Below are 266289 nucleotides of genomic sequence, written 5' to 3'. Positions count from 1 at the left end.
TCTCAGAACTGCACTCCACCCAGATAACACCTGATAATTCAAAGCTCATAATATGTGTGGCAATGATGTGTGGACCTAATTAAATATTGGTTTATTTGAATGTGAACTCAGCTCTCTGGCTCCCCAGGTTAATCAGATGCATTAATCTGCTCTGTGGAAAATACAGTTACATTAACGGTACCTGAACCATTTGCAAATATGGCTTTTTACATTACATAGAGTCATAGAGGCACTGCTTATACAACAATGTGCTTTATAATGAAATGCCATAGTATGTGTTGTCTTATGATCCTAAAAAGATAGCTTTATTTACTGTATTCATCACTGTAGCCCAGCAGTCCATGCAAAGTAATCAATCTAGAAGTAAGAAGTAGAAGTAAGTTTGGGTGTCACGTGAATTCATTTATTCATTTGAGAAGAGGATTTTGAGGAAATGTGTGAATATTTGCAGCTCAGGTGTGAAGATTCATAATTAAAGTTAAATTATTAATTTCAGTTAAGATTCATAATTAATGTTAAACATTAATAAAGTGTTCCTTCCTTTTATGAATTAAATAGTACTGCTCAATGAAGCACAGACACAATTTGTAGGAAATAATTTTCTGTACAATGCAATGAAGCTGAGAGTGTGCAGGTACGGAGGAGTGAAATGTCTTCACCTCTGACCACCACTGACATGAATTTGTCTTTTAATTACCAAATGCAAGAATGCATGTAAAGATGTTCTGATTAATTTATTGAAAACATAAATTCAATTTAAAGTTAAACCTGCAATAAGCGATTTCAGACCCTGTAACCAGTCCTGAAACTAACATGTGCTGTGGAGATTTCCTTGAGACATAATGATATAAACCAATATCCACACACTCTTTTCTAAAGTTTGTTTTCAAAATCGGACCAACTCAAAGCTCCTCGATCCCGACCCATCCAGTAGTTTTTCATTTTTTTAATACTAGCTTGTCTCCTCCCTGGCTGTTTAAAAGCGACACTCTCCACCTCCCATTCCTGAAAAAAATTCTCGTAATGGCGGAATCGATGAAGCAAGCGAATAAACTTGCTCAACTAGTAAATTTGCTACCTACCTCTTCACTTGTCATTGTGGGACATGTAACCTTCAGCGAGAGAAAAATATGTCAAAGTGAGACTAAGTAATCGCCAACACTAGGTACTCCGTAGGTACGTTTAGCTTAGCTATTAGCGTTTGGGGCCTCTATAGTCCAGCAGCTTTGCTGTGGTTTATTTACAAATGTGTTGCAGTTTCTGTCGCCCTCTAGTGGTCGGAAAATCGCTTAGTGCTGCTTTAAACAAAGACTGAAAAAGAAAACATGGAACAATACTCGTTATATACAGTAGACAGAATGCAAAACAATAACATATAATAAAATACATCACTTTTACCATCAGTTTGACGTTGCCCCATAAACGTCACATCTTCGGCAACTTTCCCAGTATTCACCACTTATGTTTAACTTGATCAACTCGTAATAGCAATATTTCCGACGTTACCTGAAGGCAGCATTCATTCAGATGCTCTTTGACAATTCAGTCCAGATTTGTGACCATGAACAAATCTCTCCCAGAGCTAGAAACAAGAAAACCAAGTCAGCGTCATCCTGGATTTTACTCCAGTAACAGTAAATTAAAGAGCAAATTTGTGGACAGTGACGGTTACTTAGTGTGATTTCACAGAGACGGGGTCGGATTTTCTGCTTCGTGACTGCTGGCACCACAGTGAAGTAAAGCTCCCATGAATGCAAAAGAAGCAAAGTCTGTCTCCAGTTTCACTGTCAATGAAGCAGCTACAAGTTTTGTCTGATTAAAATTGGCTCTGTAGTTTCGGGAGAGAGTTGATCGTGTTCATAAATATTAATAACCTGACTAAGACTAAGAATAACACATACATTGTACCTAATTAGAATAACACATATGAATGAATTGTGTTTTAGGATGGATTTTCACATTAACATGGCATTTTTTTGATGGAGCCAATACTACTTTTTACCTAATGGGTGTCTAGCCTTGGTGTAACTGAAACCCATGGATTTGATGATACCGCTGACCTATAATGAAGAGTTTTTCTGCCCAGAATAGGCTATTTCTGGCTTACATATTAACTTACCCAGAAGGTTATGAAGCAACTCAGATGTTGCTGGGAAAGCTGGGAAGCTCTCCCATCCTCGACCATCCTGGCCAAAAATCAATCTCTAACACTTCTTTGACCTTTTCAAAGCCATTTCAAATGTTGGGATTTTGTATCAGTTCTTAAATATAGTGGCTGCTTAGGTGATAATAAAAGACCCAAAATTTGATCTCATCTCAGTTTATGGTCAGGTTAAAATCTCAACAAAGTCAAGTTGACTCATTTTGTCAACATTACGTCAGCATACTATTGAACCTTTAGAAAACGGATCAGTAAAATGCCACTGGGCCAGTAGCTGCTGCCTATCTATCTATCTATCTATCTATCTATCTATCTATCTATCTATCTATCTATCTATCTATCTATCTATCTGCTTTCTATGCTGAATAATTGATAGCATGCACTGCTTTGAATGTATGTGGACGGCTATAGGCTAAGGCCAAGTCCTATTTGTCACTGTAATCAATAAATAAATGCATTGTGTAACCCCTCCCCAGGGTTATTTTTGTAATTATTGTTTGTTAACAGTAAATTGACCCCATGCCTTCCCAATAGGAGAAGGAGAGGGAGGTGGGTTGTTGTGGTGTGTGTGTGTGTAGAACAGCTGATAAATGTTTGTTTTCCATGATCTCAGATCTCAGGGGGGTAAGATTTCTAAGGAACCACACAGTGTCCCAACAAAACCTAATTATCATGGCCACAATTTACTTGATCGAGTGCACAAAATGCAATTGCATGCACATACAACACACCTCATTCCCTTGTTTGGGTTCCTCTATGTCACTGTTTAATTTGTGTGCGCAAACATGATTTTGTGTCGGCACTTCAGGCAGTAAATGTGGCTCATTCTCCTCCTATTGGCTGAATGTGGCGCCCGGTGTGCAGAGCTGAGTGCATGTGTTTGCTAGGTCTTCTGTCACATGCTGTAAAATGTTACTGCCCCCACTATTTATAACAGAGAGAGGTGGTCTGATCAAGTACCATGAGACTCACTGTCCTTTTCTATTTTACACTGGCCAGGTGGCGTCTAATGGGACAAACCCCAGAATCAGATAGGCCGCCCACTTTGTCGCATCCCTGGAAATTGCGCAGCAGGTGTAGAAAGGCTAAAACTAGGGCATTACATTAGACTCTAATGAGGATACTGAAAAGGGGGAAACTTAACATGATTCATTTGTAAAATAAGGCCGACAAATCTGAAGGTCTACAGTCTATAGTTTCATAAGTAAATACAATGTAAGCCAGAGAACCTCCTAAAGAGCATCAGTATTACATTTATTACAATAGAAGACATCATTATCTTAAAGATAAACAAATATATTATGCAAACTAGCCATTATCATTTTATGGTGCGCAGTAGGCTATAACGCTGAAATATATTATGTTTTAGCTAATTCTAGCTTATTATCAGAATCCAGTATGGGCAGCTGGCTCAGTAAAGTTAGACTCACACTCCCCCAGCCAGTACTCCCTCATGAAAATAATAATAATGATAAAACAGGCATGCTCTACTGGCATGACAGGTTCATGCCAGTAGAGCAGCCAGAGCTGAGACGTGGAACTTTGTGTAAGATTACTGTCTGTTTTTCCAGATCAGGCTGTTGAGCCGTCAGGCCCAAGGCTATCAAGTTCTGATACTGAAGAATGTAATAGCAAGTAACAATGTGTCAATATCCAACTTGATATTGGCTTTACTGTGTTTAGCTGAACAGTCAAAGTGCTGCTGTTGTAAAATCTGGTCGGATATCCATGGAAATTGGTGTGCATGTTCCAGATAAGGGTTCGAACACGATTACCGAGTTTCATAGCGAATGGTGAAATTCTGTTTAAGTTATAAGCCAAAATGTCATAGGCCATGCCCACTTGGACTAATGACGACCAAACATCAGATTTTGACTAGGACATAGCATGTGTACCGAATTTCGTGCAATTTCACCAATTGGATTAGGAGATACAGTTTTCTGGCCTTTGTGGCGCCCCCTATTGGTCAATTTTCAAATGGCTTTGCACACATGTTCATTTCTTATATGTGAACATGTTGTCCAAGTTTCATGATGATTGGATCATCAATTACAAAGTTACCACAATTTAGCTTATAGGCCACGCCTCCTTCACAACTTTAACAGCTGATATCTTCAAAACGAAAGTAGATATCAACAGTCTCTAAACACAATTTAAAGAGCTTGGTCCATAGATGGTACTGCCCAATTTTGGTGGTAATTGGTCAAATGGTGTAGGAGAAGAGGAAAAAAATATGTTTTTCAAAAAATTCAAAATATCTCAAAAAATTTTCAGGCAGACCTTGAGGGTCCTTATAGCAAAGTTGTAGACTAGCTGAACATGTGTGCCAAGTTTTGTGTAAATTGGTCCAACGGTGTGGGAGATACAGCACTTTAAACTTTTTATTTTTGACCTTTAATTATAGCACCTCCAAGTGGCCGATCAGGGTCATATTTCTTGTGGGCCTAACTGAAGCCAAACTAGACCATGGTGCAAAGTTTCATGGCCCTAGGATTTATCCTCTCACGGGAAATTGAGCCAATGTGACAGAACAATAATAATAAAGTAGTAGTACAAAAACAATAGTATATTGTTTAATATTATAATATTGTTTTTGAATGTATTTTTTGTACTAAAAATACATTCCCTACATCCATGTTGAGGGGTTGTTAGGTAGTAGGCTGTGCTGGTAAGTAACTCTGTGCCTGTGAAAGTCATTTCTCAATAAAACCACTTTTGTCAGCTCTCAGTTTAGACATTTGGCCATGCTATAAAGAAAGGTATCCAGGACAACATCCTGAAGTTACTTTAGACATTAGTTAGGTAATTTTGTAGAAGATCACTCCCTACATTGGTTACTTGTGTGTCAGGAACATTGAGGAAAAAGTGCACCTCTGCACAGTCTGAAGTCATAAATGAGAAAGTTATCACCGCTGCTCTAGTCCAGTGGTAACAAGTCCCCAACGCCTTTCCAATTCTCTTCCTGCCAGCTGCCACACCTGGACAGTTGCGTGTTTCGAAATGCAAAAGAGAGCAGCCTGAAGTAAGTGTAGCATTTCGAGTTCATGTCCTTCCAGTTTGAACCAGATGAGCTGTACTCGCTGCAAACTTGCAGAAACCTCCAGAATCCCTCTGGACTTGCAAAGGCTCATTTGGATTCATGGCATCATGGTCTCATTGTCACTTTTTCTGTTCTTCTGGTTCCTCCATCTGGAGATTTTGACAAGGTGGACAGACAGTAATGCAGATATCTAAATCTGCATGTTCTGCAAATGTTATCTACATCTTCAAAAACATTTGTAAAGTTCATAGTCTTTTACAATGCACGTCTACATAACTAGAACAACGCTGGCCGTCTAGACACATTAATTTGAATATGAGTACATTTTTGCACATCATAAATTAAATAAATGGAATTGTAAAGGTAATTTTCATATATTGTTTTTCTTCATATTCTCATATTCCTCTCACAGGCACACCTAATCTTATCATGACAGAGTGAATGCAGGTAAAAGCTATTATCACTTATTTATTTCACTTATTAATCACAAATGAGGACATGTAGACAAAGAGAAGCAGATGAGTTAGTGGAGGATTTTTAAGCTTTGTGACAGTTGAGATGTGGATTGTGCAAAAGGGGCTGCAACTGAATATTAGGAAGATGTTACTAATATTTTGTACTTTGTATATTGCATATATTGTGATATTCTTTTAGCATTTTCACATATTTCATACTTCACATTCTTTTTGTTCCACTAAGTTCTGCTCCTAACACTGCTGCTTTTTTGCACAGCATCTTTGCACTGCTGTAATGCAGTGGTTCTCAACGTGGGGTCCGGGGACCACCAGGGGTCCTTGAGGAGGCTCCTGGGGGGAAATTAATGAAGTGTTAAACTTCACCATTATTTCATTTACAAGAAGTTGAGACAATTAGAGAATGTAGAATGACTTTTGTGATCATAGTTTCACTGTTATCTCTCCTACAATACAGATGCAATTCTGGACAAAATGGTATCAAACACTAAACATATTCTCAGATTTGGGTCCGAGAGACAAAATCTCATCAAATCGGGGTCCGTGGCTCTAATGTGAACTAAATTAGGGGTCCTTGATATGAAAAAGGTTGAGAATGACTGCTGTAATGCATACTTTTTCACTCTTTCTACTTTTCTACTTTATATGGATGGAATAGTCACTTGAGTATGTATGCATAACCCCCATTTGCTCTATTAAGTTCATTATATTCTGCTTTTCTTCGCTGTATCCTTTTACAATTTGCTGCTGCAATGACCCACATTCCCCACAGCGATCAATAAAGTTTCATCTCATCTCATTCAGTTGACTCCAGCTCCTCTGTGCTGCATATGAAAGGATCAATAGCAGCAAGGGAGAGGTCAGGTCTTACAAAGGTGTTTGGTGGTTCTACAATGTCGAAGCACTTCAGACCGCTGTGGTCCGACAGCTTGTTACTATGCTTGATTATTTCATGGCAGAGCCTGAAATGCAAAAAAAATGCCATATTCACTTTGCATATATTAACTTCCTCACACAATTGAGTCTGGTATAAGACTTGTATTGCATGATATGTAGTGTTTGCCATTCTTAACTCACCGTTTCCCGTGCTCCTCTGGGTACAACATGTTTTTAATCTCTTCCTCGATGTCTGTGTCACTGATGGATGGAGGAGGATTTTCTAGCTTGCTGTGTGATTCTGACTGCAATTATGCCTCAAGAAGAACAGGCAAGTTCAGTTCAGTTCAGCATTTGGAGAGGAGAGAGAGAGAGAGAAACATAACCTGCATGGCTTAGATAATCATTTGTGAAGTAGTGCAGGAAAAAAAACTCCATTATTAACATGCCATACCCACCTTTAATTCCTCTCTATCAGCCTCGGTCTTGTCAGGATCGGTGGCATCAGAGACACGTGTTTTTCCATTCAGGATTTCGTGGACTGGCATACTCAGGGGATCAATCAAAATCTCATAGGGGACAGCGGGATGCTTCCAGGAAGAGGAGATGTGGATGCTCCACTTCTCAGATTGCCCAAAGGTCCCTGTGGATGGAGACCAAATTCTCCATATCACTGTTTATTCAAATTACATGCCACGGTGCTGGAGGAATGTGACATAGTCAAAACCCTAACTTCTTAAAATGTCAAAACGTCTGAATCTATTTGGGATCTTTTCTCTTCTGTGGTGCCTTACTGCGCAACATCCCTCCTACAGTCCCAGAGAAGAAAATTTAATAAATCTTTTTTTTTCTTTTAAAAGCCTAATGCTTGCTACTAAATATTTCAAAAATGTAATGACATTCTCTCAAATGCCATGGTTACTATTTCACAAGCAAGGTGAGCAAAAGCGTTGAGATAGCTGATAAATGATATTCCATAATGAATTTTACTTTCCAGGCAGCAATCATCTTGTAAGAGTAGGCATTAAATTTTTCATTAGGTGGGTAGCTCAGGATGGAATTAAACTCATGCCTTGACTGCTTACTAGCATTTAAAGAAACAACACTGGAAAAAAAAAAGTCAGCAAGAGTTGCAGTGGATCTACTGTCACACTAAAGTAACCCACCTAATGCTTTGTACCATGCTTGAGATTAATGTTATTTGCATTAACATACATAATGTCAACAACAAGAGGAATGACAAATACAAAATGATACGCACCTATGAATTCTCCATAGGCGCTCCAAAGCCGCACAGTGCAGTCAGTGGATGAGGTAAGCACCACTTGATCATTGTCAACAATCTGCAGACTAGACCAGAATTAAGAGACATGGGATGAAATGGGAGAAGGCATTTCTGGCAGGACACTCTAAATCATCCACTGTGTCGGGGTGACTGATGGCAGATGCACCCCAGGCAGCACCTCACCTGTACTGATTCGGTCATCTATTTAAGACCGTCCCACACACGCGGTGCCTTCTACGCTTTGTTTGTCTACTGCTGCAACAGCAAGTTATGCTGCTCCTGCCGCCGCTAAACCAGCCAACCAGCCTAAGAATGATTGGTTCCACCCAGGATGTAGCCATGGGGTGTTTGGAGTATGCAACACACTAAAAGTTAGGGCCATAAGGCAATGTCTAATTGCAGTTTGACTGCAGTCACTGGCTAATTTTAAACTTATGGCATGAGGGATTTCTGGCTGAAATAACAGAAAACCACAAGGCAGGATGTTGTGTATCAATTGTCCATATTTCACATACCCAGTGATGCTGCTGGTGTGGGCACGCCAATAGTTTTCTGCTGAATCAAGGTAAAAAAAATAAAAATGGATTTGAATACTCTGTGGATTTAAATACTCTGATAGAGAGAACCTCATATTTTCACAGTTTATCAGATCATAGGTAATGGCAAGAGGAAATGAAGCTGACCTCTTGGTGGCTTTTGCTCTGGGGCAAGAGCAAATTCCTCCATGTTGTAAACATAGATGTAACCAATTTGGTCAGCTGCGTACAGCAACGTGTCCCCCTCTGTTTTAGCCAGTTTTGTTATCTTTTGCTGGAATTTAGACTGAAAAATGGAAACAAAAAAGAAATGAGCTTCTTACGATTTCTTGTCTAACATTAAAAGTTGATGTCAGCTATTATTCATTATTTTACCATGGTTCTCTTACACTTAAAGTAACTATTTGAACAGACGGGACAGAATCCATCCTTTTCTGATTCCACTTTACTCTACTAATACCAACCAACAGTTATCTCCCCTGCGGCAACTAAGCATTACCTTCCCAGCAGCTAGGCCTAATACAACCCCCCAGATAATAGTCCTCTCAAAATAACCTGCTATATAATAGAAAATGTGCCAAATAGCAAATTGTAGAAACTAATCATGAAGAAATGAAATTACATGAAAATGATAAGAGTACGTTAAAATTGTTCAGAGCTGTTGCCTGGTGCACCTGTGTTGCTAGGTTACCAAATTCAAGTGGCATAATGGCAAAGCCGACAAAGTAGCTTTTTAGTTTTTTTCAGGTTTCTTTCATTGTACATATTAGCAGCATTTACGTTATACACTTTACAAGGAAACTTTCTGCCTTCTTTAAGCGGACTATAAGCAGAGGTTTTATTTCAACCTTGGGGAGGAGACACTGCTGCTCTCGCTGCCTCCATCTTCACCCATCTCCCGATACTGAGAGGGTCCTGTCTTCCCTGCAGTGGGAATAATGAGTGGCTGCAAGGAAGGTAACTGCTAGCCGCTCAGTAACTAGAGCAAAGTAGAGCATGGTGGATTCTGTTACTGTTTAATCAGCAATTTTAGAGGTGAGAGAACTATTGCAAAAAAAAAAAAAAAGTGAAGCTGGTGTCCTATCCCTTCATATTCAAAGGGGAGATCAAGAGATAATGTTCAGATAAATATCTTACAGCTTCAAAGCTGCTCACAAGTTTTCCCCCGTTGAGCACATTCCAGAAATTAATATAACCTTTAAAAAAAAGAAAGAAAAAAAATACATCATTAGTGCTGTATTGCAAGAGATTGCAAAGGATTATATAGTGCAATTATGTACTGTGATGAATGCTGTTCACAACACTGACCCCTGCTCCCTGATGACAGAAGAGCTGTAGCAGAGGAAAACTCCACATGTAAGGTGGAGCTTCTCAGGAAAATGATGCTTGGAACGCTCGTATCCATTCCTGTATAACAGAGAAAAAATATAATGAGAGCAATAGTTCCTTTAGTATCATTTAGTTCAAGTTCAAGTTTATTTATATAGCACTTAAAACAAGTTTTTACCAAAGTGCTTTATAGAATCGGTTATAAAAGACAAGAATAAAAATGCAAAGAATAAAGGAAGACGAGACTAAAAACACATCTGAGCAGAAAAATAAAATAAGTAGACATACACATGGACGCACCCACGCACACACATACGCACACAGTCATGAGTATACATACAGACCATGACAAACCCCTGGTCAATCACCAGATCACCAGATATAATCACCAGATCTGGATATTTGTTGTAGGCTGAATCTATATTTTCACCATTCACTTCAAAGGTATGAAATCACCTTGAACATTTTGGTATTCAGGTGGAAGAGGGCTGAGGAACCGGCTCTGTATGTGTCCGGAAACCACATTCCACACTATGATCTCTCCGTCGTAGCTGCTGGTGGCCAGGAGAGACGGGGGGCACTGAGCGATGCAGAGGATGTCGTCCTTATGGCCATTTCTCTGGGGACAGAAACAGGGAAGCTCTACATAAATAAACATAAACAACATACATAAATAAACAACCAAAGGATAAAAGGTTTAATGATGCCGTGGCAAAATTAATTTGTAGTGCAACGGGGCCACCGTGACTTTATTTCCGTTTTGGTTGTTACTGTATCAGGAATTCCTATCTTTGTTTGCAAATGAAAAAATACAATATTCTTATGTATTTTTCCATCACATGAGTATGTTTTTAACCAAACTGAGCAAAAGTATTAAGCTTGCCAGTTAATCTGCTTCACTGGCAGGGGAACATATGTGAAGCTTCTGCCATCTGTTGATCTTATTTTTAAACAAAATAATATTTGTGCATTATGTATTTTCTAATAGATAAAGCATGATGTGATATAAAGCAACTTCAACCTTTACATTATCTACTTAAAAATGATCAAACAGTTTGCACCCCTATAGCAGAATAAGTGAACCTCTATTTCAGTACAACATCAAAGGTCTTTTAACCAAAAACAACGTAAATAAATGTTTCTCTGGGTTAATCAATGGCTGAGAGGCATCCTGGTTGAAAATTGTATCAGCTTTTGTTTTAAAGCATGTACTGTATGTTGCACATGAAAGCCAATGAGTTTTCATTAGAGACTTGATTTTGCTGACAGTACTTTGGCCAACCGTGTCATACATTTTGGATCAATGACCGACTTGATGTTGAAGCCCTGAGCAAGCAGACAAGCCAAACACTAGTTTTGCCGCCATACTTAACACTGATAAAGAGTGATTCATCACGGCTTATGTGTTTTTTTCTTACTGAACACAAGGGGAATATTTGCTGGGAGAGACGCCGCCAACAAGGACCTATACACAGCATGAAGCAGATCAGCAAGGCAGGTGGCATTTTGGACAAGGACATCAATCAGTAAACACATTGTCTTCCACATCAAAGCAAAATACTGTTAAGCTGAACTGGGACACATTTAAAAAAAAAAAAAAAGTTTAATGAGACACAATACCAGACTGGCCATCTGGCGCACCATAAGAATTCACAGTTAACCGGAGGCTTATAGGCTTGGGGAAGTAGACCGATATATATATATAGAACACATTGATCTCTCTTCTGCAGGCTATTAATGAAAAACAATTTCATGAGAGGGCTCTGTAGATAATCAAAAGAGGTCACATTACTTACTGGCTACTGTAATACTATCTTTCTCCCTGTTAATGGGCCACTTTGGGGTGTGTGTATCCATCGGCCATAATCACATGGACGACAAGGGACTGAATGGCTCCTCCGACGGATCAAAGCTTGAGTGGGAATCAATTATGATTCTTAGAGCCTATGGAGAGAATTGTGCTCAGCTGTCAGAGGGAGGCCGACCGCATTATAAAGGTAAAATAGGAGAAAAGGGCTGGAGTGTAATGTGTGATGTTACTAGGGATTGATTCTCCCATTGTGAGAGGCTGATTAACCTTAAAGGAAACATGCTGAAGTAATTGCTGCAGTTGGTGATTTTAGCTGTTTTGAGAGTTTTGCAAAGGGTATTAAATGTTTGTTATTTTAGAGCACTGTAATGTACTGATAGGATATTTGTCATGTTACATTATACATTAGAAGTTACATGATTAAATGTTTCAATTTTGAAATAAGGAAAAATAGGCAAGGAGTCAAGGACAAATTATCATCAGGCTTCATTTAAAGTCAGTGGAAATGTCTCAGGACAGTTTGGTTCTTTCTGCTGTGAGCTAAAGTTTATATTCCTGTTTAAAAGCTTTCTATGAAGCAGAAGTACAGACTGCAGACTATATAGTTGATATTTGTTAGAAAAGTGACAATTTTTGCCTCACACCACCTACATATGTTGATATTTTCCTTTGAATTAGTCCGGAAAGCCCGAAATGTCACTTCGTGCATCTCAATGCATCTCACTGAATTTCAGCTATGGGAAAGATTAGATTGTCTAAGGTTTGGGCACAGTACCAAATCAACTGAACAGTTTAATTCAAAAATGAGAAACCCACCATTTGAAAAATGAGAAACCTACTCTGCCAAAATGATCACTGACTACCAAATAATATTCCCTAAGGAGTATCAGCGATGTTATTAACTTACGTGCCTTGGCTTACGAAATAGTGACATTTGAGAGGGAGAGGGTCTAATCATCTGTCTCTGTTGAACATTGAAATATTGATTTGTCCCAAAATGGATATATAGCCCTTTGGAGTCAGATTAATTATGTATCAGCCGTAAACTTTTCCTCTCCCAGCACAAATCCTAAAGTTATAACCGATCATTTTAGTAGTGGCGATCAAAGCTCTTGGCAAATGTTCCTATGGAAACAATGGGGAATTGGCTTGGAGGAACCTCAATACTGAAGTAACCCATATGAACCTTCAGGCATGGTGATGGAAGGGCAAAGGTTATTTGGAAGATATACCTTAGGTGCTGAACTGTGTCAGTCATAAAACCATCCATGCATTTCAAACCATGCTGAGACACAGTGGGGCGGAGCCTGTCATACAGATGCAATCCACTGGAGATCTATTGAAATGCCAAAGCTCTGCTGCACTGGGGCTTGGACACAAATAATGCTATCACAGGGGAAGATATCAACAATGTTATACATGGACTACAAACCACTAAATATGACTAATAACTCCCTAAAACTTTGCTAACCTGGAATTGGGAAACTGCAGAAACAATGTTATTCTCTGACATGTTTTAAGATAGATAGATAGATAGATGGATAGATAGATAGATAGATAGATAGATAGATAGATAGATAGATAGATAGATAGATAGATATCCCATTAGTCCCATTGAGATCAAGCATCTTTTTTAGAGGGCAGCGGCACATTTACAGGAAGAAATACACAATCTCAAAAACTGAAAGAAATGGAGGAAGGAAGAAAACACAGTGAGAAAGAAAGACAAAGGGTAGGGAGGGGGATGGCCGGGTAACAGATTGCTTAAGTTTTAGATTTTTTCTGCAGGCGATGCCGCACAGCAGGCCAGAGATCAGGGAGGCTTTCTTACCCATCTCGCTTTGAGCTTTTGAGCCAGTCAGCAAAAACGATTCTTGGGACCTAATACTACAGCGTCCTCCTTGTGTCTGTGGAATATGAATAGATAAACAGTGGGAAAGCTTTCCCACTACGGCCTTATAAGCACACCAGTTACTGAGGCTGTGCATGGGCAGAAACAGCCAACCAGCCCTAGGATATGATGCAAAACAATGAGTGAGGGCTTTACAGTCTGTGACAGATGTCAACACACTGTGATAAACAGTATTCAACATACACAGACTCGGAGTTGATACATTATGCAACAGATGACCAAGTACAGGTAAAAATGCATCAGAAACCTTCAGTCTTTTTCTAGACTCAAGAGCAAAATGTTAAGAAAGCACAATATATACAAGATACTACCAACAATAACAATTTTGTCCCTGAACTGTCCTTTGTCACTTTCAACACAGAGAGCTGTATGTTCAGAAACGGAGGCGTAACGATTGAATCCATCTCATGTTTACACCCCCGTCATCTAGTCTGCCTGAAAGAAAAGCCACTGGGGGAATACAAAGTCTCAGTCAGCGCCCATTGAACTACTAATTAATTTTGCCTGGCCTAACATTTTATCTGAAAGTTATTGTCCAAACAGTTTGGTGTTCATTAATCACCAGATCATCCTGCCATGAAGGCTGCGGCCTCTGGACATGATGAGGGTCCTCAGGTGCGTCCTGACAAAACACAGCCATGCAGTCAACACACTGGAGACATTTCACATCTCATATTAAAGCATTTTGTTGTGTTTGGAACTGTAGTGAAAGTGGTCTATGTACTGACACATTAAAATCCTTCTAAACTAGACAAAGCAAGGAAATGTCATTCACCTTGCAACAAAAATGTGGAGAATTCTTCGAATGTCTCTAATTCAAACAATAGCAAAGGCTGTACGTACTGTATGTGGCAATGAAGTAACAATGGGATGCAAGAAATTGGAAGAATGGAGGAGTTGGAGCAATAATTGGAATGGAAGACAGTGAATTTCTGAAATCCAACAGAGAAATAATACCTATACGCTGCAGAGAACTCTCTCTTTTCTTTTGTACTCACAGAGTAAATGCCAATCTTCCGGTCCCAGCCGACAGACATCACATAGCTTCAAACACAGAATGCGAGAAATCAACATGAATTACAATTTATATTAAGCCAACACCTGCCAAACAAACACCACATCAATACTTACGGGTTCCTGTGGACTTTCAGATAGGTGCAGTCGCACACCTCATGACATTCACCATCTACAGGAAAAATCGTATGTGGTATTTCACAGTAATTGGAGCGTATAATGCTTGAAATATTTTCTCGTGAGGAGGAAAATATAAATTTACAGTACATACCTCTCTTTAGTATCTTTAGACACTGACCGTTGTTGAAGTTCCAGATCTTCAGACAGCCGTCTCTTCCCCCTGTGATGAGTCTGTAAACAGAAAAACATGGTGTCATTATAAAGTGGGTAAATATATTTCATAAAGAGAAAACATGTCACGCGCTGCCTCATGTACAGTACCTCCTCCCTTTGGGGTCAAAAGTCATGCATGTAATGGCAGACAGGCCATGTGCGCCACCAAACTCAAAAACTTGCTGCCCAGAGTCAAAATCCCAGACTTTCACCACCTAAGACCAATAATATTAACAGAGAATTGTATAACAAGGGAGTATTTTTGGCATAAACAGCTGAAATGTAGGGGATTAAATGTGAACTAATGGTCCTGTTTCCCATGCTGTATATTGTCTTACCATAGTGCTAGACAAGATTCATTTTTCAATAGAGATGTCAAGTTGTACAATTATATTTTACTCACAGATCCCTCAGTGCAGCTGACAACTTGACGAAACTCCTCACTGTAGCCGCAGCACATTACAGGCTCATTATGTGAAACAATCAAATGGCTGTGAAGCTGCGGCCTTAAATTAGAAGAAAAAAGATAAAGAAATAAAAAATGAAGAGCGAGAAGGCAATTATAAAAAGGTACTGAAGTCGTCTCTGCATTCTGAAAAGAGCTTATATCCCTTATCTTTTGGTTAAATCTGGAGCATTTAATCCCTTAACAGGAAATATTTCAAAATCACACGCTGCCCTTGTTAGAATGACAGCGCCCATTGTGCCCTTAAATTAGTCCTCTTAAAAATTATCGACACAATTGAGCAAAATTTTCAAAATATCTTCAGAGCACATTCTGTGATGTATGAAGCACAAAGACATGAAAAAACAGGAAACCAACCTTATCTTAAGAGAGAGCAAAGCCATAGAGTCTGCCGCAATATAAAGGGATTTCATAGAAGGAGAATACAAGCATGCAGATATGTCGCCACGAACCCCGCTCGCTTTGGAGTGTGTCGTAAATAGGCAGCATTGATCTTGAATATCCCAGATCTGAAATGGGAGCCAGTAAAATGTCTTCAGCGGTTAATGAATAGAATACTAATACTGTATTCATTCTGCATTGTTTAAGACATTGGTTCTCAATCTGGGGGGGTCACAAGATGATTTTGGGGTGTTGTGAGATGATTTATGAGATAGGAAAAAACACATATTGCTGCTATATATACATTTATTATCATGTCTGTGTATGATTTTTCTCTAATTTTTGCTTTTTTCTTGTTAAATACTGATTAGTTTCAGCCTCTCTGCCTCCTCTCAGTAAATCGAATGAAACAACCTGAAAAGGGAAAATCATTCTTTGGTTGAACTGTTCACCATTTCATTTTAAGGGGTAGCGGGCCAAAAAGGGCACTGGTTTAGGACATCGTGCAATCGCTAGTGACACATGATGGCATGAGACCCACTTTAACAGTGTTGTCCATGGAGACAGAGAAGATCTGACTGTCCTCCGAGGAGATGCAGAGATAGAAGATGGGAGCAGAGTGGCCCTTCAAAATCCCAGTTGGTTTCCTGTCAAAAACGAACAGAAGCAATAAGAGGAGTTAAAGTGATGTTGAACTTTGGCAGTGCCAGTGTACCTTGGGTTGTGCAGCTTCCTGGACATGATATAACTCCAATTCTCTGTTATCTGTTGCTCCGGAGCTCTGTTTTCTCTCTCCATTCACTGCCATTGTATGGTGAAACAGGTCTGAAAATTACACTTCTAGCACATAAACGAACACGAACAAGGCAGATTCTGGCAACTTTAACACAGAAATCCGGTCAGAAGAATTTCAGTGTTATATTTTTTCAAACTGAAAGGTTTAATAAACACAAAGAAAGTGATTCACAAAAAAAAAATCAGCAGAATAACTCGTTTTTTTTATATATCGTCAGAATCTGCTTTGTTTGCGTTTGTTTATGTGCTAGAAGTGTGATTTTCAGACCTGTTCTACCGTACAATGGCAGTAAATGGAGAGAGAAAAAAAAACGCAATTCTCCAATCGTCTCTACCGAAGCACCGGAGAATTGACGATTTTGGGGTTATATCATGCCCAGGAAGCTGCACAACCCAAGGTACTACCAAATGAAAAATCCCAATATTCACTGTCTTCAAGGGGAACCCGGTAAAATCTGGTTCCTCACCCAGGGAAATACGGGTTCCACATGCGTATGAGTCTGTCCATGCCTCCCGTCACCAGCAAGTTGTGCTTTCGACAAAGGTCAAAGGTCTTCACACCTTTGTAGATGGCGAAGGCGGTCTGGTCGCAGGACGCCCGGGGTTGCGGACTAGAGTTCAGCTGGACCTTCTTGGCTTTGCCCTCGTAGCAGGTCTCTCTGATCTCCCTCAGCTGCTGCTCCAGGTTGGTTGAAGGGAGCACACAGCCTGACAAGGGGAAATAAGCGTTTCATTTCAAGGCCATGCGAATTAACAGTTGCTGCATCAATCAAAACATGTTCTTGGCGTTCGGGTAAGTCGTTATCAGAATAAATGACACAGCTGGGGCACGGAGTATGTAGAGTAAGCAAGTGGACATGCCCATGTACGTGCACGCACACACACACATACACATACACACACACACACGCGCGCACACGCACACACTGGCATTGATTGGTGAATTTGTGATAGATGAGTCATCATGAGTCATCCCTCACAACTCTCCTACTGGGCTGCCCAATGTTCAACACAAAATTTCATTACCGCACATTACAGTGAATGGACTTTGATAAATTTCTGTCTTCATTTTCAGCATGCAGCATTTCTTATTTGGCTCCTATCTTTAATCAGGGAGAAGATGAAGGTATGTGTTTTGTGTCCAAGTTATAACAAAGGAAATTTCAGATTATTTAATCTTTATTTTGGAGCTTGTGTTACCTATAACGAGAGCAGATGCCTCTTCGTTTGAGGTGGAGACAACGGCACGGATACTTTGAAAATACTTTGCCTAAATTGAAAGTAGAGCATTAGTGACTCAGTGCATCAGAGCTGGCATTATCTGTGCATCAAACAAAATGCCACACCACTGAAATAACAATGTCAACCGCCATTGTTTGGGCAGACAATCTCATTTCTCAGTCTCAACCTATGAAGATATTTATCCACAGAGAAAACAGATTTGAAATGTACACTTGGAAAGGTAAAATGTCACCTGTGTCACCCAGTCTTGATGGACCTTCCATCGGATGTAAGTCACATTTGGAGAAAGCACTGCATTGTCAATTCCTATGTTGGGCATATTTTCAATCTTTGGTAATTTATTCCATAATCTATAAAAAAAAAAGAAGAAAAAAAGAGCTGAAATGTATTATCATGCATGCAATTTTTCACATTTCTATGGCATAGCCTCATATTCAGTCTCCATTTTTTTTTTGATTGGCATGGAAACCATGGAAAGCAAAGGTAAAGATGTAATTTCCCATGATATTTATGGAGTGGCCATGTTGACTTTTACCCTCCTATTTTCTCAAGATTTTATAGAACCGATGCACTCTGTGTCAATATAACCAATACAATACAAATAACATATGATTTCATTGCTGTGAAGCAGATGTAATGACTAGGACTCTAAGATTTAGCGTATATGCACATTCATTCTGAATACATTGAAATAGGCTACGTTTTAGTATGGAATTAGTAGAAAAAAAGCGATAAGGTTCTGGGAACATTTTAAAATGTCTGAAGCACAATGCCAAGGCACTAGAAGCCAATGAATCACTAGGTGCTGACCCTCTGGAGCAACTTGCCATGAAGATATACGACACCCAGAAACAAATTCCCAAAGGTTTACACAACCAAATTAATATATATAGGGAAAAAGGAAACCCAGATACATATGTAATTGGCTTGAAGCTGCTATAAAGCTGTGGAAAGAAATTATAATCCAGTAGAATACTTGTCTCAGTAAAATACATTAAAAGAAAAACACTTAAAGTACCAAATCAGACACCATGACTGGGCAATTTAAAAAGGTTGTCATAAAAATTCATGGCAAGAAAGACAAACGTCTCTGTTCACACTGCAACCCAATGAGACTGAATATGAAACGCATTTCCTTTTACACTTCCTTAAATAGCTCCCTATTAGAGTTATGCATTTCTCACATTTCTGTGATAGAATTAAGGGATTGCCCTATTGGATAGAGAAATGATGAAAACTGTATTAGGTGAGGAGAGCTAGACAATTTATATTGCTGCAAATTTAGAATATTTATGTCACAATATGCAGACCAAGAGTGACAAGATGAATATTGACCAGTCAAACAAAATAGTACTGGAAAAAAACATCATGTAATCCCTTTGTTTGATTGTTTTTCTGTGTAATTGTTTTTGATTCACCTTATTCTGTTAAAGTAGATCTGTACTGTGTACATGAATAAACTTGCTTTCATATTTTGTACATTTTAATATTAATTGATATTAACATGCATGAGTGCTTTGGTAACTCAAGTAGACTTGTCATGCTAACGAAGCCATTCTGATTCTGAGTGTGATTTTGATTATGCTATACTCATGCAAGGTGATTGTGTCAGCCTGCAGTGACCATTACTGGTCATGTGGTCATTTAGTGGAGGTTCCCAAACTTTTTCAGGATGGGACTCACTACCAGAGGTGTTATTTTGGTCAGGAACCACCATACATGCGGCAAATAGTAACTGGCTCATGGGAAAGTCACTAATTCATTTCAGCTAAAGACATTACTGTTTCGCAGCAGGAGGGAAACGAGGAAGCACCAAAATCTGATTGGTTTTTAATGGCTGATGTCTCCCTAAGGTTCAGCTGAGTTTCCTTTGTAGAAAATCAAAGACGAGTTCAATCGATGACTTACGTTTCTGGCAGTTTGTATGCACAGAGAAAAATAAATATGAAAACATCCTGATTTGTAATGAGCTGAAGTGAATGGATGTCACTAATTCTGTTGCATCAAAATAACCCAAGTTATAATGAAAAATAATGAATAACTGTGATATTTGGTAAAATATTATAAACACATTTTATGATCACAACAGAACAATTCATAATAAAATCTCATAATACAGTAATAGTGTACAAGATTTATAATTATTGTGATGCATGTCATGTTGCATTGTAATGCATTCAATTTTGTGATTTTATAATGTAAGAATAGTGCATATATGCTAGTAATACTCTTATAATGTGTTGATGATGCATCACACACTCTTCAAGTAAAGTCTACAATTTTTTGACCGTGAAATTAATGTTCACTTTCAAATTCAAATTCGTGTTGGGATCATATTGAATCAAAGTGTGTATGAGTCAAAGTGTGTATGAGGGTTTAGTGAAAAACTGAAATAATGTTGAGTAAACCGAGTTCTTTAGAAAAGCAAAATTACCTCAGGGTTTCTCCAGCAGAGGAAATCAATATGATATTCACGCATCCCTGGATCACAAACAGGAAAATGAACCTTTCACAGTATTAATCAAGTGGGATATAATGAATGATTTTTCTCTGCTAATTGGATCTGGTGTCAACAAGAGAAACTATCTACCTGGGCATCTCCATACAGAATAGAACATTCATCAGCGCCAGTGTAGCTATGGGGGAAAAAAAAAAGCATAGAGCGTCAGAACAATTTGGGCTTTTCAGGACGTTTGGAAGATGATGTTAACATACAGTTGTGTTGCTCACCAGTAGTCTAATGTCAGCGGCACGGTCTCTAGGGCGTTAATCTGGCAGTAAGGCTCCAGAGAGGAGAGGTCGTAAAGCTGGATCTCTCTGTCCCTGCAAGACAGTAAAGAGACATAAAAACCAACATAGCATAGTCTGGGACCTGCAGTAAATACGTATAATGAATGTAGTGAATAAATAATCCAGGCATGGGTCAATTTATTAGACCCCTTTCTCATATTACCCTGTTCCGATGATCAGCTTGTTGTACTGTGTCATAGGAGTAAAGTCACTTGCCCACTTTGAACTCCTGTTTACAGGTCTTTCATGCTGTGATAAATGAACGAACCCACGAGTTAAAAACCCTGGACATTTCTACTGACCTAATCTGAATGCAGCATTAGTACTATCTGCGGGAAATTCAACTTGATTTATGACTTGTTTAGTGCAGTAAAAGCCTTATGAAGATGGTCTTACACAACTAATAAAGTAGTTATAATACAGAACTAGGGATTATAAATTCAAATCACTGTGTTATTATGCTGACTGGACAACAATAGCTACATTTATTTGACAAATATTTATGTGATATTTTGCATTTTTCTGAATTATGAATGCAACTCATATATAGTATGTAACATAGGCAATATATCAATGCAGGTAAATGTATACAAGTTAAAACATACAAACACGCTTTTGGTCTTCTGTTTTTGAAGGTCAGGGCTCCAGCAGCAAACAGCCCCGTCTTCTCGGAGCGTTAGAGCGGTGCCATCAGGGGTGGAGTGGATGTTTACGATGGGAACTCCATGACTCAAGGCCTTGACAGTGGCTGGCAGAGCGAAGGCCACCTGCTTACTGCGAACTACAGATTCCTGCTTCTCTCTGTACTCCAGCTGCATGTACGTGCAGAACTCATCCTGCATTATATTATGTAGGAACCGTACCATTAAAGCTCAAGTTGCCGATCCTGCATGTTAATAATTCTGAAATCTTTGTTGCGGTTATATAAAGCGTCCTCCGTAATCATCGGCACCTTTTGGTCAAGATCAGCCAAAAAGACTCCACAAATAATAATTAAAATTTAGCTGCGAGCAGCAAAGAAGTGGGTCAAGAGACTACTAGAAGATTATCTCCAGTGCTTGAAGAGGGAGGAATACGTTTTACAAGATTTATGTTGCTGTAGAGAGCTCCAGCTGCATGCATGTGTCCTCTTGTTGCATCTTGCATAATATTATACACAAGCAATTCAAGTGGACTATGCAGTAATCGTATCATTACTTAGGGAATCAGTGTTACAGTCATATACAACGCTACCCAACTATTGTTATGGTCACATAAAGCACGCTAAGTCAAGAATCTGTGGAAACAAAATACATTTTTAGCAGCAGAAAGCAAAGAACATGGTCTGACTGGGAGACAGAAGATCATCTGGTGTTTGGAGATTTGATACTTTAAAATTTTGCTGAGGATAGAGAAGTTTCTCAGAACAAAGACCCTGCAGAGAATGAAAGCTTTCTGGGGATCAAGAGGTTGCGGACGATGGACCGTTGCAGACCAGCAACTGTTGAGGAAGAGGTTACAGAGGGTTTAACTGGAAAGAATAAGAATAAGAAGCAGAAACTGAGAGTCAACAGGTTACAGAAGATTGAGGGGATTCAGAAGGTGTAAGGGCATTTCAGAATCATGCTGGTCCTGAGGTCATGAGTCGACAAACACCTGCAGGCCAGCACCAATTCTTAAGCACAACAGCCTTTTCCTAGTTTTTGACATTTCAAAATTTAAAGAGGATGAGATGTGTGAGGCCATAACATGAAGATGTTGCAGAGAAAGAAGAAGCAGCAAGGTTTGAAGTTCACAGGCGATTATTCAAACCCCATATTTCAAATTCCATGGCTGCCTGTAATCAAAAAATGGCCATTTCCATGCTACAGTGTAATACCACAAACACAGATATCCTCTAAACTCCTCAATTAAAGTATACAAACCAATCTATCATTCTTTCCAGCTTTTCAATCTATAAACATAAACCAATAACACATGGATAAACTAATCTTTCCTCTGAAAACCAATGAAAAAATACAAAAAAGTCAAACAGAGTGGATAAAAAAAAGCTTGGGAATATTCAGGAAAGCACACCCTTTTAAAGGTTAACACACATGTCTTATACGTGACATATTGTTTAGTGTACAATTAAGATGGCACTAAAAATTTGCTCATGAATCCAAACTGAATTACAGTTGCCATGAAATAAGCCTGTCACATTTTATAGTTAACTTTTTTCACTTGTAGATTCTTGGTGTTAGCATGCATGGAGAAGTGCTTTAGCTAAGGCAATTTCTCTTTTACTGAATGAAAGGGCTGTGCGTCCTGTAAGAGACAAAAAATGAATTTCATCTCACCCACGAAATCCTTCCCTGGCCTGAATAATCGATCTTCATGAATAGCCCTTGAATTTGTGCATTGCTCTGTGAAATTCAGAGAACAAAAGCATCAAGAATAATAACACTGAGAGTATTATCATTAAAAACTGGCATAATTAATCAGGTAATTGTAAAGTATGTCTTTAATTACAAGGATGCGAGACAAAGAGAGAACAAATGAATGTGAGAAGGTGAGAGAGAGGGGGGAGAGAGAGAGAGAGAGAGAGAGAGAGAGAGAAAGAGACAGAGAGAGAGAGAGAGAGATAGACAAAGAGACAGAGAGAGCTAGAGAGAGACAGAGAGAGAAAGAGAGAGAGAGAAGTTGGTCATGCTCTCTTACTGTGTTATGCAAACCCAAACATTTCTTCACTATGCGGCCAAAATTCTTCTCATCAACAGATCTCAAGCCGCCCATTTCAAATTCCTTTATAAAGGAAAATAATGCCGTAAAAGAACTGAATATCTCCAAGAAATCAGACTGTCAGTATTAGAAAAGATGGAGCTCATACCTCAAATGCCAGTTTCAGTTTCTGGAGGTTGTCAAGAGATACTGTCTGATCAATCTTATTTGGAAGAGAAAAAAATGGTGTCATTATTTGCGTGATATAGTCCATAACACGCCAAATTACTGTCATGCAGGTTGATTATGAATATTAGAGCAAAAACCTTTAGGAGAAAACAAAAACAGAGTGATAAGCTTGAGCAGAACAATTAAACCAGTTATTAAGATTAACTCACCAGCCAGTTAATAAAGTCTGAGTGCTATAATACAACACAAAGTTAGAAAAAAGATAGTAAGAGGGGATTTCCACACTGCCCACCATATCATTAACAACACACATGATTAGGTTGCCACCTCTGACTATTAATGGCAATCTGTAATGGCCACCGGAGACAAAGGGACACCCATGAAAACGTCCCTGAGAAACTCGCACAAGGGCAGATGACAGGCCACGCTCGGTGTTAATGGCCTCTCTTCAATTTGCCATGGTTTCCTAGCAACGGGCCCTTCATCCATGACACTCTTTGATCTATCATTAATAAATAACAGGGATAAACAGCCTAATTCCTCAAGGATGTAACAGGAGTCGTGGTTTCCCCACGGTATCTCCTGAATTGTAGAGATAATAATTGCTTAATCAGTCAGTGTCTAGTGTAGCATGATGGATATGGTGAAAGTGTTCATATGACCCCAGCTGCCTTCCAAATCCCTTTATTTGAACTGCATAACTTTGGACTCTTGAGGCTGTTCTGCCTAATCTGTTATGGTAAATTTCTCATTACATTAAGCAGGAGCGAGTGACTGACATTTGCAGCTGAAGCCCTCAAACTTCCGCCAGTGTCCTCCTATGTCATCCCATCACTCCTGTCAGCTTGAAAGCTTCAATTTGAATCTATTGGAATGCTTTTAAGTAGATGGCACAGCAACTGTGTTGTGTTTTACTTTGGCCTGAAACATGGCCATCTTGGCCATCGGGACAGATTGTCCAGCCCAATGCGCTCTCAGACAATGAGTAAATAGATCATCAACTTGATTTAAAATAGCATTTTTGGCATTACCTCACATTAATTCATTCTGCTTGTGAGGTTTGCATCAACTGTACTTTAAGACCTTGAAGAAAAATATGTAGCACAGCAAGGGCACAGCTGACACTCTAGTGACACCTTGAGGTTAAAACCAGCAGCTATACATTACTGTGTTTACTGGGGAAGGGCAACAATGTCATGATGCCATTACATAGAATAAGACAAACTTTTTAAACAGAGAGATACATTGGTTGACATCTAAATGGGTTGGATCGACCTTTCTGATTTCACATCAGGATAGACCTTTTGAAAGCTGTACCTTGAGGCTGCAGGGGCTGTGAGTGGAATCAGCACGGTGGTGCAGTCGTGTCGTAAGCTGAGCCTTATCTCCCAGTGTAACAGAGTGTCTCCGCCTGTTCTGTCTCAGCAGCTCTCGCACCAACCACTCAGGCTGCTGTTTCCTGCCCTCATCTGTCGCCTTCTCGCCCCGACAACCAGGCCCAGAAGTGTTTATCGTCCTCTCTCCTGCACTCCCCAGTTCAGAGAGGATGCTAGAGGATTTGAGCTTTTTTCAGTTATTTTGATTAAATAGGTCTACATGATTTTGTCGTTATATTGTTCTCATATTACATTGTTATTGTGGTTAAATACCAGCAAGCTGACTTCTGTTGCTCCCTCGCCAGAACGAACTTACTGTATCTGAGGTTATAAATGAACTTTACTTGACACTATTGAGCCATCACTGCAGCACACTTACAGTCACTTACTTAATAGAAGGCAGCAGGGGAAACTGCACTGAAATCTATTTAAGCCTGGGAATGTGATTATGAGTTCCAGGCAACAACACTTCCAGTATTACATGGTAACTACTCAGTGCTGCCACTGATGGCGACTCCAGTACCTTGACAACAGCAAACTGAACAACAACATGCCTGTATAGAGGCATACATGGCAGAGAAACAAGACAACGCCTCCACCCAAATCATCTCAACATCCCCTCTCTATGCTGAGATTAAACCTCCCAGTGTGAAAAAAGTGCAACTGAAGACAAAATTACAGAGGATTAAGTTGGAATGCCACTCAAAACAAAAATGTGATCTACAGTGGCAGTGAGGCAGCTTTAGAGGAGAGCAACAAAGCAGCAGGTTACCTGGGAACATGCAGGGTTTCTAATTTTCCTGAAGCTGAGGAAGGACGGACTTTGTTCCCCAACGGCATCCTTGTTTGTTGTCTATGTTTCTGTAAGCAAAGCAGAGCTTATCGCAGCCCATTCCCTCGGTCAGACCTCGATCAGTCAGGTCTCACATGAGTCTACCTGACACTCACTCTAACGTTACACCTGGGCAAGATGGGAGGCTCTGGTAACTAAGAGACCCACCGTGACAACTGAACTTGCGAAACAACTAGATACAAGGCCTTGTATTTCCAAAGAGGAAAACACCATTTTTACCAGTAAATAACTTGTTGAATCTTGTTTAGAACTGATAAATTATTGTATTGTATGTATTTTAGTGAATCCCCAATTTGTTAACTTAGCATTTTGCAGGCAATCATGTAGTTTAATTCATCTCCCTAATCCTTATGAATATTACTATTTTCACTATATTTCCATGAGAGAATGTCTGAATTAAACAATGATTATTATTATGCATTTTGCAAAGACGTGCAAGAACATACAGTATTTCACAGTACGAAAACAGATACAGAGAAATGATAAACTAAAAAAATATTCTATTTCTGTTGGTGATACACTGTGCAGCTGGAATGCATTAAAATTAATGTACCAATGACGCAGTGATGAACCATTTAGGCAGATGTTCATATCTTTTCATCAGGCAGAGAGGTTTAATTATCAGTAAACACAAGTTACAGCACAGTAGTGACACAGTAATGGCTTCTGTATTATAAACACAGATCCACAAAAACGCTCAGTGAGGTCCCGGCCAGCTTGATATCCACTCCGGCGAACTGGAAGAAAACGTGACAGCAGGAAGTTTCTTCACTTTCTCCCCGTGGTTCGGATGAGCATCTCTACCCATAAATGTTTCTACCGCCTCCTTTTCTGTGAAGGCCAAAACACAACATCAGTTACCTGCCTGTTAAAACTTTCACCAGGCATCATCAGTTAAAGTCAAAATCAGTAAGCAGTCTGTTCACATGCTCAAAAGTTCACAGCACATTATTTGATCCTAACCCTTTTCCGGTAAGATTCTGCACAGCTGCCGCAGCTCCTGGGGCGGCAGAGACTTTATCACAGACGTGACATTAGCGACTCTCTTTCCAAAGAACCTGTCGTAAGTTGTCAAGTCTGACCCTTTCTGCTGAGTGTGGATGTGACTTTGAACAACAGTTGGAACTGCAACGTAGAGGACAATGAATTCATAGAAAAATCCTTGGGCTTGGTGATTTTTTTTTTTACCGTGTTCACATGCATCGATGATGTGTTTTTTGTCAGTTTACCGTACCTATACCCCGGCAGGAAGCGCTATGATGTGCGCTGCAGCCACGGCGGGTTTGGATGCCTTGCAGTTCAGATCTTTGTTTTGGCTGACGGTAATTGTCCCTCATCTCTGTGTCGGTGCAGCACGGCACCTGACGCCTGCTGTGCAGAGGTGCAAGTCGCCCTTCTGCATTATTAATGTGACCGCATCCTGTCAAACAAGTTCCAAGACAAAAAGGAAAAACAAGGAGGAGGGAGAAATATTAAATATTAGCCCAATATGGTAATGATTGAATTCGGACATGCTTGATAGTGCTTGAATGTCATTACATGTTTTCATATAACCCGTACACAGGCTTCTCTACCTTGTGGTATGCCCATGAAATCGGTTCTGTAGGTGGAGCAGTACTGCGCTGTCAAGGCCTTGCGGATCTCCTCCTCAGACGGGGGACGTTTCCAGGGGAATCTGACATCCACAGAGCTCTGTGCGGTGCCCCGAGGCAGCCTCCACATCATGAAAGACTTGGGGAAAATAGATTGGATAAAAGGTTACCATCCACTGTGAGGGGTCATGCATAGCACCAGATAAATGTAAACCCTTCAGTTGAGGATATAATACAGCCTAAATATACCAACCCGATTTGGATGAGGGTTGTTTCTCCTCTGTCCTGAAGCGGTTCCTGTGCGAATGCATTCAGGTTTACAGGCGGGCTTCCAGCAGAAATCCTCATTGTACAGAGTTGAACCAAAAGGTCCAGATTGTGAATATGAGTCTCTGAATGGTTTTGATGTTGGGGACCTACAAACAGACGGACAGATAGATAGGCAAGCACACACACGCACAGACACACACACAACTGAAACATTTCAACCCTTCATGGCAAGTCTAAAAGTCAGGAAAACAGCAGTTAACTTACAGTAAAACCTCTGAAGCTGTGTTTGGCCGGTAGATGAATTCTCTTCGCTGAGATGTTTCATATGGGTCCCACCATTGTTTCCCATCTAGAAAATATTTTTTGATGAGAAATTCTGTATCAGGATTTTTTAGTTAGCTGAAGAATTATGTTCATTCTGTATATACTATACACCATACTGTTTATACTATATATACTGTATATATCTTGCATTTCAAATCCACGGTTCATACTGTTTATACTGTTCATACTGTTATTTATCTTAGCACACTCATACTATACTGTTCATACTGTTATTTATCTGTTATTTATCTGTTATTTATACTGTTATTTATCTTAGCACACTTATACTACCCCTTACAATTTATTCTATTTATATACTTATTCATACCACTCTGTTCATACTGTTCATTCTGTTAATACTGTTCATACTGTATATACACCATACTGAATATACTATATATATTATTATATACATCTTGCATATTCATATATCTTGCGTACTCATATCCACTGTTCATACTGTTGATACTGTTAATACTGTTGATACTGTATATATCTTAACACATTCATACTACCCTTATAGCTTATTTTATATATAGGCCTACATATATATATATATGTATATACATTACATTGCACTGCACTTTTACTGCTTCTTTTGCACTTCTGGTTAGATGCTAAACTGCATTTCGTTGTATTAGTACTTGTACTCTGTGCAGTGACAATAAAGTTGAATCTAATCTAATCAAATCTAATTAGCCAATACAGGAAATCTGCCATTGCCCTTCCTGGTTTAACGTTACCTTTGGCTGCCATGGTAACCGCAGTTTTGGTGCGTTGGATTGGGCCAGTCGATTTAATGCAAACCTTTCCAATTCCTCCACGCAAGTTCCCGATGAAAGTTCACTTCATGGCTGGCTGCAGCAGTTTGATGAAATCGGGAACTGTTCGGGAATCTTGGTCTATAAGCCTGAACCTATGTGTAATGAGAGATAGAAACTTTTGCATTAGTCTACCTTTCCTGTATATGCCACAGAGGCAGAGATGATCCCAGGCAGATATGCTATGTTGCTATGTTATAGGCGCTGTTGCTATGGAGACGCAGCCTACAACATTTGAAATACCACTGTGAAGTGCTCAGCAGGGGGGATGCTGCATTAAAGATTCAGCATCAACCGCCTCGAACAGAGCGGTCGACTTCATTGCCTGTCCCCTAATTTGTTTTAGGTAGCCTAGTTTGTTTTCAATATGCAAAATATGTACACTTTTTCAACCGCTCGTTGAATCGACTGGGTGTGTTAGATTATTTTTCACCATACTGGTAGTAGATGGTAACGTTTCGTCAGGTTAGACGGCGGGTCGGTGTGCCTCCTCCTCCTCATAAATTCATAGTGCAGCCTTGAAAATAAGGTAGGGGAACAGCTCCGTGGTGCTGAAATCCCGTCATGTCTATGATCAGCTAACAACACATACGCAGAGGTAAAGTTGACTATAAATAATGAGAACAGGAATAGTCGTTTCTTTTGTCTCCCAGGTTCTGTAATATTGTATTCTACTATGCATCTTTTCACTAGTGAAATCCTGGCTGACACTGTGTCTTTGTTATTCAATTTTAGCGCCATCAACCCCGTCGTGTTTGTCAAGACAACCAATCACACAACATGCAGGCCTTGGAAAGCAAGCGTCCAATAAGATACTCCAAGGAGTTGGCGGTAGCCAATGCCCAGTAACCGGAGCCCCAGCACGCACAATGAGCAGTGCTCTTCACAGCCAAAAGACCGCGCACTGACGGTGCTTTTCGTCCCATTGTCTGAAACATAGCGACGTACATCTGGCCTCATATAACGTTATTTGGGTAAGCATCACATTTACTAACTTATTGACGTAGCGCCTACTTCATACATTTCATGAACCAAACAGTCCGTTGTAGCTAATGCATTTTGCACAATTTTGGGCAGTGTACATTTTTAGCTGAATGACTGAGCTGGTTAGTAGTTATGTTGCTAACATGGTATCAAGCGCTTGCTAATGTTAACAAACACTTGGCTTGCTAGCTAGGTAGTTAGCTCACGTTATTATTAATTGGGCCAATAAAGAGTTCTGCCGAGATCAAGTGAGATGCATGTTGAAGGATAATTCCCCCAAAGACTAGCTAAATTACTATGTTTGGCTAGCGTAATGTCCGCTAATGTGTAACTAGCAGCTACGAGCCATTCAATTAGCCCGCTAGCTTAGCCCGACAATGGCAGCTGGTAAGATACGGCCGTATCGATATCACAAAGGCTAACGCTAGCTAGTAACTGAACGTAGCGTTAGGTTAACAAAGCTCAGTGCAGGCAGGAGCATCTTTCCCCGAAGTCGCCCACCTCTTTCATTTAAACATTTTAATAACCCATGTTAACATGGCAAGCTACGAGTTATCCCACTAACGGGTTAAAACAATGCAAAAGCTTTTAAAAGTTCTCCTAGCAGTATCCTAGCCAGTCTTATCTAATTAGACATTTGAATCATCGTCATATGAAAATGAGTACTGCTTGCTATCATTAGCCAGCCTAGCTAGTTGGCTAAGCCAACGGTGACGCTCAAGGCAAGAGCACACAAAGCAAGAAGGGAGCCATTATGGCTAACGCTAGCGAAGAAGCACAGACGGGAGGCTAGTTGGAAGCTAAGCTAGCTACAAGGCTACAGCCGGTTACATGTTATCTCAATAAGATGCTGCTAGATAATGTTGCATACTGTACTGTTGTTTTGTTGCAACGTCTAGGTTATATCCATGTAAATTAGTATTGCAAATTAACCACCACTAAGCTCGGTTGTAGTTTAAGTGCAGTATTTTAAGAAGCAGCATGTTGGTCTCTACATACAATAGATCATCAGTCACCCCCGACACCCCCCTCCCTCCACCCACCCGGTCTAAACAATAGATGGAACTGACAAAGCAGAGACAGACAATTGAGCAGAGGGATATTTAGACGTAGCCACTGCTGTTGTGTAGCAGACTTGGATACATTTCACTCAAAACCTCTTTCCTCCCATTAAGTAACCCAAGATGGTGAAAGATCCACGGAAGCCAAGGGGCAAAATGTCCTCATATGCCTACTTTGTGCAAACATGCCGGGAGGAGCATAAGAAGAAACATCCTGAAGCAAGTGTCAACTTTGCAGAGTTCTCCAAGAAATGCTCTGAGAGATGGAGGGTAGAATCAATACTACTTTGTTTTGTTTTTCTTTTATAATTGTCTGAATCTCTTATTTGTTTACAATATAAAATGTGCATTTTGCAAGGTGAATGGGTGTTAAATAGTGTTTGTGTTTGCCCAAAGACAATGTCGCCTAAGGAGAAAGGCAAGTTTGAGGATATGGCGAAACTAGACAAGGTCCGCTATGAGAGGGAAATGAAGAACTACATTCCCCCCAAGGGCCAGAAGAAGAAGCGATTCAAGGACCCCAATGCCCCCAAGAGACCCCCGTATGTACCCTAATTAACTTTTCCCAGACTAATGTTTTTTTCGTTGACAAGAAATGCTGAATGGATTAAGGTAACTTAGACAATGACTTGTTATTTGTTCCGCAGGTCTGCGTTCTTCCTATTCTGCGCAGACTTCCGCCCCAAGGTAAAGACTGAGCATCCTGGACTCTCTATTGGAGACACGGCAAAGAAGTTGGGAGAGATGTGGAACGGCTCATCTGCAGAAGATAAGCAGCCATATGAGAAGAGGGCTGCCAAGTTGAAGGAGAAATATGACAAGGTAAATAGTGAACAGAGAATTGAACCTAGATTGTGTTTTTTTTTTTTTTTTTGTGAATTCAAAACTTGATGAATGTACTGGGTTTCCTTACCTCAGAGCAAGTGAAACAATAGGCTTTTCTCTGTAGCACTGAATAAAAAATTCCCCCTGCATTCCACAGGATATCATTGCTTACCGTACAAAGGGGAAAGTGGATACAGCATCAGCTGCTGCAGCAGATGATGATGACGAGGAAGATGAAGAGGAGGAGGGAGACGACGATGATGATGATGACGACGACGATGATGAGTAGATTGCGTAGGGATGGGACCTGAAGTTTTGTTTATGCCATATAACCCTATTATACTCAATTTACCATCCTGAAACAAAAGTCAGACTGAACAAGAACATGTGTATATTTAATGTTTTTAAGATGTACAGTGTTATCCTCCTTTTTTGTAAAGTTAACACTACATATCTTAAGTTTGAACTTTTCTAGTGGTAGTTCTTTATCCCTGCCATGCTATGTAACAATTTAGGAGGACTATAAATCAGTATCGAAATACTTAGTCTTAGGTGTACAACTCAAAAATGAGATTTCTGAGTTGGTAGTGTATTTTTCTTTGTTTTGAGGAATATTTTTTCATGTGCTGTCACAATGTCTTTTTATTGTTCTTTGAATACCACTCTAATATCAAATGCAGCTGTCGACATTCAAGAATGTCTTCAATAAAGGTTGTTTTTTTTTTTAAGAAATTGAGTTTGTTTTTTGCTCTCCCAAATTCAGCTATCACCATGACTAAGGCCAGTATCCCACCACCAGCCCAACTTGGAGAACATCTAGCCTTTCATATTTTGGATAAATAATGCATAAATCTTGATGGGGTTCAAGGCTTTTCTTTTAAAAATATTCATGGATGATGACTGCACCAGTGAATAAGTGCTTGATCACATGATAGCCCTCTATTCCCTGTTTGTGCTGTCAGATTATACAAAAAAAAAAGGAAAAAGACCTCAGTGCAGCTGAAAACAATCACTATTTTAAGCTCTTAAAACCATCTGAGGAGGGATTGTTGTTTGTAATCTCTAAATACTTTGTATTTGTATTCTTAGTTTGTGTTGGATTGTTTGGCTCCATGTAATGAAAGGCTACTACCTCTGCATAGATATGGTTAGATTCAGGGAATTTGGCCAACAGAACAGGAAATAGCCACAGCACCAATTATAATGAACATGAATCCAAACCAAGTTCGGCGTTATTGGGAAATATGCTAATCTTTTGCAAATCTTATATTAGTTTCGAGCACAAATGTACGGGTTGTGCTTTGAAAAGAATTAATGACACTTTGTGCTCCACAAATCGATTTATTATATTCACCTAGATATCGGTGTGTGTAATGTAACTGCATAGGTTCTGCCCATTTTTAACGAGTAGAGGGAGTGTGGCTTAGTGTTGGTTGGTCATTGTAGTTTAAACAATTGAATCCAGAAGGTGGCGCCATGATGAAGCAAAATGAGTGTATACTTAAAGGCTATACCATACTATGTATTACTATGCTATACTACTCAAAGGCTGTAGTTCAATATTTCAGTCTGAGGGTGCACCATGCAAACGAAAGACAAATGTCCACACATGACAGTTTATGGTGTTTGTTTCATGACTAAAGGATGAGTCCTAATTCTTGAGTTATTTTGACCCCATTTACATATGAACTTAAAATTAAGTGTCGCCAAAGTGAAGCCAAAGCGTCCAGAGAAAAGTAGGTATTGTGTGTTGTGTGTGTATTCCCCCAGTGAGCCCGCAGCAGGGACCTTTTGTGAGCCTGTGCTGGGATAGAGTTCCCTCTGCCTGTAATTGGAGATAGTCTCACAGTCATGGTGGCCTCAGAGTCACTTAAAGGGGGTTCACATATCCATTTATCAGACTTTTCTCAGCAGCTTTGCCCTTTGCCATACAAAGAACTGTCCCCCTCTCAAAGGTGTTTGCAAATATGACTGAATCCACAGTGGGCTCCATTCAATGAGTCCAGCTCAAAACAGGCCTTTTCATCCAGAGAATGTTCCTGCATGTAGTTAACATTTGGATTATAGTTTCTTTTTATATTAAATATTGTAATGATGGTTGTACCTGGTCTCTACCAGTTACATTATGTATTACAATAGCGATAAGTAATCCATTAATGGTAGTAGAGGTAGCAATTTGTTCTAAATAACACACAGAGAGATGGGAATTCATTCAAATATCTTGCTGATGCAAGTTGCATAGCCTAATTAAATGTTTCCAGCTGCTCCAAGAAACTAGAAACTAAGCGTGTTAAATAGATTTCAGTTATGTTGGGACACTAAATCTGTTAATCTTAAATCAGAGCAATTTTAACATTCTGTGCTACAATGTTATTCAGCTCTGCTCCCTTTTGAAATCTGTGCTTCAGTCTGGCAGTTTTTTTTTTCTTCTTTTCTCTCCTTTCACCCGCTGAATGAATGCCTTGCAGTCTGAATGAATCCCCCATCTGACATGCGGCAAGAAAGGATCACTCTAGGCTACCTTACTAGAGGCAACCATTCAAATAGTCCATTTCATTTCTACATTAAGGAACCAAAGTATTACAATAGCAAAATCCATGGAGAGAATATAAGATGGACTGATTCAACAAAACATAATAGGTTATAATGCTCTTTTTTTGCGTTTTCAGAAGTTGGTTTCACTTTTTGAGGAAAGCAAGAATATGTCGACTAATTTAATTCCAAGGTTATGTGGCCCGTTTCTGAATGAAATACATCATTGTAGAACGGTAACAAAGTTTGTTCCCCCATTCAATCTGCTGCGTTTTGGACCACAGAAGGAACTTCTCTGACACAGGATCTGCATAGGGTGATGTCAAAGGGGCGTGCCACTCAGGATTACAGGCTGAGAAGATTGAGTCATCACTATGGATACTGCTTTTATAGTTTTTCATTTGCTAGTCTTGTGTGGAAGTAATGCTATGCAGTGCCCAGGACTTCACTTTAATGCCTAGTCTACTTTATTTTATTATGCACAGGATCTCATCCCCATACTTGATTCTGTAATAATGAAGTAAAAGTCGCACTTAGCAAGTAAACTTGATAATGGACTCTACTGGACAATGGAAAAAATATGCAATTTTGCTTTTTCATTTTCTGGTAAGTTGGCCTGTTTCATTTTAGCTGATCTTTAGTAGTAGTGCGGCTAGATGTATGATACAATTGATCAAAATGTATGTTTAAATCTATCAATCACTGCTTAAAGTGTGTATCCTAAATCAAGCAGAAGCTGATAAATAAGATATACCATATCTAACATATTTAGATACTAAGATGGATTGATGAGTGATGGTGTGGAAGTAAAGCTGCACCAACTATAGACAAGAAAAAGTCAACAAAGATACTTTCTCTGTACGTTGGGTTCAGACCTTTGCCTATTCATGTAAATCTCACTGTACCAAAACATTGTCTCTCAAAAGGGAAACAAGTAAACCACCAGAGATGTATTTTTTATCCTCAGACAGGAGGGATATTTCCTCGCACGGCATACATTTCATTTTTTTTTTTTGTGTGTGTGTGGTTCTACAGGTGCTCAACACCATATCCTCTCATGAATCTGCATCTGCTAACATAGTAAATGCAAGCAGCAAGAAGCAGGTTGCAGATATTGTCCCGGGGCAGCATACGCTTCCCTCCTGGTATTATACAGCTGGTGACGCTGTGGATGCTGAGCCTAAGCATGGCACAGTCAGCTCACGTTCTCATAACAGATGGCGAACACAGATGGCTTTCTCCAAACCTGTCTATTCATTTGAAGTGAAAGAAGACACAGTACCAGGTTAGTCAACTGTGTACCAAGGCCTTCCTCATGTAAATTAGGTTTTAAAGTATCTACTATTTCATATAACTCAATAGCAATGACAGGCAACAGTTAATTGGAGTAATTTATGAAAGTTTATTAAATCATAAAATTATTCAACCTGTAATTTGTGATAAATACTCATTCCTCATTCCCATTGTTGAGGATAGATAAGCTTCTTGTACGTGCGGCACCGCATGGCGATGGATTAATCATGTTGGCAAATGTTTTATTTTTCACTCCACAGTCATTAGATCACCCAATAAATATGCCTTATCCCATGTGTTGACAGGAACAGTTGTGGGAAAGGTGGAGATAATGCATGAGAGTCTCACGCCTATCATATACTCAGTGCAGGAGGATGTTGGAGACAACCTGTTCCTCCTCAACCCGCACTCTGGGGAGTTCCTATTATCCCGCAGCCTGGATTCTGAAACTCAACAACTCTACATTCTCACAGTGGTGGTGCAGAAGGGGGATTCGCAGGTATCCAGTGTCAGGGTGTACTTTAATGTGTTGGATGTGAACGACAACCCCCCCATTTTCAGTCAGGATACCTATTCTGCCTCGCTGCTAGAAGACACGCGTGTTGGCGCTTGTTTCCTTTCCTTGAATGTCTCAGATAACGATGATGGTAAGTGCATAATGTGCATTAGAAATATTCCAATTTTACAACTTTGTATAAATGTCACATCTTTGAGGACTCCTACGGTTATTCAAAACTTGGAAAACTCTTGTAATTGTATTTTCCTGGCTGGGAAAAGTTATGGGAAATTCTGTCTAAAAACTTTTGTAAAAGTCAACTGTTAGTAGTAGTAGTAAAGTACTTTTAAAGGCATAATTAATACACACATTTCCTGGCTGCATATGCCATGTTTTGGCATAATCAAAGCCAAAGCCAAATCAAAACCTTGTACATTTCAATCAACTATTTGTAAAACAATATTCATAGTCTGAGGTGAAGATACTGACATGCCATGGGAACATTGGATCATGGAAATTGGTTAGCAAAAATCTGTTGGAACCACTTATCTTCCTGTGCTGCAAATGCTACATAAAAAACATCCTCTTGAGTAGAAGGCTAAGCCTTCAGAGAAGAAATGCAAGACATTTCCACTGAGACTGCCAGTGCAGGTGCTGTTATAGTCCTATCCTTGTCCCCTTTTGTTTGTTGCTTTCTGAACACTTAATTGAATTCTAACAGTATGCTATTAAGATATGCATGACAGCCAACCAGTGTCAGGGTCAGTGATGTGCAAAAAGTACAGAAGCTTTTTCTCCTTGACTAATATAAAAGCACACCTTATGAGTAGAAAACAGGGTTAGGGTCATTCAGGAATTGAATTGAGAATGCAAGGTAAATTCCAATTCAATTTCTGGAGTTCCAGAATTCCAGAATTGAATTCCACTTCAGGTTGTCTTGACTATCTAAACATTATAAATAAACCATTATTAATCAAATAAATAAAATAAATTCTAAATTAAACAAATCAAATACATTCAATCATAATGTACTGTATGTATTACGATTACATGTAATGCATCACATACCACCTTCCTTTATGATATTCAGTACTGATAATATATAATGCTACACATAATCTCATTATACTGTATGTGGTAAGAAAAAAGAAAAAAACATGGAATCTCACAGAATTTCTCAATTAAATTCAACTTCCTGAAATTCCAGTTCAATTCTGTTTCCTGTAGGTTTTTTCAAATTCCAATTCCAATTCCTCATGAGTTCATTCATGAATTGACCACAACCCTGGTAGAATATGCCATAATTTGTGATAATCTAAAGCAAGCATTGTCTTTTCCTTTCTGTCAGGTGAGAATGGAGACTTGGACCTGAGAGTGGTCAGTGGAGATGAAGAGAATATCTTCCTGTTGAACCCCACTGGCGTTTTATGCCTGAACACAGAGTTAGACCGAGAGAGAAGATCATCCTACAATCTGACCGTGACGGCCAACGACTGTGCCCGGCCTTTGTCTTTACAGTTGACCAGCACAGCGCTTGTTATCATTGTGGTTGATGATGTCAATGACAATGCTCCATCCTTTGTGTCAGCCGGGAGCGCCAGTATACCAGAAGATGCTGCACTTCATTCTGTTGTAATGACCGTACATGCTGAGGACGCAGACTTTGGATCCAACGGGGAGGTTTTATATTATTTAAATGACACTGCTGGTGGCGTGTTCGGCATCGATAATAAAACCGGAAGCCTATACCTGCAGGAGACATTAGACAGGGAACAGATTGATAGGCTGACTATCACTGTAACTGCCACTGATAATGGATCACCGCAGATGGCAACCTCTATGAATCTCACAGTGCATGTCGAGGATGCAAATGACCATGACCCTGAGTTTGCACAAAGCACCTACAGCCTGACAGTAAGAGAGGATATCCCCAAAGGAACAAGCTTGTTTCAGGTTCACGCTCATGATCTAGACGTTGGGGCAAATGGACAAGTGCGGTATGCGTTGTCCCAGAGGAATCCGTTTGTGGTGGACGCAGTTCGAGGCGTCGTCACAGTCATGGACAAACTGGACAGGGAGAGGGACTCCAATTACACGTTAATCGTAACAGCTGTAGATCGGGGCGACGTACCCAGGTCTGCCACTGCTGCTATCAGTGTCACTGTCTTGGATGTCAATGACTTCCCACCCCTCTTTTCTCCGGCAACACTGACAATACATATAATGGAGAATGAAGAGGACGTCTCTCAGCTAACACATCAGGTACTGCTGGCTCTGGCTAACCAAAGAGAAAACAAGAATGTCCTGCTCAAGTATAAGTACTGTTACTTTGCTGATTTTTTACTTAAGTACTGGTGTAAAAATCTGAAGTACTGAAGTAAAAGTAAAAAGTAGCTCATTTAAAATGTACTCAGAGTAAAAGTTGAGTTATTTTTAGAAAAGAGAGCGCTGTTAGATGTGATCTTTCCCATGCAATTATAAAAGGAAGAGAGTACAGAGGTCAACCTCGATTTCTTTAATTGGAAAATTTGGAAATAAAATGAAGTGCACAAAGTAAAGCCAGATTACCCTTTTCCTGACTGCAAAGGGCTCCACAATTTGTCAATTTATGATGGTCCAGTTTCTGGAGAGACTATAACATTTGTACTCTGTAACAGATGTGATTTAAAATGTAGCTGAATATAATAGTTAACACTTCAGTAAAAGTAAAATTACTGATTACTGAATACTCAATGTGTAAATGTAATTAGTTACTTCCACCCTTGCCGAAGAGTTAACTAAATGATGATGCAAAGTTTTGATATTTGGTTGTGGATTGTTTTTGTCTTCTTTGACCAGGTTTCAGCTTTGGATGAAGATTTAAGTTTCAATAGTCAGCTCATCTATTTCATACAGAGAGGAAATGGAGACGGTTTGTTCTCCCTCACTCCCAATGGCACATTTCAAATTTTACACAGCCTGGACAGGGAGAGGGAATCATTGTACGTGGTTACTATTATTGCTGTTGATTCAGGTAATTCAGGTTGATGTTACAATGCAATAAACTGTATTACTAGATTTTTTTCCTCTTGTAAAAATTATTAATGTCACCTGAAACGGTTTGCTAATTCTTGTTATTTTGTCACTTTAAGGATTACCACCTCTAACAGGCACTGTAACCATTCATATCATAGTGGATGACATGAATGATAACAGGCCAGAGTTCACTGAGGATGGCTACAACACCATAGTATATGAGGACAGCCCTGTGGGCACTGTGTTTGCCATGATAACAGCATCTGACATTGATGAAGGTGTCAGTGGAGAAATAAGGTAAAGATGTCACGTCCCAAAGAAACTTAAAAGAATTAGAACAGTATTTGACAGGTGGGCGGGGAAATTAACAGTAGCCAAAAACATATAACTTTGCCTATGCAATAGCCTGTCTAATCAGTTTTTAGCCAAGAGGAAAAATTATTTGAAAACGTTTCCCTGCTGTTTCCCTGGTGAAAAAGTTTAAAAACAATTGCATTAAAACAATTGAAAATTATGCTTAATATGTTTCCTTATGTTTTATTCCAGTACACTGATATTGTGTTACTCTACTTCAGGTATTTCATGGAGAATCTTGATGCACCTTTTTCCATCGAAGAAACATCTGGAGAGCTGTTTACAACTGATGTTCTGGACAGGGAGACAGTGGCCATCTACAGGTTGACGGTGATTGGCAGTGATAAGCATCCTACCCATCCTCTATCAAGCTCAGTGCTTGTTACTGTACTCATTGGAGATATTAACGACCACTGGCCCCAGTTTCTAAACAGTCCTTATGTGGCCTATGTGCCAACTGAGATGGCTCCAGGTGAGGGCACTCCATTATAGATTTAATCCTGAATAACATTGTTTTGAAAAATAGGATTGTGATCAGATTTGCATTTTAGATTGTTAATTTGTGTTTCGTTTTGTCCACAGGCTCAGTTGTTTGTGCAGTGAGAGTAACAGATGAAGACACTGAGATGAACGCAGAACTTCAGTTTTCATTATATGGACAAAGTGAAGATCTGTTTTCCATCAATCCACATAGCGGCACTGTGTTCACTTCGAGTGCTCTCAGGAGAACAGAGGACATTACCATCAACGTACATGTGGAAGATAGTGGAGAAGAGCCTAAATCTGACATGACTACCGTTAGTGTCAGGTTTCAGAACGCCTCAGACTTTCCGGTGATAAATATGGATGATCTTAGATATTTGCTGTCTGAGGATGAGCCAGTGGGAACGTTAGTGGCCGTGGTTTCTGCAACAAGTACCAGAGCGACACCAGTTTATTTTTATCTAGCCTCTGGAAACTTTGAGGAGACGTTTCATTTGCACCATTTAAGTGGCGAGTTAACAGTCGAGAACCTTCTGGATTATGAGAACACCAAGGACTTTACACTGTTGATTGAAGCCAGAGACTCCGGCTCTCCCCCGTTCTCATCATTTGCGGAAATTCACATGAACATCAGCGATGTAAATGATAATTTCCCACAGTTCACTCAAGTCGAGTACACGTGTGAAGTTTTTGAGAATTCCCCGCCAACTTGGGTTTGTGACGTTCTTGCCATCGATGCCGATTCTGGAAGTTATGGCACAGTGCAGTACAACATTATAGAAGGAAATATTGATGATGTTTTCACAATTGACCCTGAAAATGGAGTATTGAGCACCACCTTGAGTTTAGATCGAGAGTATATCCCTGAATACAATTTAACAGTTGAGTCTACAGAACTAGACAACCCTCTTCATAAAGATAGAGCAACTGTTATCGTTATTGTTTTAGACAGAAATGACCACGCACCTCGTTTTTCGCAGATTTTTCTCACAGAGATACCAGAAGATACTCCTACTGGACACACTATTATACAAGTCATCTCAAATGATGATGATACTGGTGCCAATGCTGTGATTGCTTATTCAATAATTGACCACAATGATGATATCCCATTCAGTATTGATGTGACCAGTGGTTACATAACTGTTGTCAGACTTCTGGACAGAGAGATGCAGGATCAATATAGCGTGACAGTGAATGCAAATGATTCAGAATGGAGCATAAGCACAGATGTCACTATATTCATTACAGACATCAATGATAATAGGCCAGTATTTTTTGATCACTTCTACACCATCGTCCTCCCTGAAACCAAAGATCAAGACGTGTTTGTTATGCAAGTTCATGCGACAGATGCAGACATGGGACAAAACAGTGACATTTTGTATGTTATTGAACCGCCAAATGAGGAGTTTTGGGTGAACGCCTCCTCTGGTGATATTTATACCAAGCAGTCAATGACGTTACATAATTCTGCTTCTGAAATCTTTCAATTTACAGTTTTTGCGTTTGATTGTGGCAGTGTTCCCCTGTACAGTAACACCACTGTCACTGTGAGCTTAGAACCATATAACTACTACCCACCGACATTTTTGCCTTCACAGCCTCTAATGTCTATCCCCTATGACATGGCTGAGGGAACTGAGGTGGTCCAGCTTTCAGCAATAGATCAGGATTTGAATAACACCAGCACTGGTATTGAGTATTTTTTGAATGGAGGAAATGCATCAGATTTCTTTTGGATCCAGGCTGACAATGGAAAAGTAATGTTAAATCAAAGTTTGAGGGAAAGGCTCAATTTATTTTTTATGCTTTTAGTTATGGCAAAGGATCAAGGCTTCCCCCCTTTGTCATCACAGACTGAAATTACTTTTGAAATTACTGGGAGGAATCAATTTTCCCCGAGCTTTTCAGAGTCGGATGTCACGTTCTCTGTTCCTGAGGACCTGCCAGTAGGTTCAGTAATTGGAAAAATCCAAGCAGAAGATGGGGATTACGGTGCCAATGGTGTCCTCACATATTGCATAACGCCAGAAAATCAATATTTACCATTCTCTGTAGGAAAAGACTCTGGGCTGCTAACACTGATCAGAGACCTTGACTTTGAAAAAGAAGGCATTTATCATCTACAAATCAAAGCCATGGATGGAGGTTGGATATCTAAAAAGGGTATGTTAAACGTTACGGTGATAGTTGTGGATGTGAATGACAATCCTCCAGTCTTTTCAGCCTTGGAGTACATCATTTCAGTGCCTGAAAACTCGGGAATTGGAACAACTGTCCTCCATGTGAAGGCTGTTGATGCTGATTCAGGAACAAATGCACAAATAACTTACTCTCTCATTGCTGGCTATGTTGATAAGTTTGCAATCGACTCAAGAAATGGCACAATCACCACTATGGATGTCTTTGATTATGAACGAGAGCAGATATTTGATATGACAATCAAAGCATCAAACGTTGGCGGTCATCCTTTATTTAGTGTGGCACATGTCATCGTCCAAATCCTAGATGTCAATGAGTTCATTCCTACATTCAAGACAAAGGAATTTAACTTTTCCGTATTCACAAATGTGCCTATTGGAACTAGAATTGGAAAAGTGACAGCTACAGATTTTGACCAAGGCTCTGAGGGACAAGTGTTTTACCTAATGTTCGGCCAAAACAAATATATGGGCTTTGAAATTGACGGACATTCTGGAGAAATATACACAACGGGCAATTTGAGAAAGCAAGGCAACAGCCATGCAGCTCTAAAGGTTCTGGCAAAGAACTCGGGTGTTATTACTGGCATGGATGTAGATGAGGCCTTGGTCCAGATCAGTGTTATAGACACGAATGATGCACCCACGTTCACCTCCGCTCTCTATTTGACTAACGTTACTGAAGACAGCATGGTCGGGACATCTGTAATAACAGTGAGCGCTCTGGATCAGGACTCCATCTTGGACTGGAATCGTTTCTCCTTCAGCATTGAAAATGGAAACAGCAATTCCTCTTTTGCTGTGGATCCATTCAGTGGTGTTATTTCAGTAAACTCACCGCTTGACAGAGAACAGTGGCCTGTTTATAATCTGACTGTTACAGCCACCGATAATGGCTCTCCACCAGCCACCGGGACCGCTAATGTAGTTGTGACTATTGGCGACATTAATGACAATGCCCCCAAATTGACACTGACTGAGGCTCAGGTGAAAGAAAATCAGCCTCAAGGCACCATAGTGGCCAGGTTAAATGCATCTGATTCTGATTTTCCACCAAACCAAGGACCTTTTACTTACTGGTTTGTGAAGCCTCCGGTGGGGAATACTTTCTCATTGACTCCTGATGGAGTTTTATTTACCGCAAGGCCCATTGATCGGGAACAAAACTCTGTGTATCGTGTCCTGGTGGCTGTTAGGGATGCGGGGATCCCTCCACTGTCATCTACAGCGGTGTTTCAGATCAGTGCTGTGGATGAAAATGATAATCCTCCATTGCCTAGAAATATCGTCATCCAGGTGAAATATTTCGGCAGCTCTTTCCAAGGAGGCATGATCGGTAATGTCCGTCCGGAGGATCAGGATGAGTCTGACAGATTTAACTGCAGCATCAAAAGCGGGCCTCTCAATATGTTCACGATACCTAATGGCACATGTGAGTTGTGGTCATCTCCTTTTCAAGGTGAAGCTACATACAACATCACTATTGAAGCAACAGACCAGCTTCACTTCCCAGTCAACAACAGTGTCTACATAAACTATAAAGGTTTCACAAATGGGTCTATGGACAACTGTGTACTATTCTATGTGTCATCATCCACAATGGAAGACTTCTTATCTCACAAGTATTTGAGGTTTGTCAAAGCTCTGGATAGTCTTTTTAACCTGCAGGCCTCTAAGACCCATGTATTTGGAATCAAGCACGTCGGCGCTGAAATCCTTCTGTTGGCTGCGGTCAAAAACTACAACGGTCAGTATCTCAGTCGAGAGGTTGCTAGTGGTATCTCTGTGGGCCATAAGAGATTACTGGAGTCTCAGAGCAATTCGACGATATCTCACATCACCAGTGATCCGTGTCTCACCAACCCTTGTCAAAATGGGGCGACATGCAGCAAAAATATTTACATCAGTCAGGATGTTGCTGTCCTGGAAAGCATGGCAGTCATCTTTGTGTCACCACAGAAGGAGCTCTTTAATTGCACCTGCTCAGCTGGCTTCACTGGAATGCTGTGTGAGACAGACATCGATGAATGTGAGAGGAATCCCTGTAAAAATGAAGGCACTTGTGTGAATAATCCAGGAGGTTTCTACTGTCACTGTCAGACTGGCTTCTCCGGCTCTGTCTGCTCTACTGATGTGGATGAATGCCTGAAGGTGAAGTGCCAAAACGGTGGAACTTGTGTGCACACGCAGGATGGATTTCACTGTCATTGTGTTCCTGGATACGAAGGTAGACGGTGTCATTGTTAGATATCAATGTTTAGCATGAATACAGGCCAGAATCTTTTTGACCTCCAGGCTTTATTTGTTATTTTCAGGAGAAATCTGTGAGCAGTTCATAGATCACTGTAAATCATCCCCCTGCGTCCAGGGCAACTGCATCAATTCTCAGACACGATTTTCCTGTCACTGCCCATTTGGTAAGAATAATGCTGCCTGACTGTAATGATTGTGACCTTGCTTAAAGGATAATTCCTGTTTGTTTCATGTAGTTGCCAGAATCATAGAAGAACTGCCCCTGCTCCAGGCCACATTTCAGCTTCTAAGGAAAGTGAAGCTTCCTTCTCAGCTAAAACTAGATTGGTTGCTGCATATTTTTGATTATGGCAATATTTCATATTCACATGCCTCCTCCCACTGTCTTGATGCTTTACACACTGTATGTCATGAAGAACTGAGATTCATTACTGACAGACTCTCATTCATCATGTATCATGTGTGCTCAGTTTAATTGGCCTACCTTATTAACTCATAGACTTATTCAGTGGTATACTTTCATCTATATGGCCATTCTGGTGCTGCTTCCTAATTGTGCCCGTAAATCTCTAGAGATTTGATGGAAACCACTGTTTATAGTCACAGCAATTGTTTTTGCTACCTTCTCCTAAGGTCCTCACTAACTTGAGCTTTCATGTACTCTACTCCCCCTACTGTAGTTTTTAACTCACTACAACATGATTTAAAACTGAAAGAGCTGGTCTTGAGGCAGACTCAATAAGGAGCTGTCTATGCTTTATTTTACCCAAGAACTATTTAGTTTTGCCCCCTGAACTTGCTTGACTACTGCCTTTTGAATGCTCATACAGTGAATTCTGACTTTGCACTTACCTTTAATGTGATTTTCCGTACATCTTTTGCTTATGTACATGGTTGCATAGTGTTTTCCTGCAAAGTTTAGGTTTGTCTAAACTAAATGAGAGTCACAGCAGCAACTTTAACACGTTTTTGCAACATCATCTTCATACAGCATAAAGATGGCTATTGTTGGTTTTAAATGAGTTGACCATGTATTATACAACATGCCCCTATGACCCCCATTCATTTAGTATTGGCCTGTATACTACTCTTGGGCCAAGGAGCCATCTGAATATCATGCAGAACAAAACAAAAAACAAAACTGGAATTATCCTTAAATTGCTTGAATTGTACTGCAACACGTTATCATACCAAGCTACAATTGAACTGAACTTCTGTGTTAAAGCATACTGTGACTTTGTTCATTTTTATGTTAGGAGTCAGCGGAGTCCACTGTGAGGAGTACAGTTATGGCTTTGAGGAGCTGTCCTTCATGGAGTTTCCCTCGTTAGATCGCAGGAGTAATTTAATCTCTCTAGAACTTGCAACAGTGCAGAGGAACTCGCTGCTCCTGTACAACCCAGGAGGATCGTCCAGCAGGGAATTCTTTGCACTGGAGATACTGGACGGGACCGTGCACCTCTCCTATGACCTGGGGGCGGGACCTGTGAGGCTGGAGACAAAAAAGCAAGTGGCAGATGGACATTTTCACAGTATCACTGCCCGGAGGATCGGCAATGTGAGTTCTAAATATGGAGACTCACACACGACACATCGCATTTTGGTTAATGATAGTTCTTAATGAGAGAAATGGGAGAAATGGCTTAGGTTGACAAAGAGATTCATGTTACAAATTCTTTGTATTTAACAGATGGGCTCTCTGTATGTGGACAACTGTACAGATGTTGAGAATGATGGATTTTGTTTTTCCCAGAGTGATGGCAGTAGCTCAGAAAGGTAGCAATGAATTACTAATTACTGCTATCACATAATTCACCATTTCTGTCTTAAGCCTTATGTCAGCACGACTCACAATTGTCTCTCTTTCCCTCGCTTTGCCTCCACACTCAGGACGCTAGATGTTGGCAGCAGTAACATGACATTTGGAGGACTAAGAACTGTTGAATCCATTTTACTGCATCCTGCTCAGATAAAAACTCATGACTTTGTTGGGTGCGTTCGAAACATTAATGTGAATGGCATACTGTTGAGGCCTTCAATGGCCCTTGCAGCATACAACATCCTTGAGAGGTAGGCATGCTAAATTCAAAACATGTGAATGCTATTGTTAAACTTTAAACAGAGGTACAGTACATTATACTAGCAGTTTATTTAACATATATATTATCCCTCTGTTACTTTTGTATGTGTCTTTCTTGATTTCCACAAGCTCTCAGGGTATCTCGTTTTTGTTTCAGGTGTCCTCGGGGGACAGTTTCACTATGTCACAGCAGCCCATGTAAGAATGGCGGTGTGTGCCATGACCTTTGGTCTCACTATCTTTGCAAATGCAGAAGTCCGTTTAGTGGTAGCAACTGTGCCACAGGTACTGTAAAATAGCTTGTAATATTCATAATAGGTTTTTTTTTTACCCTCAGAATTATGACTGAACATATGTTTATTTTTGAACAGAAATGTCAGAGGAGCTTGTATTGCGACTTAATGGGAACGATTACATTGAGTATGTCATTAAGGAGCGATTCAAGAGAGACTACCTGCTAAGAGACTTGGTGGATGATGGACTTAGTAATGAAGCAAACACCAAAGACTTAACAGTGATGAACATAAAGTTCAAGACCCAAGATGATGGAGTGTTGGTGTTTGTTCTCGGAAGCAAAGGATATACAGTGCTTAGGGTAGGCATGAAATGCTCTTGAAATTCACTTTGATGGATTTGTGCTCGTCTCAGTCTCATTTCTATTTGTAGTGTGAAACAGTAAGCCTTTCTTTTGTCCGTCCAATTCAGATAAAGGATGGAAAACCTCTGTACATGTTCAAAGACACCATATCGGGACACCTGTCAGAGTTCAGTGTGGACTCTCCAGTGGCTGATGGTGTCTGGCATGTCCTCTCCTTGTTCAGCAATGGGCAGAACACTTTCCTCCTGCTGGATGCAAAACCGGTCATGAACACCACCAACAAAAGTCTTGATCTCACTCCTGTTAGTGTGGACAAAATTGTTCTTGGTGCCGCTCCACCAGCGGATTCAAAACTGCAACAGCCAGGTGGGTTATATATTGTCACTGACAAATCATATCTGAGTTTGGTGTGTTGATGTGTGGACCAGATATAAAACAAAGGCCAGCAAATTTACAGAAGTATTTTTTTCTTGCTCAGGACAGTTCATGTTTTTGGTTTAGATAGTGAGTTAGTGAGATAGTCAGATATTGTGGGGTTTTAATAGTTCATGGGTTTTAATGTAATGACAAGGCATTATTAGCTGGCGATGAATTAATCTTCTTTTACTGTATGTACCTCTTGCACACTTAACTAAGTGCACCATTAATCCACCATGCAGGGAATATACTACATCCACCCGCACAGCACATAAAAGCAGATTGAAGCAGGTGGCAGCAGCGATGTTAGAGGGAAGGGGAAGGAAGAAACTGAATCTGAAAAAAGAACATTTTTGGAGGAACCAAAATGTAACTGGTTCATAATGTTATTTTAGGTTCCATCAGTTATTATAGTGGTAGATGGAAATTATCTCACAGAAAGGCATTAGAGAAGCAAAGATGTCAAAGGATTAGACAGCAAAATCTTTGACATCTTTGCTTGCCTTCTCAAACCATCTTTTTTTTGTTTTAACCGTTCCAAACTGTGTTTTGGGTTCGAACATTTGAAACAAAATGAAAAATTCCGTCAAAGAAAGGAAAGCAGTTATCCAAACATGATATAATGCAAACTCCTGTACTTTATTGACACACCAAACAAAGAGACAACATTTTGCCTCGGCTTCATCAGGTCTCGTTGTCTCTTTTTGTGTGAGAATATTGCATTTGGACAATCCTTTTCTTTACACTTGGAACGAACCCTTAGCAAAATAATTTACATTCCTTCCCCTGGTGTTGGGGAAGGAATGGGAAGTTTCATTCCCGATTAAATAATCATCCTGTGATTGTGACTGGAGAAAGAGGTGAACATGCAGCTGAGGCACACCAGTGGTCGGCTGCCAGCAACAGTTTCCTGACTAGCCTTGCTGCACTCATTGTTATACAACATCTGTTCTTGAGCGTAGCAGTTTGAGTAACACTGACCAAATATTCTCCATTCTTTTCTTTTAAATGGCAGGGCTTTCTGGATGTGTGGAGTATTTCAAAGTGTCAGGTTACACTCTGCCTGTCAGTGGACACAGTGAGATGGTTGAGGTCTGGCCCAGCACGACTCTATTCCAATCCAGCTGCGGTTCCCCAGGTTTCTGCGTTCCCTCGCCCTGCTCCGAGGACGACACAGCCACCATGACTTGCCTCTCTGCAGATTGTCAACATCGGTGGAGGTGTGGACCTGCCATGAGGAACGGGTCTTGCATCTGTTTGCATAATGTCACCGGCCAGGCCTGCGATATCTGTACCTCCATAATAGACAACCATGATCAATGCTCGATTGAGACGCAGACGCAGGGCAGCACGCCACTGTGGCTCATAGCTGTGATTCTTCCTGTTTCCATCTTCGTGATTATTATAAGCTTGCTTATTGCCCTCATCAGAGTGAGGCGACAGAAGGCAAAGGATCATGGTCCTAAGTGTCCACAGAAAACAGAGCAAGGCACAGACAATGTAATGTTTTGCTTTGATGACGGCAGTACGCTGGCAGACGCTTTATCTGCAGAGGGAGGCAAACCATGTGAGATAATCAGGGCCGACAAGCAGAAGTCAAGTGTGGAGTTTTACTGTGATGCCAGTCTGTCCAGTGTTCAGGCAGTTGACCCAAACAGTGAGCTGGAGTACTACGAAATAGGCAGCGTCTGTAGTGCGTTTCATTCAGACACAGCCTCCCTGAGGCTCACTTGGCACAAGCATTTCTACAGCACAAAGCGTGTGAGAGCTGATCGTAAAAGATGGGGAGATTTTCAGATGCTGATAGCGGGTCTAAAGAAAGACCGCTTGAGCCAAGAGAGGAAAAAGTCTCCTGTGAATCCCAAAACCTTTGCTTCCCCAAAGAAGCGGTTGTCGGCAATGTTTGACTCTGAGCAGAGACAGAATAAGCAGTCCCAGCATGCACAGCCCTGCTACATGAGGAGGTTCCTGAAACCGGAGCTGCTGGAACCAGTGCAGTGCCTCTCTGTTGAAGAGGTCAGGCAGTTGAACACTCCTCTAGAGCAAACGGCGTGCTGCGACTATCAGACACGCCAAGCATCTGTGAGGCCCGGGCCAGTCAAGTCCACCACCATGATCAATGTCTCATCTGATAGTGAAACGGATAGCACATTCACCTGCTCGGAGTCTGGGTATGGACAGTTTTCTGTCATCAGGGACAGGAAGTTTATACATGACCAATCATCGCTCTCTGCATGCAGCTTCAGACAGCAAGGTATCTTTCCTGTCCACTCAGTATTCAAACACACCTGCTGCTGCACTGAAGGGCAGTACAAAGCTGAGATCGCTCCCTCTGGTACCATCGAGCAATGGGAGAAAATTTTGAATATGCGTCTACACTTTAGCACCTTTGCTGAGGTATTTGAAGATATTGCATGTCTGCCCATCGAACTCAGCCATGACTGTGATATGCAAAGTGACTTGGAGGAAATTATTTGATGATTATAATTATGTCATTATGGCTTATTAGTTATGTGATAGAATACCAAGTATTAACACAGAGTCTGTTACTTGCACTACTACAGCTATTGAAATATGAATTTTGATCTTATGTTATAATTGTTACCTTTATACCTCATCGAAACACTGTTATTAATGTACATTTGCCAAGACAATCCTGATTTTTTTTTACTAGACTTTGATCAAGCACTGAACAAGCAGTGAAAGGTGTAATTTCCACTTCAACCAAAACAACAATCAGTTCTACTTATCGCTGTTACCATGACAAGTAGCTTATACTTCAAGATATTTTCCTGTTTAGATATTCAGCAGTCATCTCTTGCTAATTCGTCACTACAAACGTATCTGATTAAAGTTCATTCATACCATCTTCCCTGAATTGTGGTTCATACAGTCGACTTACAATATTCCAAAGCTGCCATAGGCTACCACTGTATGTGATCATGCCTCTTATGCGTATAAAACCCATGAAGATCATCACATTTAATGAAAATGTCATGGTAAACATTTGTATGTCACTGTTTTATTCTAAATGCCCAGGCTTACCTGAAGCTGATCGTTTCGTCCAATTGAACTTGTGGACTGTGAGTTAATTGAGTGGCCTTTCAAGAAAAAAAGTGACACCTGATTATTCAGGATTACATTTTTAATAGATTTGGTGAGTTTTGTGGGCTTTTGAGTAATTTCCTGTACGTTATCAGATGCCTTGGAAACCCGTGGCAGCACTGGACCCCTGGAAGCCTATAAGGATGATAAGAATTATATTTATTTATACAGCACTTTTCAAAACACAGTTACAAAGTGCTTTACAAAGTAAAGTAAGTAAAAATGAAAAATTTAAATCAACAGGAAAAACTAATCTACATTTGAAATAGCCAATAGGGGTCTTCCCAAGGACCTCGGGCTGCGATCGGGCTCATATGAAGTTAAAAGCTTTGCGATATAACATTCATGCCTTAAAAGTGGTCAGTAAAATCTTGAAATCAATTCTGTAACTAGCATGTAACCAAAGTAAAGATGCTTTAATCAGGATGATATGGTCTTGTGTTTTTGTTCCAGTAAAAATCCGAGCTGCTGCATTTTGTACAAGCTGAAGATGAGAGAGGGACTTTTGACTGAGACAGGATCAATTAATCCAAGCCAGAAGAGATAAAAAAGCATGGATGACTTTTTCTAGATCACTAAAGGACAAAACCTGTTTAAATTTGGAAATATTCTTCAGTTGGAAAACAACAACAACATTACACAACTTTCTTACTACTGGCTTTACATTGGCAGACAGAGTATCCAGTTCACGGTTTAATGGATCAGTTTAATGGGGTTTGGTAGGCTGAAAATAACTATTTTGATTTATTTGATTTATTTTGATTTGATAGAAAATTCTGTGCTATTAAGCACTTTATGTCTGTGAGGCCGTTTATGAGAGTGGCTAGACTGTTAATGTCTTGACCGTTTTATAGCCAGATATAACTGTGTGCTGTTGGTAGAACAGTGAAAATTTAAGTTGTTTGGGGATAATACGTCCAAGTTGAAGCATATAAATGGAGAATAAAACAGAAATTTAACCCTGTGCAAGTGTGACGCCATGTCTGCTGTGGATAAAGATGAGTTTACAATGTTAAAAACATTCTTGTCATTCTAATATGGGAAGATAGGAGTCGAATCAATGAAGAACTATGACCCACTCAGTCTCTAATAAAGCACTATAGACTGAAATCCTAAAGAATTAAAATCAAACATTCTCATGCAGTCTCTGTGCTATAAAGTAATCTAAAACCAGTTTAAAATGTCTCAAAGATATTATTTTAACTCATAAAGGATATCATTTGGGTTACGACAACTTAACATTTTCTAAAACCTAGATAAAAAGGGAAGTTTGGAGATGCCCTGTTTGCAGGAGACAAGGGGGTGAGGTTAAGCCACTATTGACAAAAAATAAAATCAATAACATTCAAAAGGACCCCAGAGTTATGATGGTTTCACCCCCAAAAAATTCTTCACTGTCTGACTTAAAAGTGGAGGTATAAGTGGACTTGAATCCACAGTTTTAATTGAGGCTTTGTTTTTATTTCACATGCCATAATGGTTTGGCTCTATCTAGTGGACAAATGTAAGGTTACAATCAGATCTATAGCACTCCACTATACTTAGATGGATGATTTAGTGATTTAATGATTTAGTTTAGAAGGGCACCCTACTTCAGAGTTATGAGGTTTCCCATGCATTCTGAAAAATCGGAACATTTAAAAAGTAGTTTTCCAGTCAGGGAAAATACATGGACCTTGAGCAAATGCGAATACCTTTCCCAATGGCCTGTATATTAGCCTCTGTAAAAATATTGTAAGTACCAAATATTCTGATAGTATTTAATGAAAATCTCCCTAATGCATGTGTACAAAGCTGTTAATAAACACAATGTAAGTACAAAGTGTCCTATCCTTGTGCCATTCATTATGTATAGGGGCGATTTTAATTAAATACTTCCACTGTGTTATTTCATGTTTAGAATACTAATACACAGGTTAATCGACAGGAATAAGGCCACTGTAAAGGTAAGTGTTACTGAGTAAACAAATAAAATGTAATGGGGGACTTTATCTGGACTGAATATATCCATGTGCAATTTGATTGAAAATGTTCTGCAAATGTACAAGAAGATTATTTTCTCAAAACAGCTGGAACCCTGCAGCACTCCACTGGTGAGTGAGAAAGGTAACATGTTGTAAGTGGGGGGTGGCATCATATCAAAAGAGCTATTATGCACAGAGTGAAGATAACTGTAAGTTTCAACAAATACAACCCACTTATTACAGTCTTGTTACTGACTTGTTGATTTAGTTGCCGGCAACAACAAAAAGGCACATGTTATGCTCAGGGATTTTTATTTTGCAGTAAAGTGTGCAGACCTCCATGGTTTTACAGTCAGAAAATGATAGAGAGATACAAGATGGATTCACACCTGAAAACTGCAAGAGGGTGAGAGCAAGCCAACATGTTTGACTTAATTTATGAGCAGTTTGACTCTACTCAACACTTTGCTTCGTTCTTTCTCAATTTTACTCTGCATATTCATTGCAATGTAAAAATGACTGAAGCTTGATCATAATTTTATATTGGCATATTTAACTCACTTTAAATCACTATCATTCTGACTGCACATCAGTCTATTGACATTTAGTAGGAGACCTTTTTCTCAAATCCAATTTTTGTGCTTTTCAGTTTTTTCATAAGTGCTTCCTTGATGTCCTTAGTTTTAAAACAATATATAAGTGGATTAACTGCAGCAGGGAGAAGACTGTATAACATTATCACAACAATGCGTATGTCTGCATTTGGGAATTTAAATCCCAAAAAATATGCCAGATAAGCAAAACATCTTGGTATGTAGTAAAGGCATGTTATGAAGATCTGCGGGGCGCAGGTGGACAAAGCCCTGTAGCGCCCCTCTGAGCTGGAAATTTTCACAACAGATATGATAACAGCAAAATATGAAAAAATGATGACTGTAAGAGGAACCAATAGACTGAACATTGAAAAACCAAATGCCACATCTTCAATGTATTTGTCCTTTTTGCATGCCAGTCTGACTACTGAGATGCGATCGCAATAGCATTGCGCAATGATGTTGGAATTACAGTAAGATAAACTGAGAGCGTGGACCAGAACCACGAGCATCCTGATGAATGTCACAATCCAAAACATCCCACAAACAATTGAAATAATCTTATTTGTAATTAAAGCTGGGTACCGCAGTGGAATACATATGGCAGTAAAACGATCAATGGCCATCATCAGCAGAATGAGTGAATGAATGGCTCCTAAGGAATGAACAAAGTACATCTGAGTGAAGCAGGCACCAAACGATACAATCTTGTCATCCCACCAATATCTGGCGATGACCTTAGGCAGAGTTGCAAACCCAAAGCCAATGTCCGTCAAAGCAAGGTGACAAAAAATAATGTATGTTGGCTTATGAAGACACCTTTCACAGCTAACAAAAACTAAAATGAAGACATTGCCTAAAACAATAGATAGGAAAGTGAGGAGAAGAAGGGCCGACACCGGTCCATGGTACTGCGGCAGAAGTCCAGGGAATCCAATGACGCGGAAGTCCTTTATAGTTGTTATATTGGTGTAAATCATAATCGTTTGCTACTTCACTTCAAACACATTTTTCCAAATCTACACTAGTACAAACAGGTATTATTCTGGAAATTATTTTCTTTTGTTTGTCTGCAACCAAATCCCCTGTTTTGCTCAGTCTTTATCATCTCCCAAGAAAATGAATGATCTGGTCTTCTAATTTTCACAAAATTTCTCCCTGTCGGAAAATAATCAAACAGAAAAATGTAATCAAGCAGTTTGGCATTTTCATCAGAGGAAATCCTCCTCTGCTGACTTGAACAGAGTGTGTCCTACCTTCAGAAACAATCTCTAAACTCTTGACGCCTTATAAATTCTTCTCACCGTGTTGATGTTTTTTTTTAATTTCTGACTCAATCTCAAAGGAGCAAATACTCAAGTGAATTCCACTAAGGACAACCTTTGTGTGTGTGATAAAATAATAGTCAAACACCTTCATAAACAGGGAAAACTTTGATGTTTAAGCACACAAATCATTAGATTGTGTGAGAATTGTTAGTGGAGTCAAAACAAAATGCACTGCAGTATAGAAAGTGGTTTATTAAAACACATATTAATGCATTTTTGAATATCATCTTCTGCATTTCAAACCCCAATCCTATTGACAGGCAGATTGTTGAAGCTGTACTTATAAATAGACAATAAACTTGTTGCAAACTCCAACTCCCATCATACAATGACAAGAGTCTTCCATGTTTTTATTATTTCCAATATTTTATATTGTACATATTTCGATTAATAATAAAGCCTATTAACAGTGGAGCAGAGCTCTAACAGTTTGTTGTGATAGTCCATCTGAACAGTACAAATTTTGAGAATTAGAATAATATCTACAGATGGATAATATTCTCTACAACCTCTACATCAACCTTTTGCTGCAATGGTCAAACATTCAAAGCCCTTTTGTGATAAAATGAAATAGGTTTTGATTGCCCAAATTAATTTATTAATTAAATGACATTTCAAAACTACTGAACTAAAGCAATCAGGATAGAAATATAATCCAATAGACAATAGTATATGATTTGGAATACATCATTTTTTGTACTGCCTTGCCCAAAGTTTTTGCAGTGCATTTGAATTTAAAAATTCAAATGTGCCTGCATGCTGGTGGGGGTCTAGCTGACACCCTCTATGACTACCGCCTACTGGCCTAATTTATGTATTTCCTGACTTTTCACACTAAGTCTCAATCAATCTAGTTGTTATGCAGAAATGATTGATCTACATTTTCAAATGCCCTTTCATCTTGGTGATGTGTCCTGTAACATTAATGTACATTCCTCTTAAATATTACAGTGGCACTGTATCTTGAGTGATGATGTAAATTACACCTTGGAACAATAAATATTGGACAAATAAAATGTAGTCATAAAGAAAACAACTTTAGTCTTTTGAGAGCTTTGCCTCGACTATTATGGATTTTGAATTTCTTTCATAGAGATACCCCAAGTCCGGAGTTAATGTAGTTTTACTCAGTCCAATCATGCATACCATTGATTCTATCTATTCTAGTCTAATTATCTGCTGATTGCAGTGACTGCATGCAGACTATTATCAGCACTGTTATATATATCTGCAGAGGTTTTTCAGCTCTTCTTAAAAGATCTTAACTACATTGTTGTGTTTTTCCTCATCTCCAATGGTAACGATCACTTTGTATCGACTCAACAAATTAAAGAGGAATGCCCCTAAATTTAAGGATTCACATATGTTATTCTTCAGTCTCTCTCACCCAGAGCTTGAAACAACAGGCTCCAGCCAGCCAAACATCTGTGGTGTTGTACCGTGCAGTAAGGAGCTAGCTTACTTTCTGACAGTGTACAAAATTGGTCTTAAATGCACCCTTACACAAATATTCACATTTGCTGTCTTAGTCACCTTTCTTCCAGTTTACTGTTGATGTAAACTTCAGTGTATAACTTCATAGATTACCAGCTGAGAAGATATTTTGTCTCTTGTTCTTTAGCTTGTAGGAGACAGTGATGTCTGGCCACTAATACAGACTCCGCTGTCCTAGGATATAGGAATTAAATATTTACACACTGATATTCAGAGATATTCCCTCTTCCTCAGAGATTATACCACTGCTTTCTCTGAAACTTTGAACTGACCTACCTCATGGCTACCAATGCTTGCAAATTGTATTTAGCCTACTTCCAATAGAGGTTTGTATTTTTGCCTATCAGTCATTGCACCACTGACGTCTCTCTTGTAAAGAATACTCGCTTGGAAATTGATTTAGGAGTTAGTTTTGCCGTAAGTGTAGGCCTACAACTACAGGCTGATGCTAAGGCAGCTTTAAAGTCCCAATGAAACAGCATTTCAAGAACATTTTGCCTCCTATTTTGATGTATTTCCTGTTGAAACAAGATATTGGGGCAGAACATAATGTGGGGAGGGATCATTTAAAAGTGTAAACCAATGGAATATCAGTTTGGGCGAGAAAGGCCATTTTATTTGATGGGAGGGGCGGAGGGGCGGGAGTGTTAAAAAATCTGTGATGGTTTTATTGGTTGGAATTTTTATTTATTTATTTTATATATATTTATACTGTGAGGTCACCATTAAAGATACACTGTTTTCCAGGAAGTAAGAGTAATGGAATTGTGATATAAAAAAAAACAAGAAAATACAAATTTTGTAAAATGTTTGGAATTTATTGTTAAATAGGTGTATTGTAGGAAGTAAAATTAGCTAACAAGGTGAGTAAGTCATTTTTCATTTCATTGTGTCTTTAAAGGAACAATCAATAATATTTTACTGGCTCGTTGCACTAAATGACCATAATATGTCAGCGGGGGTTCGCAAGTGTTGTTGATCAATGCCAGTCTCTTCACTGTTACGGCTGCTAAGATTTCAAGCTTTCTAAACAAACAGTCCGGCCCGTGCTCTCTGTTTTGGTGGAAATGATCCACACCTCCCGGCATTTCAATATAAGCCGAACGACCGTTCTGAACTTTCAGTTTCATTTGTGCAACTGCGCATGGAAGGTACAGCTCCCAACGACCATCTTTGCAAGACACCTCTGCAATGAAGCCTAAAAAGCCTCGTTCTGAAGTCAAAAAGGCCAATGACAAAGCCCACTCCAAAACCAGAGTGAACATTGCTGCAGCATTTCAAAGCTGGAGGGAGCTTAGGACTCTGAAAAACTTCAAGACCGATGTGGAGTTGGCCTTACATTTGTTGGTCAGGTAACGTTAGCCACACAAGCTAGCTAGCTAAGATTTTGTGTTGATGCAACGTAGTAAACGTTAGCTTGCCGCAGCTTCTTTGCGCATAAATAAATATCTGTCAAGCAATATGCTCACAAACAACCTGTTGTTATAAGCGGCTAAACGGTATTGGGTAAAGTTGGTTAGCGTATCTTGAGCTGCTAGACCTCTGGGTTAGAGGTCTGTCGATAGTATAGCATCTTTTACTTGACTTGCTGTAGGCCTATACTATTTCTGTAACTGTGGGATGTTCTAAACATTTATCAGTCAGTTGTGAAAGCCTGGTTCACTGTGTTGTGAAGGCACAAATCTTAAATGAAGTAGGCTATCACCTTTGTTAATCCCTCACTTTGCATGCATAGGACCTTGCTCTAGGATGTGTTGGTTGCTTTCAGTAATGGAATATTTGGTTGGCCCTGTATCTATAGGTAAAACATGACAATGTGATTAACATTAGCCATTGTTGTAGTTTTCCTAAAGGTAGGCTACTTGAGTTTTAAGTGGCAAAGCTCGTACAGTATGCCATGTGGCTCTTATTAAGTTGTCTCTGGAATCTAATAAAAGCTTAATTCAGTCCACTAGTTTGCTTTTACAGAGGGGGAACTGGCTAAATTGTGCATTTGTTTGCTTCTGTGTTGCCACTATCAATACCAAAAATCGTGCTTTGAGTAACAGAACATAAGAATGCTCTTGCTTCTGTCAGTCACTTTGTAAGTCTTCTTGCGCCATCGAAATGTTAAAGTTTCCATACTGTTCACATTTCATGAATTTGAACTTTGTCTCAGGATAACAATAATGTAGTCCTGATTTTTTTAAAATAATAAACATAGTTTATTATTTACAGAACATGTTTAGAATTTTAGTTAGCCACCCATACCTCTTAGTAGAGCCCTGCACGGGCCTCAAATTTAGGCCCGAGCCCGGCCCAGGCCCTAAGGCTTATGAGAATTCTCAGCCCGAGCCCGACCTGTTTTTTTTTACATAAAAACCTATTGTGTTTGATCAATTTCGAATAGCTTATTAAATCAACACCATACAAAACACCATACAAAACACTTCCAAAGCATTACCAGTATTAAATGTCTCAGTTCAAACGTTTATCAGAAAAAGGTTGAGCTTTTTAACAGGATCGGAGCTGCAACTCTGGAGATGCATGACTTCTATTTTTGACGGACTACTACGCATCCGTCTGTTCTGTATTTTAGCCATATAAATCTATATAAATAATAGCTTTCTTATTGTAGTCATTTATCACCATGTCAGTTAAGAAAATAGAGGGTACATGAATCAATGTCGCTTAAATATATGTTGGAGATTAAGTTATCCACGGAGAGCCGCTGAGAAGCTTCGATTTGGCAACAGTAGCCTACATCTACACTCAAAAAAAGGGACACAAGTACTCGTCTATGGTACATTAATGTTCCTCACAGTACAACGTGAGTTGTTTATAGAACAATAAGCAAAACTGCATAACTGTGTTGACTTACCCATAAATAATAGATACACACAACAGAACGGGCAGCAGCTCCGTTACGCAAACAGAACGCATGCTGTGTACGATCAAAAGCTTCACCAAGGAACATGGCTAGAGTCCATTTTCTCAGGCCAGGCCAGTGCTTGCTCGGAAGCGACAGGAGGGCGTGTGTGTGCGCGCCAGGCAGACTGTGTCTGTATTTGATAGGCTAAAACGTTTTTCTATCTTAACTTTGTTTTATAATCAAATTTTATTTATTTTCTTAAATTAGTAGTTTCTTTGATTGGTATACCTATTGATTTCAAGTCCCAAGCCCAAAAAAAAAAGAAACAGGCCCGGCCCCAACCCGAGCCCGAGCTAGTGATGTGAAAATCAGCCCGAAGCCCGGCCCGAATCTGTCATAGCCTCGGGCCAGAATGCAGGGCTCTACCTCTTAGGTCATATGGGACTGGTCTGTTAGTTGTTCCCAGGGTGAAAACAAAATCTGGTGAAGCTGCTTTGAGTTACACTCCTGATGTTCTCCCACTGTCACCTTTTTTTTTTTTAAGTAGACTCAAAACATTCCTTTTCTTTGTGGCCTTTTACTAAATCATCTGTTTGTGGCCATGATTTAGAACATATAGAGGTTTATATAGGCATAGATGTTGCTGGAATACGGTAAATCGTATAGGTATATACGTTTGTTCCTATACTGGAACAAACCTTATAAGATATAAGATTGTGAACAGAAATGCTATAAAACAAAATTTTATTGTTATTGTGGATCTGCAGAATACATCTTGATAACTCAGTTTTCAGTTGTACTTTACTGGTGTCTGGCTATGGGAGAGAAACATAGTGACTGGACTGTTCTTGGCCAGGAGAATAATATATTCATTCTTTAATTCTTTAAAAGAGTGGTATTACCTTAAAAGTGGTAGTGTGGCCATTCTGGACTCAACATGCTAATTGTTAACGTAACTTGCCCACATTATTTAATATTGAAAATAAAATTAACTTTGATTTGAAGCATACAAAAGCATACAAAACATACAAAAGCATACAAAACCATATCATTTTGTACATTGCTCTACTATATTTCAGCAAGCCTTTGTATCAATATTAATTTTCCTGTTATTCAATCTCTTTTTCAAAGTTTCTTTGATATCCTTGGTTTTGAAGCAGTATATTATTGGATTGACTGCAGCAGGTAAAAGACTGTACAGCATTACTACAACAATGCGAACTGGAGCACTGAAATTGAATCCTAAATTATTTGCCAGGTACACAAAGCACCTTGGCATATAATACAGGCATGTGATAAAAAGTTGTGGAGTACAGGTAGACAGAGTTCTCATGGGCCCCTCAGAGCTAGACATTCTTAAAACAGTGGCAATAATGCAGAAATAAGAGAAGATAATAAAGCCCAGGGGGACCAACAAACTGAACATGGCAAGGCCAAATGCAACAACCTGAATTGCTCGCACATTCTCACACCCAAGCCTCGTTATTGCTATATGGTCACAATAGCATTGTGTAATTATGTTTGAATTACAGTAAGGCAAAGTAAGAGCATGACAAACAATACCCACCATCCAAGAAATTGGCATAAACCAAGATATTCCACAAAGCACATTAATAGTAGTATTTGTGATAAGTACAGGATACCGCAATGGAACACATATTGCAACAAAGCGATCAAGGGCCATTACTATCAGGATGAAAGAATGGGTAGCCCCTAAAAAATGAACAAAATACATCTGTGCAAAGCACTCATAAAATGAAATAATGCTGTCATCAAACCAATATTTTGATATAATCTTTGGCAGAGTAACAGTCCCGAATGCTAAGTCAGTTAATGCCAAGTGGCAAAAGATCAGATATGTGGGTTTGTGAAGAGACCTCTCATGTATAACAAATGCTAAAATGAAAATATTTCCTAAAGCTATAGCTAGGTAGATGAAAAAAAGAAGGGCTGACACAGGTCCATAATACTGCGGTAGAAGTCCAGGGAATCCAAGGATAAAGAAGTTTTTTATCCTTGTTACATTGGTGTAGATCATAATCACTTGAATTCACAATAAGAACTTATCAGAAACAAGACAGAAATCCCTGGAAGATAAAAGTAGTCATTAGACGTGGCATGTCGAGAGCAATTCTTAATAACATGACATATACATAATAACTACTTAACACAACCTACACTTAAGCTGTTAAGTATGGAGTTTACAAAAGAGAACAAAAGCCATTAGAATGCAATCTGATGTTTTCTATATGGCGTCTAAGTGTAAATCTTACCTTCCAACATTTAGATCTGCATTGAGCCTACTGCAACATCTCGTTTTAGTGCTACCTAATATGTACTTTGATGCTGTGATTTATGTAAACAGGCATAAACTCAAAGGGGCAAGGTCCCAAATTAATCCCACCAGTCCTAATTGTTGTCCCCCACCAAAGGGGAGACTATGGATCGGTCTCTGTTCGTTCGTTCGTTCGTTCGTTCGTTCGTTTGTTCGTTTGTTCGTTCGTTCGTTCGTTCGTTCGTTCGTTCGTTAGTTAGTTAGTCACACTGTAATGTTGACTTTGTGCCACTAGGGGGCGACATTGACAATGAATGGGGACTCAGTGGTAAAGCAGGTCATACAGTTAAAGTTATCATACAATGTGGGGGACAATGAATTGGGACTCAGTGGTAAAGCAATACAGTTAAAGTTATCATAGGTAACATAATAGTCTACACACGCTACACACTTGGAGACATCAGACTGGGTTGATGTGTTGAAGTGAGAGTCAATGGAGAATTTTTGGGCAAACCTCTAACCACAAGACACTGTAGTTATTGTACAGTTGTTGGACTGTTGTACTGTTATTGCACTCATCACTGCACTACCACTGTGCCGTCAGTGTTGACTACTTATATCATATTACCACTTACCTACTGTGCAATACCATATATCACTTATCATTTAGCATTTATATTATTCATAACACTCACGATCCTGGTGTTGTATGTTATATTTTATATTGTATTATAAATTGTATTGTAGTGCACATTGTGTAATGTACGGATTGTATTTATTGCGTATTGTAGTTCTTATATTTTGTACTGTATTGAGTAAAAACAGGACAGTTACAGTTACTACATTTCAAGATATAACTTGTAAGCCTAATTCTGAGGAGACTAGGCAACAGAAATATATGGTCAATCTGTCCTTTCATTGTCCCATACCAAAGTGCTTATACAATTTCACTCATATTTCAAGTACACTCAGCAATCACTGACTTACCCAAGGGTGGAACTACATCACTGGTGGGGGACAACATGTTTGCTATTTGCTTGTTGTCCATGGATCAGTAATGACAGATGACTTGTTCAGCAAATGGGGAATATTTTTCCCTCCGCAATCAACGGCTTATGCAGATGAAAAATATGACAGCCTCAAAATAAAATGTTTTATCTTATCAGAAAGAAATCTAACAATAGCTATACCCTCGAATATCAGCTTTTGTACGTGTGCTGCAGTCACTCAGTAGACAAAGCTGTTTTGACTTCCCAAGTCAAGACTAAACTCAAAAGATGATTGAACATTTGCAGCCAAGGCATCTATACTTGGAGCAACTTGCCTGAAGAAATACAATAAGCAAACAGAGTGCCTTCAGAAAATATTCAACCCCCTTGACTTTGTCTGCATTTTGTGGTGTTGAAGCACAAATTTAAAATCGATTAAATTGAGATTTTGTCAAAAATATACACAAAATATCCCGTAATCAAAAAGTGAAACACATTTTTTACATTTTTTGCAAATTCATTGCAAAAATGTACAGAAGTATCTGATTTAAATACGTTTTCAAGCCCCTGATATTTCGATATTTTGTAGAAGGCCCTTGGTAGCAGTTACAGTTTTGAGTCCTCATGGCTACATCTGTATCTGTATGGAGAGCCACGTGTGCCACAGGAACTATTATAGGCTAGTACAGTGATTAATTATCAGTAATTGATTAAAAGAGAAATAGCCTAAGTAAAACAATTCATAAAGCGATTAATTAGCATGCTTTTAAATCGCTCATTTAATAAAACTATTTATAAAACTATTAATTAAATGGACTAATAAATGACACAATTTATTTTTCAATTTATTTTTTCACAATGCGATTTTCAAGAAGACATTTAAAGGTCCCATATTCTACACTTTCCAGTGTTTTATTTTATGTCTTGAGGTGCATTAAAAACAGTTTGTGTGGTGTCATGTACCAAAACCGCTTGCAATCCATTTTTACACGTTCATTTTACAGCATCTCTGAGCCTTGCCAAGAACAAGCTGTTTCTGTTGCTGTGTGTTTAAGGCTCATTAATTTTAATGACCCCTCTGTTCTGATTGGCTAACCGTTTCAAGAGCAGTGTTTCCGCTAGGATTTTTTTTAGCAGCGGGGGAAAGGGTTTTGTTGTACCTGGGTGGTGCGCGCGCATTGTACGCCGGCGGTCAGAGTGAATATCAATAGGTAATTAAAAAATATGAAATAAAGTGACACTTGACTGCAAAACAAACATAACAACAGAACATACTCCACTCTCCTCACTTTCTGCTCTCTCTCCTGCTCCACTCTGCTCTCCTGCTCCACTTGCCTCCACTACTCCTGCCTGTCTACTTGTCTAATAAGGTTACATTTGAGTAACGTTAGATAATTCTCTCACATCACAAATATTTGATCACGCAACCAGTAAGAACATTAAAATATTGTAGTAGCCACCACTAAGGCTGCATTCACACAGCGTTTTTTCCCCAACTGCCAGCGCCCTTTTCTCATTAGAAGTAATGGGAAGCGGCCGCAAGGCGCACAAAAGGCGGCCGCTCCCAAAAAGTGCTGCAGCCGGCGTTTTTTTCATCAGAGTGGAGCTCTTTCAAAAGTTGAGAAATGTTCAACTTTTCAGAAAAGCGCCGGGTGACGTGAACCGCTTTTTCCCAGCCGACCAATCGCGACGACAGAGACGCTGGACGTTTCCCATAGCAACAACAAATATGGAGAAAGTGAAAGTGCCAGTGTAGAAATTGGACGTTGCAATAAGTGAATTTCCGTTACCGCAACAGCGATCATAAAGGCAGTATGGATTATACTGGACATGTATTGGAAAAATCTGGTAAGCCTTTGCTTGTTGCACAACACTGTTTTGTCTGCTAGAAGAGCTAACCAGCTGGTTAGTGAGCTAGCAGCTGCTCAGCTAACGTCAAGTGACGTTGCCGTGATCCGCTTTTTATTTCTCCTCACAAAAAGCGCTCCAGGCAGCGCTTTTTCCACATCAAAAAACGCTATGTGTGAATGCAGCTTAACGTTACATATTTTAGAACCAGAAGGCATTTCTTTCCCTTCAAAACTTCGGGGCATAGCTAAGAACCTTGAGCCCCTCCCTAGCTAAAGTAACTTTACCTGACAATCTTCCTCATCGACATCAGGCATCTTTCTCTTCTTGGAGAAATATTTTAACAAACTCATCTGAAAATGCAATCACGAATATTTTAATACATAGCTTGTATAAACATCGTTGGCAATTATTTTACCGATGTTTATTGAAGTAAAAGGCTGCGTTCACACATAGCATTTTTCCCCCAACTGCCAGCGCCCTTTTCTCAGTAAAAGCAATGGGAAGCGGCCGCAAGGCGCACAAAAGGCGGCCGCTCCCGAAAAGCGCTGCAGCCGGCGTTTTTTTCGTCAGAGCGGAGCGCTTTCAAAAGTTGAGAAATGTTCAACTTTTCAGAAAAGCGCCGGGTGACGTGAACCGCTTTTTCCCAGCTGACCAATCGCGATGACAGAGACGCTGGCTCCAGGCAGCGCTTTTTCCACATCAAAAAACGCTATGTGTGAACGCAGCTAATCTACCTTTCTCTCTATTCTCTTTCTTTTTCTCTTCTTTCTCTCTCTCCCTCTCGCCTCGGCCGGGTGTCGCCACGTGTCCCCACTTCCTGTATCCGCCGCCGCTGCAAAATATATATAACGGAAACTCTGAAGAGTGAAACGTGAGACACCACAGCCCCGGCAGAACAGGCAGCGTCAAGTAGGGAAAACTCTCTGGTAATAAACAATGACAACTGCTTTGTTAGTCTATTATTTCTTGCAAAAATGCTAATGAGCATACCTTTGTGACACCACAAAGTTGTTGGATTTAGTTGGCTACCGTGTGTTTTGATACTTTCAGGATGTTTAGATAGCACATCCAACTCCTTTATAATTAAAGAGGCAAGGGAAATCCCGTTTTCCACGATATTTTCCTCTTCTACTTAAAGCACAAGCACCGAGAGTGTCACGCTAATAGTAATAGCTGCAGAGCTCTTAGTAATTTAATATAGTTGACTGATCAAAAGAAAAATAAGTCAAGCAATTTACTAATACTACTAATAATTTACTAATTAAAGATTTAAAATGTGTCAATGTTGTTTTTTATAATAATTAAATGGGAAATTAAATGTATCAATTAATATGATTTCATATACTTTCTGTAATCCATAAATAAATCACTCAATTTATAATTTCATTTGCAAAATGGCTTTTCAAATCTAAAAAATCATTTTGTTTTTGCACTTGCTTATTAATTTTCCTATTCCTTTTCCATTAAGTAAATGCTTTAAGTAAAAAGACAGGGACCAAGAGTGTCAGGGTAATATAATACAAAGTCCAACCCGCAGAGTAGTAACATGAGCCCTCACTGGCCAGCTGCTGGTCTGTGGATTCTCCCTCACTCTATCTGCAGTCAGTAGGCTGTAGCATGTTACTAACGCTACCAAGCCAGCACAATGTCAGGGAGGGGAACCCTCAACTTTAGCCTGGTCTGCCAGACCAGATAGAGCACTAACCTGACTGTGTGCCATCCAAGCAGCCAAAACCACGGGTGAATTTTGAAGCCAATAAGGAAGTGGCTGAAAGCTGCAATTCCTCTAACGGCCGTTAGATGCTGGCTCCAAAAAGACTCCAAATCCAGCCCAACTTCATGCAAGTCAATGTCAAACCCCAACTTTTGGCTTCAAAACGGCCCTTCAGAAAACTATAGATTACGTCACACTTACGCCGTCCATCTTTTTTTACAGTCTATGGTGCCATCACAATCCTCCTCCAAGCCATCTAACAGCAATGGAGTAAACCGGTGGACAGTTTTAATTGTTTTATAAATAGTTTTATTAAATTGCCCATTTAATAATAATTCCTGCGGCACACATGGCTTTCTATACAGTTGGACTCAAACCAAGGGTGAAAACTAAATCAGGGGTGTGGCCATAGTTGTCAGTTGAACCAGACATATGTAATACATTTAAAGATTCAACAACTCAGTGGCAACACAAGTTGAGGGGTTAATTATTTACTTTATTTATTTGTTAAAATCACATACCATGGTAAATGTCATTGTTAAGCAAAGCATATGCCATAGCAATGCTGACAAGAAGTATGTAGTCATACATATCCTGAGGAAATGATAACACCACTTCTAAAGAAAGAGGGGCTAATAGTCACTAGGTCTGTATGGAATAAATAGCAGAATAAAACAGAAGGCTTTGAAGTGTTCAGACCATAGTATGCATCCTCTAAAATCAGCCCCTTACTGAGCAGTCTGATTGCTTTTAAACACAACTAGACACCATTAAAGTAAGGATGTAAGCCTTCCCAAGCAAATAACCAAGGCTTTCTTCTGACCAGAAAGACCAGAATGTGAACCAAGACTTGAGATTTTGTTGACTACTCTCACTTCTCTAGCCCACAGTCATGAGGTTGGATAGGGCAGCAACATTAAAGCTCAGGTGTCTGAGTTTGTTTCCAGTTATTATGTGCTATTATGTACATTCTCTGAATTAGTCCATCCTTCATGATAAAATCCCATTGAGGTGTGTTAAAACGTGTATTGAAGGCAATGGCCATCACCTTTGTTGGAAAAAATGAATTAGAACCTATTTTGAATTGGCAATATTATTCAAAACCTTAACTACAAGCTAAATATGAAGTCTGAGTAACATATGATGCCGTATTGTGGAACAAATAGGATATCACTAATGATGCCAACTACACAATAAAATGAAATAAAGAGGGTTTATGCTTTTGTAAATTAGATTTTGCTTTTTGAATATTATAGCTTCAAATACATTTCTAGAATTTTGTTTTCACTTTGACAGGCTACAGAAACTTGTGTAACTCTCAGACAGGAAATCCCCAAATAATGTTTTTTTAAATGATTTTGAAGCGAAACAAAATTTATGCATGTATGCGTAATTGGCTCAAACAAGGCTTACTTCACTGTTAGTGGACTCTCAAGTGCCATGATAGTACACAAGGTACACCAGTGAAATTTAGATATCAGAAACTTAAAATTATTGAAATACCATGCTGAGCTTTTTCAAAATATGAAACAAGTAGGCACACATTCAAACGCGATGTATTTATTTACATACATCAACAAAGAATTGCTAACATGTTTGCACAATATATAGATTTTATTTTTGTAGTTCCACATATTTTGACCATTAAGCTAGTCTATCAGTTTGAATGGCTGGGGTTATTATTTTGATATTCTAAGCATCAGTCCTCTATTAGTAGGAAAGCTTTATCTCTATTCCAATTTTAGTTTTTTTCAGCCTCTTCATCAAAGTCTCTTTGATATCCTTAGTCTTGAAACAATATATGACTGGATTAACAGCAGCAGGAAAAACACTGTACAACAATATCAATAAAATGCGGACATCTAAACTGAAAGAAAATCCTACAGTATTAGCCACATAAACAAAACATCTGGGTAGGTAAAAAAGGCATGTGATGAATATTTGTGGGGTGCAAGTTGATAAGGTTTTGTAGCGTCCTTCAACATTAGACATCTTCAAAATAACTACAATGATTGAAAAATAGGAAAATAAGATGAATGCAAGAGGAACCAAAAGACAAAACATGGCCATACAAAGAGTAGTAACCTGAACAATTTTAACATCCTCACCACATCCCTGTCTTGTAATAGAAATGTGGTCACAGAAGCACTGAGTAATGACATTTGTTTTACAGTAAGGTAAAGTGAGGGCATGGAGTACAATGCTCACCATCAAAGATATTGGTATAAACCATGCCAAAGCACAAAGCACCGATATAGTGTTGTTTGTGATTAGAACAGGATAACGCAATGGAATGCATATCGCAATAAATCGATCAAGAGCCATTACCAATAGGATAAAAGAATGTGCCGATCCTAAATAATGAACAAAAAACATCTGTGCAAAGCATCCATAAAATGAAATAATGCTATCATCAAACCAATATTTAGATATAATCTTTGGTAGAGTCACAGTGCCGAACGTTAAGTCATTCAGTGCCAGATGACAAAAGACCAGATATGTTGGTTTTTGAAGTGACTTCTCATAGATAACAAATGCTAAAATGAAAATATTTCCTAAAGCAATAGCTAAGTAGGTGAAGAAAAGAAGGGCTGACACAGGTCCATAATACTGTGGTAGAAGTCCAGGGAATCCAAGGATAAAAAAGTTTTTTATCCTTGTTAAATTGGTGTAGCTCATAATCAGTTGAGGTCACAATAAGAACTTATCAGAACCAAGGCGAACCAAAATCACTGAAAGGTAAAAACATTTATTAGAAATTGTAAATACTTTTCAATATAGCTAGTTTATAATACTAACCTATCAAGTGATTTGACATAACTATATCCAAAATTAATTTAGCAAAGTTTAAAGCCATAGGTTATCTGACAAATATGTTGTATACAAAAGAGAACAAAGATCATTACAATGGTTTCCCATGTTTTCCATTCAAGGTCTGTCTCTGGGTCTTACCTTCCAGATCGTAGGTCAGCATCCAAAAGCTCATTACAATGTCAGGGTGCCAGCTAATATCTGCTGCTCATGATGTTTGACCAGGCATATCCTCAAAGGATCATATTCTCAAATGAATTAAAGAGCCTGAATGTGTAAATGTGTAATTTGTTTCCCCTTCCGATTATCAAATCAACCTGAACAAGAAATTGTAAAAACTGAAAAGATGCAGATATAAATTCATGTTTACATCACTGAAAGGTTGCATGAAAATTAAATCAATAAATAAACAATAAAGACATTTACACATGAAAATAGATGAAAAACATCCTGAAATGGAAGTGTTTTCTTGGGAGAAGTGGAGGAGTTCAGGTATCTCAGGGACTTATTCACGAGTGAAAATAAGAAGGATTGTGAGACTGACTGCCAGTGAGGTGCATCGACTGCTGCGGGCGTCGTATCGGATGGTGGTGGTGAACAGAGAGCTGAGCCATAAAGCAAAGCTCTTTATTTACCGGTCGATCTTCATTCTGACTATCACCTATGGTCACAAGCTTTGGGTAGTGACCAAACGAATGAGGCCAGTGGCTGGCCTCACTCTGCGTGAAAGGATGAGGAGTTCAGAGAGGACCTTGGTATCAAGCCACATTGAGAGGAGCCAGTTGAGGTGGTTCAGGCACCTGGTAAGGACGCCCATGGGCACCTCCCTTTTGGAGGTGTTCTGGGCATGACCAAGGGAGGAGACCATGGGAGGAGATGTTGGGGTTGACTCAGGACATGCTGGAGGGACTAAATCTGGGAGTGCTTGGGGGTCCCCACCTTTATCTCTTTGAGTGACTGTAGTGGCCAGAGAAAAAGGGACCACCTCATTCCAAACTTTAAACAGTTGGTATATTTGCGATGCATTGGCTGTCAGTTTGTGCTGCCTCATAGGTGACATGCCCCTCATGCTATGTCACCACATTTGTGACCTTTGCCACTACTCAAAGTCAAATGGCCACCCAAAATCCTCATAGGTCAAACTCTGTGAGCACGAGGGTCAGGAGGTAGAGTATGGCCTTCTTTAGCTGCTGGTACTCCATTTGGGAGGATGCTGGTAAGTTGCTAATTCACTTGGATGAATATGAAAACTCTACTATGACAGCCTCACCTCATAATGTCACACTATTCATGCCAGTGAGTTTTTTGTATAACCTATGTATTTGCATGTATAATGGTGGGAAGGTGACTATTTTTTTTAACAAGACTAGGTTGACCTAGTGCAAGCCGGGCCATTGATGTTTCGCCTCCTCTTGGCTTTCACACCCTTGTATAATAGGTGTTCTGTACTGCCCTCTGCATTGTAGTGATATACTATATAAATGGCACTTTGTACAATTTTAAAGGCCCATTCACATCTAGAACGATGACTATAAAGATAACTATAACTATAACAAGATTTAAATCGTTCTAAGTAAATAGAATGTCTGTGTTCACACTACAACTATAACTATAACAACATCCAAAACGACAACTATATTAATGGTTCCATCTCAGAGCGATTTTTTTTTTGGGGATGTAGAGACAACGATAAAACATTTTCAACCAATCAAAATAAAGTTCTACAAAGGACGGGGTGGGAGAATTTGGTAGTTCACTGCAGTGATGGCGTTGCTTGCTGAGGAACTGATTACAGAAGTCCAGAGGAACCTGGGGCTATTTGACAAAGACCATCGCCTCCAAAAGAAACGTGACATACTGGTTGGGATTGGAAGAGCTCTTGGGATTAGCGGTAAGGCGTATTTACTGACTTGGATATACTCTCTAACTAGAGTATTTGCTAGTTACCTTGCTAACTAACAAAATAGCATCATGTCTTGGCCAACCTGATCTGCCGAGGACAAATAAAGCAATATCACACAAGAGGGAGTGCTGTTGTACTGTGTATCAGCATACTGTGCTGATATACAGTACAACAGCACGACCTCGAGTAATAAAGCAAAATGGCCTTTACAGTAATTTCCAGGCCGACTCCACATCAACTTAGAAACCCCTCTAACAATAATATTCTGTGTCAGAAGATCGTCTAGGCTACAACTAAATAGCGTCTTTGTTGCTTTAGTTTGAAAGCCGATCATTTGTCCCAAAAGCATCTACATGTCATTATAGGCTGACATGGTGTGAATTAGTCTTAAGTAAGTACATTACAGTCTTTTAGCAGAGACCCAATTTGTCACAATTAAATCCGACAAATTCAAGGTGTTAGGCAATTGGACTGGATGTCTCAAGGTAATAAATAATGATGCGTTATGGCACACAGGGCACATTGGAGACGCCGGTGCCAGGTGCAGCCGTCCTCTTCAGCCTCCTCTTCACCGCGGTCGCACACTGTCTGATCCCTGAGTCTATGCGTTTTTTTATTCAAATCAAATGAATGTGCGTGGTTACGTTCACTCTTTCCAAAAACAAAAGGCACATTTACAATACCTGGGTCAGTCGCAGCATCTCATCTTCCTCTCTAATGTTATGTCAGTGTCACGCTGTTTTTCTGGCACAATGGCACTAAATAGGGTTTCCCCTGTCATCGAGGTGTAACGTTAAAGAGGAGAGAGCTCCGGTGTCTCCTTGCCCCGCTGGTGGCGCTGACACAACTGTCGCTGCGTAGCAATGCACTTCTTGGCGTCAACCTTTATATTGGACAATTTCTTTTTTATTTTTTGTTTTATAAAGGGTCTGGCTCTTGGAGCTGGCAACATTAACTGCTGCTGTGACATGTTGCCACTCAACAAGCTTTTTCTGGTTGGTGATACCCGAACTGAGGCCACCGGGGAAATTTCTCTTTTCCGTCTGGCTCCGGCTTTGCCAATTTCTCACACAGAGAATGGAATGACAAGTACATTTACATACACATCAGTATTCATTCAGGGCGTTTCATTGACCATCTATGGTTAATTGTGGGAGTTAAAGGGCGGAGTATGAGGCTCGTGCACGTGCACAACATTTCAAGTTGGATTGTGATTTATAAAGGGGACATTGCGTGCAGGTGTGCGTACGCACGGTTTTATAAATCCGATTATTTTCCGATTTACTTTTCCCTTTGTGTGCGCACGTAACCTTTTAGTGTGGAATCCACGCACAGTTTTATAAATGAGGCCCCAGGTCTTCGTGATCCTTGACAACTTGCCGGAGGGCGTAGTCAAGGACTATGATGAAGATGAAGGGGGCTAGAGTGTCACCTTGCAGGACTCCAGCGAGCAGCTCGAAGACCTCTGTCTCACCATCTGGGGAAACTACTCGTGCTGTTGGTGTAGGTGGCCTCAATGGCTCCTAGGAGACGAGGGGGGATTCCGTAGGACTTCAGGATTTTCAGCATTTTCCCCCTGTGTATGGAGTCAAATGAATGAGTCAGTGAACGTCAGGACAGCAGGCAGGTTGTTCTTTTTCACCTCTTCTATTATTCTCTGTAGAGTGAGGATCTGCGCCACTGTAGTGCATTTCTCACGGAATCCATTTTGGTTGGGCCTGAGCCTGGGGTCGATTGCCTCCCTTATCCGATTAAGGATAAGCCGATTGTAGTGTTTGGCCAGGCTACAGGTCAGGCTGATGCCACAATAGTTGTCAGTCTTGGTCGGTGTGCCGGATTTGGGGACAGGAATGATGTTTGAGAGGGACCACTGTTCTGGCTTGTCTCTTTTCATTAGCGCAGTGTTGCAAATGTCAAGAAGGATGTCATTCAGGTCACAGTTTTTCAGCACCTCCGTGGGGATCCCATCCGGTCTGGCTGCCTTTCCTTGTTTCAGTGTGTTCTTGACCGTCGTCAGCTCGTCCATGGTGAATAGTCTATCGTTGATGGCAAGGTTAATGAGGATGATGGGGATCTCCTCCTCTTCATCACTCACATTCAGGGGGTTCCCCAGCAGGTTCTTAAAGTGGTTGTACCACTTCCGCACCCGGTCTTCAGGGGTCTTGCCACCAATTTGGCCGGCTTAGGACTTCTTTATACCAGTCACCTCATTCACTAGGCGCCATGCTTCTCCATGTTGTTGACCCTCATTGGCAGCCTCCACCTCACTGATCCGCTGGGCCAGTTCTTCCTCCTTAAGATGATCGTATGCGCCATAGAGGCTGGCTTCCTGCGGCTTTGAGCTTGGTTCGGAGCTCATCTGACACTTGATGACATTGTTTCGTGCCATGACGACATCTGGATGTTGAGAGTTGCGGCTCTTCTTGATCTTCTCTCTCTTAGGCAGACACTGCACTCTCATCTCTCTCCAGCGGCTGGAAGCGGTTTCTCACCTCGATGGTGTACTGGGCTTGTAGTTCTGGGTGGGTGGCAAGGGCTTTCCAGTCGATCTTCTCCTTGGGGCCGGTGAACTTGGGTTGCCGCAGGCTCAGTCTCACACGCATTGACACGACTCTGTGGTCAGAGCCAACAGTATTGAAGCTGCTGTAGCTTCTTCATCCATCACGCTGTTCCACCACTTTTTCCGCACATGGATGTAGTCAAGCTGCTTCCTGGTGTGGGTGGCGTCCTCGTGAGTCCATAGCTTGCCTGCACGCTTCTGAAACTGTGTGTTGGCAGCGATGAGGCTGTGTTCCTGGAGAAAGTCGACCAGATACTGTCCATTCTGGTTGGTGAGGTCATGGAAGGAGAAGGGCACGTCTTCCAGGCCCACTCGAAGTCTCCGAGTATAGCCAAGAAGTTGTGGGCTGGTACTGAGGCAACGGCAGCTCGAAGTTTCTTGTAGAAGTTCTCCACGTACTCTTCATCGCTGGAGTTATGGGGTGAGTAGCACACAATGACTGTGCTGGCAGGGTTGCCATCAAATTCAGCTACGAGTACTCGTTCACTGACTGAGGTGGCACTTCGCAGTGCTTTCCTCACCTTCCAGTTCAACATCAGCCCGACTCTGCCTTGTGCAGAGCTAATTGTTGGCTCTCTCCAGGCCGATGACATGATGAGGTGGACTCCTTCTGTTTCTGAGAACCTGAGTTCTTCGTTGGGGTGTACATGCCGGTGTTCTGGATTCCCAGGATGTCTATTCTACAGCTGCTTGCTCTCAACACCAGCTCTGTGGTGCGAGTCGTGAGGCGAATTGTGCGAGCGTTGAAGGTCGATATCGTCAGAGACCTCTTGCACCGCAGAAGGGGTGCAGACCGCGTTGAAGCACTGTATTCAGTTGCAGCCCTCCCCGAGGGGTTTGAGGCTACGTCGTCATGCTGCCCGCCGATGGCGAGGTCAGTGCTTCTAGGGACTGCTAGGCTACAGAGCAGCTACAGAGCAACTACTGAGCAGAGGCAGGCAGCTACAAAGCAGGAGCAGGCAACTACACACTAAGGCACCAAGGCACCACCACCTGTCATCGCATCACAGTTTTCCTTCCAGAAATCCATCTGGAAATCCACCGGGAACTGTTAGCAACCCCCTGAATTTACCATTATTTAACATTAGTTTATTATTATTTTGTTCTTAACTATCAAATAATTGTTTTGTCTTGTAACACTTTACTAAAGATTAGTAAATACTATAATGCTATTTGAACATTATTAATGTAATAAAAATGAAGTTTATTATTTATATACTACTGATAAGAATTGATTACGTCAGTTAACCATATATTAACAGTTTGTTATTATCTTCGTTAAAAAACGTAAACGCTACATTAAGTATTGGTTAATGGTTTTTGGGCCCCATTAAATGGTTAATAAATGATCTTTAAAGGATAATTCTGGTTATTTTCAACTTATTTGTCCTTGTTTTTGCCATTGTGCAGCACTGAAAGTTCATCTATAACAGGCACCTAAAATAGTTAATTATTTAAAGACCACTTGTTTATCATTTAATGAGGGCCAAAATAATGTTAATGATGCTTTACAAGCCAATATTAACAATTTGCTAACTACAGAAAATTAAAAAAAAAAAAGATTTTCAGTATATTCAGTGTACTTAAAGACAAAAATATTTGTTAACAATACATTAATAATTAACTATTGTTAAATAATGATAAATTAGCATTTATTAAGGATGATTATCATAAAGTATTACCCAAAAGGCTGGATTAGAGACATTTTCATGGAGAACAAATAATTGCCCTTGAAACCATTTAGCCCTAAAAGGAAACAGGAAGAGGTTATGCTTTTGTACATTACATTTTCTTTTATTTGAATGCTATATCTTCAAGTAAACTTGAAGAATTCTGTTTTTCACAAAAATTTGTGTAGCTAATAGAATATTACAAATAAAAAATGTGCAAAAAGTCAAGTAGCACCCAAACTTTAGAGCATAACTGTATGAGTCATTGGCTCAAACATGGCTTACTTTACTAAGGAGTCTCTAGAGTGCCATGATGGACTACAATGTATGCAAATTGACTCATCACCCTTGTTGTTTTACATGTCTGCAAAACAGTTAGCACCATACAAATCATTTTTATACTAGAAGCTTTCAGACCTGAATTACTCTAGAATTAATGTGGTTTAGACTGATGAAATATTTTGTTGACTTAAATTCATTGAAATAAGCCCAGCATTAATCAAAATATGAAACATGTATACACACACAACACTATGCGGTCTGTTTCAGTAAATTGTGTTTAATTTCATGCATTGACAAAAAATTGCCAACAATTTTGCAAAATGAGTAGATCTTAGTCACATATTGTGAACATAGCGCTAACCTTTCAGTTTGGATGGCTGAGGTATGGTGAGGATTTAATGTACATTATTCTGGCAATCTATGCATCAATCCCCTATTAGTATGAAAGTTTTATCTCTATTCCAATTTTAGCTTTTTTCAATCTCTTCATCAAAGTCTCTTTGATATCCGTAGTCTTGAAACAATATATGATTGGATTAACAGCAGCAGGAAAAAGACTGTACAACAATATCAATAAAATGCGGATATCTAAACTGAAAGAAAATCCTACAGTATTAGCCACATAAACAAAACATCTGGGTAGATAAAAAAGGCATGTGATGAATATTTGTGGGGTGCAAGTTGATAAGGATTTGTAGCGCCCTTCAGGATTAGACATTTTGAAAATAACTACAATGATTGAAATGTATGAAAACAAGATGAATGCAAGAGGAACCAAGAGACAAAACATGGCGATACAAAGAGAAGTGACCTGAACAATTTTAACATCCTCACCACATCCCTGACTTGTAATAGAAATGTGGTCACAGTAACACTGAGCAATGATATTTGATTTACAATAAGGCAAAGTGAGGGCATGGAATACAACACTCACCATCAAAGACATTGGTATAAACCATGCCAAAGCACAAAGCACCGATATAGTGTTGTTTGTGATTAGAACAGGATAACGCAATGGAATGCATATCGCAATAAATCGATCAAGAGCCATTACCAATAGGATAAAAGAATGTGCCGATCCTAAATAATGAACAAAAAACATCTGTGCAAAAAACATCTCTTTCCAACAATTAATTCAACTTAAAGAAGACACTGTAGCAACTAAAACAACAGAGATTAATTCATATTGTTTACTTTACTGAAGGCTTAGATGAAAATAAAGTTAATACATTATATTGATGAATAAACTAATAATAAAGCAAATTATATCAATAAAAAGACATAAAAATAGATAATAGCTAAATTCCATCTGGATGCTGAATCCTCCAAACAAAAAAACATCCATGAAGCAAGAACACAGCGTAACATGCTCATGTGGCAATAATTTATCAAATGGGAATCTTTTTCTTTCTTTCTTTCTTTCTTTCTTTCTTTCAAAACTGTCAGGTTGGGTAGCCCAGTGCACAGGCCCATTATCCAACCTCCCTGGTAGATGTTGGACAGGGCCTTGGCACTGTTAGTAGTGAGAACAAGGGTACAGAATAGAAAAAAATAGATCATTATTACATATTATTCGGGGAATGTTTCTAGCACACATAGAGATCTGCAGTGTAAAACAGACAGTATGTGAATTAACTGGCAGAGAGAGAGAAAGCAAACAGATATCAGAAGGCTATTAGACCATTAGCATGCTGGATGAGTGTGGACTTCTTCGGTCTTCCACACTGAACTTCTGATAACAGCTTTATTTCAATCAAAGAGACAGAAAGCAATTGACATGGAGAAATTAATCGATCATATTTACTGGAAGTATAGATAAAAATGACATTGATACATAAAAAAGTAACTGTGCACAACCTGAATTGTCAGATGGCTTGTGAGGAATACCAAGAGTGTGGTGAATAATAGTAAATTAAAACTTCACCTTCTCCAAAAAAAGACTTAAGTGGCCGGGAACTGGTGCTTTACAGTTCCAAAAAGGGCAAAAAAAATGACCATAAAACCAAACAGCTTGTGCAGCATAATCCAAATATTTGCCGATTTAATTAATTTAAATTTATTTAACGATTGCAAAGTCCAATATTATCTGTGTTATTTGGACATTCAGACTTCACTGGTGTTTCGACTGACATGACGGTGTAGAGTAGATAATGGCAAAATGTTCATTTTTGGGTGAACTATTCCTTTAATTAAGCTAGCTAAAACAAATATATTTTTGTGTACCAGTAAATATGTCTTCACATGCCTTGATTGTTTGAGATGCGATGCAGGTAGCAGCAGTGTCAGTCCCGTTGAGATGTATTACATGGAACTGACATCAGCTTTGCTTGCAAAAAAGTAAGATGACTGAAAAAGTTAAAAATGGACACTAAAATTGCAATTTAGCAAATCTGCAATATACCTGTAGACCAAAATATGGTTTCTTATCAGGTCAACTAGCTAGTTCCCTTATTTCTTTGGTACAAGTTTGTTCATTCATTCATTCATTCATCCATTCATTCATGGGCGGAAATTACGGGGGGGACAGGGGGGGTCCGGACCCCCCCTTCCTGGGAAAAACAGAGTTGTCCCCCTCAATATATCATTGTAAACATAACTATATAATTTTAAATAATATAATAATATCCATTGAAAGCACTGTTACAAATGCCAGACATGTATTTATGATACAGGATACTTGGTTAAATTAAAATGCGGGTTTTCATACCAAAATTATCTTTTGTAGATGGTAACAGTAATATTTCTATAATATAATATTTAAGATTAACTTACCCTACGTAATTAGGTTCTAAGTATATTCTTTTTTTCTTACTGCATGTAAAATGGCTGCCACTATGTAATTTTGTTTATAATTTTGGAAATAAATGAAGACTTAATTCATAAAAAAGACATAATTACAACAAACACTATTGTAATGAATGTGGGTTTTGTTCTTAGTTAGCAGGAAAACACTGCTATTAATGCCAGAGCCTTTGAATAATCACAATGCAATAATGTACAGTACAAAAAGGTAATCTTTATTAAATAGACAAATATATGAGCGACTTCATAAAATGGCGAGGGGTCTACAAACAATTAGGGGCAACTAGCCACGCTAGGATAATCAAAAGCTTCCACGGAGTTGAAAGGCACTACACACAGGGCTAGACTCTAGCTTAAGGCACACCACTCGAACACGGCACGCTGGCACCCTCTAAACTGGAGGCACTGCAAATATCACCCAAACAACACTGCACAGGCACTGCACTACACAACCATCACCACTTTAAAGTGGAACGAGATGAATATCCCGCCTATGGGCTTGCCGTTACCCCTCCCTCATCTGTTCTCCCTCCCCACGCTATTAAAAACAGACCTACCTACACACATACACACATACAGGAATACACAATATTTTTATGCGTGTATGGCTACTTAGCTCGCCCGCTCGGCGAGACCCTCCCCCGGGGTCTGAGCTTGAGACGCCGTCCAACTCCCCGGGGAAACGGCTTCGCTGGACGGCGTAGACAGAGTTCAGTCGGCGTGGACAGAGTTCAGCCGGCGTCAGTGACAGAGTTCAGCCGGCGTCAGTGACAGAGTTCAGCCGGCGTCAGTGACAGAGTTCAGCCGGCGTCAGTGACACCCCACACGGCAAGAAGTAACACTTCTATGGTCCCGGCCCTAACTTTCTACAGGAGGCAGCAGACCTCCCCTCCTAACACAGGAACAGCTAACCACCTGCTCTCGCTGTCTTCATCGCCGGCAGTCCTAAATGACTGCGAACGATACCCTCCCTCCCAAAAGAGTGCCGAACCGCAGCAACAAGAGGCTTCCCCCAAATGCGGTGTCTGCCCAGTCTTTTGTCTGCTTAGTGTCCCTCCCGCCTCGCAATCAGTCCCACCTGTATTCACTTCAATCAATCGGTCAGTCCATACACATTACGTCACTAATTGTGAGTCCCACAGCTCATTCACATCACACTATGTTAAAATATTAAGTAAGTTTCTGGCAGGCTTCATAGTGTTCTGGACTTTTACACATTGACAGCAAAACATTAGAGATCTGCTTTTTCGGGAAAACTAAATCTAATTAGGTATATATTAGCTTTAGTTCAGTTAATGGGTGTTGCTTCTCACCTACTACTGTAAATAACCTGCATACTGTGTGTGTGTGTGTGTGTGTGTGTGTGTGTGTCTATTTGTCAGCCAGCCAGGTCAGTTAAAATGGCAGAGAAAAGAAAAACAGACATCCGATCATTTTTCAGTGCACCGAAACGCCAAGTAGAAAGACCCCAGTAATATCAAAGGCAATTTGATAAAATCTTCATAAGAAAGGTATGAAGTGCTTATGGAAATGTTTCATAATGGACCTCTATATACATTTAATACAACAGTACTTTTGGCGGCACTTTTGGTGTCCCCTTCAGGAATTGCTCTTGAGAAATTTTTCTGTTTATTGTCCCCCCCAACAGTGAAATGAAATATCCGCCCTTGCATTCATTCATTCATTCATTCATTCATTCATTTATTTTTCAACCCCAGAAATCAGGCATTAAGCACCATTCGAAAAGGTGTTGCAACAAGAATGGCCATGACAAGAAGAGCATTAAGGAGTTGAAATGACTAACTAACTATATTATCTTAGAGGGTGCAGAGCAGGGTGTGACAAGAAACTGGTCCATAATTCATGTTGTTACTTTTGCATGATGGCAAGTTGAACACAGGCTCACGGTCTCAGCCCATAACATCATGCTAACCATGTATTTTTGCGAACCACAAATTACACACTCTGTACATGTTTTTTGAATGCATGTCTGCCCTACACCCTGAAATCACTTGTATTGTAGTACTGTATTGGCTGGACCTGCTGTCAGCTTTGTTGGAAAAAAAGGCAGAATTAGAACAACTTTTAATGGGAAATATTATTCGCAACTCGTAAGTAAAACTCAAATCAAGCTATAAAAACTATAAAATATGATACCAAAATGTGATACAAATAACTGCCAGTGACACCATTTAGCCTAAAATGAAAAGAAAGGGGTTATGCTTTTGTACATTACATTTTCTTTTATTTGAATACTATCTTTATAGAATTTCTAGAATACAGAACTCATTTTCTCAGACAGAAAATCACAAATAATCACAACAAAATGCACAGAAGTGGTGACCAAACTTTAGAGCAGAAGTGTACTGTATGTGTAAATCAAACAAGGCCTACTTTACTAAGGAGTCTCTGGAGTGCCATGATGGCATACAATGTACACAGATTTTATAACTCCTCACTCCTGTTGTTTTACATTTCTGTGAAACAGTTAAGTCTTAGCACCACACAAATTGAACCATTTTGTAGCAGAAGCTTGCAAATCGGAATTACTCTAGAATGGATGTGGTTTAGACTGATGACAATCTGTCGACTTAAATTGATTGAAATACAAGGCTGAACATTGCTCAAAATATTAAACATGAATGGCTGAGGTATGGTGAGGATTTCATGTACATTATTCTGACATTTAGCCTATGCATTAGTCCTCTATTACTATTTTATCTCTGTTCTGACTTTAGTTTTTTTCAGTCTCCTCGTCAAAATCTCTTTGATATCCTTGGTCTTGAAACAATATATGATTGGATTAACAGCAGCAGGAAAAAGGCTGTACAGCAATATCAATAAAATGCGGACATCTAAACTGAAAGAAAATTCTACAGCATGAGCCAGATAAACAAAACATCTGGGCAGGTAATACAGGCATGTGATGAATATCTGTGGGGTGCAAGTTGATAAGGTTTTGTAGCGTCCATCCAAGTTTGGCATTTTCAAAACAATTACAAAGATGGAAATGTAGGAAAAAATTATAAATGTAAGTGGAACCAAGAGACTAAACATTGCAAGAACCACAGCAACGGTCTTAACAAATTTAACATTTTCACCACATCCGAGGTTTGTAGTTGAAATGTGGTCACAGTAGCATTGCACAATGATGTTAGAGTCACAATAAGGCAAAGTAAGGGCATGAAATACAACTGCCATCATCCTAAGAAATGTCCCTATCCAAGACAACCCACAAGCAACAGAAATGGTGTTGTTTGTAATCAGAACAGGGTATCTTAAAGGAATACAAACTGCAATGAAACGATCAAGGGCCATAATCAGCAGAATAAGGGACTGAATGGCTCCTAATGAATGAACAAAATACATCTGAGTGAAGCAGCCACCAAATGATATAATCTTGTCATCCCACCAATATTTGGATACCATTTTGGGCAGGGTCACAGTCCCAAATAATAAATCATTCATTGCCAGGTGACAGAAGATCAGATATGTCGGCTTATGAAGACTCCTCTCACAGCCGACAAAAACTAAAATAAAAACATTTCCGGCAACAATAACCAAGTAGGTGAAGAAAAGAAGGGCAGACACTGGTCCATAATATGTGGGCTCAAGTCCTGGGAATCCAAGTAGCATGAAGTCTTTGATAGTTGTTATGTTTGTGTAGAGCATTATCATTTGTGAGCATAAGAAAAAATGCAGCACAGAATGGAAAAAAATCCCTGAAAAGAAATTGGCAAGATGGAAAGATTCTAGTTAATCATCTATCAATTCTATATTCAAATATCATCTCTAAGTATTCTAGATGATCTGGTTGATTGCCTTTATCACCTTTGATAAGTATACTTAAACATTTTATTAGTTAAGAACTTACACAGATATAATCGTCCATTCTGAAAATGAAGCTTACCCAGCTGCAACCACAGGATCCTCCAGTGTGAGTTCTGTGTGCCCCTTTAATGCTCTTCACTGTTTGACGTAATGATATTGTCTGACTCCAGTGCAAAAGTGACAATACCCTAGTGAGTTTACTCATTGAAGTGTTTGAAGGTGAATTCTTCTGTGTGCTGACTCCATTAATGCCTTGTAGCTCATTAAGCCAAATCAGGAGACTAATAGATGAACTGTCTATTTGTCTATTATTAGTCTATTCTGCAGAACTGCTGACAACAATCTTGGCACTGCAACGGGTGGAACAAGTAAGACCAGATAAAGTTATAAAGTATATGTTCTGACTTGTATCCTTTTTGGAAGAGTGTATATTCTTGGCAATCTTGTCGGAGTGATTTATTGATGGAGGTGAATTTAATTGTATACAGATTAAGATGCATGGGTATAATGATTAGGTTTGGGTTGGGTTCCAGCACACTGGGGAGATATCTCAGGTAATGAGACTGCTGATAAAATAGCTTTAAAAGCTTTGGAAAGAGGAGAAATAGTTGTTACAGTTACGCTGGGAAAAAAGGAAGTAAAAGGAAGCAAAAAGTATTAGGATGATGGGGATTAGTAGGTGGCAAGAGAAGTGGGATAGAAGCGCTACAGGAATGTGGCATCATGAAATGGTGAAGAATGTGCCGGCAAAACATTTTCCAGGTAGAAATAGGAAGGAAGAAGTGGAGCTAAATGCACGTTTGAGAAAGTAATAACTGATTACATACATTGAAAAACCACTGCGTTAAGTTACTTGTTACTACAAACAAGCACAGATCCTGTACAGGCCCACGGCACATGTGTTCAGTTCAGTTCAATTCGATTCAATTCAATTCAATTCAATTCAATTCAATTCAATTCAATTCAATTCAATGTTATTGTCATTGTACAATGCACAAGTACAGGTACAACTTACAAGCTCTATTAACAAAGTTGGATAGGCTAATTCCTGGAATACACTTGTAGGATACAGTATGTGATAGGTAAGACTCCCTCTAGAGGCCATCTAACAAAGTGTTGATGACTGATTGACTGACTGACTGACTGACTGCCTCCTTGCCTGACCTGAATACGTCTCTTGATGCCCTTGGCTGCGTGTGGGGGAAAAGTAATCTGAATTGGACTGGTTTGCAGTGCATAAACCTCTTATTATACCTAAAAATGTGCTTTTGAGCGAAGTGATGCAGTGGTGCATGGATCTGTTTGACAGCACTCACATAAACTGTGAATGCTGAAAAATGAAATGACTCAGAAAGACATGGTATTGTTTTCTTTTTTTGTAAGCATTTATTGTTCACATAAAAGAGATTCAGATTGTGACTGAATGTTTATTTAGATTTTAGATTTTAGATTTCAGATTTCATTGCAATTCTATGCTACATTCATTATCCCATTGGAAGGCTGTGGCTTTATACCATGATGATGCAGCGACTACGTGGTTTTGCTGTGCATTCCCAATGACTGCCCAAGCATGAGCAGGCAGCAGTAGCTCTTCAATTATGTTCTGTCACCTTCTCAATAATATTACAATTTTTTAAGTAGCTTGTGTTCCCCTTTAAGTTAATGAAATTCACACCTTAGTGGAGATATTCTGTTTCTTAGATGGTGATATCAAAAGGTATTTATTATATTATCTTTTGTTTTCTGCTCTGTCTCATAAAATCATAAAATATCTCCCAAATCAGAGAAGCTAGCCAATATGGAGATTGAGTATTATTATTATTATTATTATTAAATGCACCATATACTGTAGCTGGTAGGAACCTCTTGTTCAGGAATTATGAATGTACAATAAACCATAATATATCATGTTATTTGACATAATATCACTGTCGGGTGAAAACCTTGTATCTCTAAAATGTCAACTGTTAAGGACCTTAGAAAAACTTGTTTTTAGCTTGACCACCAAATATTTCTAAGTTTATCCAATGGGGTTTGAAATTAAAACATGAAAACGACCAAAATTGGAGTTACAAGGTTTTCACATGACATCAACGATATCCACAATATACGATTTGTCCAGCAAACCATTCACTTGGGGAAAAAAAAACACACAGATGTCTTCAGTCTTCATTATCATTAGCTTTTAGAGAAATTTTGCATCGAGAGACAGCAGTGTACAGAAACAGTCAGTACTTGACTACTTACATACACACAGTGCATACTCTTAGACAATAACTACAGTGAGTTCATCCATTCATTACAGTTAATCCATTCATTTCACGAGTAATGTACTCAAATAAGTACTTAAAAAAAGAGTTCCAGTCCTCAATGTAAGTGCTGTTGAACATTGTAATTGGCATGTAATGAAAAGTATCACAGCATATATTAAAATGTAGCTCCCTGAGACACATCTAAATATCTTAAATATGAAATTGAGGATTATATAGATCAAATGATAGAGGCTTGCTAGTAGTAGTAGTAGTATTTCTTTGACTGGAGACAGTATAAACTGCTTATGTGCCAGCAGATTTTGCCTGGAGAAAACGAACATTTCTGTGCTGGAGGTCATAATATGGCTATAGAGGAATGTAAATGATTCTGTCAAGAAGCTGCAAGCCTTACTTTTTGGATTCAACAGTATATAACTACTAATACCCTGGCACTGCTCCCAGTCTGCCCTTCCTGGTCTGCCACCAAATCTGGAAACCTGTGGCGGACACTGAGGTTTGGCCCAAGTTAAGGTTTAGGCTGTTCTCTTTTGTACGCTTCAACAGAAGTCACAGAGCATATTAATAAAAGTAACGTGTGTTGAGTCCTGTTCCACATGTTCAAGAAACCCCAGTCATCATTAAGGATTGCTTTGTGCTAATGTTACCTGCTTTTTAGCAGGCGTTAGACAAACTTTACAACGGACAGTGGTTCGCTCGACGTCGGACGTTTCAAAACCGAACCACTTCCAAACGAGCTCCTCACTTGTAGAAGCGCGTGCTGCCGTCTTGATACTGTTTGTGTCTGAGGGGAAATCCCGGTGGGCGTTGTTATCGACTGCGGAAGCTCAGGGAAGCTCAGGTGGGGCTTGATTGACAGAGAGCGATCTGTGCCGTGTTTACCCAGGTTAAAGTGAATCTCGATTTTCATTTTTACACATCGTCCTAAACCATAAATTTGAATTAATTGATAAAATTGATTTATCACCCAGCTCTAGTTCACATAGTTCATAGTTTATCTCATAGTTCATAGTTTAAGTCTTGTTGCTCCCATATCCGCCTCTGTTTCCAATCACCAGATACAGAATCTTAGAATCTGAACTCTGATTTGAAAATTTCAACTTTCAACTTTGTGAGGAATATATATATATAAGGCTCCCGCACACCATCTACTTGCAAATCACAATTTAATATAGCGACGTTTCGGTCATAGACCTTCTTCAAAGCATCAAACATGGAACTGATGTCGTCCGAGTTCATGTGTCATTCAAGTGTCATACAGCATATCATTTTCAAGCAACATCCCAGGAAAAAATATGAAGATATTTCAATTTGGAAACCCTAAGATTTCATAATGATTATCCTGCCCATGTCAGGTTAGATTTGAAGAATCAATGACCATCCATAAGGACAGATAAGTTTTAAATTAAAACATTTCTGAAATAATATTGAACATTATTAAATGGCTTTGGCTTAACCTGAACAGAATGTTTGAAATGGGCATAAAAACACATGAAAGTAGGCTATCAGATCTATTCATGGTAAACTTAATTGTCATAATTAAGTATGAATGTTTGAATGTGGATATTTTAAAGTTTGGCCAGAATTTTATATTCACCAGCTACTAGTTAAAATTAATTGGCATTTACCAAACTTGTAGCATAAACACTCAATCTATTTTATTTCATGCAACATTCCAGGCTAATTAGAAGAAAGGTACAGCGGTGAATAATGCAGTGATTTATCAGTTACAAATAGCAGTAACCTGAGCTTTTTGTGGAACAGTGTTCCTCTTGAATCGTCTGGTCAGGCTTTCTCTCATGTCTTTAGCTCTTAAGCAGTATATAAGTGGGTTAACCATGGGGGGGAAAAGGCTATACAGCATGATAATTACTATACGTATATCGGGACTGAATTTAATTCCAACATTGCTCGACAAATAGACAAAACACCTGGGTAGATAATAGAGTGTGATTATTATCAGCTGAGCACTGCAGGTAGACAGAGTTTTGAGCCGGCCTTGCAAATTTGCTATTTTAAGCACTGCTAAAATGATAGAGCTATAGGAGAAAACGATAAATGCCAGAGGTACAAGCAGCACAATCATTGCAGCAATAAATGCAGGAATGCTATAAGGGGCCCGGTCAGTGCATGCAAGCTTTGTTATACCAATATGATCACAGTAGCAGTGATTGATTGTGTTTGAGGCACAGTAAGGAAGAGGGTATGCCCTAATAACTAACATTAAAGGGGCTGCTTTTGCAACAACCCATGCAGTAATACTGAGAATGATAATAGTGGATTTTTTGATCAAAATTGGATATTTGAGAGGATGGCAGATAGCCAAATACCTGTCTAAAGCCATTATGAATAGAACAAAGGAATTCACTGAGCCAAGATAGTGCACAAAGTACATTTGGATAAAGCAAGCGGTGAATGAAATCTTTCCCAATTTAAACCAATACTTACTGATGATCTTTGGTAATGTGGTTGTGCTAAAGAAAATATCACATACATTCAGATTAAGCATAATACAATACATGGGCTTATGAAGGCCCCGGTCGGTTGCAAATAAAACAATAATTGAAGCATTTCCTATCAAAATTAAGAGATAAACTAAGAATAATACAGCTGAGGCAAGGCCTTGGTACTCTGGGTGAAGTCCAGGGAATCCAGTAAGGACAAATTCAGTCACAAAGCTCTGATTTCCCTCTGGCATGATGGAGCAGGAATTTTCTAAACACAATGAAAAGGAAATCAGAGGACAACAGATGGAAATGTAAATATTGGTTCAAATAAATGAAATAATAGTAATCCTATACTACTTATAATTGTCAATCTGATACTGCATTAGTGTATCCTTTGATCTCACAAATTCATTTTTTTTGCACTCTAATCTCAGTAAATAATATTATATAAAAATAAGTAATAAAGCATTTAAGTGTGAATTCAGTGAGTATTATATGTGTGGCTAGTGCAGTTTCTAGGACCTGAGAGTTTATGCTTACCCTTCCCATACAGGTGTCACTACTATGGTAGTTTACTCTACTGATATACCTCTTTATGTGAGTTCTTGGTCTACACCTTGTGATGGTGAGGTATCCATCAGTCTCTTATCCTCAGTGGATCGCTAACAATCCCTCAATCGGCCTCTATGGGCCACACTATGACAATTGTTTCATAAGGAACTTCAAGAAAGCTGAAATGCATCCAATGCTTTAAGAAAAAAATCACAGTAGTACTAAGGTACTAGAATTGTAAGATCATGTAAAAAAAATTCTGATTAAGAAACTCACACTCACTCACTCACTCACACTCACTTTTTTAGAGCGATTAAAATGGTCAATGGGGAAATGATAGTAGTAGTAGTGATCTTATTCGTTTTTGCCGGGCCCCCTTTTACGGCGCTTTCATGACATTATTGTGTTTTATTTATATGAGAGCTAGTGGTAGTCACCAAGTGAAGCTGTTCATTTCTTTACCAGTAGGTGACTCTACTGTGGATCAAAGAGGCTAGTCTCCATGTTGAGAGAAACACCTGTAACTTCACCGTGGCTAAACAGGTTTTCAATAGGCTACTCGTTACCTTCCGGTCAAAGCCATTAACAAGTACAGATCCTGTACAGGCCCGCGGCGTGTGTGTTGAATTCCACTAGCTGTGGCCACACTGATCTTTCGGAAAATGGACAGAATTATTGACGGATAGATTTCTGTCCATTGGGCTGTTTTGGAATGTCAACACGGTGCAAGAGGCAGAAATACAGTAGCCTAGCTTCGCTCATAACGGTGCTACCTCATAAAAACAAGTTAAATTCACTTGAACACATTGTTTTATCACTCACATTGGGTTGAAAATAGGAAAGAATGTGTAGTTTCACAACACAACCTGTCAGCTCCACGGCTCAGAGTAACCTGTCTGTGCTTGTCATTTGATTGTTTGTTTAATGTCGCCCGGCTTCCCGGTTGAGTGAAGTTTTCCGTTTTTTAAGCACTGTGATTGGCCCGAACCAGTAGTTTAAGGTCCTAAAACAGGTACAACCACCGGTACTGCTCTGTATTTATTTTTTCAAAACCGGAAAGCGGACGCCCTCTAGAGGCCATCTCACGAAGCGACATCTCACTGAAGCGTTATCTGACTGACTGACTGACTGAATGCATGACCTGAATTTGCCGTGTGATGCCCTCGGCTGCGCCATGGGAAAAAGATAGGATAATAACGCATTTTCCCTCGGCAGATCAGGTTGGCCAAGACATGATGCTATTTTGTTAGTTAGCAAGATGACTAGCAAATACTCTAGTTAGCGAATATATCCAAGTCAGTAAACATGGCATACCGCTAATCCCAAGAGCTCTTCTGATCCCGACTGGTATGTCTGTGTATGTGTTTCTTTTCAACATTTTTAGAGGCGATGGTCTTTGTCAAATAGCGCCGGGTTCCTCTGGACTTCTGTCATCAGTTCCTCAGCAAGCAACGCCATCACTGCAGTGAACTACTGAATTCTCCCACCCCTTCCTTTGTAGTACTTTATTTTGATTGGTTGAAAATGTTTTATCGTTGTCTCTACATCCAAAAAAAAACGCTCTGAGATGGAACCAACAATATAGTTATAGTTGTCATTTTCAGTGTTGGGGATGTAACGCGTTATCAGACTTTTTTGTGGCAACGAGTAACTTAACGCGTTAGTTTTTCAATTTATGTAATCAGTTATTAGTTACTTTCTCAAACTTACATTTCGCCGCTTTTATTTTTCTTTCAAATGCAAATTAAAAATAAAAAATTAAGGTATAGGTTACACTACATGATGTCATTCAAAGCAGACTATAGGCAACTGTAGGCTGGCGGTGCAGTGGAGGCTTGTAGGTTACGACCGACTCGCTTTCACAGTGAACACAACAATAAACTGCAGAACTTGGAAATATTCACATTACTTTGAACTGATCAAAGAGAATGGTAGGAACATTATTGTTAACTGTAAGTTTAGCTTTCGCTATCAAACCTGAAGATTTGAATTGAAATGGCTTGTGAGCGCAGTCTGCCGTTTATTTTGAGACCAGATGGATCAGTTAAGGCTCCGTTGATCACCAGGGTGAAGTTAATTTGAAGTTTGATATTCACCGGTTGATGCGCCTTTTAACGTCGATAGCTCCGTGTCGATAGCATAATTTTTCTCAAATTAGGCTTTTTTATAGAGAGGAACACAGAGGCAATGTTTCACAGTGTTGATAAAGTCAAAATCATCTACGGTTGTGATGCAGTGATGGCAGAAAGGCATCCAGTCGGTCCAAGCCCCCACTGAGTATTTACTGTGGAGGCAGGTAACTGAAAGCTGCCTTGATGTTTTCTTTAGACAACAGTAGCTTGTTACTTCAGGCTGTGTCCCAAATGTGATGATTAGTGACGATTTCTATACATTAAGAGTGATGACATCAGCAGAAGACGTATTTTAAAGGCATGCTTTTAAGTGGGTAACGTGAAAGTACTCTAACGAGTTACTTTTAATAAAGACTAACTTAGTAACATAACTAGTTACTATTTAGGGCAAGTAACGAAGTAAAGTAACTAGTTAGTTTCAAAAGTAACTTTCCCCAACACTGGTCATTTTGGATGTTTTTATAGTTATAGTTGTGAACACAGACATTCTATTTACTTAGAACGATTTAAATCTTGTTATAGTTATAGTTATCTTTATAGTCATCGTTCTAGATGTGAATGGGCCTTTAAAATTGTACAAAGTGCCACTTATATAGTATATCACTACAATGCAGAGGGCAGTACAGAACACCTATTATACTAGGGTGCGAAAGCCAAGAGGAGGCGAGACATCAAGGGCCCGGCTTGCACTAGGTCATTCTAGTCTTGTTTCTCAATATAAACAATGTTTTAGACAATGATTACAATTATGCTGAACAGTGAAATATTGATTGTCCTTCAACTCTATTACCATTTTCAACCCTGTTACACTGTGTTCAACATTGTCATATAATTTTTAAATAATAATTTGAGTTATAAAAAATATGTAATTGATGTTTGTCAAAAATGTGTATGGTGTGTACAGTAATCAATAGAAAATAATATGCTCTAATATTTCTGATGTTAATAATTTTAATACAAAATGTGCAGGTTCGCAAAACATAAAGTACTCATGACATGGTTTGGAGGGCGAATGGTGTGGGTTTTTATATCACATTTCTGCTTAGAGCTAGTGATCTATAACAAGGAACTTTTCCAAACATATTCAGAGTCCAAGCTGTCTGTAATGGGGTTGAACTTAAGTAGGGTCTTTGTCAGAAAATAATGATACTAATTTCAGGGTTTTCTGCTTGAGATGGAAAAATATGTTTTCTTGAAAGCGAAACAAGTTCCCTATCAGATGAAGTGATCAGAAATGAAATTACTTAATTTATTTTTTCTCAAATAGTAAGGCCCAAATCAGAGAAGCTAGCCAATATGGAGATTGAGTGAGTATTAATAAATTTACCATATACATAGCTGGTAGGAACCTCTTGTTCAGGAATTATGAATGTAAACCATAATGTATCATGTCATTTTATTTTACATATTATCAGTCAGGTGAACCTTGTATCTCTAAAATATCAACTGTTCAGGAACAGTTTAACATTGTAATTGGCATGTAATACAAAGTATCACAGCATATATTAAAATGTAGTTCCCTGAGACACATCTAAATAGCTTGAATATAAAACTGAGGATTATATACAGTAGATCAAATGATAGAGGCTTGCTAGTAGTAGTAGTAGTATTTCTTTGATTGGAGACAGTATAAACTGCTTATGTGCCAGCAGATTTTGCCTGGAGAAAACCTACATTTCTGTGCTAGAGGTCATAATATGGCTACAGAGGAATGTAAATGATTCTGTCAAGAAGGTGTAAGCCTTACTTTTTGGATTCAACAGTATATAACTACTAATACCCTGGCACTGCTCCCAGTCTGCCCTTCCTGGCCTGCCACCAAATCTGGAAACCTGTGGCGGACACTGAGGTTTGGCCCAAGTTAAGGTTTAGGCTGTTCTCTTTTGTACGCTTCAACAGAAGTCACCAAGCATATTAATAAAAGTAAAGTATGTTTTGAAATAACATTGAACATTATAAAACTGCTTCGGCTTAACCTGAACAGAATGTTTGAAATGGGCATAAAATGACATGAAAGTAGGCTATCAGTCCTATTCATGGTAAACGTAATTGTTATAATTAAGTATGGATGTTTGAATGTGGATATTTTAAAGTTTGGGCAGAATTTTATATTCACCAGCTACTAGTTCAAATGAACTGTCATTTACCAAACTTGTAGCTTAAAAAACATTTATTTCATGCAACATTACAGGCTAATTAGAAGAAAGGTACAGCAGTGAATAATGCAGTGATTTATCAGTTACAAATAGCAGTAACCTGAGCTTTCTGTGGAACAGTGTTCCTCTTGAATCGTTTGGTCAGGCTTTCTCTCATGTCTTTAGCTCTTAAGCAGTATATAAGTGGGTTAACCATGGGGGGGAAAAGGCTATACAGCATGATAATTACTATACGTATATCGGGACTGAATTTAATGCCAACAATGCTCGACAAATAGACAAAACTCCTGGGTAGATAATAGAGTGTGATTATTATCAGCTGAGCACTGCAGGTAGACAGAGTTTTGAGCCGGCCTTGCAAATTTGCTATTTTAAGCACTGCTAAAATGATAGAGCTATAGGAGAAAACGATAAATGCCAGAGGTACAAGCAGCACAATCATTGCAGCAATAAATGCAGGAATGCCATAAGGGGCCCGGTCAGTGCATGCAAGCTTTGTTATACCAATATGATCACAGTAGCAGTGATTGATTGTGTTTGAGGCACAGTAAGGAAGAGGGTATGCCCTAATAACTAACATTAAAGGGGCTGCTTTTGCAACAACCCATGCAGTAATACTGAGAATGATAATAGTGGAGTTTTTGATCAAAATTGGATATTTGAGAGGATGGCAGATAGCCAAATACCTGTCTAAAGCCATTATGAATAGAACAAAGGAATTCACTGAGCCAAGATAGTGCACAAAGTACATTTGGATAAAGCAAGCGGTGAATGAAATTTTTCCCGATTTAAACCAATACTTAGTGATGATCTTTGGTAATGTGGTTGTGCTAAAGAAAATATCACATGCATTCAGATTAAGCATAATACAATACATGGGCTTATGAAGGCCCCGGTCGGTTGCAAATAAAACAATAATTGAAACATTTCCTATCAAAATTAAGAGATAAACTAAGAATAATACAGCTGAGGCAAGGCCTTGGTACTCTGGGTGAAGTCCAGGGAATCCAGTAAGGACAAATTCAGTCACAAAGCTCTGATTTCCCTCTGGCATGATGGAGCAGGAATTTCCTAAACACAATGAAAAGGAAATCAGAGGACAACAGATGGAAATGTAAATATTGGTTCAAATAAATGAAATAATAGTAATCCTATACTACTTATAATTGTCAATCTGATACTGCATTAGTGTTTCCTTTGATCTCACAAATTCATTTTCTTTGCACTCTAATCTCAGTAAATAATATTATATAAAAATAAGTAATAAAGCATTTAAGTGTGAATTCAGTGAGTATTATATGTGTGGCTAGTGCAGTTTCTAGGACCTGAGAGTTTATGCTTACCCTTCCCATACAGGTGTCACTACTATGGTAGTTTACTCTACTGATATACCTCTTTATGTGAGTTCTTGGTCCACACCTTGTGATGGTGAGGTATCCATCAGTCTCTTATCCTCAGTGGATCGCTAACAATCCCTCAATCGGCCTCTATGGGCCACACTGATGGCAATTGTTTCATAAGGAACTTCAAGAAAGCTGAAATGCATCCAATGCTTTAAGAAAAAAATCACAGTGGCACTTTGAGAGTTATTGATTTTTCTTTTGAGTGAGTGATAAGATACTACAATTGTAAGATCATGTAAAAAAAAAAAAAATCTGATTAAGAAACTCACACTCTTTTTTTCAGAGCGATTAAATTGGTCAATGGGGAAATGATAGCAAGAAATATTGTGTAATAACTGTGTGTAACCCCATGATAACCCACTGAAAGTCCCAGTTCATTTAATAATGTTAATAGATTATAAATCCCCATGGAACAAACAACTGCAGTTTTGGAAAACCCCGAAGGAGACATAAATTGATATTTTGAAAGCTGAGTTAATATTCCCAGTGTTAATGCTGGTCTCTAAGCACAGCCGCCAAGCAAATGTGTAATCATAGTGGATTTCATTAGCAGTCTGACGCTTCAGGTTGCAGTCATAAATTATTAAACATAAAATTCCAATTGGGTTGGCTTTTATAGTTTTTTCTATAGGTAGTTGGATAGATGCGTACCTATTGTTGTTATTGTTATTATTATTATTAGTAGTAGTGTAGTAGGAGGAGAAGGAGTAATAGTTGTAGTCGCAGTAAGAATTGTAGTGCAAATAGTACTTCACTGAAACTTCAAGTACACTGCAAGTACACTGACGGTAAAATCTACCCTAAAACATTTATGTCACTACGATGATCTAAATTTTGTATTTCGATTTTAATCAAGTATCTCTTAAGATAGAAGTAAGAGAACAACTCCATTGACCTGGAAACATTTAGAAAACTAGAGTATGAACACATACTGCTAAAAAAAATCACTCTGGGTACTGGTTGGGTTTTGGTTTACTCATGACTATCACAGATAATCTAATGATTTTGATTGACTTATCTGAATCTTTCTCTATATTTTGTATGATTGTGGTCATTTTTATGATGGTGGTGGAAAACATGTTCTCACCTTTTTCAGAAGCACACCGAAATTATTTATTGGGATCATATGTGGTTTTTAAAAAGAAAGCCTTGATATGTAAGTTTCACTTTGCTGATAGGGGCATTGTGAAGAAACACACTACTACAGTTACAAAATAAATTGATAACTGGATTGATGCCATTCAAAGAAATGCATACCACCCCGGTAAGAAAAAACCTTTCAGTGTCACAAAAAATAATATTTCCTAATTTCAGCCATACCTTCTAGGCCTCCTAGTCATTATGTCTCATTGGATGTATTTTTTTCATTGGGTCTGTTTGTGTGTTTTTGTGTGTGTCCTTTCACAAACTTATCTTCACAGTTGTTCAAATTAGAGCTAAGAATCAAAAACCAGAATACTCAGTCAGGCTCGGGATTAAAATGAATCCATGATCTTGACCTGTGAGGGCCTTAGCTTGTGGGCATCGTACATCAGCAGTTCTCGCTTCTAGCTTTGGAGGAGGCTTGTTCATCTTCACAAATCTAGAGTAAACTTTCATTGGATATATACTGTAAATATTATAGTTAGGGGTTTAATTTCCCTGCTATAGTTAGATAGAGAAATTTGTCAAAGAGAAGATATCATATGTGAAACACAATATTTTGGAATTATGTAAAGAAGAATATGTAATGCAGGAAAAAGGGATTGCATAAGACTGTTTGAAATGATAATTCACTAAGGTATAGACACACACACACACACTTTAATCACACACCTGGGACCACTGTTGATGTGAGACACTAATTAGCTTCCTCTTGGACCTAATTTACTGTGTTGTTGCTTTTAGTATCATAGGTCCAAAACAAACACGTCATCCCCAGCCTTACAGATAACTTTTTGAAGGTAATCATGAGTTGAAAGATGATAGAATGCTTACACATGTAGCATTAATGTAGAAAAAGTTAGTCTAGGCCATTTAGTTTGCAAAAAATGTCTGTCTACTGTCTAGCTTTGTTTGCCAAGTAACTTTATTTGGCAGTTTTAATCCCATGAAGTTGCAAATTGGATGTCAGTCTTCCCGTAAAACATTCCGACCCTCCAGTCAATATCAGTCTGACCACTTCAAAAAGTATTAGGCTGCAAAAATGTGAGGATGCTATTTTTTAAAGAGCTTGGACTATCCAGTAGTCTAGTACAGTGTTTCTCAACCTTTTTCATATCAAGGACCCTAATCTAGTGCAGATTAGGGCCACAGACCCCCATTCGATGAGATTTTGTCTCTTGGACCCAAATCTGAGAATATTTTTATTGTTAGATACGATTTTGTCCAGAATTCCATGACTATCTGTGTTGTAGGAAGAGAGATAACAGTCATCCTTCTACATTCTCTAATTGTGTTAACTTCTTGTAAATTAAATCCTCCTACTCCTCCTCCCCCACATATATAATAGTAGTTATAGTTGTAGTAGCTTTTGTATATTTATATATCTATATCTATATATATATAGATATACATATATTTGTAATTCTGTGTTCTGACTTTTACCTACCTCATTGTGTGTGTTTTTTGTCATTTATGTAAATTGCTGCTGCAACACTGGAATTTCCCTTCGGGGATAAATAAAGTACTCTATCTATCTACCGTATTTCCTCTAATAGTGGCCTGTAGTCAATTAAAAGCCGGGTCTCCGATAATGGCCGGGGCCGTCGTCGACACGAACAAATAAAGGCCGGCCTCAAATACAGGCCGGGGGAAAAAACAAAGGAAACAAGACTAGGTCAAAACCTAGTATATGGCTGGACCGTGTCCGTCTCCTCTCTCCGCCGCTGTCCTCTCCACCGCGCCCATGGCCCGCATTGATCCTCCCAATCCAAGCCTCGGACCCCCGCCGAAATCTCGGCCGGATCACCGGGAACACATCGGCGCCCAGGTTCAGTTAGCTTCAGTTAGCTTCAGTTAGCAAACAACGGTGGATACCGGTAAACTCCTGGTGCCTGTTTGTAACTGTAGTTTGTAGTAACGTACAAGTGCCACAAGATGGCTCGGCCGGCGGAAGTCTCTGGAGCATGCCGTCGTCGATTACCGTAATTATCGTAATGCATTGCAGTAACAAAAAAACGTCTACCTAACGTACCCCAACAGAAGCAGATCAGAAAACAAGGAGGCTTCGTACTAAAATATGAGCAAATATACTTATCAAACAGAGGGAATTAGAAATAAAGGCCTGTCTCTAATATAAGCCTGCTTCCAATAAAGGCCTGGTACCCTCTGCAGTTGAGGTAAATAAAGGCCTGGGCCACTATTAGAGGAAATACGGTATCTATCTATCTATCTATCTATCTATCTATCTATCTATCTATCTATCTATCTAAATCATGGTGACGTTTAACAATTCATCAGTTTGCTGTGGAGCACTCTGAAGGACCCCTTGTGGTCCCCGGACCCCACGTTGAGAACCACTGATCTAGTATACGAGAAGCTGTTTATAGCTCATTTTTAACAGAGCTGACAAAAGCTTAAATCAGACTTCATATGCTGTAATCTGAGTCCCGAAACATTGATACTGTGATCTCTTTTTAGAATATGGCTGCAGGCTCAAATCAAATCAAATCAAATCAAACTTTATTTATTTACTTATTTATTTATTTAAGACATAAATACCTATGCAATGCAAGAGTAAAAAGAATATCAATTTAAGGCAATCAGTGAAACAATCAATCAATCAATAGCAAATATTTAGATTATATAGAGGATAGAAAGGCATCAATGATTAGGATAAAAAAAGGTCTTAAACTTCTGTGTAAAGTTTTTGATGTAGCAGTCTTCAGATCAACAGGAAAGCTGTTCCAGAGCGACAGAGCACCACATGTCTTTGTCCTTGTTTTAGAGGCAGCTAAGCCCACATTCACTCTGTCAGTCTCTCTGTTCTGATTGTGGACGGTGCAAGAGGCTCCGACTGCGTCTATGAAATAGTCTCAAGAAGCTACAAAGTTTTGAACAGGCAAAACATGTATATTTTGCTACTTTGGTTGCTACATTGCCTTTCATAATGTTTCATAATTTCTTTTTTCCATCGACTCCAATGATGGATGCAACTGTTCCCACGTTTTTGAGACATTTGTTCCTGTATTCTTGTGTGCAAATAAAAGTTGCAGAGAACTGGGAAACTTTGAATAGCTTTAATAAACTTCTTGTCCGTTTTGCACATGCCAGGTGGAACTACTGTTCATGAAAAAAAAATCACATAGGGAAACAAAAAAGCACAGAAATCTAATTGCCTGTTGATGACCCCAAGTCCAGCCTTTAATGCATTTAGTTTTGAAATCAATTTATCTCTTTGCCCCTTTATCCCAATTATCAAACCCTCACATGGAAATGTTAGCTAATGGTTAGGTTTAGGCAAGTAAAATAACTTTGATTAAGGCTAGGGTTAAGGTTATGGTTTAGGTTAAGCTCAGGCAATTAAAACAATTTTATTTAAGGTATAGGGTTATGGTTAGGGTTAGGTTTAGGCCCTAACCTTAACCAATTTGGTTAAGGTTAGGGAAAGGTTTTAGTCATGGTCAAATCAGAAAAACTTAAGCTAAAAATTAAAACTTCACTCACAGTAGAAATCTTCTTGGTATGAGTTGGTAAATGTTGTCATCACCTGTAATGCCATCACCTGCTGGGAGTACAGTACTGGAAAAAAATTCTGTTTTTTTGTTTGTTGTTGTTTTCATTACAAATGTTATCAAATCATCACAGCTGATGTGAAGAGAGCTAAAGGAAATGGCAGAACGTGATTTGGTGAGATGTGTATTGATATTGAAAATATAGCTAAACTTTATAACAATATCAATCTTAGTCCTTCCTCAAAACTTATACTATCTGTAACTTAGAGGGACTCCTTCTGAAAACAGTCCATATTATGTTCTTCCCATGATCTTGGAGGGTTCTGTGTGTACATTTGTAAACACAAAGTACAACAAAGAATTTCTGTTGTTTATTGCATATTGTGCCAAATGGTGACTTTGGGAGGGTGTTGTTGATGTTCACAAATATTGATTGACTGTTCAACATCCCAATAGCTTATACTAGTGTGGTTCAAAAATCCAATGTGATTGGATAATGGGTCTGTCCTATGAGGGATTACTGGTCTGATCAGCCTTAAACATCCCCAACACCATACAGAAAAACACAGACGCTGTCAACTGTTGGTTGTAATGAAAATGGTTTTATTGAGTCCAGTTACATGTATTGATTTTTAACAGAATGTGACAGCAACTGCTTTTCTAGATTGACTGATCTTTTGTTTTAGAGAAGATATTTTGCATTGCTTTCTTTCTTTTTTGGCAGTTTTTTCTTGTTGGTATATTGTTGAATATGCCCTTATGGAACGTTTCAACCAAAGTGACAGAATTTGTTATCGGTGGTTTTGACACAACTGAGAGGCCCATGGTACTAGGGGTGGTGATATTAGTTGTCTATGTTCTAGTCATGGTAGCCAATACGGTGAATATAATCTTCATCATTTATGACAAGCGATTGCACAAACCGATGTATCTTCTGATTTGCAACCTGGCCGTTGTCGACGTGCTGTACAGCTCCAGCGCCAGTCCAACAGTGATCGGTGTTCTGGTTGCCGGTGTTAAGACCATATCCTATGTGCCATGCATGTTTCAAATGTTTGTTTTCCACCTGGGAGGGGTGATGGAGATGTTTGCTTTGTCTGTTATGGCATTTGATCGACTGATTGCTATCTCTTGTCCTTTGAAATATCATCAGTTTTTAACAAATGTGCGTACCGTTGTCCTGACATACCTCCTCTGGATTGTTGCCTGTGCTTTTGTGGCCGTTATGCCTGCTACTGTGATTCCCCTCCCTTACTGTCACTCAAGGCTGAAGTACATTTTCTGTGATTATGCTGCCATAGTGCGAGCGTCTTGTGTCAACCCCGGTTACTATTTCAGCATGATAAGCATCATATCATTCTTTCTGTTATTTTTCACATTCAGTTTTATTTGCCTGTCATACTTGTGGATCATTTTTGCTGCGAAATCGTTCTCAAAGAACGACAAAAAGAAAATGTTTAGCACTTGCTTGAGTCACTTGATTGTGGTCACGTGTTATTACTGTCCGTTATTTATTCGCATTGTCTTGACCAGGATAGGTGTGGTGTTAACTCTGGAGGAGCGCCACGGCTTGATGATTGGGGCCATTCTTGGTCCATCTCTTGTAAATCCCTTTGTGTACTGTCTTAGAACTAAAGAAATAAGAAATAGGATGTTTAAGATATTTCAAAAAACCTGAGACCATTGAATAGTTTCTGTAAGAGCAATATGTAAATACATGTAACATATCAGGCCTGTATTTTCTTGTGAAAGTTGCATCCTTGGATAATCTTAAGTGTTTTTGTTAATGATAAAATATTTGTTGGGATCAAAACACACTGTAAATAAGAAATGTTTTGGCTTTTTGAATGTTTGAATGCTAACAGGCTAATGCTTTTCAGTACCCTTATTTCAACAATACTGTATTCTTTTGCAGGTGTTGACAAAATGGTACATTAAAAAAACTCAATTTTTACTCTATTTTGTCATGTTCTTTAAATAGCATCATTTGTGCCAGTGAATAAACAGCTTTTCAATGGATTGAATACATGGGAAGAGGCTCATTGGTGCTAAAGAGCAAGGAGTGTGTGTGAGTCCATGTCATGGCCAAAAAGGAGAAGCAAATCGTAGCACGAGCACAAGCAAAAATCGTGACACTTGGGCCTGTTGTCTTAGATACAAGATAGATTTAGATGCATGTCTCAGATACCAGACTCAGTCTGACGGCTAATGTTGCCGAGAAGCAAACTCAGAAAGGTTTTTGTGACAGTAACCATGGTCAGAGGTACTGATGAATGAGAGACTTTCAGGGTTATTGTCATTCGAAACCTTTTTCCCCTTATTTTCACATTCATAATGTCAGCACAAGTCTCTCTATGGGATATCTATGAATTATTAACAAATATCAGAAATAATCCAGGCGGTATAGTTGTTTTTCCATTGTACTTCATTGATGTTACCACTTCCTTAAATGTATTTAAATAAAGAAAAAAATCTATATGATGGCGAGATATTTCAAGAGCAAAAAGATCCTCTAAAGAGACATGATATGACAAGTCATCTGGCAGCTTTTTATAATAATAATGAATAAACTTTATTTCTATAGCACTCTTCTAAAAAGCAGTTTACAAAGTGCTTCACATATATAAAAAAGACCAGGTGAGATAATAAAACAATAGCACCACAAAACAAATGGTAGATTAAATCACAACACAATAAAGCAAAAAAAAAAAAAGCGAGATAAAAACACAATAAAGTAAACATAAAATTAGATAAAAGAGGAATTAAATACAGAAAAGCTAGTTTATAAAACTAGTGATTTGAAAGTTGATATGGAGGATCTCAGGCTACGATTTGGCTCATAGGGAGTTAAAAGATCACAGATGTAGCTATAGAGGCCAAACCATACTGCGCTTTGAATGTGATCAGTAAAATCTTATAATCAATTCTAAACTGGATTGGTAGCCAGGGAGTGATGCGATCTCTGTGTTTAGCACCTATTAGCACCCTGGTAGCTTTGCACTAGTTGTAGACGGGACAGTGACCTTTTACTGATACTGGAATGCAGAGAGTTGCAATAATCTAAATACAAGCAGGCATGACTTCTGCCATATTGGTAACGGATAAAAATGATTGAATATTAGAGGTGTTTCTTTATTGCAAAAAACCATGACTGGACAAGATTTTGTGGAAAATAAGCGAGAAATTTTCTATTATTTTTAAATAATGGAAGACATGTTTTTTTAATTTGTAATTTGCACTGATATGGATTCAAACATGAATTACATTGATATATTTTTTTCTTTGGTAAGTGAAAATAACTAAATCAATTTTGGAGGCAAATTGCAAGTCCAGATTCCACCATATTTTCAATACGACACCTCAAGTGTGTTATGGTGCACACCTGTTCTGTCACATATCACTAATACTGTGTGAAAATCAAGGGACGTTTCAGTCTTACTGACTGTGTTACATCTTGTGGAATTATCTTTTTTCAATACATTTTCTATTATTTTTCTTGTTTATATGTATTTTTGGAGCAAAGAGTTCAGATGAAGGTAGTTCAACTAGACACTAATTTTACAACTTTAAATAAGAGAAAATTCTCCTGATGCAAAATAGGGGTTATTACAGTATCCATTATTTTCAAAAATGTGTGGGAAGCCTGACCTTTAGAGTAGAATACTAGTGACTGTTTCACAGTTCAGGGGGGGAAAAGCAGTTTATTCATATTGGAAAGGGGAGTGGGACCTAAATCCAAACTGAAGTCATTCACAGACTCAGGTTTTCACTTCCACAGGGTCTTATCAGCCACAGCCTGGTTCTGGACTACACTGGACTGGACTTTAGCGGTTGTGGGGTTAAAAACCTGTGACCTCTCAGGCATGGGACAGTCACTCTGACCATTATGCCACCCTGCTGCTCTGCCAAGATAAAATAGTACTCTAAAAGTCTTACGGCTGCACACCAGACCCTCAAGCTAGGGCTACTGAGGAGAGACTGGCAGGCTTTTACACTTGTAGAGAAGGTCAGTGTTTAACATCAGCAGTGTGTAGGATAATCACAAATGAAAGGTTTGAATGAAATGAAAGGTTTCTGCTTGCAGTGTTTCCTTTGTTTCAGAGCGGGACACTGATGCATGATCTTGCTCAATAACACAAACCGCAATTTATAGCATTCAAACCACCTGAAGAAGAACTTTGCATCAATAAGACTGATTCAGTGCTTATGTCAGCTATCATAATGTGTTCATGTTATGGTGTATCATTTTTGACATATCAGTTGAACAGTGTGTTGAAATGTGTGATATGAAGCTTTTTTTTTTCAGACATTGTATTCTGCTTGTTCCTAGAACCATCCATTTATTTTTACCCACAGTCCAAGTGCAAAACCAGCAAGCCACTGGTGACTCACTAGCTAGTAACTCACTAGCTAGCCACCTACTTTACTGAAAGGACTTTTCATGGCTTTTCTTTGAATCGTGTTTGAATCATAGGCCTAGTTAGCTGGCTGTCAATTTCGCTTTTCTGATGCTAACTTGAATGTACAAACTGAATGTACAAAATGTGAGGGACACTTACTCTTTTCATGAAGTGCACCAATGAGGTGAATCCAGGAAAAAAGACTTTATCCCTTACTGATTTCCCTTATTAAATCTATACCAATCACAAAGGAAAAGCAGATTTTTAAGCCTTGAGACAACTGAGATGCAGATTGTGCAAAAGGGGCTGCAACTCAATATCAGCAAGATATTTTGTACATTCAGTGTAGAATTACATGTATATTGGACAAAATGTACTTGTCAATGTTTCATAGACTTTTACTAATCGCGTAGTACGATTAAGATAATGTCAGGCTGCAATTTCAGGTGGAAGGATAAGATGCAAAACCTTATTGCCACACTAATCAGTTTCACTCAAGACTTGAGCTGCTTTTTCAGAAAAGGGTTATTCACTGCAAATTATAAGAAATAAATCAGCAAAATCATATCACCCAAAATGGATTTGATCCCTTAATAAAATGTTCTATGTTGTTGTATGGCTTTCTCAATGCAATGCAAATCGCAGGCAAAGCACTGCTTCATCCATCTTTCACAAGTTCAGCTGTCACAGTGGGAGCTGTGGCTGTTTACTGTGCTGTGTGTTGCCAAACCCTTTGAGGTTCATTACCAGAGCTAAGTACAGAGGATAAATCACTCAGGAGGGCTGTGTGTGACGCATCTTTCCCATCAACACCGCCGTAAACAAAGAAGTAATTAACTTAATGAGCAAAGTTGAGCAAGTACAGTTAACACATGGTGGGAACTATTGTACAACAAATAGTTCACTTGAGCGCCTTGTTCAATAACAAAGTTTAATGTGAAAAGAGACACGTGACAACATACCCAACACAAGCCAATCAGACACAGGTTAACATGACAGTATGCAAATCTGGATGGGTGCTGTGTTACTCAAGGATCAGTTTCAGTCATGAAACTTATGAAAGGACAGTTAATAGCTTTTTTTTTCTAACCATAAACTGTGAAAGTCTCACATCAGCCTCATAACCTACAACACAACACGAAACATTCAAAGAAAGATAAAACAGGCACGAAATAAGAAATATGAACAAGCAAGAAATAAAAACAAAAAGTGCCAAGTTATTGTGTAGCTCCAGCATGGACAATTATGCAATATTGGCACATTATCTGATAATGCACCTGGATGAGGTTTTAGTGATATTTTCCTTTAGTTGAACATTTCTTACTTTGATATGAGTTCTTATTCAGCAAAATAATCTGTGCTCTTTACTGTCATTACTTATTCCAGACAAGTAAAACTACCTTTTCAAAACAATGGGAAGTTTGTTCTTTTGTTGCCAACACTGTAGAGCACAAAACAAAATCCATAATAATGCTAATTATTCAAAGCACACTACTGTAGTTTAAATATTAAAATGCTTTTATGTCCCTTGACAAGATATTTATAAACCAGTCATTATTTGTCAGATTTCAGCTCAATAGAGCCTTGATCAGGGTTGTTTTCTCTTACCTTTTGAAAAGTCTGACACAGAAAACATAATATTATCTGGGTTGCATCAACATTTTACATTTGTGTTTCAAGTATGACTTTTTGGACTGAGGTCCAAGCATCAGAAATCCAAATCATTTTGAATCTCAAGAATAAAATCAAACACAGGAATGGAGTTCGCTTCACTTTCAATCTTCCTGATTGTGAATCTTTCAAATCAAGAATTGGAAAGGGTTCATTTCAGAATCTGCTCTCCTCCAGAAACCTCTCTGAACCTTTTCGTTTTCAAAAAGCTGTCTCCATAGGAAAAATGTTCCTTGCACAACTGCACCACTATGTACCCAAGGACCAGCCCTAGCTTTTGGGTGGTCTAAGCTGAAATATGAGTTGTGGGACCCAAACTGCACACTGACAAACCTTTAACATGAGAGTGTACATTATCATGGGTGGTAACTCTGGTAGTAAGTTATCTTCAAATTAGGGCCAGCCAGGGTGTTGCCCCATCAGACCATGCTAAAACAATATATGTATGTATTTTTATGGCATTTGGCATGCCATTCATTAGACAGTACAGTTGAAAGAGACAGGAAAGGGGGAAGAGAGAAGGGGATGACATGCAACAAAGGTCCCAGGCCGGATTTGAACCCATGACATCACAGTCATATGGCACGCACCTTACACAACTGAGCCACCAGGATACCCCCATGTTTTTTACAGTTATAGGATTGACTTGTGGTGCAAGTGTGCCTCTCAGCCTAGCCAAGCGTGGCCTTTTGGTGCACCTTTGGTAAGGCCAGCCTTATGGTGATAGAGTCCTGAGTATGTGAAATCCCAGTGCACGTGCTATATAGGGATTTTCAGTTCCTGATGTACTTCAGTTCCTGATTTACAGTGGCATTACAGCCTGTATTCTTCTGCTTTCTCATAGAGCTGTGGTCTGGTTTTGTTGCCTGTAACCACAGTGCCAGCTAGTGGCTAAAATATTTAACTGCTTTTTCATTTGAGAATGAAACCATGAAGAAAGATATGTTTTTCTGAATGAGCACGAGTTATTGGTTAGCTGGTTAGGTAGCTCGTTCATTCATTTTCTTTACTTGTTTATTCTTCTTCAGGGTCAGGGGGAGTTAGAGCCTATCGGTTACACTGGGTGGAAGGCAGAGAAACACAAGATGTCTATCACAGGATGGACTGGGATAGACAGACAATCACTCACATTCATGGACAATACATATGGACAATTTAGAGTCTCCAGTTCACCTGACTTGCATGTCTTTGGACAGCGGGAGGCCAAAGCACCTGAAGGACACCCATAGGGGAGAACATGCAAACTCTACACAGAAAGGGCCATGGTAGAGAATTGAATGTGCGACCTTGTTGCTGTGAGGTGATAGTGCTAACCACTGAGTCACTGTGCCACTGTTGGTCAGGCAGCTGATTAAGTTTTAGCCTTGAAAAGATTCTGGAAGAAGCTTTTGTATTCGGTCGGCATGGTGACCTAGTGAGTGGGAAGACCGTCCGTCACAGTTGTGTATGAATTGTGCTAAAAAAAAAAGTGACAAATAAACGTATTTCAAATCAGAATGAAAATGATGAATATAATATGTCATTATTTTTTTAAACCAAACTTTTGTATATGCGGGTCATTTTTGACCCTGGCCATGCATTGTAAAGGGTTCCAATAGGCTGTGCTGGGTTACGACAGTTCTTGTTTAAGACTAACTTCACTGACCAACTTGTGATCAATGTTTGTTAAATTTCTGTCAATTTCTGCTTAATGCTGTGTTGTGCTACAAATGGTTTTGTACTTGCAAGAAAAGTTGTGTATGGTCAATAGTCTAGCCATAAGGCAGCCTGAGTGGACCCAAATGCAGAGATGAGGCTGGAGACAACAACCAAGAAAACTTTACTGGCAGACTCTAGGCAACAGTACAAAGCCTGGGCTCAAGATCATAACACTAGGCATGCGAATTCAAGACTGCACAATTAAAGGATAACATAACAGAACTTAAATAGGCAACTCAGCATGTGAATAATAACTAATGGCTAAATAATACACAGGTAAAAATAATCAACACAAGGATCCCCAAAAGAAAAGAGTCTATGCCGCCCCCAAGCGGCCATCTGAGGCAGCAGCAGGAACTCTAATGTTCAGAAGCCACATTTAAGAATCTGGAATCTGAAACTCCTCTTTTTTTTTTGATCTGATAATGGGAGCCTCACAAATGTTGCCTATCTAACTGTGTGAACAGGTGGATTACTGCCCTTAGATGCAGAGTGATGCAAAACTTCATGGATTATTGTTAATTTGGGGTCACATTTGATTGTTCAATTTCATAGTCTAAACAATCTACCTTAATAGTTTTGTCTCAGTGATCTAAATTTCATATGTTTAGATGCAGGCCATTATTTGATTGTCTTTTGCAGAACATGATATATTGAAATGATTGCAGTATATCAGTATACAGTATCCACAATGTGTCTGGCCAAATTAACTTCAATCAATCACAGCCAGTAATAATTCCCTAGATCTAGTTTTCCCATATATCATAGTCTGCATAGTCTAATATCAATATTGAATCTATATAAGCCTAATAAAGACAATAACATTGTTTATTGAATTGAATTGAATTAGAATGAAATCTTAACATAGATTTGGAAAGAACAACATAATGTAGGCTAGCAGGTAATAGGAGGGCTCTCCACATTGTCACAAACTGAGGTGTTCAATGCCAGATTTCACCAGTGTGGTGACAAAATCCATTACTGCCACTTACTATCACTGCAAGAATGATCATCAAATAAATATAGAAAAGTATTATCAGGTGGTAAAATACTCACTGTAAGGATTTCTTTTAATCTAACCATATCACCCTGTTCTTGACTGTGGAAAACACATGACAATAAAACTCATACTGTTCATGATCAAAAACAGATTATTAAGAACATTGAGTTAAATGGGAGGGATAGTCTCATGGAGCATGGAGCATATAACCTTTGGGAATACGCAACAATACATTTTTACTATGTGAACATGAAGACAGAGGATTGACAATATATCACAATATCATATCACAACATAGGGTAAACTAAGGGTAAATCTTTATTCATTTTGCATAGATGTGACATTGTTTTAACTCTGTTTTAACTCAACTCCATGATCAATATCCATGATTCAGAATAGATGTCATCTGGAAGAAAACTCCAGAATTCCAGGGGGGGACACATCTGTGCACATTTATAGTATGTATACTGGAACTTGTCATAATTTTCACCATAAAAGTTAATTGTCAGCCTTATGTCCAACCCTAACTTTACAACATGGCTGAAAACTGTTCATTTGACTGGAAATTCTACTAATTTCCTAAATGTATATTCCCTAAATTTTCAAAACTGAACCAGGTCCCTGGTGTGTGTGCATTTTGACAGAAACATGTCTTTGGATGGGTATAATATAGGTACTAACGTATTCATGTATTATCAATAATATTATCTGGGCCCATTCATAACAAAATGATTCTCTCTCCTCTCATAGTTTGACAATGGTCAAAAGACTAAAACTGATAACAGTACAGATTCAGTTTTATTTCAGTTAGATTTGGAGCCAGATATTTTAGTTACAACTTTTCCTGAAGTTAAGTTTGTGCTTTTATTTCAGTTTACTATGTTTTTTTTTATGGTTAGTTTTATTACTAGTTTTAGTTAACTATAACCATGATGTGCTCTGAAGAAAGGACAGTTACCAGCCACAAATATGGCTGGCCTCTGTCTTTTACCACCCACTACGGACACAAGAGGGCAGCAAAATACACAAAATACAAATGATCCAAGTGTTGAACAGACTCATGGGCTTCCCATTTATTTATTGGTGTTAACTAGTTTACTGATGGCGCCCTCTGCTGTATTTGATAATTCTGTGCTCTTATTGCCCAGCAGCACATTGGCTTCTACATGGTTCATGTTTTGGTAGATTGAAGTTATTTGAATAGTTAGTTATTTTGTTGTTTCAATTTTTCAATTTTCCGGAGTTGTTAAGATCCCTTAACCATGTGAGCCATCTGGGTCCTTTTCAATTCACCAAATGAGATCCAGATGATTTCTTAAGTTTAAGATTTTGAGAAATTAATTTCTGTTTGGCTTTAGCACTGTTACAGGTTGGTATAATGTTCCTTCAAATCTAAAACTATGATTTAAATTCTCAGTAAAACTGTATTGTAAAAAACAAGATTAAAGTGTCTTAACAATGCTTCATATCAGCAACACTTTTTTGAATACTGACTCATGCCTGTATAAGCTTTCATGTGGTGTTCCTGTAATAAGTCATTGATTTTTTTTGGTGGTTTCAATTTGTGTAAAAATTAATTAATTAATGTATTTATTTATTTAACATGTATTTAACCAGATCAATTGAGAACAAATTCTCATTTACAATGATGACCTGGCCAAGAGACAATAATACTATATACAAGTCTATACAAATCACATAATCACAATAAACAAACAGCATGAGTCGGTTTGAAACATCACAATATACATAATATATATACAACAGCAGAAATCTATGTATAGTAGCAGGGCCAGAAAAAGCAAAAGTCAGAAGCAAGTGCAGTAATCAGAAACTGTCTTCTAATGATGATTTCCCTTTGATCTTGATCCATTACATAGTTTTACAGAGATATGCCTAACTCACATCAGAAGTTTTTGCAGTGGCAGCTGAGTGGCTCTCTCTATGCTTTTCACCCTGTGCACATCAAATTTCAAATTCTCAAAATTCAGGTTTAAGGAAGTACATATATATATATATATATCATATTAAAATAACAACATAAATTTGTAATAGCATGTAATAATGTCATAACAATAGTTGGGATGTTCTCCATGCTTTGATGAGATGCTGAACTCATGATTTTACCTGTGAAATGGTGTTAAATAAGCTTTTGCCACATCAAGAGTGCAATCCATGCAGTATACTGTTGTATCAGCTGGCAACAGACAGTAGTTGTGTTCATTAGTTTTAAGGTAGTTTATGTTTTTCTAGAATATTATCTGGTGTGAAAATAATTCTTTGTTGGTTGATCTATCTTTTATGGAAGTAATGTTGAAGCAAAATTTGTAACTACATAAGTAAAAGCGCAATGAGGCCATGCCATTGAAAACACAATCATTGGATAAGAGACATATTTCATTCTCAAAGCAATAACAGATGACATTGCTTTGAGCATGAACACTGGTTATTTATTTTGACGTCATTGCTTATGTTCAGAAAGACCTGATGGATAGTATGATAGATGGAACAAGTAATGGATGAGAAGTATGATCGAACAAGTAATTTGCAAATGCGTTTCATGACTAGTAATATAATTATAAAACAATACTGAATGATATGGTCAAAACATAACAATATAACAACATAACATAAAACATAAAACATAACAACAAGAGAAAAAAAGTGGATCCCTTCTTATTGCAGAAATAGACACTGTGTTGCCCGGAACATACTTAGTTTGCATGTGCATTACGTGAAAATGAACTTTTGTCACAAATGTTGTTCTTTAAAAAAACATAAACTCACCACAACTGTATAATAATACAATAAGTACTTGGGACCTTATTTTTTATCTCTGTTAAACTCCAACTGAGTTATAAAGTAGAACAGGATTCTGCAATTTAATGATAATCTAGTTAACAGTTCGTAATGATAAAACAGCCCCAAAACAAAAACATTTTCAGTGAAACAAAACAGATTAGGTGGGAGAAGAAAATCATGCCACAATAGTGGAAAGTTCAAGTTTGCTGAATAAATGTACTGATAATACACTAGAATGGAAAGATTTTTTTGCTGAACAAGTATTTTTTGCTGAAAAAGTATATTACTTTTTCCCGGATTTCTTGTGTTTTCAGCCCATAGATTATTGGATTCAGTGTCGGGGGGAAAATCAATGTCGAAACCCCTATGAACTTCCTTAAATGTGGTGAAATGCCCCTCAATCTGTATGAAATGATGGTGAAAAGACCTAGACATTCCAGCAGGAGGAAAACAGTTAAATGTGTCGCACACGTCTGCAGGGCTTTGGCTCTTGTATCGGATCTTTTGCTCCTGAAACATGCAATGAGGATCTGAAGATATGTGTACAGAATCATTCCATTACCTACCACCTGTGTAACAGCGACCGTAAAAAGCCCATAAATGTTATTGATGGCTGTGTTTGCACAGACCAGAGTCAGCAAGGAGGGATTGTCACAGTAGGTGTGTGTGATTAGAGATCTGCAGCGAGGTAAACGCAACAGCAGGAAAAAAAGCATACCCATTAGAATTAAATTAAACAGCCACACTAGTGTGATTATTTTCATAATGTGGGCATTGGTCATAATAGCGTTGTATTTCAATGGGAGACATATGGCAATATACCTATCATAAGCCATAGCAGTCAGAATGAACACAGCACCCAACCCATAGATATGAATAAAAAAAGCCTGGGCAACACAAGCAGAGTGTTGCATGGTCTTGGTGTCCGACAGTATTTCTTTAATCACCTGTGGAAAGAGTGCGGTGGAGCCTATAAGGTCGTTGATGGGAAGATTCAGCAGAATCATATACATGGGCTGGTGCAGGCATTTGTTCAGGACGATGGTGAGGATCAGAACAAGGTTGCAGAAAAGTATGATCATGTAGCTTAGAGTTGCAAAAAGAAACGCAGGAATGACACTTTGAGAGGAGAGGTTAAAGCCTTGCAGCGTCAAGACAGACGAAGTGTTGTAGAGGTCGCCCATTTTTTATTCTCTTCCTCCTGAAAAACCTAAGAAAATGATCAATATTATCATTATTTCGTAGCATGGGAATTACTTCAAATTCATAATACATTGAGCAATAATGTGGAAAGATTGATAGAGACAGATAGTAGAGTAGCCATAAATTATGATTAGCCATAAATTGTCCAAAGGAATATATTCTGGTAAGGCAGTGAAGAAAGATCTTACCAAATGAATGCAGGCATAAGCTCACACCACTTTACTTTGTGTCCAGTGTCTCCAACAGTACACACATTTCAGTTAAATATGACATCTAAATTACAATTTGGAGTTACAGTTTTGCACTAAAAGAAAAAGACACAGTGAAGGCATATAGAAGCTAGTAAGATTTCAAGCTGAATAAATATTGGAATAAGAAACATCACTGTACCCTCACTACCCAGCACTGACAATAACAACTGGTAATTGTTTAGTAGGGTTTGTGGCTTTATAGGAGTAAGTAGGAGTAGACTCCCTTAAGTCGTCGGAGGTATCATACAGCTGATCATTAGGTTGTTATGGATATCACTTGAGCGTCTCACAAGGGGCCATGTTTTGGAAAATATGAAATTCAATAGCTTGTATGTTTTGTTACATGCTTTGTGACATCTGGCTTTGCAAGAGGTAGATGAACCAATATATATTAAATACAACATTTATTTTAACAACAGGTTATTCACAGACCTGTAGAAAGTCTAAAAAGTCTTCAATCACATTCTCGAAATTTAAGACTTTAAAAGAATTAAAAGCTGTTAAATGCAGTTTGTAGGTTTTACATTTTAAGGGTTATGGTTTTCTTTTTTATACAGTTATGTTGTTGTACAAATGGCTGTCCTTTTGTTGGCAGAGCGAGCTGCCAACAACTCATTACCCCTTCCTGGGCATTTTAAAACTCTGTTGAAAACTTTTGAAAATTCTGTTTCAAATTGTAGGTTTCATGAAATTAGAGTCAGTTTGGTAATGACAGAAAATAAAAACCGACTGCATTTACCTGGATTTATCTTCACCTTTTCTGAGTCCACAATTTCCTAATCATTTCCTAGAAGGAACTGTTAATTTCTTGGGAAGTTTCCTGGAAAGAACCATGAAATGATGTAGTAGTTATACAGAAAATGTAAACAGTCCGTTTGGTGGAGTCAATAAGATACTGTAAATTTCTAAAGAACTGCAAAACTATTTATTGGAAAAATACAAAAACAGAGGTCAATTTGGTAACCCACACCAGTAGTTATTTGTTGAATGTGTTAAATTTTAATTTTACTACATCTAACTACTACATCATTTCATGGTTTTGTCTTGGAAACTACCAACTACCATTGAACTCGTCTAACTTTGAACTTTATCTATTTTCCCTCTACTTAGTACATAATGTAATGGTTCTTTCCAAGAAATTTCCTAAGAAATTAACTTAATTAATTAATTAGGAAATTGCGGACGCGGAAAATAAAGCGTTACCAAAACAACGTATAAATTCATCAAGTGCGAGCTGTTGAATCTAAAAACATTGCAAGGAAAATGACGCAGGTCCTGATTTTGCCAATCCCAATTTTCCCAATTTTGACCCAGGGGCATCATGTAGGTGTGTCGACCCAGGGACATCATGCGTAATGTTGACCTGGGGACATTATGCCCAATGTTGACCCAGGGACATCATGTAGGTGTGTTGACCCAGGGACATCATGCGTAATGTTGACCTGGGGACATTATGCCCAATGTTGACCCAGGGACATCATGCCTAATGTTGACCCAGGGACATCATGTAGGTGTGTCGACCCAGGGACATCATGCGTAATGTTGACCTGGGGACATTATGCCCAATGTTGACCCAGGGACATCATGCCTAATGTTGACCCAGGGACATCATGTAGGTGTGTCGACCCAGGGACATCATGCGTAATGTTGACCTGGGGACATTATGCCCAATGTTGACCCAGGGACATCATGCCTAATGTTGACCCAGGGACATCATGTAGGTGTGTTGACCCAGGGACATCACACTTATTGCTGACCCAGGGACATCATGCCTGATGTTGACCCAGGGACATCACGCCTAATGTTGACCCAGGGACATCACGCCTAATGTTGACCCAGGGACATCATACCTATTGTTGACCCAGGGACATCATGCCTAATGTTGACCTGGGGACATCATGTAGGTGTGTTGACCCAGGGACATCATGCCTAATGTTGACCTGGGGACATCATGCCTAATGTTGACCTGGGGACATTATGCCCAATGTTGGCCCAGGGACATCATGCCTAATGTTGACCCAGGGACATCATGTAGGTGTGTTGACCCAGGAACATCATGCATAATATTGACCTGGGGACATTATGCCTAATGTTGACCCAGGGACATCATGTAGGTGTGTTGACCCAGGAACATCATGCATAATATTGACCTGGGGACATTATGCCCAATGTTGACCCAGGGACATCATGCCTAATGTTGACCCAGGGACACCATGTAGCTGTGTTGACCCAGGGACATCACACTTATTGCTGACCCAGGGACATCATGCCTGATGTTGACCCAGGGACATCATACCTAATGTTGACCTGGGGACATCATGCCTAATGTTGACCTGGGGACATCATGCGTAATGTTGACTATGGGACATCATGCCCAATGTTGACCCGGGGACATCATGCCCAATGTTGACCCGGGGACATCATGCCTAATGTTGACCTGGGGACATCATGCCTAATGTTGACCCAGGGACATCATGTAGGTGTGTTGACCCAGGGACATCATGCCTAATGTTGGCCTGGGGACATCATGCCTAATGTTGACCTGGGGACATCATGACTAATGTTGGCCCAGGGACATCATGTAGGTGTGTTGACCCAGGGACATCACACCTATTGTTAACCCAGGGACATTATGTAGGTGTGTTGACCCAGAGACAATATGCCTAATGTTGACCCAGCAAATGTAATAATAATGTTAATGAAAATGTTTATGAATAATCTTATGACATAGTGCTTTGTGTTAGAAATGTGTTCTTCTCATCTTCACAGGAATACACTCTCCACAATCCAGCAAATACTGAGGGAAAGGCTGGGAGAGGATTCTTCTCGCACTTTCTTTTGGTAAGTTCACATTGACATTTTAAAACTTTTTACAATCTACACCCTTATGATACAATGTATACTCTTTTATCTACAGGGCATTATGAATTTTAAAATGACCTCATCCATTGAAAACAATTGCATTTCTATTTTTCTTAATCTGCAAGCTTGACTCAAACACATCTTTTAGCTTATCAAGCTTAGTACAATTTTAATATACTCCGTTTGATAGACTTTATGCTTTTCATTTTAGCCTCTTATGTTTCAGACTATGAATGCAGTTAGTGCATTTGCATTTAAAAACTTTTCAACACACTGAAAAGGTTTACTGTCTCTCAGTTTAGTTCCGCATTTCTAAAACTGCGTGATGTACCCACTCTAATATGGCCTGTTCTGTCCTGGCACAAGTTCTTTTCTGGCTTTCAGTTTAGTATTGATCTATTTTGGTCCTTTGGCCGACAATATTTGTCAATATGAACAACTCTCTTCCAAAGGTAGATAATGTAGTGAATTACAGAATGATTTGTGTTCTGATCCTGTGTTTGTTTCTTTATATTCAAATAAGCTTCATTTTATTGCAGGGCTAACAGTGGTAGACCTGAAATTCTGCTTGTAATCTCTTTAAATCATCCTGGCATTATTCTCACTGACTATACAAAATATCAAATATGCATAGACACACACTCAGCAAAGTTTAATTTGCCGTTGAGATTACTTTTATTAACATTTATCAAAGAAATCATAACGGTTCCACACATTAAAACAATATACTGTATATATTTTTCTTTTCCACATGAATAGTTCATCTTTTATTTCTCATGGACTATAAAAATATCAAATATCCGTAGACACATGCACAGACATTAAATTTGCTATTAAATAATTTTAATTGCATGTATTACCAAGGAAATTACTAAGGTTGCATACATGTAACATTTTTCTCCCACATTTTCCGTTCAGTTCTTTTTCATTTCAGTTCCTTATCTCCAGTGAGATTAGTTTACATTCTCAACTGTCAAAACATAAATTATATGATAATTTCCTCATACATCTCAGCAGTTTTTCCATTATGTCAGGATCTGTCATTAACGTGATTCATTTTCTCGGTCTTTCCTTCACATCAGTGCCTGTTATCATTTTCCTCATCATATATTAATATGAGAAATTACCTCAGCTGTTGCACATGATCCTTACTATTTCCAACCATATAGATTATGGTAATTTTCATACATATGAACATAGAGATATAGAAATGTGTAACTTAGTCACATTCATTGTTTTTATTTTTACATTATATGGCAAGTATTCCGTATTAATTATTTTGCCTGTACAAAGAGGCTCTATCTCTGCTAGACTTTGATGTCAAAATGAACACAGGCTGTGTCCATACATACAACATGATGCATTGATTCATAATGTTGCCATAAAAAAATAAAGGTTTGATCACCCCACGTATTTTGGAAAGGTAATAGATACAGCACAAAAGCCAAAATTCAAGGCTTGTGTTTCCTGTCACTACTGGCTTGATCTCACATTTCTTTTGAGGAAGACCATTATACTTTGCCTGAGTTCTTTTGTTTTCAGTCCGTATATGAGCGGGTCCAAAAAGGGGGGGAAAACTAGAATTGACACACCAAGAACCCTTCTCATGTAAGGGGACACACTCTCAAAGCGGTGAGAAAGCACTGAAAAGGCAGAGTTGACCTGTAGGATTAAGAAAACTACTAGATGTGTGCCGCATGTCTGAAGGGCTTTCCTCCGGGCGTCCGACTGCTTCGTCATTACACAAGTACGCAAGATCTGGATGTATGTGTACACAATCACTGTCAGTGATCCGCCCAGCATGAGGGTTGTAACAAACAACCCATAGTAGTTGTTCACACTAGTGTCTTCGCACACCAGCTTCACTAATGACGGATTATTACAGTATACATCCACTATATTTGTCCTGCAAACTTTGAACCGTGTGACCAGACCAAGCAGTAGCAGGATCAACGAGAAATCTATGAGCCATATGAAAGTAATAATTCTCACCAAGTTATTTTGAGTCATGATAGAGTTATACCTCAAAGGAAAACATATAGCAATATACCTGTCATACGCCATGGCAGTTAAGATGAGTAAGTTTCCCGAACCGTAGAGGTGAATCAGCAGAGCCTGAACGTAACATGCAGGGTAGGAAATCAATCTGCTCTGTGACAAAATGCTGAGCACGAGCTGAGGGAAAAAAGCCGTGGCACCCATCATGTCGCTTATGGGCAAGTTGAAGAGCAGGATGAACATGGGCTTATGCAGCTTCCTATTCATGGCAATAGTCGTTAATACCAGCAAATTGCAAAAGAGAATAATTACATACGTAAGGGTGCCAAAAAGGAATGCTGGGTAAATATTTGCAGGGGATAAAGATAATGATTCCATTGTCAGTAAAGTCCCACAAGTAAGAGAGGCATTTGTACATGCCATTATTATTATACTATGTTGTTGTTATTGCTGGTTCCTCCTGTTGAAAAAAAGAGTGATATAAAACCCTTGCACAGTGAAGGAACAATCTCAAACTGAAACAATATCATGATACATTAATTGCTGTAGGTTAATTTGGCTGTTATCTTACCTCTTGCACTGTACGGTATGTTAAGCCTCAACAACAGTGGAACTGTAACATAAGATGTGCTGTAAAAGACACACTCTTTTATTGGCGTTGAAGCACAAGGACAACCCATCAGATTGCCCAAGAGTACATGCAGAATGTTTTTGTTGAACTGAAATAGTGGGTTAAAAAAAACTTTATTATGCCGTTTCAAAATAGTTGCCCATAATGCCATATTTACACAAGACTAACTTTTTAAAGACAGAAACATAAATGACAGGCAGAAAGAAACATTTTCTACAAAATTTAGATAGGTTTATATTAAAACTGTAACTTGCACAATAACCTGGACCCTGGACCCCCCCCCCACACACACACACACCCCACTCCATCCCACCCATTGTCCGCCAATTGTTACTGTGGCACCTGAATTTTACCAAGGGCCTCAATAAAGTGCTATATTATCTTCTTATCTTAATAGTTGGTATCATTATTTTTTTTATTATATGTGTCCTGGCTGAAATCTTTAAACCTTGTGGAAATTATAGTTTATTATGTCGCTGGAGGAATATAACCCTTCCTTTTGCGTAATGTAATATTCTAACATGATTTGTCCTTTAAGATTGTATAATTGATTTTCCTGTTTTCCTGTTCAAACGTGTTGAGGACTTACAAAACAGATGCCTTGTTTTTCGTTTGATTTTCTATACATTTTCCATTTTTTTTCTCCTTTTTTTTAAAACTAGCTTGGCACCTCCCTTGTTGTTTAAAAGTGGCCCTCACACCCTCCTATTGCTGAAAATGTTCTCATGTTGGCGGAATCGATGAAGCGAGCGAATAAACTTAGTAATCTAGTAAACTTGCTACTAGGGCTGGGCGATAAAACGATAACGATATCTATCGCATTCTATTGGTTGGGGAATTTTGACAGGGTTGTTGCACAAAAAATCCGAGAGCAGAGCAGAAATCCGAGAGCAGAGCAGAAATCCGAGAGCAGACGTTTCACGAGCGCACAGAAGCAGCCTGAGTGCGAGGAGAAGGGCTGAAGCTGGAGCGCAGGAAATCTGTGTGCAAGCAACATTATATCTGAGTGCAAGCATACAGTTTGAGCAGAAGCAGAGCAAATCTAAGTGCAAGCAGGAGATATTTGAGTGCGAGGACAGGGTTTGAGGGAAAGCATTACAAAATTTGAACGTGAAATCAATAAATCATGCTCTCAAATTGAAAGACCACGCTCTTGATTAAAGATAGGAAAAAATCTCCATACCAAAGCGCTCAGCACCAGCGCTTCAAGCGCAGTCCTGCCTCGCATTGCGGTAGTTGCTGTAAATCCTACACGTGCTTTCTGTTTTGGTTGCTGAAGTTGAGAAGAGTGGTGGAAGGAAGGCAAAGAAAGAAATTAGTTCACCGTTCGAGTGTCGGCTCAGAGGGAATCTTTGTAAATCATGTGAGTTGCCAGATTTTAGATTTCAGGCATTCAATATCCTATTGATTAGTTATGTAAATGCTGTATTTTGCACAAAGGATATATGCTGACCGGAAATGACTACCTTACATTTGTTTTTTGGCAGGCACTTAACAGTAGACCTCGTTTTCATGTTCTCTTCTGATTGAAAATAAAGCCTCCAAATAACATTGGTATCTTCAGCTTTCATTCAAAAGGTAATCTTTAAGCCTGACAAAAATTATTTAGTTTATATTGTGATATATATCGATATCGACTGATAAAATTTTTTTATATCGTGATAAAGATTTTTGCCATATCGCCCAGCCCTACTTTACCTACCTCTTCACTTGTCATTGTGGGACATGTAACCTTCAATGGGAGAAAGTTCTGTCAAAGCAAGACTGGTAACTGGTGGGACTTCGCTGCAGGTACGGTTAGCTTAGCTATTAGCCTCCGTAGTGGTTTGCGCTAGTGGCTTTGCTGTGAGCTTCTTTACAAATGTGCTGCAGTTCCTGTCGCCCTCTAGTGGTCAGAAAATTTCGCTTATTCCAGCTTTAAAGCTACAGTATGCAACTTTTCGCCTTTAGTCCACAAAGTGTTAGCTAGTCCTGCCCTCCTCGCTCAGTTGGTCAAGTTCCCATCCAAACACTTGTCACTCATCTTGATGAGCTGTCTACTTTGCATCTAGGCTGAAGCTGAGGTAATCGGCATCTGTTCAGGGATTGAAGAAGCAGACACTGAACGCAGGCAATCTGCAGTAAAAAACAATGCGAATGTTTTTGAATGAGTCTTGTCTGCTGCACATTTAACTTCACTCTTCTTTCTCACTGTTTTCCACCATTGCTGTTGTTGTTGTCGTGACTTCCCTGCGCTGTGCCGCTAGCCTCATCTTGATAGCCAAAAAACAGCTCACCACTTGCCGTGCTCGTACGTAAACGGTAAACAGTAAACAGTATATACCCCAAAATATCCCAAACATCATTGAAAAGCCAATTTCTGCCAAACGATGGAATTAAGGCATTTACACACAGGGTCACAGATACACACAGACTGGTAATATATAGTATATCCTTTTTATTTATTGTTATTTTAATGTCAAAAAAGTTGCATATTGCAGCTTAAAATTTTGTGCTGATAGATAAGTAGCCAAGTGCAGTAGAGCGGGGGCTTTGATCAAATTGGATGAAAGGATTATTTTGTGATCCTGGATGCACCACCGTGCCACATTTCCCAGAGTATTTTTCTCAAAAAGAAAAACTTCTGCTCAATGCGAATGATTCAGCCAAGCAGGTCAGCGTTCAGCATGGGGACAAGGCACAGCCAGGAGACAAAAAAACAATCGGATAAAAAACAGAACCTCTACAAATGTTAGAAAATAGATTTACAAGGTGGCAACAAAAAGTAGATATGATAAAGCTCCATTATGCCACTTTTCTGACACTAAAATAACAATAGATAAATAGGATATATTATACATTATCAGTCTTGGGCCATGTACCATTGTTTCTTTTTCCTTCCCAGTGGTATTATAAAACCGTCCTCAAATCTTCAAACAAATTACCTTCAGGTTCCACTGCAATACTGGGGCATAATCGCAACAGCATGATATTCATAATTGTCTTGAAGTGTCTGGGTTTCTATTTGACAAAATATGGTTTTCAGAAGGTGGGAGCCTGTACTGATCATATTTAATCAGAAACCTCTGTCATTATGTTATATATTTACAGTTCATTTATCACACTAAACTACAATGTGATATACATCTTCCTGACAAAGAAAACTTGTATGCTGATATTTGATATAAGCCAGAAATAAGAGCATATTTTCTCAGTAAGAATAACAATTTTGGATCTCCTGTATCACACAGCCAAAGATCTCTCTTTGCATAATTAAGGTTGTGTACACTGCATTAGCTATAGAAATAAATATGTTCAGTGGTAAACCAGAGGATGACAGAATATATGTGATCTAGCAAAACTTGAAAAGTGAAAATCATTATATTCTGGCTTGAATAAGTTGCACTTTTGTTCATTTGTTTTGATTAGATGAATATGAAAGACTTGAGATATGTCTCAGAAAATTGGAGTCTATATTGCAAATTTTATTTGTGAAACATACTGAAAACATCATCATTCTTTGTATGCGTTATGCTTATTTGTGTTTGTTTCGGATTATCTTTATGTATGTATACAATTGCAGCATGATGTGGATCTAGAGTTTCTTGCGTTGTACACTCCTGGCAGGCTAGGCACCTCAGAGTACATGACACTTGAATAAAAATAAGTATCAACATCACTGCCAATACTACAGAGTTCACTCTCCTTTACAAAAAATTTAACAAACCCTCTCATTAAATGTGAAGAGGAATAGACTGCAGAATTCCAGAGGCAGTTTAACTGAACACTTTCAATAAAAATGTAATTAAATAAATTACATATAACATATGTATGAGACTGTAATACCTCAACTCAGGATTACAGACTGCCCAGGTTCACATAACAAACACAGATGTACATACTAATACAAACACAATACAAGAGATTACAATGAAAAAACATTTTATTCTGAAGTTGTAACAAGAGTACATAGCCTATTAACATGTTCTAAAGACTGTACCTTGAAGTAACAGCCTTATATATTAAAACCATATTAACATACATACAATTAGTCAAGTTTTAACACTCTTAAAACTTGACTATTGTTTACTAAGTGTGTCTATGTTCCCCAAGTTATACAAAACATCATCGGCCTCTCCTTATTTTTTTTTTTTTTACTTTTCCATCATGTTGTATAGAGTAAAAAATGATAGTAAATCTACAGCATAATTTCCTCCAGCATTTCCACACAAAATGACGTTTCTAAATGGTTCCTTATTGGGCTAAATGCTTGTTTGTGTGTTTTTTTTTACTGAACCTTTGAAGCACCACTTGCCATTTGAGATTCAATCAGTCTTTTCATATAGAACGGACAGGTTTTCAGCGGTTGTGGTACTTGAGTGATTGTTATGGATCCGTGCATAACTGTTCGTATCCATCAGGTTCCAAAAGTATCTGTTACGGTTCTTGAGTAGATGGTTCTTGCATCAAAAGGAGTTATGTTTTACAATGGCAATGTGGTCTAAGCTGCAGAGAAAGTAAATTATCCATCAGCAACCTATTTTAAAACCCTGGGTTAAATCACTCTGTTTAGTTCCATCAGACCATATGAATAGTAAACCTTTTTTTTTTTCAGTGATAGGAATAAAGAACATTGTTTAGCACAGTATGATGTTGGTTTTCCGTACCCCCAATTGCTCTTTCACGGTGGTTGTGAGTCAAAAAGGTTACACTGTTACAGTAAGCACCTGTGTATGACGGCAAAGATTTAGACTGACACTTTATTTTCAAAGACTCTCAGGAGAGTGCTTCGTATTTCACTCGTATTCAGCCCATAAACAATCGGATTCAGAAGTGGAGGCACAATAAATATTAGCATGCCCATTATCTTTTGTAAGTCGGCCGAGACATTTTTGAACCTGTGTGACAAAATGGTGAACGTCCCCACAATCTCAAATATGATGAATATGACCAACTGGGCGACACATGTGTTCACAGCTTTCGTCTTTGCCTCAGACTTCCTCGTGACCAGGCAGGTGATCAGAATCTTCACATAGGAAAACATCTGAATGGACACACTTACAAGTTGCATGACAGCTGTGTTAAACAACCCGATGATATTATTGATTGTGGTGTTGCCACATGTGAGCTTCAGGAGAGATGGGTTATCACAGAACACATTCATAATAGAAGATTTACACCTGGGAAGCCTCGTCTGCAAAGAGAACAATGATACAATCAAGACAAAGTCAAGACCCCAAGCCAGAGAGATGATACAAACGATGACTCTGGGCGTCATAACTGAGTTGTAGCGTAACGGCATACAGATGGCGACATAACGGTCAAAGGACATCGCTGCAAGAATAAACAAAACTCCTCCACCATACATGTGGAGCAGGAAGCCTTGTAAAACACAGAGAGGATAGTAAACCTTATTTGTCCCCGTCACGATGTCTGAAAGCACCTTCGGGAGCATTGCAGTTATGCCAATCAGATCATTGAGCGGAAGACTAAACAGGATGAAATACATTGGCTTGTGAAGGTTCCTCTGCAGAATAATTAAAGTCAACAAGGTCAGGTTGCAGAATATGCCGAAAAAATAAATAATAATACCAAGAAGAAATATAGGATACTTTCCTCCAGGCGGAATAATAAACGGGTCCAGGCTTAACTCAGAGCTGACACCGAGGGATTCGTTTTTCATATTTACTTAGCGGTGTTTCGGAAAAACCTAGGAGAAAAAACAGTCATGAAATCACAGTATTGTAAAGCAAGTAAATGTCTGAAGCAGTTAAGAGTTAGGCTACATCTCCTGGACAAAATATGAGATGTCACTTTGAAAGTGTTGCTAATGTTCTGAGCTGCCCTGTCCATCTTGCTGTGTTTTAATATCACCACAAGACTCGCTTACATCACCTTTTTCCTCCTCTGGGATGGTGGGGGGGGGGCTTTGTGTAAGTCAGATCAATAATATAAGATTACATGACGGTTTTGATTTAAAATCCTTTTAATCCTTTTTAATGTTTACCTGCAGTATGACACACATTTCAATCACATGTTTGCAATCCACTATGCTTCAAAAGAGTGTGATATGATGATATATTAATTATTAATATTAATTAAGATATAATGGAAGAAGTGATTTATGTTGGTGTGATATGGACTGGTTGGATTTGGAAAACCATTCAGAAGATGGGTTCAGAACCAGCTAATCTACATGTATATTGTATCTAATCTATGTCGTTTTCCTTTCTTTTTGAGTTGTGGGTATATATGGATAGTTAGTTATGGATATATACACACTATTGTTACTGTTAAAGGCCGACTTTTTCCTCCTTGCAATGCATCTAACCTTGAATTACTTTGGCACTACAGCTCAACCCAGGAGTGGGATAGTTTGGAAATGTGATATATTTTCCGATACACAGGATGTGATGTAACAACCCTTTTGGAGGGAAAACATCCATTCAGACTGGCAGTACATCTTTCAAAAGAAAGATGAAATGATGAAAGAAGGACAAGTTCAAGAATGGCAACTCCAACTAGGTTAACACAAACACTGAGGCCTTATTTCAAATAAATAAAGGAAAACAATATCCAAGCTTAGTCTGATGAGAATGGTTTTATGTGGCACCTTTCTCAACTTCAATAGAATAATAACCCTCTCTTCATGGGTGCAAAACAGTCCAGTTCAAACATTTTTCTCAACTAAAACTCTTTAAAAAAAAAACTTACTTGTCAAATGAAACACAGTGAGCTGTGTGGCCCAGACCAGAGAGAGAGAGTGTGTGCATGTGGGTGAGGGGTAAAAGGTGGGGTTGGGGTTAACCCCAATTAGAATACAGACCCTGATTATGGTAAGAGGTGCAAGGAGGATTTGGAATGAGATTATTCTAAGCCACTATACCAACATACTAACAAAACCAATGTACCAGCAAATATACTACCAACAACCAGGGGAAGGTTGTTGGGAATGAGGTTGTGCCACCAAACCAACACACTAACAAATTGCTTTTTAACATGTTGTTTTTTTTTGTTTTGTTTTTTTTCCTTTATTAGATAGTTCAAAGTTGAGAGAGGGATACAATATTTAAGAAAGAAAGTCTGCACACCATAGCTCCCTCTATGTGGTGCAGACTTTCTTTCTTAAATATTGCATCACTTCCTGGTCCAGCACCTGCCTTGAATGGTACTTACAATAATTGCATCAGTACAATAAGCTTATTCCTAAATCACCAACATTAAAATCAGCTAATAGTGTGGAGCTCAGAGCTGCTGTGGAGGCCATGGGTGCCATAAACCACTCCAACAAGCTGCACTGCTTGGGTGAGGGCAAAAGAGCTTACAAGGCATTACAAGCCTTTGCTAACCTACAAAAAAACATGAAGCCTAGCCTAAAGCAATGCAGCCCCCCTCCCCTCTCTGAGTGCTCACAATACCACTTAATCATGGGATGGATAGGAGAGGTTTTGAAGCTATGTGAAGTGAAGTAGGCAAGATAGGAGCCTTTTCAGAATGAGCAGAGTCTATAGTGGTGACAGGTCTGATTCAGCAAATACTGCTGAGTGCAAACCTGCAGGATCAAGCGGTGGCTGCGATGTGGGCCTCGCATGACAGCTGATTGTCTAGGATCACAATGAAATTCCTGTCAGTCTGGGCAGGCGGACACTGTGGTGTTGTCAGTGGTAGTGGAGAGGTCTTGCAGAGAGCAGGATGTGTGAGGGAGAAAGAGCGGCTCAGTCTTGTCAAGGTTGAGCTTGAGGTGGTGGGTGGACATTCAACTGAAGATGTCAGGTAGGCAAGTCAGAGGAAGTGTCACAGGAAGGAAAAGAAAGGAAGAATTGACTGTTGTCAGCATAGGAATGGCAGGAGAAGTTGTGGGATGTGATGACAGAGCCAAAAAAAAAAAGCCAGTATAAAGAGAGAAGAGGGGGCCCAGGACTGAGCCCAGGGGAACCTCAGTGAATAGGCTGTGTTGAATACAGACTCCCTCTACAATACCTGATAAGAGTGGTTACAAAAAAGTTGTATAAGTCTTTAATTTACTTTTTAAAGTATACTTAAGTGTAAAAAGTATATCAACGTAATGGAACTGTTAGTGTACTCATAAGTATACTTTTTTTATTACTCCTTAGGCCTAAATTGACCCACTTTTTAGGCTATAAAAGTACACTATAGTAACTATACTTAAAGTATACTTAAGTCACTGTACTTAAAGTATAACTTCTAGTATCATTAGAAGTATAAGCCTAAGTATACTATACTCAGTACCTTTTTGCAAAAGTATAAAGTATTCAACAAGTATAAATACAAGTACAACTTTAAGTACTGTACATTATTCTCAAGTGTACCTTTTGCAAGTACAACAAAAGTACAATAATATGTATACTTGCTCTTTTTTTTCTTTTTTGTTTAAAATAAATGGCCACCTTGTAGCCAGACTGGTTAGAGTCCAACAGGCTATTCTGTGACAGATAAAGTTGGTTAAAGGAAGCATGTTTAAAGTGTTTTAGAAAGAAATGGAAGTAGTGAAACCAGTCTGTAGTATTAAATGTCAGATGGACTATGGATGAAGGAGCTCTAGCTGACTTGAAGGCCGATGGCATGCAGCCATATGTCAGGAAGGAGCTGATGATAGCAGTCAGAAAACGGAGCAGATCAGCTGTGATGGTCAGGAGGAGGGGCGGGGGGGGGGGGGGGGGGGGGTGAGGTCAAAAGTTCAAGTGGTCGGCCTGGAATGATCTTCCATCCAGACGACTGATTGAGAGACACAGGTTTTATGTTGTAATATGCAATGTGCATGTTACACTCTTAATGTAAGACTTTCTGTAATGGCTTCCAGTGTAGATCAGGGAATTTCATTCTGAGGATTCTGAGCCTTTTGGTGGCACCTTTCACCCATAGGGGCCCTTTTAAATACTTAAATACTTACTTTTTTTATATATTGATTTCTTTACAGTTACTTTTGCCCATTTTTCTTTCATCTGCAGTATGTCTATTATTATTATTATTATTATTATTATTAATAAACATATATAATCTATAATGACAATACAAAATAACAGTAATAATAATATTGTTGTTATTATTTGAGGATTTAGATAGAGATGAAAAGTAAAAACAAAATTGCCTTTAGAGAGTAATAATATTTTCCATGAGCTTGTTAGTTGTTGGGCTACTGCAACACTATTACATCAGCCAGCTGCATCATTGTTCTGTAAAAACACATTTATTAATGAGCCCCTTTGAGGTACGATTAAATGATGTGTTATTAACTGTCTCACATTGTAATTAATCCCTGGACAATTCAAAAACCTCTTGTTGATAATGAGTTTCTTGCTATTTGCTAATGAAGGGTGTTGTTTAATAAAACCCATGGGGAGGCTCTAACATGTGAGATCACCACACTACAACTCACTAGCGTTTGATTCCTGTCAACTGTCAACGTTAAATGTATTATTATGTAAAACATTTCAACAACTTAGGTTTATGATTTAACAGTTGTGTACTACAATACAATCCTTGCCGAACAGGTGTTTCCTCCATGCACTGCAGGTCTACAGTGTATAAAGCAGTAAATCCACAGTACTCAACTTTAGATGAAAGAAAAGTATAGTGTATAACAATTGTATTGGTCAACCTGTCCATATTTGTTAGGATGCCCCAAAGGAAAGAAATGTAAAGGAATACTAATTGAAACTGAACACTGAAGCGGTCACATCAGGGCACTGAGAACAAAAAGCATGAATACACAAAAAGGCCGTCAGGACCTCAGGACAGGCTAATCATCTCACCCAAGAGAAATGGACACGATGGACTCTGAGTTACCTTAATAATTGATTTGAGCCTCTAATTACTTTCTATAAATAACTGCATATGGTGAACCTGAAAGATAAGATATATTATTAGTCTGGTACTGTTTATGGATGCCAGATATCTAAACATCATTGCATCGAATTTCGATTAAAAATCTTTACTAAAAACTACAAATTACTACTTTTTACTATTATTATTATCATGATTATTATTAGACACTTATTGATCCCAGTCAGGAAATTCACTTTCCCCCCACTTTTGGGAGGTCAAAGTGCAGGGTCAGCTACAGACACTTCAGCATGATGAATTTTTGCCAACATGTGAGATTGAGCCAGGGCCCTCCGCATGAAGAATGGTCTCCCTCATCACTAAGCCACCCAACTGCCCAAATATTACATAATCGTAGTAATACATAATCTAATCTATAATCTGTACAAATACTGAACAAGCCAAACATTCAAAATCAAAAAAGGGCTGTAGTTCTTTATCGTGTTCATCCGATATGCCTTCAATTTAAATCATGCAATATGCCCTCAAATATCCTCAAATTAAAGCAAACAATCTGCTCTGTAAAATCATTGTGCCGTTCCCTAATCAAAGTAATAAGAGTAGGAAACCAAAATATCAGTGTGTCACTGTCCAAATACCTGTGGAGCTTACTGTACGCACAACAATGCGCTCCAGGCGAGTAAGGTCAATTTTGACTCCTCAAAGGAAGCTGCTGCTGCTGCTGCCACCTGACCCTAAACCACCAACAAATTAAAAAATTAAATTATGTTTAGCGTTTCTAACTTATTTTCAACTTGGAAACTGCAAACAAGTATTCAAGAACTAAACATGTCAATTTTAAAGACCAGATACCCAACAACCCATAATAATTTTTGATATCAAAATCCCAATGTTTGATCAATATGATCAAACCTCTATTTGGAGTATAAAGAGACACTAGTAGGCTTGACACACAAAAGGCCATAGTATTTGGTTTTCACTTTTCACAAAACTATACCTTCAAAAGTTTTCAATATATTGATATGTCTTTGAAGTATTTTTTGCTTAACCTTAAATACGTAACTACTAATACTATTTATAGTTAGGGTTAGGTATAAGGTCTCCAATGAAGTTAATTAAGGTCAGGGTTCATGTGTGTAACCAGCTGCTCACACAACTTTCTGTTGAGAAGAATACAAACCTGATAGTTGGAATTGATTAATTCTACTTTATCAACTCAGCCTACAATACAGTCGATATTCACTAAGTTAAATGTATTACTACAGGTTAGCCAGCAAACTCCAACCTGTTAATTAGTGTATTGAAATATGCCACTATTCTGTTCTAGATATACACTTTTGCCACACATTTACCAGGGTTCCTTTGGGTTTACCAGGTCTGTGCCACGGTTCTCTGGTACCAAGTAAACTTATGAGCCTCTTTGTGTTTGAACATGGTGCTTGCATTGCCAACATGAGCATTTAAGCCTGCCAGCTGGACTATAGAGTCGGTAGGCAGAGGCTTTGCTAGCACACCACCCACCGTCTTCAAGAAGGTCCATACTCATGAGCAGGCAGCAGTCAGCACTGACATCATCACACTGACATCATCACACTGACATCATCACACTGACATCATGCCACTGTAGAACTATATTGAACAGTACAGAATCCAACAACAAAAACCTCAAATCTCCCCCATGCCCTTCTAGCATCAAAGTTACTCTTTAAAGTCAATGAAAAAGTCAATTCAAGTGAGAGAAAGTGGAACCATTTAACGTTTGAGTGCCAGTAGCACCCAGGATGCTTTACCTCTGTGTCACCTGTATGTTCAACCAACATTCACTAACCAACATTCACCAAACACAGCACATTTTCCAGTGTTAATGAGTGTTGATTTTTCAGTGGCAATTGCAAGTGTTTGATTGGAGAGTTGTTTGTTCACACATTGAGCTGGTATGGCTCTGTGACAGCTGTTCAAAACAATCTGAAAGTGTTACATCTGAAGTTACATTTCTGGACTGATATTAACACTGGCAAAGTGTTGATTTTTACACACTTTACACAACGATTTTACTGTGCGGCATGCCCATTTCGCTAGCATCTGGTTTCAGTCACACATTACACTTTTACTGTAACTGAAACAAAATGGCGGCCTATTACACAATGGCTGTGCTATTATCTATGTTGCAAACATACATTCAAAATAAATTGGAAATGGAAAGTACTAGCTTGGCTTGTGAGAGCTAAAGAGAAAACACAGGGATCACTGTGTGTGTGTGTGTGTGTGTGTGTGTGTGTGTCCATGTGTGTTTGTGTGATCTTCCTCTCATAGTCTTGCATTAATATAGCCTGGAATATCAATAGTTACCAATTGAAACCTCACCAAATCAATGAAAATCTGTGAAAACAGTTAAACCTACAAGACACTGTCCATGACAACGGCTGCCTTTCCACATGTTGATTAAATCACTATTTTTGGTACCAAATTTCATGTTTCTGTCGCCTACCTTTGTGTCTTGACATCAGACATTGACACTGTATGCACTGACCTATGGAGCTCTTCATGGAACCTTAACTTTTAACCTTCAGTTCATCCAGACTCTTGAATTTAAAATGATTCTAATAGCATTCAGTAGATTTCTGTGTCAATCAGCCTAACTCCTGTGAAATAAAACCTTGTGGTACAGCACACGGAGGAAACCTGTAGATGGCGTCTCCATGTCAAATGTCACTCTGACCTCACTGTTGACACTTTGATGATGAAAGATGTCATGTTGTGGATAAAAGGGGTCAGAGTTAGCTGCTGGGTCTGGATTCCCTCCTCCACAGACAAGGTGATGTCATCTCCTGGAGCAAATGCTGTTGTGTTGTTAACGCACACCACTGTGACTATGCTTGGTTTTAGTTTTTATTGAGCATTTGTTGTATATGCAGCATATAGGCCACCAACTTGTTATCTGGTTGTGTGTACAGGGGTACAAATTGCAAATGAGTGTGTGATTACACCAACAAGAAGTCTGTATCTTGATGGTATTAATTTAACCTCTTTAATTTAATTGTGCCTGTCATTACAGAAGGTAATTGTGTTTAGATGATGCTGGTATTACTGCGGAGCAGGAGACCAAAAATACTAGTATAAAAAGTAAGTACTATCCACATACTGCATAAAAAGCACAATTCAATGTGTGTGTGTGTGTGTAGGTGGTTTCTTTTTTCTGTTTTTGTTTTGTTTTGTTTTGTTTGTACCTAAAAATGTAATGAATTGAACAAATTTAAAACTACGGAAGCCGAGAACGGCCGTGCTTGCAATTATTTTTTTAATGCCGTTATCTCGAGATCACAAGTTAATTATCTCGTTATCTCGAGAAAACAAAGACTGATCTGAATGTTATCTCTAACAGAAAGACACAATGCAATTTCTGCCTGTGTTAGACCTTGATTGAAGTACAGTCTGATGCCTTGATCAATAATGGGAACTCCTTGATCTGACATTTTCAGCTTAAATCAGTTGCTACAGTTGTCAAGACGCCATCTATGCATGCTGGCATGGCAATCCTGATCTCTGATAAATATTATAAGTAATAAAAGGAAACAACATTTTGTTTTCTTGTGATAACGGGTTGATTATCTCGTTATCTCGAGATAACAAAGCTCGTTTTCTCGAGATCACGAGATAATTAATTTGTGATCTTGAGATAACGGCATTAGAAAAATAATTGCAAGCACGGCCGTTCTCGGCTTCCGTAGGAAACAAATGGTTTTGATGCAGATTTTTTTTTCTCGTAGTGTCACCTGTCATGACCATGAATCTTTCTAACATGTTTTCTTTTGTTTTTCTTCTTACAGGTTTACCCTCACAATAGATAGAATGGAAAGCAACATCACAATTTCAAGCAACGTCCTCAAAATTCAGGGCTTTAACGTCTCTCCACAGTTTACATACCCTCTGTTTTTCTTACTGCTATTTGTTTACTTTTCCCTCCTCGTTTCCAACATCGGGGTGCTTGTGCTCATTATCACTGAGAAGAGTTTGCACCAGCCGATGTACATTCTCTTCTGCAACCTGTCCATTAACGACCTAATAGGCAACACGGTCTTACTGCCTCGGCTAATGACTGACATCATTTCAACAGAGCGGCTCATCACGTACAACCAGTGTGTCGCTCAGGCGTTTTACAGCCACACGTTCGGATCAGCCTCACACATGATACTGATCATTATGGCAGTCGACAGATACGTGGCCATATGTCACCCCTTGAGGTACAGCTCAATCATGACTACCAGAACTGTGATTGGGCTCTCCACCTCTGCATGGGGAACGTCAATAGTGCTGGTCTCTATTCTGATCGGACTCACTGTGAGACTGTCCCGCTGCAGATCAGTCATACAAAACGCTTACTGTGACAACGCATCATTGTTCAAGCTTTCCTGTGAGGACGTGTCAATCAACAACATCTACGGCCTCTTTTTCACAGTGCTGCTATTTTCTTCCTCAATGGGAAGCATAGTTGTCACCTATTTTAGAATAGCGCTCATCTGCTGGATCAAGAAGAACAAAGAGTTGAATAACAGAGCGCTGCAGACCTGTGCGAGCCACCTGGTCCTTTATCTCATTATGCTCTGGTCAGGGTTTTTAACCATCATATTGCATCGTTTCCCAAATTACCCAGATTTAAGGAAGATTGCATACATTTTATTTCATGTCGTCCCCGCTAATTTAAATCCACTCATCTATGGGATGCAAACAAGGTCATTACGGGATAAAATCGTGCAAATAATAAGCAGAAGGGTGACTCAGTCCTAACACTTCTTGTCTTTGTTTTCTGTTTAAAGCAAGGCTTGAAAGTAAAGCCACACAATGTAATTATTTTCACCTGTGTCAGGATTGCTGTAGCCTTTATGTATCTGCAACATAGAGATGGTTTTTATATCCTCATAAAAGCAGCCAGTTTCCATTGAATCAATAACTCATTCTTAATCAGGGTTACTAGTGTCTGGTTTGGTTTTCAAGTCATTACACACCATCAGCAAGCACCTCAGTTGTCTTGGTGTGTGTATTCTGTGGCCTCTTAGTGTAAAGCAAGGGAAAGTGTGTGAGCCCCTGTGATCATCAAAGTTGTGGTTCCCTTGCAGATGAAGTAAATTAACTCCAATTAGTAGAAATGAATTAAGACAAGAGTTTAGTTCACTATACTCTTGCAAAGCATGTGGAATATATATTTGGCTCAATGTCTTACAAAGTGTCCAGATCATGAGCAAACAAAGCAACCCATGATCTTCATCTTTTGTAACCATATTTCATGTTGTAAATTGGTAAATTTGTACTACTAATTTGTAAGGATTTCTTATGTCTAAACTCAGTTCAGTGTGAAGATTAGGGCAGCAAGTTAGTACAGATGAATGAAGCATGGAGGCTGTAGGATGATGGTTACTGGCTGAGTGTGCAGTTACTTGATGTTAGTTTCCCTGGCCCCTGTACTAGATCTTCATTAGACCGAGCTTTCCCATGGAATACAATGCAAAAACCTGGTATAGAAATTCAGTTCCATGTAACTATAATGAACCAAAAGGAAAGGAGGTGATGAGTGATCTGAAGTACTCTATGTAGGAACTCTCAAACAAGATCAGTACTGACCTCCTGTGTCTGAAAGCCAGAATAGCATGAAGATCGTTGTTCAGTATACTCTTCCTATATTTTAGGTTTGATCATAAAAAATCAATCAAAAACAATTCCTGTACACAGCACACTTGTTAGTTTTGTCCTTTTCTCCTATTTATTCTATATATATATATATATATATATATATTAGGCACTAAAAACTGAACTCCTGACCATTGACTATGTGTATATGTACAGTCTATATATATCTCTACACATTTATTATAATTTGCATTTATTTGCATTATTTGCACTGTCTCTATAGTTTTATATTATGTACATTACCTTTATTTTATCTTATTACCTCTTCTTTTTTATTATCTTCCTATATCTTATCTTATCTTATCTTATCCTTTCCTCTTTTTTACTGAGAATACCAAACATTATAATCAAATGGTTGGATTTTCACATGAAATCAAACTGTAATTGAAATTGACTGAAATGTTGCCAGGATAAAGAGTCTGAATAAACATATGATATTTCTGTATTTATTTTCAATGAGGTGCAGAGATTGTGGGAATGTTTCATCAATATTTATTTATTTTTTAAAACTTAAAACTTTAAAATTTACAGATTATTTTTGAACTGTCGTAAAACTCCACAGAACTATTTTAACAGTATAACCACCTATTACAACACCTATATAAACGCCCAAACTGAACAGCAGTTACTGTTTTTGACTGTGGTTGTAAAATGAATTGACATCTTTGGCACATTAATATGGATGAGGATTATTAACTTTTTTAAATATATTTTTCATTATTCTTAATTAAGCTATTTAAAATTCACAGACCATGGTGGTTTTGTGCTAATGGGGATGCATTAAAGAAAGTCATTGTGTGTTTTCATTAAAGATGAAGTGTACAGGACCAATAATATTGCAATGTCACTGAGACAGATTCCTCTACATTTATTGTATTTGGCTAATAAAGTGATTCTGACTACAATTCTCAATTTTAACAGATGGTTTTAAAATATATATAAATACTGTCAGTATGATACATCAAGTAGTTCTCTTCATAGTGCAAATATCTTCTGACAGCATTATTGTGTTACAGAGCCAAACCAAAACGTGTGTGTGTGTAGTGTGTGTAGCCAGAAAGAGAGATGAGGTGTGTAGCCAGAAAGAGAGATGAGGTAACACTTGTCCCTCTTTGACACCTAAATGGCCTCTAAATATAGAACAAGACTATGACAAGCATACACATTTTAGCTGGAAGACTGGATACTCACCTCAATCAGTGCCTTGCTTCAAAATAGGGTAATTAAAAAAATATTTTACAGCCTCAGATAACTTGAACTGCCCTCTTGGACCTGATGGATATATATAAGTATAGTGCTATAGTAATAGTATATCATAATACTGAAACTTCTTGGGTCAGTAGCCTACTGTTCTTCATAATATATATTTTAACCCTTAGCCATATTATTCATGCCATCTCTTTTCACTTCTGCACAATAGTCAGCTCTCCCAGAGTTAAACTAAATAATCCCAGTGAGATCATGGTATTACATGTCTGTCTGTAATATTGCTGATGTTCCAAAACTTTATTCAACTAAATTTCTATAAAACTGAGGTTTTTGTTGTTGGTGCTGAACTCAACTGTCTCTTGGCCCTTTACTCTGTCCATCCCATACATCACAATTCAGCAGTTATCTCTAATTCTTGTTTAACCCTTGAGCAGCATACTGAAAAGCTTGTTCAGATGTGCTTTTACTATTTTAGGAACAATGCAAAGATTAGTTCAGTTTTATCCTTGATGCAACATAGTAGCAGAAAAAATGTTGCTGTCATTTCCAAAGTCGTGCTTGCAGTATTATCCTTTGGATCATGCCTTCTAGTTGTTTCTGATTTTGTCATTTTGTGAGTGCAGTCATCAACTCTGAATAGCTTTGGTGTATGTCTCTGTACCTGAAAGTGCATAAATGTCAAAACTGATTCAAAACAGAATTCTACTCCAGTGACTAACCATAAACTATTTTCCTTTGGTTTGGAGGAAAGACTCCAGTGTGCAGCATAAGGATCTGGGATAATACAGATCAAAACCAAAGCAAATGGTCGTGACCTAGGGGATTAAACAGAAAATCCGTGTGATTTACAGTAAAACACTGTAACATTTGTTCTGATTTCCTCTACACAACCTAGTCTGATTCTAATTCTTGACCTATTGACTCTCATCCTTGAGACCTCAGTATGTATTTTATAAAGCTGTTGGTGAGCCAACAGTCCCAAAGACTTCAACACAGAGATTCCTCTCAAAAGGAAACACTCCACCCAGCCAGGTGTATCTTACTCCACAATCTGTTATGTACAGTATAGGCATTGCGATCACAATTGTTCACCCCACATTCATATCAGTGTGCTTGTATATGTATTTTCTTTTTCTGAAATATGAAAAGCCTTCTGTTGTGGCCATTATATTGTAATCTGCAGTCCTCTGCTTTACAAAAGACAAATTACACAAAATGTACATGTACTGCAGAGGTTCTCAAACATTTTCATGTGAAGTTGTCAACACATTTTCATGTGTTGATTTAATATTGAATTGTATCACTGTCTACACCTGTGGTTCCCAACTCTGGTCCTTGTGATGTATGTGAGTACTGCTGGTTTTCATTCTAGCCATCAAATAAGGACTGATGTAGACCTGGGACACCAGGTGAATGCAATTAACTACCTGGTAGGATAGAAAACCACTGGTCTGCACTGTACATGGGGAGAAAATAGCAGTGAGAGTGAAACCTATGATCAGAATATTCATTATTACATCTTCTCTGATTCCAGACCTCACTGCTCTCATGGAAACATCAGGACAACATCAGTTTTTTATTGCCAGAATCACATCATTGTGTGTTTTATTTGTGTCACAACTGTCCTTTGGTGTCAATAAAATAATGTATTGGTTTTGGGGCTATCTACCTGTTGTTCTACTGTCCTGCTGAGACACAATATTCTTAACAGGCCTGGCTATTATCATTAAGAGATCATTAGAGAATTAATCTTATTATTTTCAAATTCCAAGTTGAAAATATATATAGTGATGTCACTATGTTTACATCTATTGCCACTTCCTTTTATCCCTTTTTTGAATCCCTTGATTTATTATTTCAGAAATAAAGAAATACAAGTTGTATGAAGACTCATACAGTAAAGCTGACCCTGATGACAATTAAAAGCACAGAAGTGAATGGATATGGTGGAAAACACACCAAAGGTGGACTAATATTAGTAGCTCAATCTGTACAAGTTTATTAATTTGTCAACACACTTGCCTTTTCTTTGCATAGCTAATTAACCTTCACACTGCATGGGGAAGAAAGTTAGGGAATGCAAGTTGTCACAACAAAACCCATAAATGAGAAAATTATAAAAGATGCAATTAAATTCTATTCATGGTGGAAGTAGGACTGCAATGGGGGTGGGCGGCAGGGTGAGCAACAACTCCAGAATCTGAGTGTTTCTCTTAGTTATACATAACCACATCATTTACCTCAGCCTTTGTTGTATGATGCCTTAACTTGTTAAACAAATGTACATTTGTAGAAATCAACCTTGTTGCATTTTCTGCTTTTCCTACTCAGACAAACCTCTGTACGGTGCTATGTGAAAGAGGTTTAAAAATATTATCTTTCACATGCTTCTTTAAACCTGAAAAATTTCAATACAGTGCAACTACCATGGTTATTTGATTGATTACATAAAATTGAGTACATAATAAACCTTGTACAGACTCCTTTCAGGAGTTCTGCAGTTAGATGGCTTTACCCATGATGAGAAGGCTCATGAAAAACACCATTATGAAAAATATCCACATGAAGAAGCGGTCTAAAACCTTGGCTACCTTTTTCCACTCCCCAGTTCTTTTCTGCGTGGCCCTCTGATCTCTGTAACAGTTGGCAATATACTCAATGTTACGCAGGAGCTGCTTCTCGTGGCCTCGGGTGTTGCAGGAAACCTCTCTCTCTTTATTCTCTCCCTCACTCACACCTCCCTTCCTCTGTCTGCTTGAAGCCGCCGCTGAGTCTCCACAGTCCATGCTCATGAACATGCCATTCTTCCAAGCGCTGTAGTGGTTTGTAGGGTTCTTCCCTATTGAGCCCATTGGACTCATCATCTGCTCCATGTCCTCTCTCTCTTCTGTAATCTTGGAGCCCACGCCCTCTTGTCCTCTCTCCGCTCTGAGTAAATATTCCTCTCTGCTCGGTCCAGCTTGTCCGTTCATGGTACAGTTGGTGTTCTTCACAGGCGGAGGCTCCTGTTTCTCTGGCTGCGGTGACAGGCAGTTCTCCCCTACTTCGTAAACAAAGCACATTCTGGCCAGATACTGCAGAATGACTTTCTTGGCCCACTTGGGCACAGGCTTGGCGTCCGGGCCGCAGTGGTGTATGTTCATGATGAAGATGGTCAGGGCGGTGGAGGCTGTGATCATGGTCATGGTCGCAATGTAATACTTTCCTGTGGAAGAAACAGACAGGAACATCAACATGTGCAGAACTCTCTGTGGAGTTGTAACTTACAGTCCTCACTAGGGATGGGACAATATATCGAAATTCAACGTATCACAATACAAAAATGTGACAATACATATCATGGGGCAGAAAAATGAATTGCAATATTAGCTACATTTTATTCTGCTGTAGTAATCACAAATCAGCCGGCTTGACCATCACAATTTCACAAACTCTCCATCGAAATTATATTATTTTCACTTTGTAATGACATTTTTACATTGTTGTTTATATTCTAGCAAGCCAATGCCATTGCTAGAAAGATGTGGGACTCAGAAATAAACATAATTCTGCATGGTCAGACTTTGTTGTCTTTGAACTTTTATTTATTACATAATATTGTGGTTTTATCGAATCATGAACCCCATATCGCCTATCGAATCGTATCGTGAGATAAGCATATCGTCCCATCTCTAGTCCTCACACATAAATGGGAATTCATTGCCACATATTCTTCCCCATGGTCACAATGTGAACCCATTTGATCACCCTTACCAATAAGTGGTACATTCTCGGACGGTGGCATGATCTCTGCAACCAACAGCTGGAAGACGGTGAGGGCCAGCATCACAGTGACGCCCAGTGACACCTTCTCCCCAGAGTCAGCGGGCAGGTAGAAGCCCAGTGGGGCGAGGAAGGAGATCATCACACACGGGATGAGCAAGTTGAAGACGTAGAAGGACGCTCTCCTCTTCAGTTTCAGCGTGTAGGTCACATCAGGGTAAGGGTCAGCGCAGCAGCCGTACAGAACGACGCTCTTCTTAGCCGGCATGCCCAGCACCTCCCACTCTACGTTCTCCACCAGGTCGGCCAGGTCGGCGCTCTCCATGGCGTTCAGGATGTCCAGCTGGTTGCCGTTGTAGGTCCAGGAGCCGTAGGTGAACCGGCACTGCTGGGCGTCGAAGGGGAAGAACGACACGTCGACTTTGCAGGAGCTCTTGGTAATAGCTGGGGAATCCCACATTATCTGGCCATCATGCCGGATCACCACATTGGTGTCCATGGGGCCCGTGAAATGATCATCAGCACTGAAAAACAGAGAAAACACTTCCAGGAAAAGAGATTAGAGTAATGAGTTTCACAGTCATACCAAAAACAAATTGATATTTTGGATTAGAGTGATAATTTCCAGAATCACACCAAAAACAGTGCTATTTTTTAATTATTCACACAGAAAAATAAAGGCCCCGAAAATTTTTCTTCGGAGTGATGCCATAGAAGAACCATTTCTGGTTCCACAAAGAACCTTTCAGAGAACCATTTCTGCTCTCCTTTGCACCTGTATTGTGTTTTTGTTTATCTGCCCTTGTATAGCCTCATTTGCAAGTGCACAATATATTTGAGGGGTTTGGTTATTTTCCACATTTATGCCATCACCCACCATCCAATAACTAAGAATTAAGAACCTTTTAGTTCTTTGGGATAAAGGTTATTAAATGGTTCTTTGAAAGGCATGACACCAGTTCACACCTTTATGTTTCTGTGTGTTCAGGAGCAGTTGAGGTTTTGATAGATCCTGTAGACCTACGTATATGTAGGTCTAATTTCTTGTAGCAGATGGAGAATGATTAAATAAGAAAAGTGATCAGGAGGCAAAGGCACAAGCACACCAACTGAGAGAAGAGTCAACACATTCTGCAGAGTTGCACTCCTGCCTCAGTTTTGTTTCTGCGTTTTATAGCTTTCCAGTAATGCTAAATGTCTCTATACTGGGTATCTGTGTGTAATTACATGGTATCAATTGCTATCAGGTCATCATAACCAATGTGTTGTAATGGCAGGGGCACCAATTCTTGGGCCGCCGACAAGATGTGGTCTCCCCACCCAGTGCATCTACTTGGGTGACACTGTAGTCTTTAAGGGCCCCCTTCTTTTTACCACACTAGCGGTGCCTCTGATTTGAACAGCTTGACATCTGTTACTCTTTTTATTGCCAGTGGATAACTATTCATTACTTCACTTTCAGTACACTGCTGTATAAAAAGCAGACAGAGGCCTGAACACTCCCATGAATAATGGCTTCAAGGAGTGTTCAGCTTGTGCCTTTACACTGACCGGGAGGAGCTACTGTGGGACAGAGGGAGCACAGAGCTTTGTCTGATTAACCCAATACCAGTCCGACCTACTTGTTATATAGGACTATATCAGGTCTCCATACATAACTACTAGGTATGCGGATGGTATCGAGTCCATCATAATCATCTTTACTCCATGTGAGGTGTGCATCAACCCACACCTGCCGTATCCATAAATATGCAGTCAAAATTTGGTTACGCTCATCCTGTAAAACATTGTAAAAAATAAAATGATAGACTAGCAAAAGGAACATATAACAAGAAAGGTACAAAAACAGAATGATGTGATAAAATATCAAAAAAGCATCATTGAGTATTTGACATGTATTTGCAGAGATAACTTGCACTAGTGAAACTGCACAATCTTGTGGTTACTTGTGTAAACTGCAGTGTTTTACCATGTCGATGATTTGCGACAGAGTGACCTGCAGGGTAACATTCAGTATGGTGTTTGTGTCCTCCACAGGCCTCAGTGCACTGGTATAGTTGGTGAATAAATCATTCAGGAGCTTCTGTGCGTATTTCCCATGGGCACACCAGCAGCCTAGGACAGGGGGAGAGGTGAGAATTTACAGTAACCTCTCCACAAGGCTTACCTGCTGCATTTCAACTGATTATCACACAACAGGTTTTCTATGTCTTCTCTTTCAGTCAACACAAATCAAATGCTTACGAGGATAATCTGATTTGATCATTATCTAACTGAGCAGTGGAAGCTGATGCGTTAAATGATAAAGCATTCTGTCCATTAACATGCAGCGCAAAGGCAATGACATGGATGCTGGGGTGGGAAAAAAAGGGAGAATATCAGAGAACATGTGAACAAATGACAGATGGTGAAAGGGGGGCAAAGGGGATTTCAGGCTGCCCTTCTGTAAAGCTGTAGAAAGAGATCAGGCAAATCTGCCATTATGAACCAGAATAGACTGTGGCTTCCTCTGCTCATCCTGAGCGGGCATGTGTTGATTCAACTATTAATCCATGGGAAACATATCATATCAGTATCAAAATGAACATAAACAGCAAGCTTATACACCGATGGGCTGTGGCCACAGTGATGTGAGAATCCCAAGTCACTTTTAAATTATTTTTGTGGTTGATTTTAGTTTATTTTTTTGTCTTTTGCTTAAGATATAGTAAATTCCATATTTAAATTCGATTGCGCATGTTTCATACGGGAAGTAGTCCTATATTACTTCTGCATTCATTCCACAAAATCACGTGGAAACTTGAAAGAAGGAGCATGAATGCCTGTGAAAAAGGAAAAAAAAGGGAATCACTAAGTTCAAAACACTTTCAGAGGAGTGGATTTGGGCAAGCCAGATGTCAACCGTGAATCGTTGTTTCAGTAAAGCCTTTTGAGCTGATACAGAGAAAGTCCACACGAAGGATTATGGTTGATAGCACAATCCCTAAACAACTGGCTGCAAGTTTGCGTGGGAGAGGAATGAAAATCTGTCTGAGACGAAACGGTGGAGGTTTGGATGCTCTATAGAAAATTACAAAAATATGAATGATGTTTACGTCTTTTTATAAAACACATTACAGTTGATGAGGACCAAATCCCGTCCATTTAATGGAAATTATAGGCTATGCAAATTTTCTTAACATCTCGTCTGTATCTTCACTCGGGCAATGCTAGCGATGCTCTGTCTCTTTCTCCCAGTCGTTCACTTCAATTGATATTTCGTATAATTAGCTAAAACAGAATTAACCTAAAAGTGGAATCATTACAAGAAAAGAAAAAAAGATCATGTCAAAATTTTACATCAGTTATAAGGCAAACTAAATAATGAAATAAACAGAAACTTACTTGGGAAAACACTGATAAATAGCAGAAACCGAAATAAAGTCTGGATTCTCCATAGTTTCATCTTGCTGAAACAGGTTATCTCGATCCAAAGACCATTTGAACTGGTTTATAGCCTAATATATAATACTCCAGTTACATGGACATGTCCAACTAGGCTACCAAGTGCTCTGTTGATGCTTGATAGAAAACGAGAGGGGCGGGGCGGCGGATTGACAGATAACCCAAGTTTTAATATAGTGCCACCACGTGTTTCCCCCCCATACAGGCTACCAGTATAGCCTTCCTTGGTAATAGACTCACAGACAGTAGGCTATACACATATTTATTTGATAGCAAACTTGAATATGTTTTGAAATATATGTGAAAAATGTACATATCATCCCTGTTTTCTCATGTTTGCACAGCTTCAGCACCAAGGAGAGTTCCCGTCGTCTCGTGCGGCATCTTTCTAAAAATAACCCACACAGAACAGTACACAATGCATTGTTTTGTGCTTGTCGTTGTAACAATATCTCGTCTTTTGAAAGGGACACATTTTTCATGCATTATTCAGCGCATGGTCCTTGATCTGTGCATGATTTTGATAGGCTGCGCCGCCCAACCGGAGCAGGGCAACGCGAGCTCACGGTGTTTTCCTCCCTCCGCTCACTTTCTCTTCCGGGTACTGCATGGCATTTCTCCGCGCATTTTCCTTCTGTCATCTGGCGCACAGCGAGGATATGATACATGCAGATGCAGGCCTGTCATTTGATATGATCGATTGCACTGGAAAACTACGTGGAATTAAAATGTCGTAGGTTTTAGACTGTCCTAGGATGGGTAGATGATGCCCAGCCCCCTCTGAGGCATTGCACTCCTTTGTTGGTATGTGGACTATGCAGATCCATCGTGCAGCCTGCTATAATAAAATTAATTGTAATAGCGTAGTTATCGACAAGCCCTGTGCGTGTAGTTTGTGCGTAATATAGGCTTACCCACAGCGCACAGAGTGGAGGTAAGGTTCATTCCTTTTTTTTTTTTTTTTTTTTTTTTTTTCAGATTTTACATGTTTAATTAATCTTATGCATCAAAATGTTCCAAGATAACTGTAATTGGATAATGATAAACTGTGCACACCTTAGGCATGTTTTGCATAAATTTTCATATCTTATCTTCTCATCTTTTTTTATCATTAAATTTAGCTAATTTTGATTGTTTTCTGACTTGGAGAAAGTTATTTGTGTCACACACATTGTAATATCAGCCTATGTCCCTTCAGTTTTCTAAGATCATATAGTGTACAAAAGGTTAAAATGTCCCTAAATCAAACTTTTTTATCACTGCTGCAGATCCAGTCTAGGATGCTGCAAGGTTCACATATCTTCGGGCATGAGAGGCCCCTGGTCATCAGATTATCATTCTCCACCTGTGTTTTGGGAACTGTCTGCCTACCACTGCTTGGCCTAACAACTTGTGTCTTCATATCCTCCTTTTTCCATTTTGAGGACTCTACTGGCACACATTGTCAGGTAACAAGTCCTTGCTTTGAAGAATGTTCAATCAAATGTGTTGCTGACCTCACACTAATCTTTACTGTGTGTCTTTAGGTTCCTAACTACCTGCCGTCTATCAGTGCCTCAATAAGCCTGAGCCCGGAGTGCCACATCTGGCGGTTCTGCATCGGACTGCACTCAGCACCAAGGTTCCTGGTGGCTTTTACCTACTTTAAATTTTACAAGACCCGCTTTGCCTCCAGGTTCCCGGAGAGTTCACTCAGCTGCTTGAATCTTGCTTTTGCCATCTCTGAAAACTTCGGCCTCTTGCTCCTCACTTATGTGTCGTCCAGTGAGACGTACTGTGAGTATGATCTATATTTTTTAAATGATTTGAATAATGAATCTTCTTTATTTTAAAGGTTCACTTAAGCATCGCACTGTGGTTTTCCCTTTTGAAACACTGCAGGCAGAATTTGATTGACATTTTGATACAATTATTGACTGTATATGACAGCTATGGGTTTTAAATATATTTTGAGGCTTTAAAATATTTATGTTGGTAATGCTTGTAAATATAGAAGGCAGACCTGTGGGTTGAGTTGCCATGGTTTATGAAAACTGTAAAACTTTTATATTCTACATATAAGTCAAACTCTTCAAGATCCAATCAGCAAAATTAAGAAATCCTGCTGAATTACCCCAAAATTTTCAATAATACTACAACAAAATGAGAGCAGTAGCAAATTAGCAAGTTTAGACAAATTAATTTTCAGAGGTGTCTTGAAGGAAGGTACAGAGTTGGCTCATTATGATCAATCAGGCAGGTTGATGCAAAGTTGATTCAAAGTTTTAAATTAGTTTGACAACATGTATTGATTTTGTTTTACGTCACATCTCTGTTAAAAATACCCTTTCCCTCTCTCTTTATATCCATTTTCTCCGTAGTTGTACATAAGGAAGGCTTTGTCCTGTTCATTGTCAGCTCCCTTATCTACATGTTGATAACCTGCCGGCTGTGGAATGTTATCAAGAAGTATTCACTAAGTCCTGAGGTGAGGAACGCCCGCTCAAACACTTCAGACTGACATCTCTCATGCCGTGTGCATCTGACACAGTAACTGTATGGTGTACTTTTTCTTGTCATTTTTAGTAGACATTTCTCAGCATGTTTAGATATTGCTTTTGTTTCTAGTAGCAAATTGCAAAATTCCTGAACTGTGACTTTCATGATTAAGGAATGAGAGGAACACTGAATCATTCAAGCACAGCTTATTACCTTTTAAAACTATTTAAAATCCTTAAAGGCGTAGTTTTGCTCATTATCACATCATGCTGCATTGAATATCAAACCATGCAGTTCCTGGTACCTGCAATACAGTTTACAATAAATCAACTCAAAACAATCTCAATGGAAATTACATTTTGAAGTCCAAATACAAGGGACTATACCAAATTCCATAGTCAGATTTACAACCAGTGTTTATACTGTTGATAAAAAAAGAGGTTTATCTTGTTCTAAATGCTGTGCTTATTTTATCAGGTATTTCATCAGGCATATTTTAGTGCTTAATACTAATTCAGTAGTAACTGATTATCAACCATATATATTTTTTCTCCCTTAGGACGCTAAGTCTTACCATTGGAAAGTGCGTTTCTTGCTTCTCTTCGTATCCTTCTGCGCTTTTGCTGCATACTTTTATTGGAAGCACAACATGTACTGTGAATCAGGGAGTAAGTATAGCATCAACACATTCTGAGTTAACCTGTCAGTCTTGTTGACTGTGCTTAAAGGGAAATGCCACAAAATGTAAGAAACTACTGTACATGTTGCTCATATGAACAGTGAATATTTGTGAAAGACTGAAAATACTGTAGGCTACTAACTTGATGGCAAAAATGTTGATGAAGATATATGTCTGTTATCCTATTGTACCCCTCCCCACTTCTTTTCACAGGCTACACATTCTTTGCCCTGTTTGAGTATCTGGTGGTCTTCTCCAATATGGCCTTCCACCTCACAGCAGTGTGGGACTTTAAGAGCCGAGAGGTCATGGTCATTTCATCCTCTGAGGACAAAGACTTCTGACTAGAGACTCAAGGAGTAAGTACCGAGTGTACGACCGCTCCACCGACACCTACTGGTGATAATGGCCTTGACCCTGTTCAAGAGGAAGAAGAATGGAAAGAAGGCTTTTTCCATATATTCCCATGATTACATCAAGTCCCCAAAAGTGGGTAGATGTCAGACTTGAAGACAAAAACATGCACTTGTGCTAGTCTACTCAATCAATTAGCTGTAAGTGCATTCCTTTGCCTCATAGTCTCATTCATGGACACCTCTACCTACCTTTGTTAATGTACTGTGAGATTTTAACTTTTGTACAATATGCAGCAAATTCGTGGTCATATGTGTGCCAAAGTAAAGTTGTGGTTCTGCTTGACTTTTACTCTGAAATACTGAAATAAAAAAGGTCTGCAAATGATGTGAAGTAGATCAGTGCTACAATGGAAGTCAGGATGCCTACATATTTCTATTGTATTCCACTGCAACCCATAGTGGAGTAAAAACTGGCATATAGGCTACTGTAGTTTGCCCTGTAGTAGAATTAGAATGTATAGAAAGGACATTCCCATATAAGTCAATATCACCATTTGTAGGTGTGGCTGGCACACTTAACATATCTGCCACTGATTGTCACAAAGATTAACATTGGTGTATTGCATCATATGAATTTCAATGTGGTATTTATTTTGAGCAGTCCAATTTTCTGAGTCAGACACATGAAACAATGCTAGAGTTTCTGCCAACATTATGCCATTTTACAGCATTCAAATTTACCAAAAGTGATTGCCATGATACACCAAGAAGCACTCTTTCTATTATAGCTTGCCTGGCTGTTTGGGTTTATTTATAAGGTATATAAATGCTGCTTTTGTGAAAACATCATGACTTTGACATTCGTTAATTAGTAGCTTTCATTTTTCATTTATATTTCAGCAATATCTAGTGAAAGTATTTTGATAATTTGAAGATTACATTTATAAAATAGTATTCAAATCTTCAGTATTTTTTATTCTCTATATTACATGTGCCCTGTTGTTAATCCAGGTATTATGATCACACACCTCTTACCTAACTGTGACCTACAAGTTAAGGCCACTGGCAGGGTGGTGGGGGGTGAGAGGGATGAAAGCACAGATATCACATGAAAAGTAGATATTCCAGGGATTACACGAATTGACACATCTTATCTTACTAGGAAATGTTGTAAAATGGTTTTAAATTCAATGGAATTTTAGATCTGTAAATAAAAATGAGAAAACCGAGGTTCTCAACAACACTTAATATAGACGGCTCATTTGAAATGTATTAATTGTTGATAGAGGATATTGGTATGATTGCACATTGTAAGTATGAAAAAATAATACAATAAGAAAAAAAATCTAGTTTTGTAAAAGTATTTACTTTCTTCTTTCATTTGGATAAAACTGCAATAGAATGGTGGTAATTAGACTTGTCCTAACAAAATAATCGATATAACATTCCTATAATAATCCTATTGGGACTTTATGGTGTTTTTATTTCCTGCGGCATGACTAGGACCTATATAATATTCCTTTAAGATATGCAAGTTACTTTATAGGTTTGCTGTGATATTTGGATAGTAGATAGACTGTAGAATAACAATAGTTCATTTTACAAGGTCAGTGATCAGGACGATGTAACATGCCCACACAATGCATGCCAAGCTGGTTGATAATACTAATCGCCGCCAGATGGCATACTTGAGCTTTTTTTTTTTACATTTTTATATATCTATAGCCCTATATGCACATCCAGTACGCACTCCAGAAATTAGGGGGCAGCACTTGTGACTGTACCAGAGACTCAGCTGTCTAGAAGAAGACAAAGCCCACATCGCTCCACATTTCTGCGGTTTTCTCGTTCAGTCAGTCGGAGGAAAGACCGAAAAGCTTCTGCAGGAGGTGGAGTCCGCTGTGCTTTGACTCTGGGGGACCAGACATCTGCTGCAATGTTAACACAGAGCTGAACCGACGGATCTGTTGGCTCGGGACAGGTAACTTGTGTTTTTTTTGTAATTCTATAACACAATGTGCCAATAAGCGTTACTGCCCATAAAGACGTATTAGCCTAGCTTAACTACAGTTGCTGTTGCTAGTAACGTTACCCGGACTTCGGTTACGTCCCGTGCCAGGCGATGCCTTCGGTTAGCTTACGTTAACGTTCGTCGGAGCCAGAAAATACAGTGACAGCCGACAGTGATATGAACTCAAAACACGGAAATGTCGCTGCGATAATTTTGTGATGGCTTGGTATTGACGCTGGTAATATAACATGATGTCAAAATATCCCCCTCCCTTCCCTCTTTCAGCTGACGTTATCTACCTAACCTAGCTAACATGGGTAGTTAGCTAATGCTACTGACCAGTCAGTCACCAACGGTGGTGTTGACCAGGCAGCTGTCACTTTTAATAATCTTGTTATATTTGTCTGTCGCTTGCAAGCATGCTGGAAAGAGACAAAATGTAGCCACAACGTTAGCAAACAAGATAACGTTCACTTGAGCTAACGTCAATTCCTTATTACCAAGCTTGGCAAGCAGGAAGAACAATGCCACTTTTTGAGTTATGCTGGCGTTAGTGTGTCTGCTGCAAGAAATCTTTATGTAACCTTATTTCTTGGTCTGCACTAGCCCCGATTCGTGCCGCTTCTGTCTCTTGGCCTCTCCTGAGTATTTTAAGAGACAAAGGGGATACGGTACGAACGGTGGCTGTTTTAATTATGAACCATAATTACTTGTTTATGCTAGTCATAAACGCTGTAATGTAGCCAGCCGTGTCAGAATATAAACCCAAATAAATCTTGTGCCTCTTTTCCAGCAAACATCAGTCATGGAGTTCAGCAAATTGGCGACCTTATGGATTTTTTGCTTGTGTCTCTTTGGGGAAAGTCGGACTGAAAAACCAAGTTCACCCACATCGGACAATCCGCATGTTGATTATGTGGTGTCAGGTGAGTACCCGGTGACCCAATAATTCGCAATACCATTTTAGGGATGCGTTTGGATCCATCGATCAGGCTAACCCCGGCACACGATAGACCAGCAGTACCGATATTACGTGACATATCTGTGAAATTGTGCAGGCTCTAAATGTAGCCACGCTGAGAATAGTCGGGCAGGCATTCTCCATTAAGCCCTGTCCTCCAACTCAGATCAAGGCACCCAGTCAAACAGAAGGGAATAACTAATTCATCTTGGTAGTTAGTGGAGGGAATGAGCAGGGTTTTCACTAGCTTTTACCAATCTGCTATAAAACGATTCTCAGTGTATCATGAATATGAAAAACAATACATTGTAGTTATTTTTTTTTTCACAATTTGACTGTATAATACCTCTAACGATGTAATTGTTACTCTTCATAACACTTTTATTGTGTAAATGGTGATAAGAAATCAGCCTAACACAAGTCTATGCAGAATGCACAATACTACATTGGTCTACACTGCATAATAGACCACATGCACACACAAACTTACCATGTGTGTCACCAGAACGACTTGCTCAGTAACCTAATACATAGGCTTGCATTCAAAAGAGCCAGCATAAAAACTAAGGCAAAGTGTACTCTCTCATAACAGCGAACTTCTGCAACAACATATAAACTCTGGTTGTTGTTGAGCACAAATTGCATAGATGCTTTTTTTTATGTCAAGTACTAGTCAACATAAAAATGTGCCATCACGAAAGCGTATACATTCTTTAACATAAACTCAGTTTTGTCAGGTCCTGGTTCACTATATTGGAAAGGTACAGATCTTTTTAGATGAAGGCTGCTATCACCTTCGTACTCTCTTTCCTCACTCCGAACCTGATTTCACATGAACGATGACGGCATTAACAGCGGTTACATGTCATAATTAAGCATATCTTGCACTACCAAAGGATCTGCTGATAATGAAGCCTGAATCTATTTCCCGAAAAGTATCAAGTGCTTATAGCTTACTGTCCCAAATGTTTTGGAAAATGTTAGCAACCGTAATAATATGAATCTGTTTACATAAGGTCTAACTATTGCTCTAATATACATTTTTAGATATTTGATTTGACAGTAAATATCAGTTTGGCAAACAACTGGGCAAAGACCACTGCCCACTGCCTTGGTTGTGATAGCTTGGTTGTAATACTTGTTAGTGCCACTGAACATTTTGGTAAAACATGGAAGACAGTTGAGACATTATCTATGCAGCATGTACATACTGTGCACTTAAGTTATAAGTTTTACTAATGTTTCAACGTCACAGAGGCCACAGCCGATGAAAGAGTTGATTCTTGACAGTGGCATTCAAAGCTTGTCAGGCATTTTGAATGACGACAGACAATGTTAACTGCTGCAGTTAGGAAGTAGGGTCGGTGTGTTCCCCATCTACATGCAGACACACAGAATGACTTGCGTAACTTAAGCTCTTTAAAAAAAAAAAAAAGCCAGGCTGGTATGTAAATATCTTATCTTGTGTCTCTGGAGGTTTGCAAACCAAATGAGAAAGAGGGGCAGGTTGAGTGTATGATGAGTTGTAGGTGGTAAGCTTGCTGTAGGGTAACTGTCATTCTTTGTTTAACACGGTATGTGTGAGCGAGTGAGAGAATTAATGCCTTTTTGGTATGTGGTTTTGCAAGTGCTCTTGTTACTCTGGAATGCCTATACACTGTTCCTCAAAAGTTCACTTTTTACCACCCGGAAGTCTACATTATACATCCTCCTTTCGCTGTTGTGGCTTCACGAAGAGCAACGGTGCAAAACACAAACGGCCTCACTAAAAACTCTATGTATTAGAAATCATAGTATAGTTCATTTACATTTTAGGTATTAACCTGACTCATCCAGAGCGACTTACAGTGACTTAGCAGGTTGGGATTCGGTATATTGCTCAAAGGACACTTCAACAGGGCACATAGACGTTCATGAACACACGCTGGCTGTTGCAGGGATTGAAACTGTGACGGGCTTTACTTTCTCTTTTGTCTCTCTAACCACTAAGCCAGCCTGCTTCCCCATGACGAAGTTCTGGGAATTGAGGAAACATGGGCGGGAAACATGAGAGTTGATGAGTGGGAGGGAGCATCGCGTTGTAAGTGCTGGCCCAATGCTTAGCGCTAGCAACTGATTGCACAGTATTTGAGTAGGTGGAAATAATTAACAATGAAACAGTGTCAATTGAAACATATGCACCTGAGCTTGGACATCTATTAAGGTGCAGTGAGTTTCATTCTGCTCACTGCCACCCCACGCAGTTGTGAGGATGAGGCAGGCAACGTGAAAAGCGAAGTTTATGTCTGGAAATTGATCAGTGTATTAATTTAAAATGGGGATTACATTTTGTTAAAACCAATTCAAAAGTGCGTGTTTTGACCAGGTGTTGCACCAAAAAAATACCCATCTCCTGGGCAGTCAGAATCAACTAGAATCAAGTATTCTATTGAATAAAGCTGTTATGTAGTGGTCAGAAATGCTCTATCCCACTTTTTGCTGCAGTGCAGTGGAACATTTTGTGTTGGCAAATTCTTCTTTGATTGAGCTGTGTTTAAGCCTTTTGGAATGCACCACAAATTTATAATTGAATCAAACAAGGCTATTGACTGTGAGAAGTTTTTTTTTTCTGCCAAGGCTACTGCCAGAACCTTAAAAGGAGTCATTTAGTTAGTTTGCTGTCTATACCTGTGTTATATAATATGTTCTTTTGTAAAGGGTTGCTAATTCACATCCTGTCTCTGGGAGATGATGTAAAGCAGGCGAAAACAATCCTTGAATCAGTTGAGAGTGAAAGCCACTTACTTGCGCATGTTTGAGAGCAAGGCTAACTCCTTAACCCTCACTTTTTGTCATGATTTCTGTGTAACTAGGCAATAGAATTCAAACTAAAGTATGCTGTATTGGAAATGTGCTTCTGAGGATTTAAGGGGCAGTGAATTCAGTTCAACCAAGCTGCTGTGAAAACGATAAAATACACATTTAAACGTGTTGTTACAGGTAGCTTGTCGTGCTCTTTCACATAACTCCTGAGTGTCTGCAGAGCACGCCAAACAAGGTTTCCTCTTAGTGGGAGTGGCGGCATTATCTCTGATCTGTGGCAGAGGGTTTGTAATCCCTCAGGAGAGAGGGGGAACACAGAGGGCAGACAGGCTCCACTAGCTGGCTGTTTCATAACCATGACAAGGCCAAACCATTGACTATCGCTGGCATGTGACAGGTTCATGAGAGTAGTGAAAATAGGGTCAACTTCCTGCCTCGGCTAGTTCTTTATTGTTTGGCCTTGAGCAGTTTACGGAATGTAGTTTTTTTTTTGTGTTGCTTACTGCCGTTTGAAGCAGCCTCCTTAAAGACTGTACTAAGGCAGTGCGCTGATGGCAAAAACGATAATCCTGATTCACGATTATCAATCCTGGATCACGATTATCAATCACGATTATTTGCTTCGGTTTCAGGAAACAAAATTATTTTATTGCACTTTTGCACCTTAGCATATAATTTGACTTCTTCACTTCTTTCAGTGCGGTATTTTTCAAGTAGCAGCAGCTAGAAAGTCTTACTTTGACTCTCACTGTCTCACTCAATTAAAATATTATACGAAATACGTTATTTCGTTGTGGCGCCGCTACAACCGTAAGGCAAACTTTGCACTGAATCTGTACTTGTTTGTCGTCATCTAGTTTAAAACTAAAATATCTCCAAATGACAGACGATGATCCGCTTTTAGGAACTACAACAAAGGATTTTTCTCTCTAATGCTGTGCCTATCATTTACTTCCACTTTGCTCACGCTTTTCCAAAAATGGTTTATGTAAGTTTTCGCTCTTTCTTTCCCACTGGAGCTGGCTGCCTCTCCATCTTAACTTTCATTTTGGTCACATGGGTGCACACAAAATTCCGACTTTACATATAAACTACTGACCCTGCCTATCAAAATCCTAAAATACAACTGAAGGTACACAAAATGTAAACTAATAAAACACATTTAAACTAACAAACCCCATTTTGAAAGGTACCTGGAAAATAAAGTGAAATCAAAATGGATGATAAATAAAAATGCAAAGCTGAAAATTATTAAAGGCCTTACACCCCTGGGCATGGCCTATATTAGGTCTGTGTAGTAGGTCCAACAATCTTGTCATCTGAATTCTTAGTAGCATCCACTCAATGAATGAAAGGCCTAATATAAACAAGGCTGTTGGCCAAAGGGATATTGCAGTTCAGTTTTCTTAGCAAGAGAGAAGGGGTAAGTGCAGGGCAATCCTGCAGGGGACGTTGCAAATCTGTCTCTTCTCAGAAAGCACGAAAAGTTAATAACCATAAAACTTTGCGACTACATCATAGGATTACTTTTTAAAGTTTCTCAAGAGACCAGTCTTATAGTTGAAATGAGTACTTGAGTTGATGACACAAACGCTTGATTTTAAATAAGCCTCTTCAATCGTATGCTTAATTGTATATATTTTTGCATGCATGTCAACAGCTGTCTTGACAGGGCTGACATTTCCTGTTATTATTTATTGAAAAGAGTCGTTTTGTTCCTGACAGTGCTGAGATAAGAGCATGACATGCTTGGTGCTGGGTTAGGGTTTTCCTCTAATCATATAACAACAGTAGGAACCATGACTTAGGACTTCCGTCAAACATCTGCTCAACATCATTCATTCTAGCTGTGGTTAGAGCGCCAAACTGATAATGTAACTGCTCGCTTTCAAGAAGGATGCGAGTTTAGTTGCTGTTTGGGTAGTTTGGAGACTCGGAGGATGAGGCTTTGGAGTAGTTCAAGCTTTATTTGCTCCCATCAAGTTGACAAAAACATTTACATTCTAAGCCGTCGTGCATTTCAGTGGACAAGCTTTCACCCTTAACCTGGTGTTTTGTTTTGTTTACGATACCCTGCTAGGAAAACAAATGGAGGTTTATAGATTAAGAGGACAATTCTCTATAACGGAGAATGAAGGCTGATGATTTCTCCTCTTATTTTATTATCAATATTATTATTAGTAGTAGCAGAAGCAACATATTTTTGTGGTTAGACTTTCAATCTTAGCAACACAATATTCTGTGACATACTTGTTTCCAAGATCAGTAGGCCAATAGAAAAGCTTTATTTTCACAGAGAAACTTGAATTACTAAATACTACTGACAATGCTGTGTTAACCAATCAGTATCAAAGTTGTCTCTCAGTACCATCTTGATACGACTGTGTTTCTCCACCAGAACTCTGTCGCATTGATGTGCCACTGTGCCAGGACGAGAATGCCGTTCTCAGCTTTGAGGCTATCCGTAGTATCCACAAGCAGATGGATGATGACGCAAACGGCAATGTGGACGTGGCAGAGACAGACGGGGTAAGTACCAGCCTGGAATGTCATCGTCTACAGGTGTTGGTGCTCTGTTGAAGGAGGCCACATCATCTGGCTTTACTCGGTGTGAAGAGGCTTACAGGTATCATTACTGTAATCCGTCTGAGGGATTCCTTGCCAAGATGGTCAAGGTAAATGGGATAAGTTACTGATAGCTGTAATGTCCTTAACTTGCACAGAGTTAAGTGAAGGATTTGTCGCCCACTTAACATTTTCACTTCACTGCTCCTCTTGTTGGTGTTTTTTGACAAATAATTAACCTAATTCACACTAAGTCACACTCTGTAGCTTGCATGTATGCTGTAGACATTGGTGTTGCTACGTTTGTACAAACACATTATAATCAGACTATGTGGTTTGTATTTTTGGCTGAATCACAATTTTTGTAGGGTTGGGTGAATTTGTTTCATTACAGTGAACAATTGTGAACTTCAACGAAAGCACAGTATTAGAAATCATAGCTTAAATGTGCGAGGAGTGCTTGTGAGACGTTGGGTTTGGTGCTACATAGGGCTGGGCCATATGGTTGAAATCAATATCACAATAATCATAAGGATTTTTTGATATCGCTTTATATCACAATATGGCTCACGTATGCAAAATCACATGTTTAACAATCAAATTAATGTTCATCCCATTAAACTGAATGGTAATGTTAAGTGTGATGTCAAACAAAACTGACATTTCCAAATAATATCCCTACCATACCTCATTTTTAAATAAAAAATTGCTTGTTATCATACATTTAGACAGCAGAGGTCTGTGTCACGATATCCCTAAATTACCATATCATAACGATATGATTCCACTGAAAGACGATAAATGATAATATTGAATTATCGCCCAGCATTGTGCTACACTGACAGCAGTGTGGCCTGCAGCAGACAGCCTGCGGTCCTTTTAGCTTACAGCCTGAGCTCTAGTCTAAACTCTGTTGTGGCCTTGAGGAGGCCTCCTCTGGAGCCTCATGCTGGTTTGGTTCAGCTGGTTGCATTTGGTTCAGGCTAGACCAAAGCAAGCAGCCGTATCACAGCAGTCTCTGTGCTTTTAGAAGAGGCACTTGGCATGCAGAGATCCCTGAGGCGAAGAATCAAGTGCAGTGCAGTGAACACTCATATCAGTAGTGGCTTTGAGCCAAGAAATGGAAAGCTCAAAACGGTTAAGAGCACTTCAAGACAATGGTCCTGGTTCCTGTTATGTTTCAGTGATTGAATAATGAGGTTAGGTGATTGCTATACTGAGGTTAGAACCTGCACCTGGCTCTTCTAAACTGAGCCTTGGGCCTCTGCTATATTACACAGAGAAGCTGCTATATTTCTAGTGAATATGTTTTCAGGAGCATGATATTTCACCTGCAGTGCAGACCGTCTTTCAGCCCTGTAGTGAAACCCTCCCACACAAATCTATCAAGAAAGAAAGGCATCATCATCATGACTTATTACTGTCCTCCACTCATGTTGAGTGAGCATGAGTTGGTTTTTGTGGGGGTGCAAGTCGTTATGTAGCCAAGATTTTCCTCTTCTGAAAAAAATCCAACCTGGTGGTTAAGCTAGCCTACAACATAATGGGCAACCAGTAGCAAGGTTTCCATTGGCCAAGTTTTGACCACCAAATACAACGGTACACATAAAACAAATTACAAAATGTGTAATCAAAACTGTGTTTGATGGATATGGATATTTGATGTGTTCTTCTGTATACTGACAAGGAAAAACACTCCATTGGAGGTGAGATCGGAATCCAGAGTACCAAACATTTTGGTACACTGTGCCATGTGCCATGTGCCATGTTATCCTGCGTACAGTATGTGTCTGCTTCTCAAGCCTTGGCATCTTTAAAGTCCTCACCATCATGTTTTTAATAGCTCAACAGACAGCATAAATGCACCTGTGAACATTTGTCTAATTTGCCCATACAACCCAGTATTTTGTAAAGGGCAATACACATTCCTCTGGGAACAGGTGCATGGTAAATAGTGAAGAAAGCAGTCACAATTGCTTGAATGTTGGTTTAGACATTAGAAAGTAACTAAAGCAAAGAATTCCAGTGAAACTAGTGGTGACTGCAGGTCGAAACTGTAGAGTGCAGACTGTCCTATTGGGTGACTCCCTCAAATCAGTTGCATTTCTTGTTATTGGAAAGTTAGAAATTTTTGCAGTGATGACAGTGTCACAAAACCTATAGTATTTGTTTTTTCACAGGCTTTAGGCTGTATTTGTTTTAATAACGTATCTTTACACTATCTTTACTGGGTGATTAACACACAGATGTCGTATTGTAGAATAACTTAACATGAGTGAAAAGGGAATTTTGTGCTGTTCCAGGCCATTAAATCTCTAGTGGGAAATGTTATGCGCAGGCTCAAAGATACAGATTTCTTTTACAGTCATTTTCCTGCTATGGTAGTGTATAGTTGAGATATTTATAGTGTTTTATGGTCCTTTCACGGTGAGTGAGGCAAATACACACATAGGCCATCTGAATTGCCTTTTATGCAAGATCCATAATTAACCTACATGTTACTGTGACCAGACCATCGAGATAAAACTGGTCACAATGCTCAGTGCTCACAATAAATCCAAGCCAGTCTACAGCAAGCTTGCAAAATCGATTGAAAGTGTAAAGTGTCTCTGGCCTCTGGATTTTCAACCATGTCACACATGTTGTTATTCAGCCTAACGCTACTGAACAGGACTGTTGTTCAGGATGTGTGCATTGGCTATGGTCTGATCAGGTTTGAATCCTTTGTGAGGTTAAAGTAAAACTAAAGCATTCCACTGAGTAGAGCACTCTCATTCCATTGAAATGAAGTAACTGCCCTTGGTGATTCACACTGGTATAAGACTTGATTATCTTTGTAACCACTCTATAAAACATCCTTGTCATCCTGCAGTTCCTAAGAGAGGATCTCAACTACCATGATCCCAAGGCCAAGCATAACAGCTTCCATGGAGACGACCAGTTCATCAGTGTGGAGGACTTGTGGAACGCATGGAAAGGCTCTGAAGGTACTGCACTGAAGCCTCTCTTTTTCCACTGAAGGCCAGCAGCAACTGCACAAAGCAGGCCTTCTCCCAGACAGATTTTGCTCTTTGCATCTTTTTGCATTTATGAGTCTGAGTTGCACGCTCTGAATCTCGCTCTGCACACTTTGTTCTGCTTTTGATATGCTCTGCCCATACTGATTGTTTGATGTTGCCTCGGTCTTTGTTTTTTGTTATTTTCATTTTAAATGAAGCACTATGATGATACTTCTTGTGCTTTTGGCTGTCAGTCCCGGAAGACTGCAGGGTTTCTGATAGCCATCAAAGTAGAGTTCAGGTTTTCTCCCATGACCAAAAAAGAAAAGGGTGGGTCACGGTTTACTCTGTGTAGACTCCTCATTCACCCAATAAAGGAGCAAGGCAGTTGACCAGCCATATCAGGCATATCAAAATTGTGAAGCAAAGTGCAGCCCACTTATCAGCTCCTGGCAGAGGGGCATCATTGAGTCTGTCAACACAAAATTCACATACACACATGAACATACTCTCACCTCCTTCTGCCTATCTCTTTGGCTGGCCTGTTGTGTTCTCTTTAAGAGCAGAGTTCATTACACTCATGGCTTTTTACACCCTTTCCTTTAGCCTCCCTTCTTTTCTCCCTTTTTTGCTTATGGTTCTGTCTGACTTACCCCGCATTGCAGCTTCTTCTTAGGGCTCAGGAGGTTCTGAGCCAGGGAACTGGGTCTTTGTTCAGGCCAGCAGCATGCTGCACATTAACACAGACAACCCACACTGTTGACTCTCTGCCAGGAGCTGTTTTGGAGTGGATTTCCCTTCCCCTGTTTTTATTGAGAGCAAGCCAGTGTATATATGTTATGATAGCGGATACCTCTTAGCTGATTTAGGATATAGGTGTACACGGTCATAAAATGTTGAGTGGAATCACAGATGTCCCTCTCAAGTCTCAAGTTGCGTACTCTGTGATGGATATATATAGCCCTATCTGAGTACTGTAGGTGTCAGAGGAGTGAGAGTCAGTGAGGACTTTACGTTCATGTTTTTGGTTTGTCTTTTTCCCCTCAGTGTATAATTGGACGGTGGATGAGGTGGTAGAATGGCTCATCACCTATGTGGAACTGCCACAGTATGTGGATGCCTTTCGCAAGATGCATTTTAATGGAAGTGCCATGCCAAGGTAAGTGACGTTACAAGCTGCTGTGACGTTTATCCTAACCTACAGCGCAGTTCTGAAGTGTGACCAGTTCATCGCTGTCCAGTGAAAACCTTGTATCTCCAAAATATCAACTTTTCACAAACTAAGAAAAGCAGCCTTGTTTTAAGCTTGGCCACAATTTTTGAGTTTATACAGTGGGTTTTGAGATAATTCTACCACCAAGGATGGTAGAAGTATGGAATCCTTTAACTAAAGTGAAAACATGAAAATCACCAAAACTGGAGTTACAAGGTTTTCACATGACAACATTGATATGCAATGTGGGACTGGTGTTACCACAAATGATTGACTTTAGTGCCAGAAATTAAAAACCCTTAATTTAATTTAACCCTTGGGTTAAATTCCCTATTCAAATCAGTCAACGTCAGCTTTACAATATTTACTTTGTTGGCTAGCTTTTTTGCCTAAAATTAAACTGCTTTTGCAAGGCATCCAATCACTACATCTACGTCTGTTGAAGTAGCACAATCAGTGCATTAAACAATTAGTGTAGCTTCGACCTAATTGGTCGGATTCTAAAGATTTGTTAAAGGCTTGGATTACACATACTTTGAAATGGATTACACCCTTTATTGATTTGTTGTTCCTGACTGTGGTGGGGCTTACCACCTCTAAAACAATTTTGGACTGAGGTAAGTCAAATATTATCTGCTGTTTTGAATGAAAATGTACAACTTAAAACAGCTGAATAACTTGAATACACCTAAATTACTGATGAACTTTGTACAATCTAAATGGAGCATGACATCATGTGACAACTGGGTCTCTCTCTTGGCAGTGTCTATAACATACTTGAATAAATAATAGTATAGGCCAACAGTTGCATATTGACAAATATAAACATTGAGAACATTGAAAATGGAACTGATTGCTTAGTTTTGTATTTTAGCCTTTTTGCTGCCTTTTCTATCTGAAATATTAACAGAAATTAGGCTATAGTTGTGTTTCCAAATTTGGTGATCTCGGACAAGATTAGAGAATTGTTAAGAGGAATCGAAAATGGCATTGGTATAAATAAAACCCCATTGATTTTTATCTCTAGTCACAGCACTTCAAAGGTGAGATTCTACCGAGGCACAGAAACAGTCCTAAATACTAAGAAATGTCATGGTAAATTTGCGTTTCAGAAAAAAGGAGATGCTGCTGTGCTCCTCACTATTTCTACCAAGTAACAAAGTTATTTTAAAACTGTGCACAGTTCTATTCTTCTTTCCTTGTTCCTCCAAAACCGCTGCGTCTCTGTTCTTCTTCAGGCTTGCTGTGAAGAATGCCACTCTGACGCTCTCTATTCTGAAGATGCTGGATCGCAGCCATGTTCAGAAGATGCAGCTCAAATCTTTGGACACTGTACTGTTTGGAGCCCCACTGAGTAAGTGAGGTTCTTCTGTTTTAGTACCTGTAGCTACTCTCTTTGAATAAGCTTTGAATTTAATGTCTGAGTAGGTTAAGGAGCCCTGTAAAAAGTTTAATACTGGAGATCATTCTCATTAATTTGAGAAACATGTCATAGCATCAGTGGTTAGAATATACAGTATTGCACAGTGGAGCCTTGCAATATTGTGGCTTGTGTAATAATTTTAGATCTTATCACAAGGGCTATGCAAGTGAACAGGCAAGAAGTCCAAGTTACATTTAAGTTAATAGCCTATACTATAGTGTACAAATATGATGCTAAACTGACTGAAGATGCTATTGAATTGTGTGAGAAATTGAACAACTGTTGTAGTTTATTTATGTTAATGGCACCATTACAGATTACTAGCTTCAAGCCATTGAGGAAGGAGAATTGGACAAAGAGCTGCATGGTGCAGAGATCAATAGTAAAATGTCATTATGCCATGTTTGGCCATGGGCAACACTCATATCAGACAAGCAAAAACAATGGCCTCATTTAGTCAACCTAAGCCTGTATTTACTTTAAATCTTCCTGATGTTTTAGTCAACTTTTTTCTTTTTCTTTTTTTTCATTTCACATCAAATATGGCTTTTAAATCAACATTGAGTGTCCCAGGTTATCCCCAGCTGCAATATTAACATGTCAGTTGTGACATGCCAACCCTCCAAAATACAATTCTAGTTTACTGTCATGCAAAACTATCATCACAGCATCTTCTTAAGAAATCCAGTTCATTCTCTCTTTCAAAGTGTTTCCTAATGTCTTCTGAGGGAAGCCATTGGTATTCCAGTTCAGTAGTTTAGTTTTTAATAGGATGTGTTTGTTTTTTGTCTTTAAAGTGAAATTGAAATTCATGGTTTGGTTCTTAGGTAATCTCAATACTGACAATAACAGAATTTACCCACTGCTTAATGAAAGGATAAACATAGATAAACCATGACCTGTTTCAAAATGCACGGCCATGTCGTTCACAGTAACACCAGCCAACAACGACACGTCGTTTTAGGCTGAATGATGATAAGAAACATGTCATTGTTGCCCTATGACTCCTGTTCATTTAGTGTTGGTGGTGGCTATTTTGACGCTGTTCACTGACTAATGGCAGAGAACCAAACCATGCATTCCAGTTTTACCTGGGCCAACATTTACGCCCCAGCCAAAGAACCTATCACGTGCAGAAAAAAATGGGATAATCCTTTAAGTATCCCGTTTGTAGAGAAACCAGTTCCCGGTCCACAAGACCAGCTCTGTCAATTTGAGGGGTTGAGGAAGTGAGCTGAGGTGAGAACAGGCTGCTCTGTATTCCAGACACACCTCTCTGCGCACTGAGACAAATAAACACACCACTCCTCCTCTCCCTCTCCCCTCTCCACTATCTCTACTCCAGTCTGCAGCTATAGAATGTGAGCTTTCAGGTTTTCGTTCTTGTTTAGGGAACTGCAGCATCATCACATTTGACGGGGTGTGTCTCGGCAGACATGCTTTCGTGCATAGCGAAGTACAATAGAAATTTTAACTGGTTCCCCCTAGGCTTGACCGCCTTGGCAGTACAATGTTAACATGGGAAAACATGTTCCCAGAATAACTGCCAAAATGCTCATTGTTTTCATGTGAAGTCACATGATTATTGTGTAGGGCTTTGTGTGGAGAGGTTGAAGCATGGCACACCTATACTGGGGTTTTGCACTATTAGGCCTAGAAGTAGGGAGAGTCACAGACTAGGGCTTATGTAATGGTACAAAATATTAATGTTGCCCAGAGCCTTCCCTTCCCTTGAAGTTCTGCACACTGTCTTAACTGAAGCAACAGTAAAATCTACTTTGCAGACAAGTTAAAAGGGGAAGGCTGCATATTTGGAAGAAGAGAGCTGATGAAAGCAAAGATATGTAAACAGTTGTGGAGAAGCAAGAGGAGGAAAATTAATGAGCCCTCCATAGAAAGTGAGCGGTTACAAAGGAAAGTAACTGCAGAGCGGAAGCGTGTTTAGTAGTCTGTGTCTGGCATGTGTCATTGTGCATGTGTTTTGTTGGAGTCCCACCCGAAGGAAGACATTAGAGAGGGCTGTCTGGTTTTGACAGCCTCTCAAAGCCAGGGGGGTCCGGCTAATAGTCACACAGACTGCCTGGATATAGCAGCAGCATTTTAAGACACATCTCACAATGGATTGATCCTAATCTGCCTCAGAAGTGGACACTTGTGTAATGATTAACACAGTTTTACCAAATTGGACCCACTTACTGCTTTGTTTGTGACTCATTTTCCACAAAATGGAACTGTTCACCAAAGGCATAATAGAACAAAAACACATTTGAGTCTAGTCATTCCCAGTGTAATGGTTAATTAAATGTCACTTTGGACTGTCTTGGTGGCATTCCTTAAAGGCAGTCATGCAGTATTTATGAAGTAGCAAATTACATAGACTAGACTGAGGCGATAACAGAAAAGGCCAGCTAGTGTGTAGGCTGTTTTGGACAGATAATGTTGTAACTGCAGTAATTAGACCAGCATCAGGAAAAGTCTAGCATCAGGAACTTATTTCATATGACTTCAGGGATACACAATATTTGTCTGAATTGGTTGTGCTGGCACCCAATGCAGACCCAAGGTAAATTGAGCATAAATGTATGTTTTTTCCTCTTTATTTTGCACAGTTTAAAAACAAGAAAGAGAAGACATGAGAAAAAAAACAAAGGTAGCAGTATATAATGCAGGGAAGAGGCAAGAGACCCTTATTCATGGCTTCTACCAAAGTAATAAACATCATTACAACACAGTGTTATTAGATTATTTCAGTCAAATATCATGACCACATATTTGGGAGTTGTGCGATTGCGCATAGGAAGCAATGATCGGCTTTACATATGTAAGATGTGATGAGTAAGCCAAAGCCTTGTGATCTCTCTACTGTGTGGTCTTCTTGTTCTGTAGGATTGAGAAGAGACAGTGGCACAGGCCCATAGCTGTACTGTACTGTACTGTACTGTAGGTCCCCAGTCTGCCAGCTTTCCCTGCTGCTCCCAACAGCTTGACTGTGCTGCTGTTTTGGCTCTGACTGACCTGTGTTTGATCTGGATTTTGTAAGCAAGCCTACAGAAATAAACATGTGTCACCCTGGCTGATCATTGAGCACAAACATTAGAGGCCTAGTGATTTTCCCATTACCCTACATTGGGCACATGAAAAATGGGCCGTGTGCCATGGGGAGAGACATTGGGTCACTTGGTTCCTTGTAAATAACAGCCAGCGTACAGGAATTAGTTTGTAAGGCTCTTTCTCTTAGCTGGCATGTCCTCTTCGATCTTATCTACAGCGATGCAAGTCCCATATAGACTGGCAGGTTTGTTTTTTCGCCTCATTTTACTTCCCTCTTGTCTCACTACAGGAAGGAAGTAGTGTTTGTTGAAATCTCATTCCCTCACACACCCTTTCCAGGTTTGAAAGAAAAACCAAGCAAAATAGATGGGATTGATGTTTGATATTGAAATTCACTGAAGAAAGTTTCAAGTAAAGCTTTAAGAATTTGATCTGATTTCCTGTAGCTATATTGTAGGTATGTTTGTTGGGTTTTTTTTTAAATCCAATGAAATCCTAGCTAGACTTGTGAGTTGATCACACGTCTGGCCACGCTGTCGCACAGGATGTTTGCCATAAGGTCAAATATGAGGAATGCTCTTAGTCTTTTGGTCCTATTATCTTCTTTGGCTGACATTGCAGGTGCTTCTGTTAGTGGCACAACCACAGAAGTAACAGGTACTGTAATCATGAAGTAAAATCGTGAAAACAACACTGGTGGTTATGAATCATCATAGTGTTCATCATGATAGACATAGAATCTATTCCAGAAGTTAAGTAAGGTAGCAAGTAGGGAACAACCTCTGTAGTTATAGAAAGTTTATTGTAATTTGGGTTTTTGTTAATGCTTCATTGTGAGTGATTTTCATATATGCAGCACAGTAATTGGTTTAACTCTTCTTTAGCATAATGCAAGGTGGCAGCATCCCTGGGTGAAAATGTTGCAAGCGACAGGAAAGCCACATGTATTTGTGGCGAGATCAACTTGCAAGATTATCTGGTTCACAAGGCTATTCATTCCCGGCTCTGTGGAAACTGCCACACAACAGTGATATTTTCCGATTTGACAAATGACAAAAGGACCAGATTTAAAGATGTAGGATTTAAATACTAAATTGATTCAGAGTTGAATTTTCCTTTTTTAAATGGCCTTTGTAAAAGGTCTCCTTGCTTGAAAGATGATCTCAAATCTCATCTGAGGCTTTGTGGCTAATTATAAATGAGGTGGCTGCTGCCTGGCTGGCTGTGACTGTTTGGAATTGAACAGCTATGAATCCCTTAGGATGACAACATGACAGCATACTCACACCTCACTCCCGACTGCTCAGGAGACCAGAAGGACGAGAGCTATGGTTTGATTCATCACCTCTGCTGTGTAGCAGAATGTCACAGTTCCCATACTTTGGTTTTCTGTGTGTTGTTTGTTAGCATCAGTTACCAGACTGAAATAGGTTGTGTTAAGCTGCCTTTATCTTGGTGTTTTGGACTAGGGCCAGCTTACCCCAACCTGAACTTGTACTACTGACTCTCTTCTATTTGTGTTGCTTCACAACAGTTGCAGTATGACTAGGCTATGTTCAAACTGCCATCTTTTTTTCTTCCAGATTGACTTAAACTACACATAGAATCCATGTCAAGCTTGTTCACAGTTAGACAGGCTTCACTTTTTCATCTTGATATATCACCATACTAAAACATATCTCTTCCTCTTTATTCTTCCTGTCTCCCCAGTGAATAGACATAACCACTTGAAGGATTTCATGCTGGTCGTGTCAATAGTCATCGGCATGGGCGGCTGCTGGTTTGCCTACATCCAGAACCGCTACTCTAAGGACCACATGAAGAAGATGATGAAAGACCTGGAGGGCCTGCAGAGAGCGGAGCAGAGTCTGCATGACCTACAGCAGAAGTGAGAGTTTTTCCCACCACCCACAGGACAAACCATGTTCTGCAGCTGCTTCTGGCCATGCTTCTTGGAGAGTTGTATTATGCAGACATTTGTCTTGCATTTCCACATTGAACACAATATTGAATATTGAGCAGCTTTTGTTTTAAGTCTTCACATTAGAACCGTTTGTATCTCAAACACACACTCCCCATCCCATAGTGTAAAGTATAGATCTCATACACTGGTGCACCCTTGTAAGTTGGTAATCTTAGTAGTTACAGTAAAATAAATTGGCGGCGGTGTCATTACTGATAGTGGAGGCATTTTCCCTTATGCTCATAGACTGGCAATATTAAATATGAGCCCCAAGAACTTTACTGTGCAAATAAGAAACACTTGATCGTTAAACGTTTGCATATAGTGAATTTGATTTGCTGACCCAAGTCATGGGTTTTTGTGGCAACTTTCACAAGACTGTGGTGATTGCATGTACAGAGGTCCATTCTTCAGAAACAGGAAGTGAAAGACTATATCTGGATCATAAAAGGCTGGGAGAACTGGACTGTGATTCATTGGTCAGACTCTTAACAAATGACTCCACTAGGGCTGTCAATTGCCCCTAAAAATTCAATCTAATGAATCAACTGAAATGAGTCAAATTCAACTGAAATGTGAATATTAATGATACAAATTTACATAATATTGACACATGAAAGCAAGAGTGCGAGGAATGGACAATGTGTTCTGTTCAGATGGAGATTCTGTCTGGTGTCGCAGTTTTTCAGTCATTCAATTTCTTGAAAGATTTGAGTTGGTCTTCTGCTGAATCTTCTGTTGCCATTAGCAAGCATGTGTTTGCTAAAAAGGAGCTAGCAGGCTAGTAGAAGATTATCGCAAGAGCAACAGTGATGAGAGTCTAAGGCAGTGGTGCGTTCAGATCAGTCGGCTGTTTAAAAACAACAAAAAACTGCTGTTTTTGACACATTTGACGGGCAGGTTGGGACTTGAGTTCGTTTAGATTTTTTTACATCAAAGTAAACGGCATTACCAAGGCATACAGTCATTTTTGGTTTCAGTGTGACTTAAAATGTGCTGCGTTCAAGACACACTGTGCCTCCGGCGTTTACACATGGATAGGGCCTAGATCATTGAGGTGTGCCAACCTCTTGATCTTTTGATGGTTTGCAGGGCCAGATCGCACAGCGGACATCCCTCCTGTGTTACTCCAGGTAACATGCGCCCTTTCCATGACAGGTGCTGTGGCAGCCGGACAAGAACCACAATATCTTTATCTCTCGCCAGACACTGTTGCGCCAAAACACACAACCAAGGGCAGACTCCATTGTGTTGCGGCTTTCCAAACATTTTAGGTGCCATTGACTGTACACGTGACCATCGGGATGCAGAGCGCAGGAGAACAAATGTAAAGGAATAGGAAAGGAAATATTCTGTGACCATTCAATTGATATGTCATGCAGACAAGACCGTAACACGTGTAAGCACAAAGCTGCAAACTTGAGTGTGAAGCAGTTCACATTAAGAAACTCATCTTTTGATATAAAATCTGAGATCACTTTAGATTTTCAAAGCATATTTTATGCTTTTGTCCAATTAATGTCCCAAGGACAAGTTTCCAATTCAATCTTTGTGCGTTGTCATTCTGAACAAAATTGAATGAGAGGCACTCTGTATATAAAGGCAGGCAGTGAAAGACATAGAAACCAAGGTATTGAATAAACCCATGCACAAGCAAGGGCACACCCAGTATCATCACTGTTAATCAAATACTCTGAGTCTGAATAGGAATAGATTTATGCGTACGGATCTCAATCCCCATAATTCCTGCGTAATTTAAGGTTGTTTGAATTGTGCCCAATTTGAATTTGTATCCGGGTTGAACTGGCAACAGATTCTGACAGCAGAAGGTAAAAATTATAGTTGAGGCAAAGCTTGGATTAGGTCATGTCACAGTCTCTAACTTTGACATTGATTGATCAATAATAGTGCAGTTTGATAAATGTTCAGAGGACACACTGTCATTGTGTTCAGTTTAGCAGGGAGTGCAGGATAAAGGGCATCAGTTTTTGGGCATCATGGCCAGAGTAAGGGGCAATGACAGCCATTGCTATGTGGCTGCATAACATTCCTGCCCTGATGCTTAGGGACATTGAACAGCGGTGGATGAGCATCAGACATTTCAGTCTCTTTAACTGCCCTCATTACCCTTACAATTTGCTCTTCATTTCAGACACAGCCTATTTTCAGCTGGCTGTTTTGGAGACAGGTTTTTGAAACATGAGACGGAAAGCTTTTATGATGTACAGTGGATAGGACCGATAAGACAGAAGTCTTCGGTGTCTTCGATTGAACCAAATTCCTTCCTGTCTGTTTTCATCTCAGCCTTTGACCCCAGCTCTTATTCCATATACAGTAATTACACCTCTACACACAGCTTGAGAGCGTGTGTGCGCATGTTTTCTTACTTGTTGTACATTGTGTAGTGTTATGTGCACCTCTTTGTGCGAGCAGTGCAACAAGGGTAGTGGAAAGTATGTCTGTGTGCTTTGCCTGCTGAATACTGACCAACAGGCCCATTCACTGCTCCATGGGGACAAGCTGGGTGGTTCTGTGGCTTTATACTGTAATCAGTTGTGAACACGCACACCTGCCAATGTCAACTTTGAAGTGACATCAGGCATTTCTTTCCTACTAAGCTGTGTCACATGTTTAGTTCACTGGCACAGTGTAGACTAGCTAGCTTTTAGCCTATATCTTTAACGCACGTGTTGAATAAAGGCCAACCACTGAAAAGTTTATTAGACCCTGCCTGTGTCTGGATGCTGTAAACGGGTAACATAACCTACCATAGCTTGTGCATGTATTACCTTGCCTTTTTTATAGCAAAGAGTATAGTCTTGGAACAAATTTTTGTCATGCCTCTTGACACTATTATATCCCATATCCTGACAGTGGGTGTAGTGGGTCCTAATGCTTTGCCTGCTCATTCATTCTCACCGTAAAATATCTCTGCCATTATACTATGGTGGTGTGCAACTGGAGTTAAATCTCATCTCTGGTGGGTAAAGGCAACCACACACCTACGATGAACAACGCGCATCTATTTGACTCATCATTTCACATTTATAGCCGGTTTCTCATAAAGTAGAATAATGTGTCTCTTAATGGAAAATAATTTGAAATGTCAATTGCATTTACTAAGGAATTGCAGCAGCTTGTGTATCCATAACTGATATGCAATGTTTTACATTGTTTGGAATTAATGAAAAGCTAGCCTGTGTATCTACTGCCAGAACCAAGTGACAGTGATTCTACTACCTTTTTAAATAATACCTGGAATACCTGATTCCCTGATTCTCTGATATCTCAGAGTTATTGCTAGTCATTTCACTGTTCTAAATCAGATCCCCTATATGTGTTGCTGTCTGGACAGCCAAGCAGTGGAGCTGTAGGGGTACTGTAAGGCATATATTATATAGTAGGTTACTATAACTAAGGCTACAAGAGGCTGGCAGCTCCTGCAGTATGTGCTTTGGGAGCGGAGGGAGGGAGGGGGGTATGTCCTCTGTGTCTGTAGCCGTGCCTTTCTTCCTGATCCCTCCTGCCAGCTGCTCTCTTTCCAGACCTTCAAGCAGATCCTGTGGCAGTATCAAGTAGCCTGGCCCAGCCACGGCTTCCCTGTTGGGAGGCAGTGGGAGGAGGCTTTGACTGGAGCTGGATTTCCTGAGTGCCTTTTACACTGCAGCCTGGCCCAGCCACGGTCTCACTGTTGGGAGATGGTGTTAAGCATGACTGCTTAACATGTCAGCTCTAGTGCTAATTCACCCACATTGGGACCGGGGTGTGGTGTACAGACAGACATCCTGGGCAAGCACTGGCGACCTCTAGACAGTAACATTGCATGATTGATAGGCGTTGATCACTGAGTTCACATTAATGTTACTCAGACAGGTTACTTAAATACAACTGTCATATTATTAGTGTGTAAAAAAGCCTATGTCAGTTACAAACAGTACCCTGCTGCTGCAAAATCTGCAGAGACATTGTGTTTCCTGTGAACCCTGCAATGCAGATCAACTGAAACAGCATTTGGCCTCTTTTCTTTGCGGGGCTTGGCATTGTAGCCTTGCCAGTGCTTTCAAATCTTAGCTGGAGAATGGCAGAGGTCAGGGTCGAAAGCATTAGCAGGACTGCCCACCACCCACATTTTCCATAGCCAGCCATCTGGATCACCTTTCATGGGGTCTCTACACTCTTCTCTGCCCCCTCTACTGTTATTGTCAGCTTGACAGGAAGAGAGCACTGCTCCCTAGTGACTGAAAAACAATATTACTCCAGCTTTTTTCCTGTTTGCTGCACTTAAATATTTACAAAAAAATTCTCAGTGCATCTCATAAATCTGTATTTTCTAAAGCTGTACACAAGATTTTTTCAGAGGCTTTCTCATAGCATACAGATTTTGAATATTTGTTATCTATGACAACTTTGGCACTAGTGAGCATATGCGGTAAAACTGAAACTAGTCAGTTATATTTGAATACTGTAACTTGGGAATTCCAGTGTTATGATTGCTTAGCTGTTCCATGGATAACTTGGATAAAAGCCATGGATCCCATCATAAGCACAGGCACCTTGAGAGCCCCATATCAGATATAGGTTACCATTCAAATTACACTACTGTTTTTTCAGCTCCGCAATACGTATCATACTTTTACACACCTGTTAATATTAAAAATTGATATGTTATTGATAATATCTTGCGACAGATGAGCTTAAAATGTAGTGTATCTGAGCACTAATGATTATGTCATGCATGACAAAGCCAGTCTCCTGAAAGCAGACCTTTTTTATTTTTATGGACTAGCCTAAGAATATCCCACACACAGGCCACCACATATAGTATGTTCAGGTTACTACAGGAGCATCAGACACTTCGCTGAACTGTTCTAAAAGTGCATGCTGACAGCTGTGTCGCTGTGCCCTCATTCTTGGCTTTGCTCACTCTGATGTCAGTTCACTGTGAGCTGCCTGGCAGCTGACCGCCGTCCTTTGCTTTCTACACATTAGCCATTGTTTCCGGTGATGCGTTGCTGATGCAAGACCTACATTCCACATTCTATAGGTGGCACTCGTATGGTTACGCGTCATGCTTGGCCATAAAAAATGACAGCATCGTGTCCCTGAGTGTATGTTCTGTATTCTTCTCAAATAATAAAATGAACACTCGTTAAGCCTGGCTGCGGAAATTCATGAGGCGCTTAGGCTAAATTTGATTGTCATAAACAGAGATGTTCTCCTTCATTAGTATGATTTTTTTGCAGCATGGAGGGGTGACTTGCTTTGGCACCTGTTGGGTTAAATTTCTTTTGTTTGGCCTTTTCAAGCAGCCATTGATGTTTTAACTGTCTTTGATTTTGACTTGGGACACACTAAGATTTTTTTTTTTTAAATCTGTTTCTCTTTGACCCGTCCATGTCCTCAGGCTGCAGATAGCCCAGGAGGAGCACCGCACGGTGGAGGTGGAGAAGGTGAACCTGGAGCAGAAGCTGAGGGATGAGATCAACTCGGCCAAGCAGGAGGCCCAGCGACTCAAGGAGCTGCGTGAAGGAACAGAGAACGAGCTGAGCCGGCAGAAATACGCAGAGGAAGAGCTAGAACAGGTACAAAGAGTTTTTCCTAGTTCAAAAAGAGGCTTGGGTTGTACCTCAGTGCAGCTGGCCTGGCTTTGTCGTCGCAGCCAATTTAACACCCAAACCCTCTCTATTCCAATGTGATGCTTTTATAGACACCAGTTTTTAGCACAGTCTAAACACTGTCCTGGTTGGGGTATTTTTTTAGCTTTGAAAATCCAATTTTATTCATATTTCCATGGTTAAAAGGACCAGAACAGATACATTTGATACAAGTTTGTCAGTATTAATTCATCACCTTATTTGTTCCCAACAGGGATGTTTAGAAGTGGGAGGGATCACTTACTTTGATTAATGAAAAATGATTTTTTAACTATTTAAAACAATTTCAACTATTCCTTATGCTATGCCAGGATTAGCCCAATTTGGAAACAATGAATGCATAACAAGTCTTCGGGTATGTAGTTAAACCAACAATGTTAGCGTGTAGGTTCACAACCTTACACATCCAAAGAGCTAAGCTGGTGGCATAGCTGTTGCTGTATTTCAGATTGGTCACTGTATTTTCACACAGGACACAGGAGGGTCTACCGGCTAGAAAGATTCTCTGCCTGTAACATTAAGAAGTTGTTAAGAAGCTGTAAATTGTAAGCTTCTTGTTATCCGAAATGCAGCGTCTTCTACACACGGTTCACTTTGGCTTCCTCTCTTGTCGCTACTGATAGAATGACATGCGCCCCCTGTTGGTGGAAGACTTAATCGCACCACAATCCACTCTTGCGGCCCTCTTTATATAGGCTTTTATTTAAATGCAATTTCCGAGCCGATTTAAATTCCCTTTTAAAAATGTTCCTTAGGCGGCTCGCCCAAGATTTTACAATGTAGGAAAAATCCTGAGTGCTGTATTGCAAAAGTGGTAAGTGTGAGTTAGAGATGGACTTGTGCTTCTCCCATAGGTAAGCAGGTGAATAAAACATGAGGGGGATTGTAGTTGGAAAAAGTCTATAGTTCAGCACAAAGGAAAAGCATTACTATTATACAGATCTAGAGAAGAGTATCAACACTTAAACTGAGTAGTGTGTATCAATTGCCAGGGAGGCAGCTGTACAGTATGTTTAGGTTCGGCAGGTTCAGATTGGCTATAGTATAAATACACCCACGAAACTCTTTGTCCATTAGGAAATTGGCAGTAACAGCAGAGCTCAGCCCACACAAGTAAGCAGGGGGCACTTGCTTAGCATTCCAGGACTATCACAGTGATCTAATGCAGACACCTGCGTCACTGCTTGATTTTGATTCAGAAATAACAGTTGCTAATTTGCAACATGCAAGGCTATCAAATTCAGTCTAGCTACAAGACGCCTTCAGTCTCTTGCTCCAGGGTCCATTGCAGGAGCATGTCAGGGATTTGCCTGATCGGAGTGAGAGTCACACTGAGGATTAGAATTGGATTGGAAACAAAGGGAGGTGTAGCACTGTTTGGCTCCTATCTCAGTCCTGTAGCGGCCACACTGATGTACTAATGTAGGCGTAGCTCAATACCTCCCTGAATAACAACAATGGAGCTGTGTTGAAAAACATTATAAATGTAGTCCAATTGCTGTTTGAATGTTGTGAATTTTCTATCTTTGAGCTGCTTAAGAATATTCCTCCTTTATAAGTCTAAGTGCATGCGGCTCAGTTTTCCCGAATTACTTGTTAAATTGTCTATGCTCATCCGCAGATGTTATTTTCTCCCTCAACACTAGGTTGGAAAACTACAGCTAAATCATCCCTCTGAATAAATGACAACATCCATACAGTACTTCCAGATGAAGGACTTATTAAGTTCCTACAATCAAAATAAATCCCTATTATTACTGGTTATTAGCAAAGCTCTAGGTTATTATTTATTACTGTTAACTGCCTCTTAAACCTTGGTATGAGTGTTCTTGCTTCACATCTTGACTGTGAATAGTTTTTAACCTTTTTGACAAGAATGAAACATTAATTTTAGATCCAAGAATACTCCTCTGATTTGTCTCGCTGATATACCGTGTCCCAGTCCAGACTTGTTAACAGCTACTCCGAAGATACTATAGGACTATATGGATACTGTGTCACATGAGACTGTCTTCCCATCCCATAGATATTACTCTCACTAAATTCTTCAAAGAGGCTGTAAAGGCTGAAGGCCTTAACTTGCCTTCTCCCGTGAATAGCACGCTCACCACTGCTCGCGTTCCTGACTATTTGAAGATGGCAAGTGTTCAGCACCTTCTGAAAAAAAAACAACCTTGATCCATCAGTCCTTAACAAATATCATCCTGCTTCAAAATTATCTTTTTACATTTTACAGTATGTGGTATCAAGGCTGCTCCTAGAACTGGAGGGAAGAAATAACTCTGTACAGAATTTGTGCACATTTTAATTTGCCACCTGCCTTTTGACATTTTGTTTTAGGTGCGCATGGCTCTGAAGAAGGCAGAGAAGGAGTTGGAGTCGCGCACTAGCTGGTCGCCCCCAGAGTCTCTCCAGAAGTGGCTGCAGCTCACCCATGAGGTGGAGGTGCAGTACTACAACATCAAGAAGCAGAATGCTGAGCGGCAGCTGCTGGTGGCCAAAGAAGGGGTAAGCCTGTAAACCTAAAGGGGAATACCACTCAGTTTAAGAGTTAACATTATACCCTTGATCTAGGACAGTCCAGTTAATATCTGTGAATGATATTTCAGACTATTTTACATAGCCAGAAACCAGAGAACTAAGACTTGAGTTACAATACTATAAAATGGATCACATTCAGGTTAAAAAAGGGCCTTAGTGCTATAGATCCAGGTCTTGCGAGAGAGCTGAACATGTTGATTAATATTGATTGGTCATAGGAACCATGGGAACAAGACATCAATTCTAAATTCTGAGTGAGATGCCCCTTGCATGTGGATAATAACAGCAACAGAACGGAGATAAATGTATGGTCCTATGTTTTCACAGGCAGAGAAGATAAAGAAAAAGAGGAACACCCTGTTTGGGACTTTCCATGTGGCCCACAGCTCCTCCCTGGATGATGTGGACCACAAAATCCTGGCAGCAAAGTAAGTCTTAGATTGTAGGGGTGGCCTGCTTGTCACGTTTTAATAAAAAACTAAATCATTACATATGTGGATTTGTAATATAGTGTTAGCTTTATCTTTGTATGATCTCTTACAACAGTGCAAATACTAAAAACTAGAGTTACACCTTGCCCAGTGTTTACACCAGTTAGAATGATTTATTGACCACATAATCCCAGGACATTAATCTTTCAGTATGTTCAAAGTCTCACTAATATGAGAATCATTTCTTTGGCATTTTAAGATAAACATACCCAAATTAATCCCAAAATTAGACACATAAAATGATTTTTTTTATGCGAATCCTAGTTCCAGACAAATCTATATTAAGGAATACTACTTTGTTTTTGTATTTCATGGATGTCATTTCTATCAACCACCCATCAAAGCTGCCATGCCTGGCCAAACTGGCACAAAAACAGCGCTGTACAAATACAAAATTGTAGAAGATAACTTAAAGATTCTTTATGCAGGATCCTATGTGCTGTGTATGTGTTATACACATTTAAATAATCTAATGCTAGGAGAAAACAAAATCACTAGCGTAAGTGATCTCTGATTTTGTCCAGTTTGATCAAACTCAGGTGTACGTCACAGGAAATCTAAGCAACTCTCATGGCTGATGGGCTGATGGGTCTATACAGAGATAAAAATATTGCAATCTTTCATTCAGAATACCACATGAATTTAAACAATACAGTAGACTGTTGCCTCAGTAAAGTCCCTCTGCCCCCCCTGCCTCCTGCAGCGAGGCAGAGGGTTGCTATTTAAACCCATTTGGCTTTTGTCTCTTTATTATACAGTGTTAATAATTAACAAGCCTGTAAGTCTCTATTCTTTTTCACTTATTGATCCTGCTCCTCCCTCTCTCTTCATCGTTTTTAGACAAGCCCTGGGTGAGGTGACTGCTGCTCTGAGGGAGCGGCTGCATCGCTGGCAGCAGATAGAGATCCTCACAGGTTTTACCATCGTCAACAACCCAGGTCTGCCTTCGCTGGCCTCGGCCCTGAACCTCGACCCCAGCTTCATGGGTGGCAGAGCTACACCTCAACACTTCATCATGTCTGACGACATGGACGACATGGACGAGGATATCATGCCGCCCGGAACTCTGCAATGTAAGAGTTCGTGTGAATCTGTCGGCCATACTGTGGGGCTTAGTAAACGAACCCCTAAACACACCAAGGGCCTGCTGGGGAAGTCCAAAAATCAGCCCACATGAGAATTTGGACCTGTTTTGCAACAATTACCTGAATTTGTCAATGTGGCCTCCCTGTTGATGGAGGGAGTGAGGGTCACATGTCTGTGATTGAATGAGTGTTGTTTTACAGATGTGCAATATATATATCTTGTAAATTCACAAAATTGTTTTGTTCTTTTACACACATTTCCATTTGAGTGTCTTTTGTTTAATGTTCTTCCATTTTGGATAAAAGTGTTTGCTTGACTCTCAGTCAACGATGGCGATTGAAGAATCCTGTGACTTTGCTCTGGAAATGGAACTTTGAAGAAATACATACTTCTTATTGACACCAAGTTTTTGTGCTGACGTATTTGTAGTGGTTGTGTCCTAATATGTGCTATGTGACCCTTTGAATTTGCTATTGATTGGTCAAACAGCTGCAACTGAAGTGAACATGGTTTATGCAAAATACTCAAAAAATACTCAATTAGCCCCTCATCAGGAACTGAGAAAATTTAGATTTGAATCCACATTTAGGTTGAAATATAAGGCAACTATTCAATACACAAAAGCTGAGCCTCAGTTTTATGAAATGTGTCTATACAAAAACTAGATTTGTTATTTTCATCACAGAATTGTTGGGCAAGTAACACATCTTACATCTTCTTCTATCAAGAAAATGAACAAAAGTCTGGTGACCATAATGTTATGTAGCCTTGCTGTTCTAGGCAACATTTGGTTTGTTATTATGGCAGAACGTAACACAGACACAAGGTTTGACTAACTGCAGAGGAAAGTTGTACTGCCGAATCCCCTTGCGACTACAATAGTGAGTAAGTCTTTTAATCAACATTAATTACACTCCCTATCTCACTCCCCTCTCTCCCTCCACCACCTTTCTGGCCTTTGGCTCCCACTGCTGTGTCATTGGCCTGACTACAGATGCCACCTGGCTGTTGGAACGGCGAGCCAGTGACCTGTGGTCCGTCGGTTCAGACTGCCAACCCCTGTGGAAATATTCTGGTTGGCCATTTATTCATGCCCCAGTTCCGTCCTCAGTCTGACATCCCTGTCTCTCACCTTGAGTCAAAGCCACACAGAGCACCAAACATTGTTTCTAATTGGATGGTGCCCTGTAGATGGACACAGCTGAAAGGAAAAACCAACTCCATGCTGCGTTCATCCAAAACACCCCTGACCTTGTCTTCAGCTGCTTGCTTGCCAGATTAATTCCCTCTTCTTAATCTAGCCCCACCCAGTGCACTCCTGCTTTCTTCCCTTAGTGATTTGCCACTTTTGTTGATGGGCACTGCCTATTATAAAAGGGAATTTTTGGTTATTTTATAAAATTTAAAGTTTTTTTTAATCTCTCCCTGTAGATGTACTAGACATAAACAGGACTTATCTGTAGTCTTTTATGTTTATTTATTTGACTTGGTAGTGCCATCACTATTGTTCTCTTCCTTTTGATTAACTTTTTTTTTCCTATAATGCAGTAGGAGAGATAAGACAGAAGTGTTGGGATTTTAACTTAATGTAATGATGATCTGCAGGACAAGACAATTAGATGGGCTTGGTCTTTGAGACATAACAGTGTTCCCGGAGGTTGAAATTAGTTTGTCTCAAAGACAAATAGCCCGACAGAAATTCATCCCAACACCTGAGTATCTTTCCACTGATCTCCCACTCTATTTCCCCTTTATATTCTTGTCCGTCAGGTTATGTATTGATTACGAGTGGTTGTCGATAATGCTGTTGTTTTGTTCCCACAGCTCCCAGTATGATGTCCCTGCGCCAACGCCACATTGACCCCCAGCTGGCCATGGGCTCCCAGAGGTTGGTAGAGAGTTGCCTGTTGGCGGGGCAGCAGGGCGAGGGCACCCCGTACCCACCCAGGTCTAGGGCCACCCTGAGACAGTCGCGCAGCCAGTCCTTTGGGCAGTTTGAGGCTCTCCCTATGCCTTGCCTTTCCTCAGCTGTCTCGCACCCCTCTATCATCTGCACATCCGGCCCAAATCCTCATTCCCTGTCCTCCTTGTCTTCCTCCTCATCCTGCTTGCCCAGCTCTGTGGGCGGCACCATAGGCCCTCATTCCTCCCATATATATCACACCTCTTTCCAGCCCATGGACACCATTCCTGACGTCACCTCAGATGTCGCCGCAGGGCGCTCCCCGTACAGCGGCAGCTTCGGGTACCCGTCTGCTCTCACTCCTCCACACGCATCGCATGTGCGTGGGCGTTTTTCCCCACCTGCTGTCATTCCATTTTTTTAAACGCATTTATCATAGGTAATTTCTTTCAAGTGTTTATATCATCATTCTATCTTATCAGTTCTTTTCTTTGCGTCTATTTTATTTTGCTGTGCTTTCTTTAGCCTTTCGTTTTCCTTTTTGATTGTTTTTTTGCTTAAATGCCGCTCTCATTTTTAGGCTTTTATTTTACTCTTTTCCAACCCCTCCCAATGCTCCTTAAGTTCTTTGCCTGTACTACTAACAAGTGTGGAGTTCCAGTGTCCAGGCTGTGCCCAGAGTGTCCATGGGTTTGCAGGCGTAGCGTAGATAAGCCCCGGCATGCAGTGCTTCAACTTTAAACTACTTGGTTCTGCTCTCTCTCATTTCTACTAACTTGTTTTATTTCCCCACAGGGACCTTAATCGCTCGGACTCGGACTCCTCCCTGTCCCTGTCCCAAGTCGGTGATCGACTGTCTGCCTACAGCTCCAAAGGCCACCTAATCAAGCCCACCTCTCTCATGCACGGCCCGTCCGCCCGCGCAGACGAGGTCGCCTCGCTGCACGCCCACACCCACAACGGAGGGAACCGCATTCACGAGGGAGCCGGTCAGGCCGAGGCGAGCCCCGACAGCCCCATACTCATGAAGAAGGTGTACGGCATCGAGAAGTCGGCCAGCCTGGGAGAGATCAACAGTCTGTCAGAGTCGTCCCGATCCCTCAGCCCCAACTCCACCGAACCCGACACGCCGTCGCCTACAGGAGGGCAGCCGGGGGCCGTGGGGGCCAAGGGCAACAGCCGCATCCCACAGCTGTCCTCCAAGAAGAGTCCACTGGAGGAGGACAGCGGCTCGACGGGAGAAGACACAGATTCCGCTGCCAGCCGCAAGAAACACACCTTTAAGATCTTCAAGAAACAGAGGAAATAAGGGCTATGAACTACGAGCTGTCAAAGCTGTTTGACTGTATTCCTTTTTGTTCTGTTTTTGGTTCATTAATGGTCAAATGATGGCACGATTTGTTTGCCGTTACATCATTTTGTAGGTACCTACTCTGAGGAACTGTGGGAGCAACCGGCTATTCAGTTCTCTCTCCTTATTTGGTCAATGTTGAATATGTGGGTAATGGGTAGGTTTGTATATTGGAATGTAAAGTACTATTTATTCTGCAGGAAATGGTGCCAGTCGCTCAAAGGGAAATATGTCTCCCGGTTGGTTTTCTTTCTTGTTCTTCAATCTATATCAGTTTGCATGTCTTCACTTTTGTTTGACTGATACTCGAATGCTCTTAGTGTTTGCTTGGTTCTTGTCCTTAATCTGCTTAGACAACACTTGATGTTTCTTTTCTTAATACCGAACCGCCTAGCCAACAAACCCAAACTGAATCTACGCTCCATTTTTGTTTTCACTGACTGTTATTTTTCTTATTGATGGCTACCAGTTTGTTCTGTCCGTTTTTTCTTGTCTTCTCCTTGGGGAAAGAAATGGCAGATTCAGGTGATCCTCGTCAACTGGTAAACAGAAGATACGCTTAAGCAGCCAACCAAAGCTGTAAACACCGGTAGGAAACTCGGACTAGTGTGATAGGCAACTTTAGTAGTTCTGACATATGACCCATCTTTCACTTTTTGCGGTGGGAAAATTCACAAACAAGACTATCTGCTCATGGTACATCAACAGTAAAATAATATTGGCTTACTGTGTTTCCTCAAAAGTGATCAAACCAAATGCATGAAGGAAAACCAGCTGAATAATAGTTGAATTTGCTACCTTCGTTTTCACTCATCCAAAGTTCTCCAACAAAACATATACAGTGGAGACCTGGACTTGCGAATTTACAAGGACCATCAAAATGCAACATTAGACCATTTGCTAAATATTGAAATATTTATATTCTGAGTTGAGCATTTGCGTTGTTTTTTTGTTTGTGTGTGTGCGTGTGTGTGTATGTGAAATGCTTGGCTAAAATGTCCAGCTTTGAAGCCGTGCCAAGAAAGTGTAATAACTGATCAATTTTTAGATGTATACATCCTTTTATCCCATGTATTATGGGATGGGAGTGGTTTTGTTCCAGCTGACTCCCAGATGTTGTCAGAAACAGATATCATTACCAAAATTTTCAATGTTGCAAAGCTCATAAGCCTGAATCAGGAACTTTGTTCCTTTTTATTTCATTTGTTGTGGTTAGCCATTGTATTTGTGGGAGAATGAACTTTTTGAATTAAAAATATACACCTTGGAGGAAAATTGCCTGAGGTGCAAGCTGTTTACAACAGTATATGTACAAAACAATTTTAGCAAAAAACTGCATACAAAGCACCTGACCTCTCTGTCATTTTCTCCTTAAAAACAAAACAAAAAAACAACAACGCAGCCATGTTTTGCATTTTGTTTTAGAAGATTGTTCTCTGACAGGATAAGTTTGTCCACTGAATGTTAACTGAATCAGTGAAATGGGATTTTAAAGTAACTAAACACCAAACCCAAATCTGTGTAAAGCCTGACATCTAATGGTAAAAAGCCTGCTACTGAATTTGAAATTGCCGTATGCTGTTGGCTGATCTTTGGTGCCAGGTGATGTCACCTTCTATAGAGTTTAACAGGTGGTGACATCACCTGGTACCAAAGATCAGCCAATAGAAGATGGCAATTTCAGTAACATGCCTTTTTAGATGTCAGGCTTTACACAGATAAGTTAAGTTACTCTTTAATATTTATCCCAAGGCTACTGCTATCCTTTCTATTATCATTTCTGTTTAAATAATCATTTAGGTGGACATTGAATACTTTACAGCAATCAGTATTAGTGAGGAACAGGGGGCCAGAAAGGGCTTAAGAATTGGTGTTCACGCCCCTTGTGACTTGTGGTAATATGAAACCTGGCAAAGCTGCATCAACAGAATTTCTTCATTATATCAGTGATAACACCTGGTCACATAGACATAAAAATAATTTTTCATGTAAAGATGGTGTTACAAATTTAAGAAGGAATTAAATCATTTCTAGTTAAATAATTGTCAGATAACAAAATTATTTATAACGGGTATTCAACCGTGTTCCATGAAGGGCCGAGATTCTGGTGTGGTGATCAGTGAAATCACCTGTTGTAGTCTTTGGAATGAAAACCTGCAGACTCTCTCGACTCCCATGGTACACGGATCTATAGTTGTAATCAAAATAATTTGCTCATAAGACAACTTTCTCAAGCTGTACACCAAATTGTAATTCTGCTTTCATGGAAGATGTAATTAGACATGAAAATTGCCGTAAAAAATATTCTTAAGTTCTGCAAGCAGACTTAAAGAACAAGGCCAGTCATGACAAAGTGCCAATTCACTATTACTGTAATAGGCCTTTCCAATAATTATTTGTAGTGCTTGATCCCTTGAGCCCCTTTGACGCAGAACACAAAGCTACCAGTAAGGTAGCCTCTAGCTTTTCTTTGAAAGGGGCTTTAGCTTCTTACTTTAAACAAAATTATATTTGGTGGCGGTGGGTTCATATATATCATAATTTTAAATGAATGTCTAAGGGTATTGTTTGTGCAACAATAATCCATCTACAGTATGTTTACATACATTACAGAATCAGGAACGCAAGCACACATTACCATGTTCCAGAGAAGTACTATCTTCAGATTACCACAACGACAAATATTGTGCCAGTTTTTACTGATAGTTTAATATGAGCACAGAACTATGCATCTATAGTAGTAAGGATTTATCGTAAGTACTAAAGTAGTAGGGATGCCAGTACACCTATAGTGCGCTCCTGATTATATTGAACAACCAAAAAGTGCTGCAAATGACACCGTCAGCCCCCCAGCAGATGCCTCATAGTGTAACAGATGGTATGGATGAATAAGACATGACTAGATCATTTGTTTAGAAGCCAGCTGAAAACATGAATTTCCTACTGGTACTTTTTTAAAAATGTCATTTGTACCTCTTTTGCACGATGATTATGCTGTCAGTGAGTGTGTGTGTGCGTGTGCGTGTCAGTCTGTCTGCTCCCAGTATAATGCACTGTAATGTTGATGCATGTCAACTGCTGTAACAAAACCTACATTGGGTTAGAAGAGTGGATCAACTGGAGCATTTGACTCTCTCCGCCCTATCTTTTCCCTCTATTTCTCATTTTGAGCTTCTATTTATGAATACATATATTTGTACAGAGAAAATGATAATTTTGCATCTTCTGTGATGTTCTAGACTTTTATGGCACTCCTGCATGATAGCAATAAACTATTTTGAATGAAATATGACCTGATTTGTCATAGGAAGTTACACCACTACATGCTGCACGACACTTGTGATTGCTTTAAAATCTGTAGAAATATACAAAGGTATCTCGCCTTAGACATTTCTAAAAGGCGTCAATATAGGTTATGACATTACAAAAAATTATTAATTCTTATTAATCTTATCTCGTCAGTTGTGATTAGAACAAATTCAAACTGAAAAACATGTATACCAGGTGTATAAAATGAGTTTACATTTGTGCGTACGTTTTCTATTGATATAGCTCCATATCCACATGGCTCCACCCTGTGCATAAATAGGTGGAGCAATGTGCTGTTAAATATTTACCTAAGCACTTGCATCACTGAGGTGAAGCAGGATTAAGTCCGGATCTCAAGGCTTTCCTTTTTGTCCTCTTTTCTTTTCGTGGTGCAATGCAACTCCATAGACAGCTACACTGTCCCTTTGTTTTCTCCTGAAAATCCTACATTTTAATGGACATATTCATGAAAAGAACGTGTGGACCATGGATTACCACAGACTGTACAAATATGTCTGTCAGATTTGCCTCAGTATACAGGTAGGAGAAGAGGTTTTCCTTCACAATCTGTTACACAGTGGTGACTTCTTGTTAAAAGATGTCAGTAACAACTACCTGCATGCTCTTCTGTCATCGTGCCTACAGATTGTCTGGGGTTTAGATCAGGTGATCCTCCTGAATCCTCCAGAGGAGCCTGTATCAGGCCATCTTTTGGAAGTGCTTTACTCTTGTGATAAACCTGCTGTAGTGCAGCTGGCGTGTGTTCTAACTTTTGACACTGGCACAACTTCCACACTTCCGCTAAGACACTGGAGTTGTGTTCCTGGCAACCCCAAAATAAGGACTCTGAAGTTGAGCTTGCCGGATTGGTTGGTGTACCAAGCAGACGGGACAGTTCCTGACTCTCAGTGGGTGCTGAGCTGTATCCTTCAAGTGTCAGTCAGGTGCAGTGGATATGATGACAGTGAGAGGTCCGTCCTGGCTCAGGATGTGGCAGCCTTGCAGCCTAAACCCTCTCTTAGCCGTCCTCTCAAGCAGCATCAACTCTGCTTTCCCTGGAATACACAAATGCTCCGGATAACGCACCGATCTTCAAAGACACAATGCCCACTGGAGAAAGGTAAGGTTGGAGAAGTGAGTTTGTGACCAGAAGTATTCAGGGGACAACTACTGCAGAACTGCTTCTTGAGTAAGGTGCCTAATCCCCATGTAGTATTAGAAGAGCAGCTCAATGGCCAATACAACTACAACACTGGTTATCCTGGGTAGTGTATAGATTATAAGTGTATGAAAGATTCCCTTCCCCTGCTGTCACATCCTCAAGCCATTTCTGTAATTGTGATTTTAACTTGCATGGTTTAAAGACAGTAAAACAATCAAAACAATCAAAAAAGTATATTCATAGTCTTGCACACATCAACTAACAAAAGCTTCATGTTGTCATTTAGAGACAGTGTATTTGCTGTCCTCAATATATGCTTCAACTGGAGAAAACTTTGGCATCACAAAGACATTGAATGCCCACAGCAGCGAGGTTCTGGAGGTTTTGCGTCTCAAGGCTATCTCTTTTCCATGGTAAGAAAAACTCACACAGAATATAATTTCGCCTTTTATTCTGTTTGTAAAGTCACCAGTTAGGGTCAGTTCACCAAGTGTGCTTTCATTGTTGCCAGGTGTATGTTTTCCATCTGGATATTTGTGATCAGACACTGCCAGGACAGGATGTGTGGAGTGTTTCACCATCTTGACTCCCAGGATAACTATGTCACACCAGCACTGTTCCTCACCAGTTCAGGTATAAATAAAAGATTTCTCCTCCTCCCACCTCTCAAAATTGCCTTTTTTAAAATGTAACTATGTACTTTTATCTGGATTGTTAATGAGTATCTCGCCCTTTCCTCCTGTCTACAGGCCAGCTCCATGTCCAGATGACTGGAGAGTCTGGGGAATCCTCTGCATTCCTCTGTCCATTCAAAGTACCTCTAAGTCAGTGGTGCCAACTCAACATGGTGCTGCATGGTAGACTGGTGAGTATAATCTCTGTCAACGGAGGACATCATATGACAACAGATGAATGGGAAGACTTAAAGCCAAACAGGTAAATAAAACGGTCATCTTCACTGCATCTCAGGTTACTGTCTCCATGGTGTGCATGGATAAGGAGCAGCGAACGGTTTATTCTACAGAACACATGTAAGTCTACTCTTAGCATTAAAAAATAAATGTATTCAGTGTGTTCTGCATATCTGCTGTCAACATTTCAGTGTTTGTTCTCTTTCAAGACACCTGGGTGCGCCATGAAATGAATTAATGGTCTCTTACAGGTTCAGACACAGTGTAGTGTTGGATGACTCAGAAGGATATTTTGTGATTGGAGGAGGGAAATATTTGAGAGGAGTGGAAGGTTATTATGGGCCGTCGGTGTACTACCGCAACAGAATACCTCCTTACAGCATGGTAATATAGCTGCCCACAGTCAACATCTATGTTCTGCAATTGAATACTGTACATTTGAGTCTTATATTTGCTCTCATCTGCAGTCTGAAGTTATTGTTCCAGAAGTTATAAAGAATGTGAACCTGACTGGATGGCTAAAGACCTGTCAAGATTTTCACCTCGAGCTGAATGTGAAAATCAGTGGATATTCACTCAAGGCCAAGCAGAAGGCAGAGTCTGGTAGTAGACTTACACTTATTATCCACTAGATGGTGCTAAAGTAATCTGAAACATTTTTAGGAGCCCCTTGTAGTGCTAGGTACACAGACAGTTTGAAATTTCTATTTGTTGTTTTTCAGAGAGCTGTACTGATGCTTATCATGATTGGATGGTAAAGGATACGCTGCCATTGAAGTTACAGAGTGAACCGTGGGAAGCGAGTGTTCCTCAGAGACGGCATGCCGCAAAACTGGCCAAGTTATTGGCTTTCAAACATGGTAAGAGACAATAAGTTGTACAAAATGAAGTGGTCTATAACTGTTAGATGACAACATAAATGAAATCCATTCAATTTATGTTTACACGCAGGAGGAAGAACTGTTAGCCTGGCCGCAGTGGGCAGAGCCTTATACTCCTTAGCACTTCATAAGCTGGGCAAAGCGAGCAGCATTGGAGCGGTCAGCAGAATATTACCACTGCTGCTCCAAGCTGGCTGCTTAGCAGAAAACCAAGCCCTGCACTTGTCATCTGTGCTCTACAGCGCTGGCCTGGGAGTCAAGAAACAGCCCAATAAGGTGTGTGTTAATGTGTGAGCCTGAAATTTTTTAAAATGCTGGAGTATTTGACTTATGGCATTCTCCTCACATGTCCCTGTGTTGTGTGCAGGCATGGCTGCTGACCCTGCTGGCAGCCCAGAAGGACTATAGACTGGCCCTCCTGCATCTTGGGCACCTGCACCACCAGGGAGACCATGGCATCCCACCAGACCCTGACCTGGCCTATGCGTATTATGCTAACATTGCTAAACAGACAACTTCAGACCGTCACAATCCCTCACCCAACCAGGTAATGCTCACACTGCTGTGGCACTCTGGTTTTGCGTTCCTTTTTTTAATCAAGCAAATCTGATACATCTAAATACTTCCACATAGTCCCAAATGCTTTATCATATAGGTTAATGTCTTTTGCTGCTTTTTTTTTCGTCGCTGAATGCCAACTAGTGGCCCCCTATGAATTTCTCACTTATTGCCTAAGCCATATGTACTGTAGTTCTCTAAAGGCATGATTACAAGTATCTTTAACATGTTATTATTATTTTTTTTATATATTTAATGACAGAAATGAGCAGAACATAGTATCTGTACAATCCTTTCTGTCATGAATGGCAGTGACAGATGCAACTGTAATAGAGCATTGGGTGAAACGCTCACAACTAATCTACCCATATTTTCCCTATAGTAGGTAGCTGTGGGCTTATTACACCTTATGAGTTGATGTGTGATATGATGTGCCAGTAGTATGCACTCATACACACACAACTTCTACTGCTAGTACATTTGGTACTACTATAGGACCCAAAAGTGGTTCCCCTTTTGTTTAAAGCACAGAACTACATTTTCAGATTTAGAGAGCCAATGAGCAATTGAAAATCAAAATGCATTGTCTTTCTTTTTCTAGACGTTTGTCGAGTCTGTTTACCTGAACAATGAGGAGGTGTTGAACCTCCAGACCAGTGAGAACCATCATATCTTCCACTGGCTGAAACTGCAGGCCGGAAACGGAGCAGCTGAGGCTGAGGTACCGGGATCCATCAACTCTGCTTTTCAAGTTGCAAGTTTATTTATTGAGTGCGTTTAACCATCAGGATCGTCACCAAGTGCTTTACAGAAATCAAAGCACACAAAAACAGATAAAACCAAAGGTGATAAAAAACCTTTCGGGGGAAAACATGTTGGCCACAGGCACATGAACAAGGTGAGCATGCTGTGTAGTTTGATCTTAGTAATACTTCAACCACTATCTTGCAGCAAGCTATTGGCCGCATGCTGTTCTGGGGTCAGCAGGGAGTGTCTCCAAACATCCAGAGGGCTGTGAGACACTACAAAAGGGGAGCTGTCCAACTGGAGGACCCAGTGGCAATGTACAACTATGCCATAGTCCTAATGCAGGTCAGATTTACATGTGATGCACAGTGATGCAGAGTTTGGAAACATGACAACTGATATCTTGATCCTCTGGAAGAGTACTACCTAGTCTGGTCTAGTCAATCTGGAATATTAATTATTTGCTCTGTAGGGGCATGGAGTCAAACAGGATGTCCCAAGATCCATCACTTTCCTGAAGAAAGCAATGGACCAGGTTTTGTATGGTTCAATGTTACTATGTGTTATGATCTATACTGTAACCTGTCATCATGAGCCAAGTTGCTGCTGCAAAAACCCATTCAAAGTGTGCACATCCTGCATTGCTTCTCATGATATTGTGTCCCACAGGGCTTTGCACCTGCAATCAATGCCCTTGCCTGGTACTACGAGCAGTTTGAGCGGGACTATGAGCGCGCGGTGCAGCTGTGGGAACAGGCTGATCTCCACGGGAGCCCAGATGCTGCCATGAATCTTGGTGTCATGTACTCCCAAGGCCTGTATCCTGGAAAAGCTGCGGATCAGGTTAGGTCAACCGTGAATGCATTCTGTGGTCATCTACACACTAGTCTTAATTTGAGTGTGTTGTATAAAGAGGGAATACTTTGTCTTTCTCACAGTTTATGGCCTATAAGTATTATCTGAAGTCTGCGGAGAGAGGGCACATCAGTGGAGCAATCCAACTAGCAGAGATGTGGACCACCGGGATTACCGGCCATGTCGAGAGGCGTCCATCACATGCCGTATTGTTAGCCACTTACCTTATTATTTGTGTCACTTCAGATATTAGTATGCCATTACATCATTACTGCTAAAATGCTAAAATTTCTATAATGGACTGCAGGTGGGCTAAGTGGGCAGCCGAGCACAACGGATACCTGGGCAGCATCTTACGGAAAGCCTTGGATTCCTATCTCAAGAGTGACATGTAATCATTTCGTTTATTCATACTTGCTATGATCCTGATTAGGCCACTTGATTGCAATTTTAGCGAATTAATCTTCTTTTCAACAGGTTGAGGTCATTGTTATATTACATGATTGCTGCGGAGTCAGGCTATGCGGCGGCCCAGTTCAATGTGGCATATCTATGTGAACAAAATGTGGTGAGTTGGAGAAATGTACAGCTGGACTTCCTCTGTATTAGGCGTACTGTCATAGTATTATTACTATTTTATTCATTCATCAGTCATTTTTAGAAATGAATGTTTCTATTGTGTATGTCAACAGGGAAGTTTTCTGGATCCTGCTTTTGCATCAGATTGCATGTGGAGATATTACAACCTTACAATCAAGAGTCAAAATCCTGACGCCTATGGTGAATTAACAGCCTTTGGAACTTTACAATTTAGAGTCTTGTGTATAAACATACAGTTTTGATCTTTTTATTTGACATCTAATGCTTAACTTCTAATTCTGTTGTCTTTCCAGCACTAAATAGAATGGGTGACTTGTTGTATGAGGGGCAGGATGAGAGGCAGAAAGACTTGTTTTCTGCAGCACAGATGTACAAACTGGCAGCACTAAGGAACGGGCCACAGGTACGCTTCTTTTATATGGGTTTCTTGGTGTGTGCGTGTCTGTGTGTGTGTGTGATACACTGTATGTGCTTCTAAGATTGTGTGTATTTGTGATTGTGTCTATGCATGTAAGCCGTACTCTTCCTCCACAGGGATGGTACAACCTTGGGCTCCTTGCTGAAGAGGGTTACAGGCTGCCATTGTCAGTTTTGATTGAACTGGGCCTTCCGGAGCTATACTTGGCAGACAACACCTTGCTTCTAAGTACTTTCTACAGAAGGTGTGTATGCATGCGTACTGTTTGTGTGTGTGTATATGTGCCCTTCACAACATTTACTGGTAAATTGGATGAAGCAGTCATTATATATTTTTCTTTCAATAGATGCAGAGACTCAGGAGATACAGATTCCTACTTGCCTTGCAGCCTTGCCCTCTTCAATGTTTATCTACAGTCATTCCAAAGGGACTATAGTGCTGCTATTAAGGTTTGTATGATTTATTGTATATAGGTACATTTGTAGCCATTGTAGAAGTCTGCATTCATGCATCTGTCCTGCATCTGTGTTGCAGTACTACTGCAGGTATTTTTGTTTCATAAAAGAAAGAAACAAGTATTTTTTAACACAAAAACATAATCTTTTAACTGACAAGTTACTAGACCATTCCATGCATCTTATGACAGCTTAAAATAGAGCAAACAGCCTTTTTTTGTGAGTGAGGATGGACCAAAGCAGCATAAGGTAAAAGCTGGGACTCCTACATTGCCTACATCAGTATATATGTAGTTTCTTGTGGTGTAGTATCTTGTAGTATCTTATTTTTCTCATCTTCTTTCCCACAGTTCTCCAGTGCTGTTGCAGTAGTTGCAGCTCCGTCGATACTCTTAATCATCCTTGGCGTTCTCAGGGGGCGTGGCTTGTCTCTTCACTAGAACCAAGAGACTCTCATCAGGGTAATCAATGCAATGAACTGAATGACTCAACAGTATCACAACCGTCAAAGTCAACTGGCACAGCAATATTTTCATTATTGTCATAATCTATTTGCACTGTGGGATCACAATCTATAATGTGACTGTTATAAGAATGAATCTTGCTTTTTTTTTTTTTTAAATACATGTCTGAAATGTGTTTTCTAAGTTTCTAACTGCTTAAAAGAATGTATTGACATTTACTGAAAACACTGTAACTTGATTCAACAGAACAATAAAGCAACCTGAATATTTTGATGCCGACAGATGCTGCTGCTTGGCTTGCAGTTAGTTTGAAGGTATAGGTAGATCAAAGACATCGACTGTCCCTCAGCATAACGATTCCTTCACCCCATGGAGGTCTGTGAGTGTATGAACAACAGGATTTCGGGTAATGAATGGCTGCTGGAGCCCCAGGTCCGGCATGAATAATGGTTACAGCAAGCTGGAACCTGCACTCACACACAGTGGGATCTGGAAAGCGCTCTTGCTCTCCTCTAATTGATACAGTGTGATATTGCCGAATAATGGTACTGGAGTAAAACAGTTTACTTATTTTATACAATATCACCGGTTGCCATAAAGTGCACACAAAAGCATTTTCTGCTTATTTTCTCTGTACTAATTTATCATACAAATGACAGCAGCAGTATGTGCACATACTAAACAACTATTGATCAGGTCATTTGAACACCAAGCTTTTTCTATGTAACACATTTGTATGCCTTAATAAAAAATAAGCATTTGGCTCTTTCATGATCTTATTTGTTTTAAGCATACCTATTTGTTCATATAGTGTTACTGCTTCACCCACTGCTGCTGTTATGCACTCTCTGTTTCTCTCCATCCAACCGTGCTAATTCAAGGATTCAGAGCTCCCACTGTTCACAGGGACAAATTTCTCCACATCTTTCTTTGGAATTACCTTTTATCATCCATTACCTATAGTATTTCCATCTCACTGCTGCTCAACAAGTCTGCACAGCAACTATCCCAGCGAATTTCCACCTCATATTCAGTAAACCAAAATGAAGCAAGCAATTACGGACACTTCCCATGAGGAAAAATCCATTTAGCACACAACATCTCATTAACACCAGAGGACAAGTTTAATTACTTTGCTTCTCTGTGTGGCAATGATTCAGAGTAGGTGGTAGAGGTCGGCTGTTGATGGGCAGGATGGGATGAAAACAGCAGTGAATTGCTTATTTTTAATCAGGTTTTAGAAATAATATAGACATAGTAGAGACCAAATATTGACCACCCTGTTATCACTGACATTATATATTGTCAGCTGTTATTATTGCTTTTAACCCCACTTCATGCAGCACGTGTTCCACTTGTCCTTGTACCAAATTTTTAAACAAGCCGCAGAAGTAGAGGAAGAGCAAAGTAGCCTATTTCTGAAATGGATTTCAAGGTTCCCAATTCCCTTGATTTTTTTAAATGCTGTGAATAAGGCAGAGGGATCATGGCGCCATATATATATTGTGTTATAAGTGTTATTACATATATATCTATAGATGGCACATTGTTACCCTAATACCTAAATGGTATTGGATAATTCACAAACAGTTATACCATGCTTCCTCAAAAGGCAGGCCCACCTCCTGTGTGTGCTGTCAATCATTTTTCAGTTGAGTTTGTTTCTCTCTGTCATCGCATGCGCACCTGGACCGCGAGATGTCTTGGCTGACTGCTAATACCTATATTAGAATGTTATGCAAACTGCTGATTTATTGGATAAATTACTCGCAGTTTTGGTAGAATTAAAAATCTCAATTTTCATTGTGAAAACAAAGAAATTGCAAACAAATTACAAGCATGTAATGGAGCCTTAAAATACTGCTTCTTATTTTTTAAGCACTACACATTCAGTTTGGTAGTTGCACTAAAAATAAATCCATACTAGTGAGTGAGCTTTGTGTAAAACGATTTGTGGCCAAATGGAGTTTGATAATTATAGAAAGGATTTATGTGACAACTTGTGTGTTGTTTTTTAAGGTAACCAGCAACATTCTGCAGTGCAAAGAGGCTTCAGCAGGCACCAGGCTGAAATCGCTTTGGACATGGGAACAAAGATTGTGAACAAAGTGGATGAAATAAATTAAGCCTCAAAAGCTGAACTCTGGTGTTGACTCTTGTCATTTTGTCTTGTAACTCTGCTTGCTAAAAACCTAACAACATCTGTATTGGCTTGTGTATGCACAGGCTTCTGTTTGTTTATCAGTTGATACTGGTTAATACTGGGGAGACAGGATGGGTGGGTATAGAAACTTTGTTTTGTTTTCAATAGGCTATATTGTGGTTTCTTTCAGTCTGTTAATTACATCAATGAATACTACAAAACTTAAAAAATAAATAAATAAATAATAATAATACTATGTGTTATTGTTGTTAGTGTGTGTTAGTGTCAATGTTGTCTTATCATGAGATGGTGCCAAATTTATCTTTAAATAGATGGTGGATAGGCACGCCAGGGGCTTCTCACTGGAGTTGGTGGGGGGAAACTGGCAACCCTGTCACTGGTCCGTCCCACTTGGAGGCCACGCCCACTTGGAGGTGCTCCAGGAGATGTCACCTTTCTGTAGACAGGTGTGGTATCACAGTGTGGCACCCATGTCTTTTGCACAATAACTTCTTCGACAACAAACTCGGGCAAGCCGAAATGTCACTTCTGCCAGCAGGAAGAAAGACGTGTAGTAAAAGTAGGTGTATCTCTACATAGGTAACGTTAAATTTACAAGTAAGTTGAGTTACGCGGCCAAAGTAGCGACATGGGCTAAACCATAGAGATATAACACTATTATATCTGTTATAATATATGTGTTATATCTCTACGGGCTAAACTTCATTCTGTAGTAAAAAAAAAAGAAAAAGAAAAACTTCATTCTGTAGTCATGGTAACGTTAGCTAGGCTAAAAGTTGGGACGTGAAAACAAAACATGAAAAAAAAAAAAAATTTTCTGTAGGCATCAAAATGTTTTGAATATTTTGATGCCTACAGAAAAATCCTATCTGTTGTTAATCTCCGTTGTAACTGCTTTGGCGAATTTGCGTGAAAAAAAATAAAATCCGCCAGCTAACGTTAGGCTAGAGTGAGCTAGCATAGCAGTTTTCGTAGCAGATGTATGCTAATGAAACATTCTGGCAAACAGGCTACAGTATTACTGAAAGACAGATAATGTACTGGAACAATATAGTAGAGAGCATCTATTCTTATTGACGATACATTGGATGAATGGTGGTTACCCTGATTATTCCAGGACTGTAGTGGGTGGTGGGGATGGTTGTGCAGACATCAGCAACACACTTTACTTGCATTGACAGTGCGCTTCTGTGCAGAGTTTCAACTTGTGGAAAGTGACCGAGTCCATCTGAACTTGAATAATCTCTGCCCTAATAGATACTGTGGGCCTATCCCCAAATGTCACTGTCGGGGCCAAGGATTTGCAGAAACAACTGCGAGGTTGATTAGAGTTTTTCACTAAGCCATAGTCACTTAGTGAATGTGGCGGTGGGTCTCTGCCAGCCCTCATTGGGCCTTGGGACCTCTACAATGCACTTAATTCTGCATCAGTTGGTGCTAAGTGACTGAGTTTCAACTTATTGAGTGACATTCACTGTCCTAGGCTGGCCTTTTGACAGATCCTGTATGTGAAGAATAGCTCTATTCTTTGTTATTATAAGTGGATGTATGTCTATACATAGTGTCAGGCAACAGAAACCCATGCCCCTCTGCAAGAAAACAAAGGGATCATTTAGTAGGCTCCACTGTTAAGAATGTCACTTTCCAACGCTCTAGACTCCAACTTTCATTACTTTTATTTATTGTACTGTATTGGGGAAACTGAACTTGGAACAGTTTTCATTCAATAATCATTGTTTACAACAGGAAAAAAAATGCTAATGAATTGACCATGCCACTGACCCATTTTTTCAGCCTAATTTTGAGAAGTACACCCAATGTCTTCCAGAGTGAGTTGTATTAATTATGCTGATGGACTTTGCGAGTCCTCACTGGAAGTGAGAGTACAGGATACTGCACTTTGCAATTCAAATGAGAGACAATACATCAGCCTTTAACAGGTGTCAAATTTGTGATTATCTGCAATGCCAGAAAAACATCACACTCTACAATGCACCACTTGTGTCCTGTGTTAATATTTTGCTGTTCCAGCAAAATTAAATGCAAATGAATTTGAATTTACAGTGCAGACATGAGCAACAGGCTCATTAATCTGTGCATGACAGATTGTAAACTATTATGACAGATTGTATGACCATTTTTTGACAACAGAATACTACTGTAGCTATACAGTGCCTTCAAAATATTCAACCTCCTTGACTTTTTCCCCACATTTTGTGGTGTTCAAAATTGATTAAACTGAGATTTTTTTGTCAACAATCTACACAAAATACAACATGAAAACGTGTTTCTAGAAGAAGCACCTTTGTAGAAGCACCTTTGGCAGCGATCACAGCTAGGGGCGCACCGATCGACCGGCCACCATCCGTGATCGGCCGATCACTGTTTCAACTGCCCTATCAAAAAAGTGTCAATTGCCAGATCAGGAAAGTGGCCGAAGGTATGCTGTAAGAAGTATGAGCCAATTTGTATCAGTCAGCCGGACGTTAATAGTGTAGACAATGTTGTTCATCTGGCACTGACAGTTCATTTCTGATTTTGTGTGTTTCACAGCCCATGATTATAGATTATAACCAGTTTAAAACTGGACAGAAGACAGAGCTTTACATGCTGCCAGTGGCAATAGGTGAGTAAGCACCTCAATCATCAAGCACATACTAACATAGAATTACTGGACTTATTTGGATAAGACTTATGATTTATTTACACATGGATAGGTCAGCTATGTCATGCAACCATAAGAGCAATCTTAATCACACTGAAGTTTGATGGTGAGCGTCTGTGAACAACTTTCTTCAAGTCTGGGCTTTGAAGGGGCCACGCAAGGACTTTCACATTCTTGTTCTGAAGCCATTCCACTGTTGATTTGGCTGTATGCTTAGGGTCACTGTCCTGTTGGAACATACACTGCTGCCCCAGTCTAAGGTCTTTGGTACTCTGAAGCAGGTTCTCTTCAAGAATTTGCCTGTATATGGCTTCATTCATTGTTCCCTCTATCCAGTCTTCCAGTCCCTGCCGCCGAAAAAACACTATGACATTGTGAGTTATTGTTTGTAAATCAGCGACCGAAAATCGTAGTTTAATCTATTTACAATTAATACTATATATATATACTATATATAAAGAGGTCTCAAATTGGAGTTGAAAAGTTGCTACATGGCGTTGATGTATTCTATTTTAAGCATAGGATCTGTGAATTCAAAGGTGACGATTGGATAGCATATGACTAATGTACCATCTGGGCAGCAGGGTGTCATAGTCAGCGGGGAGACTGTCCTTCAACTGTAGGGTTCAAGTCCCTATGTCAGCGAGTGTTATTGAATACCAGCTCCAGGGTGCTGCTCTGTAGCTGACCTGTGCTCTGACCTCCCTGTGGTAGGGGGCAGCAAATAGATTATTTACCATATGGAACCACACTATTATTATTACCAGTAAGCCAGGGATGCTCATCTTGGATGCTCAACCACACACACTGTATTTATAGTCAAGTGTCCATCATGCATGAGACAAATCCAATAAACCCACAATAGTATTATGAATTGATTCCCTAAAGTGCTTTATTCATTATCACCTTGTCAAAGCGGAGTAGCCATTGTTAAAGTAAAGCAAAACAGACAGCTCAACATCTGAAGTGCTGCAATAGGATCCCTTCAGTGGTACCCATCAGAAAAGCTTCCCATCCTGCATCTATCCTGCAGCTGTCCTCTGCTAGTACTGCAACAACCACTGCAGCCTTTTCTTTCTCAAATGTTGTAGCTGAATGGGCATATTGTAACACAAAACTCTAATATCTCTACTAAAACTACTAATTGCCCTACCATTCTTTCCATCTTTTGGTGGTTGAAAATGGAATGAAATCTGAGTTTTCTGCACATTTCCTCTCAGATGTAGAGCAACAATGCAGCAGTAATGCAATGAGCACTATGCTATGCAATGTGGGACCTCTGCAGTGGCAACATCTGCACATTTCAATAAGGCTGTGCAATCTCTGATACACATCACACATCGCCACCTCTGTCTGAGGACGTTTTGAAATATATTGCACATTGCATTCAGATGTATTCTAAATTTGCCAAGTAAGCAGTGGTGATGTAGCCTAGCCATTACTGAAGCAATAATGCCTGTGATGTTAACTAGTATGCGAATTGGATAATTCATCACTTTGTTTAAATCCAATGTAGTCTGTCACCGCTGCTTTGACAGTTCTGAAAATGCCCATACGCTTTTGCTCCCGTGTAACAAGGCTTTTTTTAAACTTTAATTTATCCAGGAAAGGTTTGCTGACCTGTTTTTCAGAAATATTTTTGCTGCACACTCAGACACACACTTGGGAGCTGCCCAGTCTAGCCACACTCCTCTGCTATTGGCTGTTGAGCAGCTCCACTGGAGTAGTGGAGAGTTAAATACCTTGTGTAAGGGCACCTTGACAGAAGTTGTTGAGGGAGGGGAGGGCTTCACACATTCACTTTCCCCACATAGTTATTCCCAGACAGCCAAGCAATTTGAACCAGACACACAATCCCACTTCTACTGCCCCTGATAACCACCATTTGATTTAATCAGTTCTGTAATCACTTAACTTAACGGCTGTGGCATGTGACATCTGTCACATACTATGTGCTCTCATTCAAAGTTAAGGAGGAGCAGGTTTTCATAACATTTCTATTTTCTCTTTATATCATTGTGAATTTCAAATATTCTCCATGACTGTGCAATGAGAGGCTATAGATTCCACTGTCTAGTGCTTCAACGAGATCCTGCATAGATTGTGATTTAAGTGCACAGCAGCTAGGCTTGTGGTTTGGAGCTATCAGAAAGCTCAAATGTGAACAAAAGAATGGAAAGGAAACATTTGCGCAGAGGAAATGTAGAATGAAATTAGTTTAACTCTGAACACTCCATGTGCATTGGCTTATCAAGAATTCAGCCCCCACGACAATCTCCATTACCAAGGCAATCTGTCTCTGTTCCTCTCTTCCTTTTCTTCTCTTTCCCCATCCACCGCTTTCCCTCTCCTTTCTCTTTTTTTCCTTTCTCTCCCTCTCTTTTCCCTCCCTCTGTCTTTGCAGATGGGCCGTTTGGACAGTGAGTGGGAAGAGAGCTGTGCCAGTTGTGAGTGTACAGCGGAGGCAAAGAGAAGAAACTCCACGCTCACTCAGACAGTAGGCGGAGCTGGACTTGGTTGTGGGATATACAGCAGAAATACAACACAGTGGTGCAGCGGAGCCCACAGATACAGGTACTACGTGTGTGTGTGTGTGTGTCTGTGTGCGGAAGAGAGAGAGAACGGGATGGAAGTTTGTGTGTGTGCATGTATGTGATGCTTGGGGGGTGGGGGGTGGTGTTAACTGACCATCATGCAGAATTGCTAAACATCTTTCAAGCTAGTTTTCTTCAGTGAGGGTTTGTAGACAGAGGAGTGGGAGTGTGGGACATGCTGTAAAGTAGTAATTTGTAGCCATGAAATACAATTTCTTCTTTTTGTGATTTCTATTAAAAAGTTAGACTTTCAGAAAGATATTAATTTATTAATGACACTATTAAAGATACAGTTTATGTATCTCTGTATCTCTGAAGAGTATTTAGGCTCATTTAATATTAACAGTGATAATCTATTTTCATAGCAAATTTCAAAGTACAGTTACAAAACACTATACAAAGTAACAAGTAAAAGCATTGTAAGTAAAACATTTATCACAGAGCAGTCCTCATTGTTTTTAGTTAATTTCTGATGTATCAAAGGTTAACTGTTACATGATGTCATGTGTCTGACCTAATAACATTTTGAATTATGCTGAAAGACAATGACCTAAAGATTTACCTCTAAATACTAATTTTGTCTATTAGTTGAATTTGAATGTACAACTCAACATATAACCCAACACAGTAGAGAATCTCTGCAGTAATGTAAAGGTATATGAAGACATGTATGTCCACACACTATTTCTCTGATTGCCATTGTTTTGAAATTGACAATATCCCACCTAAGCTGTTTCCATGATTTGCAAACATTTTATTAATGTATTAATATTCCAGTTTCTATGTAGTTGCAAATAATGTGATCAAATGTGATCAATGTCCCCTGCATAAAACTACATTTTTTCATGGATATTAACTCCTATTAACTCCAACTCTTTTTGTTGGGATTCAACGAAGCTGTCATGTTGTTATGGAGCTATATCAATTTATGTTAACGTTATTGTTACTTTGCTGCAAGTTTGGCAAAATCTGAGATTGGCTAAATTAATTTGCTAGCTACCCTTAAAGACTGATTATAAACACCATTGCGTTGGATGAACACTTTATCTATTGTAAACTGGAATTAAAACTACAACTGAGAGTCCTAGGTGGAATTAGGTGTGTGAAAATGTGTGAAAACCATCCAACTAATGCGGGTACACTGCTTATTTTAATCCGAGTATGTGTTCTCATAATAAAACTTCAACAGGGGTACAATGGGTGGAATTAAACAAATACATGCCACAAGTCTTGTCTTATTCATAATTATACTCAATTTGTCTTGCATGTAAACATGATTATCTCAGATAATAGACTGATAATCTCATTCTGCTTCATCAGAAGCAAGGAATATTTTATACAGATTGTTTTTTCTCTCATTAGAGTGACTATCATATTCTGTGCACAGATTCTGGTCAGTCTGCTTACATTACTGCAGTGGTGACAACACAACCACAATTATTCAGAAAATATTAGTATTAGGCTGTCTGTGTTCCTTGCCAGTTTGTTACCAAGCACCTTTTTTTTTTATATATCTGCATTTTCTGTGACTCAGCAGGTCAAGAGCCTGACAGTTTCTTAGCTAGAAAATATTAGGAGACCAGATGAAACCTTGCTTTGTGCATGTGCTTGTTTCCCCACTGCAGGCTAAGATAACGCCAGCGCACTAGCAGGCAGATTGATGGGAGGAGTGTAATGTTATTGGAGAGAGGAAGGCTGAAGATTAACTGACTAATGGTGCCACCTGGCTTAGGTTGCTCTTCTCCGCCCCTTTTTTCCCAAGGGACAAGAAGCTACCATATACAGTACATAGCATATTTAATCACAGTTTCATACAGGGTTAGATGTTTTGAATAAAGTGTCTGACTAAAGTGTTTAATTCCATTAGATGTACAATGCTTGTGTTTTTTAACCTTTCTGACAGCAAAACCACTACATGCTGCTAGATAGTAGAGTAAGAAATCCTGGATGAGATGTGATGGCTGGTGATCAAATGTATTGTTGTCCTGTTGTCTGCATGCTCTTGTTCTGTATTTGGGAGCAGGGCAATTTGGTTTTATTTAGGCGTCAAATGGTGCAAATGGTTATACCTGCCAAATAATTAATCTTTGTCTCGGGCGTCTAGATGTGAATATAAATGGGAGTGTTAGAAGTGTTGGCCTATTGATTTCATTCTTCCTTTGCAAGCTTGTTGTGAAATGTCAAAGTGAGTGATAGCACTTAGTGATCTCTGCCATGCAGTGTACATTAGTTATTAGTCTGACTGGATGTAGCTTTGCTCACGTCTTGTGAAAAATACTTTCTCTCTAGACTAAAGACTAGTGACATTACAGCCAGAACTTTGCAAAGGTATCTGTTGTGCTATGATACATCTGTTGTGTATTTGGTTGTCCCAAAATGGATTAAAGGCATTTACAGTCGAAGTAGTAGCGGACTACTCTCCACTATAAACTGTATAAATCTGACCCGTCAGCCTAATCGTGAACTAGATAGTGGAAACTTGAAGGAGATGTCTTTTTTCCACCATTAAAGCTCCACCATCAAAGCTCCTCACCTTTTATTTTCAAACCTTCAAACCTTGACAGAGCAGCTTACAGAGATAAATGTTATCACTCCTTTTTAGAGGCAGTTTAAATTCCCCACCTCCATTTCCAACATCTACAGATAGAAACAAAAATGGATCTGTGTCAGTAAGTTGGCCCTTAGTTTCTCAGATGGAAGATGATGTATCCTGTGTTTCATTAGGGAGGACTAATGGCTGACCTGGTAAATACTATGCATCTCTGGGGAATTTTAACAGTTACTGAGTTGAACCTAATTTATGATTTATGACTCTTTCATTTGTTTACGGTCCAATCTGCCAAGGTGTTTACTTGTCCTGCCAAGTTTTTAGTTGTTTACAGTTTCTATCTGCTTGATATTTTATTCACAATGACCATGAAGAAATAACACTTTATTAAGTGTAGTGGTAACACAATAAATTTCCTTTTGAATGCATGTTTACAAATGTATTGTTAAGATTTGATAAATTGTTGGTCAATAAAAGCTTTTTGTTTTAATGGCTGTTTTAGTTGGACCAGGGGCTAATATTTAGTGCTACAACATTTGGCAAATTAAATGCTCAGCCTGATAATTTATCTTTCCTGTCTGGCCTCAAGAGCCCATAAATCTCATATTTTATTATTTTTTAATATTACGTGCCCAATGGTCCTTTTCACCTAATTATATCAAATAAGTTAAATCTGATGTAGTAGCGCCTTTCAGTATTTCAATACCTTGTTCTTGGCATCTTTCTCAAAACACGATGGTGCAAAAATGGCAAGTTCTCAAAGTCTTTAAAAGAACAGGCTTTTAAACTCTTTATTTTTTTCCCCAGCATCCAATGGTGCCATGGCCACCAGGTGCCAGAGCAGTGTGGGACGTAGAGCTCTCCCACTGGGTGTGCCTCTCCCCACCTTCCAACTCCTTGTAATTCTCTGCGGTCGCTTACTTGATGCCCAGGGTCAAGGTAAGAATCAGATGGTTTTTTTTTCTGTGCTTCTTCATGGCATGGTTGATAGAGAGGAACTACGCACTTATCTGAAGGACATTAAGTGTTGCCGTTTCCCCCATATGACTACACATTTTCCCCATTAAGTTATGTGTTGATGTTCCTGGCATGCTATGGTACTAGAGCCTCGCTTTTCAATGTAGATTTTTGTGTGGGACTTGAGACTGTGATTGGGGTTTTCAGTTTTGGAATTTTGTCCATTCATCATTCAGCCACCCTCCAGGGGTAATGCTGAAATTTCCTGTACAATATTGTGTTTTCCTGGATGCCACGTAGGCTGGTTGCTAGTTTGGAGACCAGATTTAATCCTCATGTCCTAGGGAGACAAGGCCACTATGCCCTCTGCTGTCAAAGCACTCCACTGGCTTCCATCCCTCCCAGTGGCTGGTTTTATTTATAGCATGGCGGGAATTGCCACACTAACAAGTGACAAGGGCTCAAAATACACACACACTCACACACACACATACACAAACATACACATGAACCACATGGCTGCCAAGTTTAAGGGGTGGTAAGGGGCAGCAACAAGGTTAATGCACGAGAATTGGGAGTAGTGAGTGGTTTAATATTCAGCCCTTATAAAATGAGCTCTGATTAATGGGCCTCAATGGTGGCATATGTCATGGCGAATCGTGTGGGAGGACAGGCGAGGACAAGTGCAAGACCAGGAGAAGATTAGAGGCATCCTTAGACACAAAAATAAAACATTTACATGACATTCGAAGTCATGAATGCACAGTTATTTTGCATGGAAATTGTAAAAGAGTCAGTCATCTGCTTTTTTATCTGCATAAGCTGAATATTGAGAGCTATTGACACTTGTACTGCATGTAAAAGTTACGGTTGAAAATATATTGTACCAGATAAAAAAAGAAGATCCCAAAAAAGCCTTAACCTTCAAGCGTGAAACTTCCCGAGAGAGGTGATTACTTTGTTTTATTTGGCTGTCTTGCATTGAGGAGTGAAGATTCATTGCTGTAAGGGTAGAAATCTGGGAGACAGAGGCAAGACCATAAAATCTGACTGAATCACTTTTGTCACGAGGAGTAAATCACAATGGGAAGCGGTGGACTTTGTTGGGCAAAAGGCACAAAATGCAAAGCTGCTTCATTTTACTTAAACGTACATGGCTCATATTGGTTCATATTTTTCTGACCTCTTTCCATGTCAAATGGTAGCAGCTAAGCATGGGCTGGTGTAAGAAAATTACATTTGGTTTATGTGTCAGAAAACCAACTTTAAAGGAGAATGCCGGTGTCATTTGGAGTTAATAGCCCATTTACTACTGTCTACATCTGGTTGACATTTCCCCAATCATTTCGCAGAGCATGCTGTATGTGATTAGATTTCTTTTAACAGTTACTTGTTTTTTGTTGTTTTTAAAATACAAACTTTATGGTGTCAAACCTATCTTGAAATTAACTGGTGTCCCGGCTAACAAAGACGTGGATGTGACAATAAAGTTGGATGTGACGATAGAGTTTGTAAGACAACATGATTTTGAGGGATTATTTCCTGGCAGATACTTCCATTTATTCCCGTGGGTGTGTCATCTGATTGACAGTAAGCAGAGCGTAATGTAATGCTGTAATGCTGATATGAAAACGCTCAACTCAGGCACAGTGAAATAAATAACAGAAACTTTGATAAAACCAAATTAGGACTTCATGTTTACTGTGATGGGTTATCTAGCCTGGGGAATTTGCAAGTCTGTGGAAGTTGTTTTACATACTGTACAAAAATGAATGGCAGCAAATGGCTTCTTCTGAACATAGGAAAACACGCCCTGATATCTCCAACTGCGCTGTGCAGACACCATCAGGAATAATGTAAAAGAGAGGGACAACCTAGATAATTGGCACAAACTTAACCCTACTACCAGTATAATTTGAAACTTGATGACTTTGGCGACTCCTTGAATCCCTTAGTGGTAATATTTTACATCACTGTCATTTCTCCACCCCTCCTGCAGAGACAAGACAAATATGTATACAGAAAAGGTGACATCAACTTCTCATAATGTAAACTGAATAATGGGAACTGGAATAAACTTATGTAAGGAGGCGAGTTATTTTTCACATTGCACAAGGCGTGTTCTTCAGAAGGCAAATTCAGACAGTTGAACCCTGGTTAAAACTGTTTAACCATGGTCAATTCATCTTTTTTTTTTATTTATTCAGGGGGAGTTTCACCGAGAGCAACGGTCTCTTTTTCAGGAACGCCCTGATCAGGGGTGTTCCTGAATTCAACATCCGCCACAATACTGGTTGTGTTGTTGGTTGTAATAGCCAACATTTTACTGGCATCCAGCTGCCAGTCTTGCAGGACTTGTTCAAGTGCACCAGGCAAGTTCTCCATTTTGTGAGGAAGGTGGTTTGTTGGCATTTCAACATTAGTTTCCATTCTGAGGTGTAGTTCTGTAGTTAAAGCAAATTATACAGATCGGGGACAGCAACTTGTGTAAAATATTTGTGTTTTGATCATATCTTTGAATGATTGCATGTCTATTGTATGGAAGGAGACCATCTCTTTGGCAATGAATGTTGTAGTTCTCGCTTTTGTGCACTCTGTTTGGAAATGTTGGAAATGTCTGTATGTTTGTAATTTATGTTTGTATTTCTGTGGTCTCTGTATGTATAGAATGTTGTCTTATATTGTCTTATCTATTCTGTACATGTAGTCACTACATCTGACTGTGAAAACAATGTCCTCCCGAGGACAATAAACGACCTATTCTATCCTATCCTTTCCATCTTGCACTGTCCAGTTGGTATTTGGTGGCCTTTTGTAAATGCCCCTGTTATTGACAGTTGTGTGGATGTTGACCCCCTTTTGTGGTGGGACCCACCTGTGCTGAAATTGATGAATGTTTTATTTGCATGTGTGCATCGAAATTCAATGTGTTACTTCCTTTTGCCAGCAACATCTTCAGTCAATGTTAGTGCAAAGTTTTAGGCTCCCCATTAGTGTGAAGTATAAATCTAAAATGTTGCCATATCAGTGCAGCTTTTTTAGATTTCATTTTTTGTGCAATGTTTCATCACCTCAAACACAGACTAATACTCTCAAAATACACACACGTGACCGCGCCCCCTTCAGACGGTGACTATTTGAAATTTGATCTCCACCTCTACCTTGAACCTTGAAAACACTGTAAGTATCTTTAGAGCAGTGAATCTTTCTCTTGCACTCAGAGCAAACTATGAGCTTCACAGATTAAATATTGGCCTATTCATCAGGTTGCATTCTTTGAATTAAAATTTATTGGTAGAATTTAGCATTGCTGATTTGGACTAGGCTACTTTATGATTGGCGGCACATCTCATAATGACAAATGATGGTATTGTCAGTGTGTAGAATAACAATAAATTGTAAATGCAGAGTGTCCCTAATCGACATATAGTAGCTGTGTATATGGAAAGAAACTTTTGTGAGCAGGTCCTACCAACACAAATGTAACAGATGGCAGGCAGCTTGGATAGTAATACTTGTCAAAAATAATTGTCAGGATTCTTGTGGATAGTGAGCAAGCGGGACAAGGTGTTCACTGTCATGTGTAAAGGGTGCAAATATTACAAGAGGGAGTGACAAGCATGGCAGTTTACATTTTGGCAAGGGGACAAGAAATCCAATTTCAACATGTGTACCAGAGGCACATTTTAATGTCAGATGTAAATGTACTCCAGCTAAATCATATGTAGACACAGTCCTTATACTAGACATATGTTAATGCCAGATGCAAATTGGCCCATAGACACTGCTATCTATGTTTCCAGATAAGACTCCATCAACTTAGTTGGATGTTCAAAAGGAATCGGAAGGAAGCTATTTTAGTAACGCCCGGCATAATCACATAGATATTACTCTGGTTGTTACTGCCAAGATTTTACGTGGTACCCTGCAATTCACTCAAATACAGTGCTATTTCCTTACATCTACTCCTATCTGCTCCTTCTCCCTGATAAGTTGAGCTGTATCTTGCTATAACCACCAGAGGTCAGGAATTTATCTTTCTCTCCATCCATCTCATATTTGCCTACAGTTTTCTCTTTTCAATCAATACATTCTTACCCAGCTGTTTCAAGGATGTTGTGTAAACGGAAAACAAAACAAAACGTGCTATTATGCAGTTCTTACTTAGTAGAAAGTTGTACTTTATTAATGTTATGCGGCACTAAAGCTTGTGGAAAAGGTAGAGCTTCATTGTGGCTGACATCTGGTTATTATTTTTTCTGCTTCCCTTATGCTCCTATGCCTTCTGCTGAGGATATGGCATTCTTGTCAAGGTGAACTATCTGCTGCAGAGACACAGGCAGGAGAGTGAGCTCGTCCCGTACGCTGACAGTTTGCCATGCCAGATGTGAATAAAAATAAGTCACATTGGTGGCAGAGATAAATGACTTCATATTTCAGCAGTGACAGTGTCAATATGAGCTAAAAAATGTAAGTGTATAAGAGTAACATTACATTACTGTCATGTTTTTTCAGAATGTTACATGAGGTTTTTATTTTGATATATATGGCAAAAATGGTGGTCCTTAGCATTGTTGTAAATCTAATCAGGCAAACAGATACTTCAGTTTTTTTCATTGTAGGCTGACAGAACAAAATGTCCCAGCAGTAACTCATCTCCTAAATTTCAAGAATTCATCATGAAAATTGCACGGGTTTGGCCATTACAAGCCCCCTCGCCTGTCTTCTTGCAATAAATTGATGGGCGATTGGAATTACAGAGAGTCGAATTGCTGAGCAGTAGCCTTTCAAAACAAACACACATGAAAATGCAAGACCAACATCCAAAGAGTCGTGCTTTTGAGAGATTAATGTCAAAGGGTTTGTCCCGGATGGCTTTATAGACTCCATACATCTAACCATGAACACGTTTTTCTCTTGAACGGACAAAGACTCGAGACTATATTCTGTATGATGATGATGAACAGAAGCATTATTCCTCCATGTTTTCAATCCACCACTTGAGCCATGGGCCAACAACAGTCTGTGACTTTGTTTGGAAATAGACATGTTTTACTGTTGAGTGACAAACTTTTTTTTTTTTTTTTTTTCAGATTAATTTTTGGCATTTTCGCCTTTATTAGACAGTTCAAAGTAGAGATAGACAGGAAAGACCAGGAGACTTAATTGATGCCTCTTGTAATGTGCATCTTGTCTGGCAACTGCAAGGAATGCAAGATATACTATATACTATTTTCTTCAGCTCTGATTGTGTTAATTCTGCAGTTAATAGCAGTTATTTGTTGTGTTCTTCTATCTTTCTATTTGACTTGATTTGATCCTTTTAATGCAATGCATCTTGCTTGTTCTTTTATATGAATTTTATCTTTTTATCTGTCTTTTATCTGCCTTTTATTGATGTAAAGCACTTTGAGCTGCATGTTGTGTATGAAAGGTTCTATACAAATAAAGGTTATTATTATTATTATTATTAATAAAACAGTGATAACATTGAAAAAGTGAACTCTTCAATCACGCTATAAATCAGAGAACATTTTTATTGTGCCAGGAGTTCAGTTTCCTGATTGAAGCCACAGACTGAAATGAAAAAACTGAGAGTTGGGAGACAAATTAAAATATTTAAAATTAATCTACATTCCAGTTGATGCATGACTCATCCATAACTGAGATAAATTACAAAAAACACTGAAGAAAACCCCAACGTGGCGTGACCGTAACACATGGACAGATGCACACGTGCCGAAGCCAGTGGACATTTGCCTTATCTGATGAAAAGTTCCACGCATCATTACAGAGCTACCACAACTGAAAGAAGTGTACATGCTACCGATTCTTTTATTTTTTAACAAGCCCCTTCCCCCCTGCTGTCACCTTCTGTCCACCAGATCATATCCTCTCTCTTCTACTCTAATTGCTCTCAAAAAATCACTTATGTCTCTCTCCTTAGCTTTTAGTTTATTTGTTTTCCTAGTACTTTCCCAGTAATTTACCCTCGCACTCCTTACTATTGGTTGCTTTAAATCTTTGAGATCTAGGAATATAAGCCGATCGTACTGCTGCTCTCACCAATGTAAATCACCCTAGACAAGAGCATCATCTAAATGCCTAAAATGTAAAACGTACTGTAAATGCTATTCTCATGGCATCTTGTTACAGTGCCACACAAGTGTCATACATCTGTTTACGGTAATTCAGCCAATGTTCAGCGTCTCTGATTAAACAATCAAGGCAAACGATGTGCAAGTCATTTCTCTCATACGCTGGAAGACCGTCTATACAGCACTGGAGGCACTTCCATCGCCTTGTAATGTGCCAAGAGCCAACTCTGCCTTATCAGCAGCTGTGGACGCCTGCCAACCAACATGCAGATTGATTTTTTTATTACCAAGAATAAATGGATATTGAATCTGTGAGTAACGGAGCGACCTGGCAATGAAGACACTAATGTATTTAAGTCTAGTGTGGGAAAGTACAGTTTGACGGCCAAGCTGATTCTATTAGGTGTAGTGTTTTACATTCACGCAATGAAAAGTGCCAAAACCCACTAGTAAGGACATTGAGAGACTCATTACATTGCCAATGGTCATAGTTTTTCAACCCTTTTTGTAAGTCCTGTATGACTTGTCATGCTCTTTTTTTGTTTTAAAGTAATTGTTAGCATGTATAAACTGCTGTAGAATCTACTTGAGTTTTTGCTGCTAAGCAGAAAGGCATAGGCTTTCTTTTTTTGTGGAGAAAAAGCTTGTGACTGAGTCAGCCTTGTGCAGTTACTTTGATTGAACATCTACCCTCTCAACTGAAATGGAAAAAGCTATGCTAAAGCAGAATGTGCCTTTAGTCATAATAATGGGCCAGTTCAGTCTAGATTTGCGTACAGAAACAAGATGTCTGTAAACATCAAGAGACAAATTGTATTGATATGGTTACAGTTTAGATGACACCCTTATTCAGAGTGAATTAGAATGAGTAAGCAGGTAGGGGTTCAGTGTCTTACTCAAGGACATGTGGCTGACACCACATTGGCTGTTGCTGTAACTGTTAACCTGGGACCTTTCAGTTACGTAACGGTCTTTTTAAACCACTAGTCCGCCTTGCTGCCCACTGTAGGATAGGAGACTGGCTTTGTAGACACTGGTTACTGGTTCATAACTTATAACACTAAAATAAACAGAAATAAAACTCACACTTGTAGAATTTTTTTGATCCTCAAATGAATTATCAATGGAGCAGGTTCAAGATGTGTCTCTTGATGGCATCACAAGTTAGAGCCTTGGTTCTCTGGTTTCTAGCTTGGGAAGAGAATTGCTTTGTGTTGGTCACTGCAACTGAATTGTTTTTGATCATAGATATTATATATATGTTTTTTAACATAGTGAATTTGTATTTTACATGGTGTGTTGATGTGATGGAATGAACCTCAACCCTCAAGCCTATGTTATAGCTTTGCCAGTGTAGTAATACAGAATCTGCGGTATCCTCAAGTTATGTACTGTATATTTCAGTTATATATTTTGATATTGCTCCACTTTCTCTCTCATGTGAAGGCCTAAACATTAATGTTGTACGTCCCATCTTTGGGAGATGTGCTGGGCTTGCGAGCACAATATGTTGCCTTATGCCACTTTCTCATCACACTAGATGGCACTATTGCTTTGTTTAAGTGCAGCAGTCCACACTGGTTTTCCAAGTGGGGTAACAATGAAGTGTCAGAAGAACCCAGACTGTTTTAATATGCTGAATTAATTGAAAATTACAAATAACAAATGATGTAGCATGCAATATTGCCTTATTGATTTAGGTCTGTTCCCTCATACTTTGTTTTGCATTCACATTGGTTGCTCTTGTTCATGTCCATGCCATGGGATGCTTTGCAGATTTGATTTGTGTTTGACATTTTTCTGTGACTTCCATTATCTTGATAAGACTCTTTAAATAGATCCATTAAATATAGAAGACATAGCTATTTAGATTGGATTGTGTTTTTGTGTTACTCCAGACCTGTGGGGCTGCAGTGTCTCCTTTTAGTGTGTAGTCATCTAAGATTCATTAGCCCAAACATGGCTGTTGTAGTCAATTGAAAAAAGCCCGCACCACAGCAGGGTGCAGCTCCATTACAACACAAATGACTTCATAAAGCCATCTTATGAAAACCACCATTTAGGGAGTTCATTTAGGATGCCTGGTTGCACTTCCTCATTTAGATGACCTTATTGTCACGGAGCCAAAAGACATCATGCAACTGGAAAGATTTTTGTGGGAGTGTTTATTTCAGAAGACCATGGTTTCTCTGGTCTACTGTGCATCTGCTTCACTTTGATTTACCCATGTATAGGGTCATGAAATATTACAGAGGGCCATAAAGACCATGGCACATCTACGGCCCGGTACAGAAGAAGGGGGAGCGACGTCCCAGTGGACTATGACAGAGTCACAGCCTCCGACTCCCTACACACAGCATGGCCCATTAAGTCTAACTCTGTGGCTTTACACTTCCCTCTAGCAACACCTCTATTTGAACTAAAATTGCCTTGATAATAATCTTTATTTCAGTTTAAATTAGAAAAATGGTTGAAATGTGACATCAGTGTGTATTAGGAGGTTGTGTCGTTTATAGGATAGTGTTTCCCCGAGGAGCCGTGGAGAATAACAAAGAAATTAAATTTTTTACATTACAATTTTTACATTTTTAGTCATTTAGTCGACTCTCTCATCCAGAGAGCGACTTACAATGAGTGCAGCAGTAGAATATGCTTCAGTTCCTAGATCATCAATTTCACAAGCAACCAATACTCAAGAGTGCAAGGGTGAGAGCCACACAATATTTTGTTGTGTCCTTGGATAAAACAATATAAGAATGGGTATGATTTTTTTCATAGCTCCTACTATTGAAATGATAAGTTCCTTAATTGTGTGGACAAAATATCATTGTATTGTATTGGGCATATTTTGCACGAAACACCAAAGTCATGGTTTGTCAAGCTATGGATAATGAATCCAGTGTCATTGCCTCCCAATAAGGTCAGTTCAGCTTTCTCTGACAAATATAACCCTCCTGTGGAAAACAAGATGAATGGGTTGCAACTGAGATTTCATTTTCTTTACAAAAAATTAACACTTATAAGCCGTAATGGAACATGCTACTGCGATGTGACCTGCCCTGAGGGAAGAGTGACAATTACACAAGAAAAGCTCCAGGGTGCCTTGTCACCCTACAGCATGACCTGTGCTCTGTGTACTCGGGTGTGATGCCCTGTCTCCCTTGAGAGGAGCCCAGATCATGTTCTCCCTTTGTCATCCTCTGGCTGTGATATAGCTGTGGACTCAGGATTTAGGGGCAACACCGCCTGCCCTCGGAGAGACGACCTTTAAGGAGATCTGTTTGATTTTTGAAATGAGACCCAGCCCCTGTACTCGCACCACCGGGTGATGCTGCTGACTGCGCGTGCGAGTTTGTTTGTGCTGGCTGGTGTTTGCGATCATGAATTTCGCCGTGCCGCCCGCCTGAGCGGGAGAGCTCCAGATGTCCTCGGAGCATCGGAGTGTTTGTCCTCTGAGCGTAACGGTGTTGTGGTAAGGGGTGTGGCGGCGCGACCGGGCTCCCGCAGCAGCACTGACACTGTTCTTCAGCATGACATTTGAGGGAGGAACCTTTCACCGAATGCATCACGGTCTCATCAAGTGTTGCAGTCTGCTTAGATTAATGGGGCTGAGAGCTGATTATGCAGGGCTGTACATCATGTCTGTCTAGCTGCCTGCTGCTCTCCCTGCCTGTCAATGCTCCACCCTCCCATATCCTATCCTTCAGTTACAAAAAAATAAAAACAAAACAAAAAAAAAAGAACCCTGCAACTGTGGAACTGTCGCCTTCAGCAAAAGAGACTCCCACAGTTTACCTCCAGACTTATGCAATATGATGTGGTTGAACAGTTTTTCATTTATCTCTGGATAAAATATGGGTGTGGTGAAACATCTGACTATCTACTACTACTACTACTACTACGAAGTACTACACATATATTGTATCATACTCTCTTCCGAGGGCATCCATCTTTTTTCTGGTTTTCGTTCATACACACACACATATACACATATCACTTACTAACGAACTAAGCTGAGACACAGCCCACAGGAGGAGAATGTTTGGGGACCCATCTGTGGAATGTCCCAGAACAAACACAATAATAGATAACGTGCAGAAAGTCATAATGTATGGTCTACATGGCAGCCTTGTGGTTTTAATTTATGACAGTGTCAGACTGGAAAGTTTAAAGTGTAATTAAATGGATTGGAACTGCTAATATACAGGTATTTTACAGCTCCAAAGGCCCTAACTGCTGAGTTGGGCTACCTGCATGTGTAAATTACCTCTGTCGCCGCACCCTGTGAGCCCAGCCCCGTGTGGGGGACGGATTAATCTTCCCAGCACATTATTGAATGTGTTCTCTTGCTTGGGAGCAGCCGATAAATTGTGCTTGTCACAATGGCCCTGCACCTGCTCTCCATAGCCTTGGAATTTCTAACAAAGCGTCACATTTCTGCACACAGCACTCAGGGCTAGAAAAAATAGAGTCACAACATGGATAGAAAGTGCTTGAGGAGGCTGGGAGAGGTGGAGTAGGTGGGGGGGAGGGGAGAGAGATAGAGATGCAGTAAGGAGGGGTGGATGTTGTTAGTTGTTGCATTACATTGTATGCCATACCTCATTTGGACAATTTTATTACTTATTCATGCTTTACAGAGAAAACATGGCAAAGGTCCCTGCTCCCCAAAATATTAAATTCTGTTGAGAGAATACTAATGGTCGAAAAAGCTGAAGAATGTGCAGAAATGTCTTAAAATGAAAAAAACAACAACAACAACGAATGCTGAATACCCTCAAGGTCGCATCAAAAATCTAAATAAACATGGCTGAGCCTGAAAACACTATTGTGAAGAAAACACACAATGGGCATAACCTACTGAAGTAGTCAAAATGTGTCCACTCTCCTCCAACAATTGAAAACACAGGTTATGAAACATATTGATTAGTGTCTACAACTTACCAGTTTTTGGATGAACACATCAGTAGTCAAAATAAGTGACTAATTTTATCAGGGAGTTGAAAGTATACTGACAGTGGCTAATGGCAAGCACAACATTATAATGTGTAGTCTCAAATAGCAAGTGGTGGCAATATAAGTATCTCACTAAGAAAAACAAAAACACCTGCCAAGGCTACATCTGTCCATTTTTTCAGAAATCAAGACCAAATAGACAAAGCTTTTTGGAAAAAGAGCCAAGAGTGTGCCCTCTTGTCCGTCTTGACGACCTTTTGGCTTAGGAAAACATGTCCTTGCACATAACAAGACTTAAATTATGCAAACATATTGATTTCCCATCTTTATTTAGTAAATTATTAGCAAATTACAAATTTGAAAGGCTCTGCTGAATTTCTGAATCTCTGAATACACCTTTTCTTTAGCGTTTGCCTACAAAGCCATCATTTTCTCCATCCTTTTTCCAATCAGAAGGGGGAAAAAATGGTGTCCCATAACCAACAATCCGCCATGGATGCCACAGAAATTGTGTTTTCTAAACTGATTGCATGGTCAATAAAACACTTTTTGACACTGATGCATTATATGCCAGCACCTTCCCCAATCCCAATATTTGGCCATCTAAAATTAGCTCTTGCTGTCTCTTTAAAAAGAAACCACTGTAATATGATTACTAAATATGAGCACCAACCATGAAAATTGAATCTGTAACTTTGAGATTAGATGTCTGCCTCAGAGCTCTAGATAATGAGTTTATTACAAATTAGGTATTTAGCTGACGCTCTTATCCAGAGTGGCTTGCAATGAATGAGCAGGCTGGAGTTTAGTGTCTTGCTCAAGGACACTTCAGCAGGACATTTGACTTTCGCTGGACACATTAGCTGTTGTGAGGATTGGAATCTGCAAAATCACAGTTCTGTGACGGTCTCTCTAATCACAAGGCCACTCTGCCGCCCACCCACCTACTCTGACAAGCTTCTCATGTCTTGGTGTAAATATTACTCTTGCTATACAGACTCATGCATAGAGTCCTCCTTGTAAACTGTAATGGCTCTATAGGTTTCTCATGGAAGTGAAATCCATGGCCACGAACAGTTATGAACAGTCCACTGAGCAGAATTAGCCAGCCAGCTCAATCTGATACGCTTAAACAAGCATCCACTATGAATATTTCACATTTGGAAACAAACACAACAAAATCAATGGGCTCTCTTTACATTCCTTGCCCTGCTCAAAGATTGAAACAGCTCCCACACCCAGATTTATTCAACCAGTCTCCCAGCAGCCATACCATGCAATTATTTTTTGTCATCCAAATCAATATTCTGTTCACTCCATTGAACTCACTAAAGACTATTGAGTTTATGAAAATCTTGGGAATTTCTTCCCCCCCTCCCATTGTTCTCTTTTTTTGCTCCTTGGTTCAGTTGGCGTTAAACCGTGAGAAAACATTCTTCTTATGCAAACCATACTATGTAGTTTCACTGAATGGATGTTTGAGCCTAAAATGCTTTGTCTATCTTTGACTTGTGATGAGGTACATGCTGAAAAAGATGCTTTTTCAGTTTCACCAATAGGGGGAGCTTGCACACTTGCCATAACCTGAGCTCTTTCTTAGTCTTACTTTCATCATGCATTTTTCTTCATGCCCCCCCATACAGTCATTTTTATAGCCTTTGTTTTAGTCTCCGTCTCAAAGGTTTATATGTAGTCTGTTTTCATTATTTTTGTTTATTTTGCTACATTAATTGTTGGAAATGCTCCGCGGAGGTCACACACTAGCAATTACTTTGCTTAATTTTAGAGTCACTGAAAATGTTGTTTTTCCTGAACAAGACCATTGACACCAGTTAAATGAATTTCACTACATCTCCTACTCCATCTTCGCCCTCCTCACTCCTGTCTCTTTGTTTTCACTCACTCACTTCTCACTCTGTCTCTACTCCCTCCACCAACCCTCCCCACCCCGCACCCCCACCCTGGCTGCACTCATGCAGTTTCATCCCCAGAGGTGAAGAGCAGACTCCTATAATTACCCAAGTGTCTGTGAAATGAATCATTGGGCGGCTGATTGAGCTGCATGATGGGAAACATCCATCCTGAGTGGTACGACTGAGCGTTCGCAGCCACCCCTCCACCCCCACCTCTCTGCTGACACCCAGCACTGGCATGTGCGCATACTCACTGCCACTGCTGAGAGAGACAGGGTGTGGTCTCCGACCGCTGCGTGCTGCAGCAGCAACCATGACAGTTGACAGGGAGATGTAGTAATCGTGGTCACCCTTACATAAAGAACATTAAGAACACCTGGTTAACCTGTTTTGTACCAGGTGACTGCCCTCCCTAAGTATAAGATTATGCAGAGATTAGAACTAAGCCAAATAAGCATGTGAGCTGGATAATAAAGCTGTCCTATAGTATTAGTATAAATTAATTGCTGTTTCTGTGAATTCTTAAATTTTCACAGTTTTCATCGGTGTTATACATTTGTCTTTTTAGCTGTTTTGAATCTAATCAGATACGCTAAAGCTTTATTGTATTGGTATAGTGCTAAAACATCCTGATAGAATGTAACATTCATAATACATTATGAAGGTATGCTTATCTCACGATACGTATCGATATCCGATATGGGCTTCACGATTCAATATAAACACGATACGATGTAATAAATAAAAGTTCAATGACAACAAAGTTTGACTGTTCAGAATTATGTTTATTTCTGAGCCACAAATCTTTCTAGCAATGTCATTGGCTTGCTAGAATGTAAACTACAATTTACCAATGTCATTACAAAGTCCAAAATATATTTTGGATGGAGAGCTTGTGAAAGTGTGATGGTCAAGCCGTCTCATTTGTGATGACTACAGCAGAATATAATGGAGCTAATATCACAATTAATTTTTCTGCCCCACCATACTTATTGTCACATTTTTGTATTGCGATATATTGAATTTCAATATATCATCACATACTTACATATGGTAAGTATGCAACATATGTTTCGGTCTTCCCTGATTTTTGCCTTTCGGCTACAGCATGAAACATTCAGTTGCTGTCGCAGTCAACATCGGTCTGCGCAATGTCCTGAAACACCTTGACATCCACGGCTCTTATGTCAGGATTTTGTTTGTGGACTTTGATCAACACAGTCATTTCAGAGCTGCTGCACAGCAACCCAAAAAGTTTAAAAGTAGCCCCTTTCATCCGCCATTGAATCTGTGACTTCCTGATAGACAGGATGCAGCATGTGCAACTGGGCGCTTATCTCTGCGAGTATAGGTAGACCACAGACCTGCAAGCCCCCCCCCCCCCCCCCCCAACACTTTCTCTATTCCTTGTACACCATCAAATGAATGTGCCACCACTGACCCTTTTGTCAAATTGTTGAATGTACCAAAGACACCACACTTCTGGGCTTACCAACCGGTCCAACCCGAGACAGGTGACCCGTCTGACGCCATGGTGAACCAACAACAACGTGAAGCTCAACAGTCGCCTAAACTGTTGAGATTGACTTCCACAGGAACATGCCTGATCATCTCCCACTAGAAATAAATGGCATAGCTGTGAACATGATTGAGTGGTTCAAGTTCCTGCGGTTCAAGTTCCCAAACACCTTCAGATTGGATAACAACTTGTTCCACTTCAGAGCTCAATGGAGGATGTTCAGTTGAAGGGGCTCACCGACATTGGTTTCACAAGCAATGTTGGTATAAATCTTTAATTGAAAGCATCCTTACCTTTCATTGCCAGTTTCGTGTCACTTGCGTGCCACCTCCACCTCCAATATGTCCATATTTAAATTTTGTCACTTGACACTTTTTTACTTTTATTTAATCTTTAATTACCCTAGTTAGTCCAATTGAGATCAAGAATCCATTTGTAAGGGAGACATGGCCAAGAGGGACCAGTTCAGATACATGCATAACAATAATATAAACATTTCATAATTAACGAGAGACCCTCAAAAGTGTCCCTCAATAGTGAGGGACAAAGATGGAGAAGGCAGAGGGTGTTGGAGGAGAAATGGTGACACAGTCCTAAAACATTCAACATACTTTTCCATATCCTATAATATGTAAAATATCTCTGCAATATTATGTTAACTTGCATTTTTTATGATGTAATCACAATTATAAATTGGACTACTGAACTTGGACACTTCCATTTCAGTTTCCGCTTTACAATTTGCAGTAACATTAATTTTGAATGTATGAAATAGTAGGCCTATCTGTCTTGTTTTGCACTATATCCAAGGCCCTATACATCCGTGGACCAAGTACGTGAGTAAGTGCTGTGTCAAACTCTTAATGTCTTCTTCAGCTACATCAAGTGAAAGTCATTTAAAGAATTTTTTAAAGCTGCATTTCCGCAATATAACTTCAGACATATTAATGCTCAGCAATTTAGCTTAAACTCAACACTCACAGAGCTTTGGTTTGCTCTCTCACAGCTCACAGTACGCCTGCTGCTTTGATGCTGACTCTGTGCTCACAGCGACGAAGAGAGATAGGGGCACAAACAGTGTGTGACAACAGCCCTTCTCCCTGGCTGGCATCAGACATGGGACTTTATACTGGGGAGAGGATGAGTGCTGTGACAAAGTCAATAGGACAGAGGGGGAATGGGACTCCATGGGCTTGATTGTTTAATTAGCCTTTACTTCATGGCATGCCAAGCCAAATGAAAAAGAGAAAAAAAAAAAAAGGATTGAAAAAAATAAAAAACTGCCTGACATTCTTGGCCAGAACTCATTGTCACAGATTGCGATGGGCTCATGAGATTCTGGTGAGTTGCTGATAGTGTTGTCATTGTGGAGGTTGCACTTCTGCTCTAAGCCAAAACTTTGCGCACAAATAACAGTCATTTTTTATTTTATTTTCATTTTTTATCTGCTAGCTGAGTTGAGCAGTGTGACATTCAGCATTTCACTGACCATGCCTCCTCTTAGCCCTCAGCCACCACAGAAATGTCACCAGTTGGTGTCACCTCCTGACTCAGGAAAGAGCCACAGATCTTAGATCTCAGAGCTCCACTGGTGTCATTTCGGGTTAAGATGACCTAGCTTATCCATTGCCTCATGAGCTACACATGGATAGCTAAGTTCTCTGTCACTGAGCCCTGCCTATGGTACACCAGCTGGTATGCAAGTGCCTGATAGAGACCCTGCTCAGTATAATCCCTCTGGCCAATGAGGTCTCAGGCCAGACTGAAAGCTCTGACTTTCTGTGCACTGAGATCCTGCACGATTAGACCATGGGTGAGATAAAGATTTCCTCAGATATAAAAGCATGTACATGGTTTCAGAGTTGATAGTGATGGATGAGATCAATTAAAACATGTGAAGAGTGAAATCACTATTGCCACATGTCTGTTCAGGGTATTTAATGGTAACATGACTTTCACCCCTCCACTGAGCATGACAGTATGAAAAGACAGTGGATTTTCCCCTACAGGCGTGTCTCAATGTAATTCACTTGCACCCCTGATTTACTACAGATTGGAGAGCGATTCCCACCTGTCTTGAGAAATTGACAGCGTGGTGTTCTGTGACATCTGTTTGCCGTTGCCAGGAACTCTGGGTAATCCAGTGCATTTGTATGGAGCGGCACCCTGACAACTGCAGTGGCTCCCCAGCAGTCTGAGAGGGATTATGACTGTGCAGTTGATATACCTGACTATTGTCAGAGCTGGCACCTCCACCCACACGCACTCAAACACAATTTCACCCAGCCCTCAGAGGTGGAAGGAATAATAATTGAACTCTCCAAAAATTACATTCCCTCTATTCTCCCTACTGCCCTTCTCCCCAAGCTTTATCATCTACAATCTGTTGATTGTTTCATCGCTTCACACTTGTTTCTAAAGAACAACCCAACATCTACTTTCAGTGAACATGTCTGCTTCTCTTCCAGTGGAGAAGATGTTTAATGACAGCGTATTGAAAATGTTACCATCAACCTTTATTGTAATATATTCATTCATATTTTGAGGATGACCACTATATGCTATATCTACATCTGCAAGAAATATATTACATTTTTCATATGGATTCTGTTCTGAAACAAACAAAAGATATTGCCTCGCTCTTTTTTCTATGTTTAATGCATTACTGTTTGAATAGAAGTGCTTATGAGGCCAGATAAGGTCTGTGGCGTATGACACTGAGTGTAATATCACTGCTGTTGCCATCGCTTGTCGAGGCAGTGTCTGGGATTGGGACAAAATGCCTTCAAGGGGAAACTGCACGAGGCAGTTGGAGTGTGAAGGCGCGACAGGATTGGTACAGATTTATTGAATTTTCAATAGGAAAGGGGAAAAAAACACTTCTCAAAGTAATATAACACCACAGGCTATTTTCCTATAGGGCAGTATTTATGACTTTTTTCCTCTTGTGGAAAGGCGCCCTCAATAAGCACTGAGTGGCATAGGTTTGTGCATTTGCCTGCAGGCTATGTTGTAATTATGAACCCCCTCCGCCCTGCTAAGAAGGGGCTGAGTGAGGGGCAGTCACGCTGCATCCAAAATTACTTTTCTGCTTCTTTTATCCTCCTGTCATGCTGACGCAGTTATATTCAAAGTCTTTCTTTTCATTTGCTTCCCTTTATTGCAGTACGATTTACATATGCTGCACTTCGGAAAGAAAATGCTGAAGTGAAACGAAGAAGTGAATGAAGTTGCTTTGGTGTACATTAAGTGTGTGCTGTATTACGTGTGGGGGTGGGTGTACTTTATGTGTGTGTGTGTGTGCGTATGTACATTATGTGCATCTGTGCTTACTTGATTGTGTATTTTGGACTACATGGTTGCGATATAGGGGGAGAATATCATGTTATGACTCGCACAAAATTATATCAAATTAATATATAGTGATATATAGTCTCATTTTAATGTTTCTCCATTTCAATTGAGTCAGTGTCACATATTAACAAATTATTCTACAGAGACACCATTATCCTGATCTAGACCTTTGAGAACAAGACATTTCAATTGGCTAGCAAAGCCCCTCCCGCATCTACATTCTCTCTCTTTTTAACAATGACAACTCTAATTATCAGAAATTGATATTTTAAATGCCAAGTCCAGGGCTTCATTAAAGTGGTGTCAGAGGCAATAATAAATATCCTTAAAGGAGGAAAAAAATGTGTTAAATAATGGCTTTAATCTAATTCATATCATCATGTTCTCTTCTGAAAGCTATTAAATTCCTGTGATTGGCATATACCTCTTTGTCTGGAGGGCAAAATGAGCAACGACCCATATTTTTCTTAAGCATGATATGAAAGCATTAATTTCCACCAGCAAGCCTGACAGAACAGGGCTCCTAGGGGCGAGTTAATACAAAATGATCACATTTTCACTCATAATCAATATTGGTCAGTGACAGTGGTCCCCTATTTTTCATCCCGCCAGTCGTGTGGAGAGAATGATATGTGGCTCTACCCTGTGAAGGGGCCCTCTCAGCGACTTGGAGATGGAAATAGCATTTTTAACAAGTGGCCTGGGAAGCTATTGATTATAGTGCCATTTGTGGGGCTGCAGTTTGTATGCCCTGAGAGCCTCTCTAGCCAGCTATGCCTGTTGGCCCTCAACAGAGTGAAAGCAGGGATATTGAAATTGTTGTGTATTGTTGTATGCAGTTTTGTCTGGAACTCTTATGTTTGTCATGATGCCATTTTCTTGGTCAGGTCTCTACTAGAAAGGATATTTTTATCCCTCAATGGCACTACCTGGTTAAATAAAAAGAAAGGGCAGCTGACTGTAACTACGCTTATGTTATTGTGATTTTTTCCCCCCCTTTACATTTGTTTCTATATCTGAAAGACCCACACATTTTGGCTTTCCATCTGTCTCAGTCTTAGTCTCCGCTGGTGAAAATATGACAAGCTTTGTCTCAGTTTTTTCATCCAGTTGGCATTACATTTTCAAGCCTTTTTCTGAGGAAAAATATGGCTTACACAGTCTTGGTCCCCAAACACTATGGGCATAAAACGTGCACACTTATAAGAATATTGTGTACATCACATTTCAAGCAGAGATTGGGATTTCTAAAAAAAACACTTGAGAATGTACAAAGTTAAGCTTTTAGTGCTGGAACCCTATTGTTTTTTTGTACAGATTATTATTCTTCCGTTTCCGCTTCTTCTTCTTCTGCCCTAAAAGTATCTGGATCTCAGAAACCGTAAGATCTACAGCAACCAAACTTGGCAGATAGGTCCAAAGTCTCAGCCGCTACTCAGGCAACAAAAACCATGTCAATTGGCCTCATGGTGGCGCTTTAACAAGCAACTTTACGTTTTGGCCTATAACTATTAAAGTGTACATCGTAGAAAGAATATTCAATTTTCCCTGGATTCCTTAGGTCATTCCACGTCCATCTGTATAGGCCCCGCCCATTTCCGTCTGACTACATTTTCCGCCATTTTTTATTTTGTCCCAAATTGTTTTTTCACTACTCGAATTTTGTCTAATCTTTAATCTTAAAATTTGGCACACAGCATATCTGGACTGTCCAGCACAAGAATTATCGTGCAGTTTTTTGATATTCATACCGTTTTGATATAATTGTCTTCCAAAGTTTGGTCAACTGTTGTGTGCAAAGTCTATTACAGATATTACAAATATTGCCATAACTCATGAACGCATTGTAGTATCTCTACCAAATTTGGTACACTTGTGCAAGTATGAACTCTGAGCCAATATCCAAAATTTGGTGTCATTTTGCCTATAGGGGGCACTATAGCAACATTTCAAATTTTAAATGGCCTTAACTCGGTCACTGTAAATCATAGAAACAAAATTCCTTTATTCCTGGATTCTATTATGCTATCTTAACCAAATTTGGTACATGTGTGCAAGTATCTACTCTGATGAAATGTGCCATATTTGCGCCTATAGGGGGCACATTGATTGTATTTATATCTCAGTCATTGTACACTCATTGAATACAGTACATTTCAAAATGCTCAAGATGCCACAGGGACCGCGCTTGCACATTGGCCCACATGACACATTCACCCCAGAGGTCATCAGGTGCTCGGACCCTGCCAGTTGCCGCTTGCGGCTATATTTGTATGTTAGAATCATCTCTCCCTCACACATGAACAACCCCACCCTCACTACTACACACACACAACATGTGATGTCAACCCTCCTCTCCAAAAACCATGTCATTTGATTTACTCTGAATATTGAAGATATTTAAAAGAAAGGGACAAAACACAAACACTCACACATACACACATTTTCGAATCAAACCCGTTCATATGTCATATGCGTGCTTTAGACATTTCAAATTTAATAAATGTAAATTAGTTTGTTTAATGTTCCAAAGTTGTGGAGGAGATGTGACTCCTGTTCTCTATGTCTGGACAAGCTTTTAGCAAGATGGACACACTCTCAAAAACTGTTACTTCTTAGAGCATGACACAAATTCAGAGCTTTGAAGGTTTTGCTCACCCCGTTCTTTCCTTACAAGACAGCTGCTACAAATCAGCTGTCATGGATTAAACTCAAACTGCTGTGTATAAAAGATCAAATTCTGGTAGGTGGCATGAGATCCTGTCTGCTCTGCTCAGAAATTCGAAGAAAAATATTCCAGCATACAACTTCCTTGTTAAGTTGACTTAAGGCATAGCTCACTATTTTAATATGCCAACATTTTAGCAGCTTATTTTCCCTTATGACACCGTTCCCTCATTTCTCCCAAGCCTACCATATTATCTCGTAGCTTTAAGAGCCCAAGCGATCAGCTAGCTCAGCAGCAACTCTGAATGCTTTTGCAAGCTGAATTAGTAGGCCACAAACCAAATTGGCAAAACTAGGACTAGGCGACTTTTTACTCCCTATAGCAGAATTGTTGAATTGAATAATATTCAAATGTTGAAGGAGAAGGGTAATGATTTGTGGAGACATTTTGTGAAGGAGTTTGATCTTTGCTATTGTCACTTACCCTGACACCTCCTCTGGCTCACCACAAAGACTCTTTGAGAACCAAAAACTTGGAGGTAAGCCTGGCCTAATTAAACTTACATCAGCAGGGAACTGTGCTTTCACGCAAATGCTGTGCCCTACAGGTCATTGGCAGTAAAGCAGAGACTCATTCAGAGCAGTGGTGCCTGGCCAAGCCCACATTTATATTTTAGGCATTTAGTGAATGCTCTTATCCAGAGTGACTTAGAATGAGTTGGTCAGTAGAATAAGGTTCAATTCATAGATCACCAAAAATTACAAGCAACCAAAATTAGGGAGGATCAAGACCAGAGCCTTAGTGCCCTTACAATACTCCTGTGCCCATAGAATGATTATGTAAGAGTGAGAGCTATAGGAAAAGAAAGAATAAGAAGTAGAAAATCATTCAGTGGGAAGACTGCAGTGTGTAGGGCTGCAGCGATTATGAAATTTTGTAATGCCGTGTATTGTCTCACAAATAATTGTGAATAACGGTTTGTCTTTTTTCTCCCCAAGGAGAGTGAGTAATGAACTAGACACATCAAATAACAAATAATGAGGTCACAGTATTAAAAATAACAATATGCTTATCGGTTAAGTCATATGTGGCTTTGCAACGAGATTGATGTTGCTCACTGTGCTACATTGTAATGATGACATCGGACTGAGGGAAAAGAGCGTTGGTGAACTTCCAAAGATTTGCGCACACACACTAAAAAAGACAGACTTTGAATCCCCCTTGCCAGCCAAGCAAAGATGCCAATAGATTGCACAGCGATACACCTGATGTCTGCATTCACAGCAATCAACCTAATGTACAAAGGAAATTAAACATCATGCTATAAAACTTTTTCTTTGGAATAAAAAAAACACAACCAAATCAGTGTCTGGTTGTGTTCATTCCTAAAATATGGCAGTATATAGCCTACAGGGAGAAATGTAGGTGTAGCCATTACTGTATTATATAACATATTACAATCACTTCGCTTTGCGTTTGAGTAGGCAAATACAAACTAAGCGGTTAAGTGATTAACAGCAACAAAGTATAAGGTATTTAAAAAACATGACAGAGGCGCTGTACAAACTGCCAGAATTTATGAATGAGAGTGAATGCGCAAATGTATGGTACACATTGGAGCAGAGTGGATTAAAATGACTAGGCTGTATGTACGGGTAATAGGAGTCACTCTAATGACCCAGTGAGCGACAAGATATACATTTTGACCAATTTGCAAACATATTTGCTTTTATTTGAAAATGAATATGGAGAAGGAACAACTATTAAGGTGAAAACAAAACAATGATCGCAGTCATACCAAATAAAATTGGCTCCTATAATTGCGATCACTTGATTATGCAATTATTGCAGCAGCCCTAGTGTAATGTACTTCTTGAAGTGATGGGTTTCATTTATGACGGAAGATGGGGAGAGAAATTGCTGCTCTAACTTGAATGGGAAGATCACTCCACCATTGTGTAGCCAGGGGGGAGAAGAGTCAAGACCAAGTTGAGTGGCGACCAGTGCAAGGGACGGGACAGAAGGGACAGCCAAGAGGCCGATAATGGCAGAATGCAGAGCAGGGGCTGAAGAGTAGGGCTGGACCATCGCCTGAAGGTATGGGAGTTCAGATCCCTTCACAGCCTTCTACATGAGCACCAGGGTTTTGAATTTGATGAGCAGCCATGGACAGTTAGTGGAAGGAAGCTCAGAGAGGGGTGAAGAAGAGTTTGGGAAGTTTAAGCTAAAGCGGGCTGCAGCATTCTGGATGAATTAGAGGGAGTGTTTTGGGAGGTCAGCTAGGAGGGTGTTGCAGTAGTTCAGAGGTTATATAACTAAAGCTTGAGTGGGGATTACTCCTTGGTAAGGAAGCCTCTGCTCCTACACATGTTGTAGAGTGCAAACTTAAGGATCGGGCTGTGGCTGCAATGTGGGTCTTGCACAGCAGTTGGTTGTCTGGAGCCACATCCAACTGGAGATGTCAGCAATGTAAGCAGACATGCACTTCTCAATCTGGGTTTCCAAGGACAGGAAGGAAAATTAGAGTTGAGTGCCTCTGTCAGAGCAGTGGCAGAGCAGTGAGTGCCTCTCCAAGAAAACTAATAAGTGCAGTCTGACAGGTAGGAGGGCAAACCATGAGAGCAGATCCAGAGATCCCTAGGTAAGCAAGGGTGGCAAGGAGCATATGGTTGCTGCCTTTGTGAAAGGCTGCAGATACATCTAGGAGGATAAGAACTTGAAGAGATAGAAGCATGCAGCAGAGTGGAGTGCTTCAGTGACAGCAAGGAGCGCTTTCTCAGTAGAATGGTCCATTTCAAAGACAGACTGGTTGAGGTCCAACAGGGTATTCAGTGAGAGATTGTGATAGAGTTGGTTAAAGGCAACAGTTTTAATGAGAAAGGAAATTAGGGATGCTGGCCTGTAGTTTGATGTCAGCATGGTTGCAGGTAGGTTTTTGAGGTGAAGAGGTGTGACTCTGACTGACTTGAAGTTGGCTAGTCAGCCAGATGTCAAGGAGGAGTTTATGATGGTCATTAGGTAGGAGGTAGGTCTGCTGATTGAGACACGTTTGAGGACTTCATCTGGGGAAAGAGATAAGCCAGTGTCAGATGTTCACAGAAGAGGCAGGGAGTGACTTAGGGGGATGGCTAGAGGGAGAAGAAGCTTCAGATTTCAACCATCTTCTCAAAGTAGGTAGCAAAATATTCAGCAAAAAGAGGGAGTAGTGGAAAAGAGAAAAAGTTTCTGGGGGTTAGAAGCAGATGAATGGATTTTAGTGGTAGAAGGTCAATTTAGTTGCAGAGACAGAAGCAAAGAAGAAGGAGGAGAGATTGGAAGTAGAAGAGGTCATCAGACAAGCCAGGCTTGTACCACTTTCTCTCATATGCCCAAAGCCAAGTACATTCAGTTCTTCAGACAGTCAAAGAGCAGGTGGAGACAGACGAGCGAGTCTAGAGGAGAGAGGACAGAGAAGGTCAAGAGAGGATGAAAGAGAAGATATAAATGTGGATTTGGCTGAGTCAGTGGAGAGAGACAGGAAGAAGTCAGCAGGAGGAAGTGAGGAGAGGTCAGAGGAGGAGAGTGAGGAAGGACGGAGAGACTGCAGGTTACACCGAGGTGTGAGGAGAGACCAGTTTAGGAGAATTAGCAGAAAGAGGAATGCAGAATGAAATGAAATGGTGGTCAAACATACAGTAAAGAGAGATAGCACAGAGGGTAGTAGAGTGGAGCAGGATCTAGAGATAACCAGTCCAGCCTATTGCCAGCTTTGTGAGTAAGGAGTATAAAGGCAAGGTTAGGTAAGAAGAGGAAATAAATAATAGAACTGGTTGAAGTCACCTTGAAGAATGAAGGGTGTCCCATCCTCAAGAAATGTGCTGAGAAATGTGTCGAGCTGTAGGAAGTCATCAAGTGAACCTGGGGGGCTGTAACGGACAGTGTGAAGTGAGTAAGGGTCAGGTACAGTGATAGCATGGAATTTAAAAAAAAAATAAAAAAATAGATAGGTGTGAGTAAGAAGGAACAACAAATTTCCACCTCGATGAGATGAGCAAACCTGCGCCACCACCATGACCTGAAGGCCCAGAATGGCTGAGGTTGTGTGCAGCATGTAGGGCAGCAGGATTCGCAGTGTTCCCTGGGGTGATCCATGTCTGTGTGAGCAAGGAAGTACAGAGACAGGAGGGAGACGTTGGCTGAGATGATCTTAGCTTTCTGGAGTGCTGATTGATAGTTCTACAACTGTCGCTCAACAATGAGTTGAGTCGAGTGCAAAGGAGACCTGCAAGAATAGATAGATACAGTGCGATGATGAGCTTTTATAGCCACATTGCCAGTAATGGCGACAGGAGCAGAGAACATGAACAAAAATGAAGCAAATGTTGTAGAGGAGGGAGTGCTAGACAGAGAACAAGAATATAAAAGAAAAGTTCTACAAACAAATGGGCAAAGCATCGTGGCTATTCTCGATGGGCCCCAAAGATAGACTCTCTTATTTTCGCGTGACTGGTTCTTAGCGCGCCAAGGCTAGATAAGGTGAGGCTGCCGCTCTAACATTGCTGCTGTGGAAATATACCACAAGATATAACACTATACAACCACTACACAAGATATACCACTTCTATCGATCACAATCATGAACAACTGTGAGTCAGCTAATTAGTTGGCTGTGGAGCAGAGGAGGGTCGTATGGTTATGAGCCTGCATGAGAAGTGAACTTTTAAGCAGCTCAACGAAAGACAGATAAGCTATAGAAACTGACCACAAGGTATTGAGAGCCTATCTACACACAAGTCACTTAGTATAGTCTAGTAAAAGCAATAATAAAGCTCTTTTGGCTCTTTTTGCCAGGGGATGTGTGTGCCATCAATTACTTTTTTCACTCCGATGTTATCTAAATCATGCAGTATTTTGCAGCAGTGTGACATGATTGTTTCCTATTGTGATGCAAAAATGAGAGCAGAGCTGTCTTAGTTGTGTTTGTCTTTCTCAACATGCTAAGGTTAGAGAGGTCACAGGTTCTGCGTGCAGTATAATCCCACAGGGAGTTTCATGTTCACCTATGGAACAAAGTTGTCATCTTAGCTCATTTTTGATTGGGCCTTTGCCAGATCTCCAGGCTTTGAAACGCTGACTGAGGAAAGGACGATGGCAAAGTCAGTGTCATCTTTAAAACCGCTTCTTAGACATGAGGTTTTATAATTTTTTACCTATTTGATTCATGTTGCATTTACCTGTTTTATTTTTAGGTTGTTTTTTTTAAACTCCTGAACCGTATATCCTAGAATTGTTATTTTTTCCACTCAGATTCCTTCACTCAACATGAAGCCATTTCACATACTGGTTTAATTTCCACCTTGATAGTTTTCCACCATTTTGAATTCCCCCACCAAGTTGTTACAATCATCATGAATATTCTAGAGAATTTTATACATGTGACGATTTGGTCAAGAAGCACGAATGAAGTTGACAACGAAGATGCAGAAACTTAAACATTTAATGCTAGAGCAATCAAACTTCACCTAGGCTATATATTTGTAATTCTATAATGCTTTTATGATGACAAATTGGCAATTTTGAAATTGCAGTATCTCAGGCATATGTGTGTGTTTGGCCCATGGACCTGGACCTTGCTAATGGCTGCTTGCGGCTACATATATAAATTTGAAACTGCAGAGTCACATTTGGCCTCCTACTGTGGCATCAGTGTTGGAAAGAAGACCTTGTAGCACTTATGTTGTTATGAGTGTAATAAATCAAAGCGCATACTGTACTGTAGCTTAACCATCCTTTGTGCAATCCATGGTTAAATGCAAGGCAGAAGTTAATAAGTTAGCATGAACTACCTGCTGGCACACATCTATTTGCCAGATGGTGGTTTCACCTGGGTAAACAGATTTGCTGAGTCTGATTGTGTTATCCTGGGGTGAAGGCCCACTGAGACACAGCTGGCAGGAAAGAAAATGGTGTATTTGATCTGTGGCACGGGTGTTAACCTGCATAAATTGAGGTGGGATTTGTCATGATATTTACATCCATACAAACAACTGTGTGTGTGATATAGGGTTTAATCTGTAGTATTGATAACTTCTCTGTACTTGTGTGTATAATTGACATTTGACAAAACCAAATAAAGCCTCATACATGGAGGCAGGTGGCACTATATGTCCATGTAGTTTTATGGCATTTTTAAAAAAGAAAATATCACATATGCAGTCTGTAATAATGTGGCTGCCTGCAGTACAGTCACAGTGTGCTGTCTTCATTGGAGTGAGTGGATATTGCAGTCTTCTGTTATGTACTAGGAGTTTTCAATTTGTCTGTGCGATGCTCCATTGACTGTGTGTGGCAGGGGGTTCTGGGTAGCCAGGCGTATTGGCAGAAAGTGGACACAGAAGATGACATGAAGCAATATCTGCTGAGTGCAGTCTGTCTTCCATTCTGCAAAGTTTGTGTTGAGGGCACAGGGAACATAGTGGCACAGCATCCTCCTGTCATTCAGTGATGGCAGATTCGTTCACTTGTATGAGACAGAAAGTCTAACTGAAAGAAGAGTCTTTTAGTTAGGTTGTGAACTCTTCTAAATCAACTCTATATACAGTATGTGCTTCCTTAAGTAATATTAATAACAACACTTTATTTTGTACTTTCCCAGAGTTACAAAATCCTTTCAAACAAGAATAAATAAAAGCTAATTAGATAAACATCTTTAATACCAGACGGAAAACAGGGTTACAGAAGAATAAGACGCACAATTACGAAAATACAACGCATAAATATAAATGATAGAAAGCCTGTCTGTAAACATGTTTGAAGAAGTGATGTAAAATATGACAATAATTTAGCCAGCTAATCTAAAGATGTTCAGAAGATGTCGCTAAAAAGTCTCTAAATCAACATGAGACTGTTTCAGTCTTGTTTTGGTCCTCAAGCACACATTCACATAATATTCTTGAGGTTGTTGCTGTGATTCACTGTATCTGTAGGACACTGATGAATATGGAGATGCTCCAAACATGTTCCAGACAATGTTCCAGACATTTGTGTAGCAGAGAGAGGAACATTTATATTAGATAGTTTATAGTGAAGAGAGACAGGACAGATTGGGTAGAGAGAGAGCGGATGACATGTGACAAAGGTCCCAGGCCGGATTCGACCCCTGCAGCTACATGGTATGCACCTTATACCTCCGAGGCACCAGGACACCTCAATTTTGTCATGATTCTTCTAGATTGAGTAAATGTGACATATTACTTTGAGATATAACAAAAGCCCCCAAGCAAAGCTTAGCTCAGCAAAGCTGTGCTTTTTCCATGTGAAATGGCAGGTGTGAACACAGATGAATAAGCTGCACAGTGTAGCCATGGAATATGAATGGGAATCCTCGGTTTGATACAGGCAAATTCCATGGAATTAAATACTTAGTAATATGATTATTAAATGAGAGACTTTATGTTGAGATATGTGATTATATACAGTTATTTATATATGTTGTATTTAAGGAATAGTTTACCCAAAAATGAATGAAGTTTGTTAGTCCATATAACACACCCGGAGTTTGCCAGCACAACTCTGTAGCTGTCCAAAACAACTGAAGTCCGTGGTGACCGGTTCTTTAGTTCCAAAAAGCAAAAAAAATTACCAGAAAGTTACTCCTTACATACTGCTTGTGCAGCATAGTCCAAGTCTTGTGAAGCCAAATGATCGCACTGTGAGTGGAAAAGTCCATTTACACCATTATTTAGTCTTCACTACAGCCCCACTTCCCCCTACCAACTACTGCACCTCTCCTCCCACTTCGGCGCAGTCGCATTTATGGTGAGTCACCAAAATACCAAACAGGTACAGGTGACCTGTGCGCCAGTGAAATACTACTTTGCCGGCGTAAAGCGTCCACCATGCACCGTCACGAAAATAGGGCCCATTGTGTGTAGAAATGCTTATAGAAGTATCCTTTTTCATTGCTCATTAATTAGCTAATTACTTCTCCAACTGTCTTCTTTTCAGTGGATGGTTTACTGACCAAGAGGGCAAGTCTCCCAGCTGGTGTCTGAAAACAACCTATTAATCTTTTGTCTCAGTAATGTGATGAACTTGGTGACATTAGCGGTCCATCCCACTCTTATCACAACTTAAGGTCAATTTTCCCTGATGGAAATTAAATCTAGTCTGGAACTAAATTCATAAATTACTAGGCTGATAGTTACAGATTTTAAATAAGTTATGTTTCTTTATCATGTTTGGGAATTGCATAGAAATGATCACTGCAGTTTTAAGATGAGATTTTTATTGGTGCCAGAGCAAGACAGTAGAAATGAAAATCAGCATAGGAATTTTGAGAATTTCAAGAAGCCATGTAAGATGGTGACAAATTAGGTCAGGGCCCGAGATGAAACCAAGTGTGTTTTTAAGGCCAAAAAGTCAAAAACTACAACACTTCCAAGGACACTGAACAAAAAAAAATCTTAAATGGTTTATAGAAGCCATGGCCAGAAAAAATATAAATCTTTTCATACAAAATAGGTACTGGAGCAATGCAATTAAAAGTTTTTTGGGTTTTTTTTATCTAGTCTTGCGGGTGAGGATGGAGTCTATTTTACAAATGAAGTGTGTCAGTGTTTGTGTGCTGCAGCACTGAATTCCTAAACTCCCATGAAGCAGAGCCCTCAGAAACATTAATGCACTTATTACATTGGCCATTATGCAACTGCGCTGTTCAACAATTAAATAATGCAAGGTCACTATAGTAGTAACCCCCTTCTGGCTTGTTTATGCTATAGTAGCTATACCTGGTATATACCTATACATTATTTGTTAGCCATTCAAAAATAGATTTTCCCTGGAAGCACCAGCTCAACTGAAAATAACCATTTGAAAGAAGCGTTGAAGTGCCACTTTGCTATGCTCAACCGCCCCACTACTACACAAGATAAGTAAGATAGTGAGTGCACCAGTTTACAACAGCACTAACGGCAAAATTATATAAATTTCTCTGGGAGCCAAATATTCCAATAATCCATCCTGGCCATGTGATTTCATCCTTAATGTCAGTTAAGAGATGGTAGAGTAATTAATGCCATTATGCTTTACACAGTAAAAATGGGTACATGATTATAAAACAGGACAATTGAACCTGAATAAAGTGGGTAAAAACAAATGACCTAAAAGGCTGTCTGTAAAAAAATGTTCTGAGGCTACCCTTTGGCTCACAGAGGGTAATATGATGTTAGATGCAGCAAGGAGCCAAAACTAGCTCTCTAGTATGTTAAACATGAATCAAAGATAATCCAGAGATAAGTGAGTCACAAACTACACCAAAACTGACCTACTCAGGCAGTTAAATGCATATTTAACATTATAGGAATTACAGTATGATATTTATATTACATGATGAAATATGCATGTTCTTGTCTTGTCTATGGTTTGTTTGACCCGTGTATTGTAGATACCAATTCAACTCGTAATCTACTGGAACACAATATGTAACTGCTGGTCAGTGGAAAGTGTTATGTAGAAACTGCCAGACTTGGTGATTGCTGGCAGGGATGCCAGTAGGCTAGTAAGGGGGAAAGGGCGAGTGCTTTCATGGGGCTTGCCCTGGAGGGTGCCCCTCAGAGAGGTGAGATGCTACTGTATTTAAATTAGACACATTGGGATGGGGACCTCAGTGTCACATTTTGTCAGGAGGTCCAGAATTCTTTGCAGCACCCTTCATTGCTGACCACTATTTAGTTTATTCAGTAAGAGAATCAATTTGGTTTTAGATGTTGTCCTGTGAGAGTGTCAGCCCAGAGTAGTGAGAAAGTCGTTTGTCTGTTATCACTCATGAAACCAATTGCTGGAAGTCCATTAATTTTATAGACCACAAAAACGTTGGCAAAAGGTTCACACTGGTCACGTTGTTTTCCTCATTTTACAGTGTGGAAAAGGTGAATTTTCTCATGCTAACAGCCATCAACAGCCAATGACGCACTAGTGTAATTTGTCCCGCCAATCACCAAGACACCATTGTTGCTGCAGCTATCAGTCAGCTAGCTAAATTTGTCCACCTTACAGTAGTATGGCAATGTGGTTCATTCAAGCACTCTGCTGGATTTGATGTCTAGATAGATCTTTGCTGTCTATACCCATACTTCCCTTCTGATGTTAGAGACAGACATGCTAAAATGGTCACTCTTGCCATGATTACATTTTTAATTCAGTTTCTTTACACACACACACACACACACACACACACACACACACTGCTTCACAGTAGATAGGTATTATAGAGGAACAAAGGATGAGTCTTTCATTACACTTCTGCATCGGTAGCACAAATCCTTTGAGCACAACCTAATGAAATAGCCAACTGTTGTGGATGGCTGGGGAGGTCTAGTGTGTGCTGAGACAAAGTACTGTTTTTACACTTTATGGAGCCTACTATTATTGAAAGCACTATTGGCTCACTCACCGGTAGCTACTGTGATATCAGCCGTTTCCTTTTGACTTTTCTGTATCCTCTGTTCCTGTTTTCTGGAAGTATTTGAACACTTGTTCACATTTACGTTGTTTTGAAGCAGCATGTCCTCATCCTGTTACCCCTGTTTGCTCTTCAGAAGAAGATAGTTCTATTCCTGCTACATAGATCCATCTTAAACAAACTTACAAGGCTTAGCAACAGATCAATACCCTCCACAATCAATAATAAGACAGACCTACTGCTTTTTTGTGCCTGTATTTATATTCTTTGGGGGGGGAAATCAATTTTCTCCTTTTCTGTTTTATTACTACTTAATTAAATTTGTAGGAACACTGCTGGCCTATGTTCCCATCTGTTGTCTAGTGGTCATTGGACACACTGCTGTCCTTGAGGGTGAATTCACCACTGAAATGTTTACGCCTGCCCCATTTCACACCTTCTCCCCCACTAGAGGGCAGTAAACTAGCTCGTGATTGTATTTTATTGCTTTATCAGTACACCATGGTATCTAGCCATATAATGTGGTAGGGGAATGTTCTGGAATTAACTGCATACTTATATTGTGTTGCTCTGAAGCGTACCTGATTGAATTTTTAAGCACCTCAGCCTGTTGCTGTGAAGACTGCCATGGCACTGACAACTTTTCAGTTCTTTTACCAGAAACAAACTGTCACTAGCTAAAAAAAATATCTTGAGACCTCATTCTGATGGAAAATGCTAACTCATGAATTAGATGCTGTATTTTTAGTTAGTATAGCCTACAGATAGCTACAGATTTATTGTCTGCTGGTGGTAAGTGGGACAGCTCTGCAGTCACTGGAACACCCAACTGCATTTTATTTTTTTAACTGCAAATGCATGTATTGGGGGTGAAGTGTACATCACTGCCCATACCTTATTCTAACCCTAATAAAAACAAACAATAAACAAACAAAAGCATCTAATTGCCTCCCCAGATCACACTCCCAACATCATCTGAACCGTTTGGCTTAAGACATACTCTGATGAGCGGTTCACTGCATATTCTTGTCATGTCCAAACATAGATCTGTTCATGGCTAGCAGAAAATAAGCTAAACATGAGAATTTCTGCATCACATTGTTGACAGGAGCACTCTATGAACAACACAGCCTACAATTGCTAGGGTGTCATTTATATCTTGCCAAATTTCTTTGCCCAAATTTCTCCTAATTTTAATTCTCTTTGTGTCAGATATTGCATTAGGCTGCTCATCTTGCGTTTCATTTCCGTGCGCAGACCTGCATATTTTGATCAATACAGAAGTAATAAACATTGAAATGAAATGCTATTCTATATGAGCGTCAGTTCATGTGCAGCCTAATTGGGGAGTCAGCAAGACACAAGTGCATACTCAGCCAAGAGCTGTCAAGCATAAGGCTAAACAGCTTCATGAACAAAATCAGCTTGTTCTATGATTTTGCCATAGTCGCACAATCAAATAACGGAGTCAAATGCTTGGCAAACCTGTTAAAAAGGGCTTAGATGCGTAGTGACAGGGCACAGAGAGCCATAGAGTGATGCATATGCAAATTTAGGTGCTCATTTCCACGGATCCACCTCCTCCCTTACAATAGTGTGAGAAGAATAATGTGTTCAAAAATAGATTAACACGGCCTTAGCTCAAGACGATTATTTATTAGGGTAGGGTTTTCATCTTTTCCAGTTTGCCCTCCCACCATCCATCTACCTTTTAAATCAAAATATTTCCTCATCATAAACCTGCCTAACGTCTGACTGCATGAACTGCGGGCCACGGATCGACACATCAGCAACGTCTGCTAGCTCCCTGGACGTGAACGCAGATTATTAGAAGCAATACTCATGAAGTCGTCCTTCATCAGTGTGAGCCAACAAGGATGTACTGTGCAGGCGTAGCAACCGCTTCGCCGTCACCATGTGCGAGATGATAATCGCTCTCGTGTCCTTGTGTCCTGTGTTGTTGTTACATGTTGCTCATTAAAGCTGCTTAGTGTGGGGCTGGGCCACAGCTGTACATGCGCGGCCATATGCAGGGCTCCTCCTGTCCTCTCTCCTGTTTGACACATAGGCTCTGCTGGTGCCAGATGAGCTCTCACTGACAGCTGGATGCAGGCCGGTCAATCCTCTCGGGTTCACCTGTCAGCCTGCGTTTCTCTTTGCCTTCTAAAGCAACGCTGACACTTCCTCTGTCCCTCTCCTCTACTCCCCTCCTGTCACTCTTTTCTCCCCTTCCCCATCTCTCCCTGACTCCTCTCACCAGTACAGGGTTAATCACTTAGCTGCATGGCGAGGGCGAGCGTCTCTCCAGCCCACCGTATCCTCCGTCACTAAGTCTCTGTCTCTTTTGTCTCCATATGTTCTCCTCATCTTTAGCCTCCCTCCTCATCTCTCTTCTGCTCTCTAAGGACTCTCTTCTCTAGTGTTGGGTTAGTTGTCCCGTTACACAGGATGTTGAAATCTCTCTAAAATCCATTCTGTATCTTCACACAGTTTTCTGTCTCAAACCGCTTCCCTATCCCCACCTTCCTCTCTTTTGTCCCATTTTTACTAAACATGAAGCCTGATGAACCATATATCATCAACATACAGGACTTTGGTTGTTTTATACATAGAAACGTATACATAATTCACTTTTTAGAGGAGCAATAACATGTTTAGGTCCAGTAATACAAAACAATTTAAATAATACAAACTTATCTATACAGAATATGAACTGTAGTAGTAGTAACAGTGATTAGACACCCCCCCTTCCTGTGATATTGGTTAAAGAGTTTTGAAGGGGTATTATATAATTTATCTATCTTTTATTTATGTTTTATTAACTTTTATCTGAAACCAAGGAATTAGAAAAACAATGACAGGTCTCTTACCTTATGGTAGCCGAAAGAGACTATAGGTCTCAAAGTGAGCTTCTGAAAGCCAGAAATCTCAGCACATGGCAAAGTAATTGTTGAGTCACTAGTGATTGATCAACAACCATATCAAACCGCTGCAGATATATTGTGGTCATCACAGTAAAAGCTTACATAATGCACCATTAACTGTGGAATGACAGATTTATGTTATTGTCAATACCTGAATACCTTATAACTGTGGAACTACCTGGTAAAATTGTAAAGACAGAGCCAAATAAATGTAGAAGTTTTCCACAAATTCATTGGTAAGTATCTTTGCCTATACTTGCCCAGTGGCATGACATCACAACACAAATCTTTTTTTTTTTTTTTTTTTAGGTTTTAAAATGAAAGTTACAAAGTGTGACAGAGGACCTTTAATGGTAATTTAATAATATTGATTAAAATAAAAATCATTTAAAATGTCAAGCTCATTAGCCTAATTACTATCTATTGCATGTTTGTTAGGTATGGAATGCCGGCTTTGTGTGCATGATCTTTTTCCTCACTTTAAATTTGGAATTATTTCATCCAATGACTGTTCAAGCATATTATGACTACCAGGTCTCCATTGGTTTTCATTTGATTTCTTACCTGACCCCATGTCATGATAATTTGTCAGCCTTGCTTTTTCAGCTTAATTTGATTAATTGCTCTTGTACAGAGGTGGTATGTGAACAAACAACATACGGTCATGTCATTTATCAACAAAATTCACTGTGGGTATTAAAGTTCAAATAACAGCATGGGAATAATTAATGATGCTAGCATAATGTAATTAATCAGTCACACAACTTCAAAAGAAACCAAGAAATAACTGCAACTACTAACTACTATCACTCACTTTTGCTATAATGTACATGTATGCAAAGCGTTGACACATGCACACTAAAATGCACTGACGCATGTCCTTTGGTCTAGACCTGGTTAATGTAGTGTGTCTTCCTGTACAGTATGTACTTTACTGTGAGCGGCATGCTGCATTCAAGAGCTCTAAGAGACTGAACATACAGTATTAGAGGGTTTACACCATTGGACTATGAGAGATTAAGTCCTCCAACACATAAGCATTTTTATGGATTTGAGGGGCACAAGTGCAAAACAAAATTGATTGAATATCATTAATTGGATTAGGTGACTTTTAAGTGTTTCTCTTGGAAGTTAGTGTTAATCGTGAAGATTTTGAACTGTGGAGTGTACTTGCAATGAATCCACTTCAAAAAAATCTATTTCAAGAAGTTTCCCTCATTTAATGAAGTGGATGGTGTCATCCTCACAGGTAAAAATGAGCTATGTATTGAGTGAAGAGACAGCTAAGCGTACACTGAAATGATTTTAGAATAACCGCAGAGCATAATATCCTCTCAGTATACAGCATAGTTGCACAATACTGCCTAGAGTTTATGTGAAGATTAACAAAGTTGTAGTATGTGTACCCAGATTCATTTTGAGAAAAAAAGTAATATCGTCTTATGTACAGTTGAATAGGTTTGCAGTGTAATGTTCCAATAAGATAACAATAAAATGAGGGATTTTGGGACAGCTGTTGGACCTTACTTGGGTCCCTTGATTTTGGTTATTCCTTTCTGTTGGACTCAATATGAATATTTCTTCCTATGATGGTAGTGATATTACTTGAATCCATTTTCTCTGTGTCTGATTGAGCCTGCCGTATTGTAGCATGAAACGAACCTTCGTACAACAAGATGTCTCATAAAGAGAGGACACAATGGCTTCCATAGAGATTCAGCCCACGTTTCTGCTGTAAGACAGTGATCTATCGACAGTGAGGTGGAATTGATTAGCCAGTGTTTACTCTAACCACATACCTGTATGAGAAGGGACAGGGAGCGACTAACCTGTCATCACAGATTCATTCTGTGGGAGAATTATTTTAGCCCCTTTTAAAATGAAGCATGCCCTTTCAAGACCAACAGAATGTGAAATTTTATGGTATCACAGTACATAAAGCAAATATATTTACATTTATTTTGACTTTTTTTTGTAGATCAAGCCTATATTGCTTTATTTACACTAACTGTTAGGATATTTTATCTGTTGCTTTGCGTCGGTCTTTATGGAACAGCTCTGTGGCAGCGATGTGGTGGCAATGGAGAGTTCTACCATTGGTACTTGGACAGAATTTCATTAGAAAATAAACAACAAATCACAGGATAGGAGATGGCTGAGAACTGAGGCTACAAAAATGATTACTGTCTACCAGCGAAAAAATAGATATAGTCATATGATGTGCAAAAAAAAAAGACTGAATTATTCAATAGATAACTAAAATACTGCCAAATGAAAATCTTTTGTTTTGTTTTTGTTTTGTTTGCTTGAAATTCTTCCAGCAAGCCATGTATGTGGACTCAAGATATTTCTATGGCTTTAAGCCTTTCACATTGAATGATGGAAAACAAGTACTTGTGACCTTGGCCAGCCAGAGGGAACGTGGACATGAACAGAGCGTTAGAAACCTTCTTTTGTAGACTGGTGCCATGGTTCCATGAGTACACTAACTCACCACTGTGCCGTTTTTTAAATGTAGAAACATAAACATCTCCATATCTCCTCCACATAAAATCTAATTTGTTATTGTAAGCATATTTACTAAACTTCAATGATCAGCCCGGTTGAAAACTCCTTTGTCAATTATTGTTAAGACTTATTAATATTATTTGTTATTTATTTAAGTAATTCAAGTGTCATGTTTCAAAAGTTCTGCACTTGTTGTGGTAAAGCAGATAAATATGGCAGCTATCATGTTGCCTAAATATATACATTACTTTGAGTTAACTGAGAAAAACTGTTTCAACCAAAGATGTCCTCTACATTACTAATGGAGGACAACATGGCTCACATGCAAAGTGAGGCATTTGAGTCTGTTTGTGAAAGTGATTCAAAAGCACGACAACTAGCTATATATTGCATTACTATCCACCAGGGCTGGAATGGTTCCCAAAAGTTCTGTGTGTACCTCAGGCTTTCTGAGAGCTGTCTGGACTTTGCGATGACATTTCTGAGTTAGCAATAGCCTTAAGTTGCAGGGTGAAGATTTTCAGCTGTGTAACAGTATGACCTGTTCCTGGTCAATGCCCACTTTAATTAGTCCACAGCCAGCAGGTTTAACTTAAGGAATGTAATATTTTAACATTATTAATTCACTTTCTGAACCAAGGGTGGTTAATCAATGAAATTGTTTGGCATACTGACTGAAAGGTGATATGTAATAAAACTTAAAGTAACTTCCTAAATACTGGTTACACATCAAATAAAGCTGTAATCTTCAGTGTTGCCTTTTTTTCCCAAATATCTATGAAACACAATGACTAATGAATTGTTCAATAGTATTACAATGCTACAAGTGCGCTGGTCAAATGCAGAGTCTCAGCCTCTCCCATCACTGTATCTCGAGCCCATCCTCCATTCCTGCCCATGTAGTTGGGTGTTAATGCTAATGGATTGCTGTATCAGTGAAGACAGGAAAGGTGATGGCCAGCCTGAGTGGGCTTCTGTCCTGTGTGAAGCCTCATCTCCAGATGGGCCAGGGATGATTTAGCGATGAGCGTAGGGGTCTTTAAAATGAGTGAGTGCTTGAAATGTAGAGCCACATCTCCACACCCAGCCATTTGGACCGGGATGGCTGAGGGGTGAGTACCGAGGTCCTGTCCATTTGGAAGACTGACAGCACAATCAAAGATGTCTTAATCACGTCTGGTTGTCTCATCAATCAAAGGAAGCACCATTGGTAACTGTTATGCCTCCGACCACCAATGCACAAATGCATTTCCATTAATAATTTGGATAACCTCCAATGAAAGTTCCTCTAATGAACAACGGTAAGAAATGTCTAGAATTTTGTGAGGTGAGATTTCCACTTGATCTGCTGTGTATTTTGTTTGTTAGTTTGTTTGCAAATGTTACCATATGATGGATCATTTATTTCAAAAGAGTGCTGAGAAAGGGCCAATCTGCTGTAATTCCTCAGATTTTGAGATTCTGCAAAGAATGACATTCCTATTTAATTCAAATGTATTGGCATTAATCATTTCTATACTCCTCTAAGTCTATAAAAAAGCCAAATAATGGACTAGAGCAGATATTGGGACATGAGCCTTTTCAGTGAAATCTTCAGTGAAAGTTCTGCATGGAACTTTATGATCTGAGAAGAGATTTCTGAAACGGTTCTTTTCCCCAAATAATTCAAATTCAGAGAGATTGAGTGAGTAAAATGTGATAATCTGCTCATTTGCAGGGTGGGAAATTAATACCAGTCACCAGCCAAATTCTGGTAAATTTGTGCTATGGCTAGTAAGTTAGTCTACCAGCCAATTTGGCATGTAACCAATCATTGTTTCACTTTTTTTTTTCCATTCTAAAAATAAAATTGACAATTACATTTTGGAATAGATTGGATTGGATAGATGTAATAGATGGAAAAATCAGTTTCCTTCCCTGCTCATTTGATCATGGTGCATTTTCTGTTTTATAGTACGTAAGTGGTTGAAGGGACGTCCTGATGGCTCAGTTGGCTTAGGCACATACCATGTAACCCCAACATCCTGGATTCTGACCTTTGTTGCATGTCATCCTCCCATCTTTCTCTCCCCAGTCTTTACTGTTTCTCTTCACTGTAAACTATGTAATAAAGCTAGGGTGTGCATCTCTTGTTTTGAGACCGATTCAATACGCATCTTGACCCGTTTCAATGCAATATGATGCGGTGCAATACAATGTCGTGCGATATAATGCAATTCAGTTGTGCAAGCAGTTCCATTATTCTTCTACTATAGGTTTGCTGCTGGTTGCAAGAGGGAATCTACAGGCATAACTCAATTCAGTTATGTGTGAGAGACAAAAATGTACATAAAAATGGTCTTCACATTTTGATGACCATGATAACATCCTATTTGTGATCTCATTTGTTAATAGTAAAACATGAAAATCAGTGTGCTTAAAATAATCCTCAAATAGGTCACTGATCAATAATGATGCCTTGCTGCTATGTTTACATATGTAATGGTTTCAGTAATCGATTTTGACCATGCTGAGCTGTTGGAGAGAGTAGCATGGAAGAATATTTTGGTACCTTTTTCGTCACTAGCGCTACTGCTAGCTGCAGGTGAAGAGAGGCAAGCAGGGACACTCTCTCCCACAGCGAGCCCCTGGTGTCTCTGAGAATGGGCCGCTAGATAGTACTGCTACCTGTATTTCACTGCTGCTTGGCAAGTTTTGCATATTGAGACATTTTGCCTTTCTGATAGAGAGAGGCCTGCATTGATTAAGCTGCAATATACTATCTGTATGAACCTTGGACATTAAGCCTGATGCACTGATTCTAATTGGTGAATCGTTACACCCTTATAATGAAGGAAAAATTACAAAAAAACAAAATACAAAACATTAAGTGATTTTAAATTGTTCTCATATGCAGTAGTCATTATTGTTCCACTATATATTTTCAAAATGTCAAGCAGTACACTTGCATAGCTGGGTTGGTGAATGCAACATTGTTGCCACCGCAACGTCCTGGATTCAAATTATGCATAGAGCAACCACATCGTACAATTTGATTACAGTTAACGGTTAACGCACCATGTCAAATTAGCATTTAAGGCCCCAGGAAGAAGGCTATTGTGTTTTTTTAAAACCATTTTATGGAAGATCAAGATCAAATCTTCACTTAAAATGGAGAAAAGAATGAGGTGGCAAAGTTCAGCAAAAAAGACCTCCAAAGGTTTGCAATGTTTTTCAGACCCTCTGAAACGTTGGTGACCATGTATTGTAAAAGGCAAACAAAATGAAAAATGACAGGCACTGAGAGTGTTACAGTACTGCAGTTAATCCATGTGTTTCTTTAGTGTCAAGTCGAATCAAATTAAGTGCTTTCAACAAAAAAAGGCTCATTACAATGTGCTTTACAGCAACAAAGACACATTTTCAAATATGACATAGACTTACGTGTGCGATAGAGAATAAGCCTAATAATGACATGATAATGATGCCTAGCAAGAGGAGCTCTAAGGCTCCTTATGGGGAAAGAAAGTAAGAGAAAGGAATGGCTGGTATAGCAAAGGTAGATGATGAGCTGAGCTAAATAAATTGTTGTTGAGGACTGTCAAACATGTTTTACAAAACAATGTGATAACTGTTTAGTTACGTTATTACTGCATATTTATTAGAGTCGATAGCCACAAGGAAATACTGAACCAGTTATACCGTTATATCAACAAAAGACAGTGGCTGCTGACATTAACGTTAGCACTAGACCTACCTTAGCAATAGATCTAACAAGCTGCTACTCATTCAGACACTGGCTCAACATAATTAAGTTACTCAATGCAGACTGTGGCTAATAAATGATCCTTGAGGCAGTTCTAGCAGGTCCCCAGCAAAATGAAAAATACTTTATTGACTAGACGTTATGTTAATGTGAGAATAACTAATGAATGATTATTCTGATCATAGGTTTCACTTTCCCCCCTGTTTTACCCACACCTGCAGTATGGACAGAAAACAGTATTAGATGGAGATCAATGGGACAAAACCTCTGTTAAATGGAGCCTGTGATTGAAAGCATCTCAACCTGGAAAAAGTTTGCAAACTTCTTGCCTAGATTACCCGACTCTACGGGTTTCTTCTAGGTTAACAGTTGGATTAACAATTTACAGTTTGTAAAAAGGTTCTTCAAAGTTAATAGCCATCCCTAAATAAACTACTGTATGAGCAGTGGAGCCGTCTTCAGAGAGTCATATCCTCACATTAGATATCAGTATCCAAAAGATGAATCAATCTATTATGCTAACTAAACATTTTCTCTTCTCACATTGCTCTGTACTGTAGACTACAGCGCTGCTCGGAAGTGTTGCGCCGTTGTCGCAATGAAGCTTGGGGCTTTCAATTCGTTCTCAGCGGTCAAGTCACCAGCCGATGCATCCTCGATATTTTGAGGTTGGCAAAGAAACCTGTGAGTTTTCTGTCCGTCGACACAAGAACGCATATTGATAATCAGCCAATATCTTCCTTATCATCAAAACTCAGTGTTAGCATGTGGCCCAGCTTAAAGCTGCATTAGGCAATTTCACATATTGGCAGCTCCAAAAAGTGACAGTGAGAGGTAACTGTTTGAAAACGGTTTCAACTTTAATACCCATAAATCGCGTAATGTAACGCCAGTACTACTGCACACAGCACTTTCATGTTTACCAGGGTTAGGATTGGGCAAATAAGGTGAATCTACAGTGTCTGAATTGTCGGATGGGATGCTCTTCTCTATTCCAACTCCACTTTGTGAATTAGGCTGATAAGACAGTTGAATTTTTACATAAAAACCACGCCTAGTACAACTGTAAGTTATTAGGTCGACTCTCTTCTGTTCCCCCCTGCCAGCATTCTTCCACAAAAAATACTTTGTATAGAGATGATCAGAGGAACTCCTACTCCAGGCTTTTACTGTTGTCGCCTCATCCTACTAACAAAAAAACAATTTGAGTTTATGTATTCAGAACCTGTGAACATTATAACTTGGCTAAAAAAACATTTTAATTCAATTCCAAAAGCAATTCAAAAGTGTGGATTAACCAACCTCCATCCATGGTCATTAAAACTCACTATCTGTTGCAACCAATATGCCTATCATTGATGTGACTAAGACTGAACATTTACTTTTGAGATTAATGGATGAGGTTATATCTTGAGAAAAATAAACCCATGCTGAGAGTGAAAAACAGATCCACTTGTCCTCTTTCTTAGTGACTTAGTTTCTATTAAAAATGTTTTCTTTTCTTGCATTTATCATTTTGTAATTACACAATGATTCAACTCAAGGCTTACCAAAAAGGCTTTTCATGCTTAGTTTCCATTCTGTAGACATGCAAAGTATTCCTGATAACGTTACCTTCCTTCAGCATAATTATGAGCAGACTGTCTGTAGTCCTAATTAAAAATATGGCTTTACTTTCTTTTGAATATTATGAAATGCACAGTGGAGTTTTGCTATATGGCGTATCGCATCAAAACCCTGTCTCAGCTCTGATGAGTTAATGGTAATTGCTGGCATGGTTCGACTCATTCTTCTATTTCATCTTAATGATCTTTTCACTCAGTTAGTCGTTTCCACCCCATTTCATTAATCTTCCTAACTGCTGTGACCTCTCAACCCTGGACATGGCTGGGGTCCTGAACACCTGTCCTCTCCCCTTCCAGCTACCAGGCATTGCAGCCTTCGAAGACCCCTCCTGAATACGCTTCCCGTGTTAGTTGGTAGATGGTAGGCTGCAATTATCGCAGTTAATAGAAGGATTTCTGTATCCGTGGTGCTTGATACCACACGAGAACATAAATTCTTAATACAAAATTGATCTGCACCGATTTCCCCGCAGAATCAATCATGGCCAATCAATACAGTGCAATGTGGCACTGGTCCTTGGGTTTAGATGTGTATTTTATCAAACACATAAATCCCCCTTGCACACCTCTCTCTCTCTCTCTCTCCCTCTCTCTCTCTCTCTCTCTGGTTATGCCACTGCACTGTAGCATAATGCATTGGTGTCTTGTCGCAGGAGGGGAGCAAACTACAGATTACCTTCAACTAGTGGAAGCGTGTTAACATCTGTGTACAGCAACGTGAGGTTCAGCCAGGGACGAAACGCACAGCACAGCCTAATCTCAAACCTCTTCTCTCAGCCCGCTATGACTAGGTGACAAGCAATTTGTTATCTCCAAAACATTCATTTTCAGCCTTGTACCGTCACTGTAGTCCGTGTGATAAATACTCCGTGGTCAGCTTTGTGTCTGGTGTTTTCTTACCGTAAATAAATTTATGGTACGTGTCATGGTTCTGCATGAAAATCTTCCTCTTTTGTAGTTTACTTTATTAATGTACGATTTTCTCAATTTTTCAGCATCATGACAAGTTTATTTTTATTTGCATAAACAAATCCTAAGCTTTTTAAGAATGAAAAAAAAAGCCTTAAAAAACAAACATTCCCATGCTGAGTTCGAACCGACTTTCAGCAACCTTCAAGTTGGACTCGTAAAAGCTGGCTAACTGTCACCCCTGTCAGCACAGTCTGAGAGGTGGACGAGACATGTCATCCCGATGAAATTTAAAATGTGTTTTGAGGCCCCCTAGCTGAGAGGCTGCCACTCTTTCTCATCCCCAGGCAGATTTAATGCCCAACACAACTCCCGAGAGCAATAGGCCCACCACAGCACATCAAGGGGTGTATTTCTCTCTATCTCTTTCCATCTCTTTCTGTGTGTGTGTGTGTGAAGGGACCCAGGTGGGGATGTTGTAGGAGCTGGACCTTGAATTCTCTTTAGAAGGTTTCTATAGGTCAATAATTTGACCCCTCTGCTGCCTATTGAAGTCATCTGAATAGGCATGATGTGCTTATTTTCCCACTGCTGTGCAGCAACCAACAGTCTGTCATAGCATTTGTGCATATAGCGATAGCGATATATTTTTGATAGATATTTACATATTTATTGCATATTTCAATAACAACATCTAATATATAATAAAGAAGATATTACTGCATACTGTCCCCCTCTGTACCGAAGCTTGTGTATATGCTATATTAAATGCCTTTGTCTCACTTACTTCTCTCCCTGCTTGCTGATATTAATCAGCGAGACTCAAGCATTTTCTCTTTAGACCAGTGTGCTGAAGATAGACAGATTTTCAATATGCCCCCTGAATGTGTGAAGAAGGGAATGGGAGTAGGCTACATTTGGCTCCCTACATGAAAAGTGATCCTATTTTCTGGAAGAGAACAAAAGAGTGCAGGGGGAAAAAAAAAGTATATCATTATGGAAATGCCTGACTTCAGTCTGAGTGCACTTCTCTCATGCTGTTATTTCCGTGTAGCCATATTTTGAACTGGATACAGGGGGGTAAATTACATATTGACTGGCTTATTATGCTCATTCAATTTACACTGATCAAAAGTGCTACTCAAATGTGAGGCTGAGCTGTAGGCTTGGGTGACTGTATGGATGCTGGGCTGGCAGCACCAATAAAGCCTGAGGGGGCTCAAGTCTACCTGGAAGTGTCTGGGAGATGATGTGATTGTAGGTGATGATATGGGGTAATGGATGTGAATAGCTTTCAGTCTACCGGCAGTCTCTCCTGCTCTCCCACTAGCCGGAGCTCTCATTTTGAAAACACTCTCCGGAAGTTAGTCCGAGAGAGTTGGTTTCTCACTCTCTCCAGCTGACTAAATAGCGCACCCACAATGCTTTTTTGGTGTGTGTTTTATAATGAGAGCTTCTTTTGCTGATCCTAGACCACCTCTTGGCATTTCTGCCACAGTTATGTTGTGGTTGATAATAAATAACCCCAGTGGAGTTACTTTATATTCTTAGAGCAAACAAGCCTTGGGAATGTATACAGCTGATGATCGATTGGCCACCAGTCTAGTAGTTTGCAAATGTACAGTATTCAAATGAATGAGACTGTGCAACAGCCTGAAGCTAAACTGAGGTAATGATTTATGTCTAGTGGTACATCGACTTCAGATAACCACAGCCCATTTCTCACCTTTCCATAACATTACGTATTATGGTCCTTTTCTACTTGATGTACCACTATATGATGGGTAGAAATGATGGACTGCCTAGTGTACACATGCACAAAAATGAATAACTTTGGAACATAATATTACAACTTACATTATGGAGGCCAAAGAATGTAATTGTGCACATTGTGACTGACAAAGGCATGAAACTTTAAACACACAAGTTTTGCCTGTGGGCCCCCTGTTGGCCATTTTGTCAGTGGTTACCAATCCCAGCTTAAGCTAGTAATTACCATTCTAGAGACTATATTTAACATAGTGAATTTGTATTCACATGCTTTGACACAGTTCCAAATATATTTCAAGAAATGCAATTTGGGTGTACTTTTGGCTGTATTTTTGTAACTGTAGGCCTATTTTTTCTTTGCTATCCAACACACATTTCAAACCACCATTGTGATTATTTCATCAATGCTTTGAATGGTTGTCATTATTGGAGTGCAATTCAGTTTCAGATTGCAATACTCTGCAGCCATTTTGGAAAGTCATTACACAGATCAGATAAGCAATGGAACCATAGGTAATTACCCACCTTTACATTTTAGGCATGCATGTATGGGAAAAAAGGGAAAATGAGTTAAACCCAGTGGCATATTAACAAAAAAACATAATTTTTGTTTGATTTAGGCATGTTAGCCTTGAATTCAGATGAAGATGGGAGGACAGGATGTGCCATGTGAAAGAAACTTGATCAGACAAAAAAAACAAGGACAAACAACTTAGACAGCAACAGTATATTGTTAACGTTATTGTGCTGTTATGCTGCTTGTGTACTGCTGTCAACACACTGTGGAGTTTGATGAACAACTAGACAGCTTGCAAAGTTCTCATTATTGCAAGCTACTTTCTTTCTGTAAAGACACTGTACATTTTCACAGTTAATCAGTATGGACATAAAATGAAACAAAAATCCATTAAACTACATTGTAGTAATTCACAGAGTACATGGACCCTGTAATGTATACCTACATTATTCGTGTAGCCTGATAAAATTTGATGCCTTGTTGTTATCAAGTGGAATTGCGGGGACTTAAAGGCACTGGTGGGACAAGACAAAGCGGAAAGCAAAGATAAAGATATTTATCAGCACATACAGTATATGTAGAACGATAACATTTTCCCAGCACTTCTTCAGAGCTGAGTGTTTTGGCCAGCATTTCTGCTTGGCTCGATTCAGCAGAATCAAGTATTGAACCGAGTCGTACATACAGTCAATATACATTTTATTAGTCATTGTGATCAGAGTATAATATGGTGCTTTTGAAAATCAATTTGAACTCAACAAGCCAAACGGCAGATAAAAATTCTGTACGTTGTTAAAAACAAATGATCCACTTCTTTTTTCCCTTAAACATCTGCCGTTCTGCACACATCTCAAAGCCATCATTGGATTCTAGCTGTAGTTAAGTTACTGCCATGGAAGGTTTGTCTTCTCTGGCCATTGTTATGCCTATGGCCATGCTGCAATCTCTAATGACGCTATTATAAATAAAATATTCTTTATGGCCTTCACTGTGTTAAAAAATTTAGCACTTTTATCTAAATTCGCTCAGTTCCCCTGAAGTAGTCCTCCTAACTCCCCCGCTTCTTGAAGCTTTTTGATAACGTTGTGTTCTTTTTAAAATATAATGCCTTCAGCTCTCTCCAAAGTTTGCCGAATCATCATGTCACTGTCATTCTAATAGCATCATTATACAAGCATCTTTCAGGCTTTTTTGTTGAACAAGTGACAAATTAGAAATTAGTATTGCTACATTCCATTCTACCAGTGTGCACAGTCAAGACACAGTGGTTTAGTTCCACAGGCCAGAGCCCAAGCCTGTAATTGAGTTTTTATAGTGTATTGAGATACTCAGAGAGAGAGAGAGAGAGAGAGAGAGAGAGAGAGAGAGAGAGAGAGAAAGAGAGACTTGAGAGCCGGGACTGTTGGAACTTGTTATTTAATTGAGTGTGTGATATGGAGCGTACAGTGCTGTTTGTCTGAAGAGCTGGCGACCTTCACTAGAGAGACCAGCGATCAGGTGCGGCTCTCCAGCCAAAATGGGGATGGGAGCTCTGTCTGTCCCGTCTGTCTACCTACTGCTCCTCTCCACCCTCCTGGTGGAGACCGGAGTGGCAATCAATTGATTCTTCTCATTACAGTTCCATAATGCATTTCAATTATAGCACAGTCTGTGCATTGTGATTGTACACAAACATTGTCCATGCTATAATGGCATATAATAGGGTGTGTGTGTGTGTGTGTGTGTGTGTGATGCAAATCATTTCAATTAATATCTGTAGTCATCTGTCTGCTCTAGTTGCCACAGTTTCACAGTATTGCACATCAGTTCTGCCTTGGTTTCTCATGCTTCTTTCCTGTAGTTGTGTAGCCACTAGAGCTGAAGTGATTACTCGATTAATTGATCAGTCGTTTGACAGAAAATTTATTGAGTATAATTCTGATAATCGATTAATCGTTTTAGTCATTTATCAAGTAAAAATACCAAACATTTGCTGGTTGCAGCTTCACAAAGATTTGCTTGGTTTTCTCTGTTTCATGTCATTATATAATGAATACTTGGGATTTTTGGCTATTCAGACTAAGTAAGCAATTTCAAGACATATCTTTGGGCAACTTGTGATGGCCATTTGTCATCATTTTTGACATTTTATAGACTAAGACCAAAAAATAATCGATAGATTAATCGATAATTAAAAGAATCATTGCTTGCAGCCCTAGGAGCCACTGTGATCACATTTTTGCTCGTACCTACATATATTCTATATAACCCTGCCTAAAACCCTGTTGTTCCCCATCCCAGAAATGATGGGAATGGTTGCATGCATGCATATAGTTCTTCATGTGTTGCTGTATTTCCTTGATCACTGTACAATAGAAGAAAGAACATTTAAAATATATCTGTATCACACGCTAAAATGCTACACTATTATGACTATTATGTTATAGGCCTAATCAATTATAGTCATCTTATTACCATTAGTCAGCATTAAAGATCCCGTCTGTAATTCCAGGGTGATACCACGTGTTGAAAGACTGTTGCCCTTTTATAGGTTTTGTATGCATGAATGTTATATTGAATTAAAGTCATTTTTTGTCTTTTGGAATTCATTGACTGAGCTTTTAATACAAGGAGGAATAGTACATGATAGCTTTACAACTATTTTGAGACTGTAAAAGACCTGTATTTTGAGTTATGATGGTTCAAGAAAGTTCCAAAAACTTTTTCTCCATTTAAAGGGTGAATCTTCAAAAATACTGTATATCTGACTATAATCACATTGTAGATAGTCAAACAAATTCTGAATGGCATCTTAAAGACATATCAGGCCTATAGTTTTAAGGTCAGAAGCTAGCATACTGTACATTCTAAAAAGTCCCAAACTTTAATTAGCTCATTAACCCAATGTTTCACCCTAACTTAATGACCATCATAACACATCGTCAGATCTGTCAGATCAATATCATGACTCGGTCACATGCAAAGAAACATTTTGCTAACATGGCTGAAATATTGATGTCATATTTCATCTCACATTTTCACCCGTTATTCAACAGTGTGATCCCATTAATAAGGCTTTTGCATTGCCAATGGGCTGCTGAGAGGGAAAAAAAAGTTGTTTGGTGTGATGGGAGGGAGGGAATGAGGGATAGATGGAGAAGGGGAAGGAGACAAAGGAAAGCAGAGCTCACAGTACCAGGTTGGGTGGGCCACAGAGATGGAGGGGAGCTTCACGGTGGAGCCATGCTGCCACCTGAATACCATATCACCATGACACTGTTGCTTTTTTTAGCACCTGCTTTCCAGTTTGCAATGCTCTATTAGACAAAATGTCCATCTGCCGATATATTCAGAATGCACTGTGGAGGTTATTAACATGCCCTTGGCAAAAAGGGTTTAGCTCTGTGGGGCAAGCGTCTCCATAAATCGCAGCAGAGGCAGTTTTATTACAGGTTGTAAATAGAACTCCCTGCCATATTTTATGACAGCCATCACTAAGTCATTCTGATTCTTATTACCTCTCTGTTCTCCGACTTGCGGGAACATTCGCCGACACATTTTGTGCATAAGTTTATGCGGTGTAAAGAATCGATTGTAAAGGAATTTATACCTGATGTAATTGCATCTTCAGCTTGCACCACACTTTGGACTTCAATTGCTGTTTTCATGTACATTATAACAAGCCCAGCCTGTTCCTGAATGGTTACGTATAAAATTTACATATGGGCACCAGTGCCAGCAATTTGATTGAAGAGCTGTTGAAATATGTTATGGAGGTGCACACCACAATAAATTTCTGATTAGTTTAGAAACTCAGATTATCTTCATTGTGTGTGAAGAGAGCACATACATTTGTTGTTTGCAAAGGATTGTTGATTGCTAACTGATTTGATAGGTACTGATGCACCAGTTCATTGTGGAGTGGCAGTTTTATTTATTTAATTTTTTAATCAAGAAGTGGCACGACTTTTTAATCAAAACACACTAGCAAATACCAAACTGCAGCATATCTATTATATTTTATATTATAATAGCATCCTTTTACAAGGGATGCATAACGATGTCCAGTTGTTTTTTTTTAGGTGGTTGGAGTTACCATGAGCCAGACACATATATTACAATCATATTAACGTTTTCATTCAATTGTAACAAAGACTGTGGACCTTTTCTAGTCTGGCTTGTTTACTTATTTGAATTGGCTGACAAGGCTGTAATCAGCTTATGATCTCTAACATTTGGTTGCCATGAGCCATACTGGGATTAGCTGTATTTAAGTATGTTGGTCTGTATCCATAAATTGTGTGAAGAAAAAAAACAAAACATGTTACAAAATGTTGTACAATCTGGCTTTGGATGTCCTGGCTTCGATATATTTGTTATGCTAATATTAGTGGCCTTGAGATGTGAAACAAACAACATTCAGCTCCTAATAAAAGAAGCATTCCACCAGTGGTTATTTTGGTTGAAAGTTGCTGAGCTCTGATTCCAGTGAATTATAATTGGAACGTTAATCATGACCCAGATGGTAGCAGTGCTGGAGAAATTATCATTTCAGTGCCGCACAACAGTCATTTCAAGAGAGACAAACAACCAAATCTATTCCATTATGGACTTCCAAACTACACCCCTGTCCTGTGCTGGGACACAAATGGGCGGAGTGAATGGGGATGGATGGTTGGATTAGGAATGCCGGGAGAGAGTAGATTATCCAGTATCTGGGCAGGCAGATGCGCAGAGGAGAAAACGACTACACAAAGAGCCAGATCTCCATCAGGGGATCAATTCATGGTGCTCGCTCTGTCACTTCCTGTGAAAAAGCAAATTTCATGGTGTGTTTTCAAGAGCCCAGCTTCAGAAAAACAGCAAGAGGACGGTTCTCTCTCTCTCTCTCTCTCTCCCTCCCTCCTCCTCTCGTTCTCTCTGTCTTCATCTCCTCTCCTTTTGCTCTCTTTCTACTCTGTACTCTCTTACTCTCCATCTCTGAGTTGCGTTGTCAGATGGGCGATCCAATGTGCACTTTCTTCTCTTAAAGACACACACACACACACACACACACACACACACACACACACACACGGTCACACATGGACACACACGAACACACACGCATGCTGTAACCTACATCTGCTGAGTACGTAGAATGCCTGTGTGTAAATTTTTTAAGAGGTTTAGCCGGAGAGAGCTGGAATGAGCGTCGCTGCTGGCTGAGTTTCTCAGCCCGGGGCCCCTTGCCTCACTCCCCCATTTCGCCCCACAGAGCTTCATCCTTATCGCTGTCCTGCACCCCTTCACTGCTGAAGCTGGGCTCCTCTCCTGCTCGACCACGTTTATCCGGGGGGCTCTTGTCTGGGGGTGATAAGCTGACAGACTCCCCAGTATGGATCCAGGGGTTCCCACTTCCCCTCCACTGCCCTCCACTTCACTCCACTCTACTCCTCTTTACTCCATCCGCAGCGGTAGGGACCGTGTTGGCGAGAGGAGCCCCCCTTTGCAATACTTCCTTCCCTCTGTACAGCCGCATTGGCTATCACACACTGCACAGCCAGGTCGTAAGCTGCCCAGCTCTCCCTGTGCTCCTCCTTATCCCCTCCCCTTCTTCCCCCATTCCATTTGTTACTACTGTATTAAAGAGGCGAAATGTATTTTGTACCGAACACATCTTTGAATGGTTAGTGTAATGGGCTCGTAGGGACCTTAGACAAATGCAGCGTGGATGCTAATTCCAGCTACGCTTCACCAGATTTATGTCTTTGTGAACTAATTTTACACAAGAGTCGGCACACATCAAAGTCTGTCCCTTTTTTCCACTGATGACACACGCACACTTTGTTTTTGGAACATCTGTGCTGTTCTTCTTTTTCCAAAGTTCATATTCAGAACTTTCCCACATAATTGTTAATATGTCTGCCTCAGATTTGTCTGTTGTGGTGCCAATTAGCGGCTTATGGAAATGAATGTGTGCTAATCAGATGAACACTAGCTTTTAGATTAGCCTAAACTTGGTGAACGTAAAATAGCTCTCAGCTCCTTGATGTCACAGCAGCTCATGAATAGGAATAGCAATGATTTCAATGGCGAATGTGGAGATGAGAGTTTTCGCTGTTGCACCGGGGTGTAAATGAATGCTGCACAGTAACAGCAACAATGCTAAACCATTACAGTAACGACTCTTATTGCCAAGGCTCATGCTCCATACCCATGGCTTATGAGGGAGCGGAGCCATGTAACATGTGCACGCAAACACACATCCCGTAACAGGCTGTCACTGCAGACCACTTACTATTTAATACAAGCTGTACCACCTGCTCCATGTACTCTCAGGCCGTCCTCCACTATCCGCTTGCATCTAAGCTACTGAGTGCTTAGCCTTGCCAGGATCACGTAAAGTTGGAGCCTAAGGCAAGCACTTACCATACTATGCCTGGCTCTTGACTCTGTATGCAAAGACAGTAATCTCTGAGTATTACTGTATTACATAAAAGCTATAGGCTACTGATGAAAAACTCCTACTTGGATGTTGACATGCAGCAAGATATATTGTACAATCAGTGGTTGGGACATAACACAGTCACCTAGTCTGGTGTAGATTGGCTTTGTAAGTTCATAACTCAATTAGCAGGGGGCTGTCATATTTTAGAGTTATGTACTTTAGCTATGGTGTAATAGCCCAGAGAGAAGCAAATATTGCACTTGTTTATCTGTCATCGGAAATGTGTATTGCCAACAGATGCTCCCGCTGGTGTCTTGGAGAAAATACACATCTCTTTTCTCATCTGCAGAAAGCTTAATTATAGATCCTGGTATTGTTTCAGGTTGTTACGACAGGAAAGGGAGATAGAGGGAAGGAAAGGGAGATGGGGGAGGGGTGGATAGGCAACGTCTGAAGATTATGTGTGGATTCAGGATATTAATTTGCACTGTGTATAAAAAATTATGGACTTAATCATGGATTCCCTCAGAAGCTGTAATTAGGACATTAAAGCCACGGTGTGTGTACGAGACAGCCTGTTCACGCTCCTCGCTTGTGAAGTACCTGTTTTATGAACTTGGGTGCATAACGACCTTGGAGCTTTTTCAGAGAAATGTGGCTGATATTGTGATAAACAGTGTGCCTGGACATTCAAAAAAAACAAAATTCACTTATAAATCACTTACAAAAGCTGCTATATTGCCTCGTGATCAATATGAATACAGGTCTTTTTCTTAGCTGGTTCATGTTTACTCTGGTCTTTTTTTTTTTTTTTTGTAACACCCAGCTCTAGTGTGCATTGTTAACAGTAACCTATAATAATACAGTTGTAAGCTCCAGAGGCATTTATCATTGTCAGCTTTTCCACGGTGTTAAACTTAATAAAAATGCTTGTTAATTGTCTTTCAGTGGCAGCTAACAGGTTAACTGCTTTCTCTTACAGCACTGCCACAGGCTGTAGCTTGGAGGAGTGACAGTGTCAGGAGGATATGTGATAAGGCAGCTAGTCTCTTACAGTGATTCAAATTTTAGAAAGTTTGATGATGGAACATCCAATACAATGATGTGATTTTCTCTGCACAATAATGTAAACATGAAACAATTCAAATATTTTTCAACCATTTCATTGCATGATCAGCACAATTTCTACTGCTGTGTGTTCCACATCTTTAATGAATTAAAGCACATTTTTCTTTTGGTTTTAATTCAGAATGCAATGATCGGAAAGCAGCTTGTACACACTGAGGCAGCAGTTTTTGTCAATATTACTTGTATGTGTTTGTAACATAATGAAGCTGTTAATTCATTGAGTGTATTACGGTTTGATATGGGACACATGACACCAGGCACCGCTGTGTGGCTAATGACATTTGAGGTTTGATGTTACTTTTGAAATGCGGACGTTTCAAATAAATATGAACAAATTTCTCCCAAATGATTTTGTTTGAACTTACGTTTGAGAAAAAGTACCAACCTGAGCACAAGCCCAATGATATTGTCAGCCAGTACACTCTTTTGCCTGTGAACCTTCATGGCAGAGGGAGGGTGGGTCATGAGGTGTGAACCCTACAATCTCCACACCAGACTGCTCCTTTCTGATATCCTACTCTCTTTTTCCTGCTCTCTTATCTCTTCTTGCTCCGCTGCCCCTGGTGAAGCCTACTCCTTACCTTGGCAAGGCTGATGCAACCTCCATGCGAATGTCTTATTACTCTTTAAAGAGCATCTCTACAACCGGCGTACCTATTAGGATCAGAGAGTGAGGATTAGAGCTGCCACTGAGAGCACCTTGCGTTCCCTCACCCCCCCCCCCCCCCCCCCCCTTGCACAGCTGATGCTCCCCATGCTCGTTTGTTTGTTCACACTACTACACAACCTTAGTCCCACACACCCCTGGAAACTCCTCTCCAGAGTGCAGACTGGGGATTGTGCTCCCACCTCTCCTCTCCTCTCCTCCACGATGTTAAGCTCTGAGCAAAAGAGCGAGCGCCGAGAAATGAATTCCCTCTGAAACCCAGAGTGAGGAGGGCAGGAAATAATTCAGCAGCAGCAGCCCTATAGCAGCAGCGTCGGCATCGACAGCGGTGGCAGCAGTGAGCGTGAGAGAGTGAGAGACAGAGAGAGAGAGAGAGAGAGAGCGGGAGAGAGAGTGTGCGTGTGTGTGTGTGTGTATGAGTGAGAGCGAGTTCCAATGCACTGTGCTGAGCTTAGCTGAGCCGTGCCGTCGCGTGGCAAGCTGTGTTTTCCGTTTGGTTCCTGTGCGCTCTGGTGAGGCAGAGCTTACAGGAGGGAGAGATGTGGCTGCACTGGGAGCCCCAGCATCAGTGAAGAGCAGCACCCAGCCTGGGCATCACAGAGCAGCATGGTAGGACTACAGACCCACTGCTGACTCCAGCGTGACTGATGATGACAGCCCACGCGTGGGTTACCATGCGCCACAGCCGCGCCACTCTAGGAGGAAACACAGCCATGTGAAAGTGACTCGGCTGCCAGCAACTCTTGGACATGTTTTCCAGGGCAAAGTCTGGATTTCTTTCTGTGTTTGAACTTGTTTTTTTTCTCTTGGTGCTGTCTGGCTGTCCCGAACTCACCTATCAGGCAAGGACTAAAGGCAGATGGAACAAGGGGGGTAAGTGATGATGGGCGACAGTGTCTATGTTTGCACGTTTTTCTGGTGGAAAGTCTGGGTTTGAGGTCACGAGTTGGTGCACTGTACCAATATGTTTGTTGAGCTGACTGAAGAGTTGATGGACATCTGGAGGTGATCTCGGGTGGGACAGTGTTGAAAACATGGATGCCACTTTCTCATCATAGGTTGCCCTTGCCTTGAAACTATACAGCAGTGTTGGATGTTAACTCCCACAATGTTTCTTTGCATATATATATATCTCACTTATTCTTTCTAATTTGCTCCATTTTGGTTTGGATTTGCAAAGATTTGGTATACTTTTGCCTCCACTCACAGGATAGTATTATGACTCACTGTGGCAGCTGACGTATGTTCAAAGGAAGTTGACCTGTCTTTGTGATCATGAGGATAAAGATGAAAGTGATGATGTGGATTTCAAATATTGCACCTATGTCAGCCGAATATGTCACTCTAACTTTTATAGTACTAGCCGACATGTGGTTATCCCATTTGCTGATAAGACGAGGAAGACTGTGGTTAGCCTGTATCACCGATACTATCGAGTTCTTCCATAGTGTTTAAGCAAATTAAGGTCTACTTTAGATCCCCCCAGCCCTCCCAGCCTGGGGGAGTGTGTGGGGAGAGATTAGGTTCATCTGTGTACCCCTGCATGTTTGGTTGGCAGGACTTGCCACCAGTGTCTCAAAGCTGTGATTTTGGTTTAAAAGACCTAAATCACCAGTCTGAGGAGAGGTGTTAATAATTCATCTCAGCCCCTCCGTGGGAGCGGTCCTCTCCCTTCTCTTGTAGCATTTAATCCCCTTTGTCGGATTAAAGGAACCTCTAATCTTAGTGCTACTGCTCGGTGAGAAGGCTGAGAGATGCTCCCTGCAGCCCATCATCAGCATTGTTAGCACTCGAGGCTCACGCTCAGTGGGATATGTGTGTCTTCAAAGCGGCAGTGTCACCACCGTGATCTATTCTATGATTCCTTGCCACTTTCCTTTTGCTCTCTTTCTGCCTCACCCGCTCCTCACTTCACATTCCTTCACGTGCATCTCTGTTACACCCACCTTGTACCGTGTGCTCACTCTCTTCGCACACATGGATCATTACTGCACAGGAATCCTAAGTTAATGACATGCTCTCAGATAGATGCACAGTACTCTTACATATTCAGTGATCTAAGAGCAGCTCTTTCAATTCCCAGTTCTTCCCTTACCTTAATTCATTTTATATGCTCTTTTAACTGGTGGTAGCTTACGTGTGGAATCGGTTGTACAATGTTTTTTTCATTTCCTTTTGTTGCGTATAACAAGATCCCAGCTGTTTTAATTTGTGCATTCAACGTGATAACAACCCATGATTGATGAAAACATTGAGTCTAAAGTTCCACTCTGTCACAGAATTTTTAGAAAAACATCATGCATATATGACCCATTCGTGAATCGCTAGAAATGAAGAGTCAAATTTCATTCAAGGTTGAAATTTGATGTGTTTGGGTGCAAATATAAATCAGCAATCTGTAAACCAAGGGTAAATGTAGATACAGTATAAAATGCCAGCTATCATTGGCCTCTGGTGAAATGGAGGGCAGTGACCTCCCCTAGTGTAATTAGGCCAGAGACTCTGTCCCTAGCTGTGCACAGCTGAACAAATCATTCTAGCAATACTCAAACTGCAACCTTGCATGCTGAATTATAGTTTTGTGTCACATTTTAGAAAGAGTAATTTTACCCACGATTAGGATAAGATCAGTGCAAAGTAGACAAATGTTTATGGATGTCCTGTCATTACCTATCTGGGATATTGGGTGAGAATAACTACTTTCTGTTTCGTTTGTATGCCAGCCCAATTTCATTGGATTTCTCTCAGCAGCTGTAATTTTCATAGACTGTAAGCTGCCATTCATTATCGCCTTTAAAATGAGATTTTCACTGTGTCTGTCATTAGCCATACACTGTTTAGTGTTAGCTGAATTATCACTATTGTGCCTACTGTATTTATACAGCAGAGTACACACTGGAGCCATGCATGTGGAAAGCATTGCCGTAAGCCATCTCATTAACTCATTATAGATTACATGGCTCAGCTCAATGTTATATATCTCTCACCAATGCATCACAAGACCCAAAAAAACCGATAGCACGGCAACAACTTTTCTTTCTTGACATGGCTGTTTTATGTGCAAGTGGCAAATCATCCCATTTGTAAAACTGTACTAAGTCAGGTACGTCACATAGTAGTCAAATAGAGGACCTAATAGATATAATAGTCAAATTGTAGACATAATAAAGTACAATCTTTTCCAGACAGAAAAAGTAAAAGCAACATAAGTTTGTATAGACTATAAAATTGGACCATGAATGCAAAATGTCACAATGCACACAATGCAAAATGAAAGGACTGTCTTTAACAAGTCTCCAGAGATTTCATTTTGAATCACAAAAGAAGTAATTGCTCGTCGTTTTGACGTGAGGATGAGTTATTCTTAGTAATACAGTATAATATTACCAGTGTAATTTCTTAATAGTATAGTGTTCTAATGTAATAATAATTTGAATGTACTATATCAAATAATATTTCTCAACAATATAAGAGATACAATAACAAGATTCACTGACTAAATCCAAGTGTATCCTAAGGAAGGTTCAAGAATCTAGGGAAAAGAATGATTTGCAATAGAGTTATTCCCAAAACATCAGTTCAAATAAAAACACTTCTTGAGTGTCACCCACCATCATGCAGTCTTACTGATAGGCCAACTGCCAATGCTTACCTGATTGATCCAACACCGGCTGTGACACCGAAAGGGTAAAGGCGGGTAATTCAGTCATATATTTGATGTTACTGTTATCCTACTTCCAGAGTGACTGAATCACTGATGAATGGCGAATGACAATCACCTTTTTGTCGCTGGGACATCAGCAAGTGACTAAAATAATGGTTAAATTGACAGATATTCCATCAAATTACTGTCAATATTAATCCAAGGTTCTCTATACTCAAATGCCACTCAAAGCAAATGGATATATTTGTGAATTGTTGAGATGTCACACCGTATGACAGTGTAAGAAGACGTCTCAAAACAAACTGAAAGGAAATAGTGATGAAATTGAGGCAACTTTGTATTAAGTTCCCTGTGTAGCAAAGATTCTAGAGGTCCAATTTTTTGCTTCCCTTTGAATGTCAGCCATCCTTGCACGGTCTGAAGCTGTCAGTGGCTAGACAGTGGATTGATACCTAATTGAACAGTTCCAGTTGTGGTACAGTGAACATATGGGCTGGTAGTTGGTAATAGAAATGTTGTATACTCTATGTTATTGGCATCCCTCCTCTAAAGAGGGTAGATCACTGATTCTGAAGGTCTTGAGATCCAGAAACAACTCTCTCATTCCCAATGCACAATGTGTAACATGGCCCAGAATCCAGAAAATTACTGCTCCTTCATATTCTCACACCGCCCCGCCGAGACAGCCTCCATAACTAATATCTCACACACCAAGATCAGGAGGACCAGGGATTGAAGTCAGCCTGGCAATACTGGAGGAAAACCAATTGGATGTATTACGATCCTTCCAAACTACAATAAATGATGATGAGAAGACAGTACCAGGTGCGGAGAAGCTTGGCTGTGTGTTAGCACACAGCTCCAGAGGCAAGTGATATGTGAGCTAGCCCAGGTTCAGAAGCAGGGTCATTTTTCCTGCTGGCTTCAACCACTGACTTACTGTTGTAAAGAGGCTCCAGCTGAGGCAGTCAGTGAAAGAGTAATGGTAAAGAGAAGTGACCTACACCAGTTATAGAAATGCCACTCGCTCTCCTTGATCTCCCACGACTGAGTATCTGACCGTCTGTGGTGGGAGCAGGAGAGTATCAGATTTATAGACCAGGAGAGGAGAGGAGGAATTAATATTACCACTTCCTACCCACATTGTACTGTGTAGCTTACTACAGATGGGACCAAGCTGCTTACTCCATCACTGCGCTGGTTTATACTCCATAGCTACACAATTAGTGAGTGCTATCCATGGCTGGCCTGACCACTAGGCAGAACATTACCCTCACTAAATGTATTTATGTTGCCCCTATATTCAACAAATCAATGAAATGAATATGTTTGAATTTGCAACTCTTATTCTAATTTATTTAAATCATGACCATCATAGTTTTGACACAGAATCCTTTTGTTGTAAAGCTCCATATGAACAGCTGGTATCTCCACTGGAGCGTACATGCCACACCACACCCAGCAACACATTATCAGTCAGTCATGTTTTCAGCTGATGTGATCAGTGCTCTTGCAGCTTCTCCTCCGGTTATTACATTTTTTCCCCCTATAACTACTGTTGTAAGGCTATTGAACATAAACATTTGAAAGCAGAGTATGCCTTTTTGATGTTGGAAGAGAGTGAAAATTACCATAAGTGACTTAACAAAGAGTTTTTCTTTCTCTACTTTCACTGGGAGCTGTATTTCAATGGATGGCGGAAAGAATGATGCTTACAGAATATCATTGTATTGTATTATAAGGTTAGGTTTAGTCTCGCAACATGTTCTGCCTATTACTCTATTTATAGACCTCGGTTCATGGGTGCATACGCCAGTCTGGAAACTTTCTAGCATTATTGTGAATATATGTCGTCCCCAACCCCCCAACGTACTCCGCACTCCCTGGTTTTGCCTAGGGTGGTAAAACTGGCTGCGGGGATAGTAATATTACACAAACTAACAGGGAAAATAAACTTAGGCAACAACATGACAGAAAAAATTAAATCACTGTCATTACTTTCAATTAAAATGTTTTGACTTGTGTCTTGGGGCAGTGAACACAGTCAGGGCTGTCATATAATAAGGGGAAAATCACTCTATCTTTGTTCCTGTGACTTTTTGCCGACATGCTATGACTCAGATTGAGTTCATTGGTCGAGAACTCCTCCGTTTTGAGGATCCCATGTGTGCTTATGTAAAAATGTAGGCTGAGTTTTCAGTTCTGGCAAAGACTTTATTTCATAAACAAAATGTTTACAAGAGAGCCAGCACGTACATGTATAATGAAGAAGACTTTGCTCTCTCATAATTACTCAATCATAATGAAAAATGCTAGAAATGCAGAAAATACGCCTGCTGTTCCTAGTTCAATCCAATTAGATCATTAAGCTTTGTGCCACTGCAACTTGAGAAAAATCAGGTTAAGACAGTTTCTCGAATGTAATTGCCTTGATTTTGTGCACCTACTCCTTGTTAGTAATGAGTGTAATGTGCACAAGCTGAAGAGTGTGGGCGAGACTACAGATAGAGTGACAGGATTGTATCAACATTAAGTAAATGTTGCTGCTACCTAATTTGGAATGGAGACAGGTTGATATCAATTATAGGCCTGTACATGTCTAAAACCATAAGCCTGTTAATGAAAGTATACTTTGCTGAATTACTGTCGGAGTCATAGGGGAATCCTGCAATATCTTTACATTTTGAGCAGAAATGTCCTTAATTAATGCTTAATTACATTAATAACAATGATTAATAATGTTATTCTTCTGTCAAGCAATATTCTACTGGTATAAGTGGTGATTTTGGTTATGGCGTTAATATTTAAATTGTTTTAAACTGAGAACTGAGGCTATCCATTTTATAAGATGATTTTAGGCTCCTGGCCATTGCTTCAGTTGGAGAGACAACATGTTTCTCCACATCTCAGCTGTTTTGTTTGTTAGGCGTCTGTGAAAATGTTGTGTATTGTTTGGTTTTTGGTTTTCTGTTCTAATTCAAGTTTTGGCCGCCCCTGCAGGTACCTTTCAGACCTTGCTTTTGGCCCCTTTATTATTGTTTGGGTGTTGAGTGACCATTTGTTAGTTCTTTTTGTAGTGACATTACTGTTCATGGGTTTGTTTTTAGGCACATAACAGTTTCCAAACAAAGAGACAGGAACATGTTACCCTTGCCGGACAGCAGGGTGACATGTTGGGTAGGGAAACTGTCCTTCAACTCAAGGTCCAATTAAGGTTCAAGAGTCCATGTCGGCAAGCATCCGTCCTGCTGAGGTGTCCTCAATCCCTACCAGCTCTAGGTGTGCTGCTCGGTAGCCGACCCTGCACTCTGACCTCCCTGTGGAGGGCGGAAAGAAAAAAAGAGAATTTCCCCACGGGAATCAATAAAGTATCACATTATTATTATTACATCTTGATACTAGTTTTACTGAACACTTTTAAATCATGTTCTACATGCCTAAAAGAAAGACTGAACCTAAGACAAGGTCCACTAGTTCTAGGGACATCTCAGATCTTTTAACCCCTTATGAGCTGGAATGTAGCCTGAGATTCTCAGGCAGAGCCCTTTCTATCCATACCAAGCTAAAGCCATCCCAAGGTTAAAGACGAAAGGTGATTGAACCTTTGCTGTCAGATTCACTAGGTTAATACACTATGCCTGAGGAGCTTAGGTGGGAAAAATAAGTGACATATTTTACATCACCTCGCAAGTCACAGTTTGTCTAAATCTTACTAAACCTGCAATTGTTTGCCAAGCACCATTTGAAACAAGGTATCTTCTTCTTCTTCTTCTTCTTCTTCTTCTTCTTGATAAATTAAACATGAATTTTGCTGATGTGTGTTTGGTAGTAACCAGCCACGTCGCACATTACAATTTCACGTGGCTTTACACTATTCTCAGGCCAAAGAACCTTCTGAATACCATACGATTAAACATATTAATTATCTTTTAACGTCTTGCACACCCAATCTTTTCTGTGAAGGATTTATCAACAGGGGGAAACAATAAAACTAATGCATATTTGATTAATCTGAAGAAAGACCAGTTTTGTGCGCAATTATAGACTTAGGGGATGAAATGATTGATTCAGTAAATGGTTAAAGTGCCATTGCTGTGTATTGCACTTCCTCCTCCTCTTCACCACCCCCCTCAACCCCCATCCACTTGCCATATAGTACAGCTTAATTGCCACATTCCAGTCACACGTTCTCTAATGAAGCTGCCTTCTAATTGCAGTGGAAATTACGCTTAACAATAACAGTGTTTTATGGGTGAATTTCAGACTGTAAATATGACAAGTTAGCTTGATGGATAGAAGTGGGCAGGTTTTACAGCCTAGGACCCTTTCACCCTGTCGTTCCCTGGCTTACTAGCCAAGTTACGGAGAATTCACTTGACCGCATGGACAGTCTGTGTAGTGTGTAGTAGTGTATGCATGGATGCTGTTTTGCACTCTCTCTCTCTTATTCTCTGTCTTTCTCATTCTCTCACTCGCACATGGTGATGATGGTGATGATGATGATTTACAGTAGCAGTCAAAAGTTTGGACACACCACATTTTTCTTTATATTTACTATTTTCCACATTTTAGAATAATAGTAAAGACATCAAAACTATGAAATAACACAAATGGAAATATGCAGTGACCAAAACAGTGTTCAACAAATTAAAACTATCTTATATTTTAGATTCTTTAAAGTAGCCGCCCTTTGCCTTGATGGAAAGGCAAAGGCTTTGGAAAGAAATTCATACATAGGCATCAACTTCACTATTTATATTTGTCTAAGAAACAAATTTCAAGCTTTTAATCATAAGCCTTTAGATCAAAATGGCTTTAAGATCGTGAAAAACATAGTACATTCAATCAGGTGTGTCCAAACTTTTGACTGGTAATAATAGAAATATTGTTGTGACAAATATGGACTTGAATAATTTCAGCGTTCACCAAGACCCCAGAGCTGCCTATTAACTAGTAGTTTGAGGCAATGTTTATGTTTCGCACTGCAGAAGACATTGTGTAAAGCTGCTTTTCAACTTGCAGTCCAAGGCCATTGTTGTTGAGAGATCTTAAGTATTTCCTTGAAAAATGTCAGCAGCAAAGGATAGAATAGCATCACAGAGTCTCTGCCCAGTTGAATTTTTCTGCTGTTGCCAGGAAGATGACGCTGTCATGGTCAGAGACAGCAATCCCTCACATAGCATCCAGGTAGACAGAACACTATATCTCAGTAAGCTTTTTTTGCCTTATCTATGACTTTCTCCCTCTCACTCTAACTCACTTTCCTTCGATATACCTCCTTACCTCTCTTTGCTCTCTGCAATAAAACTTTAAAGAGATAAGAAGCTTTTTTCTATTTCAGGGTCACCATTAGCCTGAATAATGCATTGACAAGAGAAGAGCAGTTTGAGTTCTATGGAGGATAGAAGCACAGCCTTCAATTAAATTATACATCATTATCACAGCTGGCAAGCCTGGTGCGACGGTACCCTCTCTCTCCTCCTCTAAATGTTCCATGTTTCTGTCTTGTCCAATATTGTGTGTTGAGCAACAGCCTCTTCCTGTGCCAGCCCAGGGCTGGGATGCAGATAAGACCGCCTATGCCGTAAGGAGGGGCGCAGAGAAAAATAGGAGGAACAGTCTAATGCAGTGAAGTGGAGGCACAGCTTAAGGTAGCTGTAGGCAATCTGTTAGGTCAGGTGCGAGTCTGTGGAGAGTGAAGGGGTTACGTTTTTTCCCCCCATTTTCCCATTCAGAAAAATGTCCAGACAGATGCTGAATGTCATTTTGGACCCCAGGAGATGCAGTGAGAAGCTGTGGCTTTGTGAGAGATGTGAGAGTGCAGTATTTATATGAAGCAAGGGATTTTCACTGCACGATTTGGGTGTCTACAAAGGCCCTCTTTACACTTTGCATTAGCGTGGGTCTTATCCAGATCCCCATTAAAATCTGAGCACTCTTTCCTTTACAAAGATGTCACCAAAATGGCAAACGTCGCTCACAGTTATTTTTCACATGTCTTTTTTGGCAGGATCTTGTAGCCATTCATGAAGTTGTAACTCTGCAATTTTGGTCTGTGGATTTCTTTAACTTCAAAAATGTGTCTTCAGTATTTGCACTCTGCAGCTCCTTCTGTACCTAAATGCTTTTGCCATTAAGCACGCTAACAACCACATGTACATTATTTTTCATCAAATGATATATTATTATTATTCCAAAGATGAATCAGGCAATGCAGCTGAAAAAAATAAAATAAAAAAAGGAAATTTATGACCACATGACCATTAATATCAGCTTGCATGCTTGTTGTATATCGATTGGAAACACGATTGCATTCACAACTGATTGCTATCAGTCTCCAGTAACCCTTGTGTACACCAGTGCCTGTACACCTATATGTTTATGCAGATGAGCTTCTAGCCAGATACAATGAAGATGCCCAAAAGCGATATATATGAAATGTAAATCCAAATGCATATAGATGTATCAAGATTCTGTTCAGATAGTGCTCCATGCCATATTTAACACAGGTATAAATATGGCCAAAAGGGAAGGCCTGGCATTACACCTGGCATTAATGTGCATCTTGTATATTGTTTCTAGGCATGATTTATCCAGATTATATTCACGGCTGACGTTCGCATTGCTCTTTCCCTCACAAAACACAGTTCGCTGCACATGTCACTTCCTCTCTCAATATTTACATTCTTTAGAAAGATGACAGTTGCTTAGGAAAGGGTGGTGTTGGATGCAATTTTTGTTACTTTTTGAAACAGAGGAAGAAGTCGTCTGACAATAGCTGAGGAGAACACAGTTTTATGCAGCTGCTGTCACATTAATAATGTGCTGTTCCACCATTAATAATTTTGTCAGACCAAACTGACAGCAGACACCTCAACTGTGCTCCATCCGTGACTATTTATGCAGTTAAGCTCCATCTGAATACAGTCTGATCACTCATAACATGTTAATGCTAGGTGTAAAAGGAAGCATAGATGGTTCATAGCTGTCTCAGGAAAATTAGTTTTCAATCTTTGAGTGTATCACACTTGTGGTAAAATGTGGCATGGTACCCTATCTGGAGGCAGTCTAGATGCTTCTTTTATTTGCTTAAGGTTTACAATACCAGGTTCTACAATACTCGGTTCTGGTGCTTAGTAAGGGCGGTGTTGGGCTCGTTACTCCAAAAAAAAGTTATATATTTCAAAGTAATATTCCAACTTTACTTAAAATCTAGGAGATAATGAGGTAAATATTGGACTTTTGGGCCGGCAGTGCCATCGTTTGGCTTCAGAACACTTGGATTATGTTGTTTGGAATAATTTGATGGTCATTTTTTTCCCTTTTTGGAACTTTCATTCCAGTTGTTTTTGAGAAGGCTTCTATGAAGCAGCGCTAGCTAACCTGCTGTGTGTTATATTGACATATAAACTTCAGCAGTGTTTCAGCTTACATGAGGGTGAGTAGATAATAACAAATTTTTAATTTTTGGTGAACTATTCCTTTAAACAAAAGAATAAGCTTACTTATACTGGAGTACTTACACTAAATTCTGAAAACCTACATCCAGCAGCCATTTTAACAAAACAGTCCAACAAACTATGCACCTCACTACAACAATTTTAGTAATAAAAAAAATGTCTCAGCTATTAGTCTTAGTGTTGTACCTACAAACTACAGTCAAGAGTTACTGGCGACAACCAAGCCATAAGCACACAAAACAGTCGCTCCATTATTAAGTTTTTTAAAAGTGACCTGAAAAATTACAGTGAAAAACAAACAAGCAAACTAATGCTTGTTTTACTCAAATTCTCAAGAAACTGGGGAATTTGGTATATATCTGCTAGCACAGACATGCACAGTTAAACAGGGGCCCTAGAAAATGGCAAAACGGCGACTCCTGGGTCAAACCTCAAAACCTATTTCTTTTTTTTTCTTTTTTTAATTTAAAGTTTTTTATTGAATTTTATACAGAATACGACGACAAAAAACAAACAAAAAAACCCAAAACAAAAACAAAAAAACAAACAAAGAAAACAGGCAGGTAGCCAAACAGACATTGATATAAGCAAGACAATTATTTGGTTACGATAATGTAGTGGGCATTAGAACATGGTAACAATTACAGATGTACAGTACCAAACCATTAGATTCTTGTCAAGGTTAAGTTGCTCCCTTCGACATATAACCACTAAAGCTGTCCCATTGTTCTTTAACCATATCATTTTTCCAGTTCAATCTTCCCAGCATCTTTTCACATGCAACAATTTCCATCATTTGTTCCCTCCACATTTTCAGTGTAGGAGTTTGAGGTTCTTTCCAACATCTAAGAATCAGCCGAGCACAGGTTATTAAGCCAGTTGTTAATACTCTAAATGAAAATTTACTCGACTGCGGCACTACAGTTTTGTCCCCAAGGAGACACAACTTTGGTGATCTGGGCAGTTCACATTCTAACCATTCACCCATATATTCCAGAACATTCCTCCATAAAGGAGAAACCATGGGACATTCCCATAATGCGTGTATGTATGTACCTTGTTCTGTTTTACATTTCCAACATAAACTGTCTTTAATTACACCCATTTTATTGAGTCTTGTTGGGGTGTAATAATATCTATTAGTATTTTAAAAGTAAGTATTTTATAATGAATAAATTTGCCTCTGGCTTCTCTGATATATTTCCCATTGTTGGAAAGAATCCTCTCCCATGTTTCTTCAATGTCAATCAAATGTACAACCCAAGTCTTTTTCCCATATCATCCTAAGGTTTTTACAACCATTGTTATTTACCCAGGGGCATATTTCATACCGCGTTGATGCTTTATGAAACATTGTTGGTAGTTGTAAGTAGTACTCTATTGGGTTTTTTTCTTGATGGAAGTGAACTTTCCCTTTAATACAGTGTCTAATTTGTAAATATTTCCAAAGATGGCCATGTCCCTCCAGATTGAATTTTTCCCTCATTCTGTTATAGGAAAGGAAATTGCCCTGTTCGAATAGGTCATTTAGTGTTCTGATACTTTTTCTCAACCACTGAGCCCAATAAATTGTCTGTTTACCTATTTTTATTTTGGGGTTGTACCATATCAAAACCTATTTCTTAAAATTCATAATAACTCAATTGCCTTGCCTGTGTGCTTCTGTGTGAATAATCAGATTAACCAAATACCGTTGATGACTAATGTTCTTGTTATCCTTTTGCTCATTAAAATCAGAGTAGTAAGAATGCTTCCACCCAGAGAAAGTAAACTTTTCTGCCATTTCTCATACAGTATATGCTAGCTTAGTGTCTGTCCACATCAGCTGGGAGGGCAGTGACTAATAAGGCCAAAAATAGATCGGCCAATAGGGTTGGTATATAGTTTTGGGATAATTCAAGTTCAATCTGATTTTTAGAGAGTGCTATTACAAAAGTAATAACACAGTTTTTTGATTGGGATCTGTGCTGTTATTACTGTAACTGTAATTCATTACACTGCTTGTTTTTGGAAAAAACAAAAACTGCTGTAACTGAGTAACACGTTATCACCCAACACTGATAAAGGGGAACTATGACTTTATGATGTTGCAGTGGAGGTAATGAAATTCTAATAAGCAATGCTATGACAACTATGTACACTTGAATGCAGAGTACCTGAAGCAGTGTTAATGTGCAATGTACTGAAAAGACATGGTAGAAAAACAGAACTGTCGGGATATAGCTTCTACACTACCAGGAGAAGAACTGAGCAGAAGAGTTGAGAAGGACATTCTCAAGTGTGTTATTACCTGCCCCATATTAGTGCTGCATTATTAACATTGTCCTTAGCCCACTAGTTAATTAACCCCTAAGACCTTAATTTACCCACTAATAATGCATAATAATGGATTAACTTCCTGTTCTCATTACTAAGATTGATTGATTAAGATAACAGCTGTGTTATCGGTCATGTTTAAATATGACCATATTATCAGGGAGTTACCATTATTAAGTTACCAAGAGCATGGAGATAAAGTGGCACAGTAATATTCAGAGTTTTCTATCATAGCTGACTTTTGAAAATAGCAAATGCAGTGCATCCAAGTTGTGAATTGTTGTTTCTAGTTGGACTGAATGTAAACCCAATTGCAGCTTTGTTAATACACAGAGGTTAACGTCTTGTAACAATCACTTTGTAACACCATTCAAATTCTCTGAGACACCAGAGAGGCTTGTGGAGATCCTCACAAGGAAAACAAAGTCTGTAATTTTATTGATGTAAGTTCTGAAGTGTTTGGATGTGTTTCTAAGCAGTCAATTAGTTGCAAAAGATTTTATGTCTAGTGCTTCAGTGCATCACTTACTGTGTAACCCCAGTCAGAGTCAGTCAATGGCAATGTGATTTGATTGCTTTCGTGGCTGATTCTTTTAAAGATCTATCTGTAAAGATCTGATGTTTTGAGACCACATTGCTTTGCATCCACACTAGATGTGTTTTGGATTTTTTCCCCTGCTCTTCTGCCCCGTTGCTACATTAATCATATGCACACTGTGGCAGGATTGCACCTGGACTATATAGAGCTCCAGTCATATTGCAAGCTTGCAAACTTCTGAATCAGGACTCATAGTTATGCGAACAAAATCTGACTTGCTGAAGTGCACTGGCATTATCACAGGACTAAAGTTGCTTACTCTAAATACTCACCAAAGTGTATTTTGGAATATTCTGTGTTGACATTACCAGTGACCTATGAGATTCAATGAAACACTTGTACAGTTGGTAGCATCTCAGTTTTCAAAACAAAATTTTGGTTTGCAGACATTTTCTTTTATTGTGAGAATTAAAACTTCACTTCTCGCATTATAAAAAACTAAAAAGTCTAATGGCCAATGACATGTTAGATAAAACTATACACCATCTAAATTTCAATCAGAAATACAAGTCACTGTGTAATGAGCACCTGAGTGTGACTGTGATGATCTTTGCCAGCGCCGTCCTCCTGTGAATGGCAGTGTCTCTGTGCAGGTTACCATTGTAAACTCATATTTAGCGCTGCATTAGGCCTCTGTGCACGTTTGTGATGTTGGATTAGAGTGTTTATTGTCCAATTTATCATGCTCAGTTTGCCTGCCTTGAAAAATATCTCCCTATCTCTGAATATGTAATGGCTTGTGCTTCGGAAATACGACGCAAGGAATATTAACAAGTGGTCTCTGCAATCTTCCAGCTGATGCCCTGCAAAGGTTCTAGACAATGATTTCTTACAGAGACCGAAATAACTTTGGGAATATTAACCTAAAGGCACTGAGCGTAAAACAAAGTAATTCTCGGGATATAGCTTTACCTGCCGAGGATCATTTTCAGCTTAGGCCTATAAAAATGTAGGAAATGAGAAAATGTTGAATCACTGTGGGCTTCAGTCTGCGGTATCTATTCTGTCGTAACGATCCCAGTAAAGGTTTTGCACCTTTGCTTTCTGTTGTAATGAGCGGCTATGATGCAATGGCAGCATGAAGTGATATGAGGCCATGGTTGCTTTGAAAGATGAGATGGAAGCCTGTACACTGAGGCTGGATTAAGAGTTTAATGACTGGTAAAATTGTGGCGTTTCGTCCAAGGTGACCCCCGCGGAGGTGATCATGCCAAAGCTAGATGAAAAGTGAAGGTAATCCTTTCTTCCTCGTTCCCAGATAGCTGTCACCAGCACAGGCGTTGTCACCCAGGCCCGAGGCATGTAATTACACTTTTATTGGCTTTAGGGAGACTGCACCATTCATTTAAAGAATAATCTCACTTGTGTGCACAAGCCACAGCACAGATAGATCATACCTGCATGAAGGCCTCTTGTTCTGACTCGAAGCTGTTTAATGGACTTTTATGAATCTAGGTTTGATGCATTGTTAATAGGGTGTAGGGTGTTAATACCTGAATGTTATCCAGACAAACTCATATCCCTATCTCCTCCTCAGTTGGCCGTTTTGTGAGTTGAAGAGCAAGGCCATGTGAGTGTGAGAGCGGCGGCATGCGAGTGTCTGGGTCTACTGCCAACCAGCCTTGACACCATTAGCTCTGGTGACACATTAAGGTTCTGTTTGCCTTGTAATTTGTTTTGTCTGTCAATTTGATGGATGTCTTGTTTGCCGGCACTTCCTCACACATTGGAAAATGGTGGCTCGAGGACATTGTTAAACGCACTTCAAAAAGGGAAGCAGAAGGCATTTGTTTTCTCCAAACAGGTTTTTTGTGTTAATGGGTGTGTGTAACATTGTCTGGACTCTGCGCCGTGCCAGACACCGGATAATTAAAGGTGAAAAGCTAATTTGGTGAGAAAGACAGGGCAGGTCCAGAGGCTCGAGTGAGCTCGAAACAGGGAACCCATAGGGACATTCTTCAAATGATTTTCTCAGTTTTTATCTGTGTGGAGATCTTGACTTTGAGGCTGACCACTGCAAGTCTCTTTTCTGTGTTGAAAAGGGTTTGTTCTGCAATCTGAGGACTGTCAAATCACTGAAGTGTCAACTGCATCTCCACTTTCTTCCTGTGAATGTGTGTAGGAATGGAATTAGTGGTGTTTAGTTAGTGAAGGAATCCATGCACTCGGGTCACCGAGTGCATGGATTCCTTCACTAACTAAACACCACTAATTCCATCGCAAATTTTGTGTTCACACTATTGACTTTCACTCCCAAAATTGAGCAGCACCCCAATATCCATATAACTGCAGTTTAGCACACTTGAGGAAGTGTAGAGGTGCAACAAAGAATGGCCACAGCTCTTTCTGTTCGGATGACAGGTCAGGCTACAGCAGCACAGGACTGTTAAAATGCCATTGCCTGCCCACTTGCCTCCAGCTGTGCAGTGTGGGGAGCCATCAACAGAGCCGCTACCTTACCACTTACTTACCACTCAGCTGAGGAAACATTACTGCTAGACTGTCACCTCGGGTTAATGAACCACCTCACCATACATGTAATGCCATCCAGGGTATTGGAATGAATAGAATGAAAGTCACCAAATCTGATTTGATGTCCAAGCTCAGCCTTTTTTAGTAGGTTTCAACGGATGCAAGCAAGTATAGTAAGTACTCGGAAACCCACGCGCCATCAAGAATTAAGGATTAGAGGTTTCTTATCTGAGATGTGAGTCCATTTTATTCCAGAGTGCAAAAAAAAAAATGCAGAGGACATTGCAGAAAACAGTCAGGTGACCATCTCCAATGCTATTATTAGAATGAGCCAGGGAATGGTGTATGGTGGGATATCAGGTGCCACAACGCTGTTTTGTTCTGTCAGCTCCAGTTGACGGAGTGAGAAAGCAGAGACCACTGTAGCAAGCTTACTTACTTTCAAAATTTGACTGAAGTAAGCCCTGTGTGTCATAGCTCTTCACTCTTTTCCCCCGGTGGTTTCATTTGTTACAACAGAGATTCAGACCTTGAAATTTGAGAGACTGTGTGAAGAGCAGTGTAAGACTGTAACAGACATATCACAGTCACAAAGCCATGGCTTCCCCTCCATCTTTTTCCATGTGAGGAAGATAAT

The 266289-nt window shown here is 39.6% G+C and overlaps 19 protein-coding genes across 22 annotated transcripts; 6 read left to right on the top strand and 13 right to left on the bottom strand.

Moving 5' to 3' along the window:
• Window positions 1–6470: 6470 nt before the first annotated feature.
• On the bottom strand, window positions 6471–25527 carry wdr95 (WD40 repeat domain 95). Its single transcript, XM_078283939.1, has 30 exons — window positions 25460–25527; window positions 24629–24860; window positions 23292–23345; window positions 23123–23206; window positions 22762–22827; window positions 21049–21279; window positions 20607–20692; window positions 20384–20476; window positions 20244–20289; window positions 20088–20134; window positions 17886–18003; window positions 17612–17681; window positions 16879–17119; window positions 16158–16263; window positions 15593–15744; window positions 15173–15275; window positions 14878–14984; window positions 14708–14787; window positions 14554–14608; window positions 14421–14466; window positions 13985–14044; window positions 10157–10319; window positions 9680–9778; window positions 9509–9567; window positions 8519–8657; window positions 8351–8390; window positions 7812–7900; window positions 7009–7193; window positions 6752–6855; window positions 6471–6636 (listed from the first exon to the last, which is right to left on the bottom strand). Exons 1-30 carry the CDS (start codon window positions 25525–25527, stop codon window positions 6471–6473), a joined length of 3189 nt encoding a protein of 1062 aa, XP_078140065.1.
• A 710-nt stretch (window positions 25528–26237) lies between these two features.
• Window positions 26238–28482, bottom strand: tex26 (testis expressed 26). The gene is made up of 7 exons (XM_071925374.1): window positions 28470–28482; window positions 27667–27751; window positions 27386–27548; window positions 27115–27271; window positions 26775–26960; window positions 26504–26665; window positions 26238–26371 (listed from the first exon to the last, which is right to left on the bottom strand). The coding sequence occupies exons 1-7, from the start codon at window positions 28480–28482 to the stop codon at window positions 26238–26240; spliced, it is 900 nt and encodes a 299-aa protein (XP_071781475.1).
• Window positions 28483–29432: 950 nt separating this feature from the next.
• LOC139931750 (high mobility group protein B1-like) lies at window positions 29433–32146 on the top strand. The gene is made up of 5 exons (XM_071925346.2): window positions 29433–29521; window positions 30707–30862; window positions 30989–31134; window positions 31240–31414; window positions 31575–32146. Exons 2-5 carry the CDS (start codon window positions 30716–30718, stop codon window positions 31704–31706), a joined length of 600 nt encoding a protein of 199 aa, XP_071781447.1. The 5' UTR covers window positions 29433–29521; window positions 30707–30715; the 3' UTR covers window positions 31707–32146.
• A 20669-nt stretch (window positions 32147–52815) lies between these two features.
• Window positions 52816–53784, bottom strand: LOC139931767 (olfactory receptor 52E8-like). Its single transcript, XM_071925365.2, has one exon. The coding sequence runs from the start codon at window positions 53782–53784 to the stop codon at window positions 52816–52818; it is 969 nt and encodes a 322-aa protein (XP_071781466.1).
• A 5768-nt stretch (window positions 53785–59552) lies between these two features.
• LOC139931776 (olfactory receptor 52E8-like) lies at window positions 59553–60515 on the bottom strand. Its single transcript, XM_071925373.1, has one exon. It carries the CDS (start codon window positions 60513–60515, stop codon window positions 59553–59555), a length of 963 nt encoding a protein of 320 aa, XP_071781474.1.
• A 6501-nt stretch (window positions 60516–67016) lies between these two features.
• Window positions 67017–67985, bottom strand: LOC139931764 (olfactory receptor 2AT4-like). Its single transcript, XM_071925362.1, has one exon. It carries the CDS (start codon window positions 67983–67985, stop codon window positions 67017–67019), a length of 969 nt encoding a protein of 322 aa, XP_071781463.1.
• Window positions 67986–74968: 6983 nt separating this feature from the next.
• On the bottom strand, window positions 74969–75634 carry LOC139931759 (olfactory receptor 52N1-like). Its single transcript, XM_071925355.2, has one exon. It carries the CDS (start codon window positions 75632–75634, stop codon window positions 74969–74971), a length of 666 nt encoding a protein of 221 aa, XP_071781456.2.
• A 4412-nt stretch (window positions 75635–80046) lies between these two features.
• Window positions 80047–81012, bottom strand: LOC139931768 (olfactory receptor 52E8-like). Its single transcript, XM_071925366.2, has one exon. The coding sequence runs from the start codon at window positions 81010–81012 to the stop codon at window positions 80047–80049; it is 966 nt and encodes a 321-aa protein (XP_071781467.1).
• Window positions 81013–85158: 4146 nt separating this feature from the next.
• Window positions 85159–86133, bottom strand: LOC139931774 (olfactory receptor 10A6-like). The gene has a single exon (XM_071925372.2). It carries the CDS (start codon window positions 86131–86133, stop codon window positions 85159–85161), a length of 975 nt encoding a protein of 324 aa, XP_071781473.2.
• Window positions 86134–90801: 4668 nt separating this feature from the next.
• On the bottom strand, window positions 90802–91776 carry LOC139931773 (olfactory receptor 10A6-like). The gene has a single exon (XM_071925371.2). It carries the CDS (start codon window positions 91774–91776, stop codon window positions 90802–90804), a length of 975 nt encoding a protein of 324 aa, XP_071781472.2.
• A 5755-nt stretch (window positions 91777–97531) lies between these two features.
• On the top strand, window positions 97532–98458 carry LOC139931772 (olfactory receptor 4D11-like). The gene has a single exon (XM_071925369.2). It carries the CDS (start codon window positions 97532–97534, stop codon window positions 98456–98458), a length of 927 nt encoding a protein of 308 aa, XP_071781470.1.
• Window positions 98459–108581: 10123 nt separating this feature from the next.
• LOC139931771 (olfactory receptor 52J3-like) lies at window positions 108582–109535 on the bottom strand. Its single transcript, XM_071925368.2, has one exon. It carries the CDS (start codon window positions 109533–109535, stop codon window positions 108582–108584), a length of 954 nt encoding a protein of 317 aa, XP_071781469.1.
• Window positions 109536–114140: 4605 nt separating this feature from the next.
• On the bottom strand, window positions 114141–115088 carry LOC139931770 (olfactory receptor 52B2-like). The gene has a single exon (XM_071925367.2). The coding sequence runs from the start codon at window positions 115086–115088 to the stop codon at window positions 114141–114143; it is 948 nt and encodes a 315-aa protein (XP_071781468.1).
• A 4934-nt stretch (window positions 115089–120022) lies between these two features.
• LOC139931782 (olfactory receptor 52B2-like) lies at window positions 120023–120958 on the bottom strand. Its single transcript, XM_071925378.2, has one exon. The coding sequence runs from the start codon at window positions 120956–120958 to the stop codon at window positions 120023–120025; it is 936 nt and encodes a 311-aa protein (XP_071781479.1).
• Window positions 120959–128910: 7952 nt separating this feature from the next.
• On the top strand, window positions 128911–129864 carry LOC139931755 (olfactory receptor 5B12-like). Its single transcript, XM_071925351.2, has one exon. It carries the CDS (start codon window positions 128929–128931, stop codon window positions 129862–129864), a length of 936 nt encoding a protein of 311 aa, XP_071781452.2. The 5' UTR covers window positions 128911–128928.
• A 4607-nt stretch (window positions 129865–134471) lies between these two features.
• chrna10a (cholinergic receptor, nicotinic, alpha 10a) lies at window positions 134472–139177 on the bottom strand. The gene is made up of 5 exons (XM_071925377.2): window positions 139117–139177; window positions 137702–137847; window positions 137355–137509; window positions 135724–136256; window positions 134472–135175 (listed from the first exon to the last, which is right to left on the bottom strand). Exons 1-5 carry the CDS (start codon window positions 139175–139177, stop codon window positions 134472–134474), a joined length of 1599 nt encoding a protein of 532 aa, XP_071781478.1.
• A 1276-nt stretch (window positions 139178–140453) lies between these two features.
• LOC139931783 (acyltransferase PGAP2-like) lies at window positions 140454–142677 on the top strand. Its single transcript, XM_071925379.2, has 5 exons — window positions 140454–140624; window positions 140703–140952; window positions 141537–141643; window positions 142214–142322; window positions 142547–142677. Exons 1-5 carry the CDS (start codon window positions 140457–140459, stop codon window positions 142675–142677), a joined length of 765 nt encoding a protein of 254 aa, XP_071781480.1. The 5' UTR covers window positions 140454–140456.
• Window positions 142678–144547: 1870 nt separating this feature from the next.
• stim1a (stromal interaction molecule 1a) lies at window positions 144548–174721 on the top strand. Of its 4 annotated transcripts, XM_078283967.1 has the most exons (14): window positions 144548–144670; window positions 145494–145626; window positions 150862–150992; window positions 153901–154015; window positions 155075–155186; window positions 156479–156594; window positions 161425–161602; window positions 167082–167259; window positions 169672–169839; window positions 170200–170300; window positions 171204–171436; window positions 172444–172524; window positions 173274–173694; window positions 174148–174721. In XM_078283967.1, exons 2-14 carry the CDS (start codon window positions 145506–145508, stop codon window positions 174659–174661), a joined length of 2469 nt encoding a protein of 822 aa, XP_078140093.1. In that variant the 5' UTR covers window positions 144548–144670; window positions 145494–145505; the 3' UTR covers window positions 174662–174721. The 4 variants fall into 4 exon arrangements, with proteins under 4 accessions (XP_078140093.1, XP_078140091.1, XP_078140092.1 ...); XM_078283965.1 differs by lacking the exon at window positions 172444–172524 and having other exon boundaries at window positions 173274–173337; XM_071925344.2 differs by lacking the exons at window positions 144548–144670; window positions 172444–172524 and adding an exon at window positions 145099–145371.
• Window positions 174722–178409: 3688 nt separating this feature from the next.
• Window positions 178410–185722, top strand: LOC139931748 (protein sel-1 homolog 3). The gene is made up of 23 exons (XM_071925342.2): window positions 178410–178552; window positions 178658–179132; window positions 179461–179587; window positions 179686–179807; window positions 179924–180039; window positions 180144–180205; window positions 180337–180469; window positions 180553–180688; window positions 180808–180945; window positions 181037–181242; window positions 181334–181513; window positions 182126–182245; window positions 182476–182616; window positions 182744–182806; window positions 182941–183114; window positions 183210–183337; window positions 183434–183517; window positions 183604–183694; window positions 183819–183906; window positions 184020–184129; window positions 184261–184388; window positions 184491–184593; window positions 184950–185722. The coding sequence occupies exons 1-23, from the start codon at window positions 178499–178501 to the stop codon at window positions 185037–185039; spliced, it is 3069 nt and encodes a 1022-aa protein (XP_071781443.2). The 5' UTR covers window positions 178410–178498; the 3' UTR covers window positions 185040–185722.
• Window positions 185723–266289: the final 80567 nt, after the last annotated feature.

Source organism: Centroberyx gerrardi, chromosome 6 (assembly GCF_048128805.1).
Source record: "Centroberyx gerrardi isolate f3 chromosome 6, fCenGer3.hap1.cur.20231027, whole genome shotgun sequence".
In the NCBI taxonomy this organism is placed as follows: Eukaryota; Metazoa; Chordata; class Actinopteri; order Beryciformes; family Berycidae; genus Centroberyx; species Centroberyx gerrardi.
Note: the sequence above shows the minus strand (reverse complement) of the source record. Positions and strands in the feature narration are given on the sequence as shown.

Coding starts and splice junctions, on each gene's coding strand:
- LOC139931748 (XM_071925342.2), top strand. CDS start 178,499: ATGGATTACCACAGACTGTACAAATATGTCTGTCAGATTTGCCTCAGT. Junction 178,553..178,657: donor AGATTTGCCTCAGTATACAG/GTAGGAGAAGAG, acceptor TCGTGCCTACAG/ATTGTCTGGGGTTTAGATCA. Junction 181,514..182,125: donor ACAATCCCTCACCCAACCAG/GTAATGCTCACA, acceptor TTCTTTTTCTAG/ACGTTTGTCGAGTCTGTTTA.
- LOC139931776 (XM_071925373.1), bottom strand. CDS start 60,515: ATGATCTACACCAATGTAACAAGGATAAAAAACTTCTTTATCCTTGGA.
- LOC139931782 (XM_071925378.2), bottom strand. CDS start 120,958: ATGAAAAACGAATCCCTCGGTGTCAGCTCTGAGTTAAGCCTGGACCCG.
- LOC139931767 (XM_071925365.2), bottom strand. CDS start 53,784: ATGATTTACACCAATATAACAACTATAAAGGACTTCCGCGTCATTGGA.
- LOC139931783 (XM_071925379.2), top strand. CDS start 140,457: ATGCTGCAAGGTTCACATATCTTCGGGCATGAGAGGCCCCTGGTCATC. Junction 140,625..140,702: donor CTACTGGCACACATTGTCAG/GTAACAAGTCCT, acceptor GTGTGTCTTTAG/GTTCCTAACTACCTGCCGTC. Junction 142,323..142,546: donor CATGTACTGTGAATCAGGGA/GTAAGTATAGCA, acceptor TTCTTTTCACAG/GCTACACATTCTTTGCCCTG.
- wdr95 (XM_078283939.1), bottom strand. CDS start 25,527: ATGCCGTTGGGGAACAAAGTCCGTCCTTCCTCAGCTTCAGGAAAATTA. Junction 23,346..24,628: donor ACAGCCCCTGCAGCCTCAAG/GTACAGCTTTCA, acceptor CTTCCAAATAAG/ATTGATCAGACAGTATCTCT. Junction 14,045..14,420: donor GGAAGATTGGCATTTACTCT/GTGAGTACAAAA, acceptor GTGTTTTGTCAG/GACGCACCTGAGGACCCTCA.
- tex26 (XM_071925374.1), bottom strand. Junction 27,272..27,385: donor ACAACCCTCATCCAAATCGG/GTTGGTATATTT, acceptor ATTTTCCCCAAG/TCTTTCATGATGTGGAGGCT. Junction 26,666..26,774: donor CGCTTCCTGCCGGGGTATAG/GTACGGTAAACT, acceptor TCTACGTTGCAG/TTCCAACTGTTGTTCAAAGT.
- LOC139931773 (XM_071925371.2), bottom strand. CDS start 91,776: ATGCCAGAGGGAAATCAGAGCTTTGTGACTGAATTTGTCCTTACTGGA.
- LOC139931772 (XM_071925369.2), top strand. CDS start 97,532: ATGCCCTTATGGAACGTTTCAACCAAAGTGACAGAATTTGTTATCGGT.
- stim1a (XM_078283967.1), top strand. CDS start 145,506: ATGGAGTTCAGCAAATTGGCGACCTTATGGATTTTTTGCTTGTGTCTC. Junction 145,627..150,861: donor TGTTGATTATGTGGTGTCAG/GTGAGTACCCGG, acceptor TTTCTCCACCAG/AACTCTGTCGCATTGATGTG. Junction 156,595..161,424: donor ACTGTTTGGAGCCCCACTGA/GTAAGTGAGGTT, acceptor CTGTCTCCCCAG/TGAATAGACATAACCACTTG.
- LOC139931771 (XM_071925368.2), bottom strand. CDS start 109,535: ATGGGCGACCTCTACAACACTTCGTCTGTCTTGACGCTGCAAGGCTTT.
- chrna10a (XM_071925377.2), bottom strand. CDS start 139,177: ATGAAACTATGGAGAATCCAGACTTTATTTCGGTTTCTGCTATTTATC. Junction 137,510..137,701: donor TGTCGCAAATCATCGACATG/GTAAAACACTGC, acceptor AATGTTTTACAG/GATGAGCGTAACCAAATTTT. Junction 136,257..137,354: donor GATATAGTCCTATATAACAA/GTAGGTCGGACT, acceptor TCTGTTTTTCAG/TGCTGATGATCATTTCACGG.
- LOC139931759 (XM_071925355.2), bottom strand. CDS start 75,634: ATGTTTTTTGTTCATTATTTAGGATCGGCACATTCTTTTATCCTATTG.
- LOC139931768 (XM_071925366.2), bottom strand. CDS start 81,012: ATGATAATGCTCTACACAAACATAACAACTATCAAAGACTTCATGCTA.
- LOC139931755 (XM_071925351.2), top strand. CDS start 128,929: ATGGAAAGCAACATCACAATTTCAAGCAACGTCCTCAAAATTCAGGGC.
- LOC139931764 (XM_071925362.1), bottom strand. CDS start 67,985: ATGAGCTACACCAATTTAACAAGGATAAAAAACTTTTTTATCCTTGGA.
- LOC139931774 (XM_071925372.2), bottom strand. CDS start 86,133: ATGCCAGAGGGAAATCAGAGCTTTGTGACTGAATTTGTCCTTACTGGA.
- LOC139931770 (XM_071925367.2), bottom strand. CDS start 115,088: ATGGCATGTACAAATGCCTCTCTTACTTGTGGGACTTTACTGACAATG.
- LOC139931750 (XM_071925346.2), top strand. CDS start 30,716: ATGGTGAAAGATCCACGGAAGCCAAGGGGCAAAATGTCCTCATATGCC. Junction 30,863..30,988: donor AATGCTCTGAGAGATGGAGG/GTAGAATCAATA, acceptor GTTTGCCCAAAG/ACAATGTCGCCTAAGGAGAA. Junction 31,415..31,574: donor TGAAGGAGAAATATGACAAG/GTAAATAGTGAA, acceptor TGCATTCCACAG/GATATCATTGCTTACCGTAC.